The 244,232-nt window shown below is 41.0% G+C and overlaps 4 protein-coding genes and 1 long non-coding RNA gene across 14 annotated transcripts; 2 read left to right on the top strand and 3 right to left on the bottom strand.

Moving 5' to 3' along the window:
• Nucleotides 1-2,128: 2,128 nt before the first annotated feature.
• LOC308197284 (solute carrier family 22 member 15-like) lies at nucleotides 2,129-26,038 on the bottom strand. Of its 4 annotated transcripts, none has more exons than XM_080597525.1 (12): nucleotides 25,881-26,037; nucleotides 24,428-24,574; nucleotides 20,462-20,594; nucleotides 19,673-19,837; nucleotides 17,938-18,067; nucleotides 16,710-16,931; nucleotides 15,797-15,937; nucleotides 13,981-14,066; nucleotides 9,990-10,098; nucleotides 5,558-5,630; nucleotides 4,914-5,072; nucleotides 2,129-3,928 (listed from the first exon to the last, which is right to left on the bottom strand). In XM_080597525.1, exons 1-12 carry the CDS (start codon nucleotides 25,968-25,970, stop codon nucleotides 3,902-3,904), a joined length of 1,482 nt encoding a protein of 493 aa, XP_080453651.1. In that variant the 5' UTR covers nucleotides 25,971-26,037; the 3' UTR covers nucleotides 2,129-3,901. The 4 variants fall into 4 exon arrangements, with proteins under 4 accessions (XP_080453651.1, XP_080453648.1, XP_080453649.1 ...); XM_080597522.1 differs by lacking the exon at nucleotides 25,881-26,037 and adding an exon at nucleotides 25,443-25,861; XM_080597523.1 differs by lacking the exon at nucleotides 19,673-19,837 and having other exon boundaries at nucleotides 25,881-26,038.
• A 2,146-nt stretch (nucleotides 26,039-28,184) lies between these two features.
• On the bottom strand, nucleotides 28,185-67,570 carry REEP3 (receptor accessory protein 3). 2 transcript variants are annotated; one of them, XM_080597547.1, is made up of 8 exons: nucleotides 67,464-67,570; nucleotides 49,851-49,923; nucleotides 45,430-45,506; nucleotides 44,800-44,920; nucleotides 43,428-43,541; nucleotides 36,473-36,620; nucleotides 32,900-33,051; nucleotides 28,185-32,153 (listed from the first exon to the last, which is right to left on the bottom strand). In XM_080597547.1, the coding sequence occupies exons 1-8, from the start codon at nucleotides 67,493-67,495 to the stop codon at nucleotides 32,097-32,099; spliced, it is 774 nt and encodes a 257-aa protein (XP_080453673.1). In that variant the 5' UTR covers nucleotides 67,496-67,570; the 3' UTR covers nucleotides 28,185-32,096. The 2 variants fall into 2 exon arrangements, with proteins under 2 accessions (XP_080453673.1, XP_080453674.1); XM_080597548.1 differs by lacking the exon at nucleotides 67,464-67,570 and adding an exon at nucleotides 67,157-67,313.
• Nucleotides 67,571-67,609: 39 nt separating this feature from the next.
• LOC308197306 lies at nucleotides 67,610-75,881 on the top strand. The gene is made up of 5 exons (XR_013952790.1): nucleotides 67,610-67,846; nucleotides 68,592-68,803; nucleotides 70,481-70,619; nucleotides 73,086-73,217; nucleotides 73,389-75,881. It is a non-coding gene; the product is annotated as an uncharacterized lncRNA (long non-coding RNA).
• LOC308197294 (uncharacterized protein) lies at nucleotides 69,284-85,959 on the bottom strand (the record flags this gene model as incomplete). Its single annotated transcript, XM_080597550.1, has 2 exons — nucleotides 69,284-69,315; nucleotides 85,277-85,959. The coding sequence occupies 2 exons, from the start codon at nucleotides 85,957-85,959 to the stop codon at nucleotides 69,303-69,305; spliced, it is 696 nt and encodes a 231-aa protein (XP_080453676.1). The 3' UTR covers nucleotides 69,284-69,302.
• On the top strand, nucleotides 85,958-243,793 carry JMJD1C (jumonji domain containing 1C; the record flags this gene model as incomplete). Of its 6 annotated transcripts, XM_080597428.1 has the most annotated exons (26): nucleotides 85,958-86,110; nucleotides 136,984-137,148; nucleotides 188,034-188,147; nucleotides 204,717-204,822; nucleotides 209,647-209,771; nucleotides 211,023-211,166; nucleotides 211,285-211,477; nucleotides 211,565-213,240; nucleotides 216,338-216,510; nucleotides 217,205-219,414; nucleotides 222,387-222,588; nucleotides 224,234-224,448; nucleotides 225,438-225,590; nucleotides 228,236-228,325; nucleotides 229,676-229,803; nucleotides 229,985-230,198; nucleotides 230,682-230,896; nucleotides 231,348-231,626; nucleotides 232,034-232,202; nucleotides 232,658-232,748; nucleotides 232,845-232,975; nucleotides 233,802-233,924; nucleotides 234,926-235,065; nucleotides 236,993-237,169; nucleotides 242,406-242,537; nucleotides 242,891-243,793. In XM_080597428.1, the coding sequence occupies 26 exons, from the start codon at nucleotides 85,958-85,960 to the stop codon at nucleotides 242,978-242,980; spliced, it is 7,608 nt and encodes a 2,535-aa protein (XP_080453554.1). In that variant the 3' UTR covers nucleotides 242,981-243,793. The 6 variants fall into 6 exon arrangements, with proteins under 6 accessions (XP_080453554.1, XP_080453556.1, XP_080453559.1 ...); XM_080597430.1 differs by lacking the exons at nucleotides 85,958-86,110; nucleotides 136,984-137,148 and adding an exon at nucleotides 182,015-183,301; XM_080597429.1 differs by lacking the exons at nucleotides 85,958-86,110; nucleotides 136,984-137,148 and adding an exon at nucleotides 183,390-183,537.
• Between the last annotated feature and the right edge of the window lie 439 nt (nucleotides 243,794-244,232).

The following is a 244,232-nucleotide window of genomic DNA, read 5'->3' as shown; positions in this document are numbered from 1 at the left end:
ATAGCTGTACATCTGTCCACTATTTTCAGAAATTTAACTCTAATGGAAGGATTGCATATATCAAAAATCAACTCTAAGAAATTTTACATCTCCTGTAGTAAGTGATGCAAAGAAAGATGACCTTCACAATGAACTGCTGTTAACTCACTGCATGAAAAAAAATATCTCTCTTGCATGCTGTAATACACGATACAATTATTTGCCTCAAGCAAACTGAAATTGAATGGCAGAACCAGCTGGTTACAGATGGTAGTGTGAAAAGTTCACCTCCTCCTTTCTCTGCTGCTTAGCTGCAAGAGTATTAGTCAACAAAGCAAAGGATTATTCGTACTTCACTGTTCAGATTAAAAAGGATAAATTCTAAAAATGAATCTATAGCCTTCACTTCAAGCAATAACATCCAGTGCTCCAACAAAGGAGGAAATAGCTTTGATGAAACATCAAATGAGATAATGAAAAAGATCACTGAGATGAGCTTAATATGAATACCGTGCAAAGTTTACTTTTCTGAAAAAGGAACTCAACCCCTACCTTTATACCTGACCTGATTTAAAAAATGATGGGGGGAAGGGCAGGAGGATGTTTAGATGAATTGCTGGCTGATGAGAAAGTAAAACAGAGGATATTTGCTTGCTAGGGAAATGCTGTTCCACAGCGAGCCGGTCATCAGGATAGCCATGGAATGAAAAAGGTAAAACAAGATGGTATGAAGTAGAAGAAAAACAGGAAAATATTTTTAAATATTTACAATTGATATTCTTTTTGTAACTAATTCTGATTGCTCTTGCTCACCAGCGCCATGTTTATTTTTACTGGATAACTGAAGGATTAAATTCTAGAATAGAATAGTTCAGCTGGAAGAGACCTTTGAAGATCATCGAGTCCTACTGTCTGACCACTTCAGGGCTAACCAAATTTGACCAAGAATTAAAAGATAAAAATTGCATAATGACAGTGAAATGGCATTAAAACGTAGGTGGAATAAATGAATATTGTTTTTAAGGCTTTCGGCTGAAACACAGTACGAGCAGGAAGATGCTGAAGGAAAAAAAAAAAAAAAGACTTCAAATCAGTTTAGAGACAAACAGAAAGAAGGGCAATTTCACAACTAAGCGCTAAAACACTGAAGACATTGTTCCAACACAGAAACAGATGAGCAGTGCAGATGCAACATTATACTCAAATTTCTACACACAAATAAAGCACAGGAGAAGAGCTAAAAGTGATACTTAAAAGATGGGGATTGTGAACTAATGTGTATAATTAAGCCACTTAAATTAACTCAGCTCCGTGTTCTTTTTACAGAGAAAAGGAAAGCAATAGATAATAGTCCCACACTGCGTATAGAATTTAGTAGGGCATTCCTACCAAAAATGCTTTGTCTTCATTAAAACTAATGGGAAAAAGTTGTTCTAAATAAAGAATTTCTAACTTTACAAGTCCAGAAATTTTAAGGGACGATACCTATTAAAAAAATGCTGCCATTCTGATTTGCTGTGACACGTACAGTAACGAAAAGTAAGGAAACAGTTGGTTTCCCAACTTTAGCACCCTGTGAAGTCTAATATGCTAATCACATTAATCCAACTGAAAATCCATTTAAATAAAGCTATAATTTCTCTATTTATAAACACATGACTGGAAAAACACTCCCCATCCTCCCCCAATAGCACCTTTTTTATCCAGCAATAGCAAAATGTAGAAAGGATATATAAAATAAAGTTAAAAATGCAAACCACATGTTAAACTCAACTTAAAAGATAAGAAGCAAAAATGGGAGTTGATGTTTCCCTTCATATTCTCTTTTGGATGCTGGAGATGAAGTACCAAAGCATCCAAACAGCCTACACACACAAAAAAGAACTGCAGGTACTATGGATGAGTCATGCCAGGGCTACTGAAAAGATCATTTACTTATTTCTGGGACACTTAGCTTTCTGGTCATCAATCCACCGAATTCACAGAAGTCACCCTAAGTAAAGAAATCATTAATTCCAGGTGAAATGAAGCAGAAAATAAGCATGTTCAAAATGCAAATGGTCTTTGTTTCCTGGTTTTTGTTTCCTGTTATTCCCTCCACTTCCCCCCCCCCCCCCAGGATATGGAATAAACAGCAGAGGAAAAGAGCTCTGGTATAGGCTGATTTATTTAATGTGTCAGGAGAAAGAAACAGATTCTCACCACATAATCCTTCACAATCCTTCTGCTCCAGAGTCTTGTCTCTGCTTTGGGAATACAACTTTATATTGTTCTATTCCATATTAAATTTTATTTCTTATAATAAAAAAAAAAAATAAGTGAACGGTAACAAAAATTGTTTTTTTACCATATCCCTGCTGACCCAATTATCTTTTGAAGAGGTATAATTAGTCACTATAATTATAAACGTTAATGCGACAGAAGCATTAATATTATTCAAGAAAAAAAATCATCAACTCAGTTCTAATCCTCACAGTGAAACGTTACAAAAATGGTGAGTAAATAAATGATAAAAGTTCGCAGCATATTCTACAGGCTGTTTGCCATCAAGCTGCACCCCAGAAAATAAATAAATGCGCACGCAATCCACCCTTATGTCAACGTTATCTAGGTGTTCTGATTGCCAGTTGATTTTCACCTCATGAGGACCTAACCTAGCTGTTTGTAAAGCACACACAGGTAACCTACGCGCAGTACAGCAAGGCATCCAGGCAGAGCAATCCACATGTACATTTATATTCATACGTGCATAAAATGCACACATACTTGCATGAGTGCACTTATTTGCAGAACTATTATTTAACTGTGAAATTTGCTCAAAACACATGAGCTCTTCAGTAACCTTTTCCTTACAGATTCATTAAATAATAGACCAAAATCAAAATGATAACAGTATTCTTCAAAATGCCTTGGTAAATGTCCTGGTGACAGCAGCACTCTCTAATCCAAACAATAAACTTTTTTTTAAATAACAAAATTGTGTTGGCTGTCGTAACTGTAACCTTTATGATGTGTCTATTCCAACATAAATATATTAAATGATAAGCAAACTATCCTTCCCCCTGCAAGAATGTCACATGGGAAATTTATATAATTTTGGATTATACATTATTACATATTACATATTACATTATACAATATATGACATGTTCAGTAATTTCCAGTTCCACATGTACAGCTAGAACTAATAACCTTTTGACTGAAAGGTCACTCACCCTGTCCTTTAAGTGCACCTTTTCCCCCTCTTAAAGGCTTGACACCATTTTTCCCAATATAGTGTTATTTTAACTTCACATGCCTTTTCATGTTCAACTGTATCAAAAAAATATTTCTTCCCACAATGAAAACCATTTATTCTCCTTTCAGATCTCCTATTCAGGCTTCCTATGTTAGGCATACAAAGACCAACTACATGAAAACCTTTGGTCTCTTCACACTGAGGTATACTGTAATTTACAGGCAAAAACCCAGTAGAAAAAATTAGCATATACAGGATTGCTGTTACTTTTTACCATTACAGCTTGTGTGAATATGTAAGGCCATCTAAATTTTACATCATACACATCACTTCAGTTACAACATTTTATTATCTGAAGCTAACAGTTATATTTTGTAACATAAATTAATTGAATTCTTCATTTTAAGAAGCCACAGAGAAGTCCAAACATCCAACGTATGGTTTTGTTAAGTCATTACATTAAGGCACTGATTTGTCACTTCTTTCCTCAGAAGCTTTGATCAACTTTTTCCATCTTCTCAACTTGCCTTCACATAAAACTGTTCAGCATGCTATAAACAGCATTATACATAAGTCCTCCAACTTTTCCACTCCGATATACACAGCAAGACTCTGCCCTTCAGCTGTTACAGCACCTTCTCGATGGAGGCTTCATTTTTTCAGCACAGAGAGACCTTCTGAAACTTAAGTGCTTTCTTCCAGCTGGTTTGCCTGTCAGACGAAAAATAATTATTGAAAAACAGATTACGTCTTATTTTTCTTGTCCAATTTTGTAGGCTATTAAATGTGAAAAACAGAATCCATTTTTTTTTTTAAATTAAGTAGTGAAATGACATTCAAAAAGCATAGAAATGAGTTTTTTCCCCCGTTTCAACTGTATGCAGTACTGACGTGGATTAGGATACAGTAAGCATAAACTGTGGGTAATATGACTGAACTGATTAAATATAATAACAACAAGATAATTAACAAACTGGCACAAAGAAAAACCACAAGGAAAGCATGTGTTCTTTTTTATCTATACTAAGCCTCCTTTGTTCCAAGTTAATGATTTCTTTGTTACAGGAAATTCTTTTAACTTTTTATTCTTTAAAAAAAATAATTCCTCTATGAAGCTGTTCCCCGACTTAGTAGATATACCTCCCATTTTCTATTCTATGGTTGTTGCCTGTTGAAACAAACAAAACTTTAATTTCTCATTTCAAAAGATTATTTAATACCTATCTACAATGGGAAAATGCTTTAAATGGCTCTAACCAAGGGGACTAATAATGGATTAAACATTTCCTCAAATACACATTAATTCTAGATTATATTCCATTACAAATCATGACAGAGAAAAAGGTGCAATCCAGTAATAAAACACATCTAGTTGTTTTACTGTGAGTACAGGCATGGTATTGAATGTGATGTCCCTGATTATCTTAGATTGCCTTAAGATTGATTTTCTTTAAGCAAACAGAACAGTATTGATTTACATAAAATTTAATACATATATGTGAAGGCGTCTAGCCTTTTCATCTTTAAAAGCCAAGCAAAAAGAATAAATTTCATCTCCACTTAATGTGAGAGAAAGATGGCTTTTAAACATTCATGTGCAAGTCCATTCAGGCACAACCTAAGCAATATGTGCTAAATCATGGTTTACGTAAGATAAAGGGAGAAAAATGGAAAACAACAGAAAAAAATACTCTGCCTTTTCATTTATAAGCACTCTGTATTTGGGACTCTGAAGATCTTCAATGTTCTCTGCAATTGGCTTATTCAGTGTTTCTGGCAGAAGGAGAGTCAGGAATCCTGCTGACAGCCCACTGATTCCAAACACCACCAATGGTACAGAAGGGCTGAGAGATTTCTGAAATTAAAAATCCATAACAGAAAAACATCGCAATTTCCTGCTCTTAAAATACATGATCCATGTGAACTGCAGTCAACACTGAAAAGCTAAAACTCTTCCATGTGTGCAATTATCCGTGTACTAATAGAACAAAGAAACCCAATAAATGTCATTTCTCAGAAATAGCTTCATGGGAACTTTAATTGTTTACACGCTAAAAGCACTCAGCTAGAGAGTGGGCCTTAGCAGTACAGAAAGCATTACATGATAATCACTTCACTAGCAGATGAAATATTAAGACAACACAGAGTAACTAGATTCTTTCCAAAAAGGGTAATACACTAGGTACTTTCAAACATCTTGTTCATTATTTCTAGAAGCTGATTTATTTTTTCTTGAAAATATTTTTTCAAGAAATATAGATGTATGTGGTACCAAAATGTGCAACATGCTTTTGAGAGAACCTCACACATTTGTTATATAAAAATTAAAATCAGTCTTACCATAGATGGCACAAATGGAGCCAGTATGCCTCCAAATCTGCAAGACATGGAACAGACACCCAAGCCAGCATTTCTGTTTCAAACAAAGGATGAAAGATACGTAGCTTCAGAATACAGAACTGCAACGTGTGGTAGCACTGTCAGAAATGACTTGTGTTTTGTTTAGTTTGTTATCAATAGACTGTATTAAAATTAAAAAGAAGGAAATTTTTTAAGCCCTCCAGCAGTTACTCCAAGATCTTCTACAACTGCTAAAAGGTCAATCACACCCTTTCAAAACAATAACAAAAAGCACTCCTTCACAACAGCTTGAACAGAGCTAAGTTTTCCAGCCTACCGTACAGGGCAATATAATTGGACATCCCTGTGCTGGATGGGGAACAATTTCACAATTTGGCAGGACCTGCAGACAGAACAGCCCAAATGGCATCTCCTATCTCTTCTGTTGCCTTAGGTTACACAAATGAAAAGTCAGTGCTCACCTCCTAACAGAAAACAAGTATATGCTACCATGAAGCTTGAAAACATTTGGCCGGATGCGTCACTATAAACTGCTGAATTCTGCACAACCTTCCATTTTCAGACAGGTTTGAAACAATCTCATCTAGACTAAACGATAATCAAAGCATGGCTTAGAACGGCAGGACCCTCTTTAAGAAATGGACAAAAAGCCCCAAAGTCTTTCATTTGCTGATCAAATGCAAAAATCTTCCATGTTTGTATCACCCCTAAAAATCTTACTTCAGAGACTGACACTGGCAGCGCTCATGCGCTGGACAGCAAGAACTGGCTCACAGCAGCTGTTCTCCTTCCCACCTCTCCCAGTTTCTTCCTCTCACACGACTGCACTGAGCTTCTCCCCCTCAGCCCATTTCCTTTTCCTTCTCTGAACACAGGAAGACAGCGACAGGATAAAAGACGACAAGCAGAGAGGTGACACGGGTCACCAGAGCACCAAAACCACCCACATCCACCACCCTTCCTAATGGCCCTTTGCACAGGTTAAGGGAAACAGATGATGGAAGGAGCTGAGGAAAAGCTAGTGACTTGAGTGTAAAAATAAATAGAAAAGCAACCTATTCTCTCATCACATCCTCCTGGGAAAAGGAAAATAGCAACCCACACTTCCTCACTTTGAAGCGACATCGATCCAAACCCCAAAAGACAAGTCCTATCTCCTCCCCTCTGTCAAAATCCCTAACAGATGAGAGACTCCGGTCAATAATCCAAACCATTCATTTAGGAGCATCCTTCCCATAAACCCTAAGTCTGTCAACATCCAGAGGTATGCCAGCTTTTTTCCTACTGAGAGGAAGCATGGCAAAAGGTGATCATAAAAGCAAAATATTTTGTTTGAATTCCAATGCAAAAGGAAAACGGTTGTTAAAAGACTTTGGGACATAATTAATTCAGAACCCAGCATAGTTTGGACTACGCAGAACAATGTCATGGCAAGCCAGAGGAAAGATGCATTCCTGCTCAAGAGCTGTTGGAAGCATTCAGGAGGTGCTGAGCTGCTGGCAGCTGCCCACCCACCGCCGATCTCACCTCGGTGCCTTGCTTTTCCCCTGCTCGCTGGCAGACCTGCTAAACCTGACTCCCGCCTTCGCTCCCACCACACCACGGAGCACAGTGCTGAACTAATGCCAGCCAAAATTGCTCTACAGCCAGCGTAATCACATCAGCCCGGGGCTTTGCTCAAGCCAATTAGTCCTGCTGCAGCTGCCTGGCTAATTCCATCTGCCACGCAGCACTCCTCTAGCTGCGCTGCTCAGCCAGCGCCGCCTGCACAGCAAACAGCCCCGCGCAGATGCAAAAGCCTGTCTGCTGCTCACACTGCCTGCTCTCACATTGCACTGTGCTTACCAAGGATTGTTCACCAGAACGCTCCTTGCGGAGAAAGCCGGAGACCAGAAGGGGAACCACTGACAGAAAAATAAAAAACACGTTTTTCCCTGCTGTGAAAATAAGCATATACGCTTTCTGATGATATCCTAGGCAGTTCAGTGCCCCCACTCTGATTGTACACATTATGTACAAGGATAGCATAACTTTGCAACCATTTTCTCAAAAAAAAAGAACTGTGATTTACATCTGTATTACTAGAGCTATAATTTCATTCTGTTTCCAAACACTGCAAGATAACCTTCCTTTTTGTTCAAAAACACAACAGAAGCGATGCTTTCTATTTTTAACTTTCTGTTCCCGAACAGGTATTCTAAAGACACATTAAGAAGGCAGGAAGAAAGCCCCAAACGTGTACACACTTCAGTTTGCAGCACTTCTCATTCCTCCATGCACCAACTATCAGGAAAAAAATATGCCTAGCACGGTCTTCATGCTTAGAGTAATGAGAAGGTTTAAGCAAGGAGCTGTACTACTGAAGACATTTAACTTCTCCGCAGAATATCCAATTGGAAAAAACAAAACCAAAAAAACAATTTATTCCACCTCCTCTCTTCTACCTTAGAAATGGGACGTGTCTCATCACATGGCATGGCAAGGCTCCCTGCTGGAGGAATGCCAGGATCACTACAAAGCTTTACAAAGACCACCAGATGGTGCTGATGTTTTACCTTAAAATTAACCACTTTCCCATCACTGTTCTTGCATTAACTCTAATATTTGTAGTTAATTAAAATACCAGAGAGATAACAAACACATTTTTAAATGTATAATGTGCCACATGTGGGGAATTTTCATATTGTCTAACGTAATAGTTTTCCATATTATTAAGCACAATCTGTCTCAAAAGCTGGTGATTTTCTGAACTTACTCTTGCATTTTCTCTACTAGCATTCCATATCTTTGACACGCAGTTACTTTTATACCACAATATTAGTGCAGATTCTCAAATGAAGCAGCAATTCCACAGATTAACAAAGCCAAACCAAACAAAAAAATCAACATCCTAATCACTAACATCTAGTTTCAAAGATGCTGAGACACTACTGCAACTCCAGCTAGGTATGAGTTAGACATGTACAATACTTGGCCCTGAACACCAATGGAACCTAAGAAGGCATTAACATAAATTACAAGAACGCAGTGAAACAGAGAAAAGCTGAGAAATTAAAATCAGATTTGATTCTCAATTCTCAACTCCAGAAAAGCAGAGGGGATGGTAAACAAAAATAATAAAAATAAATAAAAATAATAATAAAATAATAAAAATAATTTTAAAATGATAATTAAAAAAAAATCAAGAAAGAGACCTTAGAAGGACACAGAAGTTTGGATTGACAGAATGTAAGCAAACCTCCAAATCCAGTTTCAGTCAGCATGCTTGTGACTTGCGTATTAAACCTAAACCTTTGCCAAGGATGACAAGCTGAGTAGCTAGCAACAGCCAATCCACCTCCATCCTCACAAGTTTTATTGCAAAAACTGCATTCACGGTCTAGTTTATGCCTCTGTAACATATGGGAAATGGTGAACTTCAAAAGAAACAAAAAGCCAATCCAAGCAGTCTCCCACTCTCCCTGCCCCTCTCCCCACAAAGGCCCTAGTTTCCTGGAATCAAGTGATGGGTGTCACCATCCTTAAAAATACTTCTTAGATGCTAGAGGATGCATCTACCAGCCAGGACACCTTCCTACTCCACTCAGCATTTCATTTTCCTGCTCTCTGAAAGGAATGCTCAACTTTTGAAACGTGTTATTTTTGAGCAACTAGTGCAATATGGCTCAAACTCTGAACATGTACTTGGAGTATCATTCAGAAAACCACATGGAGCTGAGATGGCAGCTGAGGATAACAGCACTAGGAGGCATTTATTTTCCTGTCTCAGGTTTATCTTGGGACAAAAGGAGAGAGCTCAGCCTTACAGAGTTTGTTAGGAACATGAAAAATAAGGTAAGGTTTTAGCCCACTTGTTCATGAATTAAATGTTATAAAGCAAATCATTGCCATGCAGAAAGTATTAAATGAGTTACATTATGAATACCTAATTAAGAAATATATAAAAGCACTTGTTTTTCAAGAGGCAAACAAACATAATTATGTTGGAAATTTAAGTATACAGAAGCACTGTAAACAGTCCTTACTGCGCATTCTATATTTATAATTAAGTTAGCACACACTTCCATCACATCATTATGTTCAGTTCTGCAACCTATAATTTTACTTCCCAAATCAGTAGCATAAATGAGAAACACGGCACCTAGCATTGCAGAGCATGAAGGCTGCTTTTTTTTTTTTTTTTTTTTTTTAATTCTGATTCAGCCCTGGTGGAAATTGCCAGAAACTGCTCCAGAAAGCACACTGCTGCAAAACACGTAAGTACGAGGAGAAGCCCTTTCAAGCCGAGACAACCTGTCTCAATTAAAGAAAGAACTCATATTGATATTTCAGGTAAAAATAATCACACCAGCAGTCAGGATCACTGCGCATGGAAAGGATTTGAATTTACCTACAAGCTCTGTTCAGTTACCTCAGTACTGTTGGGTAGAGTTCAGATGTATAAATATATACAATGTTGAAAGCAGCGCTGACCATCATTTTTCCACACAAGGCTAACAAAGTGGGACTGAGTAGCAAACCTTTCAAGAAAAGGAAAATAAGTTCTAAGCATATACATATAACTACATAGATAATTATATATAATATGTATACATAACTATTTTATATAAAAAGTATACTCGTATATAAAACGATATCTTATAGAAGTAATATATAAATAGTCTGTTTTCTTACTCTTTTTACACAATGTTGAAAGTATCCGGTCCTTTTTAAGAGACTTTCATGCAAAAACAATGTTTCATCTATGTGTTTTTTTTCAACCACACACACAAATAACCATATCTCATTTCTTCCCAACTAGCCTAAAAGCTTGTAGAAGAACAAGTACGTAAAGGTATATTTAGGGACAAGACAAGCACCACTTATTTGTTTATTTTTTAAGGGGTGGGTGGATTCTAAAACTATCATAGCGGTAGAAGGAAAGGCCTCCAGCTCCGCAGACAGAAAAATCTTACCACATAATTGCATCTTTTAACAAGCACAAGCAGACAATAAAAGCTCCTTGACTAATATATTAAATTAAAACCATTACAACTTGATTCACCTCAAAAGCTTATCTGCTCCCCAGGGACATCCTGTTGGAACTTAAGAAGCAGCAGCCCTGTAATTCTAAAGAAGGAATGCTAACGCAGCCTCGTTTACTCGTAGACAACCTTTAGTTGACAAAACCAGAGTGGATCTTTCAAAGTTCCGAAGAAACCTGATTTCAGTTACTCTGACTTTGGATATGATTATGTTTGTACTATCTATTTTAATAAGTAGAGAATTTATTTTTTTATTGTTAAACTTGAAAAAGGATGAGTACTCTGATTAGGTGTATTTCAGATTCTCTTCCCCAGCACTGAGTTCAGCGTATGTTTCATTTTGGATCAAATGATGCTAAGTAATGTTAAAGTCGCATTGCTTCTCTATTGTTTTTCCTTGCAATCTTTCCCTTAAATATTTTCAATTCTAGTCATCTGATCAAATCAAATTTTATTTCAACTGCAGCAGAAATTCATTTGTATGTAAACTGAAATCCAGAAGCTTGATTTAATTTCTTTGATGCATTTTTGCAGTTATTTCCATAATTCATGCAAAATAGATATAATATTTTTCACCCAAGCGCTCCTTTTGCTCAGTAAGAACTCAAATATTACATACAGTTGCCAGATGCAAAGCTGTGAAGCTGCTCTTCAAAGCCTTGCTGGCTGCCATCAGAAAGCTGGGACATACCTTTTCTTTCATCAACCAAACATGAAGCAATGAAGAAGAGATCTGTAATTCTCAAATGTGTTTTAAAACATACTGCTTCTCTCCCAGGGAGACTTAAGTTAAACGCTGTATATCCATATACACATTAGAAATATAGCATTAGTGCACTTAGGAAGTTCTGGTCTTACTATCAAAACAGAAAAAAAGAGTCTGTCTAGACAGAGAAATTAGCACCCAGAAGCTCAGGAGTGAATTTAAAGTGCACTTTCTTCTCCACATTCACTCCCCCAGGGGAGGCTGAAGGCTGTCTGCATGGGGAATTACTGCAGGATTAGAAGCACGCTGTAAATTCACTGCACGTCAGCGTCCTTTGTAAGTAAGCTCGGACATTTGTTGCATCTTCCTCATTGCAAAAATATATTTAGCAACTCTTACACAACACTCCATTATTTTCTCTACATATATAACACCATTAAGCAGGAATGTGCTTTTCTCCTATGGGGATTCCAGCAACCAGTTATTTATAGGTCATTTGCTAGATCCAGCCAAGCATATCAGTGCACCTTCTTTAACATTTCTATTATATTTTGTATAATATCCTCTCACTTGAATGTCCGGTAGTAACAATATGTACGCAATTTTGTCTGAAATACTGCAGTTGGTGCAACTTTTTCAAACTTTGGTCAAAGTTGCAAGTTCTGACTAAATTCAAGCATTTGAGTTTATTTCTAAACACTAATTTTCCATTAATTGATCTATAGAATTTAGGGCAGCTAAGTGAGGTAACAAACAGTGCTGACGTTTAAGAGTTTCTAGAACAGGAGTTAGTGATTAGAGTTTGATGCCATCGATGTCACTAAGTCTCATTTGCACTGCCATAATGTAGATTCTCCCTCTGGATGTCATCTTTATCAGAAAAAGTTCAGTTAAACAGCACTTTAGGACTAAAGGAGTCTTTACTTCAGAAAAAGTATCCACAAGGAAAGGGTAGTTCTCAGCACAAAAGAAAGTACCCAACATCAACAAAGGCTGAGACAAAACTGAGTTAAAGAACTGGAAGTTTTCTTTCTTCAGTCAAAAGCATATCAACGAAAGTCACCAAAGGTTATGGTTGTGTTCACTACAGCCAGGTAAATTCTAAGTGAGTTAGCCCTGGGCTAGGAGTGTGCTTTGTCTACTATAGTATAAAGCGGACACAAAATGGAAAAGTCTTCCTGCTTTACAGCAGCTTTTGAAAGAAAATAATATTACAGCTCAATTCCCCCTCTGCTGCCACTCTCCCTCAGCAGCTCCCAATCTGATATTCGTATCACTGAACCCTCACTGCATCCACGGAAGTGACTCATCTTCATCATGCTCAGAGCTGAATTTCTTTCTGCTTGAGAGATACAGATCATTCTGGGCCAAGAACCAGTATTATTACTCTTACCACAAAGGAAAATAAGAACTTTTAAAGGAATTAAAGTCAACTTGACTGAAAAAAAAAAAAAGATGATTCCCTGGAATTTAGCAGTTCTTTATCAATTACTACCTTATCCTGGATTAGTCACTACTGCTTTTCTTTCGTGCCTTTCTTTTTTTTTAATATATAATGAGAAGTGCAAACAGGGAAGAGATGGTCTCAATAAAAGGAACAACAGAACGTCTGAGGATTTGAACTAACGCAAGCACGGCAAATAGGATTACGAGATTTTTTTTCTGTTTTTTTTTTTTCTTACACTTTTCTGCAATTAATTTGAAATGGATGCCAGACAGCATTTATATCTGTTAAAGATAAACACAACCTTAGAAAGCTACTTTGTAATCACATCACTGGTGCTCTATGGTGTTAACAGACTTGTAAAGTTAAAACATTTCTACTGAGGCAATATTATGAAAAACAGAATCTGAGTGGCCACTTCTGTTAGAGTCATTTAGACCTGCATTTTCAGTGGTTAAGGTACATACTAGTACAGAACAAACGCACTTGAAATGGAAAGAAACGTGAAAAGAAAAAAAATATCCGTGAAGGTCACTGATGATGACAGAAAAAAGACATCTTTTGAGATCAGAAATGTTTGACGATACTCTTGTTACCACGAGTTGTCCTCACAACTGCACATTGCAGCAGTACAGAGTACAAAGCTGAGAAAGACAGCAAGCTTCTTGCCATCCCATGGCTTCCATACTGCAATTCCAACCTCCATTTCTCAGTTCCAAATACAAAATAAGTGTGTTTTTTTTTTTAAGCTTTAGTGGGTTTTGTTTTTGTTTTCTTTTTAAGTGATGAGTTAAGCTTCTAATTCAGGAAAGCCTCAGTTCGTATTTCTAAAAACACTGCATGCCACTAAAACAAATGTAAAATTAACCTTGGTGTCTCATACCATCAAGATCTAACTAAATTATCGCCCTGCAGTCTTGTTATTAAAAGCAACATTTTAAGGTAAATTGATTAACAAGAATGAATGAATGCAGTGTCAGTATTTGAAACTGAACATGATAGGTTGTTCTGACCTTCTGAGAGCAAAGAGCTTGGAGTCAGACAAACTTAGTCAATTAACAGGTCCTAGTAAGGGCTAATTATGTCTACAAGAGGTTAAAAGCAATACAGACAGGACCCTGGCTACCTGACCAGCCTTGGACTGGAGAGTCAGGAAATACTCATTATTCAAATAAAAGCTGACAAAACAATGTAACAAGTACCTACTTTGGCAGCACTACATACTTACCAGAGTTTTTTGGTAAAAACATGGTAAACATACAGGCAAATCCTGCAAATATCAGAAAGCACATCATAGTTTTACGTCTTCCAGACCTAGAAGGAAAAGAGCACCAAGATAAAGACGGAAACATAAGTCCTTCAATATATTTTGAATCCCTCTGCAAAACACCAGCTGAAACATACAGCATCATGAGTAAGTTACATACCTCTGGTACCATATTAAGTGCTTAAAATCCTACACTGTTTTCCCAGCTCTGCGTACCAAAGGCCTCCCATAAATGCTTTCCTACTTCTAGATTTTTCTTCTTAAGAAGAACCCATCTACTTCAGCAACAAGAATTCACAGACTTTGTTTTTGCCACCAAAAGGTATCACAGTGCATACACACAAACATAATAATAATTCAAAAAGTACTTCTTAAGTTTTTTAATCTGTATTTTTACAAGTTGGCATGAATATATGCAGTTACAACAAAGTAAAACTACTTCGTATGCTTTTTCATTTAACAGTATACATGCAAAAATAAGTAAAGGTTGTTTCTACTACCTAGTGTTTTAAAACAAAAAGGAAGTAGACAGGATAGAAAGACACCAACCCATCACTACATCTGTCATACTTAAATACCTCATAATTAGCTGCACAGGTCTATAAATACATCCTTAGCATCAGTTTGCAGGCATGTACAAGAACTATTTATGCTTGTTATTTCATTAATTCTCACAGCTGCTTCTTACTACTATCCCTAATTAGAAGAACTGCAGTTAATCTATAAGCAACTAAATATTTATTTTTAAAATCTTCTAAATATTTTTGCAACAAGACAGCTGTACCTGAAGGAACTGTTCACTACAGCTGAACAAAAACAGAGCAGCTGGTTACCACCTTTTTTTCCATTAAGTGAATAAAACTACATATTCCTTACTTCAAGAATCAAAAAAATAAAAGCTTGCCAGGTAAATTAAAAATTCCAAAATACAAAGAAATTAACATGTAGGAAAAGATTTGTGCTGTTTGTGGTTTAAATGCATGTCCTTAAGTTTTCTGGGTTTCGGGTGAAGGTTGGTGGTTTTTTTATTTATTTTTTGCTTGGCAGAGCCTACAGCTTCTTTTACTGCCAAACAAATTGTAAATGTGATATCCTCACCTTGATGAAGAAAGTAATTTTTCTACTGATCTCAATGAGACTAAGACACCATTACAAAAACGTTCAAACTGAAGGCTAGGTGAAACCCCAAGTAGCACTGTGCCCTGACACTGACTATCCAGACTTTGGGAAAAAAAAAATAAAGTGCCCAACCAAAGGATGGCCTCCAAACACTGCGAAGTATGAAAAGACATGGGCATCGACCATCCATGCCTTCATGGTAACTAAACAGCTCACCCTTCAAAGGTCTCTTTGAAAAATTTAAGTAAAAATGAACAATGCTGAAAACTGTTTTCAGCTGCAGTTTGTAGACTTTGATATACTACAAAGTCACTCTGAACAAAATAAGTATGAGGTATATAAAAGCTATAGATACTTAAATAACTGAACTATACATATTTTTTTCCATAAAGACCAAACTTGTTGTTTTTAATAACATTAATCATGGAAAATCCTGTGCCTTGAATAATTCAACCTATGAACAAAACTAAAGAATGGAAAAGGTAGAAAATTAAATTCCCATTTCAATATCAACTCCAGAACCCCCTGCAGCTGACTTAATCCATAAAGAATCAACTGGTTTAGAAGAACAGTGAAGTATCTTCCCAAGAAAAATGTTAATGTTTTTCTACGCTGTCTACAAATATATGCAGAAAACTAGGAAATAAGTTTTTCTTACCAAGGTTTCTCAATAAAGAACATGCAGAGTGGAAAAGCTGGAACTTCCACAAGACCATAGAGAGCCACATTTAAATAAAGATTTCCTCCTAATTCACCAGCATTTAAAGTTAGCCCATAGTATACCAAGCTGCAGACATACCTAAAAATAACCATAAAAGTTAGATTACAAGCATATCTAATCTTTAAAGGTTAAGATTTAAAAGGCAAATTATGCCAAGTTATAGATTAGCTATTTTCAGTTAATGCACTAAGAAGAGACTCTTATTTTGTCCAAAAGGAGAAATAAGACAAAGAGAATAGTTCCTATTTTAGTAAACTATGTGAAAGGAAAAAAAAAATGCTCATACACATGCACAGCATAACTTCTGGAATTTTCTACGATCTTTGTTTTTTTCTAGGTTAGTTAGCTGATCCTTCTCTGCTCTGACATCTTTTTTTTCCCCAAGCTGCAAAAACAAAAACAGCACTTAATATGCTATCTGCATTTCATATTGCCCCCAGTTTTCCTGCACTGAACCACATGATCTTACATCACATTTCTTACACTTATTCCAACTCTTACTCCAGATCTCTATTCCATATAGTGCTTCCTAAAACTGGCTCAAATATATATCCTCTCAATTTCTGCTTTGGCTTCTCATTTCACTGAAACTAAATATTATATTTTCAGCAGATTATTTCTTAGCAGGCTTTGAAGCAGATTCTAAATAACATACTGAAACTGCAACAGAAATAATAATGAAACATCAGCTTTACAACACACCATTTTAGATGTTTACTGTCTGCCCTCATTAACCATCAGATTTATGATTATTTTGAGGACAGCATTTTTAAGAGAAAATGATGAAAATCTTAACAGTTTCCTCATGTCTGACTCATTCACAGCATCTCAGTGTCTTGTTATTACATACCAGATGTACATAAGTATGATGGTTCGCCACCGAAGGCCTGGGTGTTTTACTAAGTTTAGTATACCAGGTGGTGACTCATCCTTTCGTGAAGTTCCTGCACTTGGTTTTAATTTTAGATTTAATCTTTCTTTTCCATTACCAAGGGCAATATATTGCATCACATCTTCAGCTTCTGCAGTTTTCCCTTGGGAATACAGCCATCGTGGTGATTCTGGCAGCATACTAACAGGGAAGAAAATCAATGATGACAAGTTTGTTCCTACAAGGAAAGCAGTAAAATCAAGCTCCCTGTTTTGCAAATCAATAATCAAAACAAAACAAATGGTACCAATGGAGAATTCAGAAAAATACATTTTATTTACACTGTTCTGCCTATTAAATTCCACATATTCTGATAATAATATACGGTTAACTTTATAGCAAGATTTTTGGAAATGCTTGTCAAAGCACTCAGTCATGTTGAGACGAGTTTAAATAGAGAATCTACTACACTAATAATGCTTTTATTTTTTCTGAAGCTCTAACTACCAGAAGTATACATGGGATATCATTTGGTATTTTAAAAGCGTATTTTCTAACAACACAATGCTAGCACTTTCAGTTTTTTAAATACTGCTATATTTCATAACCTTTTTTACAATAATGTCTATGTAGGATTTCTAAATAGGAGAACGCAAATGCAATAGTGACAGAAACAGACACAAGGGACCTCAAAAACATGCAGATACACGACATCTCACACTAGAAACGCAATTCCAAGTGCTCTCACTTATTTCCCTTTGCACACATGCCTGTCTTAAAAAGTAATTCTAAAACCCCTCCTCTAGGAGGGCTTCCAAAACTTCTCAAGCACCGAAACCCAACTTTGGCAGGAGGCTGTGTTCCTGGCTGATGCTCCAGCTCACGGCCTCTGGCAGGCCTTTCCTTCCCCAAGCAGATTTGTAATGAAGCTTTATTAGACAGCTGGCATACAGCTGCTCTTTGCAACGCTGGCTGCCACAACTGTAACAGCAAACAGAAATGCAAGCTTTTCTTCCGGGCAGCCCTGACCTTCTGCTTTGTTTAAAAATACTTCCTCCTTCACTACATGATTTTCTTCTGCTTGGTTCATAAAAACATACAGAAAAATATCATCCTTGTTTATACCACTCTTCTGAACTATGATAAGAAAAATAACCATTAAATCAATGCATAATTTTTATCATTACAATGCACGTGAACTACTTACAACGAAAGAAGAAGGAAGATGACTCCTGGAGTATTTGATACCAATGCCAGGTGACGCCACTCTCTTACACAGTAACCCAGTAAAGCATAAACAGCAATGCCAACCGCAAACGTCAAATTAGTTAATGAACCTGGAAATACAAGGCCAAAAAAGTGACTACAGATACCCAAAAACGAAAACCAAACTTAAGAAGAAACCTTAAATCACTACCCCTTGATAGATCTAAATAAAATAGCACTAAAATCCTTACAGTATCTTTATAGCACTCTGTGAACCAGCTGGCTTAAGTGTATTGTGCAATCCTAATGACGAATGCCTTTGTATAACTGGGCGAGCGGGGGAAGGTGAGCAGGGCTGGTTTCCTTTCAAAAATAAAGGGCGGTGCACAGTACAGATCAAGAAACGAACAGAAACCTACAGACCAAAGAGAAAACCCAAAGACAGGAAGGGGAAGCATTGCAAGTGATTTATTTAGGTCTTTAAGATAATCTTGAATAGAGGTGGCAGGCTGCAACAGAAATTGCAAGAAAGCTATGAAAATACAAGGACTGAGGTCAGTATATGAACAGCTGCAAACCAGAGGTACGCTACAGCAAGCTTCTGATGAACAAGTGTAAATAAAAACTTTAAAAACACAGGGTCAACTTCCATTCCAAAAGCCTACCAACAAACCTTCTGCAGGCTAACACAGGAGGTCTCGTACTAACCCAGAAGCTCTCAGCTATCGCACACACAGCCTAGTTCACAGGCAGCACCTAGGAGAGCTTCTTTAACACTGCTGAGCAGCATTCAGCAGCTTCCTCTCCTTCAGCCCCTGATCAGTTGTGCAGCACCTCTTTGCCAACAGCTGAGCAGAACTAGAATAAAGCACCTAAAGTGACAAGCGGCAGGAAGCAGGCTGTCTCGTCGGTCCTTCAGGAGGCTGGCCCTGCAGGGAGAAAGGCTGGGAAGAGCTGAGACAGAGACAAGGGCAAGGGGGAAGGAGGGGTGGGAGAGAGATGACGTGAGTCAAAAAAGTGAACCCGGGAGAAGAAAACTCAGTACTTGAAAAAACACAACTGAAACAGAAAGCTATCAACAAACCACAACTGCTTCCTACATCCCCAAGAGTCCAGAGGAGAAATGAGAAAATAGCAGAATGAGGTAACTGGAGAACAGAGAAAAATACGCTCACAGTCACAGCGAGTCAGCATTTGGACCAAGCTTTTCCACATGCTGCGCTAGCTGAAAAGGTTTCTCAGTCTGAGCTACTTTAGTTTTACAACAGCACAACACGCAAGTGTTAAATTTACTTTAAGTCTTGGCAGTGGCATAGAAAAAGGACATTTAAAAATACTGGATGGTCAGCACATCCAATAGAGGTAAAAAACACAATCATTTTGTGGTGCAGAGAAATTCCAAAGAACACTTTGAAGAATATTTTCCCAAGATACTGTACAGCACCATTCAGAACTGGCAGGATCTGCCCTTTTTTTTTTTTTTTTTTTCAGTGCAGGGATATTTTTGGAATCAGTGTACCCATTTAAAAACCCTACTTTTGCTATTTATCAAACAAACCCAATCCTACGTTTCTTATTTAAGCACAAAAATTAGATCTTCGATGAATCAGCATCATGTTCATTTGACATGCTAACTAACTTGACATTTTAAATTTTTAAATTTGTAGCAAGTAAGGTATCGATAGTCAGAACAACACTTGGCACAGTAATAATTATTAAACATTCCCAAATCCCACCTGTAAATGACCAAAATGATTTTCCTACATATTCCTGTGTTAGGACAAAAGACACAAGAGCCATTCCACCATTCACAATTCCAACAAAGAAACGTGAAACTGCAAATACGCCATAATTTGGAGCTAATGCTGTAACATACCCAAAAAGGACATCAAAAAATAGACCTGCAGAGAGAATAAAATAACATTAGTACTTATGCTATGCAGCCTGATCTCAGAAGAAAGGCAAGAAGCACAGTGACTGCAATGAGTCTACAGTACTCATCTCTCACATTTGGCTTTCTGAAATCATACTATGTGAAAACTACTATCATCTCCAAGTCTTACACTTTAGGTCTACAATAACAAAGATAATGTTTCCTTGAGACAATGTTGTAATTTTGAAAATGACCCCTTTCCAGCTGTTGCAAGTGCAGCTGGAAAACAAAATAGCAGGACCTAAGTTACCAACTCTAAAGAAATTCAGATTCTCCCCCATCTTCTCCCAAAAAAAGGGGATTATTTTTTATTGGGGTGCAAAATGGCAAGACAATGCAAGCAGCACTGCACTCAAATAGCAAAGTCATAGCAAAAATTGGTTATTTTTCATCTGTCACTGATATTCCAGAGCCCACTATGCTGCTGAGCACACTCACATCAACCAATTTTAGCGCTGCTTTACTCTAGCCGAAATATTTAACCAGACCATTGACTCCATATCAGTGTCACGGCAGGGTGGCCCACAGGCAGGGCAAAACCAGCAATGTTGTTATCCATGCAGAACACATGAGAACACTTTAACGGTCTTACCTGAAATATACACTGGTTTCCTGCCCAGTTTATCTGACAAAGGGCCAAACGTGATGTTTCCAATAAGCAATCCAGCAAAAAATAGGGATGATGCAAGGCTCACTTTGTAGGCTTCTTGTTCAATTAGATACCACTATCAAAAACAATAATAATAATTGTAATAAAAGAATTTTCTTATTGTCATAAGTATTAACAGCAAGTTGTTGGCTTTCTCCAAAATAAGGACATCTACCAAAATTCTTCTGGTGCCATTTCCCATCTCTTTCTTTATATCCAATTCAATTTTTGCTCTAAGTTTGCTGCACAAGCCAGCATTAGTATTTTTTTTTCCTCCCTAACAGACATCTCCCTCTACTTTTCCAAGAAATATCATCATAATCTAAGCTTTTGACCTGGTAGATTTAATTAATTTCACCTCCATTCCCAACATTTGACAAAGTAACAAGTTAAAATTAGGAATTTTTCAATTTTTAAACTGCTCAGCCATTTCTACATAAGCTTAGTTATTTCAATCAACAAGTAATAAAAATTATTCATTAACAAGAATAAAGCATGCTCACGCTTTTAGTACTGAGACAGCTACTGCTGTGCAGCCGTAATTCCTGATGCTGTTGCCCTGCACTGTACACGTGTTGAAGAGAAGCAGAAAAGGATTATGGAAAGATGTCCTAAAGAAGACTTGTTTTATAAGAACTTTAAGAAATACTTACTAACTACTCATGGATACCTCTTAGTATTTTATTGTGTGCACACATTTACGACCAAACAAAAAAGAGTTAGAAACAAATGATGGGTTTCTTTATAAAATGTACTTTCTACCTCATGCAAAAGCTAAACTGAGGTAGCATAAGCAAAAGTAGTCTGTTCTACAGAAAGGAACAGCATGAACTGACAGTGGGTTGGAAATTGTAGGAAGCAAAATAAGTCCTGGTGGGGCAAGGCACGCAGCTGGCTTGCGCAGCCCCCCTGCTACACACAAGGAGAATCAGCAGCAACAGAAATGCGCTGCTGGGATTACAAATATTGCTCACATCATGAAGCTGGGAAAGAAGTGTGATCAGAATATCCCAAGTCATGTTCCAGGAAAAGAATTTAACTAATTCAATGCAAAGCCTTACAGAAAGAAATATTTAGTAATTATTTGTAATGTGCAAGGAAACTTATCGGGAAAGGGAATGAGTATTCAAGCCAAAACAGCGTTGTGCTGGCTTTTTAAATGATATCTGCTAAATGATATCTGCAGTATTTCCTTTCGTGAAAGGAAGAAGGATCCTAATACCACTTAGTTTTTGTTTGTTTGTTTGTTTGTTTAAGAAATGAAAGGATTAAAAGGGGGGACAGGGATCAGGGAAGAGGCATATGACCAGAATCCTACACAGCATACCACAGCCTCAACCTTGAATTAATACAGATCCCCACAGAGTATTAGGAATTTTCAGGAACATGTAATTATAGCAATATGAAGAAACCTGTGCTTTCATTCGTCAATCCTGACTCTCATAGCGGCAGCGTAGAGATAAGATGTGGCTCTATCTGTCCCACCACTCTGGTAACCTTTGCCCTGCCCATCCAGCAGCCTGCAAGACAGCAGACTGCAGGAGTAGGACGAGATTTAACAGCATTCACTTTAGTCTAATGTACCCAGTTTCAACACTTCAGAGTTTTGGAGTATTTTTGGATACTCTGGGATGGTAAAACTCCTGTGCAGCAGCACTTGCAGCTACTTTCCTACTACTATACCTTCTTGGTATAGTATTAGATTCCACCCTATTATGGCAGATAAAGACGTAACTCACAAAACTTACGTTTTCTTAACTTTCTGAGGAGGCTTAAGCAATAAAATATTCCTGGGCACAAATCCTCAGGAAATTTCATCTGGGATAAAAATATCACAGCGCGTCCTCTCCAAGACACAGAGCACTGCTGGCGTGAGTCCTCCTCCTCTGTGCTAGCACACCACAGCATACAAATTTCAAACTCCCAGTTCTCATCTGCAGTGTTTCAGGCTGATATGAGACAGAAAACAGCCTTTCAGGTCCTAGATACGGTTGTAAAATTCAACTTCTCAAAATTAAAGGATGATTTCTATACCAATGTAAAACATTTTCCTTAACTCACCTTCCTAAGTATCACTTGTTAAATAAAGCAGGGGGACTGAGCTGATGGCAATCCAAGAAGCAATTCAAACAACTGTACTTTCTAAAAACAAACCCTGAGCTGTTATTTACAAAATCTTAGTTATGCCAAAACTGATTATAATGATTATTTCTTGAACTAGATCTTAAGAGCTCCTCTGAAGTTTTGTTGAGCTTCAGAGCAGAACAGTGCTGCTGTCAAGCCAGAAAAGAACTGAAAATATTTATGATTTAAACTCCATAACGTCAGCAAAATATAGGAAATAAACTTTATAAAAGCAGCTTCCTCTCAGAAGATGATGAGAGAAGATTGACTTGCAACCTGTTACTTTAGCTGCTTAGTATGTGACTGGGAGATGCTCATAGTTTACCAAGTCTGATATAATCTGTGAAGAATATATCTTTTAAAAGAATGCATCCGTCTACTTTATTGGCATAAAAGGAACTGGTTAAATATTTGTCAAAATTAACTGCAGCTTGCCAACAAAAACATTGCCAACTTTGCTATCACCATAACAGACATCCTCTAGCTCTTTAAAATCCATATGGCAGTTTGATTTACTTACTAGACCATTAACATCCAGAAAAATGTTGGCCAGCATCTAAGACATGAAAATATATATACATATTTATTAACAATGTAATAAAAAAAACTTAGTTACTGAAATGAATGGGAACAGTTTTGTTTATTTGTTTGTTTTTAGTAAGTCTTCAAAATCACTACATTTTTTGGAAATAGGCACGTTGACTCCTACGTTTAAAATACAGTACTGGATTAAATTTGCCTTTTTTCTGACCGTAAATTAAGCATTACTCCATATCGTGCATCCTGCTGACAGTCTCAAATTGAAGGGTGATTTTGTAAATCACGCTAATCAAGAAAATCTGTTTCTGACAGAGGATATGACCCAATATTGTAACATTCCTTCTTATTTCTTAGTCATTACATTTTTCCAAGATAAACACTACAGAGTCACATTTGTGATAATGGGAAGGAAGCAAAAACTGGGCACCAGCCACGCCAAGAGCTATCCTGCCTTAGCAAGTTACTGACAGCCGCTCCGAGAGCCCAGCCAGCAGAATTCTGACAGTTTACGCTAGAAGCCAAGCCACCCACACAATCTTTTTTCTGGCACTGGCAGCAATGCTTAGGTCACTCGCACTTCCCTGAATGATTATAGCCCAGGGACTAGCAAAAAGCGAACGCAGCCTTCTGCATGGAATTCACAAGGCATGAGGACGAAGGGTCAAGCTTCTGTCCCACTCAGCAAACTTCAATCTGTTCCAGCTCCCACTCTCACCGTACATGAGAATACCCAGACATGTGGTGCATATACTGCCCTTTCATGCTCGTTTTAATCTTTAAGATGCATCTTCTCTGAGAAGCTATTTCAACAACTCCAGGGGAAAGCTTAAATACATAGCACAGATTGCACAGACATGACAAATTGAATCTTTTCTTGGTGGAAAAGAGACATTAGGAGGGGCTCATGCTAAATTCCAGAGTTATAAACAGTAGTTAAATGATTAGTCTCACTAGCAATGACTTTCAAAAACATGTGAAGATGAAGAAAACTGAAAACAAAAGAAATAAAGGTTAACGAACCTACTAAGTGTATTGGTTTTACACTAGGAAAACTCAACTAATAATTTAATAATATACTTTCAGTTTGAAAAAAAAAAAAGAATAAATTAGAAGATCCAGATGGGTGGGTTCCAGTAATTTTTAATAGCACAAGAAAAACATTACGCTAAGCCCTGCTCAACTTTCTCAAGCACTGGTGGCCTAAATCCCAAGAAAAGAATAAACAGGCGCGACGGAAGTACTTGCCTCAGTTACGATAGACGTGAAGTTACTCGTGAAATGGATATGCTTGGCAAGTTCAGCTTTGCTCGCTGGAATTCCTTCTAGGTCTATATGATACTCAGGCATGGCTCCCACAAGCACGATAAGCATTGACTGACAAGCCACGTATACCTTAAAACAAGATACACATCACTTACCCTGAACAATCCCAAAGAGAAACCACCCTTTCTGTTGGCATACTGTAAGCTTTTCATTAAATTAACGATGAACAATTTCCCTTCATTCAGCAACGCAAACCAAGTCTACTGTGTTTAAATCCCCACAACATGATCATCAGGGCAGCTGGAAGCAACAGGTACCACTCCTAAGTTACCGATGCACCTTCAGTGACTGTGTCATCTTGCCACCCTCATCTCTGTTCCAACGTTGTTCTATCTTGCTGTTTTTTAGCCAGGGATAGGAAAGGAAGGCATTAAGAACTTCAGCGTAGTTTCACAGCTAAGATTTAACCCTAAGGCCAAGGTTCTTTTTTTTTAAAAAAAAAACAACATTTTTTTAAAAAAAAAAACCACTCTTTTTACTTACTTTACTCAAGGAATACAACCTGCAGTGACAAATCAATGAGTACTAGAAATGTAAGGGAGATTTTGTGCATTTGTTTTTGAGCTTCTGTTAGTTCTTTCCATTGCAGATTCCATTGCAGAGACTGAAACCCTCACCTGATCACTGGGAAAACTCGGAAGTTCAGGAATAAAAAAAGATTCTCATACGGAAATCCTTGTAAGCACATTTACGCATCCTACGGCTTTCATGTTGTGAACGTCTTCCAACTTGTGTGATTTTTTTCTTTTAACTTGAACTGACATCCTTAAGTCTCAGTGATCATTTTTGGCACATTACCATCAGTGGGGAAGTTCTGAATTTAGAGGGAGCATCTTGGGGTGGTGGGCTTGGATCGATGGCTCCAAAGCTGTTTTATCAGACACTTACCTTGAACGTACTCGGAGAAACCAGCTACAGACACAAACCGGTAACCTACCAGTACCACTTCCTTCCCCCCAGCACTGCTTTAATCCAAATTGCAGAACTGCGCTGACAGGAGGAAGCCTTTTACGAAGGAGCTGGGAGCGACGGATAAATGTTTGCATGCAGGGGTGTGGGCGTTATTTAAAGACAGCACCGTGAAATATCACTTTCACCAATGACTTAAAAAAAAAAAAAAGCAAGCTTCCCGCGGCTGGACTCCACTTCCTTCCACGCAGCACAGCCGCAGGCACCGCTCAGACACCGGTCGGGACGCGGCAGAGGCGCACAGCGAGGGGAAGCGGGAGGAGGCCGGGCCCGGCGCTAGCACCGGGGGCTTCCGAGGGCCCGCCGCATCCCTCGGCCGGGGGCAGGCAGCCCCGGGCGGCCGGGGCAGGGGACGACCGCGGGAAAGAGCGAGAGGCGCGGCCCGGCGCGGCCCTTGGCGGCTCACCTGCAGCAGCACGAGGAAGGCGGTGAGGCGCCGCTGCGCGCCGCCGAACTCCCCCGCCGCCCCGAAGGCCTCCTCCAGCCCCGCCGCCATGGCCCCGCGGGCCGCGGCCGCAGCGCCGCGCTGCCGGCCCCGCCTCGCCCCGCCCGGCCCGGCCCGGCCCGGCCCCTCGCCCCGCAGCGCGGCGGCTCCCTGACGGGATGGGGCCGGGATGCGGCCGCTACCTGCGTACAGCTGGAGCCCGCAGCGGCTCCGAAGCTGTTTTCAGGGGAGGGGAACTCTCCCTCTTCCTCGATTTTAAGAGAAGCAGGATTTTTCCACCAGGATTTAGTCTAGCTGCTACCAAAGGGCAATTTTGCTCTGCACCCTTCTCCCCGGGCGGCTGGCTCGGGCCAGACCTGGGAACTGGGCACCTGCACATCAGTTCTGCTTGCTTCAGCCAAACTGCCTACTAAAAACATTCTTACCCCGTGGCTTTCATCCAGTTTCCACAGTGGCACCTAAAAGGTCCGTGGACCAACCCTATGGGCAACAGAAGAAACTCCGGTTATTTAAGTTGGCTGTTCCAGCTTTAAGGATAGACACACTACTTCTTTTTAGTTGGATCTGGGAAAAGGAGGAGTTGACACAAAAGCATGTTAAGTGGCCTTCTTTGGTGCAATAATTTCCTTCTGGACTGTAACACAAATGGTTATACCTGTATTTTTCCTAGTATTACGTTTGAAAATGCAGCTTTACTATTACACTACCTTTATACAGGTGCTTTGTTTTGTTGCTTTATTAAGCCTCTCTCTTCAACCACATGAAAAAGTCCGTTTCCTTTGAGGCAATAAGCTAGGATGATCTCCCCTTAGTTTTCTTAGTGCAGGAGAATTAAAATTAATGGGGTTTGACCACGTGTGCCATGCAACACTGTGGTTATGTTGGCCAGGAAGCGTTAAGTGAGGGTCAAAGCGCTGTTTACCTTGGAACTCTGACAGCACGGACACCAGGGACTTCCTAAAACATTTCTGAGCTTCCTTACCCATTTTGGCACTAAACATTAGCAGACAGTAGTGAAATCCTAGGTTTTATCCAAAGTCCTTAGTCTCTCTACTCCATCTGCTTTCATGATTCCTACCTTAGTTCAAATAGAGCAGTCTGTTGCTGAACCTTGGCAAACACAGGTAGACTTAATCATGGCAGGCTCCCGTTTTGCTCCTGAGTAGAACACGAAGCATGAAAATAATTGTGGAAGTCTACTGGTTTTACAGGACCTGTTAGGTTTCTCCTCCTGCTCAGTCATGTGTTCCCAGCTTACTGTGGAAAATAAAGAATGCTTAAGGTCTCTTGCATAAAAGAGCCCCAAACAGCTCTCACCATTGCTGCATCTGCTTCTCCTTGAACACTTCAGCCTAGGACAGAGGTACAGCAGAATCTTAGCATTGCTACATGATCATGTTTTGAGCAGGTCTGGCCAGCATCACGTTAAACAGCTGGAAAACAGCTTTTAGGCTGCTTTCATGAATGTTCCTGCTATGCGTGAAACATCAGTTGAACAAATAAAGGAAAAAATCAGCATTGTTTTCCAACAGCCACAATTTCTTCAGTAGGTGGAGGGTTTATACTGCATGAACTGTTCTGACATTGGGAATTGAGTCACTGCAGGGTCCCTTACAGATAGTCTGTTTCTAGGATATATTTTCATAATGCACAGCACACAGTAACTATAAATAGTAGTTAATGAATCCTTGCACAAAAGGTCCAGAAAACTAGGTTACCGAGTGTTTTGTTTGGGCTTTGCTAGGGATGTTAACAGCTTACTAGAAGTGAGATTTAAACAAGGAAAGGCCTAAATTCTCCCATTCACTGCCTCCTCCTGTGTACCAGAGAACTCCGTTCACTAGGAAACACAAAACAAAGTCTGTTTTTTGGCACAAGCACAATAATGCTGCATGAAAAAAAAAAAGGCTAGCATAGAGAAAAGAATTTAAAAGTTTTAATTAAAAAAAAATTCCAACACTTCCCTAGGAAGCAACACTTTTGGGAGATTACCCATCTGATTTTGACTTTACTCTGAGAAGAACATATAATGAAAATATTTAATGCTACTGCATTTTGAAGTTGCCTTTAGCAGGGTAAATTCAATTTAAGTCTAAAACAGCATCAGGCTCCATGGCAAAACCTGAAGGACAGTTTAGTCATACTTCAAACAGTTTTAAAAGTCTCCTCAAAGTTTAGATAAGCTGTTTCAGTACAGGAATCATAATAGTAAAATACAAATTACAGAGTGACTGGTTTGTAAATCATAATTCAGGTAACAAAATATCCACTGCGTCCTGCTCAAAGCAGCATTTATTAAAGACAGCATCAAGATAAGTCAATGCATAATGAAACTTTCCCTCCTACAAATATGTAAACAAGTTGACAGCAAGGTATTATTACAATATAAAAAGTAAAGCTTACATTGCATTTTTTAAAGCTACTAACTTCAGACTCAATGTAGACAGTCTCTGGTCTGTAGCATTCAAAAATATGAGTTCTTGAAAAACGTTGAAGTATTGCCTTTGCGCACACGTGTTTTTGTAGAAAAATACTTTAAAATACCAACTTCCCATTAATAAAACCAACACCAAAATAAAACTCATTTTTTGTTATTAACAATATGTTAAATACATCTAGCACTTACTCCACTGTTCTGCTTAACCAAATTATCTTGTGTTCATTTTAAAATTCATTATAATCTGCAAAAAGTATCTTGGATAATATTCAGTTACTTAAACATGGCTAAGCAATTAGCATTAAGTAGCTAATATTGGCAATTACCTTGTAATCAGAGTCCAGCCTAAGTTTATATGCAACTGAGGCCATCAATTTAAACCTCGTCTCAAACTGCGTATTTTAACATGTACAGTAGGCTCTTGCTAAGAAGTCCGAGTCAGTTAAGATATATTTTGGAAATACTCCAAAACTTTACAAGAAATATGTATTCTATTGTAAACTACCTTTAATCCCTATGTAAGTTTTTCTTTAACTATACTAGCATTTGTTGGTAGCAGTCAGGCAATTCTCAGGAAACACTTTGTGAGATTATTTGATGTGAATAGGTAGTTGAAATTCCAAAATCAAAAAGGTTGTTAAATCAAATTTTGATATCTTAACTTTTTTCCAAGAAGTTTACTGGCAAAAGCTAGAGAGATGACCTTTGCAGTTTATAAGGCAAAAAAAAGTTTGAAAATTCTCTGTACACAAAGTTTAAGGTAGTGTAACATTTCAAAACCAGACTAAACTAAATTTAACATGCAGAAATATGTATCATTTGGATGAAGGCTAATTATGCCATTGTGCCCTGTCAAGCATCAGCTGACAATGAACAGCAAGGAAAAGAAAATCTAAGATAACAATAGTGAAGCAGTTTCAGGACGAATTCAAAATCAAAAACAAGCTGGGGGACACTTTACAGCAGGGTATTAGACAAAAAGAATAGCTAGGAAAACACTGGATGATTTATCACTTAAGACAGTATCTGCAAGAACACATACATTTACATGCAAACAGTAATTAATATGAATAATACTGCCAGCATTCCTAATCCCATCCATATTTCAGGAAAGGGGAGTTTATTTAGCCTGTCACCACTTAATTAGCAAGTTACATTTGTCAGAAGTTACAGCCTTAAGTATGTATCATTGCATAAAGCAACTTACTGACCATGAGCTTTCTAGAGACTAAACTTCTACTCAGATGTCTTCTAGCCTTGGAAGCATGAAAGGAATCCAACCCTAGAAACAGGATCTACAGGAACTTGAAACAGAAACTAGAATTCTGAAAGAAGGGCTTTCCCAGCTCTTTCACGCAGGATTCTCACTTGTAAAGCAATGACAATTTTATTGCCATGCTTACTAATTAAAAAACCATTATGAGTTAGCGCAAGATGTGGCACCAAGTGCTCAAGGAGGATGCTCAACTGGAGAATAACATTTAGAGATTCAACTCAGTGTCCAGGTTATTCTAATCTTCAAGGAAGGGCAACATGCAAATACAAAAGCCTGTTTCCTCTAACATCTTATATACCATAACACACAGACAGACTTTTCCTGCTTGGGCGTTTCCTCCATTCAGGGAAGCAGATGAGAATTGCAAACATTTGTGGGGCAGAGGCAATGAACCACACCCTTTTTGAGCACTGCCCTCCACTCCTCGCACCCTAGGAAACAGCTCATTATAAAAGCTAAATCACAAATTGCCATTTTGGTTAGAGGACAGGATTTTTGCACTATACTCATTTGGGAGAGAGCAGGCTTCCTGTCATCTTGCATGAAATGACATCTTTGAGTAAAGCAAAACAAACTTTGGCCTTCTTATCCCATATGGAATGTTGCAACTTCTTACTAAAGCATTTACCTTCCATGGAGATGCTAAAAGCACTGTGCTATCAATATCGTTACATCTGTCCAAGGCTTTACATTTTGCTTGTAAATGCCTACAATCGCAATGCCAATACAGACCAGCTGCATTTTTATCCATAAAATTCAAACCCTGGCCCAAAGAAATCTACAGAAGACTACTTCAAGTTGCAGTCTATATTAACAGGCCATTAAGTGCCCACCAGCAGCAAACCTGCTATGGCTGTAACAGTAAAAAGAAAACACTGCAGCAGACCCTTAAGGAAACGTTTAAAAGAACTGCAGTAGACTTGCAGGTGACTGTCATACAGAGAAAGTTTAAGGATTGGAGTCTGAGATTCGAGGATAGGAGGGACAACACATCATTCTCCTTTACAGAAAATTAACACCATCTCTACCCATGCCAAGTAATAAAAAACTATCTACAGAAAGTGGATTTGTCTTGCCAAAATCCACGGTAAAAAACTAAAATCAGCCTACTTCTCAGAATTACAGAAAATGGAACCAACAGGAACCTCAAAAGGTTATTTTGACAAGTCCCTGCCTTGAATGACATTCCAAAATTAATCTGTGCAAACAGTCATGCCATGGACACTAGGTTATAACATGGCTGAGTAAATGAGCTAGACTTTCAGAAAAAGCTATTTGTATGTAAATATTTTAGTAATAACTTTAGCAATAAAATACTACACTGCCAAATTTAGAATCCACATGATAAGAAATATACACATATACATAATCTAAATATATATATATTTTCTTATAGAAATGCAGAGCAAAACCAAACCAGGGCCTGAATAATCTATCATACGTGCCACCACAACAGTATGACTTATATTACACAGTTGATGGGCTGCTCAGATCCCTGAGGTCTATCACCAGAATTGCTACAAGTTTTATTTACCACAATTTTAACCAAAAACTGACTTAAATCATGTTACATCTTCTCAGCTGAAGGGGGAAGAAAAAAGAAAACAAAACCAAAAAAACAGACAGATAACCCCGCAGCCCTGTAAGACACAGAAAGGCACCTGATTATATTGTTAAGTGTTAGTTGCAATTATCTACAGCATCCTAAGTGTACTTAAGCAATCAAGTTATAAAAAGACCACGAACTACAGAATTGCTGGCATTCAAAAGATAAGTCTAATCTACTTAAGAATTAACTAAAATGACATGTGCAGCTGTAAATCAGTAAGTGCGCAAAACTACCCAGTTTTGCATAAAGTGCTAAACGTACCCCCATTTTGTACCTGTTAGCATTATACAAGTTTGTTAAGCTTGGAAATATGATGTGAGAAGATGATCTTAAGGATATTCCCTGTCTATCTCACCTTTCCTTCTCCTTCCCCATATCATCTGCTGTCCTTTAAACTATGCTTTTTAACTACACATAGGTCTTTTCAGGAACTGTAGTTCAGAAGAATATATCAAGTATACCTATCTTTCCATGTAAACTAAAGGACACTATGGGTTCGACTTTCACAAGTTCCAAACACTTACAGCTTCTGCTAATTCACTTGGACTTGTAATTATTTCAGTCTGCTCGGTACCTCTGAAAAAGTCAAGCTGTTTCCTGTTACTCATTTAACTCTTATTTAAGCAGTGATGAAATTCATCCAATACCTTCTCCAGATTAAAGTCTAAACAACAAGCAATTACAGAAAAGCAGAGTAATACATCATCAAATCATTTAGGCTCACAAAACCAAGTCCTACCATATCTATTCATATATATCCATTATATGAATCATACACAGATCTTTAACACTTGAAGTACTGAATTCAAGTTATTATAATACAGCAGTTTGACTTGCAGGCATTGTGCAATAAACTTAAAAGTATACGGTGGGTCTCTTCTTTACTCTGTATTTCAGTGATCCATACCGTATCTGAGGGAAAAAAAAAACAGAACTTAAAAGAGTTAAGGTCACTTCAGACAGAAATATTTACCTTTCCACTACTCCAATACAATAAGTGTCATTAAGCATGCTTTGGGCACTTCACAGAGTCAGGGAGATAATCTGCCTCTGACTGAATGACAGACATTTTCAATAGAATTGGGCAAGAAGCTGTTCCCAGAGTTACCCCCCCAAACTTTATGAGATTCCATAGACATTTATCCTGAAGCATCCTTAAGTTTGTGACACACGCAAACACAAAGCTCTTTGAATCCCACATACAAATCTTCTCTTTGTGGGTTACAAGTCAAAGCAGGCCATATGTCTATGCCAACTAATAATTGTGAATTATCTTCAACCATTAAAACAGCAGATGCTTAATATGCACAATCAAGACACTCTACTGCAGGTGACAACACCATTATCTACACTCCTTTCAAGGTATGCCATTTCTGGAACTTGGGATTGGTGGTGTCAGCATTAAGATTACAAGCATCCCTTTTCCCTTGTGTAGTTAATTTAATTCCTGCATAATTTCATTAAGCACCCCAAACTACAAAATCTTCAAGCCTAGATACTGTTACCACACACACTTCCTTCTCCATTTCACATTCTATAACTCAGTTATCATTGATAAACCCTCTAAGATTAAGATAAAAGTTAAATTCTGACATTATTAAAAATGCCAAGGTACATCTTTAAAAGTAAACTCGACACTTAAGAAAAATCATACTTGCCTCTTTACGGCCTTTAATAGTTTTCACAGATTTCATGCTCTGCGTTCTTCGAAGGCCTCTCTGAGCAAACATTTCATCCTCGGAATGTGTCCCCTCCACCTCTTCATCTGTTTTATCATCTCCAGGATTTTTTTCCGTTGGAATTTTGTAACCTTTAAAAAGCAGTTGTATAAAAACTTGAATAAAAAGTACCTGTAACTTTTCTAAGAAAGCCATACACACATCCATCTAAAGGATACGTCACTCTTCCTGACGCTTCAAACCAACAAGGCATATAGCAATCTGCCAGGAGCAGCACATTCTGCCATTTGTGAGAAACAAGCCAGTTCATTCCACGGGTATGTAATGCAGCAGTCCCTTAACTACAAAAGTTAAACCATCAGTTTGGCACCATATTCTGCTTTACAATGAACTAGAAAAAAAAAACACTGGTCTTCTTGAGAAGTACTTAAGATTTTTGGCAACACTGCTGTTTGGAGCCTATTCTAGGGAAAAAAAAAAAAACAAAAAAACAAAAAAAAAACTTGCAGATGAATGAAAACCCTTCTTCTGATCCCGACTATATTTTATTTTACGTGCGCCCTATAGTTTTCCACAGCCACTACTAAATGTGCTGAATAACACTGATGTCAACACCAAGCATCTGGACAAAAAGAACCTCTTCACTTTCAGTGTAATCTGTTGTAAATTGCCAGAAGAATACCTACTTTTACACTAAAGGCTACTAAATGGGACATTACTCTCCACCGGCCCTATTATGAACCATGAAATTACTGTGTACTTAAAATTAAGTACAGGCAGATGTATTAGAGAGATAAAACACTTTATACCTTTTACAATCTATGCTGCATTTTAAACTTAACTTTATACGTTTACTTGGTTATTCCTTCCTTCGGTGTTTGTTTTACTATCATAGCAAAGAACAAACCAGGTTTCCAGCTGCCCAGTTTATTGTCCTCCTCCCTCCTCATTGCCACTCCCATTAGAAGTTCTATACTGGTTTTCCTTTCTCAGAGGACTCCCCCCAAAAGAACAGATTTGCTGATGTATCTTAGCAGGAGCCATGAAGTTTCATGTTTCCTTAGAAGAGTGTTTAGTTTGTGCAATTTGGGATAAATACAAAAGACTCAGTTCAGGGCAAAATCAAAGCAGCCTTCAAAATAAGGAAAGAATTCTGAGTCTCGTGTTATTTCTCACTTAGACATCACTTACACATCTTTTAACTGTGCTTTTTGATTTTGAGTGACCTGTCTTTAACCCCAGAAGAGACATTAAGATAAAAAGTGGCAAATCTAAAAGCAAAAGTAAGAACATTATGTTCTTCATGATTTACTTCTCAGTTCTATATAAAGTTGATCAATACCAAATAACTTTTCTTCACCCAGCCTTCTTGTCCCTCCTCAAACAAATCCTAATCTTTCATTTCTCCAGTTCTCTGCCCCATAGAACCAAATCCTACTCTTTCACTTCTCGAATTTACTGCCAGAGTTCAGTTTGCGCTTATTAGAAATTAACATATAAAACTAATTTTAGATTAGTATCTTCATACTCGCATGCATACTTTCTGCATACTTGCATACTCTATGCACGTTAAATACCAAACTTCATTTTAGACAGATACAGTGTGAAAGAGTTATTAAGGGTTGCTTAAATCCTGCAAAACTAGGACCAAGGTTATTAACAAACATTTTCACTAGAGGGAGCAAACTGCTTAAAAACATGTGCTGGAAAGATCCTTAGGGTCTAAAAGCCAAGACTCCTCATCATAGACATACACTGCTCCCAAATGTAATCTGGTCCCGCTGGCAAGCTCTACTTTCGAAGGCCATTCCAGAACCTACAAGATCGGACACCTAGGGACATCTTTAGACTCTAAACCCAACTTTATTCATAAACAATAACCACTTCATCTTAAAACAATGTTTCTTTAAGCAGGTTCTTTCTTTTCTTTCGGTCATTTCATTTTTTCCTGAACTTAGAATCAAGCTTACCTAGCTCCATTGCTATCCACAGCAGACTTGCCCCTCCTGCCATTCTAGAGACAACCTGTCACTGCCTCCAGCACATTTTCAATTAATCTTTTCTTAAATATGGAAGCTTTCAATCATATCTATTACTTATAGTTATTTACTAGGGATGTTTTCAGTGGCACGAATACTTATCTGTAATTGTAACACCCCATCTGATTCACCAAAATGACACTTGCCTTTTTCACAACAGTCACCCAATGATCAAAGTCCTTCTACAACTGGGTCTTTTCAAATGGCTTGTACAGAAGCCCCTAGCGCACATCACAAAAAAAAATAACATTCTGCTACATAGCATTTCCAACTCCACCAGTGGTTGTTGTTGGTTTTTTTAATCCCTAATTTAAAGAAGAAGCTTCAAAGAAAACTGGAAAGGTATACACTAGATTTCGGTTCAGGAGTAGAAATAGTTAACATTGAAGTATCTCTAAGAAAACATTTTGACATGTGAGATTGAATGTCACAGTCACTGACTATTTACACAGTATAACCTGTACTTGAGTAGTTTTTACTGAAAATTGAATTTTCAGCATTTTCAAGTTGCTTCAGAGAAATAACTAATGGTCTGTTGCTGAGGAATAGCTCATGCACAACAGCTGCAGTGACATCATCCCTGACGCAACTCTTGGTGAATTCATGGGCTTTTTCCCTGGCCAGTACTTTACACTGACTTGCACAGGATACCTTCTGGGCTCAATTAGCAATTCAGCACAGAGTCATTTAGGTGGCCATTTATTCCTCAAGAAACACTGAGCTACCATGTGATTCCTGGAATGCCTTGTAGTCCACAGCCACCACTTCTCCCCAAAAGAGAGAGGTGAAAAGAAAGGACAAACTTAGGGGGATGGCCAAAAGAAACTAGAAGAGAGCTATTTCTTTTGTGAAAAATATCAACCACCTTATGTTGTAGCCTCTCCATTTAAGAAGGTAAGGTCGACAGTATTCCACAGAAGTCTCCAAGCAGCACAGGCTCAAGAAAATCTCTGCAAAAGCATGTTGGTCACTGCACACCATCTTTTGAGGGTCAATGTGCATTAGTATGTTACGGCGATTTAATGCCTTCATTATTCATATCACCACATGTGATTTTACATTTTGACCCAACAATGATTGCGGACCTGCTGAATTCATTGCCATTAGTTTTCTCTTCCTATTTATGGAGATTCCATAAATTTTAATGTTTAACTTTTTGTCCATTTGTCACAGAAACACTAATTAATCACTTTTTTTTTTTCACTTCCAATTATGCTTTACTTTGGCAAATTATTGTTGCTAACTGACAGAGACAGGAGAAATTACTAAACTTAGTGATTGCGAAAAAAATGCACTGGGGGGACAGGGTGCATCATTTGTTAACATTGCAATATGTCTTGCTCAAGCCAATTCCATTCAAATATTCAAGAAGTCTTTGTGTTGTTTGTTTTTGTTTATTTTTTCCATTTCTAATTGGGTAAATTACTCCTGTTCTTTCTGATTTTTGTCTTCCATGTATTATTTATTATCTGGAAAACAGAATTCCTTTATTTTATTTTAGAGGGATACTTACCTGGAGGTTCATTTGCAGAGGCTCTGGTTTTCTTTTTTGTTTCTGGTAATGTCTGATAGGGCCTCTGTCCTACTGGCTCATCTCCTTGTATAGTAGTCAAATCATGCATACTGAAACTTCTCAGTTTCTCAGTTATCGCACCCTGACTCTGAAATACAACAACAGTATCTTTGAAAACAAAGCAGAGGTTTTAATTTTGATGTTAAAGTTGGCTTGATGACGGTTAAGCCCATGTTTCCTTGTTACACTACAAAATTCACTGAACATAAGCATGCAATAAACTCACATTTGCTTTAAGTATTGCTTTTACCCAAGTTTAACTGTATGTTAATTGTAGAGGAAAAAATTACAGATAAGCTAGCTGTTTCATTACACATGTCTCATTTCACTCCCTTACTCTGAACAAATAAAGGCTTTTTGGGTGAGGGGAAGTGTTTGAAAGAACAAAAACCATCAGAAATGCTCAATTTGCTTCAAACATATTTCTCTAGCAGTGTTAGGTAGCATGACAGTGGCTTTAACACTTCCATTTTAAGAACTGCTGTTGAAGATAAAGATTTCTGATATTTTCCATTTTACTCTCCACAGATTTTATTATGCATAGGAAAAAAAGGGTTAAAAGTACACTCTGAAACAGTAACTCAAGTAACTGAGAAACTGGCAGCACTACAAAAGCTCTAGGTCACAGAAACCTGAAACCACAAACCAAAGAGGTCCTGCCTGGACTACAGGCTAGTAGGCTCTCTTACTGGTGCATCTGTACTGACATAATACTAACCCAACATCCAATACTACATTCAAAGACAGCTTAACACAGTTGAGCATTAGTATTTCTTCTAATCGTTTTTGTTAACATCTTTTCTACATGGGAGATAAAGAAAGTTAAAAGATAAAGGAAGGTCATCAAGCAGCTCTTTCATCTTACATCATATGATCTTATTATAGCATTAAAGATTAATTTAAGCATGTAAGCAACCAAGACAGACACATTACTTAGTATCATGTTAAAACAACATTTAATTCTTGGGCATATGAAGCCCAAAAAAAATTTCACAATTTCAGAGGACGGTTGACCAACCTGTGCGTGAATCCCATCTTGAGCAAGATTTTATTTTGTTCTTGCAAATCAAGATTTTGAGTAGAAATCCTCATTTGAGTGTTATGTTCGGTATCAGTACCATGTATTTGGATACAATTCCATACACCTTTCTCAGCAACAGCATAAAGCAGTTCTTGCACCACTGACCCCAACCATTTGTTCCCACTCTCGTGCCAACAACTGTTTGCAGATGGTAGGCCAGTATGTTAAATTATTTCATGTTAAAAATAACCATGTAAAGTGAAGAGAGCGCAGCGATACTCCTCAAATTAGCATGGCCACCAAAGCTTAGGGGAGAGGCAGAAGGGGGTAAGGATGTGGCTGAAACCTGATATTCATTTTCTAACAACTACTCACGAGTACAACACGTAAAACTAAGTGCCCTACACATGCAAGAATAATGTAATTTCATTCTTACAACACCATTCATACCCCACAATTAAACAATAAAAGAAAGGGGCTTTTATAAGGGAAGCAGAAGCCTTTGCTTTTCTCGCTCTTCCTACTGACAGTTCTCAAGAACACAGCTACAGCCTGCCTTTAAGTTAAAATGCACCACTGCAGAGTCTGTAGACGCTGTAGGGTCTGTGTATAAATTACACACTCTAAAGTTATTTTTATTTCCTAAAAGGTCTTATTTAAGGCAGGTGTGTCACTACAACAGGAATTCTGCCCTTCCACTGCTCCAGTTCTAGTGTCAGGAAGTATTTGCACAGTAAACTGACTCACAAACCAGCTGTGTTTGAGGGCTGACAGGCAGCTGCAAGGACGCTAGAGAAATGGAGAGAAACAGAGAGACAGGGCTGCTTCTTTTGACAGCAACAACAGCCTTCAGTATCTGCTATAACACACAAGCCAGTTGACCAGCGTGTCCATTGCCTGACCAGATGCAACTCGGCTCCAGCATCAATCACTGAACATTGATGAAGGCATGAAATGAACCCAGTCAGTTCTCAGCAGAATCCATATGAATTCAGCACAACTCCGCTCACTTTAAATCTGGCCAGAATCTACTGTAACATCACGACAAAGTCTTGATTTGGCTCTGAGCAGAAGTATAGGAAGACACACTTGCTTAAAAGTTGCACTGTGAGTTCACTCATCATGCCACGTACTACAAGACAAACATTTTGAAATTGTATAGGGTAATGCAATTAAGATTATAGTAATTAACATGCTAAGAAGAATTCAAATTACAAGCCTGTATCTCTTATTCTGCATTGGGGAGACAGAGGACTAGATCCTAACTGTGAACATTTGACCTTATTTTTCAGTGCGTATTTGGATACAGAATTGTGTTTTTCAAAGTGGAAAAAAGGTCAAACAACGTGCCATAAAATAACAATGAGCAAGCATTAAGAACTTTGGAAGGGTAACAGGGAAAAATAAGAGATGCAACAGAAGTGCCTGAGTTACAGGAGGAATGGGGGCTGCACAACCACCACTGTGCTGCAGTCACGCTCACAGTATGCCATCTTCAGCAGATACTTCCTACAGCCCCACCAGACTCCTTCTGCCAGGAAGCAGTTTCCATCTCACCCCCAGGAAGGTCCAATCCAGCCAAATCAAGATCAGTTTGATATCACCACACAGACAAAGAGGACAAATTTCAAGGGGAGAGGGTGGGGGTGTGTGCACTGTTGTGCTATGTTCTTTATTTTTAAGTTTTTTGGACTGTTGTGCCGTGTTCTTTATTAAATGTTGATACATATCTTAAGTTTTAAGAAGATTCTTACTCCCTGCATGAACAAAATAAACATTCACGTTTAGAATTTTATTATGCTAAGACCTTTGAGATCTTGCTTAGACAGTTCAGATAATTACTGGCCACAGCAGTTCAGTTGCACGTGGGGAATCTCCTGCCTCCAGTGCTCACTTTTACAGCTTTTTTATTTTTGAAGAGATGAACTGTGAAGTTTGCGTAGACTTAAAATGCAGGTCTTAAAAATAAGTCTGCTTATTCACCAGTATTTCCTTAAACATATTAAGCCTTCTTCAGAGACCGCATTCATTACCAGTGATACATCTGAAGCACAAATTAAAGTTGTAATGGGTTTCTAAATCTGATTTTTGATAAAGATAACCTACTAAAGGGACCGCTTTCTGAGACGACTTGGATTCTAGCAAGCTGTTAGTATGTAGTTACAGCAGCTGACCCCCATCTATGACATGCCCTTCTCAACTTTGCTATTAGGCATGTATTTTTATAATCTATATACTTAACCCAGGGAAGTTGCTGTAAACAGACACCACACAGTATGTCTGCCTCGGGGACTATTTTTTCTTGTTTAAATTGGACTTGTGCTCCGTCAGTGGTCAGGATTGCTGAACAAAGCTGCTTGGCTTCATGGGACAAGTGCTGAATGGCCTCTGCATTCACAGAGGTTCCTGGAGCGCCGTGGCTGCAAAGCCGTGGTGTGCAGCACCCACATTCCCAGCTGTTCTCTCCCCACTCCAGTCTGGGCTGACAGGGAGGTACTTCTGTTCCCTCTCAACCTGCAGAGGGACTACTGGCCCACGACTGACCTCTGCAGAGTGCCAGGGAGTCCCAGCAGGGAGGAGGGATGAAAGCAGTATCGCTGGAGAGCGGAGCTAATAGTGATACTGGCTGCATGCCACAGCTGGCTGCAGGGTACCTTCCTCTGTCATGCACTACGCAGGAAGGAGGGGAAGCTTGAGCAAGGCTATTAGAATAGCATTAAAACAGCAGAGAGGTAGCAGATTGAGGATGACTAACAGTCACACAGAAATACAGCCATCAAAATAAGAATTATTTTCAAATAGTTTACACATGAACAGTATTTGTGTGACCTTTTTAGGAAGTACAGTGTGTTTCAGAGCATAATGAGTAGCCATCCTGCTGGTGGCGATAGAAAAAACAGTGTTCCCTAGTAGCTTGCAAAGTCAGAATTTATGTGTTGGCAGAAATTGCAGTGTACAGTTAAGTTGCATCTCTGAAGATCTGGAAAGCAGATGCATCAAAATACGAGACATATTGGTGGAACTGAGCATTGTGACAATTTCCAAAAACCCCTATAAAACTGAGCTGTTGGAGCTCCAACAGCTTTCATATCATTAAATGCATCTTGTTGCTGATTCTTTCATACCTAAATTTTTTCTTAATTAGCACACTGTAAAAAGTGTGCTTCATCTTTAAGTACCCTGAAATTTGTATTTTTCAAAGATTTTTATTCTAAAATTAACATGACAGTAACACAATTTACTTTTCTAATGTATGCTATTTAGCTGGTTTTGAAACACTGAATTTCAACTGGTGTAGATTAACCAATACATTAAGGAAAAAGTAGCTTTACGATCAAATTGTGTTGTCTGGACACAAATTTTATGTGAACAGGGGCTAACTAGCAGCAGCTAAAAATATCAGTATAGGAATGTAAAGTCTAAGCCACAGCTCCTGCCAATTACATTTCAACTTTACAGCTGAGCACTCTTGAATCTATGTCAAATTTCAGTAGACTGACCTGTCTGCTTCAGCCTTCCCTACATAGCCAACTAGCCTTTCAATGCTAATCCCATTTTCCTTTGTCAGCCCTTGGAGAAGCTACTCTTTCCCACTTTTGTTCTTGAAAATATTCCAGATTTTCTAAGCGATTTTACTGAAGTCCAGGCAAATTTACTCAAGTCAGAGTATATAGAGATCCTAGCATCATTTACTTGAACACTTCAGTGAGCAGAAGTTTTCTTTGGACCTCTTCTCGTCTTTAACCTCCTACATTCTCTACTCCTAATTTGAGATCCAATGTGTCAGAATACGCATGCTTGTTCTATTAAAAAAAAGTGATGATGAATGTGTCTCCTTCCCATCAAAACTGATCCCACTAATAGCATTCCATTCCTGAAACACTATAGCATGCTCCACCAGCTCATGCTGAAAGGATAATCTTTTCACCTGCTGGAGGCAGCAGTCAGCTCTTGAAAAACAGTGAACAAAAATCAAGAACACGTGCATTGTCTCCATTTGCTTGCATGGAGCAGTCACTCTCAGCTTTTTGGAATGAGAAACTGAAGAGAGATTTAACATGCCAAAATAAAGATTTTCAGAGAGTCTCTTCTTTCAGTGTTTAAATCATGTCTATTTTAGGTCTCTGGTATTGTAGTAGTTTTTTTGCCCAAGCATCTCATCTGCACCGAAATAATTCTGTACAAATATTCATGAGTGTGTTAAGCAAGTTTTAAGAAAATAGAGCAGGCATCCTGCCAGTCACAGCTGAATAGCTAAAAAATCCAAACATGGATGACATTTAGGCAAAAGTTATTCATGCTTCAGAAGAAACTGGGAGGAGATATTTGCATTATTTATTTTACGGTGTATCTGTAGCACTATAAGAATTAACAAGGACATATTCAACCTTAGCCAGACAGACAGACATGGTGAAAACATAGAGCGTAAGTATCATTACAGTACACATCATAGTAAGTTATGATTGCTGTTTGGCAGAGAATTTACCTTTTTAGCATTTTAAATAGCATAGTTCTTAAATTTTCCCCAGAGTACTTTGAGGTTGGTTTTTTTGTTGTTATTTTTGTTTATTTGCTTTTAAATAACCTACTTTCACTCTGGATACTTTCATTCCTCTAGAGGTATACTCTATTTCATTCTACATTACTTCATGCCTCAAGGTAACGCTACGAATTTGAATAACAAAAAAAGGAGCCAGCAATCAAATTGAACCCAGGCTCATTGTGCCCATATTTTAAAACTATGTTTTTTTAAACTACCATTCACATACATCTTTAAAAAGAGAGAAAGTGAATAAAGAAGATATTGGGACTTTCTCCAAACCTTTTTAAGATAGTATTTGAAAATGCATTTTTTAAAATTGAGTTTGATTTATTAACTAAGTTTACATATGAGCACAGAAATTTAAGTTAAATGCTAGCTGCATTTCCTTAACTGTCACAGCTTGGGATCTCTACAGTGCTTTCTGCTACCTACTAACAGTTTTAAGTCCTGTTACTACAAACACAGCAGTTCCATTTATTCACTAGAGGAAATTAATCCTGATAGTCTCAAGACTATCATTTAGCTAGGATATACACATCTTACTTTCCACACTTTTGTGTTTTGTTTTAATTGAGTATTAGGTAGGATACCCAAACGCTTCTATGATTCTATGATATACATTGCCAAAAAATCATCATGCTCATCTTCTACTCCCTGCTGTTGGGCCACAAGTTGCTCAGAAGCTTACTTAAGCACTTATTTTGTTCTCCTAGACCCAGAACCCTTTCAAATTCAACTGAATGTTCTGAGTTTTGTACAAACTTGAATCTGTAACAATCACGGTTTACTTCATGACTTAATGGAAATGAGACAACAAAGCAAGAGTATGCTAAACAGTAATATGCAAGTTTATGCTTAGTGCATTAATTTACTAATTCAATCAGCTAGTTGCAAACAAGTTAATTGTGTCAAAATAACTTATCTGTGGTAGTAATCTATCATGCCTTATTTCATATATGCAGTTACCTCAAGTTGATTGGAGAAAAACAGCAGAAAGAAGCCAGAAATCCTTTAAACAGTTTGTTTATCAACAAGAAAGCACAATGGAGACAGAAAAGAAACAGTGGTCATCTTTACCAAAAGCCTGCATAGAAAATTACTGTAATTCAGAAGATAGCATGCAACCTGATCCCCATCATTGAAAAAATCACTACAAACCATCTTAGACATAGTATGAGAACTACAGTGCTGCAGCCCTTACATTGTGTTCCAGGTTTTCAACACATTTGCAGAATTCGTCTTTTTATTCAGGAATGGCAAATCCTCGGTACCGCCACACTGTTCAATAAGTATATCAAGGACAGAAGCAATTAATGTAAGCAGAAGGTTACCTTTACAGCTGCTGTCACTGCAGCAGTTGCTGCCAAATTCAACCCTTGCCTTCCAAAATTCACCATGGTCTCATAGCCTCTTTCTTTGGCTTGTACGATGTACTCATCAATCTCCTAAAGCAAAACATACTTAAGTATTAAAGGGCTGTGCATATAGGAGGCATATTACCCACACAGTATTATTTTTCATCAATATGGGAATACAGAAGAGACCCTCGAAGAAATATTTAATGGAACAATTACTTTTGCCTTTGCATACTAATCTTTCATTCACTTACACTCTCTCATCCTAAAAAGGATTAAGTCTAATCAAACAAGAAGGTAAAACATTACTTTTGTCCAACTCAGAAACATTGCAGCTATGTAACAAGTTTCTTGCAGAGAGTAAGCTTAAATTGCCAGACAAATGTTGTTCAAGAAGAAAAAAAACATGCTTCAGAGGCCAGAACTTTGACACAGTTAAGTATCAAGGACAATACAGACATGACACTTCTCCCTAGCTGTGGTTAATGCCTGGAGTTAGAGATAAAAACTTCAATGCAGTTCACAAGAGCTAGCAATCTACAGAGAAAAATCCATTTAGCTTATGAAGTTAGAAACTGTTTACAATTCAACCTTCATACGGTCAAGATGACATTATCGTTCAAATCAGTAGCAATTGTGTCAGCTACCTGTCTTACCTAATATTGGTCAAGCCCTGCACTAACCCTTTATTAATAAATACTATGTTCTGTACTGTGAGGTTTATCAGCAGTAGTGTTCACACCTTTGCTAACTGATCTTTCTACACACACAAATACAATACTGAAAAAGAACTATGCAGATTTGTCATACTTTAGCTAAAGCTAACTATCCTGTAGTCATTCTCTGTTAGGGTATTTTCTGTTGCAGATTGGTCCTCCCTTACACTTCAGTGAAAAGTCTCTCATTGCATCCTTTCACTTTGCATACCAAAAGTCACCAACATCATTCATCCTGGGAAATTACGTTACTTGGGTATGCTAGAAAAAAATGGTGATATGAAGAGCTGTTGCTAAAACTGTACTCATGCTTCTGCATAGGGAGTACTGCACACGCTCTTCCAGTAGAAATATTTAACTGCATCACTTCCACTCAGCTGGGCTCCCCAGTGTGCACTGTGTAGATCAGGGAACACTATGTTGTTGTCTCATGTCAATAGAAAGTCACAGACTATCTGCTCATGCAAGTTAAACAGAGGCATATATATGGACATTCATATGCACTTTTCTAGTCCAAGTTCACACTGCCCTGCAAGCCAGTAACACACTGATCTTTTATCTAGCAATGGTTAGCATTTCAGTATATGGTATTTCCATATTAGGCATTAAAAATATGAGAAGTTACTTCTTACCCTTTCTTTAGAAGAAAGAAGAGGGTGCAGAAATTTTCTGTAGATTAAACTCGCCCCTCTAGTATACGGGGAAAGAAGCCAAATAACAAAAGCTATCTTCAGTTCATAATACAGTGGAAACCTAAAGGCAAGCCGAAAGTTGAATGAAATCAACACCAGGAATAAGATGACGTACTAAATAAATCAACAACAAAAAATCTCTTCAAAAAACAATTATATATTAATATAAAGGATTCTTCACATACACTAAGTTATATTAAATAAATTAAAAAAGTTAGACCTATGGATTTAGTTTATGAAATATACTGTCATCTGCAAAACATGGAAAAATATCTGCTTTGCATTACACAATCATAAACAGAGTAATCAGAGTCTATGCTTCTAAGAGTTTCCTTCCCCTCCTCAGCTTCTTCAGCAAAGGTAGAAATTCTGTAGTCACTACTTCAAGCAACAGCATGCAGCAAGCTTGGAAACAGATGTTAATTCTTCATACACACTCTGAAATCTTCTACCGAGGAAAAAAAAGCTATCTACAAGTATAACTTCTTTATAAAGTTACATCAGTATAAATCAAAGAACATATGAAACAAATATAGTTACATCCAGAGTTCATAAAAAGCAGGCTCTTACCAAGAGACTGTTAAGTCTGTTATTGTCTCAGTAACTGTATAAAGAGCAAACACAATCCAATACATCATCCAGCGAACCTGAAAATTAAAACACTATCATCAGTAAGAGTTTTTATTTCACCTTTACATAGAATACACCATGCACTTTACAGTCCATTGGTTCAAAGATGTCAAAGCAAGAATTTCAACAGCGTCTTGGTCTGCATCAAGTTGGTTTCAAGAGAAATCACAGAAAGATCCTACGGGTTTTCTGTTCCTAAGAACTGGTGGCAGCATTAATGATCTGAGTGAAATGCCTGGATCTCCAGGGTCACAGCCTCACCCAGGACAGCTTCACAGATTTGATTCTGCTGCTAGAAAGCTTTAATGATGACAACAAAACATTGTGAAGAGTCAGTAGATTATCACAAGCATCAAGTGCAACTCCCAGTGTAGCACTAAAGCATATTTCACTCTTCAACATTCATCCATATGTTTCTAGAACACACATAAAAAAAAAAACACCAGTGTCAGTAACTCAGATAGCCCTTGCTTTCACTGTACCACATCCATTACCCAGCTAATTCAGCTATATTTTGAAATTACATTCTACATGTGTGTTTGCCATTATGGTGCTGACACTGGAACAAGGCAAGACAAAAGTATTTTCATGGAACTTTAATTCTATTCACATGCCAAGAACCACAAAGTTCTTGTTAACAAAAGAATTTAAACGTGAAGTATTAAGATGCTTAGATGTGTTGTTTTTTTTTTTTTTTAATTTGTTGGGGGGTGCTTTTTTTTTTATAAAGACTATACATCACTGTTCCAAAAATCGAACAATGCACTTAAAAACAGAATTAAAACTTGTATTTTATTAGCCAGTTGATTAAATCTCTTTTCTTGAACATTTGTTCATATCTTATTTTCTAAACTGACTACATATTTCAGAATAAATATTATAGTAGTTCTGTGCATTTGTCTTTTCTAAAATATCAATGACCCAAAAAAATGTGTTTCCAAAATAGATCCGTGCAAAGCACCACCATCTATTCAGTTGTTACTAACTGAACGCCCACACGTTCTTTAAATTCTGTTATCTATGCTTAAAACAAATGAAAAAGGAAGCAAAAAGGAAAAAGAAAAGAAAAGTAACTCCTACAAACAGATGCAGTAACTTTCTTTTGCTATATACAGATTGCTAACTCTTCTCATATACCCACAAAGCATTAACCACCACATTTGTGGGATACTAGTTCAAGTCTTAAATTCATGTTACCCTCTTTCAAAGGGAGAAATATAGTTTCCCCACAGAGGATATGGCTCAGATTTAAGCTATACTTCTAAAGCTTTTTTTGTGTGTGGTGAACTTAAGTCCAAACCTAACACTACACTCCTGCTTATTTCATAGCTGTGTATTAAGATTTAAAACTACTTCCTTTGTCACAGGACCCACTTATATTAAGTAGTTTTCTGCATTTCAATTTGAAAAGAAACTCAGTCATGTGATGACATTCTTCATTTCAATCTCTCAGAGGATTTAGATATTTCAGGCTTGAATAAGCTAAGACAAAAGTACACAACAGCTGAAGTCATCTCTGACAGGCCATGTGACACTTAGACTGGTGACCCTCCCATGAACCTGAGTCAACACCTGAAATAAAAATAAAGTTAACATCCACCCTTGCCCCATCACCTTAAACGTGCAAAACTGCATGTTTAAAATGCCCTGAAATACTGACCTTTTTCGAAATGGTCTACCCAAGGTATTAAATCTTTGATCTATTTATCCAATTACGAACAACACCGGAAGCGGAGTTTCTCTGGGGATGCTACAAACAGTAATAAACACAGCAGAAGGGCACGTGACATCTGCCAGGAGTCCTGCTGATGTCTGGGCACAGACTCTCAAAAACACAGGGCAAATCATATTCTAGTACAACTAGTGTATTAGGTAACAAAAGTATCCCTGACAGGTGAACCCAAGTGATTTACAGTGGTTTTCATACCAGAAAAATTAGGGGAAAAAAAAAAAACACAGAAGAAGGTCGCTGTAAATATTTTGACACTGCCCAGAAGACCATCAGCTGCTCTACTCTGAAAGACAAAGTTAAAGAAGCTTTCATCAGGTTTTGCTTTTTATGTTAAAAGGGTGATTACAGATTTGTTTTGCTGGGTGTTTTTTCTATCAAGTGTTAAGCTCATCTTTGTTGGCTTTGGCTGAATCACAGTCTTTCAAGTCAGGATTTTGAAGCCAAAAATTGAGAAGACTGGATGGTAGACTTCTAAACTACGTTTCAGATCCTTATTACAGGCACTTTGGTGTAATACAGTGAAAAGATTCCTCAAAGATTTTAGTTGACTCCATTAAACCAGGGTAATTAAAAGAACAAATAAATTTTCTCAAAGGAGCAAATCCTAATTTCTAGAACTAAAAGTACATACATGTTTTCTAAATTATCAAAAATTGAAGCAATAAAAGCTCAATTTTTAAGAAATTTCTGTGAACATTTTGCTGCATTATGACAGCAAATATATATATGTATACACACACACACATCACATCAAGATTCCTTTTCTTTGTTGTTGTTGTTAACTGGTGGAAGTAGTGGCTAAATCCAAAATTTCACCCTGTTATAAAGCTCTTGCAATCCTGTAAACAAAAACAGATGGTCCTGAGCCACACATAGCCCTGGAAAGGAAGCTGGGCTTGGGCCAGAACATAACTGGCAGCTGAGCTGTGCCATTTGGAAGGCTGCAGTAACCTATACTCTCTCCAAAGAAAATGATCCAGCTGGGAAGACGAGACATCGATCAGTCTAAGATCTATCAGGACACTTAACCTAACCTGCAATGCTGTGGTAATTCACTGAGCAATCACTGTCACTCCCTGCCTATGAAAAAGTCACAGTATTACACTAAAAAATAAAGAGCGCTTAGAAACAATGTGATGCTTTTCATTCATCTCAGTCCCATGAATATTTTGTATGCAACTGCAGACGCAGGGACTGGTCAAAGACCACAGGTCACTGGAAAGTATTGTTTTCAAATTGGATGAAAATACACAGTTGGAAAAATACAGTTCCTGGTCCTACTAGCAGTCTTGTTGAAACAACAGACATCTCAAAAAAATAAAAGCTAAGTCACAGCTAACTGTTCTGACTATTTGAGTCAGAATCTCAGCATTCTAGGGACATTGAATTTTTTGAAAATGTATTGTTAGAGTCAACACAAACCTCAAAGTGATAGCTTGTATTAGAGTTCAAAACTGGTATCCTCTACTAACCCTGTAAATCCCTTTTGAGGGATCAGGGAGGAAAACAGGATTTTAAGCTCTCTGCATTTATACACTTTCCTGGCAGGGTAAAGCAAACACAATACAGATGAAATTCTCTTCTTATTTCCACTGATTTTTCCCTCTCAGAAGCTTACCTGTGGCAGACAGTAGCCCTGCGTGCACAAATAAGGTCTAATCAGCTTGCACACAAAAAAAAAAACAGAATTATGTATGAACACGATGCTCACTTCAGAGCCTTGATGGAGTGGCCTGGCTAAATGCAAGAAATACAAGAGGAGGAACAACATCTACTGCATTCTGCTACTGCACCAAGTACAGAGCAGCAACATTATGTCCCCAGACAGCAGCATTAGGTCACAGCTGTAACTGTCAAATTAATATAACCGATGGCACTGCCTCCCTGTCCTAAGTCAAGGAGCCGAGTTAAAAACGGAGAGAAAAAAAAAAGGTTCAGGTAAGAATACAGGTTAGTAGCTGAATCAAATTAATAAGTAACAAAGTGACCAAAGCTTGCAACTGCATGCCATTCTTGTGCTAATCATCATTGTTCACATCCGAAAGTACCCAATTTAACAAATTAATTCTGACCTGCGTAAGTATCTTTCCCCATCTCACTCTTCTGTTTGTTCTGCTTCTTTCCTCCACATTATCTTATCTAAATCTTTGAAGAACGATGGATTAACCAGGGCCACCCTTTCCTCAGATGGATTTTGAACCTCTTGTTGACTTTTATGCAATGACAGTTAAAATGCTGCCACTGTTCACATCATCAATGAGAATCGAATCTGTAATTGCTTATTCCACAGGTGTTGGCAGAATTAGGAAGCTTCCCCTTTCGCTGCCCAAAATTGCATTATTTGGGGCATTCCACTGAAATACAGCTAACACTAAGGTTTATGTTTTAAAAACCTCCTCTAAAATTGTTATATATGAGAAATCTGAGAAACGATTAACCATTATCATAGGGAATTAGAACCATCTTCTTTGGCATTCCAAACAGAAATCACAGGACTACCATCACACTCACACAGGTTTTATATCTAATACTGAGACAGTCGAATTCACCTTTCATATATTCTATTGCACTGCATAATGAAAATGTCACTGCTATATTTAATTAAGCAATTAAAAGGAATGTGACTTACATATTCCTTCACATTTTTTGTCTTCACAGCTTTGTACGAATAATATGCAGGATACAGCATCCCAAACACCAGCCTATTGGAAAATAAAGAGTTTTCAGAATTTGTTATACCATATATAGCAAACTAGTGACAATGCATTGTTACTGTAAACTAAACAACTTTGAAAAAAACTCACATACTTTGAAATAAAAATCAGTGTTACAGGTTCCTTGGAAGTTTAGCAATATACAGGAATAAAAGCAATACCAAAAGAAAAGATCGTATGACCCCATAGACAGCAGTTTTCTAGGACTGCCTCTAGCAGATAATGCAAAACTAGTAGCTCTTCTGGTTTTGCTGCAAGCAAGACCAGTCCTGCAGTCCTGTCCATACCCAAAAATTGCTTCCATCTTAGCAGTGCAACCACACCTGAAAATCCTCTAACCATTATCATAGAGAATTAGAACCATCTTTTATCAGATAACAGGAGATTCTTCAAAAACCATCGTAACACAACAAGAAGAGTTAAGCAAATTCAGCTCCTTTTGCTAAAACACTGCAAAACCAAACACAGAAATGGAGGCACGTGGGAATTAATCCAACTTTTCTGAGACAGCCAATTTCTGCTATAATTCATCAAACATAAGGTGCAGGGAGCAGGGTGAGAGGGTGCCAACCAATCCATAGTGAGAGCAGAATCAGAAAAAAAGATCTGCTCTAACAAACGTTTGTTACAATACAGCATTTTCTAGGAAAAACTATTATGGTCACAGACCAGTGGCACTGTTCTTCATGATAAATGCAACAGCTGTGGTTGCTGCCTCCTTGCAGGAGGTCTAGACTTTTATTTCACCAGCCTGCTACACTTTGTAAAGTCAGGCAACTGCCTGCCCTTAGTTCCAACTGGCCTAAAGCAGCAGTCACAGAGAAGTCTGGCTACATCTCTGCACTAGCACTTACAAACCGCTCAGCATGGTTATGTGGGAGAAATTGACACATCTCAGGATCGCCAGAGATCTTCCCCAAAAGTTCACAACTCTTAAGTAATTAATAGAGCTAAGTGTAGGAAGATGCATCATGTAGTATTCTAAAGACGACTCCACCTGGGGAAGATGCAGCACACAAGATTTGAACTCATATCGTCAACGTTTACCAAAGTAAATAATCAACTAAAATTTAAGGTTTCATAGCTGTGGCAGGTAGCTTTAAATAAGTGGTTCTACCTGTGCAACCACCGCATAACACTGCACGATGCTAGCAAGCTTTGTGTTTCAGCCCTAAAGAAACTCTAAAAAAATTCTAGCCCAATTTAAGTATTTTTAGAAAATTCTAAAGAGACTCTCTGTAGAAGAGCCTGCATCTTCTACAAGATGTTAATTATAAATACTGCCATGTAGTATACAAGACATCGGAGTACGCTTGAGAGTTGCAGTCTGATATACCCCATCTTCCAATCTCCTCTCTGATGCATAGGCAGAAGTCTTCTGCTTGGTAGGAACTCTATTTCAAATACTAAAATAATCCCCAACAGTTAAAATACAGTACTTTAAATTAAAAAATAAAAAAAAAGTGTAGAATTATTAACAGCAAAGGCGAGATACTTTCTTCAACATCAGATATACCAGGGTAAGAAACACATACCTGTTAACTTACAGAAGAAAATCTATTGTTGGGGTAGGGGGGGCTATTACTAGAGCTCCTAATATTAAGCTTCAAGTGCCACAAGTGAAAGAGGGAGGAGAAAGTTATGGAAGAATAATTGCAGGACTCTTTCTGTTGGAAAGGACCTTGTGAAGTCATCTGGTCCAATTTTCTGCTTAAACCAAGGCTGACATCAGATTTGGACCAGGCTACTCAGGGCTTTATCTGGTTAGGTGGTGGCAACTTCCAAAGAAAGGTTTCACAGCCTCCCTAGACAACCTGCTCCAACACTTAATGGGCCTTTCAGTGCAAACTGTTTGCATAACATCTATTTAGACCCCCCCGTTTCAGTTTATGATCATCGTCATTTTCCCGTGTAGTAGGAAGGGATGGTATACTGCAGATCACTTAAGACAACACTAATACGAAAGGGCATAACCAGAGCATCAGGGTGATAGTTGGCCATCTGGACCTGGACGCTCAGAATTTCACAGTCTGCGCTAAACAGAAGATGGATCCTGAAGCTCTTTAACAAGAACAGGCTAAGCTGCTATGCCACTGCAGGTGACCTTACCTACACATTTCAGATGTTGAAATGCCTCTTGGAAAAAGCCCAGACTATTTGAATTCCAGTTCAGCACAACCTGTTAAAGTCTACCTAAATACAACTCTACTTTAATCCAAACACCTTTCATCCTATGGGCAAGAAAAGCAACCGTCAAAAAACCCTGAACGGTTTTATTTCTGCTGACTAGGAGATCTTGACACCACCAGTCAAAAACCTCACCTCACCCAAACAACATGAGACCTGGAAACAGAAGTGGCATTATTAGATCCAACAACCTTAATTTGGATGAACTTCTGTAGACAAGAGCTCTTCCTCTTCTTTGTCCCTGGGTAATACCCTGTTCAGTAACACATCAGCTGTAATGCCTCTCACCTTCCCTTCTTCTGGCTCAAACTATAACCTTTAAGTATCAGACATAAGGAAAGCTTTATTAAATAATACAACAGAGAGTTTATAGCCATGGAAATGCCTTTGAACGGAAAAGACAGAAAAGGTTCCTGAATGTCATCCTAACTGCCAGATGCCATAATTATATGCCAGCAGTTACTGGTCATTTAAGTACGTCTCCCAGATTCTCAAAACCAGTCCAAAGCTATTTATATAGCTACTGGAAGACTGCACATGTAAATTTCTTCCTACGAAGCATACGAAAGAAACCCTTTGAACCTTTTTCTTAACAGATTTTGGTCTATAGTTTTCAATTCACTCTACTGTCAGGTAATGCTTTTTAAATAAAAGCTTAGTTTTATTTTTAAATTTAAACAGCAATTTTCCCGATTTGACATCCTATAAAATCTGCTAGAAGCCCATATTAGGATAAAGTGGATTTTTTTTGCTAAGCTAGCAGTAAGCTAAGCTAAAGACAACCTCATGTTAAAAGAGAATTGTAACTAGCATGAGACAAATACGATAGAAATAGCTAGTTTTTCCCAGCTAGCAAATCTTGGTCTTACTGAAACCTGGTCAAATCAGAAAAATCCCAATTGCTTCCTACTTCACATGTAAGTGACTTGCTCATGCCTGGGAACATTACAGACATCACAGTGAAGATTTCAAATGGAACGATGTTTATTATTTGGGAAGTGTACTTATTTTCACTATAAAAAAAGGGGGAACAAATTAAAAAACATTAAGGCATCATCTGAAATAATAATAAACTTCCAGTAGTCAATGTCACATTGATTCATGGCTCCACTCAGATCCTGTGAGCTAGTAAATTAAGGCAGGAAAGCCAGCAAGGTTACCAACTTTTACTATTCACTTCAAAAAAATTCTTCTGAAATTCGTTTTTAAAACCAAAGAACAAAAAACTTTGTAACACAATATGCTGTCACTTCCTAGTGTTCAATGCTGCCATAAAATGGAAGCATTAGAACTTGTCTGTTGATGGAGGAAAACCAGAGTTTTCATCTCTCTCCTCCTCTCCCCAAAAAGTGGGTGGATAAGACTAACAATGAAAGACATCAGCACGTTTAGCTGGTAATAACAGAAACCAGTACGGTGAAGGTTTTATCTCTTCCCTAGAGCTGACACTGAGCACGGCATGACTCCTCTGTCAACTCTGGCATCATTACCTCCTTCACACGAAGTCACCCAGTCTCAGTTAAAGCTACCAGGCACGTTAACAGTGAAAAAGCCCTCTCATCACCACGGAGCACGGCTGAATGTCAGCAAATTCAGATTTACCCTCAACCTATAAATCACAGATCAGTACAGAGGCAGGAGTAGGAGAGCTCACTGCAGCTGACCGAAGACAGAGGCAGAAACACACAGAGCAGCCACAGGGAGCCTAAGCACAATCGGCGTCAGTGACAAAGCTACAACAGCAAGGCATTTTCTAATACTTCTGCTTCCATTGATTCCCCTAAAAATCTCAAAGTTGTTAGCAGCACCTCCTGCTACATGTTATAAAGATATTGTGATACATGTTATAAAGCCCCTCCTCTGCTGTTTTATGGTGACTTCATGACATACTTTAAGGACATGCCCAACTATCCCAAGGCTTTTCAAATTTAAAAGCTTAAGTGCTATTTTTAAAATGCACTTTGTATTTCACAGTGTATATTAGCACGCTGCACTAATACAGCAGATAAGAACAAAGCCAGCTTCCACAGATGGAAACAGATTTCAGCTGAGCGTGATGTCATTTGCTGTATTTCACCAGCAGATATATGGATAATCCTGCTTACCAATGTAATTTCCCTGCCAGTTGTACGCTTAGCTATTTCAGGTTTCCAGCTGTACTCAGCAGCTAGGGGAGTATTCCTTTTTTGGTACAGCCACCTCCTTTACAGACATTTTGCTCATTTAAAGAGACACGTTTCTCAAATATACCAGGAGATTAAAATCAAAACAAGGCAAAACTAGTAATAAACCCTTGAAACCTGAGAATGATGCATTGCATACCCATACGGTTGCATAAGACAGTAGGTTATGTGCATTTTAATACTTTAAATAGCTTTTAAGTGCACAACTATTTAAAACACTCATTTCTGAAGTGAAGCAACCAAGTTTGCATCTGACTGATAACTGGAAAACAAAACAGTCACCTCTACGCACATTGTTTTAGCACAAAACATATTTAGTCTGGCTAGTAAACAACACTAAAGCTAATGTCTAAAATATAGATAAATATGAAATGAAAGCCTCTAAGTCTCTCAGAAGGACTACTTGCATCAAGACTCCCAAAATGCTAAGCCATTAAGCCAACAGTCCATTTATGACTTCAGTCTGTTCACATTGCCAAAGAATTACTAGAAGCAAGGAAGTGTCTGGAACTTGATTCTTTTATTTATTTCTCTGAAATGCAGAAAGACAAGGGCCCCAACTATTCCCTACTATTACAAGCTATTCAGGACACTCATTTAGTATAAGATTCTTTGGGGACAGCACCATTTGCTAAGCTCCCTAACAAGTCTGATAACAAATGACACTGACTTGTCCACCCACTGACAGATTGACGATCTTGGCACAGACTGATACAGAGCCAGACATTTGTTAATGTGTGCATCTACAGTAGAAATATGTACCTACATCCTGGAGGATCACTTGACAGCACTTGGCAGGCTGGAGAATGGAAGAAATAAAAGAAAAAGAAATCCACCCTGTCTCCATAAAACCATGGAAGTGAATATAAATTCTTGATACAATTACTTTGCTGGCCCTGTCCATTTTCCCTTCCCAATATTGCAGTCTTTACCTGCAATTTACGACAGGAGGATCTTCCATCCCCTCCACAAACAAGCTTTTCCAAGAGATGGTAATACACCATGCTAATACCAGAAGTAATGTAGACAACTCCCAGCTGCGTGTGATATCAAAGCCTTATCTGTACTGCAGAACTGTATCGATGCAGAAACTAGGCTAATGTCATTAGTATTCCTTTGCTTCTGCTACAACTACTATTCCATGTCATGTTTACAGAGTTTAATTTAAGCAAGACTCCTCCTGAAAGCAAAATTTCCTACTGGAAAGTAAATAGTAGAATGAAACAGTCTGAAGAGCAACGCTGGAGTTTTTGGCTGGCTGTTCTTGATCTTAAAAAGGAAGATATGGTCATACTTCTCAGAGCGTCTGCTAAGGTTTCAATCAGCACACGCTGGAAAAGCAGTAACTCATATGCTCAAACTACATGCTGCTATTCATAAAAGAAGAACAGTTAAGACTTTTCTCATTTTTTCTTCTTTTTTGAGGGTGGTGAAATTTAAGTCTAATTAGTTATGAAAAGTTACAACTGTTAAAACATTTGTGTGGTATACATACTCAAAATAAGGCATAATGAGTATTTGTAAGAATCCTAGTCAGGAAAAAAAACCACCCTACGATTCAAAGGAAAAAGCAAGCCCCTCCATCACGCCTCCCTTGCACCCCGCAAGGATTACGACTGGGTAGGCAGCAAGTTCTAGACGAACCCAGCTCTCGCCTCGGTTTTCACGTGTTCAGACAAACAAAAGCTCAGGACAAAAACGTCAGGCTGAATGCTTTTGAAAGGCACTAAGCTAAACAAAGACTTATCTCCGACACCGGACAGAATTGAGTTGCATTTTGCTACTGGACAACATTCAGATACATGACATTAGCCATAACATGCTATATTAGAAAAGTATGTACCCAAGTAATTACAAATAATACCTTTAGGTCAAAATGCTAGTCTGTTACAGGGAGGGGGAACATGATGATAAGCTCCTGAACTTCACACTGAGTTGCATCCTATTTTTTTTTTTTCCTTTTTTCCCCCTTCCTTATGTGATGGCAGAGATATATGGAGGGGAGAGGGGGCGGGCATAGGAATCGCATAAATCTGTTGAAAGAATGTGTCTGTTAACAGTAGCAAATCTTAAACTCCTCAACTCCTGTGGGAGACTGCAGTTAACGAAAGGCAGGAATGCAATCAGAAACAGATCTGTTAAAACCTCCATGGCACTCTTATAGAAAGAATATCCCAAGAAGCCATAGGAAAAAAAGTCTCAAGAGTTAAAGAATATACCCAGAAGCACTGACAGGTCTGAATAAAGCACATTCTTGAGCTGAGCAAGCTGGCTTTTAACCTTTCAGCGTAGAAAGCTGGAATCCTCCTAAACAACTGCCAGCTTCTTCCAAAGCACAGCATAACCCAAACTAGTGCAATTACTCAAGCAGGCAGAAGTCACCTAGAAGTTTTAAGGAGGAAAGTGACTTCCCTACCAATCCCACTAGAAAGTCAGAGATTCCTATATCAGAAGCATTTGTTAAGTGCTAAGTATAATAACCACGAGCAGTCTGACAGACTATTAAAGCCTTTCTCCCAATACACGAAAGAGAGCCTGGAGCTCTGTATCCTATGCACTCACGCTTATGGAATGCTCTTGTATTGCCTTACACCAAAATAAGCAACCTGTTGCCAGATACTCTTTAAGTTCTTTCAACATGGAAAACATCCCTGCCTGAACCACGAAGTCTAAAAACAGCACAAAAACATAATAAAAAACCCTTCTATAAAGGAAGTTCTGTGCTGGAACCCGTACAGAACCACTGATGTATTCACACACCAGTAAGGCTGACTGCCTATTTGCATAGGCTCGCCACATTTCTCCCAGAGAAAGCAATACCTAGATGCCAAGAGGACACTGGTATCTTTAATTAACCCATTTGCTCTGCAGAGAAATTTCTTCAAGGCCAGAATGAGGACTTTCCCTTTCCTGCCACTATCACCTATAATTCACTTATAAATGCATTCTGTTAAGAATTCCCATATGCTCAAAGAGTTGAAAGCACTGGAAACTTTCACAGTACTTCCAAGGTTGCCTGTTATTCATCCCACTTGCTACTGGAAAACCATAGATAATACAATACAGATCAAAGAGAAGTCTTAACACTTAACTCGATACCTGTACCCACATATGATGTGCTGCCTCCTTCAGAGAAGCACCTAGGAATTCCCAACTCAGAGCCTACACGTGGCTTGCAGCCTACTAGGGCAGTTCAGCCAGCCAGCAACACACCCCAGATACGAGTTCCCTGAGTCCCACTCTGCCAGCAACAAACCTACTGCACGCACGTTACAACAGCTCTCCCTTAAGGGCCTTTGGCAGTACAAACAGCGTACAGCTAAAAGCCACTCCCAGAGCAAAATCCAGGCTACCCCTCTTTGTCCAAGTCTGCCTGGACGCTGCCCTTCACAGGGACAAGCTGCATCACTGCTCTGACAGCACAGCTCTCCCAGTCTCTCTTCTCAGGGCACTACCTGTACATAAGCCCTGTGAAACAACTCACCTCTTGCTCCAGGTATCAGCCTGGAGATATCATCACCACGTCATGAAACAACACCTCTCAAATCCTGTTCAAAAAGAGCCCAAAAGCCCAACAAACCCAGCAGTATGGAAAACTCCAAAAAGCTAGTACTGAAAAGCAAACAAACTATAGTAGGAATAGAAATGGTTATACAAGTCTGAGTCACTTCTCTGCGTGCCTACCTAATAATTGATCCAACTTAAGTGTTTGACTACTACCTAACAGCATCCTGAATATCCCCGTACTGTTTCCTGTTTACATGCTTACTAAGATCAGCCATTTATGCAGAATACTCAGCAGGTGATTTCATAACTCCCAAGCAGCCACACAGAGGAACTGAATTCGTCTATAACATTTCCACCTGATAAAGAGTCAACACTGAAGGCCTTCAATACAAAATCATACTTATTAAGTAGCTTTAAATCTCTCACCTAGCTCTCAGCTCAAAGCAGAATTTCATCCCTGCTGGAGACGCACTAATTTCCAAAGCTGCTCACACCTACTGAAACTTCAAATAAGCTATCTTTCTTCATATCTACCTTAATACCCCCCAAATTCACCTCCTGCTGACTGTTTGCCACTGAAGTGTTTATGGCCGAGAGCAGCCAGCTGTGGCTTCAGACAGGAGCACCAGGAACTAACCAACAATTATGAGAGTTTGCATCTGCTTTTCACACAGCTCTTATGACAACCTGGCATGACTGTGTTCCAAGTAAGAGACGTGTTCTTGCACTATGCACTAAACTGTGCTTTTCTTTTAATAATCAACTCGTACTGTCAGCTGGATTAAAGATGTCACTTAGAGATCAGTTGATTTTTTTTTTTTTTAAATCAAACTAGCTTTCAGCAGATGTTTTCTATATTTAGCACATGGGTGAAAAAGCTTATTCCTTGGAGTAGGTAAGAAAACAATTAACATTATTTTAAAGTTCAAAGATGAAAGCTGATACCTACACATATGTAAAAAGAAACAGTCATGTAGCATATGCTCTATTTTATAAGACTGTGATCCAAAACACACATTATCATTACAACAGTTCTACTTAACATTTAAAGTAGCCTCACTCATTAATGTATCTAAGTCCCAAAGCAAGATAATTCAGTATTTTGTTGGAGTAATTTCTTTCAGTGCTGGGAAGAACATTTTGGTTATCTGGATTTTTTTTTCAGCAGTAACTTTGGCCTATTTACCTTAAATTATATTATCTTCAAGATCAAGCTGTGGAAGTCATCGCAGTAACTCTGTGCAAAATTATACAACACAGACATTCAAGTCTCAACTGCATGAGATGGGGAGAAATTCTTTGTATTGAAGTATTCAAGCATGTTTTCTTCTATCATCTCAAGAGCTACATTAAGCAAAAAAGTGACCTGACATCCCACACAAACTATAGAAGTTCAATTACCTAGAACTTCTAATGCTGTTGATATTTTAGGAAACCAGTCAATATACTCTCAAGGTAGTTTTATTCTTACTATTAGGGTAGTCTAAAGCTTTATTCTGCTTTGAAATGTGGTTTTAAAGCTAGCCACTGTGCTGGAGTTTCACCATCCTGGCCTCTGCCTGAAGATCACCTGTAGCCTAGACACAATTCCTCCAAGACCACAGAAGAAAATATAGTTAACAAAAAGTGAATCAGCTGGAAACTTGAGAGAATGTCACTAGTTAAAATGCACAATCATGCCACAGCTTTCTGCTGTATCTTCCCTCGACATTTCTGAAGAACCATCAACATCAAAATGATTCGCTGTAGGAAGCTAACATTTAAAATAGAAGTGGTCCCAACTTGCTTCTGCTTGTTCCAGGATAAACCACATTTTATTTCTGAGCCATTTGTAAATGAAAGACAAACCAAATTGCACATAGCCATGCTTTTACCATACGGTTGCCTTTTTTTTTCTTTAATTTAAAGCATTCAACACTGCTACAAACTTCACAATATGTGGAACAGGAATCCGTATGTTTGGTTTTAAAGAAGAAAGCAAAGTTCATACCCTGAAGGCCAAAATGCTCCAACTTAATCATTAGACATCTTATAACCTAAAGATGCTGTTGCAGACCAGTCTCAAGGTCCTGCTTCTCCCAAGAAAATGCTACATAAAAGACAATGATTTGAGCAAAGAAAATGGATGCAACCACACAACACCAGTTACTGAAGTAAAATAAGTCTGTCTCATCTCTTCCTCATACAGCTATTTTTCACCTTTGATCATCAGAAGTTACTTACCTCTATATTTTTGCCTTAAGGACCCTGATTTCCAAACAGTTCTGTTAATCTTATCAAGACTCAGAAAGGTATTTCTGAAGCCTCTTTTGAGCATTCAAAAAACAAACTTTGCAGGAAACTTACACAGGAAAAGGCTTCTTCTATGAAATTTGTATTTGGCAGATAATGATGAGATAACATCTGGACTTGTTGTTCCTACGTACGTGTGTTTCCTCAATTATAACCTGTGCTTAGAGACACTCTATGAATACTGCTAGACACCAAGTTAAGAACAGACAACATGCAGAATCTCTGACAAACTTCTTCATGTAGCTGTATTAGTAACTTCACCTTAAGGTCAGAAATATCATGCTGAAAAAATAAGTTAATTTCCTTGGTCCTGAACCCCACTCATTTATTGACCTCTCTTTAGAGACTCATGCATTAAATTGCTTTGAGGGTAGATTTTGCTCCTAAGAAGAAGTAGTGCATACAATGCTAACCAACCAAAGGCTCATTTTTGAGAGGAGAATTCAGTTAATGCCTGAGTCGTAGTATATCAACAGACCAGGAATCCAGAGGATAGAGTGAATATAAGTGTACCTTTTCAGAAGTGTCATTTTCCACCAGTGGATTTGCCCATTTCACATTATCTTCTTTATACAAATATAAATTCCACTTTATCTGAAGCATTCAAGGTTAATTATTATTCAAGAAGTACCACCACTGGAAGAGGTATATGTTGGATTGTAAAACCAACACTTTAAATCGCTTCTCTGGCAACCTAATGACCGCTAAAGCCATCCCTAAAACTAAGTATTTTATGCTTCTGTGGACATACTGTCTTCTAAATGAACTCTAAGCTGGTCACTGCTGAACAATGTGTACAGGTCAGCTTCTTCTATGGCTTCTAAAACAGTCGAATCGTAAATATGCGTAACCTGAGTAACAGTAGACTTGCTTTTAGACATAAGGGAAACCATGTGTTCTAGAACTGAGTCCTAGTGTGGAAAAAAAAGACTGGCAGACAAAAGTGAATAATAAGAGCACAGTGCCAAAAGAATTAGGTTCTCGTTAACGTTACAGCTTAAGGTAATGTTATTATCAAAACTAACCCAGACATCCCTAAGCTGGTGACCATTTTCCTCTTTCTCCTTTACATGGTTTTGATCAATGCGTTAGTAAAGGAGTTAGGGAGAAGAAATAACGAAAACCAGACAGTTGTTGGAAGGCAGAAGCACAAACTGTTTTCCGATTTTCCCCTTCCAGCAGTGCAAGTTCCAGCAGCTCTCTTTATTAGCAGAAGAAAGCAAAGCATTATGTCAGACTTCTCACTTCAGGAAAGTTCTCCTTTTGTGGATCCCTTCATTTTAATGCTGAGTTAAAGGCTTTTTAAAGAAGTTGCACTACGTTAGTTTTCAACACCAAATACAAGTTCCAACTGTCTTCAGGATATGTGAGCAGTATTTCAGAGATGATTAACACAAGGAAAACATTCACCTAGTTAAACCTACTTCCACGTCAACGCTTGCAGACTAGCCTTAGAGCACAACAGAAACCAAGTAACGCCCTGTTATTTTGTCAGGGATAAACTCAGCTAGGAACTATCAGTGTGGGCTCAGCACACAGCGAGTCACTCGGGGGTGTTTTAACTCCACTGTGTCTGAAAGCATCTCATCGCATTGGCTGTCCTGTCTCATCCAAGCTCGCAATGTTTCAAGTCAGGCTGGTCAGCAAAAAAACTGCAATATATCTTTCCTACCTAGATTCTTATATACCTAATCTCATTTACGCAGTAGTAAATTGCTACAACCTATTTTGGCAAGCCTGCAAGATTTGAAAGATTCACAACAGATCATATTGTTTTCAGCTGTAATATTTTCTTCTTTTTGTTCTCTAAAAACGTGGAAGGGCTAAAAGGTACATCCACACAATGGTAGAGGTTTTGAAATTGCAGAAACAGAACAAAAAGGATCAATAGGCACAGAGAAAGCTCTACACATGAAACACCAGAACAAAGGTTTTGCCAAACATATTTTTACATATATTTTTGAAGAATTTCTGATCAAGAATTAAAAGCATTAATCCAAAGCAGTTTATACATATATATATATATGTATATTAATATCAGAATTCAGCTTGGGACCTTCCCCAGAGATGTCCTTATAAGAGCATATCAGGAGTTGGCTCTATGTACAAAATAACCAGCAAAGGCAAGCTGTTCCATCTATGCTGCAGAACTGCTTGAGATCCTAAAGTACGCTCTGACAGAGCAGACATTGGTTTGCAGAACATACAAGAGCAGAGGTTGTTTGTTTTAATTAGAAACGTCCTTTTGTGCCAGACCATGCAGTTCTTGGTATTCCTTTATCTGCAATGCATAGGACACAGATGTGGATTTCAGCACGTTTTGTAACAGAGTACATGCCAAGATCATTAAGTAAGAATGTCAGACTCTGCAGCACGCCTCTAGTTGTGCTCCATCTGTTTCCAGCAAGCTGCAGTTTGCCATAGGCTGCGAGCGCTGACCACGCATGCTCCGCATCTGCGGAATGCCATAAGCACGGGCGAGAAAAGAGCAACTCAACTCCACAGCAAACATTGACACAAGGAAAGGTGTGCCAGGCAGGCAGTGGGGACACTTATTTCCAACAGATTGCCAGACCTCATTGTTTGTCACTGCACTCGCCTGCAGAATAGGTATTATAAGTCAAGATGAGCGAGCAGACACTTTTTGCTGTACATTGGGATTACCTAACTGTGAAGCTCAGCTACAGACAGAAGCACTCGTATGATTTCACTGCTCAATTATATAAAGGATTTTAAACTTTCACATAGACAATATATTTAATCCCTAGACTTGGATATACTTACAGATTCCCCACTATAAAATTTAAGGCCCTTTAAAAATTCTGACACCTTGTTTGATTAGAGCAGCTGCACTGTTATTACTGGAATGAGATCCAGCACAGGAACGAATAAGCAGCAATGTGCAAGCAAAGAAGACAGTTCCAGAGTATGTTTTAAGCAGCCTGGCAATATGCTGACGCCGAAAACAATGCTATTTTCCTCCTGCAAGTTTTCATTCTCAACAGGGCACTTACATGGCACCTAACAACTACGTGACAGCAGCACGAGCCAGCTCGGTTCGCTGCCACTAATCAAAGATGATCCTCTTTCATTTCAGTCGACAAACAACCAGAATCATCCTGTGGCTGCACAACTTCTGGACCCTGCGGAGAGCAGAGGGTGAGGGGAGGGTGAAGGGAGGATGGCTCCTCCCAGCAACAAGCTGGTTAGATGTTTAAGCACAGCATTAAGAGTCAAGGATAACTGACACACGATGACCAAATCGTTCAGTTCTGTGGAGAGACGGCCATTTCAGCACCTCTCTCCATCTCTGTCACTCACTGTGACAGCAAATCCTTTCCCCCCCACAAGTGCAGCTGCAATTTATAGGTCTTTACGCTGGAAGGCATTCGGCATCCAACAGCACTCAACATTCTCCAGGCTTCAGCTGGAAGCATCCAACCACAAGAAGTGCAGGCTACAATCAGCTGAAGAAACTCTCCCACAAGTGACCCTTCTGCCCTGAAGACCGGGCTGTATACAGCTCTTACTTCCACACACCATGTGGCAGTCTCGTTACCCAATTCCGCCTAATGAATTATCGTTGCTTCAAGCAACATGTTTGACAGCAGTTTCATTAGCAAACGTGAGTGAACATATTTTTGTACTTGTTTTTAATAAAAAAGCAAGTTCGTATTCCAAGAGCAAGATATAATTCAGGTTTACAAAGTGTACACTGCTACGTAAAACATCACTACCACTCTAAAACGGAGATTCCTGACGACTGTGCCATCAATACAGGAGCTATGGCTTCAGCTGTCCTCTCTCAGATGTCTAGCAATTCCAGGAGCAGCTGGAAGTCTGGACATTTCAAACAAAAATAAAATACTAAAAGCTGAGTAAGACAATGCCTGGGTAACTGACGAAATAAACTGTTCTAATCTGTCAAGTAGCAGAAGCTGAAAGGCCAATACCACTACTTATCTTCAGGCCACCTCCCCTGTGCCCCAGTCTTGGTCCAGTTTCATATAGCTGTGGACTATTTCAGAACCAAGGAACGCTTGCTGAATTGTTTATTTGTACATCTCTTGCTCCTTGCAAGGCTCTAAAATGCAGGTGGGGAACATAGGTATTATTAAAACAGGCAGAGAGAAAAACAGCTACTAGTAGCTCTGAAAAACGCATTCTCCTGGAGCCTACTACAGCTCACCCCTTCCAACTATCAAGACTTCAGAGTAACTGGAGTGAAAAGAAAATGAACTTAAATACAAGGGCAGAGAGTGCTGCAAAGCAACGCAGATGGGGAAACTTTAGTTTTTAAGTGAGGAGGGGAAAAAAAGTTAACAGATTACAGCAGACAGTCTGCTTCAACAGATTGCAAGAACAAAATGGCCATCTACTTTGTATTTAGGATGCATCACATCTTTGCTTGGCACAAGAGAAGAGTCTGATCTCATCCATACCAGGCTGTGACTGACAAGTACTCAGTGTGTTTACTATTAAATACACTGTCTCAGCAACTGATGTGTACACAATTGCTCAGACCCTACAAACGAGAAGAATGAGCAATCAAAGCAGACTAAATCAGATGCAGGCTGTATTAGAAGCTTAGAAGACAGGCAGCCACGAATTTAAAAGTTCCCACCACCAAAGACCAAGTACTTGACAAGGTGTCCCATTTTGAGAAGCCTTCTGAGACCCTGAAACAAATTACTAACTTTTTGTTGGTTTTAGAAGTGCAAAAGAGGAAAAACACTGCAATAATCATTCTTAAAACTGTTGCAATAGCCAGTGCTTTAGAATTAATAACCTGTACTTACTCTAACAGCACCCTATAGAAGGAAAACTTTAAAATGAGAACGTATTGTAATTATGTGCTTCAAGTCTTTGGCTTCTTGACAGAAAAGAAGACACAACACTAGTGCAAGGTATTGCACATTTATATGCCCAAGCACTTACAGAGAAAAGAGAAAATAATTCATTAAAGCAAACTTTTGCCAAAGATAACATGAAGCAACAAATTTTAACCACTCCCCGTTCCCCATGCATGACTCTTCAAGACAATTCACATGCAATTACGAATTCTAATTCTCTACTACTTCTATTCCCTACTTCCTTAAAGTTTTAAGGAAACTATTTTTAGTGGAGTTGATCAACCCCAAATTACAGACTCTCAAACTGAACCAGAAGTGAGTTTCCTTGGCAAGTGCGCCTCACAAAAATCCTGTGTGAAAAGTCAGTAGAGGGCACTGTGACACACCCACAAATCCACATTTTGCTGCTCTTTTGGCCCTGAAAATAGTAGGTCAGTCAGAGGAATTCTGCAGCAGCTAGAACAACTGCTGCCCCTTCCTAGCACTTGTGAAGAAAGCAGGTATTCCTGATGGCTACACAAACGTGACAACAGGGCTTTTTGGACTTGCTATGGACAGCATAGGATCTCCACGGCTCTCATACACAACAAAGTCACCAAGCTAAGATTAGAACACTACAGCAAGTAGGAGAGAACGTCTAGTCTTAGTGGCTATGTGCCAGTTAAGTGTATTTTCATCTTTCTTAGGGGGTTTAAGGAAAAGGTAATATATTTCTTCCTAACCAATGACACAAAAGCCAGAGAAACAAAGCCTCTGGAACAGACTGGAAAGATACCAGGAAGAAAATCAGATGGAGGAAGATGGCATAAAGAACACTGAGAAAAGGGGACAAGGAGGACAGTCTCAAGACCACTTGACTGAAGGCATCTTATGTCTCATGGCCTCTGTTTAATTTCACCTTTGCTTAATAAAGCAAAATTCATGTGGAAAGTAAAGTTAAACAATAGTCTCCAGACTGCATAAAATCCTCTGCTGGCAAACTTAAACAACAGACTCCAAGATCTCTCTTGGATGCACTGAGCACTCCCCTCTTCCTGGGCAGAGGAACACTGGCAAACTGGTTAAATCCCACAGCTAGGAAACAAGGACACAAGAAGGTGGAGAGGATTTATAAATAGTATTAAAGACTCCCTTTTTAGCAAAAATAATTAGCACACGCAAATGAGGGAGCAACAGCAACCAGAAAACCCAACTGCATAATACATTGTCCTTTATTATCTCTTGCAGTAACAGGTACTCCAATACACAAATTTATCTTTAATCCCTATGATATGATGCTGGTTTGGCCCACAGAGGACTTAGTTCTCAAAATGCAAATACAATCCTTAGTGGCGTATTTCACAGAAAAAAAAAAAAAGAAAATAAAACAAGCAACAAGAATCTGGTCATTAGAAGTTGAGGTGCTCAGCGCTGCTGATACCACTTTCACAGCCAGTGCAGTTTAAGAAGTAGTTAAACCAAAGATTTGCTGGTTGGTGTTTCTGTTCCAAAGCAGAAACAGGTTCAGCAGCTACATTTGACTTCCAGAAAGCATGCCTATGCATCTCCCCTCCAGTGCTAGGTATTGCCCGTGGGAAGAGCATGCCGGCAGAGCGAGCAAACGGCATCTCTTCCTACAGCCTCTTCCAAGCCTGGCTCCTCTTCTGCCAACCCCAGAACACAATGCTGCCTACTTAGCAGGTCTCAATTACCTGACAAGTCTCACGGAGGGCAGTGGGAAGGGAGAAGGCTGCAGGACTGCTACTTAGCCAGGTGACGAGATGGCAGCAAGGAAGTGTACTTGGCGTTAGGAGAAGGCTTCCTGACAGGATAAAGCTTTCATGTGAAGTGACACCAGACAGCTTCAGGGAGGTGTTTGTCACCAGCAAAATGGGGAAGCCCTATTTATCATCCAGTGTTTTGGGTCACACGCTCGCGCTACATCCTTCACAGACACCCGGTGGGCTGCTCTGTGAGCAGGTTCACTCCGTTTGCCTGACAAAAACTCACACACGGTAAATCCCAACTCCAGCAGCCCCACAAGCAGCGGGGCCAGCGCAAAGAGCTGCACAGCACGGAGCACGAGGGAGGTTCACCTTCTCCCTTATTAATCTACATTTATCGCGAGCATTGTTCACACCCAAAAGAGCAAAATAACCTTCAATTCCATGAAAGAACGGCGCGATGTACGAGGAGGAGACCAGAGGTTTCGCAGCTTACCCTTTCTCAGGAAGGTGACACCTTCACCCGCAGCTCACCCCGCTACCTGCCGAGGCCCCGCTGAGGCGGCAGCAGGCGGTAACGCCGCCCGCCTCCCCGCAGCCGCCGGCCCGCACTCCCCAGCCTCCTCCCCAGCCCCTCCATAGCCCCGGGCCGCGCTTCGGGGGTCAGCGGGAGCCGCTCACACCCGCCGGGCGCCGCCAGCGCCGCGACGCCTCGGCTCAGCCAGGCTCGGCTCGGCTCGGCTCGGCCAGGCCCGGCCCGGCCCCGACCTCGACCCCCAGCCCCGCCCGCCGCCGGCACTCACACGACGGCCCGGGAGATCATCCAGGACACCATGGCGGCGGCGGCGGCCGCGCGTCCCCTCCGCAGCCGGGCCCCAATGGCCGCGGCCCCGCCCGGCCCCGCCCGCCGCCCGGCTCGGCGGCCCCGCGCACGCGCCCCGAAGCCCGCCGGGCCCCTCAGGGCTGCCCGGCCGCCGCGGGCCGGCGCCCCCCGGGTCTGTCGGGTGCAGTCCGTGGCCGTCCCCTGAGCGATGCCGTGAGGGGCCGCCTGTTTTTAGGGTGGGAGCTGAAGGCAGCCTTTCACAACAGCCGTCGCGGGGAGATGGGAACAGATAAATCAAGGAAAAACGTAGTGAGGCAGCCCTTCTCCCCTTCCCCTTAAGCACGGTGACTGACTAGCGGACAGGTGGGTGACGGTGCCCACCCCGTGTGCGCTGTTTCCTTATTTCCCTATTTCTTACCCCCTTACCTGCTGCAGGAGCCATAAAACCACCAGTTTCGTGCATTCAAATCACCCGCTGTCGGGCTGGCAGGCCCAGAGCGAGCTTGCTGTGGCACCCAGTGTCCCTGCGGAGGTGGGGTGGGCTCGGGTTTGGGTGCAGTGTTTAACCAGCTCACCCAGGCCGGTGCAGGGAAGAGCTCTGAAGACGTGGGCACATCCACTGCCCTGTCAGTGCTCCAGTACCTGGCTGAACTGTGGCACAAAGGTGCCAACTCCTTGGTATCGGTTTACAAATGCTCAGTCCCAGCGGCTGTGTAAGGATACATACTTAACATGGGTCGCACAGACTGCTGCCTGCAGTGGATCTAAAACTGCAGGCGACTGGGGGGGCAGGAGGAGATGTTTGGGACAGATTACTGTCTGTGTGCACTGTTACCTTTGTTCTTTCCCTTGTCACTGGCAGCTGTCTAAGGCAGGACACCAGGCAGGACAGTTCACAGCGTGACCCAGTGCAGACACCCTTGACGAGCTTGTGGTCTGGCGGGTTGTGACCTGCCAGGGAGGTGCTGGGGAAGCTGAATACCTCATGGTACTTCAGCTAATCCATTGCAGCTCGTTCCTGCATACCAGCTTTAGGTTGTATACAGAACTGTTTGTAGACATAAAAGAACAATATTTTGCTGAGACGGACTGCTTTATCTTTCCCCAGAACAAGAACCTGTGGAAAGTTCTGCCTACGCCACCACTGGAAACATTGAACTTTTCTGGTCAATGTCTAACAAATGTCACAAAGTGATACCAGAAGCAATAAATGCCAAAATGCCAATGCTTCTGAACGTGCCATTCAATTCTTAAAGTAGAGAAACAGGAGATTATAGTTTTCACCACCGTTCTTGCTGACATGGTAAATAACATTCCAAGGTCAGTATTGCAATCTGTAACAGAAATTAATTCTTTAAAATGTCTTTAAGTAGGGATAATACATGTTTTGCATACCATACAGTGAGAAGAAATGACCTACTCTTCATAAGCTATTGGCTTTTTCAGGTCAGGTCAGACGTGCTAGGTCAGTGCAAGATGTTTTTTGTTCCACAGGCAAGTGCCAGAATTCCTCTCCTACTCAAATGAGTAAAATCCAGACAAAGGTATCTTCGCTCCTCTGCTGCTTTCAAACACAAATCACACAGTCAAAAGGTTAAAAGTGATTTATAAAAAGAAGAAGCAGGGAAATAAACACAAAGCATTTCAACAATTGTAGCACTTCAAAATTTTTGCTATAGTTGTAAAATGTGAAATTTTAAGCTTGAAATCGGAAAGAGTACAATAATGTAAAAACAAATGTATTCTTACTATGCAGGTGTTGAGATCTTGAAAATGATATTGGCCATGTCGGGTGTCTCCGGAGCTACACTGTGATCTTTTATAGGGGGAACCTGATACAGAAAAAGATAGAAAGGAGTTTGTTTGTGGGCAAATGAGACTACACCACTCATGAATCTTATCATTGAAACAGGCCTAACTTTGCATTCTATGAAAGCTGAAATCTGAACCACAATTTATATTCTCCTTAAATAAAAAACCTTTCTGGTATTAGACCGCACAAAACAAACTTGAACAACAAAGGATTTGAAATATGAATTAGCTCAAAGAGATTACATTTTAGACTCCAGTTCTGTAAACAATTCTGCAGAGGTGGATCCTGCTGCCTGCATAATGCTCTACAGGAGTTTGTAGCATTGCAACCCATCTAGAGCAAATTGCAAGACATGAGCTTGAGTTTATATCATATTAAATAAGTATATAAGAATTCTTTACCCCAGGCAATTATGTTTGATAATATCTCAGAGAACCTTTCTAGGAAGAGAATGATACTCTTTTCTACTGTCCAAGATAAGTGTATACATTAATTCTATAGCTGCATATTTTATTTTGTATGAAGTATGTTTAAGAGGAAAACACTCTTTTTTGTATGAAGACATTTATTTTTCTTGTGTTTGTTGCCATGGCAATACCGTCTCTGGTGGAAAGCTAAATTTACATTTAAAGAGGCTTTTTTTTTTTTAAAAAAAAAAAAGGTAAGGGCAGATGGCTCCTAAGAGTAATTTATTTTGCTAAGAAGATTATGCTTCATTTCATAGAACGTTTTGAGACTTAACTCAGTGCAACAAACTTGGTGATGTTTGCCTGGCCCCCAGCAGACAACCATGAGGATACCACATGGACTTCCTCATTTTCCAGTTTGTACAGAATGATAATCCATGCTCCTGCACTGCAGAAACACAGGGAGTGGCAAAGCAAATTAAAACCATGCCATGTACTCATTCAAACCTGGGATGTCTTACCCATATGTCTATTTTTATGTAAGCAAAAGACTTACAGCTATCTCATTATAGGATATTTTTAAGTCCCCCACAAAAGCCACTTAATATAGCTAAAAGTCGCTTTAAATAGTTGTAACAGTGTTTGGAAAATCACTGGTAGAGGTCAGCTGCCCTCAATTTTTTTGAACCACTTCTGTGTAATACAATGTATGTATACAAATGGTGTTTAACTTTCACCTCTTTTAGAGGTAAACAAACATTTTTTCTGGCATTGCAGCTGTGAAAACAGGAATTGAGCAACATTTAGGAAGACACTAACTGGTTTGCAGACTATGGAGTTCATGGGGTTCAGTCTCTGCGCTGTGAGGATAAGCTCCCTGAAGAGACACCGCTTCCTTGCAGCTTCCAAACCACACGTATGTTAATTGCAGTGCTTTTTTCTTTTTTATAACCTTGATTGTTTTATATGAACACATTCTAAATAAGTCTCAAATACAGAACAATTTGGAATTTTCAGTTAAGGCCCAAACAAAAAGATAAACCATACTTGTCACAGTCATTGAATCATACCAGAGAAATTCGTTATTTTGGAGTCAGAATATGGAACAGATTATAACATTTTATTTGTTAAAACAACAGAATATAAAATGGACATACAGATGACTTTTTTTCTTACAATACTCTAGGCTGATGTGTTTTTCATAACTGATTAATAATGAAAATGTGGTTGTGGTTTATACTACCTTCGAATATTTAACTCTCCATGTATTTTTCCTATATATGGAAAAAACAGCTAAGGTTGATTGTGATCACAGACCAAGTAGTCCTACTGCCTTAATGGGATTTCATCTCCAAGAGCAACCATTGGGCAATAGTGGGGGCATTTAATGAAATCAAAGCGTCTGAAGCTTTTGCAAAAGATTCTAGATGTCACACTCCTTGCTTACATATGTTACATCCTCACAGCGCAGTGGTGGAACATAGCAAAGCTAGTTGGTATCAAACACAGCTGTCTCTTAAAGGACTTGTACGATACAGGCATAGACAATGTACCAAGAGACTGTAAGGTTATGTTCAGAAATACATTTTAATGTGAAATGTATTTAATGTGAAATTTATTAATATTCCAAATTAGGAAGGAGAAACATCTAAATCGGGAGGAAAAAAAATCTGAGATGCATTTCTGCATTTTTTTAATCTAGTAGGTTTAACCACTCTTGTCGTCTCAGTTTTATTTTATCTTTCACTATCTGACGTTCCTTTTAAAGCTCTTGCCTCAGTATTCGTGACTGAAGTTCTTCCCCTGATATTTGCAGATACACCTGCAAATGCAAAATCTGAAAGTTCAAACAACAACAGGTACAGGATATTGGTAAATTTATGGTCTGTTTTTTTTTTCTCAGTTTCCTGAATTTTGGGACGCTGACAATTTTAATTAGTACTGAATTTTAAGCAATACAGAAGTTGGAGTTAAAAAAGCATCAAACTGAAGTTATGGGATGACCTAACTGCATACTACAGGGAATTTTTTCAAGCAGAGAGAAGTTAGTAAATGCAAGAACAGACCCAGAGATTCTCCACTCTCCTCCACCCACCCCACCCTCCTGCCCACAAGAATACAGAGGGATATCTAGCACTCTTCATTCACCAAAATAGCCCTCCTGTCAATAAAAAGCTAAAGCACTTCCATCATTCCAACATGAGACGGTTTTGAGTGCAGCACAATAGAATATAATCAGGCAATTCAGGTAGAATCTGATCTGAGTAAAATAACAAATATTAGATGTCCTCTGTGTACTTTTTATTTTTAAACAAAACTAATTTACTGTGCTGTTAAAAGGCTTATCATACAACTGTTGATTAATTGTATCAGTTTTTAAAGACCAGTTGCTATGATGGTTGCAATGGGTTAAATACGTCCAGTTCCTTGTTTCCCAGCAGAAACATAAGAGCACCCCTTAGAATTTTTTTCTTGAGGGAAATGTGATTTAAAAAGGAAGGGGAAAGTTCAGAACAGTTCCATTTGAGACTTGTATTTCTGGGAGCAGTCATATGTCCATCCTATCTTATTGCTTCCATTTGGAGTTTAAAACATGTGAGATGCAGCCCTGCAAGGGCGAGCAGAGGCAACAGGGAGGAGCTCATTTCCAGATTGCTAGGAGCACCTGAGAGACTCTTACAAAGCAAGAGGCTGCTATGCCTATCACTCCCCTACTTCAGTATTGATAAGCTATAGAAAGAAAGGATTTTGACATGTATTGCACGTAGACCTGCAGACATTACTCATTAGGTAAAGCGTAACCACACACCAGGGTTATATACAAGTACATCTCAATAGGGTAGTCCACAAGACAGATTAGCATGAATTATTTTCCCTCTGTTTCCATATAGAGTGACAAGATGGTAACTTGTTCAAAAGCTGCAGCTGAATGTTACAGTAAATATATGCCTCTCATGAGAGCAAACCCATTTTAAAAAATGGGATACACATACTCTGGTATCTGATGATCCGCCTTCTCTTTGTGTTTTGAAATCTGCATACTGAGACATAGACCAAAGCCACATTATTCCTTCCTGTCTGGGTAATATCATCTCAGCATCTATATTCCATTGCTACTTGTGATGCATCAAATTTAATAATTATAGCAATATGTTGGAGATTTTTTTTAAATACACTTTCTGCTTTTGATGTTTCTGATCACTATGAAAAGCTTATGCTATTTTATAGTCTGCTGACTAAGCTCATATGCACACCAGCTGCATTTTATCAAGGAACAATGTTTGCCTTTTGAACTAGCTGATAGATTTTACTTTAAATGAAGATGAGATATACATTCTTTGGCAACATTTAGAACCTTGTTCAGCACAATATCCATTTACAGAAAGTCATAGCCTCCAGCTAAACGGTGCACCAACCCACGGCCATCAGCCCGAAAGAGGCAGGGAGGAAGTGTCCCAGAACCAGAAAGGATATCTGATGAATAACACAACCAGGATCATTCCATGTCATTTGGGTAGGTATTTGTAGAAGCAACAGATTACATACCTTTTCTAGGCTGTATTTACTAGTCATTACCCTGCTGGGAAGGTTTAGTATGAAAGTTAAGCTGACTCAAGGAATAATCAGAACTTTTTGTCCTGTCTCCCACAAATATAGAATGAAGATTGTCTTTTTCCTTTTGCAGCAACTTTAAAACTAGCTAGGAGAGTTACTCAAATGGAACACCTCTGTGAGCCTATGTACAACTGAAAGTTACTCTTCAGCCAGCTAACATATGTCTGCCCTGTTTTTCCTGACGAGGTCTAATCAAAACTCCTGACCACCAAATGCATTTAAGGAAGCCGTTCTATTATGCAGTATTGTGATTTTTGATGGAGCAGTGCTTTCTGTCTCTTCATTTCTCAAGTTCCTTTTGTTCCAAGGATTTTGCTCTCTGTATTCTATCCTAAATTGGGTAAAGATCTCTTTTTACAAATTTTAAAACTGGAAGTGAGTATCAAATCATTTCATCTGACTTCAAAGACACAGAAATCCTTTATTTATGTTTTGAGTCAGATCACCTTTGTTTTCCTGAAGAGTTATTGCAGACAAAGGATATTGATTTGAGGCATCAGAACACAGTGTTTTATCAGTAAATTGTTTTTCCCTTAGAGGAAACCGGGAGCATGCTTTTAAACTTGGAATTTGCCTGTCGTTTCTAGTTATGGGTTCTTGCTATGTCCTAAGTGATAGATTAAAGAGCTCTTTTGCACCCATTATCTCTCCACAATGATTTATGCATGCTTAAGTCACCTTTCAATTTTCCGATGAGGTAAACTGCAAGCATCTTTAAACAGTTTTTTTTTTCTAGTCCCTAAATGCTTTATGGTAGATTTCTAGCTCTATCCACTTTTTTCCCTCCACTGCACTTCCGTATTCTGACACAATGACTCAATTTCTCTCAACTCCATATGACTTTGAATGACAGTTCTACCACCCACCTTTTTCCCCTCATTAATCGATGTAACAATATGTTATCAATTTTATCACTTTGTCATTTTGGGTGCTCTTTTTTTTTTTTTTTTTTTGTCCTTTATGATCCAGGCATCTTTCTTGTGTACTGCTTCTCAGTACCTGGTCTGTTCATCTAGAGGCTTCGTCGGTCATCTGTTCTTAGAGGACTCACCTCCACGGCAGTCTGCAATCAAAGCTTTTTTTTTTTTTTGCATATATACCACAATCACACACTGATAACAGCAACAGGATCATCAGCCCTTATTCTGTGTCCAAATTTCTGTTTACAAAAATTGGAGGGTCAACATTCACTTCTACCTTACAGGAAACAAGTAGTTACTTCTTATATGGAGAGTGACTGAGGCTAGCACTGAAGAAAACAGAGGCCATATGGAAAGAAACTTTGTTTGTTTTCTCGTGTAGCATTGCAGATTGTGCACACCAAAATATATCTTTCTTTCACAGGTCCCATACTTGATATGGAAATAATTTATTTCTGCCTTATCATCCTCAGTGGCAAGGAAGCCACCTTTTAGTTCTTTTCTCTGTTATTTTAGTATGACGTTACCAGCTAACATGGCAAGTTTTTGTACAATCTTATGTACTTAGAATACAACTGCAAGCTGTTTAAGACATTAGCAGTAATTGTCCAAGGTTTGAAGCCTGCCTGGGGAGCAGAGGGAGGCTCACACAGGAATTTTATGCATTGCTGGAAATCCATACCAGACTGTATTACTTGCTTCAGAAGGCAGCTAGAATATGTGTCTTGTACTAGGAACTTTGCCACCTTCTCTTTCCAAATAGCCTTTTAGTTCTTAGGAAAGTTGACTGTAGTTCCTCTGTGAAAAAGGGAGCACAGACAGTCTTTCAGCCTGTCTAGACATTCTGGATGCTGAGTGTTTAATGTCCTGGTACAACATAGCTGGACTATAGCAGTGGAAAGTGATGAAGGCAGGAAAAACAATAGGCAGAAATTCTGGTTTAACAGGCATAAATACTCTGCTGCTTTAGCTGCTCAATGCTGGTAGCTTGCAAGAGGCTAGGGAACAATTACCTAGATTATGTCAAGGAAGCTCTGTCTAGACAAAGCACAACTTCTTACCACAGAGGTTCACCCTTTTTTGTATACCTATTTTCTCCCAGAAGCTGCTAGAAAGAACTGCCAGTTATTGAAAACTGACACTAAAAGTCACAGTCCCACAAGTCCAAAATGGGAATCAGAAGCTGGTTTGTTATGGTTTCGTTTTTACCATATTGCTGTGTGGATACAGTTCTTCCCACATTTTTTTCTTCTTCCATCCTCTCTCCCAGTTTTGTAGAACAATTCACCAAGATATATGAAAACAGAAATAGCACACAGGAAAACAATTACACATCTCAGAGTGCAACCCAAAAATCAGGAACCTCATCAGCTGATCTCTGAAGTATTTAGGAGCATTAGCTGCACAAACGATTGATGTCCAGCAATCAAGTGTGTTGATGAGCTGAATGAAGAAACATGAAACCACCTCTATGGCTCTGAGTGGCCATTGAATTTGATTAAGTGGTTGACCCACTTAGTTCTCAGATAAAAATCAAGTACCAAGCTCCATGAGCCTTGTCACTGAACAAGTTTTGTAGCTATTGCAAAAATTGAAAGATGCTAATATTTTACTTAATTTCCCTGCAGATGAGTTGCACTACAACTGTAAACACCACTAAAAATCTCTTATATTAACAACTTCAGTTTTCAGTTGGACTAGGAGTTACCAGTGTGTGCTTTCAGCCTCATTTTTTATAATGAAGTTCATGTAAACAACATGAAATGGTGTTGAATTGCTGGGATATAACTTATGCACAGGGTTCAAAGCAGAATAAAACATGAGAAAATTGGAAATGGCATGAGGCTTTGAGGCCTACACAAGGTGCTTTGTTATAACCATTTCCTTGAACTTTTATTTTGTCCTTCTGTTGTCAGTAATTTCAGAAGAAAAAAAGGCAGTGGATTTGCATTGCATTAGGGCATTTGGGAGTCTCAAATTACAGATTTAATAAGAGCTGTTTGAGGCCTCATCCTACAAAGGGATATCACTCCCTAATCCAGGACATCACTCCCCAATCCAGGACATCAGTGTAGCCACACCAGCTGGCTCATCACCTTCCTCAGACTTTTACCTTTCTGAATCATCTCAAGCAAGGCTCAGTACAGTCATGTAAGTTCTGGTTCAGGTAAATAGCTTCGCTGGAATTACAATGCCAGCAGAACTGACTTCTAAGCATTTCCTGAAGTCCAAGGTACATATAGGGCTTTTCTACACAGGCCAGCTTGTGCCAGGGAAGTGTTCTCTCATTACACTTAAGATCACAACTCAATGTTTCATAATTTGGAGCCGTCTTTAGATGTGGTCATATGGAAGAATGTTCCCATTAGTTACTGCTACAACTCAATAATACCAGAGCAAAGTTTTGTGGAAATTGCATTGTGATTAAGAGGAAGAAGGAAGAAAAAAAAATCAGACATACCAGGACACAAGATTTATTTTTCCACTTGCTATTCTTCCTTTTTCTCCCTCCCTCCCTTCAGCTATTTTTAATAGTAGGGCTTACTTGGTTTTGGCCTATTACTGCTGAAGCATGATCAGTTTCTAAATGTAGAAGTTGTCGATGTGAATCAGTAGTACAGTAATCCAGAGCCCAGGCTGGAGTCAGGTTCTGGGATTTAGGGCTTGATACTGGCAGCAAACCCACCTTCAGTTCACTCGCTGAAGACTGAAGGGAGGGAGGTCTCCTGCCCGCGGATGTGTCCTGCACGCAACCACCTGCACACACCTTGCTAAAATTTCTTCAGCAGACATTGTATTGAGAATGTTTTTGAACATTAGAATCTATACATCCTAAAGCAGATTGTTCCTTTGGATTCCTGCATGGCATTCTATAAGATATCACAAGACAGAACCAAGTAAGTGCTTGTATAGATAGAAATTTGAGAAGACATGTTTCTTAAAGTGAGTAGAAATTTCAGGTCCAGAAGTCACACACAACAGGAAAAAAAAAAAAAACATACAAAGAATGTGATCCTGCATCATTTATTCTGGGAATAAAACAGCAAAGCAGATACCTGCAACTGCTGAGGACTGAGTACATCTTTTCTCTACTAATCTTTCTATCCAACGAGGTTTTTCCCAATTCAGTCATGTTTACTGTCAGTTGATGCTTCAGCAACATAACAGGTGCTTTTATAAATTGTTGACCTTTACAGTTAGGGCTTTCCTGAGGGAGAGAAATAACTGCCTGTTTTATTCCTGCATCCACAGAGCTGGTTTGCTGAAGAGATATCTGCTGGCTGAACTTTGACAAACCAGACCATGAAAACAGACTTGCGCTTCTATGTTTTCTAGTCTAGAGAGTCACTAGGACTAAGGAAGCATAAGAGACTAGCAGAGTGGCAGCGAGGATAGGTGTAGCAAGCAGGTAGCATTTCTGGGTTGGGAAGCCGTGGAATATAACTCAGGGTGGTGGGTGTGGTCGCAGAAGTGGATGTCTCCAACACCACAGCATCGATGACTGTATAACGTGGACTTGAAGATATTTATATAAACAACAGTAGTTGCTGAAACTGAAATACAGGAAACCCCATCTCAACATAAGACTTTTCCCACTGTGCGAGCAGTTGAACTCTGGAACAGGTTGCCCAGAGAGGCTGTGAAGTCTCCAGTCTCGGAGACGTTCAAAGCCTGACTGGACAAGTTTCTGAGCAACCTGCTGTGGGTGATCCTGCTCTGAGCGGGGGGGGGGGGGGGGGAGGGCAGACTAGACAGTCTTCAGAGGTCCTTTCCAGTATCATCTAGTCTGTAACCCCGAGGCAATCTCTTTATTCAATTAAATGACACTGCAACAAACAAACACAATCTTCTGCTCTTTAGTCCAAGACGACAGGCAAGTCCTTTCTCATCTCTCTGCTCATGTAGGTCTGCGCCTTTTCAGGTTGTCATTAGAAGATGTAACGTTTCATTACTCTTCTTGCAGTAAGGACAGCCTTAAATCAATTCCCTTTCCAGGGCTGGTTTTAAATATAGCCTGAACAAATGTGACAGACAGACCCGGGAACACTCCTAATAAGAACAGCAAATGAATTGAAGAAGTTACTGGCTCCGTAGAAAATTTGTGATGGTTTTAATTTGGATAACAGTACCAGAAAAAAAAATAAGGAAACCCTGTTGCTTAATCAGCATGGAATCAGTAACATCAATTTGTCTGCATCCTGTACACTATGAAATATTAAGAATATCCTTGTCAAAGAGGTAAACGTTGTTAAATAATGGCTATTACTGAACTCTAGAACACAGCCCTAATTTGTTGCCTTTTCTGACACAGAAATTTAACAAGACAGGTAGTTGGAATATAAGAAAGAAACCCTTGTATCAATTTTAATACAATTTAGAGACAGTTTGCTGGCAGGAAGAAAGAAGAACCATCATCTCGTGAATAAAAAAAAGCAGTCAGAAGAGTTTGTTAAAAGGGTAGTTACCACATGTGATAGTTACTGGTTTAGACAAACCTGATATCAACCAATCATCTTGTAATGATACATAGATTATGATATATCAAGAGCGCTACAGTTACATTAAGAAAATTCAAATGAATTTGTATAACAAGGTAGTAAGAGAATGATGCTAAAAACAAACAGAACAAAGAAATTGAGGAAAAGTGATAGTATAGAGCTTAAAAAAAGGTGTTAAAGGAACTTTTTTTTTTAATGGTTTTCTATGAACTTCTCTTTCTACCTTGACTTCAGAAAGACCCAACTACTTTTGTATTGGCCAGAGGAAGTAGCCATAAGTAATAAGTTCAGGTAATTTTCCCTAGTTAGTACATAATTACTCATAGCTAAACTCAGCTATTTTTCATCTCAGATTTAGACCTTTGCCAACCCCACAAACTTCTCATTAGCTTTTTATTGTGTAGTAGTATGCGAAGCCGTTTCCTTGCTATAACTATTACCTGCTTTAGTTATACCAGGGTAATAATAACAGCCAAACAATTTCAACCTAAAGCAGCTGTGAACAAAAGGGCCTTCTTCCAAGTGTCAACCCCCCAAAAATGTGTGTATGATCCAGAAGAAAAATCAGTAGACAGGAAGTTACTTGTATGAGAACAACAGTACAATCCTTACTACTGATTTTTTTTTAGTGTGTGAGAAGTTTTAAGATAAACATTCAAAGATTTATGTAGAGTGCTAATCAGATTATAAAGCTTTGTCACCTTAAGTTAGAGTTGTTGAAAGTGCTCGTAAGACCTCACAAATTCAAGCAGTTGAAACAGAAGGTTCTAGTTGCTTATTTTCCTACATTGTCTTTATTAGTCAGGGTCTTACACCAGTGATCTCTAGCGAGGATAAGAGACCTGATCCACCTCCTAATTAATTCAAAGAGTACCTGTACAGTTATTTTAGTGACAACTATAGTATCTACTTATAAAGTGATGTACTTAAACATCTTTCACTCATCATAGAATTAAGTTCTCCCATAATGTTTGAGTGACTGATATATCTTAAAACTGATACGACAGCTTACCATTTAGAAATATTTGTCTTCATATATTTTTACTATTGTCCATCTGCTAACATTAGAAGTCTACTCACTGTACAAATAGAGATAACAATAAAAAAGAATTTAGCATTATGTAAAAATTAAAAAAGTACATTCTTGATAACACAAAGTTGGTGCTTTAGGAGACTGTGTGAGGAAAAATAGTATTTCCACATAGCTAGGTATACTGCTACCTAATCCACTGTTAGTAGCAGTGAAACACTTAGTACTTCTTAAATAGCTCAGGTTTGTGTAGACAGAAACTCTCCTGAAGTTAAAGGTTTCTGAAAAATCAATTTATTCATTTTTAAGCGTGATTGGTTTCAGGTTTGGTGTGTGAGCAATTGACACTAGAAATGAGCGTTGTTCCTGGGAGCAGCTGGGTGAAAGGAAGGTTTTTTCAGAAGGAGTGTTAGTGCATTGGTATTGCTGAAGCTGCTCAGGCTCTGAATATGCTGGAAATCTTCTGGACTTCTGTGGGTAGATCCCCTTAGCTAAAAATAATTTGTTCTCAGTTCTTATGCTTCCTTCTGAGTATTATAGCATGCATTGTCCCAGGAGAACATTGCAGGAGAGCTCTGTTAGGGGCTGACAGATCTGAATGCCTTCTACACTGTGCCTAAAGCTCAGTCTGTGTCTAAGAACTACCAAAGCCTCAAGCTGGCAGCAGAAGCTTGCTGAAAGGTAGAAAAGAAACTTGTCTAGAAACCTAAAGTTACTGGGATGGCCACAGAGTAGCCACACAAATTTTACACTGCTGCAGCCTGTTCTTGCTCTGAATGCTTATATCTCCACTGACTTACATTAAGCCAGCTAGGAAACAGTAGTACCTAGATCTCTGTCTTGAAGCAAATGAGAACATTTCCAACCTCTGAAAATTTCCCTCCAAGCAAATTCAAAAGGTCATTCAAAATTCAAAAGATTGGATGATCCAGCCTCGCTGATTTGGGACAAAGCAGGACCAAAGCAGGAAGTTTCACCTTAGGAATTAAGCCTGTAGGTATTCAGGGAAAAGTGCAGACTGACAACTTTGTTATCTCTATTCTTCCCACCCTGTTTTTTGTTTTTATTGGTTGTAAACTCAATGGGAGCAAAAGACTGTTTCTTACTAAAGTGTTATGTTGGTCTAATGATGCTCTACCCTCAGGCTGCAATTAAATAATTACTGCAGAAAGGGGTGACGGGCATTAAAGATGGTGCTATCCTCTAGCTGGAGGGAAGATGCTGGCCCCCACAGCAGTGGGTAAAGTGTGAACAGAGCTCTGCAGCTTCAGGGCAAAAGTCCAAGGAATCAGCAGAAACTGCTCCTGTAGCTTTGTTGGGCTGGGTCAATTGTGTATTTAAAATAGATAGGGGATGCTCTTGAGATCTGTTTTGTTGGCTCAACTGTAAAACAGTAGGACGTGTTTGAGGGTGACGAGAAGAAAGGGATTGTTATGGATGGGTTAATTAACTTGAACAAAAAGAAATTCTGGAGTCACAGCATATTGAGTATTAATCTAGACTACAAATTCACTGTAATTCCTTCCTATTGTCAGTGTTGATAAAGGGGCACCATGTGAATTGCAGTGTTTTCTAGTACGCTTGTGGTTGGAGTGACTTGCAAAAGCAATAAGCTGAAGTCTTCTTTCTTTGTGTGTTGTGGCAACAGCTAGGGTGATGTTGACAAAGTCCTGCAGGTAATACCCAGGCATAGGGTGTGTGTGTGCTGTAGTAACCTGCAGTGTAAATACTGCAGTAAATTTGCATCAATTTTATGAGTAAGAAAGTCAAGAGACGGGAAAAGATCAGGAGTTGTCAACCAACAGCCCTGAATGCAGCTGTGGACAGTCAGCGAGGTAAGTCATAGCGAATCACCGCATGGAGTGTTAGTGGCAGAGCTGGGGATGTAATCCCCTGGGACTCAGGTCTTACTGTTATGCACCTTTGCACTTTCTGCATTATTCTTTGTACGTGCATTAAATAGGTGCATTTAAATAATGTTTTTTGTACTAAGCCTGTGTCCCATTAAGTGCTCAAGGATTGTCTCACCACTTCATTATGTGTTCAGGGAAGGCATTTTTGGTAGGATGCATTAAGAAAAGCCCTTTGACACTATGTGGAACATAAAAGTAATATAGGTATAAGCCGGAAGTTAGGTTTAGTTTTGTAGGGGAAATGACTGGTGTTTGAGGAATACTTTTGTTTTTTTTTTCCTCTTGACTGTGGTTTTATTTAAGCTAGGAAACTTTTTAAAACCAGATAATACAAGTTGCTACTAAGTATAGATTCTTAATTTCCTGGTTTCCTGGTGGTGAACCTTTGGAAGCATTAAATGTGACCTCGTAAGTTTCTGATAAATTACAGATTCAGAGGAACCTGACATTTACTATCTTCCAAGGAAAGGTAAAATAGATCTAAAAGTATAGAGTATAGAATTTCAGGTATAGCTGAATCAACATTTGTTCTGCTTAAGAGTTGTGACTGTGACAAGTCATTTTCGCTTCCCCACTGAACTTTCCTTACTGCAAAGTGGAAATAACCATTTTTAAATGTAGTATTTATCTGTATGCAGAAGGTGCAATTACTGCCAACGCAGGCTGTGCTATGCTTCAACTTCAAAGTTAGAAATAGCTCCTCATAAAGATCTTAATTTTGCAACTGACCTATGTGTATAGTTTCAGGGAAGTGGGACTGAAAATATTTTGGTATAAATAAGTAATTTACCAATCTGTGCCACTTAAAGGATACTGTTAATAACATTACATGCATGATAGCCTTTTCAGGTGATTAAATGTCCAGCTGAAGTGGGGTAAATAGCTATAGAAGCCATTTGCTGAAGATATAAACAGCACCATCAATATCTTTCCAATTACAGCAAAAGATGGAAGATGCTGTGATTTTTGAAATCATGGAAATAGCTTTACTTGTTGCTTGAAGGGATAGAAAACAGCCTTGTTTCCCCCACCTTCCTATTCCTGTCCCTTTGTGGCAGGGCGAAGTTGACTGGCTCAGGTGGTTAATGCTGGGTAGATGTGACTTGAGTGAGAAAGGATTGACCCAGCAAGTCATACCTAGCATCAGTGTGATTTTTCTTTTGTTGAGATGGCTGAATTTTTTTTTTTTTTTTTGCTTTGCCTGTAAATCTTGGTACCTAAAGCAATCAGTTGCTGCATTAAAGCTGCACTAGGACCGTGTACAAGTACAACAGGAGTTTCCCTGTGGTAGGTTCCCTGAGATGAGCCCCCTACCCTGGGGTCCAGCCTCGGACACCTCAATTACAAAGGGCTAGGGTGGGAGGTGAGCTGAGGGGGGATTGTTCTGGTGGCCTGAGGTGGGGTGGGGATTGCTCAGAAATGGCAAGAGCTTGAGTCAATGTGATCTGGAGTGTGCTTACAGGGGCACAGCTGAGCCTCTTGGGCTCATGGACCTGGTGTGTGGCCCAAGGTCCCCAGAGCTGTGGAGATCTGGGGAAGAAGGAGAGTTTACCAAATAGTTTCTGTTTTGTAGTGAGAAGCTGCTGAAGCAGTAAGGTGCGGTAGTGGGAGAGCTTGTCAGGATTCCTCCTAATTTCTGGGTTTAGACATTTTGCTTTGATTTTTGCCTGCTATTCTCCAAACCTGAAAACGTCAGCTGTGTTTTGGTGTTGCCTGCAAGAGCCTGGCTTTGAGTGCTGCTGCTAAGCTAAAAGGATGATGATTTATCTGGCCTTTCTAGAGTAATTTGAGAGGAGGCTTCCTTATGCTATTTTCTTCAGAAGATGGATCAATTCAAACTGTCCTTAATCCTTTCAATCCTGCAGATTATGGTGTTTTGGATTTTCAGTTCAAGTATTGCATAATACTTTTCAAGGAAATAGAGGAGGTGTTGCTTTGAAAGGGGGATTGATGTATTGGTTTGATGCCTGCAAAGCTTCTGAGGAAGGAAGAAATCCCACTGCAGTGTGATAGAGCACTGGCTGTCTAAAAGCTAGTCTCTGTGCATCTTTGGGGCTTAGGCCACAGCACAACATTACTGGTTTATGTTCTGTTGCAGCTGGAGACTGAGAGTCGATTGATCTGCATCCTGAACATCTAGTGCTTTTGTGGTTTCCAGCACCTGGCAGAGATGTGAGGAGAGGAGGAAAAAGCTGAGAAGAAATGGGTAAGTGAACAGGAGCTGAGAAAATGTTGCTGAAGGTGGAGAATGGGTCCCATGGGTCTCTTCTACACCGATCCACCTGAACACGGTCACTTTGACGTTCCTGAAGCATGTGCGGGTAACAAAAGTTGTTGAAAGCTGATGACTTTGGAAAAAGAAGGGCTTGAGATGTGGGGTGGCTGGAGGTGGAGGCTGCCCTGGCCCTGTGCCACAAGGCCTTCTGTTAAGCCTTTTTCTCCTGGGCTGTGTGACAAGCTGTTCAAAAGCAGCACTGTGCTCGCTGGTGTGGTGGGGAGCTGAGCGAGGGTCCTGCCCGTCTCGCTCGGCACCTGGGACCTGGTGACTGGAATTCACACCTAACCGTTCACATAACTTGGTCTTACAGTTCTTATCGCTGAAAAATACCACTAAAATGATACAGTGGTGAACAATAGCCTTTAGTGAATTCGGAGCTATACCAGAATGTAATGCTGGTGTCATCACTTTGAGATGAATTCTTGGAATGAATAAAAGATATTTAATAATATAGTAGTATCTGATAAATTCCAATTTAATAATATAGTAGTATCTGATAAATTCCAATCTTTGTCTATTATATCATATAACTCAGCTTTTGGGGCATATTTTATGGTTTGTTACACACTAATGTAATCTACTTAAGTGTATAATTCTGTAATAATCTCAAATTACTCTTTGGCTAAACAAGAGGGAATCTAATAAAACTATAAAGAGTTTTGATATGATTAATATTTATTTAGTTGTCCTTGTAACTGCTTTTTAAACTGCTTATGAGTAACTGCTCTATAAGGATAATTTTTGCACGTTCTGCGAGACTGCATTTTTTCGGTCACTGGTAGCATTACTTTGAAATGTGGATGAAGATCTCATTTTGTTTGGCTGTGATGTGGTTTGTCCTGCAGATTCTAAGGAGCGGCCCTTATACATGCGTACCTTATGTCCTACATACATCCCTAGCCTGCTGCCGATGCGATGCCAGGCAGCTATAGGTTCTTACATAAAGGTCTTGCGAGTTATTCCAATGCTGTAAACAAACTTGTCATGCTGAATGACAAATTGATTTTTTTTTTGCTTTGTTAATTAACTTCACTTGTACCAGAAGTTATTTGTTCCTCTGAAATATATGGGAATGTGCGAAGATGGCACTCCTGACTTATTGCCCTTGCCTCATAATCTTTATTTTTTACAAGTGCGCTGTTCAAATTTACTCCCCAGTGCTGGGTGAGAGATCATTAACTTGCTCTATTGAAAGCAAGCGGCCCAGCAAAGAAAGGCTGAAGTTTGTGAAAGCTATGCTTGCAGATAAGGCGAAGGAAAATATGTTAAATGTGGAATTACCACAGCGTGATGACAGGCTTCACAGAAAAACACTTACTGGAGAGTAGGGGAGGCATAACGAAGCCATGTTCTGTAGCGGGGGGCGGCTCTGAGGTGCACCAGAGGGGTCTCGGGGCTGGCTGCGGGTGACGGGGCTGCCACCAGCGGGGTGCGGGGCCTGCAGCACCTCAGCAGGGGCTCGGCAACCGCCGCATTCCGTGGGCGAGAAGATGGATGGTTGTCTGCCGAGCTGAGCCGGGGGGGCCGCAGGGGCCCTGAGGGGCCTGAGGCAGCAGCGGCCCGGGGCGGGGGCCGGGGGGGGGCTGCTCCCGGGGCGGGCCGGGCGCTGAGCGTCCGGGGGGGCCCCGGGCGCGGACTCTTTGCGGCGGCGGCCGCTCGCCCCCCGCCCCGCGCTGCCTGGCGGAGGGAGACGGCGCGTGGTGCCGGTCGCCATGGCAGTGGGCTGCGGGGGCGGAGTGGTCGGGGCCGCAGCGCGGCGCTGAGGGCGGGCGGGGAGGAGGAGGAGGGAGCGCGCCCCCGGCCCCGCGGCTGTTTGTGGCAGGCGGCCGGCGGCGGAGCGGCCCCGCGGCGCCGGCCCGGCCGAGGGGCGCGGACCCGAGCCCGCCGCTGAGGCGAACGAGTCCCGCTCCGCGCCTGCCCCCGCCATGGGCGGCCCGTAGGGGAGCGGGCTCGGCTCGGCGGCTGGTGCGGTGCCTGCGCGGCGGCGGCGGCGGCGGCCATGGCGGTGGAGACGCGGCCGGAGCTGGTGGGGAAGCGGTTCCTCTGCCTCGGCGGCAACGGCGGCGGCGAGGAGCCGGCGGAGAGCGGGCGCTGGCGGGCAGGGGTCATCCGCGCCGTGTCGCAGCGGGACTCGCACAGCGCCGAGCTGGCGGTAAGCGGCCGGGCCTGCGGCGGGGCGGGACGCAGCCCCCCGCCGGGGCGACGCGGGGACACGCCCGGGGACGCGGCGGGGTGCCCCCGGCCGGGGCCTCGGGGCTCCCCTCGGGCTCCCCCCGGGCCGGGGGCCGTAAGATGGAGCCGGCCGGGCCCCCGCCGCCTCGGCGGTGCCGCTGCGGTGCCCCCGGGCCGTGTTCCCGTGGCGGTGGGGCCGGCGGAAAGCGCGGTTCAAAATAGCACGGCTGGGAAGGGACGGCCCGGCCCGGCGCTGCTGCTGCTGCCCTGCGGAGCCGCTCGGCTGGGGGGAGGCAGCCCGGGGTGCCCTGGTGCCCTGCTCGCCAGCTCGGCCAGCGAACAACCGGGGATTAGCCGCTGCCTGGCGCGGCGGAGAGAGAGCAGTAGGGTCTGCAAAATGCCCAGGAATTCCTGCATTCCTCCATCCCGGGCTCCAAGCTTTGTTTTAGAAACAGAATGCATGTGACACTTGAAATGCCACTTCTTTTTTTTCCTTTTTACTCTACTGTGGGTTGTGCTGTTGTGTTTTTCTTCATACTAGCCGTAACTCAGGTAGCGTGCTGTCCATGCCCTTCTGTGTGAAATGCCGTGTGCTTTCACCCTTTGGTTATACGTGAGAATAGTCTAGAATACATTATTTTTAGAGCCTGCTTTGGATGTTATTCTTACAGGAGAGTATTCTCTACAAGCTTTATGCAGTTATGGAAACACTGAGTAATGTTTGGGGAGATGTGTACTAACATTTACAAGTCAGACCTGTAATTTGTAAACTCTGTGAGCAGAGCTGCCATAAAGAGAGAAAGGGCGCTAAAGCCAGGCGTCCAGGGCTTGTCTCTTTTATGTTAAACAGGCAACGTATGCTGCCTGTTGTAAGCGTGCCCTTCTCTTGCTAACTCTGGTATCCGAGTGGTTTTTCTCTTCAAATTCTCATTCCTTACGACCCCTGGTAGTTGAAGGAAGAGCTGTCATGCTGTGATGGGCCCCCCGGGGCAGGATGACTCAGGGTGTGCCTACGCGCGTGGCGGAGCACCCTGTGGACAGACCCGAGCTACCTGCGACGCCGAGCCTGGGTGCAGTGCAGCGCCGGCGTGGCCGGGTTCCTTGCTGCGCGTGGGCTCGCCACGCAGTGCTGCGTTACGCTGCGGGGGCTTGCTGGCCACTTGGGGTGCCGGAAGCCTGCGAGGGTTTTGGAGATACTGTCTGGGTCTAATGAGTCCCAGACAGTCCTGAGCTACTGGAGCATCGCTGCTCCCTCTGAGAGCAGTGTTTGGTTTTCCTGTCACCTGTTCTCTGTCCCCAAGGCGCAAACAGGCATAAATCACAAAGGGAGAAACGATAAGGTTTCTGTGAACAACAGGTAGTTTCTGGCGGTTAGGCTGTCCTGCAGTAGTGGTTAACGTTAACCTCTCATGAGTTTGATGCTTGCTGATAGCAATACTCACTTCTCCTGCCCACAGCGAAGAACAACCCTGTTTTTCTGTCAGGCCCAGTTCCACATGTACCACCACAGCTGGGTAGCACCGCTCCTAGCCTTCGTGGCTTTCCTTTCAGGTGGTCGTCCCTAGGAATAGCTCCAGACCCTTCTGTTACTCGTCACTGGACTGAAATGGTAATTCTCCTTGACAGTTCCATTGCTGCCCACAGGGCGCAGCATAAAGATGTTGAAACTGATTTTTTTTTTTTTTTTTATCAATTTTGCATATTCTTGATCCGTCTGAGCTGGATGGCCTTTGCAGAAGTACAGACGATGCCCTCCTCTGCAGGAAGGGAGGAGGACGAGGGTATTAGTAGGCATTTTCAAGATGGTTGCAAAGCAACTAGAGCTGAATTACCTTTTTTAATCCGGGCTTCACAAGGAAGCATCATTTACACCATTTCAGTGTCTTTTCATTCTTAATAAGTGTGAACCCCTCTTGTTGGTTTCAACCAATTAAAGAGCATGGAGAGGTCTGAGAAAAAGATTACCTTCACCCCAGCCTGTGAAAGCTGACATCTGAGAAGTGAGTGCCCTTTTCCACCAAAAAAAACAGGGAAGGAGGTCACGGCATTACGTGCGCTGCTCCTGGAAGCGAAGCGGTGGTTTCCAGCTGGCCGGCCAGCATGCGCACAACTTCAAACCGCTCTGGCATATGCTGCCCTGTGCTTAGCGCTGTGCCCAGGTAGGTGGGCCACGGGGGATGGAGCTGCTGCTAGGTGGAGGTGGGCTGAAGGGCATGAGAAAGAGCTGAGTTAACAAACCCATGAGGGTAAGCGTGAGTACTTGGAAAGGAATTTATGGGCAAACGGAGAGTTTGTTCAAGTGGAGGATCTTAGGAACTCATGGGAAAACATGGAGGCAACTGATGTAATTAATGTTAAGTGGCCACAGGGCTTTGTAGGAGCAAACCGATCAGAAACCAAGCTTTGTTAGATGGGCTGTAAACAGAACAACCCCTTATATCACGAGCTTCAGCCCTGAGTGCTGGACTGTGTGTCCCCTCTGCTGGTGAGCAGGCAAATGGAGACTCCATTTATGGTACTTAGTTTCATGGTTGTACTTTTATAAATAAATTCCTGAATATATTCATAGTTGAAATTACTGTCCTGGTAGTAAAATGAAGAAAAATTGTCCATTACCCAGTGTCGTCTTCTGAAGAGGTGTCTCCTACTCCCTGAAAGTATGCTAAGTAACTGCTTCCTTATGCTGCTTGTGATTGCAGCATAGCTGGTTACTCTTTGGTATTAAAAAAGTGTGTGGGGGGATAAAGTACTAAAGCGTCTCCTCTCTCATTATTTTATTGAAATTTGCATTTATCACTTTTCCTATTGAGGTACCACTAGTGGGGAATACAGTGAGAACAAGTAGCACTGGTTGTGAGTACTGTTGGTCTTCTGGAAGATGACTGCTCTTGTTCTTGAATGCTTAGACCCGTCTTGTTCTTCCCAGGGTCTGGGACCCATGCCTCTTTATTAGTCATCCTGTAGTGTTTACAGATGTTTAAAAACACCTGCTGTACATGTGCAATGGATGCAATTTAATCCAGGAGTTTTCTTGATAATTTTCGTGGTCTGAATCACAACTTGATCGTTAGACCACCTGATCTTTCATTCCTGGACATTCCTTTTGCATGGAGAGCATTTATTAAAACCAAAAGGTGGTGGTGGGGAAGTCTCATATTTATGTAAATCTATCTATCTATATTTCACTATTATTATTGAGAAAATTCATGGCTACTTTCCTGTTTTTAAGTAGCAGTGGGTTAGAGGTAGCTGAGAACTTTATTTCTCCTTACTGCTAACTGCCAGGAAAAGTCTGCACACGGCAATGATTGCAGCGATAAATCTGCACAAATAAAGAAATAGCCAGGAGGAAAGAGGTGGAGTTGATGCCATTTGATCTCCCTGCTCTTTGCTATCCTGTAAGAATGGCTTTCTGGGGCACAGGTTGCAAAATGCCTATTTAATCACTACTGCTGGGGTTTGACATGGACATGGCGCGTATGTTTTCCTATGTTGTGCATAAAATGTGTTTATAAATTTTTTAAAATTTAAATAAGTTTAATTATTTTGCTTACTGGAACTAGTTCAGAGTTTGAATTTTCAAGGTTTGCAGTCGTATATAGAATCTAGTCATATATCCCTCTCTGTGGCTTCTCTGTATGAGAGAATGGAAATAGGTTTTGAAACACAGCGTGCAACCCTTAACAAGAAATAGTTACGTTGTTGTGATTTATAATTGCCGTTGCTTCTATTAACGTGTGAGTTTTGCTGCCATGACATCTACACAGTGGAAGATAAAATAAAGAATTAAATACTTTGGGAGTCTCTTGATAGGCTGAGGTAACATTTAGCAATGCATTATGGCAATAAGTTGTCATCACCATTGTTTTAGATATCTTGTACGTATGTCCTTCATAAAACCCTAATATTTAGGGTTTGAAGCCATTGCTTCACTTTTATTTACATTAAAATTGATAAGCTACAGTGGGGGAAAAGACATTGACAATTTTGCTATACCGTGTTTTCTTGGTATCTCGTCTTTGGCAATTTGCTAACAAGGAATCGTTAAAAATCCAGTTGCCTAAAACCTTTGGAAGGGAATAATGGCGGGCTGTGTGTCGTGTGACTGGATTGCTCTCACATCAGTAAAACACAAGTTCACAGTACATAATGGAAACTTATCAGTACTGAATTAAAAAGTTATTTTTGAGAAGTATTCCATATGCTGAGAGTTTCTCACGAAAAGATGAAGTTAAATTTGCCTTCCCTGTGCATGGAGCTGTTCTCCTCCAGTTTTTTTTATGGCCTGGAATTCAATCTGAAACTTTATGAATCCAGTATGGCTTTGTCATAGGCACAGAATTGCACTTCTGTGTGTTACATTTGTTTTCTGCCATTCTTAGTGTGAGGTTTACATGTTCTCCTGTTTTCCTTTCGCTAAGCTAGTATTTAGGGTGAAACAATATATTTTTTTAATGCATTTTGAGCTATTCTGTTTAAAATTGAACATTTTTTTTCATTCCTTATTTTAGTATTACATGCTTAGCAGCTTTTACTTGTTAACCTTGTAATAATCTGAAGGATGCAGAAAAATCTTCAATAAAATTATTGTATAAAGTAAATAAAGCAATGTGCTTTAAAGTAGTTGTGTATAGCTTGTTGGTGGTTAGTGGAATTTAAAAACACTACATATTTCTGTACTAGCATCTGGGTTAAAGATGAAGAGCACGTTGTGGGTGAGAAGTCTGTCACGTTATTTACTCCAGCTATGGGAGATGTTAAAAACCTGCCACAGTTCATCATGTCGCTGCCACCTCTGCATCCAGACCAGGGATATTGTTGCAGGATGCATTTTGTGTTAGTTCTGAATTTGGTTTGAAACAAGTGGGAGAAAAAAAATATGGATTTAGACAATTACCAGTTGTTTCTACTGTTCTGAGTCAGTGCTGAAGCCAACCGGAGTCTTGTAAGTTACGGTGCATATCAGCTGGGCGATCTCTTCTTGGCTCAGCAGTAAAGAAAACTTCCTTTTTCCTTTCTGTTTCTAATGAGATTGAGTTTGTCATCCTGTGTCTGTGAATGTCACCTCATCTGTCTTCCAGAGTTAGTCCAGTTGGTGTTCAGTTTCCTCGTAATTTCACACAAAGATCAAACGCGGGAGTATTCCTGTTATCCACTGCAAGGATTCAGTGCTCTGTGCCCTGCTTCTCTTCCTCTTTGCTTTTGTACTAATTGAAGTTTGAACCTGTAGATCAACAAATAAATATGCTGATGGATTTTGAGGAAGGTTTTTGAAAATATCAAGATTGCAAACAGAATTTAGGTGTCCCAATCTAGGGGGCAGATAAATTAATCAGGTTAATTATTCATTTGCTACATAGTTTCCAAGTAATCAGTAGATCAGCAGTGAATGAGATATCGAAAGGGGAAGGTTTGATCCTCTGCTTAAATCTTTGAGGAGGCATTCAGAAAGATTTATCGGGTATTTTGTCCATCTAGAAAGCGTTCACTTTTGCCTTGTATGTGCCACACACATACAGATAGTTTGTCATTCCATATTCGCATTACATCATTTTTTCTCATTCCAGCAGTTCATGTGAAGCTTTGGAGGTGTCTTGACAGGCTGGTGCACAGTCACATTAAGCCTCTCAGAGATGAGCAGCCACTTCATAAAAAGCCATTCATTCTGGGCAGATGCTGAGATCTCAAAACCTGCTTGAGAACATCATAGCTTTTATGGCAATTGAAAGTAATGGGAGGGGAAAGTGGTACTTCTGAAACATGTCCAGAAATAAGCTCGGCTCTTTCTGCTCTTACTCTTGGCGAGCTGCAGGGATGTTTACTTCCCCAGTGGTCTTGAAGCTCTTTTGGGATCAGGCTTGACCTTCCTTTTCAGTAGGACTCAATAAGCTGCTTCTGCTTTCTCTGGAAGGAAGTTAGTGGTGATCATCTTAAGAAGCTGACCTACAGCTGGCAATAAGGTGGCTATCGCAGAATGACGTGGTGCTATAACATGACTTCCTTGCCCAGTTTCATGCTCTGGATGCTCACGTTTAGCACTGCTGCAGGAATGGTCTCCATCCCAGCTTTTTGAGGCAGGGACTGGGGCCTGCTCTGTGTGGGTGCGTGTAATCCTTCTTGAGATACTTTCATTTGTGGCTAAACTAATGCTATGTTGCTTCATCGTGTTGACCTATTGAGAAGTTGCTGCCATTAGTTGACGTGTGGAGGAACCAGAAGAATCTCAGAGATTTTGCTCTGTTTTGTTTTCTAGAGTTTTTTAAACAATATTTTCACTGATTGAGGATTTTCTTTTTAACTTTGCTCTTTAAATAGCTGTTACTGCTTGTCAGAATTCAGTGGAATGGAGGAACTTTCTTGGTGGTTAGGGAGTTGCCTCTGTGTGCAGAGAGAAAGTGGTTTTGTGCTAATTCATGGGCTCTGTAAGGAGCTTCGTGGGCACAGAAGATGTAGGGTAAACATTAAGGCCTCTAGCTTGGCTCTACCATGGCAACCTTTTTAGAAGTTTTGGAGACTGTGGTTCCACAGACATTTCTCTTGGTGGCACTGCTGGCTTAATTTTTTAACCCTGAACAGTTTCCTTTCAGCTCACCATCTGGCCCTCCAAGCAGTGGTACCGAGGCTGGGGAGGTGGTATGGGATCAGCTGCGGCAAGTAGCTGAGGGCAGGAGCTGGCGCCATTTCCTGGAGGAACGGCTCTGGACCTGTGGCCTAATGAAGGGGTTGAAAGCTGGCTTAAATACCTCTGGGAGAGCCGTGGTTGCTCTAGTCAGTCCTTGTGTCCCAACCTGCTCAGCTGTCATGCGGGGAGTTGGTACTGCGGCTGAATTGCTATTTGTTCGGTCAGGAAGAATAAATTATTCTTTCACTCAAATAAGGAAATGTATCTTCAGAACAACGTGTAACATGATCATTCCGTGTCTGTTGATGCTATACTTGCTTGCAAAGGCAAGTTTTGGAAAAACAGATGTGAAATCAAACCCTTTGAGGGAAACTTAAGCATCTATATGTTAAAACGCACATGCCTCTGATGCCTCCGTGAAGTGCTGCATGCAATATTTATATGTGAATGTGATGTTCGCATGTTGCCATCAGTGCTGTGACCGCCCCAGACATCGCAGTGCCTGCAGTTAGCAGTGCTGCTTGCAGCGACGCCTAGGTGTGATGGCTCCGGCGGGCACTGCCGGCCTGCGGTTAGGTTGGCTCACCAGGTTTTACTTTTTTTGCTAAGGGAACAGGGCTCTTTATTAAAGTGATCATCTAAAATCTGGCGTGCAGTTGCTCTGTGAAAGACAGACCACGTGCTGAGTTGTTGCCAGGCGGCCCAAGCCATATCTCGGTAGTCCCGCATGGCTGGTGAGGAAAGAACAGAAAGCTGGATTTTGGAGGAATGCTGACAAAGGGGGCTTACTTTGAAACAGTCCTACAGCATGTTTCCTTGATTCTTGCTCTTCTTGGCTTCCCTTCCTTCCTGAAATATGGCATGTAAACTTACTGCCTTTCAAAACAAACAAAACAACCCCCAGACTGTTATCAACCAGACAAATTTGTTGGCACAATCATAGAGAATGGGTGATTTAAATGAGTTGCTACCGATAATCCTGTGAACTGGAGTTCTCTTTGCCTAGAGTTTGCCGTTAATCTGTAGCTTTTCTTGCATCCTAGTTCTTTGTGAAGCAGAACTTGATGACTTCAGTTCTGCAGCCCTGGTCACCTTGGCAGCTTGATCGTCATAGGCAGGAAGGAGCGCATGCAAGCAAAGGTGTGGGGAGAGCAGTTTCTGGGGGGAGAGCTCAGAGTTCTGGGCTGTAGACCCATGGTGATGTGCGAAGAAACAGAAGCTGGCAGTGGTCTGTTTACCAGCATTTCCATCAAAAATACAGAAACTGGTGTAAGGGGAGACTGAATGTGAACCATGTAGCATGGTCTTAAGAACCGGCAGGGTGACACTCATCACACCTCTAAAGCTCTGGCATATAGCTGTACGTCCTCAGCGCTTTTGTTCTGCTGATTTACAGCTCAGGGCCTTCATCCAGCAGAGCTTGCTGAGCTTTATAGCCCTTGCTGGATATTTCCTAAATGAATTTGTAGGAATCCTTTTTGAATCTGGGTGAACTGTTCAATGTCCTGCGGCAAAGACAGGTCTGGCTTTAGCTGTGCTCTGTATGCGGTATCGCTTGCTGCTCTATCAGACACAATCTGGTTCCTGTGTCGGGAGGTGCGTGTGAACAGTCATCCCTTGTTTGCTGTCTGTGTGCCACCGATGATTTCATTAGTTGTGCTGTGCTATCTCGTGCCCCTCTCGGCACATGTAAATGGGGAGCTTTCCTGTGCTATTTCTTAACCCAAGAGACTCGGAGACGGCCGTTATGCTACCGAACTCTCTGTGGTGGGTTCATTTATACTTCTGTGTGCCAGGTGTTGGTCAAACCTCGATGGTGGTCTGTTTAATAACTGTTAAGCAGTTTGTAAAGCTTAAAAAAAATGGGGGGAAAAGGATAATGAAATACTTCTGGCTTGCTAACTATTAATCTGGGTGGTCTGTCCTAAATATACCTGATCCTTCTGTATACTGTCATATTTTAACATTTGTATATAGGTCAGGATGTGACATGTGAGTATTTTTAGACAATGTCAGGACTATTTCTTAATTTGATAGGTAACTTTTCCGTGTAATGGGGTACTTAACTTCTGCATAAGCTTTTTAAAAAGATAATCGATTTTGGCTCATTGCAAGAAGCTTCAACATCTTTGTATAAATAGAAAATGGTTCAAGTACTTTGCTGCTTTCTACTGTATTTTTCCTTTAGAAAATTTTCATCTATATTAATCTGTTCCTTTTGTTGCCTGTAGATTTTTACAAAATTTCAACTTAGTGACAGTCAGGCCCAAAACTTGATAAAATATAACATGGAAAATCTGGCTCCATGTTGAATTATTCATTGAGTAACTTACTTTCTAATTCCATCAGATGGCTTCTTTTTAAACCGAATGTAGTACTTTCATAAAACATGGTAAAGATTTTTGTGTTTTGATATGGAAAGACTTGGCTTTCAGTTGGCAGTTGGAAAAATTGCTTACTGGTGCTTCTTAATTTTTGTGAGCTCTTTAATAATGTCTTGTCCGGGTTAAATGAGGGGTGTGTGTGTGTACCTTTTGCCTTGTGTTTTTCCTTTGTCAAATGCTTTTGACATTGGATTTTCTGTTATCTAGGTTGTTTTTTTAAATGTTTTACCCTTCAGATGCATTTGAGTGTGGCTCACATTTGGATAACATGGCAGTGTCGATCACAGCTCACCAACTGGTTTCAAATGTGGTATACAGAATATAAGTTAAGCCTTAAGTTTGCCCATATGTTACTTTTCCGATGAAATACTGAGCAATAAAAAGCCAAGTAACAGCAGTTTGTATGGGAATGTGACGGAGCTCTGCAGTCGGAACCTTTCATTTGGATGCCGTCGGTATCTCCGGAGAGTCCTTAGGTTTGTTGGCTGAGGGGAAAAAGACAGCGTCTCATGGCTGTTTTCTGAGGTGCGTTTTATGTTACGGCAGCCTACCGATTTCCAGGCACCTTGAACTCACGAGTTCAGGAGTGTTCACTGATGCATGTGCAAAAGTTCAGTACCTCAGTGGAAATAAGCAATCGGTTCTCTCTCTGTGTTTTTCCTTCCCGTACAGAAGAGAAGTCCGCCTTTGGCCTGGAGCCTACTCTTAAAGCAGCATGCCTTCAGCTGAGCACAGGGCTACATATGGGGATGCTGCATGGCCCTTAAGGGTTTTAAGGCTGAGTTGGCCAGCATTTGGAGGGAGAGAGGGTGGGGAAAACAACATTGTGCATTTTTTTTTTTGCATTTTGATTTTTGTTTTTTTGCTGAAAGCCTTTTGATCAGTTCTTGAGCTGTCTTTGATCAGTGCTTCTTAGAGAAACACTGGGCAAGCACATACAGTAACTGGTGTTTAGGGGTTGTTTATGTATGTGCTCACCAGAGGAAGAAAGGAAGAAGAAAGGACCATAGTGGTTCAGATGTAGAAATCCATACGTAGTTTGATGTATATTGACAAAAGGAAGGCTCCTTCTTTGACCTGTAGTCTGCAGAAGAGCCACCATCTCACCCTGTGAGGCTTATGGCTTTCTAAGCAATGGGTCTGTTTTCTAGCGCAAGGAAATACTGAGAAATTTGCTAAGAAAAGTCTTAATTGTGAAGTTCAATACCTGCATTCGGTCTTACTCAAAGGTAATGGTTCCTTAAAAACTCTGAAAAACAAAGTCTCAAAAAGCATTGATTATTTCAAGTCAGGAATCGATTACTGAAAGCCAGAGCAGCAATGAAGCCGGTGTTTTCTGTTTCATTAATCATAGCGAGGGCCCTGTGCACTCCTTGGTGCTAAGGCTGTCAGTTTGGGATTTCTCAAGGCAGTTGTAGAACTGAGCTATTTTTGCAGCTCTTCTTAATTGCTGTGTTTCATTTTTCTTCCCAGGACTTGCTTGTATCTGCTTGCTGCTTGGCAGGTTTTCCCTGAGAGGGGGATTCACCGGTAGCACAGCAGGCATGCCCTTCTCTTCCACGGGACTGTGTCTGCAGGGCAGAGCCCACACCACCCTTTACAGCAGCGTAGCTGGGATGGTTAACTGCTGACTGGCAGTCAAGTGCTGCAGAGGATAACACAGCAGCTTAAATCTGGGACTTGCAAAGTTAGGTCTCATAAATTGGATGGTGCTTCTCCAATAAATACTGTTGGGGGGCAGATGTGGCTGCTACTGGGGTATGTGTGCGCTGCCTGCAGGACGTGGAGAGGTGGTTCGGAGCATGCCCATGCTACGCAGTCAGGTTGCCTCTGAATTTGTGCTTCTTGCTGGGTCTCCCTTTTAGCTGATTTTTAACTAAGGCAGCAATTGAGTTGTGTTGGTTACGAGAGCTCAAACAGGCAGGTAGCCTTGATGAGGATTAGTTTATCAGATGTCTGGTAAAGTGCAAACTGGCTGCAGCTTTATCCGCCCTCAGGCTATTCAGAGTCTCTCTGGAGTGTGAGCTTAGTGTCTGAACTGATGGACCAACAGAATTAACCTTTTCCTTAGTGTGGAGGTTTGTTGTTTTTTTTTTTTTTCTTCAGAGCTCAGAAGACAATCGTGTCTAACTTAAATATGCAACTGTGCTACTGAAAGCCACTTTTAATTAACACCAAGTGCTTTTTTCTCTGCATTGCTGTTAGCATCACCCACATCCCACGCCGTTCTTTGGTTGGCCTCAGTTGGGCCCTGGGCAGCACAAGGTGTGGACCTGCAGGCCTACCTGGGGACAGCAGCCAGCTCGCCCTCAGCCGAGTGTTCCGATTTGCAAGTCGTGTGTTTTGCAAACCTCTTGTAAGAAATGCAGTTGTGGACAGAAACTTCCAGATCTTAGGCAATTTGGAGGTGTTTGGTCAGTAGATTAAATTTAATAGGGAAGTCTTGAGTGGAAGATGTGCTTGAAAAAAGTCTACATCTAGCAACTGTAGTAAAAAAAATATTGAGTGGTAATGGGGTATCAGCTCTTGGAATTGGCATTTATGACATAAAAAATTGGAGGCATTTCAAACAAAAATAAATATATCCACCTTGCTACAGAACTTGAAAATTGCTGCTGTAATGCTCATGCTATAGAGTGTGCAGGACTTCACCTCCGCTGTGTTTTGTTGGTGTTGGTGGTTGGGAGAAGAGAATAGGGCTGTGGCTTTTGTGGTAGACAGCATTTGTGGTGGTAAAGGCTCTCACGGTGAGCAGTAATGATGGACTAAGGGCAGTATTTGCTGCTAAGTCATGCTTGAAAATATTTTTCTATTTCTCTACTGGCTATTTCTGTATAAACCTTTCAAGTTTTTCCTAACACTTTATTAACATTATTTAACATGGAAAATACTCGGTCGAGTACTCTAATGAGCAATTTTTCTAACAATCTGAAAGGAAACGAAGTCCTGCTTTAGCAGAGTCATGCCAAATGGCTTAACAGTTTGAAGGGTAGCTATCCTGTGTGTTTGGGTTAAACTTGCAGTGGTTTTTAACTTATGTGTGCATTATGGGAAATGCATACCTGGGGAAAAAAGATACAGCAAAAAATGTTCTATGGGTTATCTGTAAAAATAAATTACAAAGAAATGTTTAAACTTTTTCATAGAGCAGTTAATGTAATTGCACTTGCAGCTAGAAGGCATTGTGAAGATGCTTTGAAATGAGTGCTGTGAATGTCATTCCCGTACACCTTGCTGTGTTCCGTGTTTTTACTTACCTTCTAAATAGCAAACCACCAAGGGAGGTAGCATAAAACTGCTGGCAATGGCAAGTGTTGTGCAGGGAAAAAGATGTCTTGTGTCATGTAAGCGTAAATGGTAGAAGCTTAAGCTGCATTCCTTCTGGATGTGTGAGTCAAAATTATTGACCCTGCTTTGGATCTTTTATCATCCTGTGCAAAACACTCCCTCTGATGTTGTCCTAGGCCTGTCCAGCATTTTCTTGCTACCTCCCTGCCCCCCTAATGAGCAATGGTTTAATTTCTCCATAGATCCGTTCTCTTTGTTGCATCTTTCTATGGTCAGGGCATTTCAGGTTTCTCACAAACATCTGATCCTGGCCTTACAGTTGGAAGGCTTCCAGCATACCTCCCTTCTCCCAGGCAATATTATTTCCAACTAGGTACTCCATTTTTAATATGAAGCTTAAAACTACTGAAACTGTTAGCCATTCATCTTAAAAAAGACATCAAGGCTACTTGTGTTAGCAGTAGAGTGTTGCACAGGTCTGTCAGTTGTTTAGTTCTGCAGGCAATAAATAGAGCAAAGATTTAGTAGAGTGGTGTGATTTTGGTTTTAGGTGATCTGAAAGATTGGGGGTGGTTAACTTCAAAACCAGATCTGTGTATTTGTGATTTTGTTTGTCTGAAGGTAAGACTGAGATGTTCTAGGGTAAACAAACTGCGAATCCCATGATAAGCCTCTGCCAAGTGTTGGTGCTGGAACTGCTGAGATGACCATTTCTGTGTGTTTCTGTGTCCATGCAGCTCTGTTTACTTTGTAGGACTCTCTTTGACCAAGACCTCCCTATGGTAGGTGCTGTGCAAACACAGGACTAAAATCATCTGTGCCTCAGAGTTTACAAAATCCACAAGGAGAGGGAGCTGAAATGAGAATATAATGATGTGTTGTTTGTGTACAGGAGCCTAACCTTGGGAAATCTTGTGACAGAGGAGAGGCAGAAGAGAGTTCTGAAGGAGAACAACAAAGTAGCGCTATTTCTCTTTCTCGGTTATCTGTCAAACCTGAAGGATAGCCAGGGATAAAACTCAAAGGTGGCACATCGAAATTTTTTTCAAAGCAGATGATGACGGAGGTTTTGATTAAGGGTGAATCAGAAGCTTGCGTTGGCATTTTGTAGCTGCGTCTCGAAGGCCTTGAAACCCAACCCCAGTAAGTTATGTTGATGGAGAAAGGAGTCAGAATGATGTAGAAAGGACCGATGATGTCACTGCGACGGAATACAATGATTACTTGTGTAGCAGCCTTGTTAAAGGATGTGTGTTGAGCAGAAAGGTCCAAGGGGAAAAAAAACAAAGATGTAAGAAGTGAGGTAAGAACCTAGGTAAGACTTAAATATAGGTCTGTGTGTAAGGGCCTTGGAGGAGTTGACAGAAACAGTGCTGGGATGAACACTGAAAGCTCTGTCTTAGCCACGCTGTGCTTGAGGGTGCCAACTATGCAAGTTAGTGTCAGTGAGTGAGTTTAAGTGCTGCCTGTGACCCTAACCATAGGGTTCTGCTAAGTAGTCTGATTTAGCTCCTATTTTAAGGACAGTCTGGATATTTTTTTTCTCCAAGCACAGAGAATGTATTTTTCAACACCACCACACATCTTATGTTTCTGTGGTATGAACCCGGGAAGTCACTTCTGAGATGGATTACGCTGGTGCTTTTCAGCTCTGTCTGCAGCCCATTTGTGGGCTAGGCAGCTGAGTGGTAAGTGGAACCAGGGTGTCTTCACGGCATTTATAGTCAAAGTTGGAGTGAATGCTAATCTCAGAAAGTTTGAATGCTAACAAGGCTCTGTAGTGCCAAAGGCTTTGGAATTACTTCATCTGAATGTTTTTCTGATGATTTAGCAGGCCAACAGTCACTGGCATTTTGATGACAAGGGTTGGTAGCAACTTGGGTTGCCAGCAGGCTTTTTTGTATGCCAGTAGTGATATGCCTTGTGTTCTGTTGTAGATGTGGCCATGACCTTTTGGTTTTCCCCTTGTTGTAGAGGTTTGAATAATTGGGAGTGGCAGAAGAGTTGAGTAATAGTCAAATTAACCTGGATTGCCTAAGCATGTAATAGTTGAGATCCTTTTGCTGTGAGGAGCTGACTAATTTGTCAAGATGTCAAATTGGTCACAAGCCAAGCTAATCACTTCTGTGGGCTGCATCAAGAAAGACAGAAGAAATGCTCCATATGTTCTGATTTGTATTCATTCAGTTTTGCCTAACAAAATTTTAGGTGTTAAGTAGGGTTTGTGACACCTTCTTGTTTTAACATCTCCAACCTGCGAAAGTGATAAAGCATGGTGAAATCTGGACCATGCTATCATTAAATACCCTCAGGATTCAGTTCTTATTTGTTCCACGGGAGGACAACCTTACAGAGCTGCCAGGGGAGGCAGAAACATCAGTGTGCTTGCAATACTCTGAGGCTTTATGCCTCTTGAATGGAGAGGGAAGAATTATCCTCATCTGATTGATTTGGAACTACTGTGAATATTTTATATTGACCAAGTTATTGGAACGCTTAACTGTGTGAACATATTGGTTTAGTTTAACAGGGAAGAGGAGGTGGAGGTGTCTAGGGAAAATAGGCAGGAACAGAAAGAATTTTATGTCTTGGCAGAGAATTAGAGTGCTGCTAAGCCAGTGACTCTGTCATCCCTTGTTTTTTTTCCCCTTTGCTTTTTTTTTTGTTTTGTTTTTAATTAAGCCTGCAGGACTGGTGTTTTTCAGCAGAACCAAAGCTAGGTATGTAAAAGAGTTCTTTTTCCATTTTCAACTCCTACTCACAAGAGTGGGTTGTAACAATTCAAGCATCCAGACTGAGATGTAGGAGTCCTGAAAATGGGTGTGCCTGAAAAATGAAGATAGCCTTAGGTGTCATTGTGAGATGTTAAAACGTTCTCTAGACTCATTTCTCATTTTTCTCTGTGCTTAAGGAGAAATAGGGAATCAGTTTGTTCACAGGTTCCTAAAAAGCTTATCTGAAGCGTCAGACTTGGTAAACAAGGTAAACTGTTAGATGAAGGATACTAATGCAGGGTATCAGAGCGTTTTGTCAAAGGGTAGGACTGGGGGAATTGCATAGATGTGTAGGTTTGTTGCAGTGTCCATGTCTTCGGAGGCAGGTGTGCTCTCCCATGACTGGGAGAAAAAGCTCATTCTGCAACTAAACCCAAATTCTATTTTTTTTTCAGTTCACTACTGAGAGAATCCATCAAGTTTTTCTACCTTGCCCTGCTGCGATGGCAGGCAGTGCGCCTGTTAAGGAAACGCCTTTATGAACTGAATTGATCCCAGGTTTTGTATCCTCTGTTTATGGTGTAGGCTGTCAATTAAACGGGCAAATGAGAAGTGAGATCATCAAGATTTGGCAGAAGTGTGAGGAGAAAACACAGGACTCCTTGAAAGACAGACATTATTTCCTAACTTTATTAGAGTGCAGGCAAACCAAGTTTCAAAGGTAGAGAAACTATTAATAGACAATGTGATGTAGCAGGGTGAAAAAACTGGACGAGCTTTTCAGCATTCAAGTCCTTCTTTGTATTTGAAAAGGAAGTAATAGAGCTGAGGGAGTGGGAAGAGAGAGTGAAAGAAGTGCTAAAGTAAGTTTATCTTCCAGAGAAAGAAAAATAATGTAGTTTGACATTTGGAACATGAAGAGGTGAATGGAGGGGAGTAAAATAACTGGCTTAATGGCACTTTATATCTACAGAGTTCAAGGTTTCTGGTATTCAATGCAGTTAGTCCCCAGGCTCATTTTTGGAATGCATTTTTTAGGTTTCCCCTGTGGATCAGGGCAGAGAGAGCAGAGATGATTATTTTCTGAGCGATGTCCTGCTCAGGCAGCTGGGTATTTCTGTCCTTTAGAAAGTCACTTTAATGAGCTCCACTATTACAGTGGCTGCTTAGCTTCTGCGTGGCATGCAGTGCATTGGGCGAGGGACGTTACGTTCTGGACGGTGCAGGTGCAAGATCCCAGGCTTTTGGTGTCTGTGTTGCAGCATGTGTTTGCTGTGGTGGCATTAGATGTGTTGGCAGGTCATTGTCTGCTGCTAATGTAGCTGCTAAGCGCTGGGACAGGAGCCAGCTTAGTATTTTGTGCAAAAGAGAGCCTTTTAAAACAAAACAAAAAATGTAAACTGATTTATGATTTCTTGTGGTAAGCAGCAATCAGTTTATTCGCCATCAGTCCTGTGCACAACTTAACCAGTTGTTAGGCATTGACTGAGAATTTTGATGAACTAAGTCATGGTAACTTGTAGGTTTGAATGCTCAGCTGCTGCTTATTTTTTTGCATTATTTCTAGGTGTTTGCAGATCAGTGGCTCCAGCTTAATTCTAACATTTTCTTAGCTGCTTGGTTTGGTAATGTGGCACTCTAGACTAATAAATCCGTTGCCAGGTATGAACCAAAACTTTTCAGTTAGGTAAATGAACTGCTGTGCTGCAGATGCTGCAGATCCAATGTAACTGGTACTTGCTGGTATATTCTGTTCTGGTATATCAGTGAAACTAATTGTAAACAGGAAAATCAACGTTTCTTATGTTAAAAATATATTTTCATTTGTCAGTGCAGCATATAGCAGAGTGAAGTCCTGAATCATAATTAATGTTCAGCACTGTTGACAATAAAAGTAATCCATTTAGACGATCTAGTAATAAAGATCTCTTGAATAATTGAGCTATGAAGTTTTATTCTCACTTGTCTTGCTGGGTTTTCAGAGTATGTTTAACGCAAGCATATTTTCCACAAAAGGCATTCAGGCTTGGTTTGAAGGTTCTGAGCAGTGAATCCATCTTCCTTTGTTAGGGATTGATCATTGTAGTTAAAATAGCATTGTATTTCCTATTGAGAGGCACAACAGGGTGAATTTCAGGTCCTGCAGTTCAGGTCCTCTGCTTTATGCTATCAAGGCTCTGCCTAACCTTATTGTGAGTCCAGGTTTAGTACGTGAGCTAAAACTTGGTGATTTACAGATGGAAAAATCCATGAGATCTTGGAAACCTCCACTGCTGTCCAGAGATAGGCTTTCAATGCAAAGGAAATGTAGCTGAACTTTAAAATGAATAATCTTTTGTTAAAGTTTTTCAAAGAAACAAAGCATCAGTGGTCAATGCTAGTGCTTGGCTTGATTTTCAGAGTGAGAACTAGTGGCACAGATTTGCAACCCGTCAGAAAGAAACTCAGTTCCTCGGTGCATCTGGCACTGTCTTCCCCAAACTGGAGCTCATACTCCTACTCTGAACATCTTTATGAAAATCGAATGTACATGTTATTGCCGTGAGACTTCCTGTTGCCTGGAGTCTTTGTAATTAATTACTTGAGGATATTAATTTATTAGCTTCCTGCTAATGAAAAGCTGTCTAATGTAGCATTAGCTTTTTGTCATGCGAAGATGCTTTTTTGAAAAAGTCTCTGATCCTGGCAGCTCAGACAGTATTATCGCTTTTATTCTCATCAGATGATTTGTTTGGATCGTGTAAATATACCTTGCCTTCACAAACAGCAGAAGAGATGAATCATATATCAGTTCTCTATGAAACTTGCTTAAATAGGTATGTATAACTTGAGGACTACTGACTAGGCAGACATTTTAATAGTGATAAGAAATAAAGCCTACTCCTGGTTTTGTGCAGAGGATATGGATAAGTTTAAAAATAAAAAATTGAAATGGACCAGGGTCATGACTATACAGCTTCATGGTCAGAGTAGCCTAGTACTATCTGGTGTTTTCATGTGAGGTATTTCCTGGTAATATTTGCAAGTTTCAGTCCAGTTTTTCTCTTGGTTAGTGATCTGGTCATATGGACTAAATGGGTTTTCCAGCTTATATTCAGTAACTGTTTCTTATTCTTCTGAATCCATCTCCACTTCTAGCAAGTTTTTTTTTAAATGTGGACTGCATCAGAGATGGATGCAGTCCTTTAGCTTCAGTCCACAAACATATGTTGGATTTAAAAAAATTCTGCTTCTGTTGTTCTCCAAAATTTCATCAATTTGGCATTGTGCTGTTCAAGAGAACAGTGCCCTATATGTATAGCTCATGAGCAGTGTTGTTGGTGAGCATAAGCTGTTGGTTGACTTTCAACATGAAGTTCTTCTGTTTTGTCTTTTTTTCCATACAAGTAATCCCATATTCTAAATAAAGCATTTCTGGTGTTTGGATGTGTGACTGTTCTCCGCCGGGTATGTTGGAATTGTGAACGTCCCTGACCACAGAGGCCAAACCCTCTAATTTGATCCTACCAGAGGGAACTTACAGGCTCTGACATGGCAAATCCAGCATTCCAGCAAACGCTGGCTTGCATGCAGCAGGTCATATCTTTTACTGGAAACAGCTCTCAGGTCCTGATTTGCGCTGAGCTCTCTCGAGATGTCCGGTCACCCGCTGTTCGCCAGGCACGACTGCAACGTGCTGCCTCCCGGCTTCTGCCGACTGCCAGGCCTGCGGGACTCAGAGGAGGGATAGGTACGCACCGTCCCTCACGAGGGCAAGGTGCTGTAAATCACTGGCGTCTTCGGGTGTCTCCTGTCTGTGGAAGTAAGGCTTCTGGCTCCTGCCGAGTTCCAAACTCAGTGGGAATCGGGAAGGCGGGAGGAAAAATGTTACCAGCATGCTTAACTTCAAGTGTAAGGGAAAAAATAATACCGTCCCAAACGCTTTGAGAGGTTGCCAGCTTCTGTTCTAGAAAAAGAAATGGAACAGTGAGCTGTGCTGGTTTCTCATGCCTGAGAAGTGTTTTGTTTCTTTAATTTTCCCCCAATTTATTAACATTTACTATTTTTCCAGGGTTTTTACTTTTACTCCCAGAGGTAGTGAATTGCTACATTCAAATCCCAAAATAAAATAAAACACCAGAAAGAGGCAAGTTAACACTTAAAGCACACGCAGCATTTTTTCTGATGTGGTTATGACTCCAGATTTATCATGTTTCTTGTTTCACTTCTGTTTTAGTACATGGACCACCCTCCTGCCAGCTGCAGTTGTTGTTGTAGCACTGCCCTGATGACTTTCTACCCTGACCGTTCTTGATGCGGCTCTTGCTGCTTTTATAGTTTTCTGAATGTGTTTTTTCTTTATGTATCTCCAACATACTTGTTGGATGGATTACTTTGAGACCACGTTAATTTTTAAAAAATTGCTAACTGTAACTTGTCACTAAAGGTAGTTTAATGGCTCTTTATTTTCTATCTCTATACAAAACCCATTTGTGTGGACCGTGTTCTCCACTCTATGAGATACTGACAGACTAGGCCCAGCTGCGCTGAAATTCGCCATTCTACAAAATATATTCCAGGCTACAAGACAGCCACCTTGCTTGAGAAAGGAGAGCACAGAAGCGGTGAGGCCCAGCGCTGGGGCAGGACTCTTGAGCTCCTTTCTGCTCTTTGGGGCCTGTGAGTGTGGTGGCAGCAGGGGAACAGGACTGCAGAACCCCAGCGCTGCGAACACCGCTGCAGCAAGGACGTGGTGAGCAAAGCGGGGTTAACCTAGCACTCAAACAGCTGTAGCTCTCCTTCCTGTAGATGGCACCCCCACTTTGGTTTGGCACTGGCATTGTTGTCCCTACTTGCTCTTACTCGATTTGCTCTTTACGTGATTTACTCAGAGCTCTGAAGGCCTGCCACTGCCCAAATTACGTTCTGATAGCGCCAGTGTGATCCGGCCCTTCTCTCCAGTCTGTCTCCCCTGTTTTCCTTTAGCCCTTTGTCCTCTTGTCATTCTGGAAAACTTGGTAGGTATTCTGTATCTCACCAAGGAAGAGCGCACCCAAAAGGCAGATCAGTATACTTTGAAGTGTCTGTCCATGGAATGGGAAGAAAGTGGGGATCAGCTAAATTGATTTCCTTAGATGTGAACAGAGGGCTCCATCTAGACCACAAGTGTGCTGGGCATTATTTAAAATTAAAAACAAACAAACAAAAAAACAAGTAACCATTTGGCAGTTAGGAAAATGCTCTGCTATGCCATGCTTATTAATGCAGTATTTACTTACTGATTGCCAGTTTTCTAAAGTGAGGTGGAAAGAAATTGGAACTGTGGCTTTGAGAGACAGGCTGGCTTTTAAAAGGGCTCTTTTCAGAAGAAAGCTACTCATCATTTCTTCCTAGTGAAGGAATTGTGTTAGGTAAGCATGGCTATCACTTGTTTTCCCCAGGTGTTATTGCAGCCTGAGATCTGCATTTGTGCTTTATTGAATATTGTCTGTAAATTGGCATAAAACATCCTGTTTCACAAAGACCTGCTTTTAAAATGAATTTTTAACTATAAGATTTTTTTAAAAAATTATTTTTCAAATGTCTTTCTTACAAATAAGTGCTGCGTGGCTGGAGAAATGTGCTGTGTGGTCTCCATACAAATGTATGAATTTCTCATTTAAAATGAGATTTCAAGGTAAGGACTGTGATCTGTGGAGCTCTATCAGTATACTGTAGTGCAATGCTCTCATATGCAGTTGTGATTTAGTAAGCTGTACCAGATTTCAAGCTGTCTGCATTGCAGCCTTTTTGTTATTAATAGTTAATGATACTCTGCTCTGGCTGTAAGCAGATCCTCGCTTTCAGCCCCCCGCTGCCCCCCACCCTCCCAGTCCTTAGGACCTTGTGTTCCAGCCTCCTGACTCGGAGGCGGAAGAGATGCGATGGCTCAGCTGGGAAAGCTGCTCAGCAAGAGTGGGAACAGATTTTGCTGGAGAACAATGCTCGCTGCTCGCTCTCAGGTCTGTTAGCGCTGCCTTGGCTGCGCGGCTGGCCTGTAGGCATGCTTATCATCCCCATGCTGATCTTCTCGCATGGCAGTGCAGCGCGCTGGCTTTAGCCTGCTGCTGACCCTGGATTATGTTCTTGCTCATGACATGTCTGCAGCGAGTGCAAGGTTCCAATTATATTCGCCTTCAGGCGGTTCTCAAGAGGCGGTGGGGGGAGGAGAAGGAAGGGAAGAAGAGAAATCGTTTGTGTAACTTAGAAAAGTCTATGGAGAGACTGTAGCTGGGCGGAAATCTGAATTTCTAACGTGGGATAGCTCAAACCTGTAAACCACAAATACGATCAATACGAAATGTAAAACTGTTAATTGATTTTTTTTTTTCCTTTGCAAAAGGAACACTGCTGTCTTGATTTGTCTTTGTTTTAAAGGTAGTTTAAGGAGCGAGGACATCCCTGAAAAAGACAGCTGTGCTCCCTCGTCCTTCAGGAACAAACAAGACAATAGAACCCCGGACAGGGACAGTGAAAAACATTTTATATTGCCACGGTTTTTTCTTTTTTGCTGGTTGAATAATGCCACCAAAACTGCTTGTCCGATACATTCTTTTTTCTTTACCTCTGTGCTTGCTTCTTATCTCTTCAGTTTCGATTTACTTCAGCTTTGCTACTGCTTTTTACGAGTAAGCAATCTCTTTCAAGGCCTGAGGGCAGAGAAGGCGTGAACTCTTCACAGAGCAGAGAATGGGTTATATTGTCGTGCCAAGTGCATGACAACGTGAACTATAATTGAGCCATCAATAAAACTGTAGAAGTGACTATTTGTAGCTTGCCCTGCAAACAGAAATTAAAGAAAAAAGGCGCTATGTTCTCAGTTGCAGTAGCAGTCCTACAAGTTTATTTTGTATTGCCAGATGGAAGATTTTCCTACTAAGAACTGTAAAATGAACATGTGAAGAGAAGGACTTTCAAAACTGCCTTTGGAACCAGTTGGTCATAAGTGTTTTTCTCTAGTTCTCTAACTTCACATTCTTATTAGCGTTCAGACTTCTGGTGTAGTTCCTTATTTGCATTTTGAAAATTAATTCAAGCAGAAAGATTTTCGATGCTTTGAACACTTTTTCAAAATACTTTCATTCCTATACGTAGAAGCAATGAAAAAATCATTTTTTTCCAGATGTTCAACTACTGTCTTTGCTGTTACTAAATGAATTGTGCAGTTAGTCTGTAAGTCAAGAGTCACAGTTGGCAGAGACAGTCTTTGCATAGGAGGCTTGGCAAGTGTTCACCAACAGTTCTCCATTAAGGATCATACGTGGGCTCTCCCTCCATGTCGGAGTGCTGTTCACAAGGACATAAGGGGCATGTAAAGCTGCCCGTGAGTTTTACCTGCTTGGGCAGCGTGGTGGAGTGAACTTATGTCCCTTGTACCAGAAGGCTTTGGTCCTGTAAGCTGTGTGGCTACAGCGACTGTTGCTGCTTCATGTAGTTTTATGTGAATAACTAGAAAGAGATAGCACACTACCACAGTCTGGAAGGCTGTTTTAGAACAGAGATCTGCATGTCACTGGGGGGCCCCAAAAAAGCAGCAAGATGCCTGTGGAACTTCATTGCCCCTGTATTTGGATAATAACTTAAATTTGATTAAGGTGCTCTGTGGAAGAAATACTGAATGCCGTCAGTGGTCCAAAATGTTTGGGAGCTACTTAAAACGGATAATAATAATAAGGTGTGGCTGGTTCCCTCAGTGAGATTTTGTATGCTGTTCCTCTTACAGAACAGGAGTCTGTTCCAGGACACGCAGAGTTTAGAGGTGGACTTCTCATTTCTGAGAAGAACACGTGCAGAAGGCCAAGAAGTCTTAGGTAGCAAGGTATTTTGGGGGGGTGGGGGGGTGGGGGGGAGGTAAAAATGGAAGAAACTGGGTTCAGAGAGTCAGGAAACCTGTTTAACCCAAACAGTGTTGTCTAACAAGGCCATTCCAGCTGGGTGGATCAGAGAGGCATTGAGAAGCTTTGAGAGGGTATGTGGAAAGGGTTCTGTGCCTGGTGGCTTGATGGCTTCAACGGTTCCCATTCATAATTTTTTTTTTTGTAATCAGTGATTGTTTGTTTTGAGGAGACAAATTATCTTCTACATCATGAATTTTGTCCCGAGGACAAAGGAAGAAAAGACCTATGAATTGCAAGCTGCGTCTTGCATTGACAAAGATGATGAAAACCTGAGCCTCTCTTGAGCGTTGGCATGTGCTTTGATGTTGCAGGCACCAGTGTTACAGTCCCATGTATTTGGAATCGCCAACGAGAGAGTTTGCTACCTACTTGTATTGCATTAATTTGTGACATGCCCTAATCTAAAACAACTTTGTTCAGCAGCAAGACATGCAGCTGCTTTTTACTTGGAGCAGCTTTAATCAGCACCACAGCTCTCAGTATTTAGAGGTGTGGCAAAAAGTCTTGTCTGATACTGGTTTTCTGGCTTTCACTCTACCTAGAGCAGCGCTTTTGTTAGCATTCAGGCACAGAGTGTGAGTGAGGCTTGGTGGTATGTGCTGACTGAGGGTTTGTGACTTTGGGGAACGCATGGCAGTGGAAAGACTGGGAACATTAATATTCACACAGATCGAGTGTAAGAGGGCCGAGATGAGAAAGAAGCTTTGTGTGTTTGCACTAACGTCCTTAGTAAAAGGAAAAACGGAGGAAGAAGCTGCTGACTTTCAAGGGTGCGATGATATGCCTCAGTGCACTGCTCTAGTAAGAACTATGCAACAGAGTTAAGTGACTCAACTTAGAAATCATGTGCGTGAAATATTCCTCTTCCTGGCTCTTTAGGAGAGAAGGATCTTTGCCTGCCTTTCTTATGGGTCTTAGAGCAGATCTCTGGCTGTAGCTGCCAAAGTAGTTTATTTTATGGTTCCCTCAAAGTAGACTGGTAAATCAAGACTTTATTTATTTCTAAGCAGTGATTCCAATAAGATGAGTGATATCAGTGAGGTAAAATAGATGGAGTGGATCCATTTCCATAAAAGGTTTTCTTAATCCTGTCTCGAGAGAAATCTCAGTATATTGGTGACCCCTGTGCTGGGTAACTTTAAATAGAGGACTTTGAAGAGCTATTGAAAGGAAACAAGAGCCTTGAAATTCTTTTAGAAATGATGCAGGCCTCCCTGTGCCAGTTGACACCAACCCATGTTGTTAGCACCTTTGTTATTAGCAACCATGTTATTAGCACCTTTCAGTCAGATGTGCAAAACAGAGTACTTTTACCATGAAAGAGGATATTTTAAAGCCTGCCAACGATCAACATTATTTTCTGTTTCCACATACCACACCGTTCTAACCACATAAATGGGATGCCTTCCACTAGATTTGAGTATCTTTACAGTATTCTGCAACTCTCTCTGGCAGTCGTGGCAATTAGAAGTGAAAACAATGCATAAAAGAAGTTTGATCTTGTGGGCAGATGGATAACAATAAGGGTTTTTTCTCCCCCCCCCAATTTTCCAGGCAGAATGGTTTATTATTAAGCTGTGCTATCAAAATTCACTGGGGAAACGATCACTGATGCCTCTGACAAACCAACAGGGAGCTTGATAGTAAACTTCGCCAGACTGTTGTGGGTAATGGTTAATTCTCAGAGCATCGTTTCAGTGTTTTGATGTAGCAGATACTGGGTATTATTACAAAGATAAATTCCCGATTAGCAATGTTCTGGTATTTCCAAGGAGATGTTAGGTGATAATGCAATAACTCAACATTTAATAAACTTGGCGCAAAAATGGGTAAAACTTTTGCATGGCTTGGAATTTCAATGTATTCATTGCGGCTTTGTGGTTAAGTAGTTCACAAAATTTTGTGGTTTATCTGTTGGTAGCAAAGTCTGCAGGTATAGTTATCCATTTACACGAAGCTGCCTGAACCATCTTGTCAGAAAACAGTCATTCGTGATTTGTTTTCCCTGGAGACCGGCAGGTCAGTGCTAAAAGGTCAGATCTGGCTGCTGCGCTCTGTGTAATTTGCTGCAGTGGTCTTGGGATGCCAGAGCGTGAAAGGTGTCCATCAAGACGCGTTTCACATGTAAATCAATTTGTTGTTAAGTTTACAAGCCACCCACAACAAGCAGTAAATAGATGTCGTTCCATGCGTTAAAATATATGCATATATAATGGTACTTAGAAGGGTTGTTATGGGTCAATCAGCTACTTAATTTAAAAAAAAAAAAAAAAAAAACAAAAGACAAAAAAACCTTGCAAGACATTGTGTTTTCAGTGTTGGATAAACTGTGAGAAAATTTGTCTTGGAAATGTATTGGTTCTTTGATTGCCTGCCAGTCATTTGGTCAATGATTATTAAATTTCACATGAGCTTCTTGAAACAGTTGCAAACACAAAGACCTTTCCTTCTGATTCGGTGTGGAAAATGGAGAGGTGGTGAAGAAAAGCTGGGTCGGTTGGTGTTACGGGAGCAGGGAAGCGAGCAACTTGTCCGAAGCAGTCCAGGCATGGGAATGATGGGTTGTAAATCAGAAACATTACATAGCCCTGCAGAGATCAACAAATTAGCAGACCTTCTTTGCAGTAAAACCTCTGGCTCATTAAATAGTCTCTCAAGCAGTCTGCTCTGACCAGAGTGCCACTCAAATGAGTAATGCATCAAGTAGATCTGTTCCTGCTACAGAGAGCAGTGGCCTGGCAGAAAGGGCTTGGTGTTGGTTGTGGGTGCTGTCTCAGCTGATGGATCACTTCTCCTGCAGGACTGGTAAAGGTCCAGGTAATCTCACCAGCTCTGGAGTGGCCTCATTGCTTTTGTTTATCAGATATTGTACAGCAAGATTTAGTTACCTGGCTCCTCTAGTCAGGGGAATTCAGAGTTTACTTCACATTTGATGCTAACGGCACTAAATCGGTGAGAGCACACATGAATTGATGCTGTTTGCTCCTGGCCAACAAGGGGAGGCGTCTAGTGGCTGGTAGGTTTCTGGAGTCAACCTACTGTTTGCAGTATAGCAATAGTTTCATGCAGCACCTGAGGAAGTACAGGGTTACTCTGGAAGTACTGGTGCCTTCCCGTACCCCCTGTGTTCTCTCGGGTTGAATTTACCAACAGCATGGCCCTGCAACGTGTGTTTGTTTTGCAGGCTGATCCAGGGAAACTTCATTGACCAGTGCCCTAATCTTTACATAGGACCAGCTTACTCATTGTTCTCTTCCATAACCAGTCGGCCTGATGCAAGGAAAGCAAACTGCAGTTACCTCTGGATTAAATGTAGCATTAAATTGCACCCTGATTTGTGTGGTTATTGCAGTGTTCTTTTTTCTGACAAGGTAACAATCAAACTTCAGATTTATTTTGCAAATTGTCTGAGAATCTTTTCCATCAGTCCAGCATACCTGTCTCTTGCTCATATCAGAAGCAAAATCGTATAGTCTGGTCGTTTGAAATGCTGTGTTTATGTAGAACGAGATCTACTTGCTTAATGCCTAGATTATTTTGTTTCTTTTGACCGTAGGAGGAGCAATTTTTGGCGCATAGCACTAAATTGGATTACAGACTGAGGCATACCAACAAATGATATTAACAAATGCTCAGCTGTATACTGGAAGTTGTTCAGCAGCGTCTCAGACTTCTTCATAGCTCGTTTCAGCACGGTCCCGGCAGCAAGGGGTTGGAGAGAGGCTACGTGGTCTTCGTGTGTGCAGTCACAGAGCAATGTGCTGATGGAAGCACTGAGAACAGATGCAGCGAGAGTTCACTCTCTGATCTTTCAGCTGAGTTTCTAGCTTCCCTCTCCTACACCACCAAGCTGCTAAGTGAGAGTCACATGCATGGATATTTAAGCAAAAAGCTGTTACTTAATATAACTATTGTACTTAGAAATGTTCTGTACTTGTCGATCCGGCAACTTGCCCTCTGCTCGTGCAGCTCGGTTTTGTTCGCAGTGCGGCCGGCGCGGCAGCGTGGGTTGCCTTGACCCCGATGTGCTCGAGAGCAGGAGTGCGAGGGCAGGAGGGAGCGAGTGTGACCCCTGACGGAGGCTGCTGAGGAGAATTTCCTGACCTTGCGTCGAGTGCGTGCATTAATCATAGCCATAAGATAAACCCAATTGTAATTACTACCTTATAGCTTTGAAGGCATTATGCTGTGGTATAAATGGTTTTGGCAGAAATGAAGCAGATGCAAGTTCTTGTTTCAGTATTTCACTAGGTTTACTGAAACTGCAGAAGCTTTGTTGTTACGCTTTCATGTCTGGTGGGTTTTGTTTGGTTTTTAAATACAATCCTGGCACGTGAATTAAATACAAGTGCACTGGAAGAAGCCCCTTGCAGTTGCTATTCTTTACTCCAGTTAAAGAGTTATGTTGCTTGCTTTAGGTTATGTTATTTAAAAGGTTCAAGCTCACATTGACAAGGAAATATGGCCTGATCCCTGGAGGTTGTTTAGTAGATGTGGTAGGCCATTTGGTTTACAAGTTAGGGTAGCAGACACTCACAAATTTCTACTGGCAGGGAACTAAACAAACAAACTGACCTTAAACTGTAGTTGTTTTGTATTGCTAGCTACTTCCACTTTTTCCCCACCTTCTTAATGTTCACAAGCATTTTCAGAAGACGATAGTTTAGCTGTATGAGCCCTTTTTCTGATGAAGTCTGCATTATCCAGTTCTTTCCAGTTGCATTTGGATATCCAGTTTTGTTAAAGAAAGCCATCTTTCTAGTATTGGAAGTTTCATATTTCACTGGTTTCAAATGATTCTTGACTTTCACAAGCAAAACCTGTGCACGTTTACTGATTGCTTACTGTCTTCTAGCATGGTCGTTCCAGAACATGCTTAATTCTTTCCACCTAAATGGAGAATTCATAGATGTTTTCTTAGTCATGCAGGCATATGTTTTCTTCCTGTTCACTGCAGTCGCATGCCTGTGTTGATTTCTGCCTGCAGGAAAATCAAGCTATCAAGGGACTGCTTTGTAGACCTTTGCTTTGAGCTCTCAAATTAAGGTAGTTTGCAGACTAAAGCAGTGATATATCTAACTTTAAAATGTTGAGCTTTTACCTAATAATAAATTGCATTTCTTGGTCATAAACCTACTGCTACTACGGATATTTTTGTTCTCTGGAAGAAAGTTGATCGGTAGTTTCTGTCTGACCCATTTGATTGTTGGAAGAAATCTGATGCCTGGCTCTTGCTGTTTTGGCAGTCTCACAAAGGGGGTAAATCATCCTGCAAGTCCTGACTTGCCAGATGTACGGCATTATCTCTCTGCACAGATAAATCAGCGAGCTACTGCAGTCTTTTGGGTCTGGTACTCCTGGGCAGGTACAGCATTCCTAGGTAAGGAACCCACGGTCATTTCAGAAGGAAATTTGCTAGGTTCTTACAAGAATTGTGTTTCCTTATGTGGCAAGTTCCTGGCTTTCTCAGACCATGTCCTTGTCTATTTCAGGCTGGTTTAGGGGTAAAAAAGGCTTGGGGCATGCCTGCCTGTATGTGTGAGGTGACTGGTAGCAACCAAATGCCTGACCGTTTTAACAAAGGGGAATGCTTTAGATGCTGCAAGATGCCCTCTTTTCTAAAAGGCTATAAAGGCTCTTTAGCTGCAGAAATTTTACTGTTTATTGTTAGTTTGTTTTACTCTTTTTTTTCTTTTTTTCCCCTTTTTTTTTTCTCTTGGAGAAAGTGTTTGACTCAATACTTTCATTGTGCCTCGTATTTTTTCTTCGCAGTATGTCAGAACAACTGCCTGTGGTCTCAGAAATACTCAGATCCCTCTGTAGGGTCAGTGCTGGTGCAGCACACAGAAGCTGTTGATTCCAGCTGACCCCCCAGGCTGCTGTAAATTGAACTTGCTGTCCTAGCACTGATGTATGGAGCACATTTTTCTGTGGGATCACCATTGCTGTTGTTGGCCAGGCCTTTCACCTGTCTGGAAGGTCATGCTTGAATTTTGATTGGGGAAGATGCTCCAAATAGTGCTTTTATGTATGTCTTTATATAGCAAATAGTTTTGATGTTTAACAGTGGTTTCAGTATGCCTCAAAGAAGACTAACTGAAATGAGTTTGTGCCTCTTCTGCCAAGTATGATCACCCATGTTTTTTTTTTTTTTTTGCTTTGTTTTCCTGTTGCTGCTTGGACATCCCCCTTAAAATGATTAGTTAGATGAACCATATCTACATTCTTCACAAGAAGAAAAGGTTTCCTCCCCACCTCTCAGTTGGCAGAAACATAATTTTAAAGGTCTGCTCTCTGGAAGTATTTGGGTGTCTGGCCAAGAATTTGTCAAGAAGGCAGAGAAGCGCTGTTCTTTCCTATTCTATAAATGTTAACATAGGTGGGAGTCAGTCACTAGGTAGTAGATGCACTGTCCTGGAAAATGGTTATATAGTGAAAGAAGGGATATGGACCTATTGTGCTAAGTTTGTCTCCTTTTCCCTTTTCTCCATTTTTACAGGCATTTCAGTCTGTGATAATGTGGCTTGAAACAAAGATTGTATAGTGTAACAGATACTGGTTGGCTAAGAGTGCCTAGCCTGTCGCTGCTTGAAGTCTGTTCAAACTGTATAATAACAACAACCCTTCCGCCTCTTCATGATTAACCTAGAACTGACAAGTTTCTAGACTTCATTGGAAAGAAAAAGTACATATGGATTTAAAAAAACCCTCACTTTTCACATTCGTTTTTATCTTTTTAGGTTATCGTTATCGTTTGACATTAAGTAAGTTATGAGAAATGAACCATATCATTTAGGTTCACTTACTCTGGCCCTTCTCTTCCAGTCGTACTAGCTGCTCTTACTGGCAGTTTTGGAGGACTGTATTGGTGGTCTTGTCTCCCATCTCCTTTGACAGCAAAGATCTCCAGGAATTTGTCTCCTTACGTTTACATGGGTGAGAGGGGAAGAAGCTCTGGGATGTACTAAGAGATTGGAGGGCATTATGAAAGGGAACTCAAGGTACTGGAATAAAATGTTGCAGCTCTGAAGGGGGGTATTCTAGAGTAATATGATAAGAGTATATTTTGGAACATAAGAAACCACATTTCTGCTTCTGGAAAAAGTTAATTCTAAAAAACAAGTCATAAAGCAGTGAACAATAAGAAAGGTTGGTCCTATATAAGCCGCTGTTAATCAGTATAAACAATGAAGCAAGATCTAATCTCTAAAGCAGTTTATGTACGTGATGTGGAGAACGTTATTGAGGGCTGTTTTTTTTTTTTTAATACTTCCAGGTAATGTGATTCAAAGTTGGACTACCACAAGTTCTCTCTATACAGGCATGAAAACATCACAGAAAATCAGGTTTTACTGTTGAAATGTCATAGGAGAGCTCAGGATATGTAATAAGAAATCTGAATTGTGGACTTAGGGAGATCTGTTCATTCTTTGTGAAAATTGCCTTTCATGTTACAGCGACATGAAATGAAAATGGAGACTAAACAGGCTAAATGAGCACAGAGTCAACTAAATAGAGTGTTGGGGTTTGTGAAGTCTTTGATGCTTTCTGTTTCGAGTAGAATGAAAATTTCAAGTATCACTGGATTTATGGGGGAATTAATGACTTCACAATATGTTTGTGCTGCTTCTTGGGCTTCATCTATGCTCAAATGCAAGCCAGGCAAATCTGCCATGGTGGCCAGCGTTCATTGTGTATGGTATACCTTGTCATTTGTGTTTGTGCATTTGTTACTGGTAACTGCTTAAATGCCAAAATTTTGGAAAGGTAGACTTTGAAATGCCACAGTAGAGCTTTCTAAAAATGGGTCGAGATACTGATTTTTGGGCACTGTTTCCTTTCGACAGATAAGTTGATGACTGCCCTTTGCAGGTTGTTTCTGCAATGCTGCTCTGCAAGATCATTGAATACCACCTGGGCATTGTGCCTTTGTTGTAAGATTAGAATATTCTTTGGACTATGTGGATCATACAAAGTGATAATTTACTTTGCTGATCTGCATAAGCAGAAGATGTTGCATCAAAGCCATTATATCTGTAGTGAAATCAGAGGCACCGCGTGCATGGTGGCAGTTTGGGCTGTTCCCGTTGGTGCTCACAGTGCCAAAGCATGTTCTGCTTTCTGGCTCTGCCCTGCTGAAGGACATGCAATACTGACTTTCTCCTAGTTCAGGGGTAGTGCAGGGACTTTGGTGTTTTTTCTCCTTTCCAGTTCTGCTTTTTGTAGTCTTCTGGAGAAATATATTGGACTAATTGTTATGTAACGCTTGATTAACTTTACAGACTGCCTTTTTTGCTGACAGTTTAACTAGAAATCTAACTACTTGTATGCTCAAGGGTTACTGTGTAATTATGCTTTCTAAGTTGATTTGTTTCTTTGATACTTCAATTAAACTTTCTTATATCTGACTGTTCACATTCTTGCAAGCAGGGGGGAGAGTATCACAAGTGCTACATGCAAGAATATACAACCAGAATATTTAATGAAAAAAAAAACCCATCGAATTAGCTGGCTGTCTCGCATGCTTTTCAAAATGTTGAAAAAGCAATGAAACTAAAGTGCAAAAAACCTGCAGGCATCTCCGAGATAAAAGCATCTTGGCAGCTCTAGTTAGGAGTATCGTTTATGTCATTTCATATTGTCTTGTATTCTTTGTTACTCCAGTGCGAAACGTAATTAAAGATAAAGGTTGCAAAATGAAGCACTAAAATGTCAGAAAATGGTAATGCTATCAACCCAGCTGAATAATCCCACCTGCCACACTTGGTAGCTTTAATGCATTGCAGTGAAATAGTAAGAACTGCTAAGTTAAGGTGGAGAATTTGATCAGTAATTTAGGATGGGGGAGGATGTAATCATCACCCAAACAACTGTGAGAGTAAACCCATACATTTCAGAATAGTACTTCAAACAAAGACTGTGGCATAGCTTTTTTTTTTTTTAACAGAAAAATTGAAGGAAAATGAAATTAGCTGTCTCTCTGTTTAAAGCCTGTGATTACCTGACTTTCCAGTTAATTACAGTACACATAATTAATAACATCTCTTAAACTTTTAAAGGTTGTTTTGTAAGTCGTATCATCCCCTCTTCCCCTCCTTCCCCCTCGCCTCCCCCCAGTCTGCCCTAGTAAAATGCTTCCTTTGATTCGAAATTAGTGATTAGACTCAGTCTTTATGTAGCTCTCTCTGGCAGCTTCTTTGGCTTGACCCATCTTTCACACTCCATGTAGGCAGTGTTCTTACCCAGCTCATACAAAAGAAAATCCCTAAAGAGTGAATCCGTGTTAAATAAAGTAGACTTTTAACAATTCAGAGGGGCAGATTGACTGGCATGTGATGGCTGCTTTATGCATTCTGCAGCCACAAAGCAACTGGATAATGCAGAGCCAGTCGAGACAGATTTACAGCTGTTTTGCCTCACTGACTCGGGGCAACGGGACCTGCAGTTTATTTTTGTTCCTGACATTTTCCGAAGTCCAGATTTTTTTCTTTCTTTTCATGCTTCGAATAGGTATGTTTGCTCCTTCCATTTATCCATCTTGCTGGCTGATGCAGATACAGCGGGATTTAAGATGTTTAGGACAGAGATTAATTTTTAGGGCAAGGGTCCGAGAAGCGTGCTTCCCTCCTTTGTGCCTGCCACTTCTCATTTCTCAGTGGGACTGAAGCCACAACTGCCTGAACAAAAATGGCCACCACTTGCCTTCTGTTTTCACCACTGGGAATGAAGCCAATTGCCCTCGGGGGAGAAAGTGGCTTCTTCTCTGTAGGGATACAGATGATGACTTTGAGAAAGGATGAAAGCGAGGTGACAGTTACTCTTTGCTGAGAGGCAGCCTATGGCATCAGTCCGTGTGAGAATGTAAGTAAATGGCAGCTGTTGTGGAAAAAGGGCAATTGTTTTGAGAGTTTCTCTGGAGAACAGTATTCTTCTTCCTCTGAAGTGCCATGGGAGAAGATTGCTGCTAAATCTAAATTTCTTTTTGTGGCCTCTCCATGGCATTGCATAAACTGGAAGATATTAATCTTAAATGTACATGTGGATACTGTGTGCATGGAGAAGATTTGGGGAATAATTATGGTAGCTACAGTTTCAAAGAACATTTTACATGCTTTGAACTAATGAACTCATAAGAATTATTCAAAAAAAAATCAGTACACAGTGAGTGTAATACTGTAATTCTTCAGGGGTTAACTTCAGTACTGCATGACTAGAAGCTTTAAATCTCAAGGCTAAGTGATAAACTTCTTCCCAACTGTTTGAGGCTGGGATGTCTACGTAATGGTAGCAATTTGTGCTGGTCTTGGATCAGTACTTTGCTGTACAACTTTTTGGAGGCAGCATTTAGTCAGCTTTCTTTCTCTGTTTCCTCTGCTTAATTACTAAATTTCTGACCCCTTTAGTACAGCTCATTCAGCGGCATAAGGTGGCATTGCAACTCAGGTACATTAGCAAGGGTAGTTTTGTGGTGAATTCAGTCACTGCCTTCTCGGTGCATTCCCTGAAAGCAGACGGAGTGACCTCAGTCAGAGCAAACCAGAGCGAGCTGACGAGTCGCTGGGTGTGCACTGCAGCGTAGAGCAGATGCACTTGAGCTGGGTTTAAGCTGTTGCAGCCACGGTAACGTGGAGTTCAAAGTAATGCCTTGGCAGTTGGCCTGTGCTCATAAAACTGGTCTTTGCAGATCCTTGAGCTTGCTTTTAACATCTCTTCCTCATTCGTTGGCTGAGCTCCAAGCTGTATGCTAAATCAGCAAAGGTAGTCGAGGTGCGCCAGGCAGCAGAGCCGCTGGCTGCCCTAACTTACTGCTTTGTGGGGGTAGTATGATTTCATCGAAAACCCCCTGAAAGCTGGCACGAAGGGCATAAAACCTCTGTCAGGTAGGTGTGGTTCGATGAGAACTGAAAAGCAGGAGAGATTAACTCATTTGGTATGTTCTCCAAAAGTAAGTTCTGCTGACCTTTCACCAGACAGTGCCATTCCAGTATGGGGAGGTGGTTACCTGTGCCTTCGTCTTCCCTTCTGCCCAGGTGTTTGCGATGGGGCTGGCAGAGCGGTGCTCTCCTGCACTTGTACGTGAGGAGATGTGAGTAATGTGATTTAGACTCTGATAGTTTATATTCCCATCTGGCCAGGCTGCTTCTTAGGCATGAGATTTGTTAAAAAGAAAACTACAATCAAATATGTGAATGTGGTCATTAATGTTTGAATAGAGAGGTACCCCAATTCTGCAAGCCATCATAGTTATAGCACGTTATTGGTCTGTGATCCTTACACGGAATTGCTGCTGAAGCGTCTGCTGCTACACTTCTTCCCCTGTGGGTGATGTGCTGCTGCTGAACAGACTTCAAAGAAAGCCCTTTGTGAGGGCAAGTTGTACGGAACTGCTGGGAGAAACAGCAGCAGCGATGGAAACTGTTACTGGCCATTGCACTCTTCCCTGAAGCATCTCATACAGATGTTTGTTTGTTTTCTTGGCTTCCCTTGAATGGAGAAGGTCGAAGGAGCGATGGCTAGGAGACAGCTGGATGCTGACAGGCCTTTCTGGTGGCTGCCTCCTGTTCTGTAAGTGTGACAGTCCATGCTCCTGAGCACCCCACAAACTGGGACCAGCCCAAACACTGGCAGCTAGATCAGGTAAGAAAGAATCACAAAAAAAAGCTCTTCAAAGGACCTGAAGGCATTTTTCAAACATGAACTGAAACTAGTGCAGAGAAATAACTGTCTCTTGAAGTATCTCTTCGTCCTCTTCAGCTTTAATAAAATAAAATACAATTGAAGAGGCGTTTTTTGAGACATATTCAAATTCATTTTTAATAACTTCATTTTTATATCTCAGATAACATCAACTTTCATTGTGCCGTTAGAGCTTTGGGGTAGGTATTAGTAGAAGCAGCCTGTGCTTTTGTTGCCTCGCCACGGCCATCGTGAAACGCTGCTCTGCAGTGGGCCTGGGCTGGCTGGGGAGCGCGATGGCCTTGTCTTCCTCACAGCCTTCAGCATCCATCAGGCAGCACTGGTTTCTGGCACGGTGCTCCTGCTCTGACCCACGCCTTGGAGCTGCCTTCGTCCTGGCAGGGCTCCCCCGGGGTGCCCTGTCCTGGCTGTGGCAGGCAGTGCCAGGCTCAGGAGCAAAGCTGGGAGGCAGCAGAGGTAGGGCTGCAGCGCTGGACGGCCGGGGATAGGCACAAGGCTCTCACTGTGTGGAGATGTCCTCGCTGGTTGTTTTTTTAATAGATATGTATATTCTAAATTGCGTATTTCCTTCATTTAGGATTGCAGCACCACCACACTATTACTGTAATAGCTGCTGAGTTAGAAGGAATGCAAGAGAATATTTGTTGAATTTATTGGAGTGAGTAGGGACTTCTGCCTCCCTTCTTTTATCTGTGTTTCCTCTGAAGTTAAAGTGGATTTAAAAAAAAAAAAGTACAATTGTAGTTTGAAGATCACTTAGCAACATACGCAGGAGTTGAAAATAAATAAATAAGAAATCCCCAAATTGCATCAGAGTGTTTTGTTATTGGTCCTTCTATCCAGTGTGTGGAAGGCTTTTCTTGTAAATCAATGCCAGATTATCCATATATAAAATTGTTTTATCTGTAAAAATAGAACAAGCTCAGCTTTTCAGCAGCATCGGAATCGATCACTTATTTCTTATGCGTATGCTCTTGCTAAAACACCGGTCTTATGGCATGCGATAATCTGTTGAAATCTAGAGCATGCTGTTTTTAGCAGGAGACGACAATTCCCTAATCTGGTAGGACGTTGGGATTATATTTCTGAGGTTGCTTAGTAAGGATTTTAGGACAGAGTTTTATGAGCTCAGCCTGATTTTTAACTCCAAGATCTGTTTTTAGAATTGAGCAGGGGTGGGTTTTGTTTGAAGTCGCTGAGCTGAAACACAGGCACCAATTTTGTGAATATTCAGTTTGCTGAAACTGCTCATTTATATAGTGATTAGTATTTAAATTAAAAACAAAACCAAACAAACCCTTTACATTTAAATCAGAAGATGTTCTCTTTTCCTTCCCTAACGTTCCTGTGTACGTGTTAGGAGCTGTACACTATTAAACAATGCAGAAAGAGACGGGTTAGCAGTGACTTGTTTTTGCGATAAAAAGCAAAACTGCACTAATTCTAGGAGTCCTTGCCAGGTAGACGAGTACTGTGTGGCGACAGAAGAGAAGACTTTGCTAGCAGTGTTTTGGAAGATTTCAGGCTGAGTTTCTTTGCTTATGTAAAACACTGGTCTTTGTTTGGCACTTCCAATGGCGCTGGGAGTGTTGTGTAGCTTCATTGATTGGTTCCATGCAGTGGAAATCTGACCTTTAGCAGATGTTTGAGAAATTGCCAGCATTCAGAGTGATCAGCAGACTAGACAGTTTTTTCCTTGTTTTGTCGATGAGAACTTCCATTAGATTAGTAACGTGCGTGACAATGTTAAGCTTTTAAATGATTAGCAAACTTTCTGAAGTAAGGCAGATTTTCCTGAGCTGCATCGAGTAATTTATTTTCTTATACATGTGGTTTTGATAACTGATTAGCTGATACAAATATTTTGATAATTTAAATGTTTTTTTTTTTTATGTTGTAGCACGAATATTTAGATTTTAAGCAAGTTGTGATATGCCTGTGTTTTTCTTCAAAGGTCAGTTTTAGCATGCTGTTAGAGCATCAGTTTGGGATAAATGCTTTCAAAGAAAAAAGAACAAGCTTAAACGGGCTGGGGAGGGGGAGGCAGCAGTGAAACATATCCCATCTGGAGCATTTGGCTTGGAACAGGATGTTGCATGACTCCATGTGAAGTCTGCTCTCACGAACAGTATTCTAAGTAACGTAGGAGATTCAGCTGCTTAGTGGTGGGAGTTGAGCATGAAACGAGGTCTGTTTTCTCAAACTCCAACAGTTAGAGCTACAGGAAAGAGGTGGGACTTAATAAGAGATTTATGTGACGAATAACTCAACAACACCAGCAGTTGCCAGATTAAGCCTTTTCCTGCAGGTGCTGGCTTTCCTCAGAGCTTTACAATTGTTTTTCAGTGTGTTGCATGTGGGAAGAAAAATTATTTCAAGGATTAGAGGTTCATTAGGGAAAAAAAAAATAATGACCAATTTGCCTATTTCTGGGTTTAAGTTTTAAAATCAAGTAATTGCAAAAGGATTGATCTTGTCTTGGCTTTAGATAACTTGCATACTTGTGTGCTTTTTTGGGGGGTCGGAGATTTCTTTTTTTTCCTAACATCTTGGATACAGAAAGCATGTTAAGAAAGCAGCTAGTACTGAAAGCTACTGGTATCCATAACCAAACAACCAGTTCTGCCATTGTGGACTCTCTTGGACAAAGTGTATCCTGTTGACATATGTTTGTTTGCTTTAATCAAAGGTAGAAAGGAAGGGATGTGATGGTAAGAAAAGCCACACACGTTAGAAAGCTTGGGAATCTCTGCCCTTTGCTCTCAGTGCTCAAGCACACTTCATTTTTGCAGTGTTACGGGACTCACCGGGTATGTTTCTTTGATTCCCATGAATTTGTGCCAATGTTCTTTGGCAGCTCGTTTTGATATCTAATACTCTCATGTACCAAACCATAGTAAGGGTTTTTTGGCTATATGCAGTGTTCTGGTCATTTCTTAAGGGCAAAACTAGAAAACCTCTCCTTGCCTGTGTTCAGTGCATTTAACGTTACCTCTGAATCTTGTTTATTCAACCTTTGTCTCCTGATCTGATAGTGAGGTAGTGATGGTAGTGTCTGTGAGGGATTCCCTGAGTGGGTTATATGCTGGTTTCTGTTGTCTGACTGCTTTGTCAGTGACCTCTGCCTTCCCATCCGAAGGGGCATTTAGGAACGGGTTTTATCGGTAGCATTCCCTCCTCCCCTCCTTTTTTCAGCCCAGTGACTGGGGGTAAGGCATCATGGCCTTACTGGTTTTATTGGAAGTGAAGTGCACAGAAGGAAAACATAGCTTTTTTTTTATCCATTATTTTCATACATACACTGAATAAAAATACTAGAGTACGTATCTGTGTGTGATACTGAGAACTATTATCTAGTCAAAGCATGTTGCAGTTGAATGATTGCGGGCCTTGGCTGTGCTTTTAATGCTCTTAACAGGTTATGATACAAGAGGTCGCAGTGAAACAAGTGTATCCAAAGCCACGGGAAAGCCAATAATGAACATAACCTTCAAAAATGTTTATCACATTCTTTTAATTTAATACAGTATTAATATATTTGTTGAAAGTAGAGGAAGGACGTCTGTCCTATATTTTTGCCTTGGATGATTAGGTGAAATTTCACGATTTCCTTTCTCATTCGCAGGTGGTCTTCTGGAGCACATGGTCTATTGTACGTACAGTTTGAAGGAAGTGAGACTGATTGCTAGAAATAACATTCAAGTTTTAAGTAGTTGGTACAGCGAAGCAGAAGTTATTTGGTAAAGCAAAGTAGAAACCTTGGGTGTGTTTCTCTGATCTATTTCGAAAACAGATTCACATCTTTATTGTTATCGATAAATACTTCTGTTATCTTACACCACTAACAATTCTGCAGCTGGAGACTCCTGCAGTCAAAAATATCTTCATGTAGTGTGTTCCTTTTCCTGGAGGGAACATTATTTAATCACTCAGAAAACTTGGAGGAGCTGGGGTGCGTTAATATTATTTGTCACAAAGAAGAACTAGCTAATGGTGAAACTTAAAGATTCTGTTTAAAATCTAAGCTTAAGTAGTGAAGTGATTATCAAAATTACAAGGAAGCATCCCAGGAAAAAAAAAGTCTTGCAAATACATGCTGAGTGCTAAAAATCTGGGGGAGGTTGTTCAGCATTTTCTGTCTGTAGCAAAGGTTGAATCAAAGGATACATAAAACTAAATCTTGATTTTAAACCACTGAGATGTTACTGGGGAAACAGAGGAGAAAGGGGAAAGATGAAAAGTTGCCCGTACTTATATGCATACTTCAGGCCTCCCATTTTAATTGTTCAATTCTAAAAGGATTTAATAAACTTTCATAAATATCGGAGTCAATGCAGTAGGTAATCTATCATATGTATCATTTCTAGCATTTAAAAGCTGCCTTGGACATAAAGAAAAGCTATTTTCTTCCAGAAACTTGCACAGATGGTGAGCAAATCATGTACAGTTCTGAATTAATGCTTCTTTATTCTCTAGCATGCATTTTGAATTGCAGGGAGGGTTTTTTTTGTTGTTTTAAAACACAGGCACGGCTCTTACAGTTACAGTCTATAAAACCATTGTGCATAAACAAGCTTGCTTTTGATTTAACATTGCAATATGTAAAACACCAGTTGCTTGAAAATATTTTCCCTGCTGTTGTTATAGGGAAATGCCTCTATGAGGTTTTCATGAGTGAATTAGTCAGAGGTAGCTAATGCAATAATTAAGACTATTTGTTGGATTCATTAAACAGCTTTTGATGTATACTCATTGTGTTTTGTTCTTACATCTTTACTTCTGAGCTTAAGTGTTAACAGTTTGGTGGTGTTATCTGCTTGTTCTATTGTGCTGTCGATATTATCAAGGAATCTATTGTTCTCCCTTAAAAAATCTTTGCAAAAATTTTTACTGGGAGAGCAGAAAAAACTTGTTTTCTTCCCTTTTTTTGAGATGTAATACATTAGAGATTTGGACAATTCTTAATTCTAAAATAAGGTATGAGTTTTTTTTTTTTAATGCAATTAAGGTAAAAATTATAAACAGAATTTTGGTACTGAGACTAGTTAATACCTTGGCTAAAGATTAGGTAGGCTATAAAAGGTTGAACCACCTTGTTAGCATACTCGAAAAATTTGCTTGCAGAATGAAAAAAATAGATGAGTGCAAAAGTGCATCTTCTGAGAAACATTAGCAGACAATTGTGGAGAGAGAGAGAGGGTCTTTGCATCTGGGTCACGAACAGTTTTTGTAACCTTAAGTACTTTCCACCCCTTCATTGCTAAAGCTGATACGCATCAAGAGCTCCATTTGGTTGAAGTAGTCATTCCTATGCTCTGACCTTAGCAGCAGCAGCACCAAACTGGCCAGCTGTTCAGAGGAGCCAGTCCTTGTATTTCTGTGATCCAAAGGGATTTGCACTGGGACACCTCAGTAGCACCTGGAAGCCTGCTGACATTAGTTCTCCGTTACATTTGGTGTCACAGAAACATATAATGTCAGTTCCCAAAGAATTTGTGGTCAAAGCAGGTAAAACTGGGTTGAAATGATTGTTTTACAGTATGGGTACTGAAGCAGAGATGGTGATTTGCTCGGTGGCATGAAATCAGTTACAAAAATCCCAATTCTGATATGAATCTCTAAAGTTTGTTGTTTAAAGCAAGTCTATTAGAAGTCTTTTGTAATACACTGATAAAAGCTAAGTATTTGGTTAACTTGGGACCAAGCAGGCTGTGTGCATTACTAGTGGGTCTTCGTTCTGATATAAAACATCTAGATAGGACAGTGAGATGGAAAAGGTGATTAAAGGTGCCTAAATGACTGACAGTACTGCTGCATTTACTTATAGCTTACATACTACTTTTAGAGTTGTATTTTTTTGGTCAGATAGCTAATCAAATACCAGATACCTGTAACTGAGCAGTGGCTGTTATGGCAAGGAGGCTCAAGAGGTAGATTAAGACACTGTAGGAAAAAGGAGAAGCTGTGCTTGTGCTCCTCATTCTGATCCCAAAATGGTGCTTAATTTTGGCAGGGTGTTTCCTGATGTCGTCTGCTCATGTGTGTTCCTGGTCTTCATCTCCGCTGCCCATTTAGTAATACTGGAGATGCCTCAGTTCAGAGCTAGAATGAACCTTGATCCTGGTTTGTGGACCTTTATGCACTGATGTAATAGGAACTGTAATGACCTAGTTCTTCTCTGTGTAAAGTTTAGCCTTGGGATTCAATTTCAAACAGAAAAACAAAGGAAAAACATACTCACCTGAAAAATCTTGGTCTTTTGAAACTTCAGCCTTTCAGTGTAGATTTTTTTTTCTTCTCTAATGCTGCAGTTAATCCGTAGGAAAGAAGCCGACTTCTGTAAGTTTTGGTTACAGTCCTTTGTTAGCAGGTGTCTTGGAGCTTCTAGATACATCAGGAAGATTATCTGAGCATTTATTTTTGAATGAGGGATCGCTTGCCACTACAAAGAGGTAGACAAAGATCAATAATGTAAAAGAAATAGAGATGTGGTTTTGAGAGATGAGTTACAGAGGAGATGGAAACCCAAAGGCTGGAATGGTAGCAAGTAATCTGACCAAAATGAAGAGAGAGGATCTGCGTGTGAGATAGCACTGAGTGCTGGCATGGGACTGGAGGGGAAGACTTTAAGGAGGCTGTCATTCAAATTTCTAGAATAAAAAATAAATATGACTGGGTCCTAGCTAGGTAGTATTTAGAAACTACTTGTTGTCTTTATTAGATGGCTTAGACCTGATTTAGACAGGACTAGGAGAAACAGGTTGCAGACTTGGTTTATAAATAGCACTTCGCAAAGAAGAAAGGAGACAACAAGTTATTGTCAAGACGGTGGGTAGAAATATCTTCTCTGATGTAAAATTAGGCTTTAAATTAATTAATATAGTACACTAGCTTCCCTACTCAAATATTTCTAATTCTTTTATGAAGGAATAAACTTATGGGAAATATCTTCCAGCATCTTAGTGGATAATCAGTGAGGGAGATAAGCATTTAACCATATTTCTTTTACATTTAAGGATTCTTGACTTGATAATTCTGGAGAATTTTATTAAAAAAAAATATCTACTTGAGAATCATTTGGTTGGCTTATTACTTAAGGTTATTGGCCTTGGTTATAGGAGCAAGTATTTCATTGTCATCAGACCGGAGAAGAACCACAATTTTGTAGTTGGAAATAATTTATCTAGAATATAATGTACTGTCTGTGCGAGATGATTTTTTTCCCTTAGTTTCCTGACTACTCTTGTGAGATTTCCGCATACTCCTCATAACTCCTGTAAGCTGCCTGAAGAAGTGCAGTGAATCCTCTGCGGTGTCTGATCCTGTTCCTGCTGGGATCAGGAGCAGGCCTTGACAACACGTCGCTGGTACGAACAGGACCTGCTCACCATCTGTCTCCGGTGTTGTTTTTCACCGGAATAAAGGTTTGCTGGTGTCCTTCTGGTATTCCTGGCTTTGCCTGACAAAAGGGGAATTGCTTGAGAGCCCACTACTGGTTTCTTTGGCCTGCTCTTCTAAGACCAGTGTGGATGCACAGAAAGCTGAGGCACTTGTTCTTTTTTCTTTTCATTTTCTAGCCTGGATTTCAAGGCACAGTTACCGAAATACAACTCAAACGCTTGCTTTTCTTTTACAGTCTCTGTTTTGTTTGACCTCAAACAAAGATTTGTTGTTGGAAATCGGTGTGTGTTCAGGTGGTTTTGGGAGGACATCACTTTCCATGCAACAGTGCAAAACCCATGGAACCTCTGCCTGGATAGATGCTGATAAATACTTCTAGGTCTGGGTCTAATCCAGGAGTTAGTCTTTTACACCTTGGAAAGATGACTCACCTCTGAAGTTAGCTAATTAGACTTCTGTTCTTGGTAGAAATGGGGTAAACCTTGCGCTTTTAGCACTTTTATTGATTTCCCCTAGCAGTGGTTCAGTTCTGGACTACTCAGCTGGACCAAGACACTTGAAAAGCTCACAAAATCATTGTGGCGTTCTGCTTAGGTGCGAGGCGTCTCCTGAAGCCACCAAGCTGCGCGTGGTCAGGCTGTCTGGGGGACTGAAGTTGCAGTGCTTCCCATTTCTAGCCATACCTTGCCAGCCAGCGATTCAGTGAACTGTCCTGCCTCGATAGAGATATGCTACTGTCCATAGCTTGGATTTTGTGGTTCAGGAACACTGGCAAATCATGAAATCTAAATGGAGAGTAACCAGTTGCTTTTTCCATGCACTTCAGCCCAGCCTCCTGTAGTGCTCTGTGTCCCCTGACAACTTGCTACATGAACTTTAACCATACCTTCATTAGCAAGCTATTGCACTGTCACAATGGACTAAAAGCCACGAATATTTAGAAATTAATTACCAGTGCCTTATGTGGTTCAAACCCCACTCAGTTGGCTCAGTCGGATCTACAAATGTGAAATGTATATAGTTTGAAAACAGTATCATATATTTAAAAAGTCATTGCTGCAAAATTTCAATCTGTAATTACATGACAGGAATTAAACTGTAGTATGACTTTCAAAATAGGCCTCTATGCACATGTTGCTTTTAACTGGCCATCTAAATAATAATTATAGAAATGTGTAATAGTTCTTACCTTATCCAAATTCACAATTGTCTGATTCAAACACAAAATTCACATTGTTTTTAAACTGGGTATGGAGGCTTTCTGTAGTGTTTGTTTCTTAATAGTTGTTTTTAAAAATTCAGTTATTTAGATAATACAAAAGTTTCCTTACATTGTGTGATGACAAAGAATTTGTAAGACTTTTTTTTGAGCCTGAAGGACCAGGAAGTTTTTGAGTAATGGATATATTTTAACTAGGTGCTGCTATGATTTAATAGTTAATGCTTTCTTAAAAATGTAATGTCACTTTTATTTCTCATTTTAGATAAGTAATTCAGTGTATGTTTTGGAATCTAAAACGTTTTGAAAGTGGTACTACTTGGCTTAGGCTTGCTTGTAAGCCCAGTACAGTCATGATTTAATTTTCGGTTTGCACGTCACTTTGCCATATGAAATTGGAGAAAAGGTTTGCAAAATAAATGTGTCAAATATTTTAAGTACATAAGTGATTCAAACAACTTTTTAAATAAAATTTTGCACTCCTGCAGACTGTCTTTATGAGAGACAAGTCGTTCTGAGAAATGCATTGAGGACTCTAAATAGCATTTAATAAATATTTTTTCTTTCAATTCAGTGTAATTCATATTTTCTCTCTCCAGTTTTCTGTTTGGAATACATATTTTAAATTTATGCATGAAAGACACATCCATGTCTTACATGTTTTTTGTTATTTTTCAAAGACGGTATTGAGGCGTCCAAGTAGGAGGCTTTTTTTTGTACTCTCATCTTCCCTGCAATCCTATTTTACACTCTACATGATATGCTGGTTGCTTAGCAATCCAGGCTACAGACTGCAGCAGGTTGTTGCAATACTACTGGTATTTTTCTTCAGTTTTGCAACCATTTTTATCTGCATTTCTGCAAAAGCTACTTTATTGTCAATGTTCAGGCACGCATTTCAGGGAATAGAAAATCAGGATTTCAAAATTAACCATAAATTGTGTATGCTGATTGTTTCTATGCTTATTATTCCCCAATAGTATATCTTGAGACTATTAGTTGCTTGAAATAAATGATTTTATTTAAATGCTTCTGTGTATTTGTAGGGTTTGATTTTTAAAGCTTGATATAAGGAAGCTACCTTGAAAATTCATGTTTATTGAAGCATGTATTCTTAGCTACATCTGTTCCTGTTTCCTCCTGTGCATGGCATACATTTGACATGTCTTCCAGCAAGCGTGCATGTCCAGTTTTTTTAATAGATTTTAGTTTTAAGCAGATGCTCTCAGGCTGGGTGTTTGTACCTTCTACTCTCCTTCCTTCCTGCAGGTGGCAAAAGGCAGGGGGCAGCCTTTCATTGTGGGGTGCTGGCCTCCATTCCTGCTGCACAGACCCTGAACTGTCGCCTTTCTAAAAAGGAGATTTCCAGGGAGCTCTGAAACAACAAAGACTTAATGTCTTATGTCAACATGCATTAAGTGATGTAATAGCGTAAGACTAAATATTTTGTCCAGTCTTCGGAAAAGCTTTCCATGTTCTTTGCTGTAAAACGTGCCTTACTCTACAGCTTTTTCCTAGTAATTGGGTTAAAGCAGAGGTCTTACATTTTTGAGACAAACTATAATGTTCCTTAAATGGTGGAAGAATTCCAAAAGTCTGATTAATAGATGTATGCCAACTTTATCAAGAATTTTTTCACATCTTCTAAAGGCTTACTGTGGCACTGTGGGTGTCTGCTCACCCCTGCTAAAAATACTCAGTACATTTAGTATTGCTTTGTTCCTTGAAAGTAAATACTTTCTGGTATACAAATACAAGTGAAATATTTGTGCTTAAAAAATTTGTTCCAGATTTGTGGTAAAAATGAAAATGCTGACTTTTCTTAAGAATAAATAAAGGCAATAAAACTCATCCTTTAATCCTGAAGAATGTGGTAGCTTAAGACCAATCCATTGCTACTATTCCAACAATTGCTTAGGGTGTTGTTAGGCTGTGTGGACTGATGCCAATCTGTTTTCAGATATGCTTCTTTTTCCTATATTGTTTTGCTTGTAGGGTTTGTAAAATACAAATATATAGCATTTCAATATATAAAGCAAAGGAGTATGATGATACTTTTAAGAGTTTTTTTAGTGTAGAGGGACTATGAAAATTGAAATGCTAGTGAGAAAGATTGGGGGAATTTTGGTAGTATGTAACTACGTTGCAAGCTCTTTATTAAACCAAAACCCTTCTTCTGTCTTTGGTTGCAATTTCATCGCTTTTCCATGCGGAAATGGGTAGTACTTGTATAACAGAGTAATAATTTTACTGTGTTAAGCTGTTTTGCTTTATAGTAAATTGTGCTTTGATTGCATTTGATTAGTTAAAGATATATTTAGAAAGACTTGGCTGCTGGGTAATGCTATTTCCATCAAAGAAACAATCTGTAAAAACCTGAGAAGGCAAGGATATTGGGAACAGGATGGGAAGATTAAGTTTTATAAAAACACTCTTACTGGCTCTGTTCCCTGTGTACTTATGAGTAGCTTTAGTTTATACCAGTTAGATATTTGGCAATCACATCCATTTCAATATGTAGGCAGGGAAATCTCTCAGAGCCTAGCATACTTGGTTTTAATTTTCAACTACATAAAACGCTAAGGAAGACCAGGGGAGCTGAGCAAAACGTCAGAGCTGTGTGGAGTTGGTACCTCGGGAACCATCGCTGCCCATTTCAAGCCCAAATGGCTGCACGTGGTTTAAAAAAACAAAAACAAAAACTTGAGAGATTTTATTGCCACTGAAAACATGTCTGTTTTATACTTAACACGTTTTCAGGCAAGCCTGTACTAAATTACATGGAAGGTTTATGTTTTTCTTTTTACATCACTGTGCATCACAGGGTTGGGAAACAAGCTATCTGGCAACTAGTTTTGGATGGTTAATTGCGTGCTAGGATTTAGTTACACAACTTAAAAGATAGACCTAAAAGACTTTTGATTATCACAGATAATTTTTAGCACCTGAATTCTGAGTTCTCAGCCCTTACGTTTATGTAATATAGTTGTACATAGTGTAATAGTCTCTCTTAATTAAAAAATGTTAAGAATAAAACTTAATGGGATATGCCCTGGGACTCACCTTGAAGCCAGTAGTCAAATCTGTGTCAATGAAAGACTATTCAGTGTGGTACAAAAGGGTAAGTGTTTTATTTGCTCTATTAAATGCATCTTAAAAAAAAAAAAAAAAAGATTAATCGTGCTAGACATAAATATTTTGGTAACAGTCCTTTGGTGAGAAGCAGGGAAGTGTGTGTCGCCTTTCACCAGGCAGACCTCGATGTGGCACTGGAAGAGCGGTGACTTGGGCGGCTGTCCTCCCTTAGGGAGGAAAACATAACCTGTGCTCTGTTAAATACAAATCTGCTAAAATGAATCATTTTCACACATTGGCTTAGAAACTTAGTAAATAAATGTTATGCAGCACTCTATTTGCTTGTTAATAGAGAACACTTTGTCTTAAAATGATGCAACTTTTTAAGCGATTTTTGTAGCTGTGCTGCCTGGAGCTATTACTACGGCTGAGTAAATTTGCAGTCAGCCTTTGGGTCATTAGCAGTGTCCTCTTCAAAACAAAGCCACCCATGGGCAGTGGTACGGGCTGCTACTGCGTGCAGGAGGTGCGAGCGGCTGCCGCTGACTCAGGTGGTTTCAAGAAAGTGGACGGCGCGTGGTCTGCTTCCCAGCAATACACATGGACTTCGCTGGAAGGCAGAGATGGTTTCATGACCGTTTAAAAGGTTTCAGGATTTGTTTGGTCAGGCGTATTTATTTGGAGCAGAAGCGACTGGAAAAGTCTGGATCATGGCTCTGTATGTTGAAAATTTCACCCCGATTGTTGTGTTCTGGCTTTGAAGCAGCAATATTTTGTTGCAATTGTTTGGCTGACTCCGTTGGAAATTAATTTGTTGTCTTGCTTTACTTGGAAAAACATGCTAAAGGCTTATGCTGCTTCCTGTTGGAAAATAGTGAGTTACAAAATTAGCACATTAATGCCAATTATAAATATAATATCGTCCCAGTGGGAATTTCTCCTTTTTGTGCAAGTCAGTGCATACGTGGTGAGAAAGCTTGAGCCGCTCTGGCAAAACAAACTTCTATATAGCTGACAAGGCAAGGAAGCAAAATTTGGCTGAAAAATCTCAAAATCAACATCTATTCTTAAGAAGGCAGATGTTGGAGACTTTCTTGCTGTACAGAGTTTAATCAGTGAAGCAAGAAAGATCAAATATTTCCAGCCTTCACACTCCTTAGTGGGTCTTAGTTTGGCTCCATGTTTTGCTTTGTTGGCACAGGTTGCTGGATTGCTTTTTTTTATTCTCTCCCCTTTGTATTCCCTTTACTCCCTTTCATAAATTCATACAGCTCTTCTCTGTGTGGTAGATCAGTGTCCAGAGAAAGAGGAAGCCTATTCTCTTCAGAGATTTTACTTTTGCCTCAGAAAAATTGGTAATGCATTTTCCTGTTTTAAGCACATTATTTGCTTGCGAAAAAAATAAAAATGAATGGGTGAAGGGTTGGGCTCCGTGTTTTGTCTGTGCTGTTTCTGCCTTTCAGAAATGAACTTTGAAAAGCCAGAAGATGTAGTTAATAATCTTGGCATCAAAACCTGACTGTGGTGAAAGCTGGCAGAAGCAATTCCCAAGTAAGGTTGTGTGTGTGCCTTGCTAGAGGAGGAATATGGTGCCCTGGGCAATGGCAGACTGGCTCTGTGCCACGCTCCATTCTTCACTTTTCTTGGAACTGCTCCTTTGAAGATCTAATTATACGGTGCCAGGAGACTCGGCAGATAGCTCAGCAATAACTCCCACTGTCGTTGCACCGGATTTCAGTTTATTTGGGGTGCAAAACTTGCACACAAACACTAGATTGTATCACAGCTATCCACAAGCTTTGGCTAGTGTCCAGAAGACACAGTATGTTTTAGCGTGGCGGTTTCTAAACTGCTAACTCCAGTTTAGGCTTATCTGTGTTTTTCAAAAACATTTACTGACTTGATTCCCCTTGCCTCCTATTTTTAAACTCACTGCTGTGTGAAGTCTCGTGCTCAACCTCCTGTTAATAGGCTATCCAAGCTAAGTGTCTTCCCAGATACTAAAATGCAGTGGTTCGACGAGCCTGGGATAGTTGGGTGGAATTTGTGGGAAGAGGGGCTAAGAGGAAGATGATTATAGGGAATGATTTGGACTGTACTCTCACTGAAGGATGTCTTTAAATCTTGTCATTTGCTCAATTGCAAGAGTTTCCCTTTAGAAGGGTTCAAAGCAGCTGCAAACTCAGGATAGTGTTTCTGAGATGATTTGAGATATGATGTTTTTCTGCCAATGCTTTAAAGCATGAGTATGTTTATTGTTAAATCTGTTTTGATTGTGAAATTACTGTAACTTCATTATACATTTTATAACTTCTGTTAGGTTTTGAAAATTGTGCCTTTTAATGAGAAGTGTCAATTTCCAGTTCTTTTGAGGTTTTGTTATTGCTTTCTACTTTGTTGCTGGAATAACAGGTGATGGTTTAATAATGAAGAAGCTGAAGCAGGAGGATCATTTTCTGTATGACCTGTCCCAGTAGGTCTGATACGAAGGTCACTGCAAGGGCTAGTAGTAGTTTCCTACTACTCTTCTCTCTGTAGAAGAGTTTCAGTGAGTGAAATGGGCAAAGGAGAAGGTAAAAGGGTAGGGTGTTGATGGACAAGGTGAAACAGAGTTTTGGGGTGACTGTGGCTGAGCAGGGTGGTTTAGATGTTGGAGCAGTGGAAGCAGGCAAACAGCAGAAATTCCAGACAAGGATCTAGGGAATCTGGAGGGGAAACGCTGTGCTTGGGAAATACAGAAGGAAGAACACTTGATGCAGGCGGCTGCCCCGTGCACTCTGCCATGACTCAGAGTTCAGGCGAGGAGGCAAATGAGAGAGAAGTAAGATGAAATGAGAGGTGAAAAGACCAGTTGGCCACAGGTGTGAGAGTGGTGACCAAGAGCCTTCAGGATGACAGGGATGTCCAGCTGTCAGCGTTTGGCAGAGGGCTGGAGGAGCAGGGAGCGACGGCTGCCTTCCCTCTGCCCAGGTCATGGAGGCTGTGGGAAATAGATGGACAGCCTGAGTGAGGGGAGCTTGGTGGGAGGAGAAGAAACTAGTTCTGTTTTCCCTTATAGTTGGGCAGATTTTAAGTGGAGATGTGATGGGGGGCTGCTACGAAGAAAATAACTGCAGTAAGTTATCATTGTAGTCCAAGCACTGCCTTCAGAGAGAAAGGAAGAAAGCGTGTAGGAATAGAATGGAAGTGATGTGGGTTAAAAAAGAATGGCTGTGAGTGGGGAGGACTGGGGTGATGAATTCTGATACAGGAGTGTGAGGAGGCTTGGCATAACCTTAAGTTGTGTACACAGAAGGGAGAAGGACAAGATGAGAAGGAGCACTATATAACACACATTTTGGAAGTGTGAGACGGGAAGTCTAGACAAGGAAGTATGCTGCAGGCCTAAAATTAACCAAAGTTAAAAAGACAAGAGTTTTTTGGTGAGAGTGATGTAAGTTCTCAGAAGGAGATAGAGGAAGAAACTCCGATTTCAGAAGTTGCCCTGGGTGTGACTAAGAGGCAAAATTCAGGAGTGTAGCAGAGCATCTTCCCTTTCTGACAGTGGTGTTTGGTATAATGACGGATGTTTCTTCTTGGTAGCATTGTAAAATACACTGTCTCTTAGTCATTTTCTTTCCCAAATTATGCGTGTGTTTCTTCTAATTCTGTGATTTTGAAATGCAATGCATTTATAAAAGTTTGCATTCTAATGAAGGTAACCTTTGGATAGCTTTTTGCCTGCAAGTACCCTCTTTCTTTTACTAGAAAAGACAAAAGGCTTGGCATGTTGAGCTTAGTAAATGCAGCTGAGGGACAGTACGGTGGTTCTCCAAGTACGTGTCGGGGAGAACTGTGTAATGTATAGGGCAGGGGTGACAAAAGATCAAATGGATGCAAATTGGCTCCACATTAATTTAGCTGGAAACAAAAAGTATGTTTTTTTTTTTTTTGTTTTTTTTTTTTGTTTCCTTTCCTTTTGTTTTAACCCAAAAGGAGTGGGATCCCAGAAGGATAGGAATGTCAAGATACTGAGCTGCTTCTGCTGGTGGAGCTTGGAGTTGGGTACTGTGTGTTGGAGTTGCACGTAACTGCAGGATTATGGTGTCCTTTCTGGTGCTGTTCCAGCTGGCGGGTTTTTTCTTTGAAACTGTGCTTTTTGTTTGGTTGATTAGTTTGCATTAATTACTTTTAAGTATGAGAAATATTTGAACGGATAACAGTAAGTATTCTCAAAACGTACTTATATAAATAGCTGTATGTATTGAATTATTCTAGCAAGTATTTAGTGTTACACTTTCATGGTATAAGACACCCAATATTCACAGTAATGTTCTGGCAAACGTACCCTTTCTCTCTTTAGCACACATGCTCTGCTAAGAAAAAATTCTATGCAGGAACTGAATTAATTATATCATTTCAATGCCATAACAGTAAAAGGGATAATATTAAGCTCTTACGTTACATTTTAAAACACGTGCTTTCAAAAGTGCATGTAGATGCGCACATGCTGAGTACATGTAATAACGTACATCTTCCTGCTTTTACATCTCTCCAGGTATATGTGGAATTTGATGACCTCGAATGGGAAAAGCGAGAATGGGTTAAAGTTTATGAAGATTTTGCAACCTTCTTGGTGGAGTACCAGCTGGTCTGGGCGAAAAGAAAGGACCCAAGCCAGACTCAGGGATCAAAGATCAAACAAATTCAATGGCCTGCATTGGTAAGACACTTGAGCAATCCTGTTTACTAAATGATTTTAATCTCTCTAATGCTATCCTCCTTGGGAAACTGTCTAGTTTACTTCGGTCACGATGGTGGTGGAAAGAGGTGAGCATGGGGAAGAGAGTTTAAAAAAAAAAAAAGATAAGAAGATATTAATAAATCACTTGGGTTGAAAGGGTGGGTGTGATATGTGATAAGTCATTCATTTTTGAATCGACTTAGAGCATGGCAAAACTAGTCTGAGTGACACAGTAGAACTATTGTCACTTTGCGTAGTCAAAGCATTTTATAAATATTAACTTAGTAGCTGGCAACATATGATCTGTTCTGTGGAAGATTGAAACTGAGGTGAAAAATAAACCCTTAAACTTGTAACACCTTTTTTTGTGGGAGCTGAATTTGAGTCAAAGTTCAGAAAGGTGAGAAAAGTGAACAAAGATCAATAAAGTGACAATTGCTTTCCTGGCTTATGAGGTGATACTTGTGACTCTTCCTCTCCCTGGATCAATGCCCAAATATAAAGCTGCTGAGAGAATTGCTAGGAGGTTCTGTTTGTTTTTGACACGCCTTTAGGTAGACCTGATGAATATCAAGAATCTGATGAGATAATCTATTGAGGAATGACTGTGTATTCCTTTTTTTTTTGCTCCAAAAAAAATTGTAGTGCTGTCAAAGTCTTTAGAAGATCAGTAGATATGAGACTTAAGGAACCTGTTGGTATTTTTCCACTGTAGAGGGTTGGGAAAGATTACTGAAATTGTCAGGTGAAAAGGAAGCTCCCCCAGGTTTGTCAAAATGGTGAAGAGAATGGGAGAAGTGTTAGGTATATTTGACGTTAAGTTCAGTATCTGTAACTTCAGTCCTGGGTTTTTATAAATTTGTTGTTGCAATGGATTTAGGTATTTTTTTTCTCTGGATCTTAGCTGTGTCTCTGTGCTTCATTTAAGTATTCCCTTCATGTTGTTGTCTCTGAGGACTTTCTAAAATATATGTGTATTTCTCTGGAGCTGCGGCTAGAACTGTCATTCTGAATGTCATGAGGCAAGCTGTTCAAGGAATGTTGGTGGTAGCAGAGACGCATAAATGGTTTAGGATGGGACTTTTTTCTCGTAATATTCCTACTTGACTCGTTTATGATGTTTGTGTTAATGTGTGAAATGATAATATTTTGGATGTACAGGATCTTTCACATACTTGCTTGCACAGGCAAATACTCTGTTTCATGTTACTAAATTCTCAAGCAAGAATTTGTAGTTTTAGAGTCATGTCACTTGCTCTTTGAAACTACCCATGTCTCCTTGGTTGAGATCAGTATTTTAAAATCTGCTAGCAAGCTAGAATTTATTATCTATGTACTTTGTTATTTTACATCCACCTCTTGTTTTTACATTTCAAAACCAGATTGAAATCATATAGTCCAAAGTGGGGCTCAAACAGCTTGTTAGGTCACAGTTTCCAGATGCTAAAGAAGACAAGGTCTCAGCATTTGTGCCTGGCCTGTTTGCAATTGTTCTAACAATTGTTTTCTGAGTCAAACCCTCTGGTCATCCATCCCCGTTCCAGAAAACCCATGTTTGAGGGAAAGTGCAGATACAGAATATTTACTCAAATTAGAGCAGATGCCTTCCATAGAGACCTCCCGGAGCTCTGCTCCCTGTCAAGAGCTGCACTGAGCATGCCAGGTCTCTGGGAACAGGGAGGGTGCCCAGACCGCCATCGTAATTCTGTTGCTTCCAGACTATCTGAACACTCTGGTGTAGCGAAGTGGGTGACTTCTATAAAGGGGCTTTTTTTTTTTTTAAGTCAGAAGAAAGCTCATTAAAAATGGAGAAGTAATGGAAAAAGTAGTAAAAATGTTGATTGCCAACAGCATTTTGATGTGAAGTCCTCAGTGTGGATGTGACAATGCATGTTTTCTGAAAGTTGAGTCCTGGCATAGTTAGAATGAGAAGTCTCAACCTTTCTCACGCATGCAACCATACTGGAAAGTCATTCATGTATTTGACAATCTTGTCATCTTATTAAATACCAAAATAAAAGATTCCGGTATAACTTTATTTTGGATGCAGTCCATATGCAGCAAAGTAATATTTAGGTGTATTTTATGTAGTATTTTCTACATCATCTTTGCCTTATTAATGAATGGAAAATGCTTGTTTATTTAGATGCTAATCACCTTTTGTTTTGCTCTTCTTTGATTAACATATTCTGTACTTACCATGTGGTGTTCAAAACTGATCAGAAGATAAGGTCTGTAATTTCCTGTGGGCTTTTCTGGTGGCAATCATCACTTCACAATTACTGATTTCTTTTAGTATTCATTGTGTGATACAATGTAAAGAGCACTTCATAGATGAAGTTGCTAGAATGCAGCTTGGTCACAACACCTCCTGGTTGGGATGCCTGAGGCGTAGCTGCTACTGGGAGCACAGCTTCTGCTGACCTTGTCTAGCCGTGCTCTTAAGATTATATTCCTTTCAACCAGGTGCTGAGAAAGAAAGGAAATGAGAAGTATCACCTCTTTCGCCTTGTTTAGAAACTGTAACGTAGGCAGGGATAGGTTCTGGAGCTCACTTTCTTTCACTATGAGATTCTTGTTTCTCTTGGTTGGGTTCCTGCCTCATTCACTCCAGAGGTGGCAGATTGACAGCAAATGAGCCTAGAGTCCCACTGGCATCAATGTGCTTCACCGTATCAGGGTCACTGACAACGTTGACTAGATACCTGTAAAAACCTATGTGCAAAGGAAAGGAGGTGTAAGGCCTCGACCTGTTCATGCCTTAATCAAATGCTTTTCCTTCTTGTGAAGATGATTCTTCTGGACAGATTGGAGAAGAACTTCTTGGCTGCCTAGCTGACTGCTGTAACTGCAAGCCACCATGCAGGGTGGCTTCTGGAGCTAGTGACAGAGGTGAGCACAGCACAGTATGTGAATGCTCACACAGATGAAGCTTTAATGGCACTGGCTCATAAATAGCTTTACAGGAACGTAGGCAGCATTAGCCACGGCATTTCTGAGTTCAAGCCATGCTCAGCTTCCTGGATGCCATAAAACCATAGAAGAAAAGATTATCCCTATCTTAGAGAGCTTGCAGGCAATGTAACAAACAAAAGTCAGTGCAGGTAAAGAGAGAAGCATAAAGACACAGTGGTGACAAGTGATGTCAGCCTAGAAGTTAGGGAAAGGTGTTGCAAGTGACTACTGGAGATGCTCTACAGATGTGAATGCAGAAGAAAACTTCTCTGCCAACAGGGTAGCATGGGGAAAATAGTACAGATTTTGAAAACTTAGCAGGTGGGTAGTAGAAGCGTGTCTTTCCACATTAAAGGATTAAGAAAAATAGCCTGTATAATATGTTGAAATTGAAGGCATCAGCTTAGTTTGGTAAACAAGGGGGCTACAAATAAATGGTACAAAAAAAAAGTGACAGGCTCAAAGTGATGGGCTAGGAGAGTTGCTAATACTTTATAAATGAGGCAAAATTGCTTTTGAATTCTTCAGAAGGCAACTTTTGAAGCAACTGAGATTATACATTTTTTTTGATTTGTGGGTGGAAGAGAGAAGTTGTATATTAGGGTGATTAATTTCTTCTCCCTGGTTTAGAAATAGTCTGGGTATTAGGATGTTACAGATCCGTGATGAAGTCACGCCTATGATACAGTTCAGTCTGAAGGCTTGAGTGCGATGGTGTCTCCTTAGCAGCCAACGAGGGAGATGGAAGTCAGTGTGTGGGCAGGGTAACAACAAGGAGCCAAGATATTAATATGGACCAAACAGGATGATTTTGTGAGCTGTCAATTTTAATTTAATTATTCACTCTCCAACTGAACATAAAAATATCTAGAAATAAATTGTAGAGGGAAAAAAAGAGAGAATTAAGGACAGAAGCCACAAGAGATTTTTAGAGAATGGTAAAATAATGTGGAAGACAGGTTTAAGGTGATAGACTACCTGGGAGAGCACACCAAGGTGGAAAACTAAACTGTAGGTTCTTCTTAACAGCATCAACTATGTGTTCAAAGAATAGGAAGGTGTAGACTGAATTCCTTTTTTTTCCAAATGATTTTATTTAGGAAGAGTATTGGAAACTTAATAGCATGCAGAAATTAAAGTTTATCTTTGAAGGTCTACAGATAGAAATGAAAGAAATTTTAGGCATCCATCTTAAAGGACATGTTCTATCATTTTGGAAAGAAAATAAGGGAAGAAGGATAATTGAAAAAGTAATTAAGATTAAATGAGTTTAAGATAGATAGATTATGGTAGGTTTTTGAGGAAAAGGAGCCAGGAGAGTGCAAGAGGCTGGAAAGAAAAGGATTGGAATTGGAGGCAAGGGAAAATGAATGCACTGAATGGGAGAACACATGAGAAACTGCTGCACTTGCAGCAAGAATGGAAGAGACTTTTGTAGAACAGGAGAAGAAAAAGTGTTTTTATTTTGGCCATTTCCTTTTGGAAGAAACTGGCAGTCTTCTGTGGGGTAGAAGCCAGAAGAAGAAGGAGGGAATGATTTGATAGAGTCAAATTCAGTGAGAAGTGGGATGGGGGAATGGTTCATTTAGCTGGAGGGACAGAGCTGGATACCTGGGAAGGTTACGTACAGGCACATGTGGTCATCAGGGTCTTTGTGTGTTCTGCTGGTTATGGCTTGTTTTGTAAAGTACGTGGTGCCTGTTATAGCTATAAATAAAACAGTGCTGTCTCCAGAGTTTACTTGTGAATTCAGTATAAGCTCATGTATAATAAATCAGAAGAATCCATACTAATTCTCTAATGGTTTGAATATGGAGACTGAGCTTTGCTAGCTTTACAGCACTCAGCTTGTCAAATCAAGAGATTTGCACTATGGTCTCAACTAGTACAAAGTCCTGCAGTAACTCTATCGCTTCCAGTTCCAGGGTTGGCATACAGCAAGAACCAGTTCTCTTCCAGTGGTATATTTCTGAAGAATATGAATTTTAAAACTAAAATGTGTTTAATGAGGAGACCCTGAATATGCTCATCACCTAAGGAAGGATGGCTTTAGGAGCAACTCAATTCCCCAGCCCACCAAAAAGAAAAAGTGTATGTGTGCTTGCCTGACTTTTTCTTGGAACAAGTGAAGTCATTGCTAAACCAGTGGCTTGGGAACAGTCTTTCCTGGGACTCTGCCCAGGGCTCTGTGAGAATACAGAGGTTTAGCCAGGCTTGTTACAAAACCAGGGACAAAGAGTGGTTCTTCATTGGTGCTCAGTAACTCTTTCGCAGGGTGAGAACCCACAGCTGATTTACAGGGAACAGTGCCGGTGGCACCCGTGGGACCATGGGCCTTGGGTCTGACCATCGTGCTAATGAGGAGGTCGTCCTGCAGAAGGAGATGAGATTTGTTCTGGGTGCTAGAGGATGCGTTTGTTCAGGTTAGATGTGAACAAATCCACGTGTTCACGTGCTGACTAAGTGTCACAGTACTTGGTGGCAAAATTTAAGTTAGAAGGTTTGTGGATGTGTTGAGGATAGACTTGTCCTCTGACCTTACGTAGCCTTTTCCACCTCCCTCCTCTCCCTCTGTCCTAGCTGTCACTTGCAGAACCCTTTTGCTCAATCACATTCTGCTTCAGCTGGCTTGATTATGATGGATTATCAAGCAAATGCTTATAACCTGCCATTTCATTGGCATTTATGTCACTATTCAAGGAAAAAAAAAAAACACCAAAAAAACCAGTTTGAACACCCACCTTCTGTAGAGCTTCCAGATAGTCTTGAGACAAATTTGTCCTTATTTTTGGCACAATGATGGAAAGTAGAACATTCATTGTTCATTTCTTTTAATACCATGGTGCAACACAACTTTTTCAATCTCTCAAGAATTTGTTTTATTTAATGCCTTGATGGCCTAATTTTAATGTTTTTAGCAAACTTCTTTTACGTGTTGGTCCCGTGAATCAGACTGGTGCCTTTCAAAGTAAGGAGTTAATTTAGATACTGCTAACTTGCCCCCCTGCGTACTCACTCATTTCACTGTGGACTCTTCTCTTCCCTCTGCACAATGGAAAATAAAGTATACGTGGGTAGATACTGCAATTAAATCAGTAGACGTTCAAAATATTCCAGCAGAAAGAGAGAATAAATTCACAAAAGGGATTACTATGTATGTGGAAGGTAAGAAAGAGAGAAAACTCAGTCTCCAGAGTGGTGTGAATTTTTTAAATAAATAAAAATGAAAAAACCCTAAGGATTTCTCAAATTTGAGGGCAGGAAATATTTCCAGGGGAGCCAGTGAAAAACTGCAAGTGGATTTTTTCAGCTTCCCCATACCCTGTGTCTGAATTTCATTGCTTGTATCCCTTGCTAATCTGGGATTATGATGAGATACATACAAGAGAGGAGAAAATGCTTGGAAACTGTCAGCTTCTTAGGAGAGATTTAGGACAGTTACAGTTTGGGGAAGAGAAAATTTAAGTAACTGACTCAGCAGAGCATAAGTGACCTGATTTTTGCTGCATTGTGAAAGACAGTAACATGCAGAAACAGCACTTGGAGATGGTTCAAAGATTATTTTGCTGGAGTGTGCGTTGCTGTAATGTTCCCACAGAACATCAGCGTCTCAAGCAGTACCACAGCCCTCCTGTGTACTTTGGCACTTGCTCTTTTAAACTACTGCTTACTGGGAGCCAGTGCTCTCCACACAGGCTTCTAAGCAGAGGCCATTACCTTCCCAGGACGTGCCCCAAATGAACAGCAATAAACTGAAATCTGTCTCCCCAGATGCTCCGTTGTGAAATACGGGTGTTGTCCTACGGCACTCGGGAGAAGAGTGCCGGAGTGGAAAGCCATGCTGCGGGGAGGGTTTGTACGTGGCCCTCTTGCTTCTTGCTCACTTTACGCTACTGCAAGCAATTGTTTGTTCCCAAGTTTTGTCTGAAGGAGTTGCCTAACAGCAAGCTTGTGCTTTTTGGTAGTGGTGGTGTTTTACTTTATTGCTAAATTTGAACTTCTAAGTAATAAAGACCATTTTTGGACAGGATTTAGTTTTCTAAAAGCATGCTTCCATACATAAAATATGTAGGCTGTATTTTGTAATTAAATTCTATGCAGTGAATTGTTTTTAATGTCAAATTCATTCCAGAAGAGTGCTGGAATTCCAAATAAAACAGTGTGCGGTGGTCTTTTGTTTTGTTTCTATGTTTTTTAAAAAATGTTAGCCTTAAGGTAACAGCACCCCCAAGTCGTTTTGATCATGTGGGCCTGGGAGTTGCCATTTTGGCAGTTCCTCTAGAGAAAGCTTCTTTAGTATGTCACAGCATCCTGGAGATCTCTATAGTTTGGATTGCTTCCTGCTGGTAAAGCATTTCATCTTGTTCTCCAAGGATCACAGAATAACTCGATATTGTTTATCATCCTTCAACTGTAACATTAAGCAGTGCTCCCAGTTGACTGCACTGCTGTCACTGCACCTGTTCAAGAGATGGTGATGAAATATTGGTGGTACTTCATGTATATTCCTATAAAAGGTACAAATCGAGTTTTATGAGGTTCCATCTTCAAGCTGGGCAGTGCAGGTTGCAGTAGCAGAGCAGCCATGGTTGCAGGAAGCTCAGTGCAGGATACCTGCTTGCATATTGATTTTGTATCTGGTGCTAAAACCTATATTGCGGTGGTTATACTGCTGTTGAAATCCCAGTTAGCTAGCTCAAAGTTAGCTTTATCAGATACAAAACCCAGAAGCTATGCTGGAGCCTCTGGGATGGGCTGGGAAGTCTTAATCTTTGATTTTTCATAGCATTTGTGAGAACAGATTTTCCGTTTGTGCTGAAGGAAACAAGTGGCTTTGTAGCCCTGTAGATGCATCTGAACTTCTTGGAACTAGAAGCATCAGCTCAACTTTGGAGATGCAGTAGTGAGAGAATACAGGCACGTGGGTACTGCTGGCTGTTTCAGCACAGTATTTTGGAAATCCAACTTTTTCTTTTTTGGAGGAATAAATGAATGCTTGCAGTGCCTTTTGTGCATCTCCATCAGTCTGGTCACTCGGTCTGTTTGTTGCTGTTTATATAAATGGTAACATAGATATTATAAAAGTATAAGCTATGTATTATATATCATATATTTTTGTGTTTTTATATATGTGTATATACAAACACACACATATATAAATAACAATAATAAAGTCTCTGACCCATACCTGTTGAGAAGGCTGTACAGCGAGGGAAGGATGTCAGCATGGTACTTGTCCTCCCTCCAAATGGTGGCTGCCCAGGATGAGCAAAGCCGTGCCAGAAGACTTCCATCGATAAGCAACTGCTCGGTGTTTTTCTTGTGATAGCGGGGAGGAGCAGCTGGGTTTTACACCTGTCAAATCCACTTGGCAGCTAATTTTGAAAGCCACCCACTGTTAAAATCTCCACTGCTGCTTCTGTGCATTAATGACTTGTCAGCTGTGCAGTACTGAAGCACTGCTCTCTTCATGCTGACTTGAGTAAGATGACTTATGGAAGGCATAATTAGAGTTTTATGAGTTTCTTTTTCTCCTTTCCCAGAATTCCGGCAGCTTCTGCTGGGTTTTGTTGTGAATCCCATGATGTGCTGTCTCAATATCTGCCTTCACCGTATAGCAGCACAGAAAACCCACCCAAAATGCAAAGCACATTTTCTGAAAAAATACTGCTACAGTTTGTACATCACTATTTGGATACATATGGCCTTGTGCAAATAGAGTCTGTTCTATTGTAGCTGAGACACCGGAGCTTCAGGGTAAAATCAGTGTCTGGATGAAGTCAAAATGTTACAGGCAGGGCCATTTCACTAGGCTAGGTTACAAGTTCTGCATATTGCAAAGTGCCGAGAATCTGAAGGAAGCTTTTTGACCACCTGAATATTGGTTATTAGCATATAAACAAGGCAACTGTTTCCTCTGAGGTTATCTTTTCTATGGACTCCATATGGCATTTCTGTCACGTTATAATTGTATCACCTTATTTCAGCTTCTTGGTCCACTCTAGAACCAGTACCCATGAAACAATATTATATTGATTTCTGGGAATTTCCATAGCACTTTTTTTTTTAATTTAATTTTTTTTTTTTACAGACGTAGCAACAGGAATTCTCACTGTGTAGGGATCCTTCGTGGTTTTGAAGAACCAAGATAAGTGGTGGTGGAGGATCTTGTATTGCTCGATTGAAGAAGAGAATTGACAACGTGGGTTGTGGAAGACTCGGTCCTTTGAGACCTTGTGGTGTTGAAAAAGGACGTTAATTGGGGAAAACAAGGAAATTGAATTGAAAGGATAGTTTCATCACCTCATGGGGTTAATATGTTTCTTGGGTTGCTGGTATGTTGTTGGGAGGAAAGGGTTGTCTCCTCTGTGATTTTGACAGAGCCTGGAAAAATCTCACTCTGCTGCCCAGAACTGGAGCTCAGTAATGCGATGATAGTCATTTTTAAGTGATGCTGCTCCATAAACAGGCTAAAAACAACATCATCAATGAACTAACTTTCAGTTCAATCTGCTACAGATGTGGTTTTGCAGTGAATTTAGTCTGTCTCTCACTGCTGAAAGGGACGGTGCTATTACCACTACTTTTCTGCACTTTTGCTAAAAAAAAAAAAAAAAAAACCACAAAAAAAACCAAACAAAAAACCAAAACAAAACAAAAAAAAACCACACCAAGTGCTTGTGAGGTAGGCAGGGATATATGTGAAAATGAGGTGCTGTTTATTACTGTTACATGTTGTCTGTACTTGAATCATATTGATCATTTTTGCTTTATTATATTTTGATTTCATTGTGCCATTCTGTGCTCTTAGGGCTCTGCAGTTGAAAAAAAGCTTTTACAGCAAGAGATCTCAGCTAGCTGCCATTAACAGAAACTTCTCTGTTGGCAGATGTTGCAGGCTTTCAGTTACATTAAAACAGATTACATCCAGTGCTTGTAGCAAAAGGCAGTCTTGATTTCTTCTTTGTCATAGACGCTAAAACATTGTAAATGGCTTCTCCATGATGAATTTATCATGAACGATCTGTGTTTTCTTTATCATATATGACAGGTTATTGTGAACCACAAAAAGACAAATTCTCCACAGTAACCTCAAATACTGTGTAAGTTGTTCCAGCAATAACTCGATGGTGTATATCTGCTATTATTTTTAATTTATATTAGCTTGTGGAAAAGGCTGAACATAAGAAAGTAGTTCAGGAAGGGCCTGCCAGCTACAGGTACTTACCTGCATGAGGATGCTAGCTGGGGTAGGATTGGTGATTTACAACTTTAGTGTCTACGGTTTCAGGTAACTTCATTTTTTGACAGGGTGACTCGTTCTTATCTTGTGAAAACCAAGCTGTAAGTAGTAAAACCAGAATGTCCTCTGTGCCTGGTTTCATTGTCATTAACAGCAGTCTCCAGAGGTGCTTGCCTGTTCCCTACAGGTGTGTGTTTATAGGGAAATATGTGACTTCCTGAACTTCGTGTTGCAGTTGATAGGGATTTCATCAGTGTTTGGGAAGCCCTACTCGGGTTTGGTGGGTCTGCACGTGTCCCAGTTGGACAGGAGGAGCAGAAGCCGTGGTTGTGCACAGGTCAGTCCACTGGCGATGAGGAGGAGTTAGCAGGTGATTAGGCCATCGGCCTAATTGGAATTATGAGGGAGCATTAATGGGGAGACGAGGGTGGAGGAGGAAGCTGCTGAAGGCAGATTTGTTTCTTCCAAGCAGATTTTTTTTCTTTCTTTCAATAGAAGAAGAAAAATGTTTTTACTTTGTGCCCTATCCAATCACCTGTAATGGGTTCAAGGTCCATTTTCTCTGTGAGCACGTTAGAGGCTAGGGCTGGGAGCGTATTGTTTTACCACTTCCTTTCTCGTGCCCTCAGATTAACACCCTTCCAGCCGTGGGCCAAATCAGGAAGTTGAGTCAAGGGTTACACATGGCAAATACACTTTCAATGACTCCTTAGAAGAAAACACAAAAACTTAAACTGAAGATGTTTGCATTTTTCTTTGGAATGTGTCCCCTACAAGGATATGGTGTCTGTCCTAAGCAAATGAAGAACAATGCTGAAACCATTTAATTTCTTTAAGATCCATTAGGTATTGAGAAACAGCCACTCTGTCATATCTGTGGTTTTACAACACTTTTGCCTTTCTACCTTCTTTGACGTGGAATATCCATGTAAACGAGGGCAGGACATAAAATCAAATGTTTTATATTTTTCTGTCATGTCTGCTCTTACTTGCAGTAAAGCATAGGGGTTGCTTTTACAATAGTTATTGGTAATTCTGTAAGTTACTTTATCTTAAATTTTTAGCATGCATTGCAGGTTTAAAGAGCTATTACATAAACCAACATCTTTAATACCTGTAAGGAAATCAATGTAATGCTAAGAACTGTCAATGTAGAGCTATATAAAGCCTTTAGGAACCAAAACAATTCCAGAAAAATATTCATTAGAATGACTTTATAAGCAATCAAAACAGTCCATTAGTCTCAGGTTCAGATTCTTTTATTCCATTGATTAGGGAATGGGCCTTTGTTTGAAAATAATATCCTTTAGCAGTAATTAATATTTTACTAGAGAAACATGGCTGACCTCAACTAACCCTGAATAAGTCAGACTTCTTGTTTACAAATAGGTGAATTATTAATGTGAATAAAGAAGTAGTGTTTATTTTTTGTCTACTGACTGTCATAGGGTCTACACCAGTCATGGGCAGAAAAAAGTATTTTATTAATCTTTTTGGTCTTTTATTAGCTGCTTTTGTCCTCCATTTTGATTTCTTTATGAAAAAGATTTGGTCTATTAGTTAAACAATTGTCAGAAACTTACATGAAACCTCTCAATATTCAATTTTTGAACAGAATTGTTTAAGAAAAGAAACGAACCATTCTTATGCATAATGAAAGATTTTTCATCATTCTGAAAAACTCTTGAACAAGTATTTTAATTTGAAATTTCTCATCAGTTCTGAGACTAAGTCATTGGGTAAGTACCTTATTTCTTTTTTTAAAAAAGATGCACAATTATATTTCTTTTCATGACTTCAGTTTTAGATGGCTTTGAAAAATTCTTACGTATTTCAGTGAAGAGCTTTGCTGGGATTTTAAATGCATATATTGAATTGGTACAAACTATTAGTGCCATCACAATAGGAATACAACACTGTTTTGTAGAGCTGACTGAATAGATGCCTTTTGGAATCACTGAAACACTTGGCTGAATCCTGAAATGAGCCCAATAGTACTTATTATAGTTGGTTGATGAATTTAGCTATTTTGAAAGTATAATAATAAAGCTATGTATTTACATGAATACAACCAAAATCCATTAATGTGCTGTATAGAGGTTTTTTTTACATTAATTTTGCATTTATGAGTATAAGAGTCTTTTCAGAGAACAGCGTTTGCATGCAGTTTGGTATATTTGGCTGGAGTAGGCTGTGTTTTTCTCTAACCAGCTACCTAGTGGCTCTGTTACCAAGCTAAAGTGTGCTGATTTTTCTATTCATCCAGGTATGGTTTACTTACAGTACCTTTACTATTCTAAACTACAATAGTTTTATTACCCATCATGCTTTAAATATTCTTAATGATTCATAAAACACTTTAAAAAATTGCTTTTAAATTTACAACAGGCTTTCTTTTCATGTCTTTATCAAAAGTACTACTGAAATGCCAGGATATATCTTCGTAGCTTACAGAAAGGACAGTTTGAAAATGCATCAAAATGCATTCATTCCCTTTTAGAAACCTTTTTAATAATGGATTGTGTACATGAAGAGGTCTCAGTACCTCTGTAAACAGCAGCTACAAATCTGGTAGCGTCAGATCCTTACTAAATTTTGAGGCACGATACTAATAGCTTTAGTCCTGAAGACTTGGGCAGCACCTTCAGCTTTCAGAGTGTATCCTTCAGATGAAGATTTCTTAGGACAGAGCTAGCCAATACTCTTTTACTTTTGGGACAAGAAACGTTTTTTTTTTAATTTCAGAGGTGGTAAAGAATTCTCTTTTTATCTCTTATTGGTAAGTGAAGCGAGAGGTATTTGAGTGTGGTCATCTTTTAAGATTCATGGTGCAGTTAATTTCTGCGTGGAAATTGAGTAATATTCGTGGCCATTTACTGAAGATTGTGGAGGAATTGCATTGTCAGGGAAATCTTTGGAACCTCGTTGTACTGGAAATAATAAAAAAATAAAATAGAATCACTGTGCATTTATTTATCAATTACTTAAAACCTTTTAGATGTTTTTCTACTTTCTGGTAAGATAATAGCTCCTGTCCTGTGGCAAAAGCATTATGGAGTTGAGATTGCATCAGCATTTGTTTGTAGCAAACAATAACTTGTCAGGCATCACCTAGAAAGACTTGTATGAACCTCAGCTAAGCGCTGTTGAGTTTGCTGGTGAAGCTGGCAGCAGACAGCAGTAATATCTGACTAGGCAGGGTTGGTGTGGTCCTAGCAGAATAATGTGTTTGACTTGATTTGCAGGTGAAGGGATTGCAGATGATTAAGTCTGACCAGTATGTGCAGCTTGTAGAGAACCTGCTGTGAATTTTTCTTCACTTCTTTTCGTCCTCTTCCAAAAGGTAGAAATGCAGGTCTGTTGTCTTTCTGAATGTGCAGCGATTCAGGCTTCTTTTGGACATGCTTAGTCTCAGATGAGCTTTTCATAGAGAAGAAAACAAATTTTCATAGAGAAGAAAACAATATTTACATATTTTCAAATGCTTTCATACTAACAGTTCTGATTTTCTTTCTGTTTTATATATATTCTCTATATTGGCACTTGATCCGTATATATAAGCGCTGTGGTATTCATATTACTTGAAGATGAAGCTTACAGTTGTGCTTGATGGCATTCTTAATTGATGATATGTTTTTTCTACAATGAGCTATTTTCCTTTGTTACTATCAAAATACCCAGTGAACTGTGATTAATCATATTTTGGCACAGGGCTCTGAAATGACTGCCACTGCTGTAGAATGTCGATTTCGACATCTTTGGCTGCTGCAATTGCACAATATTTTAATGATAGACGTACTTGGAGTTCCTTCAATACAAATGACATTATTGGCACATGTAATGTGGTATACTAGATTATTTATTAGAATAACCACTGTACCTTTTATTGGGCTTTTAAAACTCTCCCTTGAATATCTAAAACAAGCTTGTTTTTGAAGAGGCAAAGTGACCGATGTCATCTCTTTAAACTTGACAAATGCACACACGAAGTATAAATGAAAGCAGAAAGGACAACTGTTCCAAGTGTCCAGACAGGGAAGGTTAGCTCTATTGGCTGTCATTTCACTGATGCTGTATCTGTCTGCCTTTTTGTAATGTAGTGTAGGACATCCTTAGCTACCAAGAGAATTAGTAGAACTTGAAATGATTACAGGTTCTGCCACCTTGTTTTTGTATAACCCCTGTTATACAGAGGTTTCTGTTTGTGTTGTTTTAAGCAAATTTTGGATAGCAGAGGAGACAGTGATTTTTTTTCCTCCCTCTGCAAGTTTTTGTAGGATTCAAGACATTTCCCTTGATATATTCATGGCATTTTAACATATGCTTTAGCTAACGTATTCACAATGTGGCACTGACTTCTTGTTTTGTTTGCTTTTTGTTTTTGTTGTTTAAAGAAAGTACAGGTCTGTTAATCAGCTATGGATGTTTTTGGCACAGTGAGGCTGTGAAAGGTAGTCAATACTTCCCATTGGGAAATGTTTTTCTTTAACATATATTGATGGTTTTTCACTGGTTCTAACTAGGGTCTTAGCATATACTTTGCGAATTTAAAGCGCCAATGATAGCTTGCTTTCCTAGTACAGTTTCAGTATAGTTCTTTAATGTAATGTAATCCAGATTTTTGCTAGTTGCCTTTAGAGATTCTCTGAAATGAACTAAAAGATCTGTTTATTTTCATAAATGAGAGATGAAGATGGGAGATAACAGGAAAGTAATTGCAAGATTTATAAAACACAATACATTCTGAATACTGTTGGCCAGCAATAACATTTTGACTACAAAAAGTAAATGAAGAAAAACCAGTAACTGCTTGTATCAAATTTCTTATGGAAAATAACTTATTAGGCCAAAGCAGATACTTGCTGCTCACTTGAAATCTTCTTTTCAACCACAGTACAAAACTGCGAAGAGCCAAAGAGTACTGGTAACCAAGTATGTAGGTAAAAACAGCAGTTGTCATTTATCAGAAACTGAGGCTTATTTCTGCAGTTTTTATGCTAGATATGAGAATATGCGTATAAACCACACACAAATTAACTGTAATAAGTAAGGCTAATCAGTCTTTCATTTTTTGTTAAAGCAGGGGGGTCTTCAAACAGCCTTCCCATCAGAGTAGCTGAGATAAGAAATAATAATAAAAACAAGAACCATATGCAACACGATTTTCAATCCTGTGTGTTTTCATCAGTTGTATTTCTTGACCAGTCGCTTTATCATCATGCTCTTCCAAGTCACTAATTCTGCACTGATTTTATGTTCTACAGTTCATTGGCTGTCCTGTGTCATTGACTGTAGCTTGGATCTCCCGTCACTGAATCTTTCCCCACTTCCCCCCTTCCTTGTTGGCTTTGATTGGTTCACCAGCTCATGTTTCTGCCTCTCCTGCCTTGCAGACAAAACCTGTGCTCTCTGTTCTTCACATCTTACTGCTCATTGACCTGTCTTGCAAGTTGGTCACTATCTGAGGGACAAGCTTGCAGGTGTGAGAAGTTGTGGAGAGGGGGAAATAAGATTGTTCCAGACTGCAGCTAAGTGATCAAACTCCTTAGCAAAAATTTCATCTTCATGCTCTACATGGAGAAAGGCCAGACTTCTCGCCACATGAACATGGACTCAGTAGTGCTCTGCCCTGAGATTAATGGGGAGGTTTGAGATCTGAGTCATTTCTCCAGACTCATGCAAGCAATGATTTGCAGCCTGTCAGGAGCGTCAGGCTCAGCTTGCAACGTGAAGGCTGGAAATGTAATTTTATTACTGAGCAGTCATTTTCTTGAGTAGTGTTGTGGCAAGACATGAGGTGGGTTGTCATTTCTTAGGATCCCTGGTTATGGGAATAGGGAAGACTTTTTTGTCTTTATCTTGGCTGATTTCCAGTTTTGATAAGATTTTAGCAATCATCAAAAATTTTGACTATGTTAATCTGTATCTTTTGTCTACTGGGCTGGCTGCTCAGCTGGGAAAGGAGGATTCAGTCACTTCTCCTTTTGCCCCCAGGATGTGCTGCTTGTTTTGACCTAAGAGGCTCTGTCTTGCTGTTTCAAAGGAGATACCATCAGTAACGAGATAGGTGTGGAAGTGGTAGGGTTGTCTGCTTGAACTGCTCATATTTGATTCCAAGTTATGACTGGTGCCTGCTTTAATTCTCTGCAGCTGTTTGATAAAATTGCAGGCAATATCAGTGCTTCTAGAGCTGCCAGAGGGGCTTGTGTTGGGATAGAGGTTGCTGGCAGGAAAGAGGGAATTGGGAATTCAGCAAAGGAATAAAAATTTTAAAAAAAAAAAAGGTGGGTGTGAGGGGTATTGGGGAAGGAATGCAAACATGGCAGCGTAGTTGTGCTGTTTGCCATTTTTTCTGGTTGCTTTGTTTTTTTCTCCTATTGTTTCAGCATCAGCTTTTGTTTGTCTAGATAGAATTTATCACACCAGACTCAGTTTCTAGGAATTGCTAGTAAACTTTCTGTTGCTACCTGTAGCCAGAATGAGGTATATGCTCACATATAGGTACTTTTCAGGCAAGCGACTGCCAGAATATAAGGTCATCATCATCCAAATTCAGAGGACTGATGCAGAAGCTCACTGGTGTCGAAAGAGGGAGTCTTTGTGCTCACATCAGCAAGGAGAGACTGAAGGTGGTTCAAGTGATTGTGCTCTTTCACTGCAGCATGTAGATCCTACCTGCTGGGTTAAATACTGCTTGTCGTAGCTATTGCCTCCATCTTACCTGTGAAAGGAGGATTATTGCTGCCACAGAAGAAGGCTGATCAGAAGAGAATGGAGTCCAGAGGGTTTTTCCTTTCTCTCCACTGTGGCAATGTTTTCATGCTGTCACTTTTGCTGTCCTCAGAGGAAAGGATGGGGGAGAGTCCCTCGCATTGATCCCAGGCAGGGTGCTGAATCAAGAGTGGCTGTTGAGAGGAGCGTACTTGTTTGTTTGCAGAGTCCCAGGTTAGCGGTGACATTCCTGTACAGCCTTCGGCAGAGCTCTTGGAGGCCAAACTGAGAGCAGGTCGCTGCCCCTGCCACTACCTCTGCCTAACAAAGACTGAGGATCTGGGGTGGTGGGCACACACAGAGCAGGGTTGTTCCACAAGTACTTGGTTGGAGGGATCACTGATCCCTTCTTTGTGTATCTTTCACCTCCAACAAATGTGATGCTGAGGGGATACGCTGTTCTGCTCCATTCTCTTCTTCATCCTCACCTCTCTTCCTCATTTCGGCAGGTCTTATGCAAGGATTTGCTTCACTAGACTGATGGCTGTAGGGAGGTCATCTCAGCCGGATAGATCTTCCTCACATAAGACAGAGAAGGCTTTTCATTCCTGGTATTTCCTAGCCCTGTAGGGCCTGAAGAGTGGTTGCTCAACATCTTAAGTTGTTTTAGAAGAGGCTAACATTTCTAAGGAAATGTAGAGGTGTGTAGTCTTGCAATGAATTTCTTCCTGTGGACGTTGCTTCTGAATCCTGTGTATGCAACGTGGCTTATGTGTAGAATATGCTCTGAGGTCGGGTACAGAGACCTTGTCCTCTGCCCCCTCAGGTTTGCTAGAGCTTTGTCTTAAAGCCAGAATTTCTTAACACCTCTTCTCCAGTACTTTAAAGGTTCCTCTTTAGCTTCAGGCCTTCCTTCTCAGAGTGCTCCCCTTGTGGGAGCTCTGGTTCCACAGTCTACTAAGAATTCAGGGGCCATAATAATAGTCTAGACAAAGCCAAAAAAAAAAAAAAAGCAGACATGACATGTAGATGCAACATGCCAGTGTGCCGTTTGTTCCTTCCCTCTCATTCCCTTTACGAATCCTGAGAGCCATTTGGTATTTACTCGGTGCCTCAGGTACTCCATCCCCTCTTTCAGCTGGATTCTCGTGGCTCCTTGTACCTGCCCCATGCGCAGGGTGTGTGCCCCTCAGTTCTGGGGCTCTCCTGTGGGTCAGCCAGAGGGTGGTGGAAGTAAAGCTTTGCATTTCTGGGGAGTACAGAAATGCTAGCACTGAATAGCCCCTCTGAGTAGTCTTCGTTATCTTCTGAGCACAGAATTTTTCAGTCATTCAGTTCAATTCCTCTCCATGGTTTCCTTTTCCCAGTTGAATAGCATGCTCGTGGGCAAGCCAGCTGGTCCACAGGGCGCAGTGTGCAGCTGCTCAGAAAGCCTTCGCTGAAATGACCACGTTTACGTGAGGCAGCGTGCGTGCTCAGCCATCTGACGGGTGCAAACTCCAGGGCTAAGGCGCGGGCTGTTCCCAGGTCTGCGTGTGTGCCTCTGCTGCCATTCTGCCGCCTGCCTGGTAAGAAAGCTGCCGCAGGGCCTCCGGCGGAGGGAAGTGGGTTGCGGCTGCGCGAGCAGCTCACCTTGCTGCACCTTGCTGCACCTCGCTGCACCAAGGGCCCTGCGCGGCTGGGGCTGCTGGCGGAGCCGCTCGCTCGTGGTGAGTCAGGGCGTGACGGCGGTGGGCGCTCAGGTACCCCGGAGCGGGAGCTGACTCCTCGCAACATCCTACCCGGGCTTGTTGCTGCAATCCCCGAAGGGCTGTGCTCTGACGTGTAACAGGAACGAATTACAGCTCTGGGAGGAGGATTCACTGCAGTTTCTGTGCGTTCGAGTATGACCACAGAGCCCGTCATAGTCCTGTGATGCTGAACGTGATGTTAAAGCCTCCTGGTCATCTTCAGTTCAGCAGAGGGAGGAGCAGTATTTGGTTGGCAGGGAATAAGTTACTCCAGGAGTACAAAAGGCTGAGAAATACATTAGAAAAGTTAACAGGTTATTGTTTTTGAAGATATTTTTCCTATATATTGACAGTTTCTCTACATGTTTTTGATTTCAAAAGCATGGTAAATGGATATTTTAATATGCAGGCTGTCTTAATTTTACTGGGCTCTTACTCATTGTAAAAGCAGGAGGAGGCAGGAAAAAGCTCAGTAAGCTGAATACCAAAGTAGCAGATGACTTAACCACGTTTTGAATTTATGGGGGAAATTTATAAGGGAAGGGATAAACAGATACTGATAGGTATACAGATATATATGTAAATGTATGTATATTTTTCTTTTTATCAAGCCATGAAGATGCTAAAGACCCATATGTATTAGTCATGCGGTTCACATCATCCTTTAATTATTTTTTTGGGGAAAAAATGAGTTACATATTTATATTCACAGGTTATAGTACAGATCTCTATATATTTTATTGTAGCCACATAAAATATATACACATTTTAATTATTTGGTTGCCATATTAATTATTTACCAACCTCAAATTATTTTTCTTGACCTAGTTACTTAGTGCTGTACTTGGAGGGGGGGGTACTGGGGAGAAGACAGTTTATTTACATCAGTAAAAATTGAAAATGAAACTAGTTGCTAATGAAGCCCTTAAATTCTAGGCAGCAGCTTTGACTCTTCTAGTTTGGCTCTTTGCTTTCTACCATAGGAAGGGACTAACTCATCAAATATAAAAATATCAGAAGGATAAAAAGACTTGATTTAACTTGCACATTTTCTCTTTTAAGAAAGAAAACATTAGGTAGAACTTGCTGCTCGCTCTGGACAACAGAGTTTTCTTGGAAAAAAAAATGCTTTGTGGTATGTATGTAAGCATGTAGCAGCTATTTTGGGGGTTGTAATGAGCACTGGAAATTAATACATTTTTCATGACTTGTTTCCAGCACTGTTGGTTAATGGAGTCGATATTGGCTGTATTGTGGAACCACATCCTGTCTCGCTGAAAAGGATGGGATTATTCGCCAAGCCTGTCTCTCTCTGGCTTGCCTGTCAAGACTGTAACCACTTCGTGCCACGCTCTCCGACAGCATTGCTCAAAAGCTCTTCTGTCAAATGTCTTCCTTTCTCCCTTTCCAACAAATGTATTGTCTCATTTGTTGAGGGGTCCAAGTGAAAGTTAGATTCTATGAAATGCAAAGGTCTGCTTTGGAGGGACGCAGCTCTAATTTTCAATGTCAGTACACCACCACCATCTGCTAGGAAAGACCAGCTGATGCGAAACGCTGACATCTATTTACCTTACTTCGGTGTCAGGCATCACTGGTGTTTCTTTGGGTGCTTGCATGGTCAAAACAGACGTGTGCTTTTACAGACTGAAGGTGGTAAATTTGTAACGTGCTTCCTGAGGTTGAAAGGCAAGTTGCTATATGTGGAATTATACTGGAGGTGATTTGCATGCAGTATTCAAAGAGGAGCAGACTTGGAATTTACTGTCTGCTAATGTTGATCTGTTCTTTTGATTTTGGCACTGCGCTGCGGATGAATCATAGCTAATGGCACAGAGCAGGCACTGCGCTCTGCGAGGGAACGGGGCCGTGCGTCTTGCATCTGTTTGAGTCAGCAGCCAGCGTGTTTGCTGCAGCGCCTGTCTTGTCGGAACAGCCGGGAGGTTATGTGAGGGGACGGGGACCCTGAGTCACCCGCTGCTGCCTCTGGGCTGCCAGCCCGCGGGGCCACATGCGGCTGCAGTGCCAGCCCCGGGGCTTCGGGGCATAAGAAGATCATTTAACAGAAGAGTAAAGTGCTGAGATTGCTTCAAAAGAAAAAGATTAATGGCTGTAAGGGAGAAATATCTCTGTTATGTCATATTTCTAGGTAGTGAGGGACTTGTTTGCAGGTGGAAAGATTTTTTTCATGTGTTCACGGTCTAGCCATTCCATTTCTCTGAGACTTAGCTGTTCTTTATGTTAAATCTGGCTAATAAAACTCCCGTACCATGTGCAGTCTTGTCAGTTGAGCTGAGCAGAATTCTTTAAATGTAAATTCAGTATTTTGTAGGAAGCATAAGTATAAAATTAATTATGCATTAATTCTGGTTGCAGCACCTCTCTCATATATAATTGTGTGAATAACAATGTGAGTATGAAGTCATCCCAGTTTCATGTAACCAGTACGGAAAAACCTTTGAGAAGTACTTTAATTTCCCTTGCTGAAGTGGTAAGAGCTATGAAAGTAGAAAAAGGCTGACTGGGATTGACCAGGCAAAGGGTTATATATCTAAAAACACATACTTCATATCAGAACTAAAAATAAAACCTGTAAGTCCTGAGTACCAAAACTCGTCTACCAAATAATTATGAAACTCATTTACATAGTCTTTCATCTCCTTCTAGGGACTGGTCTGAACAGTCTTCTGCTTAAAAACTGTGCCAGCTTCTGTGGTTGCCTTGCAGCACAGGTTTTTAGGCTCCTTAGCAAAAAAGGCAGCTGACCAGGTAAGTTGGTTTTGAGCAAGGTCTTCTGGCTTTGTGTTCTGTGGCAGCCTGCCAGGGTCTCTGGCTCCTCAGTTGCTTGGAGGAGCATAGCTGCTTGGCTTCTGAGCAGCAAAACACTTGGTATTTGGTCTCGGAAGAGCAAGGAGATCCTGATCTCTGACTATCATTTTGTTTTAGGAGAGAGTTTTTTGGAGTAAGAGAATATATGTAGTTCTAGTTAGGAGCCCCGATGTCTGCCACACTTTGCATTTACTTCACTTGGTAGGTAAGTGAAATATTAAAGCTCAAATTAGACTAGTGATCTCTGTGAGGTCAGTCGACTTCCCCATGGTTGAGTTTCAGTATTATTGGTTTCTATTTTCAGTTTGCGATCAGAGGCAAAACAACTCTCACTTTTAAAGCCATTATTCAAGTTGCAAAGACAGCCACTGAAAAATTAACACAAATAGTATTATTGCTGAACTCAGGGAAAAAAAAAAAAGAAAAAGCTGAGCAGATAGTATTTTGATACACGTTATATTAATCGGGAATTCAGTTGTTCAGTTCCATCACTGATGCTGTAAAAGGAGAAATGATCAGGTATCTTTTTAATACAATCATCTTTTTAATGTTTACTTTAGGTCAACAGCTATATAAGGCCTATCCATAGCATTCTTCAAATGTAATTTCTGCTCTACTTTCTAATGCATGGAATAGTTTTTTGGTCAAAAAGTGTTAATAATCAGACAGCTATAGTTTTGTTTTCCCCCTTTCTAGAAATTTGTAACAATAATGCTTTGTGTTCAGATGAAATTGAAGTCAGATCAAGTGATTGTTTTAAGCTGGCATAGCACAGAATCGAGTACATTTTTCAATTCTGCGAAAGAAAAACATTTTTATTTATATAAAACTCATTGGTGGAGAATAAGCTACAATATGTACATTGCCTTTTGTTTCCAAAAGGCTCTGTCAACAGATGCTTGACAGGATGTTGCTGCCATTAGGAATGCACCCTTACAATCTAGGACTTTATAAGTGCTGTCTTTAAGTTTTCAAGAAACATAAAGGATTTTTTCACTTCTTTAGCTGAAGTGTAAAGGGGTCTTTTGTATGATCTTGAAAATAATATCAGTATGTCTCTTTCTTCTGTTCTGTGTGCATTTTGCAAACTGCTTTGTTGGCAAACTTCTTTTTGAACAGCCCACCCTAGGAAGTATTCTCATGTGAAGTTCACCCAAGAAAATTTATCAAAACGTTGTTTGGTGTTTGTGCAGGACATGAAGGCAAGATTATCAACACAAAAATTTGTTTGTAAAATAAAATAATGAAACTGGAAGAAGTATCGCTTTTTCCTCTGAAAAGAGATCTGGACTTGTGATGGTCTGAAGATAGTGTATGCTTGCAGATTTCCTTGTCATAACTCATCAGTTGGTTTGCTGCCATTTTATAGCAGTACCTTTTGATACCGTCTCTCCCTATCAGCTTTCTCTTGCTAACGTTTTCTTCTAATATCTCATCTGTAAGATTATGAAGATTATACAGTAAATTTAATTATTAAGCTTTTCTATGGGAAAAGCTTTTATTGGAGATGTCTTAACATGCATAAAATAAATGCATTAAAAATATTCATGTAAACAATCTTTTTAAGTATTGACGTTAACAAGAGAGGTAAAACTGTTACTATAGACTTCTGTCTCAAGTAATGTAGATCTTTACAAAGGCGAACTTAGTCCAGGACCATAGAGTAATAACATCATCTTAAAATGTTATTTTGGCTTGTTACCTGTCTCCCAAATGAGCCATTGATTTCATGTGATTTCATGCAAGTGTTGGCTGTGTCAAGTACTTTTTCATTCTGAAGTGCACTGATTGCATTAAAAAATATATATTTTGGTGGTGGAATACCACTAGCCCTCTAAAATCATTATGTCTATATGTACATTTGATTGTTTTACCAAGTATTTCATCATCTTTCTAGAAAACAGTGTGTGGTTGTGTGTCCTTAATTGACCTTTATTATGGCCTGCTGTTTTGGTCTTGGTTTTAGCTCTAGTAATCGGTTGAATAGAGCAAGGGATAGAAAAGGAATAAGGAACGAAGCCAAAATAATAATTATGCCACTGCAGAAACTAACAGTGCATGTCTGCCCAGCATAGTGAATGCAGTCTGCTTGCCTCAAGGATTGTATAGTAGAACTGTAAAAGCGAAGAGGATGAAAAGAAAATAATGAGGAGGTAATAACTTATCATCAGGAGCCTTAAATGGATTTGCAGTCTTGAGCTTGGAAGAGAGCTGATGGCAGGGGGGTGGCGGACTTTTGTCCTGCGATGAATTGCCTTGAAGTACCAGTGGATGCCCAGACAGCCAGTGGAGCAGCAGGTTCACAAGGAGCAGAAGGAAGTGCTTTATCCAGAAAGGGAGCAATAAAGTTACTGTCACGTCGCCCTTGCCGCAGACTGCTGTGCTACGGTGGTTTAAAAAAAAAAAAAAAAAAAAAGGTAGGTGGATACAGAAAGCGGTTGTGCTGACTCATGGAGGAGACGACGAAATAGGATGCAGGCTCTGGCTCAGGAAGTCGGTCCGTAAACCGCTGTGCACCAGTAGCTGCTAGGTCATCGTGCATCCCCCTTGTGCCTCTAACCGGAGGGGTCGTGTGTGTGGGGAGGGCTGGAGCCAGGCAGGGACCTGCTCTGACCCACGGCTCGTCCTGCTCTGAAGGAAGAGGGGAATAAAAGTAGTTAGCAGGTCCTTCTGCTGCTACATGCCACTTCAACAAGATTTATCAGGTAGCTTCTTTAGGAAAGGTTTCCTTTCTATTTCCTTTTAGGTTTCTGGTATTTTTTGCTCTTAACATTCTTTGATGTGGTTTATGGGAGCTGTACATGTGGTCAGAGAGGGAATTGGGCTGTTCCACTTTGACATGCCTTTTTCAACTCTTTCTCTGCTGTCCTAGAAGTTTCTCTTTGTGCCCCTGTATTATAGTGAAGAACTCTCTGTAGTGATTTCATCCTCCTCCATGAAGACAGGATAGACAACATCAACAAAACCAATAAATTAAGCTGTAAAGTCAAATTTCTGTGCCTTGCCAATATTCCTTCCTTCCCCTTACTACAAGCAGAAGTTTATTAGCACTGCCTCAGCAGCCAGCTGGGTTGTTAATGCCCATTACTCCCCCGGCCCCCTCATGACCATCACAGCTTGAATTCCCTAGCATTAGCTGCTGTTCATGGCCCTGGGTATTTGTCAGCCTGAAGAATTTCCTACCTAAGACCTCAAAGCATGACACACATCCGAGCCTGGCTCTCTGGCAAATAAGTTTCATTCAAATCTTCTGCAACTGGTTTGAAGAAGTATGCTGAAAAATTAATGCATACAGCAAGACAAAATATTCCATCATTTTTGGCTTGTGGTCACTGTGATTTTGGTGGGAAATCCCCATAATCACCAAGTTTGGATATGGTTTTGTTTTGAACGTTGGAAATGCAAAATAGCTCTTCTTTTCCAGATCAAATTAGTTTGGGGGGGCAGAGGAGGGGAGTGGAAAAAAAGAACAAGCCATTACAGAGGCTGAGCTTCAAAGTCATCTATCCAGTCTATGTTGGGGGATACCGGTACATGTACATGTTGGTGGGGCACAGAGATAAAAGCCGGCGTTTCATCCCTGAGGCCAGGGCACACAAAGTTTCATCAGCTGGAACCCTGGGCACTTCGTGTGAGAGTGGCTGGTCTGAATGCACCATTATCCACCACTACTGGGTGTGCCTGGATGAGAAGAATGGAGCTACTGGAAGACAGCTTCCTGCCATCGGCCTCTGTTAACAGACTTGTGCAATCAGCTGCTTTGAAACCATCAGGAAGGCAAAAGAATTAGAGGGGATGCCAGGTGAAGGTACCAGCTAAGGTGACCGCTGCATTAGCAGCAGCAAAGCCTTGCCAAAAGACACCTTGAAATCTCAGGTACTGATCAAATTGATACAGGGAAGCAACTTTTCCTTTTGGGGAGAAGGAAAAAAAAATTCATCGTAGTACAATAATGTGATACCGCCACAAAGTTTCCTGGGCAAAGCCTTTTGTAAACTGTTTTCAAGGACTGGTGGTCCCACATGCGCGTGCTGCCAGTCCTCTCCAGCCTTCATGTACCTGCCTGAACAGTCTCAAAAAAATAGGGATACGAATCAAACTTTTTAAGTTGTAGGTCAGTATTTTGAAGCCATATCTGTAAGATCTGAAGAGAGACATGACGTACAGTCCTCAGTTACACTTCTGTTCTACAAAAATACCCCCCCAGCTTTGAGCATCTGTGTGGAAGGAGCGCACCAGAAGTCCAATTCAGCACCTGAATCCTGCCTCTCGGTTAAGTACAGATGTCCTCTCAACCACAACGTGCTTTCACTGGTCAGGTTTTTACGTATATTGTGGGTGAATAAACAAATTTTGGTCAGCTCAGGTGGGCATAGTGTACAAACTCAGAGCCTTTTTGATAGGGCTCCTCAGGTGAGCCCCGAGCTGTGTCCACAGCCAGAAGCTGGGCAATGGAGCTGATGGGAGGAGCCGGGGGCTATGGCAGCTTGTGCATTGAGATCCCCACCGGTGGAGGAACGATCCCGGGCAGTTAGCATTTCTCATGTACAGTGAGTAACCGTGCCAGCTGGCATGGTTTGTGTTTTCTGATAGTGGCATGGATGTTTTGATAGCAGCTCTGCATGTTGAGACCTGTGATTAAAAGCTGCTTTTTTACAGCCCCGCCCCAGGTTACCTTTGTCAGTCAGAGCGTTTCTCATGTTTGAGGTTTCTCAGCCAGGGTGATTATCTTTGTGGGGCTGTACAAGGTTTCTCTGAACTGCGAGGGGTTGGTGCAGGTAGTGTTTTGGTCTGCTACCTCACACCTGCAGTTTTGAGGAAGGCAGGGTCTTCGTTTTCCTTATTTCTGAAAAAACAAACAAACAAACTTGTGTTTGGAAATGAAATCCCGCAGTGTGGTGTGAAGGTAATGGTTACAGGGGCATCTGCTCAATTCTTCAGAGAAGCAGAAGCAGTAGACTGAGAAGTTATAAGAGGAACCATATACTGCAATAAAAAAAGTAAGTGCCAAAACACATGACTTCTCAGGGAGCCTTGCCAGCACCAGCCCAACAGAAGGCTTCTTGTAGGAGCAAGGAGTGTGCAGTTACCAGCCTAGCCCGGGGCTTCCTGGCCTTTGTGCTGAGGTTAAGATTTTCTCACATCAAAAGCGTGCCACTGAAAAGGATGTGCATTTTTGCTACTTGCAGACAGGGGAGGGCTGCTGATGCATTTAACACAGGGGCACCGTGATGCTGTGCCTGCTGCTGTAGGAGAGAAGCACTTACCTATGCAGATTCGGGGCTAGGAGCAGCTTGTGACCCTGCGGTGATGACAAGAGCAGAGCCTGGCTGCAGCGCAGCCTGTGCCCGAGGGAGCAAATGATGTGTCGCAGCAGCACAGCAGGTGGGAAGGGTGTCATGTCCTCGCCGTGTGCTCGCTGCGTGCTTTCTCTGGGCTGCTGGTGTCTCGTCTTCTGGGCTTGGGCTCCCAGCAGTGGCAGGAGCTTGTTGGGAGCACGTCTGGCACAGCTCTCTGCAGGCAGGCGTCCCCTCTGCGTGCGAGCTGCAGGCAGGCGTGTGGGGCCTGGCCTGGGGGTTTGTCCCCGAGGTCCCTTCTGTGCCAAGCTGGCAGCTTCGTGCGGGCATGGCTGCAGCTCCGTCAGCCTGGCGCTGAGCAGAGGTAAATGCAGTGAATGCATCTGTCGTCTGCTTCCACTACCTTTATGTTAAGAGTTGAATTTCATGGACAGGCTTTTACCGATGAGCCACAAGTATGTTAAATCACTTGCAGTTCGGGAAAATAATCTGAGACAGAAGTTAGTTTCTAATTTATATCACACGTATATTTACAAGGGCTTTAAGCTTAAAAAGTATCTGCAAAAAAATTTAATTTGGTCACTCTTCATCAGACCTGTTTTAGTTGAGTTCTTAGTATAGGAACAGATCTTTTCTCAGGCAGGCGTGCTTTTCGGAGAAGCATCTGATCTTATTTAATGCTTTTTTTTCCCCCTAATAGATTACAAAAAGTCATTTACATACATGAATTTTTAGCTAGCTAAATTGACACTATAACACAATAAGCCTTTTCTATTCATGCAACAGGCCCAGGGATATTCTGCACAGTATAAAACTAATGCTTTCAGAAGTTCACTCAGTTTTGATCAATTCCATTTCAACCCCCTTTCTTTGTAAATATGAACATACGAGTATTTAATTAACAAACGTTAATATTTCAGAAATCGATGGTCATCTAGGCTCCGCTTTCAGTGTGGGAAAGACTGTAGTAATTTCAGATGTCCCAGTGTGGTAACTGTTGTCAAAACAGACTACCCATGGGAAATCAGTTTGTACAAGTTGGTCTAAAATCTCTCTTCTCTGGATTAAATGCCATCCTTCACTGAAGTCTGTACATAATTCAGATTTGATGGTTGACACCATCTAAAATCAGTACTTTCTGCTATGGAGAATAATATTCATTGTTCTAATTTATTTTTTTGGCTTTTTTTGTCCCTCAGTCAGCTGTAATAATATGGTAGAGGTAGAAGGACCTTTAGTTCCAACAGAGAAGTCCATTTAAGCTAGTAAACCGGTCTGGATTAGACCATCAGCCATTGTTAGATGGTCGACGTACCCGCAGAAATAGACTTTTTGGAAAATAAACTGTTTTTAAACCACAGAGAAGTCTCATGGAAACCTTCACCCAGAGGCTGCTTGGTCCAGCAGTCCCTTTCCTTGAGGAGGAGAGAGAGGTTCAGGTTCCCAGTGCGGGATCAGGAGGAATGGAACATCTCTGAAGCAGACGTAAGAGGATCTCGAAACCGGGCTTCCCTTTTCAGAAGTCTGTATTCCACGGCTCCCCTGCCCCGTTGTGCAATGGGCAGAACAGCTAACAAGCGGTTTGGTCAACGTCAGAGCCTCAGAGGTTGACATATAACAGGAGTTACGTTCAGTGTGTTAGCAGGTATGCTTCGCTAATAGATAAAACCTGAAGGAATCCCAACTCTGTAAATATCCAACAATACAGAGTTGATCACCTTTTTCTATTAAGCTACTCTTCCTTAAGCTAAAGGAGGAATAACCTATATTGTAGGAGTAGGAGGTGTTAACACGTTACTCAGTCTCAAGGGAGAAGCTTATCCTCTCTAGTAGCTGCTAAAATGAGCAAAGATGTTGCCAGTAACAGGAAAGATAAGCGTGCTGTCTCTGTGTAATTTCATTTGTTCGCTTGTTTTTTTTCCTCTCTAAATTCTTTCAACAAATTTCCCTAAAAGGAAGAAATGGGTGGCATTTTGCTCTGTTAATTCAACCGTCGTCCCCCCCAGCCATCCCAGGGGGCAGGAAAGGAGGGTCTCAAGTCAATGCTTAAATGGCTGTTTTGCAAATAACGCAGGATCTTGTTGGAGTGCTCCTAGTAACCTGTGTTGAATTCATCGATCAGCAAACTGAAATTCAAATTTTTGTCCTTGCTTTATAATTCCTAAAATGATATAAAATTAAAATGTATTAAAGTACATTTCTCTGAGCTGCATCTCTTAGGAAGCATTTATAGACATCAACCTTTTGTATGGAGTGCCCTCCTTGAATGAGAGTTGTGTTTCAAAAATACTGGGGGAAGAAGAACAATAAAAAGCTAAGTGAATTCCTTGCACTTCCAGAGCTGCACTGAACGGGCCTGTAAATGGCCATCGTGCCCTCTGGGAGGGCGCAGCGGAGAAAGGGGTCGTGTGGGCCACCTGCCTCCTGCTTACCAGCCTTCTGACTATGGAGCGGTGCGTGGAAAAGCGGAGCCATGCCTCTGCCCCCAGCATCCTGCTGTGCTCTTGCTGAATACCAGGTTGCAGTCTTCCTTCTGGGGCACGAGGCCTCCTCAGTGAAATTTCCAAGAGTGTATTTTTTTTTGCTCTTTCCTGTCCTCATTGAGCTACTTTGGCTCTTAAAGCATAGATCTTAGCCTTATGTTAGAGTTCTCTGTTTGAAAAAGCTAGCTCGTGCTGCAGAATGCCAACACCAATAAAATAAGTATTTTGTATTATTAAAGCAATTATAATCTGCAGTTTGGTGAGATGTGCCCGTGCATCATAGAGAAAGCCTTTTTATCCCTTAGAAAGAGACAAAGCTGTAGGTGTTTACGTGTACAAAGTAGAGCTACAAGGTATTACCAGACTGGAGGACCAAAAGAATGGGTTTCATTTTTTCTCTAAATCATGATGGCTGAAAGAACGGTGGCTGAAATTAGAGTTGGCAGGGAGGCTTAGAAAGAAGCCAGAAAAGTATTTCAGTAACTTGCCAATGTGCTGCTAAATGTTTAAACACCTAGGTAACAGCTCAGTTCCTCTTCATGGTGAAGTGTTAAGATTACATACATGTTGGATACTATTGAGAATTACTTTTTTTTGGCCTAATTAATAGTCATATACCAATCTTGTGGCAAATTCAATATCTTTTATATTATTACTTCTTGCATTTCTTCTGCATATGTATGAGTTGAAGTTTCTAATATTAAGTCCATCCCAGTTGGCATAGTGCAATCTTTTTGGATACTGCAGCTTTGCTCAACAAGTTGCATTTTTTCTATTTATCTGGCCTAGAGTATGTGATATCTGGTTAAAAGTGAAATGAAAATGTATTGGATATATTTGGAATAGAAAGTTGCTGGATGTTGTAGATACTAAATAAATGAGTTAGGGTCACCTTGACTATTTTTAGTAACTGCAGACTAGGAGCATTTCTATGACAAAGAGAACGAGACCAAATGAAAGACAAAAATGAAGTAGGAATAATTTTTATTCCAAGGGTTTACTTTAAAATACTGTGTTTCGCTTACAGACAATCAGTTTTGTAAAGTCTCTGTCAACGACCAAAAGCAAAGGAGTAACTGAGGGTTAGGAAAAACATAAATATGCAATGGAAGCAGAATCCTCAACATTTCTGTAAAATAATAGGTGGAATAAGGCTTGTGGAAGAGTTAATATATTTTACTGCATTGACAGATGTAGAAGGAATTAAACCACTAAGCTTTAATAATGCAAATTCTTCTTCTGTTCTGAAATAGATGTGTCAATCTTCATCTGTAGATCTTAATAACTACGACACTACTACTATAACAGATATCTGGTGTCATTATCATGTTTTAATTCATTTCTGTTTGACAGGTCATAAATAAAAAGTTCATAATGGAATGAATAGCTTTGTCCTTTTAATTTCTTTAAAGATCTAGAACTTAACTAGTTAACGTCACTTTCAAATTTCATATGCCTCCCGTCTTCTACAAGATTAGTTTTAATTTTGGTGTTATAATTACATTTGACAATTCTAGTCATTACATATAAATTTCTTTCACTTTACTGTCTTTTGCCACCTGTACTCGTGTTCAGGAGCTCCTCCACCAACTTTGGTCAAATTCTCTTGCCCTTCAACTGCAGTATATTACTGTCCTCAAAAGAAAGGTGGTGCTCTAAATATAGAAACCTAATTTAGATTCTTGCTATGACAAGTAGTCGCCCATTTTTTCTTCATTATGTTGATGAGATATTTATTTCTGAAGTCCATTGGTATGTTTCTTAAGTTATCTTTTAGCTTGAAGTCAAAGAAGAACTTGCAGATGGGGGTGAAGGTGCAGTTTGTATAAGTACATTTGAGTTTGAGATATCTTCCACAGCCAGAATAATTCTATTCCACCTCACTAAACCAGACAAATACGTAAGCTTTCATTAAAGCCACTGTTGTAGCTACTTAATACAAAGCGTGTTCTGCTGAAATAAGCTCATATATGTGGATATATTTTTCTTAACCCCCTTTTCTTTTTGGGATTAGCAGATCTTGGTATATTTATAGGGAAACTTAGTGGTTCAGAAACCGAATAATGCCTGGGAGAGAGAAATGAAACACTCCTGTGCAGGTAAACTGGAGTGGTTTTTTTTATATATATATATATATATATATATATATATATATAGGGTAAAAAAAAAGAGCCCTAAAAGTAGTTGTACTTCTTTCTCAAATTTCTTATCTTTTATATTCATTGGAAGATAGCTGCACTTTTTTTTATATATCAGAACAGTTTTTTTGGGGGGGAAAAAACCTTATGATTTTTGCTTTTTATAGGCTAAATGGCTGTGTGATTCGCAGCTGGGATTTTGGACCAGAAATGGGTCATTCATTTTATAGATTCTCCTAAAGTAATTTACTGTGCAGTGTTACAGAGCTATGAGATAGAGAGAGAAAAGTGTCCCGGAGATTTAGTGCTTGCCCTGTTGTCTAGCTCCATTTGTGGGTCTTGCTCTGAAAGAAGTCTCTTTTACAGAAAAATAAAAACCTGCCAGAGAGAGTTATTCTTTTGTTCCCTCAGTACCTATCTAATATGAAGCTTTTTCTTCTTGCTGTGGGGGAGAGAATAAAGTTCTTAAAATCATTTTGCAGAAATGATAATATAAAAAGGAAGCTTTGTTTTTAATTTTCCACCCATTGCTTGCTTTATATCTTGAATAAGTGGAACTTGAAGATACCTTAAGTGGATGGGAGAAAAGAAACAACAAAACTTCTGAATAGTCCTAACTTTGATGCTGGTGTCTGATTTATTCATTGTTTTGGATCAGCTTCGTGTGGTTTGTTAGGGCAAACCAGAAGAGTTTAATTTCAGAAGTGAGTTGAAATAGTGGTACAAAAAGTTGAACATGATTGGGAGAATAATAATAAAATGTACAGTAGCTATACTAAGTTGAAAGGCAGAAAAAAAGGCTGGTCCTCACCTACAATGCGCTGTATCTTGCAACTGGTGAAAGTATTGACGTGCCATGCAGGCCAGAGAAGGTGGAAGGTGTGAAACAACAGTGTGTGGGGAGGGTGCAGAGGGGGCACGTCTGGTTTTGTGGCTTCTCTGTTGCTCTTATGCAGCACAAGCAGTACTTTTTGGAAGTCAAGCACCGCTCCTTTGCTCTGCTTAGGGAGGGATGTTCCCTAACAGGACTGTTTTGGGTGATGGAGAGGAGGAGGTAAGGAGGGAGCAGCTTGGTCCCTGCGCTCATCAGTTACTGTGTTTTACAGAGCTAAGCTTTTTTTTTCACACCAATTGGCTGGTTGGTTTTGTGGCCCAGGTACAAAAAAAAGCATGAAAGTCATCTCGGCAGAAAACAGAGGGATGCCACATGGGATTTCTAGGTGCGGTTCCAAGTTCCAGGAGGCGCCGTGGTGGCAGCGCGTGGAGCTTTCTGTTCTCATTAATGCAGTACCAGCTCTTGTCCCCATTTACTCCTCCTCGTCCTTCTCGCGGTTCTTCTCCTATCCCCTGTGCCCTCTCCTCAGCTTACTCCTTTTGTGCTGGATGAGGGCAGTGTGTGACAGTGCTCTGATCTCCGAGACAAGCCTCGCTGCTCAGGAGCAGTGACTGCAAGGAGGGGAGGCAGCCCCTCACTAGCATTTCTCAGTTAAACACCTGTGAACTCAAATTTGTGTTTTTTTATTTTTTTGGTTTTTTTTTTCCAGAGGCCTCTAACTCTGCCAAATTTGGATAGACTTCCCCAGGCATAGCCAAAACATCTTTGACACATGTAGTTTGTTATCAAGCATTGAGGTTTTAGTAAAGGTCAAAACAGCCAGTGCAGGACCCCTTTCCAGGGGGAGAGAAAAAAAAGCCACATCTGTTTCTTGAGGACCGGTGCATGAGTGCATCTTCTGATGGGCATTTGATTGGGATGTAATTTACGGACAGCATTTGAACTTGAATATGAAATTGATTCCTACTGCTAATCCCAGCTAAAGTAATTGAAGGGTTCAAACCACTTCAGACAAAAGGTTTCAAAAGTCAAGCAGCTGATAAAGTAGTTGCTGTGTAACTGGTGAATATATCAAGGGAGTTCAATGTGCGTCCTTCTTGAAGGCAAGGACATGAAAGGGATGACAGTTATAATCAAGGGAGCAGTGGAGGAAACCTGAAGAATGGCAGATTTAATAAAGATGACTAAATATAGTACACATGAAATCACTAATAGAGCTGAAAAGTGGAAGGAAAAAAATAAGAAAGTAGGGGGAGGCTCAAGATGCAACCAGAGATGTTGCTGGCACTTAAACCAGATCCAGGAATTAAGAGAATGCACATGTGGCTGGGGAGTAGCAGGCGGCTTGGTGGGACTTTTGATGTTGCTGAATGAGGAGATAAGGAAGAATGAGAAAGCTGAGAAAGATCCTGAAGGGATTTGAGTGGGAGTGGGAAGGAAAGACTCCATCATTAGCATTCATGATAGGATAAATGACAGCAAATTTTCTGCCATGGTGGATTACAGATGTGCAAACCATACTGGAAGACATAAAGTAGATCTTCTGGTGATCTTAAGTGGGATTCTGGTCCTTGGGAGGGAGGAGAGCCCTGAGGAGACCACTCTCACAGCCAGGCTCTACCCAAAACTACACCATAAAGTTGCCTTTAGAGAAGACGGTGAGTGTGATGGCTGGGAACCTCCCTGTCAGGAAAAAAGCTTTGCTCAACCCATGCAACTTCCATGCAGTCCTTAGCTCCCAGCAGGGAGCTGTCAGGTAAACCCTTGTTTCTGTCTCGGCGTATGGAGAGGTGCCAGTGGGTAGAAGGCTGGTACTCACGGAGAAGGGAAAGAGCTCCAAGGTTAAGGAAAATGGCAGTCAGGCATTGCAGCTAGGGAAAGATTTTGGCTGGATAATAGGATGTGGTCACTAAGAAACAACTGAAATGTTTGGTATATGTATAGAGACCCTGGACAACAAAATGGAGGCGTATGAGCTTCTGTTAGAGTTTGAGATAAAATGCTGAGTATCAGAAGTATGGTAAAATGCTATTAGTAATTGGACTACGTGTATCAAGGTGCTTTGTGCTGTTCAGAAATAGCTGATCAGAAGCAAAAGTTGTGCAGTAGTAATTATATGGTAGACGAGAAAAAATGTCCTGGTGTAAAAAGGACAGACCAAAATCAGTTTGGCTCAAAATCACTTTGGAGAAAGATGACAGAGGGAGTAAAGAATCTGTTGTTAGCCCCAGGGTTAGACTTGAATAGGGATAGCGATCTCTGTAGTGTTGTTAGATAAATACTGCTTGTTAGGAGGTGGTTTACTTTCCCAGGTACAGATTAGAGAAGAAATGATAGGGCCGAGGTATTCCTGGATGTGATTGCTGGCAAGTTTCTTAAACTCGTCCCTGAACCAACAGGAAATCATTGCTACTTCAGACTTCGTTTTGAAAAGCAGCAAAGTTACTCTGGAAAATCATTTTGGATTGAGGATTCAGTTTCACTTTATGCTTAATCAGCTGCTGAAAAGGCTGGCTTCACTGCTTCTGCCTCTGCCTAGCTGGTCCCAGCAGTCATGCAGCCAAGACGCAAGTTATGCCAGCAAGGTGACTGAGAGCCACGAGTCCGCGGGGGAGTTCTGCAAGGCCAGCCCCAGGGGCCCCTGGCCATCCTGTTCAGTGACCATCGACAGCAGCCAGGCTGGGTGGAACCTAAAGTTGCACCCTGAGTAATTGTGGGTTGGCTCAGAATAAAAAGCATGGAGGAAATAAATGAAAGTTGGTTGGAATTTGAGTTCTGAATCTTAGTGGCAAAGTTAAACAAGGAAAAAATGAACACAAATGTAAGGAGCCCAAGGACTCAGTATTTTCAAGTCGGAGGTACTCACAGTTTGTCTGGAAACTGAATGTGATGTGCAGACCAAAATGGATGAATAGCCAGACTGAAGATGTCCAGTAAGACTAATGCAGGAAGCCTGTCACAAAAAGGGGAGCAAAAAGCAAACAAAAAAAACAACACAGACTTCAGTTTTTATATCTTTGTTTCTAAAAGCTGAACTTGATGTTGCAAATGATGTGAAAACAAAAAGAATAAGCTTTTGTATGGTGAGAAGGGTAGAGAATAATGATAAAGCACAACTAAAATACAAAACATCTAATATTTTTGGCTCAATTTTCAATAAGGGTGATGACAGCTATGGAGGAAAAGGCAAGACATATAATGAGAAGAAGAGAATGGAAATTAGTACCACCAGAAGGAGGAACTTAAGGATCATAAAATACTCAGACACAGAAGTTTCCATCTCAGAATTAGGAAAGATTTTGTCCTGATTGTAACTATTCTAGCTTATCTTTCCTTCAGGGTGGTACCAGTGATTGGAGAAAGCATTCCCTACATAAGGAGGAGTAAGGGAAGAATTATGCAGGCAGCTGAAAGACTGTCAGTCTGCCCTCTGTGTAAACATGTAAAGCTTTGGAAGGCGTTTTTGAAAGAAAGAATAATCAAGGACTTGGGAGATTAAAGAAAGTGGAGTAAAATACATTATAACTCTTTCAAGGAGAGATTGTTAGTGGCCTGGTACCTTCCATTCAGAAGAATAAATTCTCTAGGTAAGGAAGGACAGCCTTCGTGTCAGGCATGATCTGCCAAAATCTTTCCCAAGCTCTGCAGGTAGGTCTTCTCATTCAGCTCCATTGGTGGGAGTCCAAAGATGGGATTAGAGCAGGGAGAAGCTGGTACCTCAAAACACTTGGAAAGACTGGAGTATTTCTGCCAGGGAATAGGGTCCTTCTGCATTGCAGCCCCCAAAGGACAGCAGTGTGTGGTTGTTGAGAGAAGCCACGAAGCAGGCAGTGGTGATCAGAGAAGCTGAACCAAGAGGGAGGTGGCTTAATAAAAGTGGCCTTAAATATCGCATTAATTTGGGCATGTGTTTCTAAATGCTGTTTTATTTGTGAGGCGTAAGTGACCCTGCAGATACTCTGCAATCATAAGACTGAAAAAGACCTTGAGATCATCTAATCTAAATTAAGGCTGTTGGAAGTTGTTGTGTCTGCTGTAGAGATTAACAAATTATTCCTTGTAGCATCCTGTTTTCATACGTGAAGACACACCCTGTGCTTTTTCCCCTCCCAGTCTCTTCAGTCTGTATCCATCAGTTTTATTGCTCCCTTTGGAACACGTACCTGGCCTGAAGAACGATGTCCAAAACTCATTTTGTAGCACTAAACCGAGACTCTATGGATGCTGAAGACAGGTTGTACTAACATTTGTATGTTCCAGTACTGGGTTTGCGCTTTCTTTGTATTGTACCGCTAACTCGGAGGAGCTCGTGAGTTGAACACAACCTGTCTTTGTTCATATGAAATTCCTCCTTAGCCAGTCATTCACTGCTCTGTTGTTCTCCAGCTGGCTGCTCCTGCTTATGTGCAATGCTTTGCCTTTCATTTTTTTTCTCAGACCCTTTTCCAGTTTGTCTTTTTGTCCTTCAGTATAATTTGCAGTCCCACCAAGCTGGTTGTTTGTCAATTTAATAAATGTAGTCTGTGTTCTATCATCTGGGTCACTAATGAAAATAGCAAATAAGAGCTGACCCAGTGTAGGTGACTTTGGGAGCTCCGTTCTGGATGCATATTTTGACACTGAGCTAGTAATGTTTTCTGAATGTTTTTTATCCTTGATGTGCACCCACATTACTGTGGTTTCATTTGGGTCTAATCTCTTCAGTTTGCATACGTGAACATCGCAGAAGATGGTGTGAAAAGATCTGCTTCTCAGCTCCTCTCTTCTCTTCAAATAGGATGTTTGCTTTGAGATTATTATTTTTGAATTCCTGATGGTTTTTACTCTTCACTTTGTTTTCTTTTAAGTGCTTACTAATAGACTGATTGTATCTGCTGTGTATTTCCTCCCCTTCCCCCTAATCATGGGCTGTTCTTGTCATCAGCAACTTGAAAAGCTGTATCATGGACCCACTTGAACGAAAAAGCTGGTTGCCTTTGTTCTGAGGCAAGAAAATGCGATTAATATCATTCATCATGACTTCTGTAATGCATTCCACAATATGGCAAGTGATGAACAATCAGAGGAAGATGGGGATTAGTAGTGTGAACAGTAACTGAGATAGGAATTAGCTTACAAGACGTTAGCTATGTAGTGTTGAAATAGGTGGAGCTGTGTAGTGGTGAAATAGGTCTGGCTACCAATTGCTGTTCACACATTTTGGGAACGACTTGCGTAGTGTTTTCACTAAAATGTTTGGACTAATTGATTACATTTGATTCAATTTGCAGATGGTACGAAATAGGAGGATCCCTTCACGCAGAGGATGAGGGCTTTTTTGTGCAACTAAAATAGAATGTCCTTGAGAAATGAAGTAATAGAAGGGGAACAAAATGTTGCTGTATAAAACCAAGTCGTGCATTTAGGAGCAGATGGCAAGCATAGATGAGAGCTTATGCACTGGAAGCCCTGGCTCGGTGAAGGTCTGGCCCTTCTGATCAGGCAGAGGAGGACTGCGAGCCTGCTGCATGACGCCCAGATCGCAGGTGTGATGCTGAGCACACGAGATGTGTTCCTGGAATAGAGGTGTGCCAGTGTCCCTGTACAACTGCCCTGAGACTGGTTTTTAAAATAACGTGTAATTCTGTCAGCCGTGCTGGAAGAGAAATTCAAACTTGACAGGATACACAGGAGGACTGATAACCAGGTGTGGGACTACAGTCGAACAAGAGGACTAGGTGGGAATACTTGGTGTAGGATAGTATCATTGCCGTGTATGCTGCTATAGGAGGAACAAGGGAATGTAATTAGTACTATAAATAGGTGTCAGAGGTAAGTACTGTCTGATACCCTACACAAAAGGATCCTGAAGATCCTGAATTTACAATGCAGGCCTGAGACACAAATTAGGAAAAAACGTGACCCCCCCCAAAACAAACAAACACACAAAGGGTTATATAGCTTCTTTCTACTAACCAGTATGTTTGGACTTGCAAAAGGAATGCATTTCCCATTTAGTGGGAAACTTAAGTGAGACACACTCGTGTGACCTTTCGGAGACCCTAGAGAAAGGAGATGAACAAGATCTGGATCATTTTGATTTTATCTTTAAGCTCACAGCTGTCACAGTTTGAAGATGAGTGAATTTATAAAAAATGGAAAACTTGTTATCTCAGGGAGAAATAGTTTCAACACCATCTGTCCTGTGTTTTCCTGAAAGAAAAGAGAGTGTTTGTCCATCAAGGTTGTTGCTGGACGAGCGTGCACGAGGGCAGATGTGAGAATCTAAAAATAACATGGCGGGGAGGGGGCAGTCCAGTATATCTAGGTTATTTTCTATTTTTTTTACTAGATAATGCTGGTGTTTATTTCAACATATTTCATCATTATTCTGATGCAGAAATATATTGACTAAAACTCTGCCTATTCCATCGGACTTTTTATTAGCAAGTGTAAACTTTTAACCTTGACATCTTGGTGGTTTAAGCTTATAATTTGTCCTGAAAGAAATAAATTTCCTCTTTGAGAGGTTCTCCCAAACCTTCTGTACTGCAGAGTGAGGCATCAAAGTAGTGAATTGACAACTGCGTGTCAGTGTAGGAATTCTGACAGTCACAATATTACTATAGGACAGACATAGCAGGGAAAATACTGCTCTAAAAGGTTAAAAGATGTTTCTGATTATAGTCCGAAACTAGATTGTATCTCTCCTTGGTTCCATGACACGTGAAGGTGAGATGAATTGTCTGGTATTTTTATTGAGGAGTATGGACTAGTGTTGTCTCAGCAAGGTGGAACATTTTACAAAGATAACTGAAACGCGCGGTATCTATGTGGCTTAAAATTTAAATCTCAGTGTTTCGAAATAGGAAAATGTTATTATCAAGATACTGCTATACTTTGTGTCCATGCTTAGGATATAAAAAGGAAAAAAGAAATGCTGCAAAACAGAGAAATGTCCAAGTGTGACCTTGCTCCCAGAAAGCGGGAACTCAAAGAGCACCGAGGCAGTGGTTCCAAAACCGGAGCAATCCCTTCCCACCTCCAGTGGCCGTTCCTTGTTAAGGGAGTCCTGAGATGGCCAGATAGAAAGTAAGGAACTGGTGAATGTGATTTGTGATTCTTTGGAGACAGGGAAGGTAGGGAAGGGGGAAGGAGTAGAAGTTGTAGCCTTCACAGCAGTACTTCCAAAAAAACCCCAACGCCTTTCTGAATGTATTGCAAATGCGATGCACTGATTCCACTGCTCTTATTCTTCCTAACAACAAAACACACGGCTGCCAGTAAAGGGGAGTGAGGGGGAAGGGGTGGCCTTGGTAAGGAGCCTTTGGCTTCTTAGCAACTGAATCTGAATTTCCATGTAACAGCTTGTTTCATGTGATAACCCGAAGCAGGTCTTTCCCTCTTGTAGCTTCTGAAGGACGTGTTCTTCTGAAATCCTGCTCTCTGTTCTTAAGCTTTTTTTCGAGATTCTTACATTCATGTTTTGTGCACTTTTGAGGCTTTTGTTATCCCAGACAGCTCCAAACAGGAGCTCCTGTTGAAAATACCTTTTTTCCTCATCCCAGCTATGTTTCAGGAGCCAATTCCTCTCCCTGTGGAGACTTTCTGCCTAACAGAGCTGTTAGGGCCGGCTCGAGTGACCGTTTTATAGTGTGATGTCAAAATATGTTGCGTGTCCTGGGTGTGGCGTCAGGCTCATGGGGAGCATTTGCTATTACAAGAGTTGCTTGGATACTGCTGTAAGACTGTGGGAATGGAAAATATCAGCACGGGTGTGCTCTCACCGCTGCAGTAACAGAAAAAGGGATGCCTGGAGTGAGGCGCCCTCAGAGCTGCGCTGCCTTTGGGAGCACCCAGGGCTGGAGCCCGCAGCCTGTTCCCAAAAGAGCGCCCTGGGCCAGAGCGGCTGCTGGCAGCCTGAGCGGTCAGGGAGCCGGCACTGCAGCGGGAAGCTGGCTTTTACGTCACAAGGGTGTCCCCCAAGCTCTTTTGGAGAAGAGCAAAAAGAAAAACGCAAACTGGAATACAGCCCACGTCAGAGGGAGGAAGCTGGCTGAGCTGGTCAGTGGTGTGCCTTAGGCTTTGGAAGGGAAGGGCAGAGGGAGCGGCAGGGCAGCACAACTGAAAAAACAGCACAACTGGGGGCGAAAAAATACTGCTGTGGAAGTTGATGTTAATGAGGATGTAGGGGGTGAAATGGTAAAAGGTGAGGCAGGTAGGTAGCTCCAGGGGGAAAAACATAAAGGGAGCCTCTGACTGATAGCTCAGGTGACTCTCAGGAAGCGCAATGTACTTCAAAGAAGCATTTGGGAATTAAGTATGAGAGGAGGCAGGAAGCAGTGGGAGGGTGAAAGGTGGAGTCCAGCCCTGTAATGGACTTCAGCTAGTGGGAAGTATGAGAGGCAGTGCCGGATGCTGAATCAGACGAGCAGCAATTCAGCGCGTGTCAGAAGCCCAGCGCTGGTGTTCTAGGTCGGGTTGTTTTTCTGGAGGTGAGGCTGGAAGGAGGCCCTATAAATGAACATTACAGCCAGTAAGTTCAGGGGAAAGGATGCAAGAATGTTGTGAATGTTGGTGATGGGGTTGGAAGAAGAGAATAAAGCCAAGAAATGAGCTGGAGGGAGTTTGGCATTATTGTGAGGGAAGCAAGAAGGCTGAAGAAGTGTGAATACTGAAAAACATGGATGGCACCCAAGTTAAAAAGGGTTTGATGAATATTGCAGAAGGAGTGTGGGTAAGAACATTATGATCCTGAAACTGTCATGCTTGCTTTGTGGAAGACAGAATCCAGTCCCAAGGTTAATTACTGTTGTGGCACGTTACCATGGCACTTGGAAACCCGTATGAAAGACCAGGATTTCATTGTGCAATGTATTGTAGAATGAATGTGGTATGAAAAGGGCTCTTTTCTCAAAAGAGTTAAAATGCCTGAGTAAGTCAAGAGCAGAAAACATACGTAGACAGGCAGGTGGGAAACAGGCATTGCTTATGAGGGAAGATGACACTTCTATAAAGCAGTGGCCAAGGCATTGTCAAGGTTTTAGAGGTCATTACAGCAGGAAAGACTTTTAAGGAGAAAACTGAAAGATGTTAATGAATCAGCTCTGCAAGTGCTGCCAGTAAGCTGTTCTCAAAATTGATAAATGAGCACATGTAGGACTGGGAGACACTGCTTCCAAAGGCACGGTTTGATGCAATGGGACTGCTGGGGAGGGAGGGCAAATAGTGGGCTTGGTGGGCTGGAGGTGGCTGTGGCAGCAGTTTGGGCGGGTCTGAGCTGGGCACGTGGTGTTAATTAAGGCCAGAGGAGCAGAGGCTTGAGTAATCAGAATGTATGGGTTGGTGCTTTTAACTGTGGGAATAGGTAAAAAAAAAAATCCCGTGTTTTATAAGCTCTGCAAGAGTTTCATGTAATCTGGACCCAACACTGAGCGAGAGGAGGTCACACGCTTAAAGATGACGCTGATGTTATTGCACTTGAGTGAGTGGCAAGGTCATGGCATTTCTGTTCAGCTAACGAAGAGAGAGGGAATAGGAAAACACAAATCTGCTACAGCAGCACCGGGCTTGAGATGACAGACATCCACAAAGGGAAGTGCGAGAAACTGCTCAATATTTTGTCTCTGGATGTAAATCATAAATCTGGCATTAGAGCACAATTCTGTAGGTTTCCTACAGAAAGGGTTTGTGTCTGTAAATGGCATAATGCAGAGGCGAGGTAGAGAAAAATGTCAGCGACAGCCTGCAAATGAAAACTGAGCCAGTGGAAGGTACGAATCGGGTAGGAAGAAACGAAATTACAGCAATTGTAAAAACAAACAAAAACCTACTTAAGACCTGAAAGAGCAAGTTGATTTTGTTTAAAGGATTGTGACTTGTAATGGGAGAAATGAAAGCAACCATCTCTGAAATTATTTGTGAACGTTAAAAATGCGTAGTTTCTGAAGCTTGCTGATCATTTAAACTTTGGTAGCAATCTCCAGCAAATCAGAAAGCTCAGGCAATACCATTGCCTTCAATGGCTTTTATTATTTTCTTCTTTAATGCCATGCTTCTGGTTTTTTCTTTACCCAGATTATTGGTCTGTTGCAGCAGGGACACTGATTCAACCACAAAAATAGCAAAGTTTACAAACAGAGCTTACTGCCAGAGCTGCGATTACAGCGCTGGTGTCAGATGAAGTAATGGGGAAAGTTGCACAGTCACGTTGATGCATGCAGCACCACAAATCATGATGGTTGCCTGTGGAAGGACGAAAGTGATTTCAGACGTTGGCTGAAAATTTTGCAAAGGTTAGAAACCAAATTTGAAATCAGATCAATTTTAAATAAGTGTAAAAACAGTTAGCACTCATATGTAGTGTAGGGTATTGTGTTGTTGCTTGTGTTCCTCCATGTGCAGTGTTGTCTTCTGCTTCACAATTTTGAAAAATTACTAAAGATGGTCTGGTGAAGTCCTTGCATGTGTGGCTGTCTCCAAACAGTCTTTCTCCTCCTTTGTAACCAAAAAGGTGAGTTTGCCAATTGAAATGGCACATAAATGTCAGTTACTCTATTTTCCGTGCTGCAGCCTGAGTAGTAATGATTGTTTCATGCATGCTAATTCCTCCTTTGGACTTTGCTTTCTGCACGGAAGCACACCGTTTGCACTCAGCTGGTTTGCACTTGTGGATAGGTAATCCAAAAGTTCGTGAGACCGCCCGTAGCTCTGCTCGCGCACCGTGTTATTTCTGCAGGAGCAGCATTGCGGAGCAGCCAGCCCCGCTAGGGAAATGTGGGACAGCGTGCCCAGCGAGAAGATAAGTAGAGAAACGCTAATTTAAATCATGAGGGCCGATTTAAATAACTTTCATTTGTTTGTTTTAAAGTTTAAATATTTATTCATTCATGACATTCACATGTGTTCTTTCCTTGCCAGCAGCATCCCACGCATGCGTTTCTCGGGTTACACGTGGGGAAGGACCGTGTTTTACGGGTAAATCCCTCTGCTGCGCCCTGCGTTCGAGTAACGAAAACAGGCTCGAGCCAGACCCCCCTCGGCCTGCGTGCGTGCTGTCGGTTCCCTGCGCCCTTGTTGTGTCTCCGGCTGCGCCGTGCCGGTGGCCTAGCAGAAGGCCGGTGACTCGGAGCTGGGCGCTGGCGGGTGGCCAGCCTGCGGGTGCAGGGGCTGCAGCTGGCCCCACGCCCGGCTCCGCTCCCCAGCCTGCCGCCGCCGCACAGCCATGTGCTCGGCGGAGGATCTGCACGGCTTTTAAAGGCTTCTGGGAGGGGGGGAAGCCAAAAAATCCAAACAAAAACAGAAAAGAGAGGGGGTGAAGGGAGGGGGGAGGCAGCTCTTGTGAGGCTGTGCCAATGCAAGCCAGTGTGCTTTCCACCTCTAAACAAACAAAACAAACCGAAAACCTCCTGAAGAGGAAGGCAAAGTGATACGTCACCTGGAATTTTTCGTGTGGTCTCTAAAAATACAAAACCTGTAGTATTGGCCTTCCTGCACATGTGGCTTCGTGCTCAGCCCGGGGGTGCTGCTGCAGTTGCCCAGGGCTGTGCCGTAGCTGAACTTGCAACTGCGATTTTAAGAAGGGAATGTTTGCCTTTCTCCATCGATTTCAATGATTATCTGTGGTTCTAGCGACTATCTGCAAAATAGGGCACGCTGTGTTACCAGCAATACATGTATCCTGTGGCAGTAAGCCAGGACAGTAATTGAAGGTCATGGATTGTTTGCTGAGTGCAGTGCTGTGCGCTGCCTGTTCCATAGGGGACTGGCAGTGCCCAAGAACAAAGGCAGCTCTGTTTTGCAAGCTTATAGTATGGCTTGTTTGGCAGAGTTCAGGCCTGATTGTGAGACGAAGCAAACAGTAGTTGGAAACACCACTAAAATAATGTGACTATTAAATAAGCTGCTCTAAAGTGTGCTATTTTGTAAATGTCATAACCAAACTTGATACAATTATTTTCCACAGGCTTCAGGACAATTAACTAAAGACACTCATTTTTAAAATTGCTGTTTAAATATGGGTATTAGTGCTTTCACATGGCAAATCTGTGTCGTTGTTCTTTTTTTTAAGAATATACATAGTGCTAAAAATTTAATAGGCTGTAAATATGTAAACGTAATTTTACGTTGCATAAAGGTACTCGATGTTAGCAATAGCACTGGTAGCAGCTTCACCATTTTTTATCCCCTCCGAAAGTGCTTTCCCCTTTAGTGGCTTTTGACTGAGGTCGCCTTTAAGCGGAGCACTTGGACGTGCAGTTGCCGGGTTAGTATTCCAGGCAGAGCTGGTGCCACTTGAGAATTTTTAGCAAAATGCCTCTGTGGTAATGAATAGGTGCTGCTGCACTGGGTATTAATATTCTTTGTTACTAAGTTGCAGTCTATTAATAAAGCTTTGTCCAAACGGGCAAACTTGCCTGTCCTCCAGACAGTCTTGTGATTTGTATTTTAACAGCGTCTGTCTCAGATATTATTAAGGATTGCTTGCTTTGACAGCCCTACTATGTACCACACCGCTACCACAACCTGATCAGTTTGTGATAGCAGAAAGAATGTGCTGTGCTCTGTAATAGGCATAACTCATTTGTTTGCACTTTTACTGGCATAAAAACTAGTGGTAGCACTCATAATTCAGAGAAATGGTAAAACCCCGAAGCTGTGTGAAAGTTAGGAATTTGGTTAAAGGAGGAGTAGTACGTCTTTGGGATGCTCAGTACTTCTTGGAGGTAACCCAAAACGCATTTTAAAAGCTAAACTGAAGATCATGTGACTACAGAATTAAGTAAGTTTGGGGAAAATAAAAAAAAATCCAAACACATACCATTTCTAGACTACTTGGCAAAATCTGACTTCAGGGTATTTCCCTGTGTCAGCTGCTCCTGGTGGGCCAGGCTTTATTTCGGGAGGGAGCGAGCCCAGAGGAAGCCCGTGCGGCTTGCTGCTGCTGGGCAGCAGAGGACGGGCACGCGGTGTAACTGGGCGCCCAAGCGTGGAATGAGGGTGTGTTTTATTCCTTGCTCCTTGCAGGGCCTGTCTTGGTACTGCTGGAAAAGACAGAGTTGGAAAGAAATGGGGTCAAAACGGTGTGGGTGAGGGTTTAGTGATTTTCCCCGCAGCTGTGGCCTGGTGCTGACCGGGGCCAGCATGGTGTGGGGGGGCGAGCTCAGCACTCGTCTGCTCTGCGGGCGGCAGTGGGAGCCTGCACGGCTGCTCAGCAGCCAGGCCCGCCGAGGTGGGAGACAACTTAAAAGGAAAAATCAATAGGAGAAACCGCCTCCGATGGCCTCCCTTCCCAGCAGGAGCCGGTTCTGCAGTTGCGCGGTGTTAGCATGGGCTGGAGCGAGGCCAAGGCACGAGAAGGGGGAGCGTGGGTCCCTGCCCTGCACCCTGTCACGGGCTGGCGGGGAAGAAACCCAGCCGCCGGGGGAAGGTCCTTGGTGGGCTGCGAGCTTCCCCTTCAACTTCAGTCCTCAGCTGTACTCAAGTGCTTTATTATTTCAGACCTCAGCATTTTATAGCATTCCAGTACACCTTCAAGCTTACATCATTTGGAATAACTCAAGATGAGAACAGAGAGGTAGTCATGCATTGATTTCCCATTATTCTCATACTTTCTTGGCAGACGCCACGCTGTATATTTTTTCCATGAAATAAAAAATGTACAGCTGTGCGTGTTTAAAGGGTTCGCAGGAAATAAGTGCCTCCATCCCAGCCTCCTCAGCGCTTTTTTCCCCCTCTCTCTCTGCGAGCTGAGCCCCCGCCGCCTCTCCCGGCCCCGCCGCGCAGGGGCGGCTCGGGCACCATTTCCTGAGGCGCCGCTCCGTGTGCCCGCGCTGCCCGCCACCCTCGCGCTCAGGGGCGGCTCTGGGGGCGCCTCCCCAGCCGTTGGCTCCCCTTCGGAGCCTCGCCGCGTGCCCGGCCGCAGAGCCCGAGGTAAGGCGGCCGCAGCCCCCGGCCCGTTCCCTCGGCGGCGGCCCCACAAAGGCGGCGGCCGGCCTTCCTCCTCCTCCTCCTCCCCCTCCTCCTCCCCTGCCGCCGTCCCCGCCCCCGGCGCGGCCCGGCCCGACCCGGAAGCGGCGCGGCACCATTTTCCCTGCCCTTTCAAAGGCGGAGGCGGGCGCGGAGCTCCCGCGGGCCGGGCCGGGCCGCGCCGCGGGGCGCGGAGCCAGGTGCGTACGGGCGGGGGGGCGGCTGCGTGGGACCCCCCCTACCCCGGCCCCCTTCCCCGGTCCCTCCGTCGGCGCCCCGGGGCCCCCGGCCGCGCTCCTTTGTTCGCCCCGCGGCCGGGCCCGGCCATGCGGGAGCTGGGGGGCGCGAGCCCGGCCGTTCGGCGGCCGTTGGCCGGGGGAGGCCGGTGCGAGCCAACGGCTGGGGCGGCCGCCGGACCCCGCCGCCCCCTGCGCCCCTCGGGACCGGCTCTGCCCCGTCCCGGGGGGCCTCCGTCCTCGCCGCCTGAGGGTTTGGGCTCTTTTTTGTCTTTATTTTTCTTCCCTGCCGTAACTCGTGCCCCTGAGCGCTAGGCACGGCACCCAGCAGCCCGGGGAGGAGAAGTAGGGCTATTTGGGAGTTTAATGATTAAGTGTCATAACGAAAAGGTGCCAGGGTTTGCGCTATTGCAGACTAAACAGCCGGGCTCAAAAACAATACGTGGAAAAGTTTGCTTAATAGCACGCATAAATTACGTTTAGATGAGCTTTTCGATTTTTTGTGTGGTTTAAAGAGGCTCTTGGCTGTGCCGAAGGCTGCCAGCGCTAGCGAATATCGACGCTGCAGGTAGTACCCCGAGAAAGGCCTGCTGGGATAATTTTTATTTTTTTGGGGCGTTCTCTTGGTGGTATAAATCCCTCTAGAGGTAATTTTTTCTCTTTTAAACAACGAAAAAAGAGCGAACGCCCTATCTGTACATAGGAAAATGGGCTCTGAAGCATGTTTTGTGGCACAAGTGCTGGGTGCCAGCCGGCCGGGGCTCAGCTGGGGAGCAGCAGGGGCTCGGCCGGGCTCTGCCCTCGCCCCGCTCAGCGCTGGCCGGGTGCGTGGGCTGCCTCGCCAGGCCTCCAGCTGCTTCATCGCGCTGGGCAGGGCGAAAATCACGCTCTGTGCATCCTCGGGGCTGCTGCTTCGGGAGAGCGGGGCCCGCGGTTGCCATGGGGTGTCTGGAAGGATAAATAAATAGACGACTTGCATTGCCAGGCGTGCTAGGAGAAGCAGTCCGTGAGTAATCGGCAGTACGGGCGAATATTTGATTAATGCCATCAAAATGTTCTGAGGTGTTTTGCTGCGAAGTGATGGTGCTTAGTATTTTCTAAAAATGTGTTTGGGTTTCAGGAAAGTCCCAAACCAGCTGTTACTCGCTGTCTGAGAGCTGGGCCAGGTGCCTCGTGTAGGCAGGTTATTTCTTGTGTGAGCTGGGGTAAAAGCACTGGGGGGTGGGGGTGAGGGAGGTGCAAAGAAAGAAAGAAACTCTCGTCAGTGTGAGGGAGCTTGCTAGCCAAGCAGCCCAAGTGTTTGTGTTCATAGAGCACAATTTGGCCAAGTGGAAGTTTTAATTTGGTGAAAAAAGTATTATTATTTTTTTTAAGTAGCAGCTTAGAAGAGTGCTGGAATCCGATGTCACTTAAAATTGAGTGTGTGCTCGAGCCCTTTGCTTAATTGTGGTCTAGAGGGAGCTGGGTTAACATAGATGGTAAAAGGAAGCTTTATGCAAGCTTGAAAGGGAGGTTTGAGTTTGAAGATGTTTGGTTTTTACTGGTTTCAGCCAGTATGCCTGATTCTCCCTAGACTCGTCCTCCGCTTTGGGAATGGAAAGAGGGAGCGCCTTCCCCTAAAAGCTTGCAGGGAGCTTGTTGGACCTTCTTAATTCTGGTTTCATGTCATTACATGCCTTGCATGCTTGCCTCCGGTAGCTGACTCTTGCCTGCCGTGCTCTTAGTCGTTTTTTCTTTGTGCATATGTGATCCGTGCTGTGAAGTTTGGTCACGTCTTTTGTACGAAGGCTGTTCCAGTCCCCAGCCTGTCCCTCTTTGGGTACCTTGGTGGTGGCCTGCGTATCGCTCTGAGCTGATGGAGTCTGGACTTTGCTTTCCCCAGAAGGCCAGCTTTTTTTAAAGGGTGGGGTTTTGTTGGTCTTTGATAGGGGGAAGGTTTTCTAATAGTGCCTGAAAAATGGCAAGTTGCGTGCAGCTGAGCAGCCGTCCCCATAGGAGGAGGTGTGTGACATGGCATAGTTTTGCTTTATTTATTTACATATTTTTCTTCTGTGCTTGTGGGATAGTCTGCATCCTTCACATGCGTATTTTGGGGGCGTTGGCCTGTCTAGAGGCTTAGATCTATGAAAGCAAATGAGAAGGCATTACGTTTCTCATCTCAGCATAATCATGCTCACAGATCTATATTTGGAACTGGTTCTTTTAATACCAGCAGTAAGATAAACCGGTGGCTCACACATACCTTAATCTGTCGTGTTGTCTAAATCCTGAACGATAACTGCAAGCCGCATTCCACACGGTTTCGTTTCAGCTAATGATGTGGTATGTCCTGTTGTTTGTACTCAGAAACGTGTTTCCTGACCTGAATAATAGGACGGAAAGTTAGAAGGGAATCGGTGTGAAAAAGTAGAGCAGTGTCTGCTTAGGTGCGAGGGCAGACTAAAAACTGAAAGACTACAACATTGACTTTTTTGAAGAAAAGTTTATCCACTTGTGGGTTTATGCACTCCTGCTTTGCGATTTCATGTGAGCTCCACCCTCTCTTAACTCAAACCATTAGCAATACAAGATCCATTCTAGAAAAGTGATGCAAGAGCAAAGGCCCTTTCTTAACTCTTAGAGGTTAAATAATTATTTGCTATTCAGACTGTGTAGTTAGCATATTATCATATTCCTCTGCCCTCCCAGCCCTTTCATCTAGTTACCATGTTACTGAGATGGCTGGCTGCCTGCCTGATAGGTTGTTGGGTGTTTTTTTTTTCCCTTGCTCACACAAGGAAGGTAACAACTGAAGTGAAACCTTAAATAAAATAGAAATGAGAGTGCGGTATGTTAGATCTGAACGTTTGTGTTGGATATATTTATTAGAAAGTATTATGCAGCTCTGATAAAATGCTCTCATTTGTTTAACGAGGCCTTAAGCTCCACAGAGACTTGGGTTATATTTGGACTAATCGCAAGGCAACACCTTTGCAAAGTAGGTAATGAAGCCTGATAAAATGTTGAGTGCGTCTCTTACGACCTCTGTCTGTGCGGCTGACACGTGGACGGGCTGAAGGCAGGTCATCAGCTCTGCAGCTGCCCTGCTGAGGTGGCTTCTGCCAAGTTACGTAAGCGCTATGTGCCTCAGTTTCCCCGTCTGTGAAGGGCGGTAGCGACCCCAGGCTCCCCTGTCTAGCCCGGCTCTCTTGCTGCGGGCTGGCACGTGGACTGGCGGTGTCCTGCGGGGACGGCGGCACCGCACAGATGTTGGGCAGCGTTCGTGCGGCGCGGCGTCTGGTTTGACCTGCCTTTGTTTCTCCTCTTCGGCTCTTCCTCCTTAATTCTGGTCGTAGAGTCGGGGCTCAGAGGGTACGTTTCTTTTTGCTCTTTCCCCCCATCCCTATTTTCCATCGTATCGATTAAGGTTCCTGTTTTTTCTGTTCCTCTGGGTTTGTTCTCCTTACATCCTGCTTGTTCTTTCTGCTGTTCATTAGTGCCTTCCTCTTAGTGCTCGCCGTCTGCCTTCAGAGTTGCATTTTCTCTCCTCCATCCGCTGGGATTTCCTTTTCACCTGACTCATCTCCTTGTGGTACATCCCCGCTCAGTCGCGCTCGCATTGCGCTTCTGTTCCAGGAAACCCTGCCAGCGCCAGCGGGACCGCTCAGCCCCTCTTTGGGGAGAGCTTTTTCCGTCATCGCGCTCCCTGCCCACTCGCCTGCGCAAAGCTTGCTGCGCCTCGCTGCGGGGGGGCCGCGAGAGGCAGGGCGCTTTGTGCAAATACATGTCCAGATGGCACCGAGGGCCTGCTCCGGAGCCTGCTGCTCGCCTCTCTCCTCTCCCCGTGGCTCGCCCTCACTTGGCGTCCCGGATCAGGAGGAGTCCTGCTCCCTGGCGTGGGGCTGGGGGCACGGGGCGAGCTGTCGGGCGAGCAGTTGTGCTGGAGCAGCTGGGTGCTGCAGGGAGGAGCGGCTGCGGGGGAGGACGGCAGCAGTCAGAATAGATGCAGAGACGGGCAGGGAAATGAGATGGTTGACTTGAGGCAAGGTGAACGATTTCAGAACAGGAAGGGGAGCGTTTTCTTGTCTGCAGTTGTTTCCACTTCAGTGTCCTCAGTATAATTACCACTGCGCTAGCTAGTCCTGCAGGCAGAAGGAGAGGATCTGCGTGCTAAGCTGTATGTTTAAGATATAATCGTGCTCCTGTACTTTGAGCTTCTGTGGTAAACACTCTTGCTCAAGAACAATGAGGGAAAGGAAGAATGTATGTTGCAGTTCCATTTTCTTGCTAGTTTTTCCACCAACGGCACAGAGGAAAACCGAAAAACACCGAACTCTCCTTTCTTGTATAAATAGCAATTGTTATTCTGTTTTAACTTGTTTTGATGGAAGAACTGCTATGTCAGTGTTTATACAGTCCTGGGGGCTTGATGTGCCAAGCCTTTTTTAATTCGTTAGTTTTCTTTCTTTTTTTTTCAACAGACATTCAAGCCCTTGGTTGGAAAAAGTGTATACAATTCAATTACTGCAGTAGAATTCCTTGTGGACAAACAGCTGGATTTTATAACTGAAGATAGTGCCTTTCAGCCCTATCAGGTAAGAAATTTGGTTACTGTGTAAGTACTGCTCATTTAGCTTAGTTAAATCCTTGTGTTTGTTAAAAGTCCTTTTTACAGTCAAGTTCTATGTTACAGGAAAAATTTCCTATTGATTACTGGCAGTGAACGTTCCTCATTTTGTGAAAGATTATGTCTGGTTCTGGGGAATTTGATGATGCTGAGGAGTAGTATGCAACTAATATTACTGAACCACCTTTCAAGTGAAATTATCTGATCCCTTTAAAGGTTAATCAGCGCAGTTAATTGTAGAGCAGATAAAAGATAGTATCCATCCTTCTGAAGCCAGGCTTTGCTTTCTAGGCCTTCGCAACACTACATTGATGTTCGACTTACTGTTTCTTTGAGAATGGCTAGCAGAAAATGTTATTTTTTTGAAAAAAGAAAAATACTTCTTCATGCTGTGGTTTCTAAGACTGCTAAAAGTTCTAATATCCTTGATTTTAATGCCTTCTTTGTTAATTAGAAACACATTTGTATATTAATGTGCATGTATTTAAAGAAGAGGAAAAGCAACGATTTTTTTCACCCCTTCCTGTAAGAAGAAGGTCTTAAAAATCTCTTTTATGACAAATAGAAAACCTCGGGTATTTCAGCTTGCTGATTGCAATTAGAATTGCCATAAATTCTTTTTCATGGCTGGGATGGTACACTGCAGTGATACAGAAATAGTACTTTGAGACTTGGAATAACAGATGGCCCTGAATAAATGCTATGTAATTTTGTCCTGACACCCCTTCTTCCCTCCTCCTTCACCAAGATCTTTTTTTCCCAGTACCAAATATAGAGCTAGAAAAAGAGAAGCGACAGAATGCTGGGGAAAGGAGAGGGAGGCTCGCTGTGTGGCAGGGCTGCTGCTTTTGTGCGTCCACGGTGGGGAAGCTGAAGGAGTTCATTGCTTCTCGTCAGGATGAAGTTACATGTTATGACTCGAGCTGCTCTAACAGCCTGGCCTTGCTGAAAAGGACAATTCCCACTATCAGACCCCACGCTTGCTAGTTCAGCCTTCTAAACCAGCACAACCCTGACTTGCAAAAAGGAGGGGGGAAGCATGTTGCTAATGAGCAGAGCTGGGTTAGCAGAGGGTGCAGTGACTGCTGCGGCCTCCTGGAGGGGGGGGTCAGGATGACGCAACGCAGAGTGGGATATCCTCCTTTGGCAGTGGCAGCCTCTTAAATCAGCTGAGCCATGAAGTGTAAATTCACCCTCAGAGTCCAGCCGCAATCTTACAGATTCATTTAACAAAGCAAATACTTGCACTAGCGTCTGTCCTTTGTGTGAAATCTGTCAAGATCATGTCTCTGATAACGTTCATTCTGGTAACAGTAATCAGTCTCCTTTTGGCAATGGATCATTTCTCACAAGATGAGCTGAGCAAAACAAAATGAATCTCTGAGAAGGACTGCCTTTTTTAAAAAACAGTCTCGTTGCCAAGCCAGGCTGGCAGTAACATAATTGTGCTGTATGCGTTTTAGGTCCTTCACATTAGGGAATACTCACTGATAGTCTTAGACGCAGAAGCACTTTAATTTGGGAAGGTGCACAGAAATTGAAGGTGTCATTTTTGAAAATGTCTGTCGTGAACAGCTAGCTATATATCATCTTGGTAGGTAATACTGTAATTAACAGCATTAGCAACTTTGGTTTTAAAAGAGGTGTTCACTAAAAGCTGGGTAGAATGCAGTAGCTCATGAGAAATGTCCCAAATGCAAGCTTCATCTGTCTAACTCTTGGCCTTTTATTTTGGCACATCGAGGGCAACTGCTGTATGAAAGGTGAGGTTGTTCCACCCTTCATGGAGCAAACAGCCGTCTATTAAAGCCTGAGATGGAGACTGCTGATCTGTATCAGTTATAAGTAGCTTGGTGACAACAGAAGCCTAAATTCTCTCTTCATTTTCTCATTACAAGAAGGTTGCTGATGGAGATTCCTTATAAGTAAAAAGACATCCAAAAGGTGTCTTAACTGTGTATTGCTCAGATATCAAATGTAGATGCATGAAAGAACGTTGAGCTCACTGATGAATAGCACAGAGATTTTTAAATTATTATTATTATTTTATTGATGATAAGTTTTGGAAACTACATTCTTAGGTATGTCTCTTTGCAGGGCTATTAATGTCCCATTGCTGAATTCTACAATTTAATTATACAGATGAGAAATTCACTGGATGATGATGTCTTTAAGAGAACAGAAACAATTCTTTAAATGTTAACTGAGTGTTACCAGCAATGCGTTAGACAAAAATAAGAATTTGATCATGAGACTGTTTTCTCCTAAAATACTCCTAAATGGGAAAATTGTCTCTGTTTTGCTTGTTATTTTCAGTTAATTCTGGAAATCAGCCTGCACATTTTTAACTCAAAGTCACTGTAAGGTAGTTTTGTACATTTTTTTTCTTTTTCAGAAGGCCTTCTTTTTCTTTGCCATGAGAACAGATCCTAGATAAATCCTTGTTGAATTTCCTGTGAAAATCTGCTTTCTCAAAAGTAGAAAAAATGGCCTTTTTGTTTCCTTGTTTGGTCTGGAACACTGCTAACTTGTTTTTGAGCAGAAGAACAAAAGTGAGGAATTAATCTTTGCAGAGATGAGTTAACTTTGTCTTTCTAAATGTATTTAGTTTTTGCTTTAAGCTCTCATGGCTGTGCATTTTCAATATGAAGTCCTCAGAGGCCACGGTGATCTAAACACTTTTTTTATTGCCTTTTGCTGCTAGTGCCTAAAATTCCAGTACCTTTCTGCCAAAGCAAACAAAGTTTGAATCTGTGTGGGAAGACTCCATTTCACTTCAGATACAATTCTTAACTACTGAGTAATTTTTCCCATCGTTGCGTGTACTTGTAATATTAGTAGTGGGCAGCAGGCAAGCATTTGGTATGAATTCTGCTTAGATTAGCTCTGATCAAAACACAGTGCTCTGTAACATAACCATTGGGCTAAAGGGCTTCATGAAAAAGGTGGTGCTGTCCGGTTTGAAGGTGACAACTGCTCAAGGCGAAGAAAACAGCACACTTGGCATGCTTTTAGTCTTGGCAGGAAAAACAAAGTTTGAGTAGGCAAAGAAGTAAATTACTCTCGTTACCAGAAGTGGTTCTTCCAGAACAAGAGTAAAGGCACTTTGGCAGGACTTGCTGGGGAATCATGAACCACAGATTCCCATGCCATGTCTGCTCTTTGCATAAATAAACATGTTTCAATTGTTAAGAGATTCAGCAACCTTCATAAGAGCTAGATGAATGTCATTATTAAAAGTAGGTTGTGCAGCTGCACTACACCAGCCTTTTTCCATTTTTCCTGTCTTCACGATGTTTTATGTAGCAAGTATTCCACGGGTGAGTGAATTTGTTCTTTACATCTAAAAGCGGTATGTGACTTTTCTTTTTCCCATACGTCTGCCTTGAATCGTGCCCTTCTCCACAAAAATGCCTCTGAATTGGTGTGTGGTGCCTTAAACTCCAACCTACATCTTGTTTCCGGTGCCTTTTATCTGTGTTGCTTCATGGAGGATACAAACGGTATTATTGTCTACGTGAAACTTGTGTGTGACTGAGAATGACTCATTCATTAATCTGGGTTGGTCAGGCCATTTAGTCATGTAGTTCTTTTTATGGTGGTGACAAGAGGATCTTGAGGAGAAAGCAGATGTAAATGTGTTTGCCGTGGTTATTTTCATGTCATTGCTAAGCAAATTATGTTCCTTTGCAGGAAGTGATTGACATAAAATTTGCAACAAGCATTTTTTTGTCTTAAACTAGCATCTGAAAGAGTGGACTTACATACCATATTTCAAGACTACAGGTTTCTAATATTTTTCTGCTTTGCATTCACAATATATCGTGTATGTTTTGTGATTGCTCACTAAGTAAAACTCAACAAATTTGGTGAGTTTTGTGGTGGCTTTTGCTATAGGTTGAAAATGAACATGCTTCCAAATATATCTGTTACAAAAACATTTTAAGCAAAACCACAATAAGCCTACACAAATGCAGGTATAATGTAAAAAAATAGTTAAAACTAAAATTGTCTTCTGTAATAGTAACAACTTAGCTGGCCACAGAATGGTACAGCTATCTATCTGTCAATTATGTTACACGTAGTAAGGTAAGCAGCAGATTGTGCCTTCAGTTGTTCAAGCGTGGCAGTTTCCTTGAAGGACCCGGGACGGGGCTATGAAGAAGTAGAGCTCAGTGTATGGTATGTGCGATCTCATCAGTGTGGCGTTCGGCCGTACCAGTCACGGCACTGGTGGGTTGGAGTCTGGGCTTTGCGCTCAGCAGCTGTAGCCAGCTGAAGAGCTGAAGCCAGTTGCGTTATGCTTTGGCCAAGCAAATAAAGAATAACAAAAAGCAATTTACATTGTATTTTTCCATACAAGTGTGCAAAGACCAGGAATCAATATGCCTCGCCCCAGCAGTCGGTGCTTTACAGCTCTCTGCCGGCTCGAGCAGGGCAGGGGTGAGCCTGCGGATTGCCCGGTGCTGCGGTCGTGCTGGCTCACTGCCTCCCGGGGCGGCTGCTCCCTGGCGCGGGGTTCGCGGCGCTGCCTCGTCCCGTTTGTGTGTCTGTGTTGGGTTTGTGAGCATGCAGCGCTGGAACAAACGTGCACGGGTAAGGCAGGGCAAAGAATTCAAATGAAGTTCCTTCACAATCGTTACGCTTCCTGCGAGAGGGTATTTCACCACTCAAGGAAGGAAGTGGAAGGGTGTGCACACAATCTTCTGAAAGTCCCCTGCGTATTGTTTTTTGTTTTTTTTTTTTTTTAGGAAGAAAAAAAAAAGGTATCAAGCCAAACACAGTTCAGTTCTTCTTTATGGTGGAATTTTTCTTCAGTCCAAGCTGCTAACTCACATTCTCCTTAAGGACAATTCATGTAATTTTTTTTTCGGACAAGGCTGATTGCCTCAGTATTTCAAAATGGTAAGGTCAGGCTGTCTACTTCTGTACTGAAGGTTCCAGATGTAAAGATACGGCACCGAGAAATCCCCTGTGGGAGGTGTTACATGCAAAATGATAGGTGTGTATACTTTGGTCTCCTAAATGTGCACTGCATGCTTGAGAGCTGACAGATCAAATGTCTAACACACCTTAAAGATTGTTCGAGTAATAATAATAATAAACTTGCCTACTAATCATGAAATACAACCCCAGATTGAGGAACTAAATACTCCTAGATACATTACAAATCCAAGTTCTGTACGCCATGAGGTAAGGCGTGAGAAAAGGGTGTTGTGCAACTCCAGTACTCTCCTTTTCTGTTTATTATGGACAGGTAGTGGGTTTTTCAGGCCTGGATGCTTTTGCATCATTACCTTGCTCATACAAATAAACCAATGGTGTAGCAGGCCTTGTGTAGCAATAACATGTACACATGAAACAAAATCTTAAAGCATGTTGAAACAGGGAGTAAAATAAGGTATCTTTCTGTATGTATTTTAAGCAGCCCATAATCATACAGTGCAGACTTCTTTCAGACTTCTACTTCGGGCTTAAAAATAGCTACTGCAGCTGCAAACTGCTGTTCCCATAAACTTGTACCGCCGCTGACCGGGCAGGCGGGAGCTGCTGGGCTTGTCCCACCCTTTGAGGTTGACACAGGCAGCTCGGGAACTCCGGGTGCCGGCCAGCTGGCGGCTGTGGCCGTCATGTGCTCCGCTCCCAGTTTCGTTTCCTCCGCGGCTGACAGAGAAGCACACAACTTTCTGCATCTTTAACTCTTCTCAGTGTTGTCTTGAAGAGCTGCCTCCCTCCTTTTCCGTGTCTCTGGTGTCTGGACCACCCATCGGCAGTCCAGCTGCCTTTTCTGGCAGCCTTGTAAAGAGCGCTGGTCTGAACAGCTCAATGGCGACGCATCTATGTTTCAGTGTACGTTTCCAACGTGAGGGGAAGCAAAAGGCTAAATCCAGCTAGAAGTGGGTCAGATGACTCATGCCAGTCTTCCCTGCCTGCTACGAGTGTGGGACAGAGAAGACGTTTATCGGAGCAGTTGCAAGGAGAGAGGAGCGAGGCAGAGTCGCACCCTCTATTTGCAGAATGGGGGAGAGAGATGCGTGTTGTCTCCTCGGCCTGCATTTGGGCCTCCCTTCAAAGCTGCTGTGTACCCCAGGGCTTGACCTGTCTTTATTCTCACAGTGGGTGGAATAAAACTGTGCCTCTTTTAGCTTGATCTCTTAAGGAGAAAGGGCTTACTTAGCCCTTTAGCCTGGGTAGGGAACTTCCTGTGTTTGATAGAAATTAATACTTTTTTCACCAGTAAAAGTCCATGGAAATATTGCTCAGAAGAAGGAGGAAGGCTCCTTATCCTTGGTTCTGTGTCCTTTGGTGATTCCAATCTTCACATTTGATTTATTAAATACAAATTTTTTTTCATGAGTGTTTTTTCTTAGGTGACATCTTGACCAACCCCATTTTCATAATGCAGACACACAGTCAGCTCCTAGAAAAGTCAGTTTCACTTTTTTTCATATCCAGCTGGCACTTTGCCAAATAGTTGCTGTCTGCTGGGATTGGGAATTCCGATGCCATGGGGAGCTCTGAAGCTTGAATGGGGGTAAAATCCTGCTGCCCTTGCATGGGAGTGTTTACGTGGGGGAGGGGAGAGCAGTCTTGCCTGCAGTTCAGTTCGGGGGGAGAACTCTCAGTTTATTGAACTCAATTTTTACAAGAAACATTTTTTAGCTTGCGTTTGACCTGATAAATATGATAGCTAATCTGATGAGGTGTTTGTGGCTTTGTTTGGTTTTGCTCCTTCCTCTGATGTAACATTGAACTGTTGATGCATGTGCTGCAGAACAGTACAACACTATAGTTTTTAGTATGCTTTTAAATGGGGAAAGTACAGTATTTTGTTGGAGCAACTTTGCATTGAGAAAACCAAACACCTTCCACAACCTGGGGGATAGGTTGTACAGCTGAGAGATTGGAGGTAATGAATTGTGATGGGCAGGCTTCTTATGTTGTCCTCGCAGGAGGCTGCACATGCTGAAAATCTGACTTACACAGAGATCCATGAATTACTTGAAAGGGGAGGTCAGACTTTGACCTTCTCAGTGTTGTGAAATCTTTATCATCAAAAGGTCTGTGAGGTAGTGTGTTCAATCAGCTTCTGCAGAGGTATGGTAGGAGGGGAAATGGAGTACCCCAGCTAATTGTAGTCCTTACGTGTCTTCATAACTTTCTGCTGTGTTTGGAATGACACCTAGCAGAAGTACTAGTTTGCAGTCTAGGATTTGTGCTCTCTGCAGCCTTCAGCAACTTGCAAGTGCTAGTAGTTGAGCACTGCAGCACTTCCAGATGGAATGGACGAAGTGTGGAAGTGGAGGCCCTTTTTCAGGCCAGACATCTTTGAAGAAACTTGTGATTTTATCCAAACTTGGTTTCTTTTTAAAAAATGAAAGCAAGTACAAATGCTATTTTTTGCATAGATGTTGGAAAAACTTTGCTAATAAAAGTGTGGTATTTGTTTTGATGTTAGAGAGCTTGGTTTCCCGTGTTTTTCCTCATCAAACCTTTTTTCCTAACAGTATACTACATGATTAAATATAGTTCTCTTTTTTTTTACTACCATTGTTTGTAAATACTGATTATACAGGTTTTTTGTCCTGTTCAATCTAGCAAACATTTCCTGTCTTTTGAATGGATTTAAAATTAACTATTCCTGTTTTTCCTTGCATCCCCCTCTTCTTGTGTGTGTCTGCCAGCATTATAGTATTTCAGTATGTTTTTGCTGAGCAAGTGGGTTTGAAGCACATTAATTTCTGTGTATCTCACAAATTATTTCAAATTTTATAACTTTACTAGTGACTTTTAAACACACAGTATAGAAATTATATTTCAACCATAGAGGCTGTGTGAATGTGTTCTTCCCACTGCATTGGTATACAACAAACAAAATCAGGTTAAAGCAGATTTTAGGATACGTAAGACTTTGTAGCTAAAGTATGGTGCTAGGCAAGCTGCTTTTTTTTCCCCTCAAGTGGTGTAATACAGTCTTGAATTATGTTTTTGATAGGAGTTTTTTGGTTCTGTGTGCAAGTAGTTGTATCAATGGACAAGTGTTGTGAAATTGATGAGCATTGTGTCAATTTTAACCACTGAATGACTTTGCCAGGTTTACCCCAAAGTGTTTATTGCAGTAACAACTGAAATACCCGCGTTTTCTGATTAGCAATTTAATCTTTCCTGTCTGCAAGACCATTATTCGTCTGTTCCATAAAAAGGCACGGCCACTGCTTTCTCTGGAGTTGGACAGACCTGCAGCGTTGGTCCAAATATGATGTGCATCCCAGCTGGTCAGGCCCCTGTTATTTATAGGGAAAATACCTAAAATGGCTCCAGCAGGTCAGAACAGAGCCCTTAGCATGAAAAAGTGCTTGTCGATGGCTTCTCTGCTTTGAATATTGTCTTGGAGCAGAGGCAGCATTTCCATGTTTGCACGGTGTTGCCTGCCCAGCCTCTGCACCGTGTCCCTGACACCAGGAAAGTGCAGTCTTCGGAATGAAATTCTGCAAGAAAATGTCCAACTTGTTTTCCCAACTCAGCTTTCCCAGAGCTCCTGAGGAGTTCAGGTTTGGGAGATAAAATTGAGGACATTTGCAGAAGGTTCTGCAGCTGCTGCTGGGCTAAGCTAATGGCAGTTCAAGTTACAGAGCTGAGTGATTCACAGCAGTGATGTGTACTCGAATGAATGTTTCAGGAGGTGGTGGTAAGAGCTTTTCTCAATCTACCACATATTGGATAGTGTTCTGCAGATTTGAATTGAGAGGACTTTGCTTTTTAATACCTTAAGGTTTTAGTTAGCAGCATTCTTGTCAATGAATACCGTCTTGCTAATAATGCAAGGTATAAAAGACATGCTGGAGGTAACTACCCTTAGATAAGAGGAGAGGGAGCTGCTCTGTCATTACATGTGCTGGCAGCGTGCAGCTTTGCAACCCGGCCAGCTGAAGCTGCCGCGAGGGACTTCTGCTGTCCCCGATGCCAGGTAGATGTGTCTGATGAAACTGTCAGTCTCTGAGCAAGAAATGAACTTGTGGCTTGATTTCTAGGGATGTTAGGCTGCCTCTCTAGTGGCCCATTTGTTCAGACCACTGATGATCAAAGGAATAAGCTTCCTTTTTGTTGCCTAAAGGCATCTCCATCCGTACGGCTTGTCCTTGAAGGGATATGGTTTGGAGAGTTGTTAGAAACCTTCTGAACGCTCTTCATGATTCACGAGGTGTCTGGGTCTAGGTTTAAATTTTAATATCAATTTACAAAAGACTTTTTTTTATCTGCTCATTTTGTTACTTTCCTTGTTAGCATTAACTTGTCTCTGCTAATTGTTTGCTTCAGGGAAACGTCTGCACTTTGAGGTTTCTTTTCCCATAGATAGCTGTGGTAGCGGCATTGTGTTGCTTGGTAGGTGACTCAAAGGCTTGGTCCGGTGTCCCCACGTCACTGGAGGGTCGTCGGCCGTGGGGGAGGACCGGTGCTCCACGGCTCTCTTAGGAGCTGAGAAACTAGGAGAAAGCTGTGTATTGCTGAGGTGCTGGGGATAAGCGTGTGGAGTCTGTAGCAACAAGGAGGGAAGCATGACTGAATGGACAGTGAAAGAAAAGCAAGTGTGTGGCTGTGTCCCCAAAATGAGGGAGGAAATGGGCTTGGAGTACTGTTCACTTGAGCTTTATATTATTCTCCGTGCATAAATGACACATGGTTACTGTGGCTTTCTAAATGCAAGCTGTCAGGCCACCAGTTTGGTGGGTAGGAGCCTCTTGTTTGGGGAAGTCGTTAGATCAGATGCTAACAGAGACGTCATGTCAGGAGATTCCGCTTTCCATCCCACTCAGTCCAGCCAAATAGTTTTTCTGTTTCCTTCCTAATCTGCAAATCAGATCAGGACCCAGATTGGAATTACAGTGACAGCACTTTGTCCCAGCTGCTCAGGGGGAGGGTGACATAATCCATCAGTGTAAGGGTCATCTCTTCTCTTTAATCCGTGGTTTTCAAATGTGGGACTGTTGTAGAAGTTACCAGAGCGGTTTCTAAGTTGATTGTGGCAACATCTGCCTGGCTCAGGTTTGCTTTTGCTTCTGCATTGATGGCTGCTTGCTTCCCTGCTGCATGCTCGTTCTGTGTGCTGCTCTCGTCTTCCTTTTGTCTTTCCATCCTGGATTCTCATCTACAGCTGTGGGATTAGTGAGCTGACTTGTAAAAAAGCAGGTTTTTCAACATGCGTGTTTCACCTGAGACATCGGTAGTCTTACAGGAAGGCAAGTACCTCTGTTTGTTTTTGTGTTTGAGAGTTAAAATTCTTGATGATGAGCTAGATTTTCTTCTGTGTAATTTATGTTCCCAGGTTTAATACATTTTTCATAGCATAATCTTTCGTAGTTTTATATTTTTTCTATAGATTTTTTTTGGTGTTCTTGGGGATGTGAATTATTCTAGCAGAACTGAACTAATCAGTGCAATGATGCTTTTTCAAGCCTGAAATCATGATTTGGAGAAATGTGCACAGCCCTACTCCCCCTAATTCTCAAACCTGATAATTATAATTTAAAATCAGCGTCAACTCTTTAATTGTACAGATGAAATGAGGAAGGAAGTAAGGGTGTGTGGGGACAAGTATTAGGCATAAGGAAGAGTGGGGAGCAAAAGAAAAATTATTGATAGCTTTTCCTGACAGATGTTAAGTTCACTGACAGTTGAAATATTACTAAATTTTTGGGCTTCATCTTCTTTTCCTGTAGCGTCAACTTTCTATTCATAGGTAGGTACTGCTGTTACATACTGAAAATAACCGGCAGTCTTAAATGTATGTGGTCTAAGATATCTATACATATTTGTCCCTTTGTTAACAACGCGTTCGGAGCCTCTTGTAAAATGATAAATGGTTGGTGTTCCCTTACTGTGCCTGCGCAGGTAGGGCGAGCGCGGTCCCTGCGTCACATCCATGCACCTGCAGGCACGGCTGGCCTCATCCTGACTTTGATCCTGGTCTAGGGGCCAGGGCTGTGCCTTCAGGCTTGGCTTGACCGGTTCAGATGTAGCCCAGCAGCTGCTGCGTTGGAATGAGGCAAATGGTGACCGGGCACTCAGCAGCACCAGAAAATAGGTCAAGTGTGGGCTGGGTTTACATAGAAAGCACTAACGTCGCCTGGTAAGCCTGAGCCTCTCCTCTTCGCTCAGACAAAGCCGTTTAAGGTAAACTGGGAAGTTAGCATCTCCCCCCAGAACTTTTCAGCCTTCTGCCGGTGGCCAGGGACTTGTCAGAAAGCAGCGAATTAAAAAGAACACACCGGTGGGCGATGCACGCGCACACAAAGATGTGCGGACCAGCAGATCTATTAATTTTAGTTGCAGTTAAAGTTAATTTTTGCTTTGTAGGGATTTGCCGTGGTCCATTTGGCCATGGCCACACCTGCTCCAGGTGATGCAGCTGGTGCCAGTTGCTGCCAGTTTCTCTGCTCTAGATGAATTCTCATCTTTTGCCACTGAAAAAAAAAAAATCTTGTGGCATGGCACAGGGACGTTACCAATTCATAGGTAATGTTTTCTGAAGAACGTTGATAACCTGCCTGTCTAGATTTTATGTCACTGTTTCCTGGTGGTTTTATTTTTTAAGCTTGGCATCAGGCACAACAGTTTGAAGGTTTGTTAGAAAAGATTGTAACCACAGAAAGGTTATTACAGATAGTGATATAATCAGATATATGTCACGTGATATAATAAGTGAAAGATAGAAGAGAAAGGAAGAGGGAATAAACGAAGGCTAGTTATCAAGGAATGAAAGGAGAGGATTGTGCGCACATTTTGGATGAGCAAAAGGATGCACGGACGTGGAATTCTTATGAATATACATTTGGGAAATCTTCAAGGTGAAATGACTTTTTTGAGGCATCTTTCACTTTGTTTTGAAGTATGCAGGTATGGATAAAGTCAAAGGGCAATATGCCAAACAGAGTGTCAAATGACTTAATGTAATTCTCACTGTGCAGTAAGCTCAAGCAGTGTTGATAAGTTGTGTGGTCGGAAACATGGGGAAATCTGAGCAGACAATGATTTGAGCTGGGTAAAATGCATGTGATCAGGAAACTGAAGGTTCAAGCTCCTGACTCTTTGATCTCGAATTTTTCATGTGCACTGTTTGAATTTAAATGTGGTCCCTCTACCATTAAAGTACTAATGAAATGCTTATTTTAGTGTGCAGTTCATACTTTGTCAACATTGTAAACATGACTCTCAGGTTGGTTACATACTAGTTTTCATTTGATTCGTGTCCTAAATCATCAGAAAACCTCTAAGCAGCCAGAGGAAGCTATAGTTAATTAAGCCACAGATGGTGAGGACTAATGTGGTGTTGACCTTTGTGAGGACTGCAAAATCTACTTAGTCGTTCTCTGTAAAACGCTAGCTGAAATGAGTTCCTACTGATACTAAAAAGATGTCTTTTATGCATTGAAGCCAAGTGTAGACACTGTGGCTAAGGAAGGCGCTCTCCCAAGTAAACGTTTGCAGGTTTTACTGCATGACGTGTGTTGAGACTTGGTCTTCAAGGCTTCACTTTAAGCCTTCTTAGTGCCAAAAGCCACAGTTTTTCCAGGGCTGGTTTTCCTGGAATACATATCGTCAGTTCTTCTCCTCTCCTTCACTGAAAAGGAAGGGTTGACAGCTGATGGTGGAGTTTCCACACCTTCCTATATGCAGCACACAGGCTGTGTTTTCGGGGGGGTGGGTGGGAGTTGTACTTGAATGCACTCATGAGTTTTTGTTTCGTGCTCCAGGCTTTCACCTCTCAATTTAATGAACTTGTTTCCGCCCCTCAAGGTTATGAAGAGTGACTTTAAAATATAGTTTAAATTGCTGAGGAAACATCTTGGTTTAATAGCACAAGGGTTGTTGGAGAGCTAGAGAGCTGCGGAAGTGTTCCCACCACAGACGTCCTGCTACCCAAAAAGGAAAAGGAGCCTGCAATCACTCGAGCCTTTCAGAAGGAGCTTTGTGTGCTGCCTGTTGGACAGCATGCAGATTCTGGTCATCCACAGATGCCTGTCAGTATCTCAAACAGTATTTTGTTTGTGGATGGAGCTCAAAGGCGAATTCTCTATGTATTTAGATTTTGACTTGTTTTTTCTGTGGATACTTGCTTTGAAATTCCTGTTTGAGTTGTGACTGAAAGGAGTTTAGAAGCGCTGTGAGTGATCTGTACTTGTTCACCTGTGTACTTTCTTCACCTGTGTCAGCAGAGATCTGTAAGACCTGCCATAGGTTGGCAAACTTCAGGTAGTTGTATTGCTTCATGTGACTGGCTCCCACGAGCGCAGGAAGAGTTATTCCTACTGTATTTTTCTGGCCCATAAGCCCTTTGTCTTCTGTGCAGTATATAGTCATTCTTGGAGCAGGGACCACTGCTGTATGAAGTATATAAAGAACATTCTACAGTATATTTAAAAAATAAAATTGCAGTCCCATTTATTTGCATTTTGATTTGCATTTCATAAGGGCTTCAAATCAGCATTAACATCTTTGTGGAGAATATATTCCAAAACTTGTAGAAAAACTAGTCTGAGAGAGGCACCATATTTATTTTTGCGAATAAAACTCATTTCAAATGAGGAACATGCTATAGAGGAAAACCCTGCAGGGCATTTAATTCTTCTGTGGGTTAGTCTGTCGATCTTTCCAGTCCAGCCAAGAAGGAAGGGAAAACTGAAAGTCTTAATTGCCAAGGTTTAAGTCAATAGACAAGAGTTGTATTTTCTTGAACAACATACGTGCAGGTTAAGGGAAAAGACTGCGTACTGCAGAGGAGTCATTTGCTCATCTTCAGTTCTACGACAGAGAGGAGACTGCGAGTCATCAGCCTTCTGCTCATTGCCCTGTCTGGTTTTGCTAAAGTTTGGGGTATGCAGTAAACCCATTTGCTTAAGGCCGTCACCTTATATTATGTAATGAATTTGCTGATTTCTAGATTTTTAAATTTAAGACTAACGTTAAAAAAACATCAGTCATGGCACATGTTTTTTCATAGATGTAGGTAATATATACACAAAAGAAGCATATTTTGAGATTTCAGGAGTCTTTTAATAATCTTGGTATTGAGCTTCACTTGTCACTTACAACTTCACTTTGCTATTCTGATTTCCATTGACCAGTACATAGCATGCTAGCATCTAGAAGCAAGACGCTTCCTCTAGCGCGGTGACTGATGACATGTTAAACGTGTATTGTGTGTGCAGGTGTTCAGAAACCTTAGGTTCACTTTGATGTCCTCTACATAATCCGAGTCATACCTGTGTGCAGTCTGTGTAATGGATCTTCAACCTCTTTAGTGCTCTTTGTAGCTCATGTTTGACATGAGCTCATCTTCTTCCAAGAATGAGGAGAGAAACACAAAGTGGACTTTGCAGTCTCCTTTTCTAAGTGTTCACATGAAGCATTCAATCAAAGGTACCAGTACGTCATGCGTCTGAATAGGAGACAGAACAAAAAAGTATTGTCAGAAGGTTCGCCAGTATCTTCAGTGTTAAGTTCAAAGAAGGCAAAGACGGTTAGGAAGGGTGTGAAATCTAAAAAAGAAAACAGCAGCGGTGTATTTTGCCTTCAGAAACAGGGCTAATCAAAAGTAATGTGTTAGAAGAAAAAGTAAAGACTCAGAAACTGCATAAAGAACTCAGGAAAGTAGAATATCGTTAGTGTAACGGGTCTGATTTCAGGGTACCTGACCACTGTGTGTAGTCTTGAAACAAAGATACTGATTTTCTTAGAGGAACTGAAGTAGTTACTGAAAATGTACAAGCTCTGCATGTTATTTGCATTTTTAGGTCAGCTAGACTTCCAGTGTTGCAGTGCGTCAGACCACTGCTTAGCCCTAACGTTTGTGGATCTGAGGGGTGAAACTCAGTAGGGGAATCTCCCGCAGCTACTGCAAAAGAGTGCGTGGGAAGGAGGACAGAAGGTTGGTCGCCACCCAGCTCCAGGGCCTTCTGGCCTCCCCTGGCAAAGCATTCCCTCTTTCCAGTGGCGGTGTTACTTCTGTATGCAGGATCAATCCAAAGACGGATTTGCAAAGGAAAATAAAACAGCTAATATATCCATTTCAGGTTCCCCAGGAGAGGAAGCATTTTGTTAGTCTGCCATTCTTGAATAAATTCTGGTGTGGACCCTCTTGTGCCTCTGACAGAGTTAGCAACACACTTGCCTGGTCAGTGTTTCTAACTTGGTGGTGGAGGCCCCATTGACTTCCTCTTCACTTTTACTTTGTTCCATATGACGTGTACTACAAAGATCATTGTGACCGTTCCTTTTGGATCTGAGGCTGTATCCTTTTCAAAAGCACGAGGAAAGATAGTCATTTTCTCTAATAGCCAAAGCGTTGATGCGCTCTCCTAATGGAGCACAGCAAATCTTCAAGTGTCAGGAAGTGAATTTTGAATTTGAAATAGACATCCTGTGATCAGTGAGTTAGCAGGAATAATCTCATTCAGATGAATGGAGAGAAATTGCTCATGTCACTCGAGGGCCTGGCAGCAATGCATGATTCTCTGAGTGTTGCTTGTATCTTCATATTCTATGGCTAGAGCTCTTCATAATAAATTGTGAAACATCAAGGAACTTGTTGGAGATCAAGGAAAGAAATTACTTGATCTCAGCTGCAGTACTGATAAAACATTTTACATTTTGTATGTCGAGAATCGCTCTGATTATTTTAGCTGTCTGAATTTCTCTCAGCACAAATGAATGTTCCTGGATTTCCAAGGCTGCCTTCTGCATGAGGAGGCACCAAGCTGCAGTGCAGCTTTATTTCTCTACCACAGCCTCAAAGGCAGAAATAGCAAATCTTCTCTGAAGTTCTGAGAAGTAGTTATGCAAAGAATCCAGTGACGAATGATGATTTAAGCCATGCTTTCAGAGATGGGTTTTGTACCTAGTTTTCCCTTGTTACAAGGGTGGTGCTGCTAAATAAGCCTTAATTTCCCAGATTTTGTCTTACTGAAATAGCGAGTGAGAATCCAGGAGAAGTGAGATAAAAATTAAAGCATGCCTTACTTGAAATTACCTAATTAACAAAGGCCTACCTATGGAAAATCAGTAATGCTGTTTGTTTCTCTTGCTATACAGGTATCTCTTATGCATTATCTTTGTGGGTTTTTTAGTCTGTGTTTATGCTCAATATGTCCATATTAAATTTTACAAATATGCAAAACAAGGAAAAAAATTTTGACTCATTTAATCATTGCTTAATTCCTTCTGCATACCTGTAAACATTGAAGTCTTTATAGGCTATTTTTAGCTTGTAGTAAGACAGTATTTTTGGAAGTGTGATCCTATTAATAGCTTACAAGTCTGGCCACATGCAGGATCTGACATACTGTGTTCCCATGAAATAACTTTTAGCACTGTGTTGCACTGAAAAGCTTTTTTCTGAAGACAACACGGGAATTTATAGGGAATCGGTAAAATTAGCATCAAGCTACTTAATATTGTACTCTAAAATATATTTAGGAAAATAAACAGAAATGTTGCAAGTAAACATAACATATGGTTCTTTTTTTAATCTCTACTTTAGGACGACGTAGACAGTCTAAACCCAGTTCTCAGGGATAACCCGCAGTTACATGAGGAAGTAAAAGCCTGGGTAAAGGAACAAAAGGTTCAGGAGATTTTTATGCAAGGTAATTATTTGGGAAATTGTGTTATTTTTATTCTGTGTTAGCTAGTTTAAGGCCATTAGTTGCGTGGGGCTCTTCCCATAGTGTTTGTGGTATAATGAAGAATATATTTCTAACCTGGTGCTTTGGGAAGTATTTGTTCAAAAGAGAAAACAAGACTATGTAAGAAGCTGTGCATGACTTCTTCAGACTGTACTTGACTTGTTTGATGTCTTAGTGATTACAGGACAGCTGAATATCATTAGTGTTAATGTACATGTTTTATAACATTGGTTGTGAAGTGTATGAAGGGAAACCACACCCTCTTTAGTGTGTGTAAAACTGTTATTTGCGCTGTTAGTGTTACTGTTCTGTGTGATAACTTCTCAGATACCTATTTGTTTCTGGTTCTTCACAGTTCTATCACAGGTGAATACTTTCAGATTGACCCAGCCCCAATTGAAAATCATCTTTCAAACCAGTTACAATTTTTAACTCAATTCTGATGCTGAAAGGTTACAGCAAACATGTAATTTTTACAGCATAGGTACAAGTTACGTGAAAACTAGTGTGAATTAGAATATATTATTTTGGTTCAGTCTTGCTAACGTTTTAAATATTATATATGTTTGCAGCGTATTCATTAACTTTCTGCAGAACTGACAGACAGCCAGCTCTGCAGAGGCTTTTCTAGCAATGGGAGACAGAAGCTAACCTTTGTGGGTCTGGGCTAAAATCCCTGGCTCAACAGTAAAGCAACTGTGGGACAAAAATGCTTAAGCAGTCACTCTATAAATTAAGTTTGGGAAGGCAGCAGTAAATAATCTGGTATTTTAAGGATGGGACTGAGGTTTGCTTGCTTGTCAGGTTTCTTTGATAAACTAAGGTTAGAAGGCCAAACGAATATGGTAAGTATAATACCGAAGTTACAGTACTAAAAAAAAAACAACTACCAACAACCAAACAAAAACCCCACAACTTCATCTTCCCTGTTGCGGAGCTTTTCATTTGCCTAGATATGATTTTTTCTTATGGGCCACAGTGAAAAGATGCTGAAGAAGCAATGCACGGAACTGTGTAGATAGCGAGTTGGTATGTCAGCATTAGTCATTTTAGATTTTATCTTAATATCATCAGTTACAACGTGAATTAATAGTCTGATGAGAATTGCAGCCAAAACTGGACTGGGAGGTGATGTAAAATCAAGTTAGGGTTGTATGGAAAGGAAACTAAGATTATGCTTGTTCATTGTATTTTATTAGAGTAACAATAAAAAGACAATTATAACGAGCCCTGTCCAATCTGGTACAGAACCAGTACCTCAGCAAAGCCCCAGCCACATCAAAATAGTCATCTGATTGAAACTGCCAACACATCATACACAAAACTCACTTGCATCCCATTGTTCCAGGAACTGTATTTTTGTCATATGTGTGTGTGTGTGTATATATATATATATATATATATATATATAAAAATGTATGGAACAGATGCTCCAAGTGCACCGAAGTAGGAGTATTTTAGACGAAGAGATGAAACAAATGGTGTCCTGACAGACCATCTCTCCTCATCTGCAGAGAAGCTGCCCTTCAGATCCCCTTGCTTACTTCCCATGGCATGGGGTGGCCTGAGGAAAGACGTGCCCCCATGGGCAGTGACGTGCCAGCCACCCCAAGGGTGCTGGTCAGCTGGCAGGGACTGCTCTCACCTTCTCCTGGCATATGTAGTCTGCTCCCAGATGAGGAGGACATGCATTTTGCACAACCCTTTCAGTGATTTACAGATCTCTCTCGTAGTGCTAGCTGCTGTCATCTAGCCATGTAATCCTTCCTTTTTCCTCCCCTCCATTCTCTTTTTCATCACCCTCTCTATCACCATTTTCCTGTTCCCTGCAGCTTGGGCAACATTTTCAGTTCTGCCCTCATCAAACCCCTCTGCGAAGGTTGCTGCCATACTCGGTTACTTCAACCTCTACAGCGTTTTTAGTATCCAACCTTTTCTTCATTGGCTCTGATGCTGACTGAAGTCATCATCTCATATCGTAGTGTTTTTGCAGTCACATTTTCTAATGTGACTGTTCCACTTTAAACTCATTTCTGGGAGAGGAGGGTTGGAGAAGAACATTAAAGTCTGGTTCTGAATGTTTGGAAAGAAGCACACCAGTTTGAGGAGGGGGTAATTCAGTCAAAACCAGTCCATTTACTTACAAGAATTGAGACTAAGGAAAAAAAATGGTCCAGGTGACCTTTTCCTTGGATAGCAGTATGCAGCACACTTCAGAGTAGAGATTGGAGGTTGGCCGGAAAGCAGTTCGTTCCTTGTTTAAAACAAACAACTCCCAAACTTGGCTAAGTTGAAAGTTTTGGGGAAAAATAAAACCAGTTCAAGGAACTTGCTCGGTAAAGTGTCTTTGATTTTTAACGTTTAAAATCTTAGGGGTTTTTTTCCATATTAGGTTTATTATCACTACAATCTCTGAGGCTGAATATATAACAATCTTCTTGAAACACTGTGTGTGCCTCGGCCCTGAAGATACTTCCTGATAGTGCTGCACATGCTGTTTCAACAATGCGTAGCTGAACATGATTCAGCCAGGGGCCGGAGACAAAGCCAGGCTTTTCCTGTAATGGCTGCTTGTGGCTGGGCTGGGCTGTCCTGTGTCGCATGACCGCAGTTTAATCTTTCCCCTTCCTGATACCCCAGCAGCACGTAAGAAAAGAAAAACACCCAGTTTTTAAAGGCAGATAAAGTCTGTTTTAAAAATAGATAGGATAAAAACTGGGATGAAGGACAGACACAGATTAGAACAAGGAGTAAGAGGGAAGAAATTGGCACGGGGTCAGTGCAGATGAATACAAGAGAAGCTGGCAGCGGATGGAGAAGGGAGGGATGGAGCTTGTAAACTGAGAAGACTGGGAAAGGACTTGGAAGCCAGTGGCCTGGAATCGTAAATGCTAAAATGAGACAAGAAGCTGGGGAGGGAGGAGAGGCTGGATTTGGTTAAGCAAGAGACTGAGACTGAAAATTGTTGTGCAATTAGCAGTAGGGTGGAAAAGAGGAAGAGCTGGGATCGGAAAGTAGGAATGGGAACGTTGCATGAAAAGACACGGGCAGAAGTTAACGGAGACTTGTCTGTGTGAGGCAGAGCTTTGGGACAGCTGTGAAAAGCTTGAGACACAGAGAATGCGGTTGGGTCAGACAGAAGTGTGGGAGCTGAGCTGGAGGCATTTTGCACGGGCATTCAGAATAAGGATTGGAGAGAAGCCATCAGGAAATGTGTCCCCACGGGAACCCCGTCTAGTCCAAGACCAGGAATGTGAGACATAAGCTTTTAGATTCTTGCTCTTTTTCTGCCCATACGTGTCTGTAAGAGGCAGAGACTGCGCTGGTGCTGCGCTGAGCCTTGTCTGTGTAGCTGGCAATGTGCTCTGGGGGTGAGCTGAGTGCAGCAGCTCGGATGGCTTAGTGGGGCTCGAGTTTGCAGCGGTGCAGTGAATGATGTGGATGTGGGTGGAAGAAGGTTGCCATTGCATGGAGTTTCTGTTCCTCTCAGCTGTTTGAAAACCTAGATAAAGTCTTGCTAAGGTTCCTAAATTCAGCCTCGAGAACACGTTGGAAATGTCTAAATTAATCCTGTCTTGCACTACTGTTGACCTCTTAAATGTTGGCCTCGAAAACAGTCTTTATGATCATGTGCTTTGTTGTGCAGAGTGCATAAGAGACCCGGAAGTGTGCACATGGGTATTTTAGTGGAGAAAGCTGTCACCTGCGAGGTCCCTTGGTGTGTTCCAGGTGTTAAAGCTTGCTGGGCAGGGGCCAGCAACACCGCTTGTCAGGAAAGACAGGGGAATCCTGTCCTGCCTGTGCTGCTGAGCAGCCGGCAGTCTTTTAAGCTAGGCTTTTCCTAGGTTGACACTGACTGGTTTTACTTCAGTTCCTGTGTGCCTGACCTAGGGTTTGGTTGCGGAAGTAGCGAAAACCACAGCAAACTGAACTTGGTGACTGTGATGCTTGGTCACATGAAGTGCTACATAAACCAAGCGCTGTATAAACACCAAGTGCGATGGAGCTTACTGTCCTGGTGGTCGAGTGAGACACCGAACATGAATAAAACCGTGGAACTTCGATTTCTGGGTCTCAAAACTAACTCTAAAATGAGTATTGTGTCATACCATCTCATCCCTTCCCCATGGGCTCTTGGAGATGAATTAAACTGATCTTTGTGTGCGCTTTTTTTAGCTCCTGTTTTAAGGCACAGCATCTCCAGAAGTCTTACTAGTGTGTGTGTTCCTGAATGTTTTGTGGGGCCATAGCAGGGCTTGGATCGCTCAGCTGCCTTTTGACTGTTGTAATAGAGAGAAGCTCTGTGGTCACTTATGGGAAAGACTTGGCAGATGCAGAGCCTAAACACCAAGATCTAAATTGTTTTGCCAGCAAATCATCTGTGCATGTGACTAGCCTATTAAATAGCTTCTGTATAACCTGCTGCTGCCACTTTCTGCCTTTCAGATTACTTTTGTATGGTTGCTGTTTGTAGGCAGGAATTTTCCCATCATTTGTCATTATGGTTGCAAAAAGATTTAGTTAGATAAGAAAATTGTATGTTGAAAATGTTGGCATAATTGACCTTAAAGCATACTTAAAATGTACCATTTGCATTTCAAAATGTCTTCCTCAGTAAAAGTAAAATCCACAGGCAGTGCTGTGCCAGAATACCTTGTAGCTTGCTGTCCATGCCATTCACATCGTATGATTGCTATGAAGCTTAAAAACCGAGGAAAATCTATTAATACATTTTTTTGCTGAATTCCTCAATGGCTTTTTTTTTCATTTCTTCCCCTTCTAAAGGTCCGTACTCCTTAAATGGTTATAGGGTGAGAGTGTACAGACAGGATTCTGCCACCCAGTGGTTCACTGGGATCATTACTCATCATGATCTCTTCACCCGCACTATGGTTGTTATGAATGACCAGGTGAGTTTGACTCTGTGATGCCTGGAAAACAAGCTTTAAATAAACTACGTGCTGGGAGCTTTTCCATTTTTTGGTGGTACTCTAGAAAGCACTGAACTTATCAGTTCCATCGGGGCATGTCTATTTCCTCTGCTGAAAATTCAGCTTGACTTTGCACTGGACTGGCAGTTAATGCCATCCTGAAGCTGAATGTTTGTGCAATGATATGATTAATTCCAGCCCTACAGTTTGGCTTTTCTTCTGTTGTTGCTATTAGACTAGCTAAGTCTTTGAAGTAAAGTGATCTAGTTTTAAGAACTGGTCTTCCCTGTCAGCTCTGTTGAGAATTTCTTCTCTCATTGCTGAAATCCTTTAGTGCTGCAGTAAAAATTACTTCTTCCAAGCAATTGAAATATCCGCTTTCCACCATTTATTGAATTAAGCATTTACTGCCACCCTAATTTGCATTTACTATGGTGGGTTTTAGTTGTATTTCTGAAGTTGACATTACAAAAAGAATTAATGCTGGTATTTTTAGTGGCAGTAATGAATTCTGTTTCAGGAGGCCAGAGTAATGACTCAACATTAATATAGTAAATGACCCATCTGCCTTGAAATGACTGACTAAATCATGTGTGATAATAAAAAATTAAGACTAGTCTAATGCTGAAGTCCATTCTTTACCCTCATTTGCTCTAATTATTGTCCCCAAATATTAATCTTCTCACTTTGCAGCATATTGGTTAAAGATCTGTTTAGCATTTTCTTCTTTCTGAAAGATCATCCCTTACTAGTAACACTCTCCTGTTCTTAGAGTTCTCTCTAGTTGTTTTGGTTCCGTTCTTTCAGCAGTTACTTCTTTTGGAAGTAATATTGTAGTATGTTTCTGCAGTAAATTTTACAAAACAATTGTTTATTTTAATTGCTACTTAAGGATTACCCCCTACGAAGAGCTCAGTATCTTTTAATTTCAAATTTTCAGGTCAATGTGAGGGAAGGAGCAGTGAAGCAGTGGCATTTAAAAAATAAAAAAGGGAAAAAATAAAGTTATCATTACCATGAAACGTAAAGATAACGTTTGCTTTGGTTTTACTCTATTCCGAGAATTGAGAAGGCATCTCAGTTCTGCTTGTCAGGATTAAGTAGGCTTTTCTCTAATTAATCTTGAGCACACAACATAGACTGGTGAATACTGATACAGAAAATACAGATTGGATATGTCTGAACATATGCTGATCATTATTATTTTTTTTCCCTTTTTTCAATAACCAGGTGTTAGAACCTCAGAATGTTGATCCTTCTATGGTTCAGATGACCTTTCTAGATGATGTTGTTCACTCTTTGTTGAAAGGTGAAAATATTGGCATCACTTCACGCCGGCGGTCTCGTTCCAACCAGAACAGCAACACAGTTCACGTAGATACATTTATCTTTTTACCTCAATACTTTTGTATATTGTGAATATTAAAAATACATGTTTAAAGTTGCTGCTTAAAATTGTATTTAAGTCTATTAATCACAAAACTATTTTTAGGGTCATTATACACGTGCACAAGCAAATAGTCCCAGACCAGCAATGAATTCCCAAACTGCAGCACCAAAACAGAATTCTCACCAGCACCAGCAGCAGAGGAACACTCGGCCAAATAAGAGGAAAGGCTCAGATAGCAGCATGCCTGATGAAGAGAAGATGAAGGAAGAAAGATATGATTACATAGGTCGAGGAGGTGAGAACGGTTATTGGAAAGGGGGGGAGAGCTGCTTAAAACAGTGCTAGCCTGAAAATGTGACAGACGTGTTTTTGTTTTTTACAGAAAACCCCAAAAACAAAAATAAACATTTCCTTAGTAAAAGAAGAAAACCTGAAGAGGATGAAAAGAAATTAAATATGAAGAGACTGCGGACAGACAATATCTCAGATTACTCTGAGAGCAGTGACTCAGAAATTTCAAATAAAAGATTAACAGATTCGTCCTCAGAGCAAAATTCAGAAAATGAGTTAAAAAGCAAGAACACTTCAAAGATAAATGGAGAAGAAGGAAAATCCCAAACCACTGAGGGAGCAGAGCAGACACTAACAGATAGGCGGTCTCCGTGGGATGAAATACAGGAGGATAAAACACGTGAAGAGACAGAAAGACTGAAGTCATCCGTCTTGGATCAGCAGGAAAAGCCTTCACTCCACGCGGCAGAGCAGCCAACACCATATGAACAGAATTCCAAGGATCCACATGTTCAAGAGTGCAATGCAGAAAAACATCATGCTGCGGAATTAAAAAATGAGCAGTTTGTACCCAGACCTCCTACTCCGAAATGTGTTGTTGATATAACTAATGAAAACAAGTCTGAAAAGGAGAGCCAGGATAATGCTGCAAGTACCTTTGGTTTGCAAACGGTTCAGAAAACAGAATCGCACAGCAGTGATTTAAAACAGCAGTTTGCAACTGCAAATTTCCTTGAAGCACGAAAACAGGATGCTGATCAAAGTTGGGTTAGCTGTGTTGTTAACAAAATGGATTTGATACAACCTGGGGTTGTGAAAGCATTACCAGTAAATGAACATTTAAATCCTGAAAAGGAAAAAGTGCAGTATGGCTCGTTTATGTCTTCGTTAAATGTAGCTTCTCTAGCAGAAGAGAGTAAACTGCGTAAACAAAGTCCAGTCCCTGATTCTGTGAAGTCCAAACCTAGTGCTTCAGTTGATCATCCTAAAACAAAGTCACCTGATGTTAAGCCTAAATTCACCCAATCTTCTGATACTGTGAAGTCTAAGGTTAGTTCCCAAAACAGCCATACTACTGGATTAACAAGGTCAGCCAATAAAACTGATCATGATTTGCCTAGGTCTAGTTTTCATCCAGTTCCAGCTAGAGTTAGTGCTCTAGAAGCTACTAAAAGTCCTCTTATCATTGACAAGAATGAACATTTCACAGTGTACAGGGACCCCACTCTGATTGGACAAGAAACAGGAACTAATCACATTTCACCTTATTTGCATCAGCATAATTATCCTCTGCATTCCTCATCCCACCGAACCTGTTTAAATCCAAACGCTCATCATCCTGCATTAACTGGTCCATCCCATCTGCTAGCTGGGTCTTCAACTCAGACTCCCTTGTCCGCTATTAACACTCACCCCCTTAGTACCGCACCTCACCATTCTGTTCATCACCCTCATCTACTTCCTGCAGTGTTACCTGGAGTGCCTGCTGCCTCCTTGCTGGGTGGCCACCCGCGACTAGAGACTGCTCATGCTAGCAGCCTAAGCCATTTGGCATTAGCACACCAGCAGCAGCAACAGATGTTACAACACCAGTCTCCACATCTTCTCGGACAAGCTCATCCTTCTGCTTCCTATAATCAGCTAGGGCTTTATCCAATTATTTGGCAGTATCCAAACGGAACACATGCTTACTCAGGACTCGGTCTGCCCTCCTCGAAATGGGTCCACCCGGAAACTCCTGTTAACGCAGAGGCTTCCTTGAGAAGGGTAAGTTGTGCTGATTTCTCGAGTACGTGTCTAGCTGAGGCTGGTGTCTTCCAGTAGCAGTTTTCTAGGTACAAGCTCAGCAGTTTGGATCATGCCAAGCGTATCACCAAGCATATGATGAGGGAGGTGGTTTGGAGCAGACGTAGAACTAGAAATGGCGATCCAGTGGTATCCGTTGTTTCACAGTGCCACGAGTAGGGAGTTCTCCGAACGTTGATTTCCAACATATTTTAGTGTAAGATGAAATGTTTGTTTTTAGTTCATGACCAAGTGAGGTCAGCCAGCGTATTTGGGACCTAAAGTCCTCAGGGTGAATGTTTGCTATCTTAAATTACGGAAACCATTAGGTGAGGTAAGTACTAGAAGAGGTACAGCAGTTGTCTGCTTGGTGGAATTTTGTGTGTGCTTGCGGGATAATGGGGAAGGCTGGGACTGAAGGAGTCCTAAACCCAGTGGGAAATTCTGAGGAGAAATACTCTAGCATTTATAAATCTTACGTGCATTATATACCAATTTCTCTTGTCCTTACGCACCTGTCTGTGTACCTTCTCTTGGCATATCCTTTTCTCCCTCTCTGTTCCTGTTTACACACATCTTTGCCTTCTCTTCTGCTTTCTACTCCTCTGTATTCGGGTCAGGAAGATTCCTCTGTCTCTGCACTGAGTGCAACTGTTGAAGCCCCGGGAGAAATCAGTTGTTTTTCAGTGTAGTGCCCAGTGCCATGGTGTTGGTTGGTAGGCAGACACGGCAATTACAGAAAAACTTTCCTCAGTTCCTGCAGGCTTGGGATACAGCTTGCTCATTGCAGGCACCTTGTAGGAACAGCCTAAGATGAAGCATGTGTAGCACAGACAGAAACTTTGGAGAGCTTTGCTGCCAACTTCAATGAAACCTCCACTGAGCATGTGCATACTGATTTTAGAGGCTTAAACTTAGCCTAATTTGGGCAGATTTTCACAGGGACCACAAAAGGCATGTCGCTGACAGTGGTCCTTCTGCCAAATTGTAAGCCTTTGCGTCAAAGCTGGGAGTTTCTGAATGGTTATAAAGATTTTTTTTTTTCTTCTTCATCATGGGGAAAACTATTCTTCCCCAGCCTCGTTCTTGAGAAAAGCCAAACCATTGTGGCTGAGTCTTTCCCAAACACTCAGTTTGAGTTGGCCTTGTAATACGAAGTCAGTTTGATCTAAAATGTGATAGTCAAATGCAGCAGGGAAGAAAAGCCTTAAGAGAAAACTATAGGTGGGTTTTTATCACTTCATGTTGCTACTCGCTCCACCCCCCTACTGAAGTCCATTTTGAAGAACGTAGGATAGACTCAGTTTTCACTTTGGTTGCCTGAAGTATGCAGCCATGCATACTGAGGCACGTAGCTTTCTAATTATGTTGATATGTGGCAGTTGTCTTGTGGTGACTTGTCTTCTGGCTCTGGCACTGGAGGCCTTTTTTAAATACATCTTAGAACCCCAGGATGGGTGTTTCCAGAAAGAGTTTGCATGGCTGCCATGATCGTAGACAGGGATCCATGTTTCAGCTGTAACAAAAGCAGCAGCCACCCTCGGCTCAGGGCCGAGCCGTGCTGAGCTGCTAGAGGAAGCGTGCCCCCGAGCCCACCTTTCCCAAGCGGCTGCAGGGGGCTGGGGCAGCTCCTGGCTTTGGGCTGGGCTGTGGATGGCTGCAGGTGGAGTCATGGGGCTGTTTGGGCAACATTTGGTGCCCAAGCAGATGTTCCCTAGCTCCTCTAGGGAGAAGGTGATGGGTCTTTTTTGCATAATACTTTAATACAGCTTACAGGCTATTCGTGGGAACTCGCCACAGCGTGGGAACTCCTGGCCTAGCAAATGTGTGCACTAAAACTGTTAGTGCAAAACCCAAGCGGTTGCTTTAAATATTCAAAAGTCTAGGAATGAGAACTTCAAAGTTGTAGCACCTGCAGATCTATTTTGTATTGAGTGCATGTGCCATGAGAGCTTTTTGCTGCTCTTCTACTGCAGCATTTCTCATTCGGGAGTCACCGAGGCTGGAGAGAAGGAGTGAGATGTACTGGTGAGGAGCAGAGGAGGGAAGAAGCACTGGGCAATAGCAGGAATTAGGGGTGGAGTGGCACTGAGAGGCTTTGGGGTTGTAAATGGGAGTTCTGCTTTTTCTAGTCCCCATCCTTTCTTCCATGCCTGTTCCTAGCACTTGACCAGCACTCCCCAACAGAGTGCCCTCCCTTTCAGCCCAGACCATGAGCGAGCACATATTTCTCCTAAGCAAGCCTCAAACAGGAGAGGGAAAGGGGGGGAGAGAGCCTGAGAACTGCTCATGGTCTGTTCTGCAGAGCTATTCTACAAGTTTCAGAGAAAATGCCCAAGTAGAAGTTTACTTGCATTGCCAGGCTTTTAAGTATTTAGGTGTACAGTACAAAATGGTGCATTCTGTGCTTTTGCCATACTGCAAAGTTTGGCAGGTGTGTACCCGTATGATATTAGTAGTGTGCTGATTATGAAATTACCCTATGTAAAAATATCTGGCAACATAAAGCAGATTAATTAGGATTATCATTCTTAATAATTTTGGTTGGGGGTAGGAGAGGAACCAAGTGGCAAAGAGATGTTTGTGTCCCTTATATTGAGACTTGTTACCTACGTGGAGATTAAATTGTTTTCCAGAAATAATAAACCGTATTTTCCTTTAAAAGAAGTCCTTCTTGCAAGTCATTGAACAGCTAATGGTCTTTTTTATTAGTAACTGAAGTAAAGTACTGTCAGACTGTCATTGGTTTGGTAGTTGTGATGAAGTAGCTTGAGATCCCATTCTAGAAATTGACAATTCATACTGAATACTTAAATAGGAAACTGTTTTACGAATACTTCTGAAATATATGTAAATTACTTTGTATGCTGTAAGTCTAGAGAGAAGTATAATCAGATGTTCCAGGTGATCAGAAAGTGATTTAAAATAATAAATTATGTTTACTGTATTTGATTTGATACTAAAATAAATTACTGTACTCTGCTCATTGCTAGGACATGGTACAGTACCTCTTGTGGCACTGTGCTGAAGGTCCCGTGATTATGTTGAAATCTGATGTTTTCTGTGTTGGTGTTAACAGAATACTCCCAGTCCGTGGTTACACCAGCCCACCCCTGTGACCTCAGCTGACAGCCTTGGGTTACTGAGTCACATTCCTGTGCGACCGTCCAGTGCAGATCCCCTTCGGCCTCTCAAACTGGCAGCGCATTCTAGCCCACCGTTGTCCAAAAGTATAGTAGAGCATCACAAAGAGTAAGTGCACTGTTATTCTAACTCAGACTCACAGAATGGGGTTGGCAGGGACCTCTGGAGGCCATTTGGGCCAACCCCTGCTCGAGCAGGGCCGTCCATGGCCATGTCCAGGTGGCTTTTGACCATCTCCAAGCAGACTCCACAACCACCCTGGGCAGCCTGTGCCAGCGCTCGGTCACCCACACAGCACAGAAGTGCTTCAGGTGTTCAGACAGAACCTCTAGTGTGCCCATCGCCTCATGTCCTGGCACCGGGCACCACTGAAACGAGCCTGGCTCTGTCCTCATTGCACCTTCCCTTTAGGTGTATACAGACATTGATAAGGTTCCCCCCAAGCCTCCTCTTCTGCAGGCTGAACAGTCCCAACTCTGTGTGCACAGTGTAAACAGAGTGCAGTCCAAGAGGTTGTATTTCAGCCCCTGACGTTGTCTTCTAGCTTCATTTTAGTTTATTTGCAAATGTGGGTGCCTGTGATAGGGAAAAGCTTGTCAGTGTGCTGCAAAGCAGACTCTGCCCTGTTGACTTTGAATGGTACTTGAGTTCCTGAGTCATCTGCAGACTTTTGAAAATTGTGCCTAATATAAAGAAAAGTTTATTTTGTGTTAATAGATAACTTTGTTCAGAGCATGGGAAGAAAGGTCTTCTGTTCAGCTTGTTATGGAACATTCAGACTAAACTGTGTAACCTTTTTCAGAGAGCTGGAGAGGAAAGCATTTATCGAACCTTTACGTTCCGTTACAACTGCACCAATAAAGACAGAGTTGGAGCAAAGCAGAACACAGACAGCAAAGGAGAGCCATATGCAGAGACATTTTGCAGATCCAATGTTGAACCAGCTGCCAAGGCCACCACAGGAGACAGGGGAGCGACTGAGCAAATACAAAGAAGAACATAGACGGATACTCCAAGAAAGTATTGAAGTTGCTCCTTTTACAGCTAAAATAAAGGCACTGGAGGGAGAGAGAGAGAACTACTCTAGGGTAACATCCTTATCTTCGAGTCCCAAAAGCCATTCAGTAAAATATGAGAAAGATGCAGAACGCTCTGTGTCAGAACTGTATAAAATGAAGCATTCGGTCCCACAGAGCTTGCCGCAGAGTAACTATTTCACCACCTTGTCTAACAGTGTAGTAAATGAACCACCGAGATCATACCCATCCAAGGAAGCTTCAAGTGCGTATGTTGAGAAGCAGACTAATTGTCCTTCAACAGCAGCTAGTTCCCAGTCTCTTCCTTCTTACATTTCTTCTCTTTCAAAACCTCCCCCTTTAATTAAGCACCAACCTGAGAGCGAAGGCTCTGCAAGCAAGATATCTGAGCAGCTTTCACAATCAGTGCAGTCTCACTCAGTCAGTTCTTTTAGAAATGACAGCAGAAGCCCTACTCAGCTGTCAGTCTCATCTTCAAATACGCTCCGGAGTATGCCTGCCTTGCACAGAGCCCCCGTGTTTCACCCCCCTGTGCACCAGAACCTAGAGAAGAAGGAAAGCAGCTACAGCAGCCTTTCGCCTCCCACCCTGACTCCTGTTCAACCCGTTAATGCTGGTGGTGGTAAAATACAAGAATTGCAGAAACCACCAACTTTAGTCCCTGAACCTAAGGAAGCTCAGACTGTTTACAAGGGCACTTCTGAACAGAATTTATCCGAAATGTGGAAATCTAACAACGCCCCGAATAACGAAAAAGCGGACTGGCATGTTGAAAGAATGAGCGGAAAGTCGCAGTCCGCCACGGCATCTGTTATTGTGCGTCCTCCTTCTAGCACGAAATATGATAGCGTAGCTGTAATGCAGTCAGCTTCCAAAGATCGAGCCAGTGAGAGATCTTCAGCTGTGACAAATCAAGCAGATTGCCTGAAAACAGCGGAAGCCAGAGAGACTGGAAGAATCATCCTGCCAAATATGAACTCAGACAGTGCTCGCACACAGTATGAAAAGAAATTTCCAGCTGTCTCGCAAGGCAGCGTTCCTCGTTCTGTCACCCCTACCACAACTATGATCTGCAGTACTAAAACGGATGTAACTGCATCAGCGGCTACGACTACCAGCGTGTCAAGCTGGGGCAGCTCCGAAGTGACTTACTCCTTATCGAACACGGTCTTGGCCTGCGCGCCGCTGGAGTGTGCTGCCTCGAGAGCGGCAAGTCAGGTGGCGGCACAGGCCCAGGAATGCAAGGTCAGCGCCCCGGCGCCAGCTACGCCCGCCCCTGGCAAGACCGGCAGCGCTGCTCAGCCCGGCTCGGGATTCTCCACCTCCACCGACTTCGTCCATTTGAAAAAGCACAAGGCAGCGTTGGCTGCGGCTCAGTTTAAAAGTAGTAACACCAGTGAGACAGAGGCCAACTCTGTGAAAAATCAGACATTTTCAACCTCTCTCCCCCTAGACAGTGCTATCGTCTGCAATACAATAAACAAAGCAAACTCTGTAGGCAGTGGGCAAACTTCCCAGACAAGTCAGCCAAACTACCACACTAAACTGAAAAAGGCTTGGCTAACAAGACATTCAGAGGAAGATAAAAACACTAATAAAAAGGAGAATTCAGGGAACAGTGTTTCAGAAATTATTAAGCCATGTACTGTCAATTTAATAGCTTCTACATCAAATGATTTGCAAAATAACATAGATAGTAAAATCTTGGCAGATAAGTTTGTGAAGGAAGATAAGCACCCTAGGAGAAAAGCAAAACGAACTTACGAGTCTGGCTCTGAAAGTGGAGACTCTGATGAAAGTGAGAGCAAGTCAGAGCAAAGGACTAAACGGCAGCCCAAGCCAACTTACAAAAAGAAACAAAATGATTTGCAGAAAAAAAAGGGTGATGCGGAGGAAGAAGTAAAACCGAATGGTGTTCTTAGCCGGAGTGCCAAAGAAAAAAGCAAGCTGAAGTTACAGAGCAGCAGTAACAGCAGTGAGTATATTAATCTGATTTGGAAAAGACAGACTAATGTGAACTCCAGCAGTGTTAATCCTGGAGGGTTTGTGCACGATATGTGCAATAGCTGGGAAAAGATTTAAAGAGCGTGCTTGTGAAAAAGCCTGGATCCAGATTTATCGGTCTTGAGGTCCTCTGAAATATCTTGGTTTAAGAAATAGAGCATTTTGTGTATATGTGTACAAACTGGTTCTTGGCCTAAAAATAGGCAGCAAACAAACTGGATTATGCTGTCCATCATAATTCACCAGACTGGCGCATAGAGTTATGTTACTTTTACTGATTTTTTTTTTTTAAGGTCTAGTGCATTTGTTTTTAGAGTGCTACTGGGGGAGAGGTTCTCTATTGTTGAACTTGAATTCATCCTTTGATCAGAAAGCCAAAGGCAGTTCCTTGAGAGCCTGATGCCGCTCTGCTACAATTTGGTTAATTTAATGAAACGTTTGAGGGAGAGTCATTTCACACTCTTGACTAGCATGTGTATTATATGGTGTTAACATCCCTCTTGTTTAAGGAAATTTAGGGAAATAGGAATTTCAATTTATATGTAATGCTGTTGTGTGTACCGCATTGTAACTAGATTTATCTAAAAAAGAGAAACTGGTCTGCCAACTGGAGTGATTTTATTTAAGAACTTACCTTGTTTTTTATCCTAATTTATTCTTCTCTATGCAGTATTTCTTTTGTCTTTGTTCTGGTTTAGTTGAGTATAAGAAAGTTTAGGACTACTTTTTGCAAGAATTTTTAAGTACAGTTAGTAAGAAAACAAGCACTGCTCCCTGTAATTACATTCTTTGGCTTTTCACTGCCTAGTGTATAAAGTTACTCTTGTAGTATCTGAGAGCACTTGATGCCTAAGTCGTACTCTGTTCTGGCAGTGATGCAATCTGTCTGAGGTATTTTGGCTTGGGTCCAGTGATAGCATTATTAGTTTTTCTTCTTTTTTTTTTTTTTCCATCCAACTTAAGGGGAAGATCAAGGAGAACACACCTTTTAAATTTCTCTGTCTTTATTGGTTTCACTTTTTTTTTTTAAAAAAAAAGTGAACTGTAAATACATACATAGAACATGCTAGGTCTTTGTGATCTTTGTATTGTTGCAAAGGATTTTTTTTCCTGGGTTTGTTGTAGAGGGGTTCGTTAGATAACTTAAGGGAAGGCAGTCTCTTCTTGGCTAGCGTTACGTGAGTATGAAAGCAGTATTTTGTAATACATTATGGTATTGTTTCATGGGATTCAGGTCTGAAAATGGGTAGGAGCTTTGGGTATTCTGTTATGTTGTCTGTAGCACAGAGTGTGTTCTGTACCTTAACATATTGAGTCTATCCCATGGTAGCAGTTTTCTGTGCTTGCTTTCCTCTCCTGACATCTCAATAGACACAGAGTGTTTCTGTTTCTCCTCCATGACCCATTAAATAGATCAGCATTTCTGATACTTCTAGCAGTTTGTCTTGGGTCAGTGTCATTACAATTTCTGAGAGAGCTGGTCGGAATTTTTGTTACGTAGAGGACTTTCCCCAAAGATTTACCCAAAAACATACTTAGCTTTGAACTTCCAGGAAAGAGAAGGTCCCCGGGGAGCAGCTGCCCGGGCTCCCCTTAGGTTGCTGAAGATAACTCTGCTTCAGCATCTGGGGCTTGGTGGCAGTCACCACGTGGGTGGTATCTGGATACTGCCAGGGCTGAAAGCTGCTTTGTCCTGATGCCATTGCTGGCAGCCCTGGGAGCCCTTGTGCTAGCCAGAGTGCTCAGAGCTCTGGGCTGCAAGGCTCCCTCCTGCAAAGCGAGGAATGTTACACTTCTGCAGGCACTGGGGGTCTTCCAAGTCCCTGCCCCCAGAACCTGAAGTCTGGCAGCTCCCAGATGACTCCAGGGATCTCTGGATCCAAGGCAGAAAACAGTTTCTTTTGGACTAACAAGCCTGCACTTTGGCCTTTTCTGCTCTCAAGTTTTAATCCAGTTACCTTTGTGCTCATCAGGTGGGTTGGGAATGTGTTATCTAGGCAATGAACTGATGCATAGAGAGTCTGTCACCTGCAAAGTTTACACAAGAAGTCTGGCAAAATACAGATCTGAACCCAGGTACCAAGTCCAAAGTTAGCACCCTAACCTCTGTCACCCTACATCAGATCCGTGTTTACAGGACATGAACTTTCAAGAGTAGCAGTAGATTAAATGACAGATACTCGTATCTATCTGCAGATGAAACTGGTGCCACTTATAAAAGTCATTAAATCGAAAGCCTGGTTAAGTAACAACAGGGTTCAGTTTCAAAACACATATGTGAAAATTGCGCGTATTACTCAATAGATCTGCTCCTTGTGTTACTCAGGGTCAGGCTGACCGACTTTGATATTGAAAACAGAATTTTACTTCTTGTTTTCCAAAGCCAACAAATTTGAAAGAAAGTAAATGAATACTGTGTTTCCTTATGCCTGATACTTTACACTAAGCTCAGATGAGTTACATGTGAATAGAACTGTTCTTCTGTAATTATATCTGTGCAACCCTCAGCAAAGTAAATTCTGAAGAAGCAGGATGTCTTTTTTTTGAAGCTCTGCTTTAATTCATTAAATTACCGCTTTCTTACATACATTTTCACTTGAAACAAACTGCAAACCTTTCCTTCTTGGCATATTGTATTATTTTACATGTTTGTAAGAGTGAGGTTCTTTCTGCAGTTCCACAGATTTTAGTGGAATATTTGCTGAACTGTAGCACCTAATTTAAGAGAAAATAGCAGGTCCTGGGTGTTCCTCGTAGCTCAGCAAATAGGTAACTGTACTCCTGCCTGCATAAGTCTAATGGGTGGAAAAATAGAAGTAATAATGAAGTATGTTATGAACACAAAAAATGCACTTTTAGAAATACTGAATGCAGAGTGATCTAACTGTGTTCTGAGTATAAGGGTCTGCGGTACGTCTTCTGAAACCCCTCTTGCTTTTGCAGCTGGTATACCTCGCTCAGTGTTAAAAGATTGGCGCAAAGTGAAGAAGCTGAAGCAAACAGGAGAGTCCTTCTTGCAGGATGATTCTTGCTCTGAAATAGGACCAAATTTGCAGAAATGCAGAGAATGTAGGCTAATAAGAAGCAAGAAAGGTGAAGAACCAACTCACTCACCAGTGTTTTGTAGATTTTACTACTTTCGACGGTAAGTGCAGCTGTTTCCTGATACGTGGTGTTTTAAGTTAAAAATAATACTGACAAAGGACTTATGTGCCTGAAAGCTTGTCTGATTTTTCTGGCTCAGTTTGCCTGATAAAAGACACTGCCTAATTTAGCAGTATTTACATTTGTATTTCTTGCTTCTTTTGTGGATTGACTTCATTGCTGTTTGAAGCTTTATAGCAAAGACATCAGAAAAGCTGCCCAGTGTACCTTAGGCAAGCAGAAGATATAATGCATCACCATTACACAGGTGTCTGGCATTTGAAGTGGGATTTTCAAAAGGCAGGCTTCAATTACTCTGGACAAGTTGTACAACCACGGAGTTGCGCTAATTCATAATTGTTCTTGTGCCAGTAGGTGGTGGGAATGCTGCTTGAGGTTTGATGGGAGTTTTCTGAGGACAGAGGAGTTCTGCCTTCCCTTTTTACAATTATGGCAAATCGAGGAAACTTGTAAATGGGGAAGTTCCCAGAATGCAGCATAGCATGCGTCGCACAGGTGGCGTGGCTGTCAACGCAGATCCAAACAGCGTTAATTTGCACGTGGGTTGTGTTGGCAATATAGAGCCAACATGTTTTGGAAAGGACATTGCTGTTCCCTGAATTGACTTTAATTCTTTTGGATTGAAGCTTTAGTTACAAGAGCCAGTAGACCTACACGGATTTGTTTTAAGGTTGGACTCAGAATACCTTCTGCATAAGAATATTTGATTCCCAGTGTGGCAGGGTTAGATTGTGAGCTGCTGCTTCTGTGTTGAAAAAGAGAACATCAGTGATAAAATTTCTTTCAAAGTTTTCAAACACAGGCATGGAATTTAAAAGTACAAATGTTTTGAATTTCGTGTGGTACAGTTTACAGCATTTTAATTATTTTCATTGTGACTGCGTGCTAGGGCTTGAATGTAATGAGGTTTGCACTGCTGTTGGAAGTCGTTACTGTAAAAGAAAACTCATCTTTCCTTCAAATTGTTCATTTAATACCCATCCGAATATCATTTTTGATACTTCGGTTTTTGTGACTGCTTTACTGACATTACTGTAAAATTCCTTAACTGCTGTGATAATTGCATGTGAAAAATGAATTACCCTGTATTATGTGAGTGAGATGGAATAATTAATTGTTGCTGCTTAAAATCACCTAAATATAGGTGTGGTTAGTAGGACGGTATTGGGTAGGATCACAGGAAAACCTTCAGTTATTTTAAAGGTGGTATGTAAACAGTATTTTGTATTAGTGATTTATTCTGCCTAGAAAGACTTAAATACAGTGTTTTAACTCCTGTTCTCTGAGAGTGAGAGCAGTAGGATTGAAAATATGAGTCAGACTGAGTGATTGCTGACACAGATGCTGTGAAAATTAAAGGTGAGGAGTAGGTGGACCCAAACTTCGGCCAAACAAGAAAGAGAAGATAACTTTTTCCATCTGCAGTTTTAAAGCAGTAATAAATGTTACAGAGAGTGAGTGGTGACTATACTGAATCCAATAAGTGTTCTGCCTAAAAAGTTATTCCTAATTTTCATGTTTCCTTACTGTCTGCTTTAAGGCCATTTTCTGTAATTTCTGTAATTAGTAAGTAAACTAAGCCACCTTGTATGACGTGCAGTTAAACTATTCGTTTTTGGTTTTAGGTTATCTTTTAGTAAGAATGGAGTGGTTAGGATAGATGGTTTCTCCTCTCCTGATCAATATGATGATGAGGCGCTGAGTTTATGGACACACGAAAACTATGAAGATGATGAACTGGACCTAGAAACTTCTAAATATATTTTAGATATCATAGGAGATAAATTTTGTCAGTTGGTAACATCCGAGAAAACAGCCATGTCCTGGGTGAAGAAAGACGGTAAGGAAATCTCAAATACTCTTCCTGGTTTTGGTGTTGTGCAGTTCTGTTGAGGCATTTGTGTTGGCTGTGACCCACTGCCCCTTTATGAGCTGCTCGCTTTACCAGGCTGTCACCTTTGATTGAAATAGGCCGTGTTGCACGAGGTTATACTGGGAAGGGGCAGCAGCCTCCCTCGGTGGGCTTTGGGGCTGCAGGACATGGTGGTGGTGCTGGGCCAGGGCCAGGCTGCCGCTGGGGCTGGAGCAGCCTCGGTTCCCAGCGTGGCTGCCAGCTCTCCAGCCAGCTCCAAGCCAAGGCCCGCAGAGAGCCAGTAGTGATCACTGCCAACAGATGTTGTGTTTCCAACATGCCTTCTCCGCAGAAGCACGGAGCATAATGCAACAGCGTGGGCCCTGCGGAGCGTGGGCCTCCTCCCCACCGAAGCCGTGGTTAGTCTGTCCTGGCCCACAGCACATGGGTGCAGGCTGGGAGCTGGGTAGGGGCACTGCTAATTCCCCCCAGTACAAGGACGATGTACTGCCCTAAGAGCAGAAGTACCAGCCTGGTGTCCAGGGCAGGTGCCTCCCTGCCATCCCCACCTGCCACCTTTACCACCCAGCTCACCAGTTTAGCTGTCTTGAGATTAATGTGTTCAGGAGGCAGTGAGGTGACAACCCAGCTCTTCATTTCCTGGAGTTAAAGTACGTGTTAAAGAAATTCTTCTTGGTACTTGTAACTCACATGTAGAGCAGGAATATTCTTTCTGTATTACTTTAGTCTTTGTTTTTTAATCTCTCTCTAGTGTCTTGACACGAACACTGAGGGGATGCTGTGTAATGCAGCTAAGGGGGTATATGTTGATGGCCTGTTTATGAAGGATCATTTTCTTCCTCCACCCCTGGCTGCATCTGAAGGGAAAATCACGAATGCTTCATCTATTACAACCATTCATTCTGCGTCTCGCATTTAAATTTCAGGCCTTTTATTCTGCTTATTTTGTATTTCAGCCAAAATTGCATGGAAGAGAGCGGTGAGAGGAGTCCGTGAGATGTGTGATGCATGCGAAGCCACATTATTTAACATTCATTGGGTCTGCCAAAAATGTGGATTTGTGGTCTGCCTGGATTGTTACAAGGCAAAGGAAAGAAAAAGTTCTAGAGGTCAGTTCTTTATGAATTAGAGTGTTGTATATGCTGTTTATTCTCATTTACTGTAGAGCTACTGATCCCTAAGTGTAACTGACTTTCTGTAAAGCATTTAATTACTACTTGTGTGTTTTGGTGTCTCTTAGATCTTTTTGCCTCTTTTTTGTAAGCGTAGAATCATTCAGAAAGTAACTGCTGTGGGGCTACTTTAAGTCTTCGTCCACTTTTCAGTCTTCTGTGCATTGTCTTGGCTCACGTGTGCCTTGCAAGGTTGAGTCTCGTTCATCCACTGCAAGACTGGCATTCCACCTCCCTGTTTTATGGTAACTCATTGCTGTTAGGGCTTGATATGAGTGCTTTCTGGAGTCTTCCCTTCAGAACTACATTGTTTATCTTCACCTTAGCTTACCTTTTATTATTAAAAAAAAAAAAAGCTTTGCAAAGAATTTAAAATGAGTGTTAATGGAGGTTTTAAAATCCAAAAGTCTATACATGTACTCATTTTAATCTAATTCCTGTGTTTTAATGGAAATGTCTAACTTGGTTTGTAGTGAGGTGTAACAGGACTGACTTGCAAACCTGTGCTTTTTGAGTTACCCAGCTTGTTTGCAATCAAAACAGGGAATGGCTTGGAAGATTGATCTGGTCATTCAGCTCCCTGCTGTAACATTCCTGCTCAGGCTAGTTATTCAAAAGAGCTGCCTTCCCCTGGGTGGCAGGCGTTGTGCCCTGGCACAGTACTGCAGTGAAATATTGTGCCAGGAACAGATTAAAATATAATGCTGTTTTGAAAAGCATTTCCATGTTTGTCATAGCAACATAATGTCACATATGTGAGATGTTAGTAAAATAATGTGTAAGTATTAGATGGCAAACCTTTAGTAAATGCAGAGACTCCCATCCACTTTGTCCTTGGCTGTCAGTGAGGGACCTCCTACACCGCGGTTGTAAGATGTTCTCTGAGATTTTCATCAAAGCCTGAAGTTTCTAGGGAACTAACTCTGGTGTTTTCCAACACTGAGCGCAGTCCTTAGTGCTTTCATGTGGGAGGCTGCTCCAGCAGCCCTTAACTGGCTTAAGTCTGTGTGTGCGCATGTGTGTACATCCATCTGACGTGGCTTGGGATATACTCTGAATGTTATTTACCCTAGTGGGAACATGCAGTCAGAGGCTTTTTATAGTGTGTGTGTGTTAACCAGCCAGGAAAATTTTAGTAAAATGTCTTCAAAGTTTAAAAAAACAGTATACAGAAGCAGGCTTCTTTTCAGTCTTCCAGCAGGGAAGACTTTTTCCTTACTGTTCATCACAGCATTACATGCAGAAGTTTATCTTCCCTCTCTGCAGTTTTATTTCTAATACTTCTGTAGGGTTCGTGTGAAGCAGACCTCTACTTTGGCACTCTTACAAAGTTGAGAACCACCCACCCTTCTCTATATAATACCACTTTATATTACACCATTTTTCCTGGAACTGGTAGTTGTTTTTACAGTTGCTAGATGTAATGGAGAATACACTGGTTTCCTGCTGCTTCAGCAGGAATGTTAGAGGTTTAAATATTCAATATTTAGGTATTTATCAATGACTTCTCTTATTACTTCAGTACACAGATGAATGTGCTTCCATTGTTACCTTCAGGCAGTTCCTGGCACCATCAAGTGGAATGCTCTGTTACGGCATTTTAGTGATAAAATACATTAGGGAGATGCATGCATATGTTACATTATTTTGATTTATGTCCATGTTCAGTTTTATAGCTAACGAGTCTACTACTTGTCTGAAAGGAACATCTGATAGGATGTGTATATGTTACAGAAAGAAAATAATACTTTAAACATCCTCCCTGCATCTTTTGGTGTATTCCCTTTAAGTTGCATTTCTAAGTGAAGAGCTGAGCAAACTGGTAAAAAGATTTGAAGAATCTCTTAAAAGGAGCAGTTCAATGGGGTGGATGTAAGACTGGGAATTGAGAGAGAAACTGTATTCCTTTTGCTGCCCAAAATCACATAGCAGATCGGTGACCGGTTGCTTGGACAGACATTTTTCACTCTCATTCTCTCTCTGTCTTGTCTTTACACTGCACTTTTTTCTGGCAGGGACAGTCTTTCTGAAATTTTGTGCAGAGCCTCTCTCTCTCTCACTGGCTCGGCCCTCCCTGATGCCACAAATGATTCTTAACCAGTACATACACACTTGTGGTTTCATGGTTGCTTTAATCTGACAGAAATCCATGATGCAACTTCCTTCTCCTTTGTGCCACCAGTAACTTCAATGCAGCTGCACGGTAGGGCCAGATCAGAGAATCAATTCAGTTGAAAATCCATCTTCTTGGTGTGATCAGCCCTCTCTGGGTGGAGGACAGCCACTTTTAGTTGGCAGCTCCCTAAATTTAATAAAATGGAATATACTTGAAAGCTCTACGGTTATTGATAAGGGTCTACATTACAAATGCTGCTATTTTAGATTTCAGTAGTATTAAAACTCCTTTATTCTTTTATTTTCTTTGAAAAGTAGCTGTTGTATGCAAATACCTGTCATGTAGGATACCAGTACAAAAGGCTTACAGAGTGTAAAAAACTGTTTCTAACTAAAACCAATCCAAATATGTTATCTCTGTGTATCATTGTAAGTAAAGTAAAACAATTGGCAATGTTATTTTACAGATAAGGAGTTGTATGCCTGGATGAAGTGTGTGAAGGGACAGCCTCATGATCACAAACACCTGATGCCAACACAAATTATTCCAGGCTCTGGTAAGACCTCCTGTGAACAAGCAAGATGTGTTTTTCTCCCAGGTCTTTCTGTGAAGAGAGGCCACAGTAGCTTCTTGAAACTTCTCATTTGCCATTTAGAAATCTGCAAACTGTGTCAAATCATCGCAGGAAGGCAAGTGATTCTGGGCAGCTGAACAGCGAGGGGCACAGATGAAGAAGAGAGGAGGAGATGTAGGCTGACAGGTGTCTGAAGGGGTTTGGCGATAGGCAGCGTAGAAATTCAGGGTGTTTGTTGAGACTGTTTTGTACCTTTCCAAAGTAGAATGAAGAAGCCAGAATGTACTAATGAATCTGACCTCATCTGTTAAAAGAAAATTTTAGAACAGTGCTATCAAGGAGCATTATGGGGAACCAGTTTAGGGGCGATTTGTTTCTCACTGTTCATTTATATCACATACTGTGAAATTTGTTTTCTGTTCTTGGTTGGAAGTCTGATCGAGCATCATAAGGCAGAAAGCAGTGAAGGAGCTTGCAATTAATGAAAAACTAGCAGTAATCCTAAACCCAGTAAAGTTCAGAATTTTGCTTATATCCAAGCCTTATAAAGAAGCATGGTTAGGTGTGGTCATTGTTAGCACTGTTTTTGTAATCTCTGGTAGCATCGATACAGAGCAGAGAATAGAAAACCCAAGTGCGCCTTTAAACTTGTTAAATAAATTCCAAAGTGTTTTAAGCTGGAAATACAGATCCAGTCATTATTTTTATGGTTTGTTACATGTTAGTTCAGGTAGAAATAAAGGCTGGTTAGATTCCATAATATATTCAAATTGTGACATTCCCCAGAACAGGCTCCATTCTGAAACTGGTTTTAATTTTAAATTGTGAAGTGAACCGTGCATCTGGAAATGGCACAGTGAAGACTGCCTGCGTAACCTCAGTTTTGTTCTTCTGTGCATATCCATTACCAAACAGTCTTAAATTACATGATTACATACTAATTTTTTTTTGTCAAGATATGGCTCACTTCAGTCTGTTGTAGTTTGATGGTTTTATTAAATGAAGCAACACTGCACCTGTTGAACAATGAGGAGTAAATAATGAATGGCTGGCTTGTTGCATACCACGTGATGGGAATGCAGAGTGACGTTTATATTACTCAAAAGAGTAGTATGCAATTATTTAATTCAAGATCTTGGCTCTTTCAATGTGAGCTTTATGGTAAAGTGGACAGTCCTTTTATAGTAGTTTTGAGTGTTAAATTTAGCATTTTTAATAGCTTGTGTTTTTAAAAGGTTTGCGGGTAGCATCTTATCACAGCGTGTATTGTACAGAAGGCCACAAAACGATTGACAAGAACAGCTAATGTCTTCCTTCTTAATTGTCTTCTAGTTTTGACAGATCTTCTAGATGCTATGCACAATATTAGAGAAAAATTTGAAATTAAATCCCATTGTCAGTGTACCAGCAAGCAGAACATGCAAGCTGGCAAGCTCCCTGCAATGAATGGTGTGTCTCAGGTGAGTCCAAAATGTGTGTATACACGGCTGTCTGTTCAGATGTTCTGTTACTTGTGGATTTTCATATTTGAACAGTATCAGCCAAGTTTTAGTTTGCATATGCAATGTCTAAATGATATCGGTGTCTTTGAAATACATTAAGGCAATGTTATATACTTAAAAATAAATTTGTTCTTTACAGGTTTTGCAGAATGTCCTTAATCACAGTAATAAAATTTCTCTGTGCATGCCTGAGTCTCAACAGCAGAATACCCCTCAAAAGTCTGAGACAAATGGTAATACAAGTCCAAGGAGTGATGTGAGCACAGACAGCAAGTTAACACCCCCTGAATCGCAGTCACCGCTGCATTGGTTAGCTGATCTTGCAGAGCAGAAAGCCAGAGAAGAAAAGAAAGGTAGGTATATGCTTGATATTGTTATACCATGTGCATGATTTTGGGGGCACCAGTAATAAAGTAATTCAATGCACTAGGGAAAAATCACTCTTATTTTCTGTTCAGCAAAAAGAAAAGATGATGCTCTTTTTCCCCGTAATTTGAGTCTTGAAACTTCAATGCCTTCTCCTGGTGGCATCAAAATTAGTTACCAGAGAAGCCACTGGTGGAATGCATGTGTAATATGGCAGTATTTCCAGCTACAGCATCTCTCATTTGTGACAGGTACTCACTCAGCTGCATGTCTGAGATGCTGAGGAAGGCCTTTTCATGGTCACAGTGTTTGTCTGCATTTTGAAGGATCTAGTTCATCTTCTGGTGTGTTTTCAGGTGCGCTAGTGCTACAGTATATTAATGAGCACTATAAAATGCAGGGTACCAGTGTGCCTATGCCTGCCTCATGATACACCAGTGTAAACTCCCAATGATTTTTTTTTGTTTTAGAGAACAAAGAGTGTCCTTCTGGAAAACATTCAAAGGAGGAGAAAGACCAGGATAATTTGGAGTCCCAAAACTGTAGAAGCTCCCCTCCTGCATCCCAGAACAATGAGCAGGGCTCAACCTTACGGGATTTGTTAACAACAACAGCAGGCAAACTGCGTCTAGGTTCTACAGATGCTGGTATTGCTTTTGCTCCAGTTTACTCTACAGGAACAGCAGTAAGTGTTTACAAGATGCATGTTTTTTATTTCAGGATTTGAAAATGTATGACATTTTGTTCTGGTAGTTAAAGTAGTGACAGGTGTATTGCCTTTTTTTTCCAAGTTTTCTCGAAGGAATTAGCACTTGTATGTATATATGCGCATACATGTTTGCTTAAAGTATATGTGTTTAGTGATAATTTATATGTATAATGAAGAAAATGTCTGTGAAGTTAGATAAAGCATTTACTTGGCAACATGAAGGAAGATTCTAATATTTTGAGTTTTGTTTTAACTGTATATTTCCAACTTGTTCCATGTAAGAAAGCTTGTGGTTTTCTACACAGAAAGTATATAACTGTAAGCTTTTAATTGACAATGAAATGTCAGTCATCCAGAAAAAAAGGTATCACATTAATTTTATTTGCTTTCACATTGTTTAAACACACTTCTGTTTGTTTTCTAATAGAGTGGCAAGAGTGGACGGACTATGCCAAACATTCTCGATGACATAATTGCTTCAGTGGTAGAAAACAAGATTCCACCAAATAGAGCACCAAAGATAAATGTAAAATCTGAAATAAAAGATGAGCCAAAGGATGACAGAAAATGTATTCAGGATGACGGCAACAAGTTGTACAGTGATATTCAGTATTCTTGGATCTGCGATAAGCATGTTTTGTGGCTCAGAGACCATAAAAACATTAACAACTGGAAGCTTTTCAAAGAGTGCTGGAAACAGGGGAGGGTAGGTATTGAGCAGTTTGGTCTATAAAGTGACCTCAGTATGAACTCTGGAGAACATGTTACAGGACAGTTTGTGTAACTCCACATTTGAAAACATGTTGTTAGCACATTTTATTACAGTGGGCAAAAGCTAGTCAGGTATATTCCACATACGAACCTTGTGTAGTTGAAACCTCACTTAACTGTTAGTAATGAATAAGGAACCACTGCTACGGAGATGGAACCTCTGAAAAGACGTGTGATGTCTTGGGTGTGGTTGCTGCTGATGGAAGTTTCTGTAACAGCTCAGTGTGGCCAGAGCCTTCAGTGTACATTTCAGATAGATTTGTATTATAGTTTTAATTCAAGGAGGTGTTTTCTTTATAAAGGATAATTACTACTTTTTTTTCTTTTTCTTTTTTCTAACAGCCTGTTCTTGTGTCCGGTATGCATAAGAAAATGAATTTCAGCCTGTGGAAAGCTGAGTCAATTAGTCTAGATTTTGGAAACCAGCAAGCTGATATCTTGAATTGCAAAGACAGTATTATTTCAAACACCAACGTCAAAGAGTTCTGGGATGGTTTTGAAGATGTTTCAAGTATGTTGTTTTGAATTACTATCATGGAAGATCATTATAAGCTTAGTTATTATCCTGTATTGTTCCATAGATTCTAAACACAGTCAATGTTAGAAACTGCAATTTAAAGCATTATTTTGGATCTTAAGACTTTGAAGAAATTAATTTAAGAAGAAAGCTCTAGATAATCTGTTTCAAGAGAATGTGATGAAAACTTCTATTTTGTACCTTTGCAGAATTCAAGATACACTAATATACCATCTCCTCGGTTAGGTCTGACTAAGAAAATGAATAACTTCACCGGTTCCTTAATTACTTGAGTGTGTTTTGTGTCTTTCTTGAATCTCTAACTTAATAATCCCGTTTTACATATGAAGCCTTTATATACAGCTTAATAGTTCAGTTATATGTTTTAGTTGAATAAAGTAAAACACCTGTGGCGTATTAGTTCTTAGTAATTTCTGTGTTACTTGCAGAACGGCAGAAAGTAAAAAATGGGGAAACAGCTCTACTAAAATTGAAAGATTGGCCTTCTGGTGAAGATTTCAAGGCTATGATGCCAGCAAGGTATTGGAGTTTAATATTTAGATATTCTTAAGTCAATCTGTTGTTTTTTTTTCTCTCTGTGTAATGACACAAATTATTTTTTCTTTTTTTCTCCAGATATGAGGACTTACTGAAAAGTTTACCCTTGCCTGAATACTGTAGTCCAGAAGGAAAACTAAATTTGGCTTCTCATCTGCCAGGATTTTTTGTCCGTCCAGATTTGGGACCCAGACTATGCAGTGCATATGGTGAGTAAGCCCTAGAATTGTAGCAGTTAACCTCTTCCCTTAAAATTATAGATATCATTTGTTAGTGCTTGATAGAAAGCTGAGCTTGCTTAGAGGATAGTTACTGACTGAACGTTGGAGAAATCCTTTACTGACTGGGACGTTAACAGTACGTGTACCTCAGCCATGAGAGTTTATATGCTTCTGCGTTTGTCTTTTCTTGTGCTGTTACAGTCTTCTGAAGGAGATAAATGATTAGTTACTTTTCACAAAGAGTTCCCATCTTCAGTAATTCCATATGACAAGGGACTTCATGAAGTATTAGTGTTTATAATTCTAGTCATAAACAAATCTCAGAACTTTTCTTGTAATTTTTATCTGTGTTGTATATTGTACACTCAAAGATCTCTTTAAAAAGATTGTTTCCCTCAGACCTTTTCCAGCTGCTACTTCTTTTGCAAACAAGCTTGTTCAATTCTGGTTTACAAATTGTTTTAATAGCATAAGAAATGAGTTGTAATTTGTGGCATCATAGCTTTGATAATAAAAAATAAAAATAAATCCAGATGTCCTTTAAAATGAACACATTAAAGATAGCGATCAAGAATTGGTCTGAAGAACTGAGTCATTTATGACAGTTATATGTAATACTGCTCTAAGGCGTAGTGTTCTGACATGTCCTTTTGACTTGAGCATATATTTTTTCACCTCTTAGAACTAAACTTAATTTTCCTCTTTGGGGATTTATTTTAAATAGGAACTTGGTTTATAGCCAGGCATAAAATTAAGGCTTTGATTTCCTTTGTATTGACTTTAATTTTACCTCAAATTTTTATTTGTAACATAGGTGTGGCTGCTACTAAAGACCATGATATAGGAACTACAAATCTCCATATTGAAGTTTCTGATGTAGTGAACATCCTTGTTTATGTTGGCATAGCAAAAGGAAATGGTGTACTTTCCAAATCAGGTAAAGCTCATTGTAAATAGGTGTAAATAGACTGAATGTGTCACTTTTAAATTTGACAATGCTTTCTTGAAGTGCATGAAGTACTAGCTTAAACTTGGGAGCTTCATTGTCTCAAGATTTTTCAGCAAATAAATTCTGCCTAAAATACACTGCAGTTTATGAATTATGACATTGTATTTCAAACTCTTTAAATTTATTTATTTATTTATCTATTTATGCTATTACCTGTAATTGATGTTCCATTCCTGTGTTGGGCTGGTAGAGCTAAAGAAAGTTCTAATGTTAGGATGATGTATTTGCCAAACCCTCTGTTTATTCTGCTCCGTATGGATGCACTGTGTTTGCTTTATTCTGTTTGGGCTATAATGTAATTTTTCAGCACTGCGGAGCTTAAGTTGGTGTATGTTAGCTCTCTGTATGAGGTTCATTGCCTATGTGAAAGTCCTTAAATCACTGAAATAGTTTTATTTCCTTTCCCTGCTCTGTTGTCCTCTGATTCCATAATCAGCAAATGTAGATTAAGGGTGCAACTAATAGAACTGCAGTGTAAGGTTTGCTGTCTTTTACTTGCTTTGGAGTTGCTTGTGTATGCAGCGAGTTAATACCAGCAAAACTTCAGCAAATGGGGGGGGAAGTCTAGTTTATTGACTAGCTGCTGCAGAACGGTATGGAAAACACTGCTACTACTACTGACTGCAGAAGAACACCTTTTTTGTCTTTTAATTTTTTGGTCCCAACCCTGCTTATTTATTTCTGGTAGGAGAAACGTGTTCTAACAAATTTGAGAGATGTAAAAGGGAGTTTAAAAATTAAATGTGGCTTTAAAGGTAACTACAGCATTCATGTTACAACTTTCTAATTAAAGAAGATGAACAAAAAGATCATTCTGTTGTGTTCACCAAACTTTTATCTGCATAGTCGCACGCGACAAATATGAAAAGATGTTTTGTTTCAGTTCTTCCACTGTCTCACTCTTGAAAAATATTTTTGTAAAATCCTAGGAGTACTGAAGAAGTTTGAAGAAGAAGATTTGGATGACCTTTTAAGGAAGCGGTTGAAAGATTCAAGTGAATTACCTGGTGCTTTATGGCACATTTATGCTGGCAAAGATGCTGACAAGATAAGGGAATTTCTGCAAAAGGTTAGATTTACACTGGATATTTTATGAATATAATTTAAATAACTGTTAAAGGGGGTGTGGGGCAAAACCTCCAAACCCACCCCTATGCTATGCAAGGTGGGAGGAAGCAAAATTCTTTCTTTTATATCCATAAATTATGGATATAAAAGGATATATATGGATATATGGGTAACCTGCTGCATCAGTCAATGAATGAAATACATAACATGGTACGTACTCATCTGTTAAGAGTTACAGGTAGTCTGAAGGTTCAGGAGAACATAGAGATTATTCTTATGTAATTCTCTTTTCTAATGTAATGTTTTTTAAAAATTATTATTATTTACTAGCATTTAAATGATACTGCTTTTCCCCAATGCTTGTGTTACCAAATGCTGAAATAATTTGTGAATTTTCCCATTAAAAACAAAAAAAACCTGCAATCCAGCAACCACTGATCTTCTTAGTGACCAGTCTTCATTAGCTCAGACAAAAAAACTGCCTTGTCTCTTAATGAACATGAAAGCAGTGGGGATAATGTACCCAAGGACAAAATTCTACAACATGACCTACTGCACGGATATTCTTTATTCAGCATGTGATAAACAAGTCAGAGCCACCTTAGAACCTCCCAGGTCACTACTTACAACGTAGGACCGATGGTCACCATTGGGCTGTAGGCAACGATCAGTGCCAGTACATTTAGAGATACCATGTTGGAAGCGATTTTCTGAGCCCTGCCTTTAGCAAGTTTTCACACTCTAGAAGGTGGTCTTGATGGATGACCTCAAATCGCTAATATAAAACTGAAGCGGTTGCTCAAGGAAAAATCACCAAAAGAAATCTTAACTGTTTTCTGCTGTGGCATTAATTTAGATGAGTTTTAGCTGGGTAAAGAAAAGGGGGCCATAAACGATCTGGAGACCAACGTTTCTACCACAAGCCGGAAAAGCATAGGAAATTCAGCAGTAAAAATTCTCTTGGACTGTAAACCTGTATTTCAGTCCCATGGCATCTGTCCGCTGGTGACTCAAACATTTGCTCTTTGGCAAGCTGAACTGTGGGGAAAAATGAGCACTAAAGAACAAAATTACAGCTAATTCCAGGAAAATATGAACTGTACATCCAGTCTTTTCTGTATATTCAAAAACTTGATGCTCCTAAAGTAGAGGTGGTGGCTCTTAGGTTTGGACAAGAAAGCTGGGGGTGGCTGTGGTGAACAAAAGAGTGAACACAAGGGAATGGGTGGACAATGCATATTATTCAGAGTTTCTTCTTTAGAGCAATTAAGGGGCACTGTGGAACTCTTGGAGCAACAGATTTAAAACAGAAAGAAGTATTTTAGATGCTGTGTCACTAGGTTTGTCATTTGCTACCAGAGCTTGCCATGGTATCCAGAACTGAATCTCATGACGCCTTCTATTTTTGGTGTGGTGGTATTTTTGAAATACATAATTGGAGATGAATTGATGAATAGACCCCGGGACCACTTTGCTGATAAGAGAGAAAATCTCAGTAACTCATTTAGTACAGGAGAGAGGTGATTCGTGCACAGGAACAGTTTCAAGGTCTGCATCACATAATTAAGTATATTTAACATTATTATGAATAAAAAATGTATGTTTTCCATGAGATAATTGTCTCTGGAGTCATGACAGGTGGATTGGATATATGTTTTGTTTTTTTTCTGTAGTCACTGTGATTCATCAGTTAGCAATTGATTAAGGGTAATACTTGTTCCTTTGTGGTTAACTTCATAAGAAAAGGTTGTTGATGTTTAAGTCTAATGCTTTGTCAGGAAGTTTTTTTTTATTTATTATTTTTCATTGTCCATCATGAGCAGTACTGTAGCTTTGTAAGTTAAGTATACTTCGGTACATGTACAATTTAAGTAGCAAAAGGTTCAGCTTCTTATAAAAGTAACTTGGGATCCTTTCTGTACTTACAGATAGCAAAAGAGCAAGGCTTAGAAGTTTTACCAGAGCATGATCCAATACGTGATCAGAGTTGGTATGTGAACAAAAAGCTTCGCCAAAGACTTCTTGAAGAATATGGAGTAAAAACCTGTACGGTTATTCAGTTTCTTGGTGATGCTATTATTCTACCAGCAGGAGCACTTCATCAGGTAAAATACGCAGGTTTAAAGACATACAGGATTAAATAACATAACATAAATGTCATAAAATAACTTTTTTCAAAAACATACTGCATTTGTTTTCAGGTTAGATTTTCTTCGTGGTAACAGAGTATAGGAATGTGTTACAAGCTCTATCTGTTTGTACTAGCCTAGTACTAGCCAGTACTAACAAACAACAATTCAAACATTTGAAATACTGTTTCATTCTTCTTCTAAAATGAAAAATGATCAGACTATTATTAATTACTTTCTTCACTTATTTCATGAGTAACTTTCTAAATAAACTGGTGCTACTTAGGAGAGTGTTAAGTTAATCTGTCTTCTTCTAAACCCAAGGTAACTTAACCCCTGGAGAGGCAGGGGGAAGGAACCCAGAAGGATGAACACCTAGATGTCAAGTGTCCTCTTGTTTTCTGCCTTTAGCTATAGGGAATTGTGGAGAAAGTTTGTGTTTAATTAACAAGATGGTTATGCAACAGGGTTTGGGTGTTGGTTTTGTGCACCATATTGAGTTCCTTTATCCACAGAGGAAGGTACATCAATCACCAGGAGTTAGCACTGTCCCTTCAGCAACTCTTCTTGCCATCAGGAGTGGTTCAGCTTTGGCAGAGCTAGGCTGATATTTTTTTCTCAGTTCTGTAAGCGAAAGTACTGCTAATAGAGTAGTTTCACAGAAAGGTATATGAATTTGTGCAGCAAGCTTTAGTCCTCCCTGCACGTAAATCTTGTTACTTTTTTTTTTCCTCACAGTCTGCAAATTTCACCTCTTTGGTGGAAAGCGGAAGAAAGCATGATTGTTCACATGTGATTTTTTTGGATTGTTCTAGTCCGTCCGTCTGTCCCCCCTCCCCCATATGAATTTTGTCCTTTTAAAACAGGAAAGGGAGCCTGCTTTCTTGCTGCCTTGCCAGCTGTCAAGCACCAATAATTAGGTAGCTGACAATCAAGGAATGAGGAGCATCCCCTCCCTGCAGTAGGGGTTGTAAACCATCTTGTTATTAAAGATTCATCAGTGATCTGCACTTGGCTTCAAGCGAGGTGAGGCCTTTTTGAAGACGCCACGGTTTCGTTTCTGATCTGCAGATCAGCTGCCAGCTCTTCTGAGCACAGAGGGAGCAGTGGCTTGCTGTGTCACCGTGACCAGAGTGCTGGGGTTTTCTGCGTAAAAAAAAGAGATGACTGGGTTGTAGTGATGACAAGTGTAATGTCCCTAATCCGTCTGCTGGCTATTGCAGTTGCTTGTCCATTGAAAGCAACAGGTATCTTACCCAGACTAGATTCCTTCATCATTGAGTTTCACATGGCTGTGTTAACCCTAGATGATCTGTGTGGATTTGTTTGCACCAAAAACAAACAAAACAAGCAAGCAAGCAAACAAAAAGACAAACCCCAAATACTGGGTTGTAGATTGCCTTCCCCGTGCCGTGTCTCCAGTGGCTGGCACTTTCTAAGCCCTTACAAAAAGGTGAAGGAATGTCTGGCGTTGCTGATATTCTTAGCTCTCGTTAGGTTAAAGCAGTTTGGATTCCCATAGTCAGTAGGATTTGTGTTGCATTCTCCATTAACCTTACTCTGATCTCTTGAAACAAGGGAGATCATCCCAGATAGACTGAAAAGGGAACGCACAGAAAATCATAAACATACTAGGAAAATCGTTTTACGTAGCATGAGGCATTTATATAAGGTATGCAGAATACAAAACATGAAGTTGTGGGACTGTTCCAGGCTTCCCTAGAGTTTGCAGGTTTCAGGGCCAAAAATAAGACCACTGTTATCTTTATCTCGTTGGCTTCAAACTCCAAATTGCTTTTGAAGTGGTAATGCTCGCTTTTGGCACCAAGGAGTTAATAACATGGTGTTTTTAAAACCGTAGTGGGTGAAGCTGAGAACCTTTTCATCTTCAGTAAGTTCCTGTGAATCTGCCACGTAGGAGGAAATGAAAGCATCGTGTTCTTTCATGTACATGTATAGTACTCTTTCTTTATAGAGATGCATAAATACTGACCTTAGGGATCAGCACCAACACTTCATATATACAAAGCACATTTAAACGCTTAAAAATAAGTCTGAACAAGAATACGTACCGGGTTAAGTTTACATGTTAAGCATTTCAGGTTTACATGTTAAGTGTTTCAGATTTACATGCACATCATGAATCCTTAATAACTAAAACTGGATGACAGTTGATAGTAAATTTGGTGGTAAATCAGCATTTTTATTTTTATTTGCTTATCTGTAATGTTGTGGAACAGAGGAAATAAGGGCAATGTGTGGAGCTAGGGAGCCCAGTTGCCTGTGATCACTGTGTGGTGTAGTCAGACACTTTTATCCTGGAACCTGTTAGGTTTGTTGTCTCATACTTATTCCGACATGCTGATCTAGAATTTTACTGCTCTTAATGTGGGGGAGGTTGTTTAGTTTTTTTATATATCCTTTTTTCTTTCCAGCTTCTGTGGATTAACATCTGGCTTAAAGTAACTTGTTAGTATTTTATAGTAGCATAAACAATTCCTCTTGCTTCCTGGAAAAAAAAAAGGGGGGTGAGGGGATTTAGGGTGTAGTGTTGGACTAGTCTCTGTATTATGGATGCTTCCCTTAATGTACCTTGAGTGTTTCTCTGTAGGTTTTTGGTCTCCTTCTTGGCTGTACAGATAGAGGAGCTCAGAAGTGTCCCCTGCTTTGCTAATATTGGGGTCTCATTCTTTCTCCAGCGCTTGCAACAACGAGCCCTCAGCTCTTCAGCAAACATTCCTAGCTAAAAAAAAATGCCTTTGTTCTTGTTCTTTTGAAGGATATGCTCTTTCTGCAGCTCCATTCTGGGTCAGCCTGTATCACAGTCTTCCTCCAGGGATGTCCTCCTTGGTTTTAATTTGGTGATTCTTATCCAAATTTGCAAAATATTTTAGCGATAAATTGAAAGATAGCAAGACTTGAGTCGGTGGTGGAAATGTGTTGTTCAGACTAAATGCAAAAATTGTTATAGTAGAACAGGTTATTATAATGTTGTTTTTTATAATTGTATTATCTTGATTAACAGCGGAATTATATATTGCAAAATAACATGCTGCAGGTAATAGGACATCCTGGAGATGTTAGGATAAGCAGGTATGCTAAAGGCCTGGGAGCTGCGTATGCAGAGCTGCCGGGCTGCGCGCTAGCCCTGGGGTCTGGCCCTGCAGGAAATGGCTGATGCACAGCGTGAGGACAGGAGGGAGGCAGCTGAGCAGCGAGGAGCTGCGGCAGTGGGTTGGACCGCCCTTTCCTCCAGCCTGGCTGAGGTCTGGGGCTGTTCAGATGCTCACCCATCTCCTGCGCCCTGCAGGAAAATCTCTGCTTCACGTGGGCTGAGTGTGAAGCCGCGCTCTCAGCTCAGCTGGAACTGGCACAGTCGTGGGAGTGTTGTAGTCCTTGCCCTGCGAACCTCAGGGGAATCGTTGCTAAACATATTTATGAGTGTGTCATGATGGCGGCTGGCATTCTAAATCTGTGTAAGTAGAACTGCCTATGGGCTGTCAGCGGGGCATTCCCATGTTAAGCACCAGACAGGCAAGGTACGTTCTGTCATCCCCCCAAAGACCAATAAGACAGGCACTGGCTGGGAACATTTAAGGCACAGCAAAATGAATGATGTGACAGCAGTGAATACTGTCAGCTGTCTGATGAAGGGAGGCAGCGAGATGAAATTGGTAACATCCTGTCTCAGTGAGGAGAAAGTGAAAGAGCCATATGGGATTTGCATGGGTTGAAAAGCAAAACAAGGGCAGGTATGGACTTGAAACAGGTGAAAAGCCTGCAAGGGAGGAGAGGGGGCTGGAGCCAGCTGCCTGTCTGCACAGAGCTCAGGCATTTCACCTGAAGCTCTAGGAAACTCCCTGAGCGCCTCGTGGTGGCACCTCTGCAGCTCTTCCCTCACTCGTGGCTTTTTTGCTCTTCGGAAGTTGAGGCCGTGTGGCATCAACAAGCTCTCTTCAGTTCCTGGATTGCTTCAGTTTTGATGCATACACAGAAGGAAACTGTACTGCCTTGTCTTTCCTGATGATTATGAGGTTGCAGAAGCCTGATGTGCAATGCTAGCATCAAGCTACATGTTAATCTCTAGGATTTCACCTGTAAAGGGGTAAACCACCTTATAAAGTCAGACTCTGGCAGTGTTTCTGAAAAAGAAAATAATTTTAAAATAAAATGCTGTGTCCTCAGCTGTGTAAGCCGTGAAGGTTTGAACATCAGGCATCACAAGAGAAACTTAGGACTCTAACTTAAAAAAATCTGGATGTTACTAGATGCAAGCTTAAAATCTGCAGACCTGTATCACTAACGAGCAGGGTGGGATTGTTGTTTGCTACAGTAGCAGAGGCACCCCTCCCCGCTCCCCAGAGGCTTGCTAGGTTTGCAGAATTGATGTTGCACAACTTGGTGAGCAGCTGTTAGAACTTGGGGAAGGGAGGTTTTTGACATGCTGCAGAAATGGTGTAATTTGTAGAGGTTTGAGGGTGAATCATGGTAAACGTATATTATTTCTGAATAAGACGAACAGAAGCCGATAGGTTACAACCAGGAAGCATTTTCCTTTTTCTTACCCTCCAGATACGACCTGGTGGCAGGAGATGGTGTCCACTTCTCTCCGCAGGTTCCTCTCATCAGTAAAGGAAACGTTAAAGGAAAAAGAAGTGTTTTTGTCCTTTGGGGACCTGCTGCTTTATCCATGGCTTCTTTTTTCCTTTTAAATATTTTGACCAGCAATTACTTGTCAGTGAGCATGGCAAGTTCTGCCTGGCCGAGTTTGGTGGCAGCTTGCAGCGTGTCCAAGTGGCCCAAGGAGCCTGGTCTGTCAGGCAGGGCTGCGGCTGCGTTGGGCTGCGGTGCCTGCGCGGTGTTTTGGAAATGGCTGCGCAGCAGTGCTACACAGCAGCAGTTCCTGTACGGCTGGTAAAAGGATGTGCGGAATCGCACATCAGGGTATGCTGAAAAAATGCTGGAGCTGACTGCAGGAAGAAGTGCCAGAGCACTGGCAAATGCGTTATTGTTCAGTGTGTGTCTTCTACCAGAATCCAGCTTACCTAAGTCGAATAGGCTTAATTGCTCTCTACATAAAATGTATAAAGGCATCCTTCAGTCTGATAAGTATGTGGTTTTAGAGATCTCAAGTCCCACTCTTCTCTCAGGTGTCCCTGCCAAAGAACAACCCCAAAATACTAATTATGACTCTTATTTTTATTTTGGATAGGTGCAAAATTTTCACAGCTGCGTTCAAGTAACTGAAGACTTTGTGTCTCCAGAACATCTTGTACAGTCATTTCATTTAACGCAGGAGCTGCGGCTGTCAAAGGAAGAAATCAATTATGATGATAAACTGCAGGTAGGAAATGAATTCTGCTCTGGAAGCTGTTGTGAAGGCAGGGCATGCTCGGGCTCATTGAAATGCGGAGCAGTGCGTGGAGCTACTTCCTCGCTGCTGTTCACACAGAATAACAATGAGCAGCAGCATGAATGCCAGGGTGTAAATGACTCTCCCTTGAATTGCTGTTTCTATTTATTTATTTCACATAATGTTTTAAAATGTGTAAAAAGGTGTTTCCTTTTGCACTGACTTGATTCTTCAGCCTTCCTTTTTTTTTTTTTTCAACATCCATTAAGCTTAGTCCTAAATGTAGTTACTTTTAGGAGTTCCTTAGGAAGTAAGCCTTACTAAAATGTCTGATGTTCTTGCAGGTTAAAAATATCTTGTATCATGCAGTTAAAGAAATGGTGAGAGCGCTGAAGATTCATGAAAGTGAAATGGAAGATATGGAAGAGAACTAAGCTCTCTCTGCTTTTTTGTGTTAACATCAAATGGAGGTTATTTTTTTCTAATATATGAACAGTATGCACACTAATTTAAGCTTCACAAACCATCAGTGCCAAGAAAATATAGTCATCGTATTTACTTGTTAATGACACTGCAACGGTAGAGCTTCATATCACAGCCACTGTGATTACATGTTAGACTTGCAAACAATGAAGCAGCATTCTGCTGTCCTGTATTATAATGTACATGAAGTTTGTGAAATGTCAAAGATTTAAGATGATGTATTTATTTTTGGAAAAAACACAAAATTCTATGCTATATTGTTGATCAAATGTAAATGTGACTTGTACAGTTTGCTAAAATAATTCAGATATTTTTCACTACATTGAGACAGTTACTGTGAGAGTAGGACACAAACACCAGCTATTGCCTGCATTTGGGATCTTGCTGAGTCCGCACAGCAGTCATGTCATAATCTGAAAATTACTGCCAAATAATTGTAAACTTTGTAAAATATAAAGTATATAAAGTAGATATTAAATACAGACACTTCAGTATTTTATTGAAGCTATTCAGTGTACAATTAAACGTTTTCAAAAGGTGTAATTTATTTAAAAATTGTCTCATTTTGGTAAAATTTATGTGAACTTTTAAAGCTAAATATTAAACTTAATATGCTATGTAAATATATACATATATACATTCAATGATGTATTTTTTTAAAACATTGGCTTGCTTTAATTTGTTAAAAGTGCAAGTGTTACACATGCTTTGTACATTGAAGTTGAAAGGGGTTTTACATTTTCCATTAAAAGAACTTTATCAAATGTTGTCTCGTTGTGTTTGTTCTTCATGTTTGTGGCATATTTGTGACAGCCCGAGTCGTTCATTCACAGTAATTGCCAGTGCATCTCTGCTTCGGTGTCGCTTATTGTAACGCTTGAAATGTTCTGCCGTGGTTGATGTGCACCGTTCTGCCCTCTCTGGGTTTGAAACAAAACTGCGAAGGGAAGTGCTGGAGCACAGTTCAAATGGCTGAGCCAAAAAGAGCCTCGCTCAGAATAAAACAATTTAAACATTGCTTATGTTCTGTCTTTAATAATCCAACATGTATTTTCGGTGAAGGGGGAAAGGAATTTCTACAGGAAAAAAAATAGCATCTTGGCTTTTTGCAGCTCAAGTAATAGAGCAAAATAATGACATTAAAAAAAAACAACAACAACAACAAAAAACACCACAATGTTTGTTTTTATTTAATAACGATAA

Source organism: Anser brachyrhynchus (assembly GCF_964034855.1).
Source record: "Anser brachyrhynchus genome assembly, chromosome: 6".
Taxonomy (NCBI): domain Eukaryota; kingdom Metazoa; phylum Chordata; class Aves; order Anseriformes; family Anatidae; genus Anser; species Anser brachyrhynchus.
This window is presented reverse-complemented; position numbering and strand designations above follow the sequence as displayed.

Excerpts from the sequence above, each read along its gene's own strand:
- LOC308197284 (XM_080597525.1), bottom strand. The coding sequence starts at position 25,970 with ATGGCGGCGGGGCTGGAGGAGGCCTTCGGGGCGGCGGGGGAGTTCGGC. Across the intron at positions 18,068-19,672 it reads ATCATTTTGGTCATTTACAG|GTTCATTAACTAATTTGACG; the intron begins GTGGGATTTGGG and ends TTGTATTTCCAG. Across the intron at positions 15,938-16,709 it reads ATCATACTTATGTACATCTG|GTATGTCTGCAGCTTGGTAT; the intron begins GTATGTAATAAC and ends GGTTATTTTTAG.
- REEP3 (XM_080597547.1), bottom strand. The coding sequence starts at position 67,495 with ATGGTGTCCTGGATGATCTCCCGGGCCGTCGT. Across the intron at positions 49,924-67,463 it reads ATGATCTCCCGGGCCGTCGT|GCTGGTGTTTGGGATGCTGT; the intron begins GTGAGTGCCGGC and ends ATTTTCCAATAG. Across the intron at positions 36,621-43,427 it reads CAGTGACAGCAGCTGTAAAG|AGTCAGGGTGCGATAACTGA; the intron begins GTAACCTTCTGC and ends GTTGTATTTCAG.